Genomic DNA, 259119 nt, shown 5'->3' with positions numbered 1-259119 from the left:
TTGACAGATGAAGGACAAGTGAAAGCAGCCCTGCCGATTCTGTGCTGGATTTGGTTTGGGGTCTAAAAGAACATGAAAGCAATATAATCCATGCATGAGTGCCATGGCCGAGTTAACTGTAACTAACCACTCTGTGTAGTCAGGAGTGCTACTGTAGCAACAGAGAGCTGATAACCTGAGGACTTACCCACTCCTAGGGTTGGTTATTCAGGTTGTGCTGAGCTTTGTACTGTCAGGGACAGGCTGCTGTTGGTACCTGAGCTAGTCTCAACCTAGTTGGGGTACCAGGCTGCTGCAGAGGCAAGACACTTAGAGTGCCTGTGCTTCTCTATGTAGGTTTGCTACCTTCCCCTGCATCCTTCCCCGACCCCACTCCCATCTCCTTTAAGCTTCTTCAACCTCCCGCTCAGCCTGTTAACACAGCTCTCTGGTCCTTCTTCCCGGGTCTGCTGACAACCGGTACTTGCGAAGGTGTCACCATCACCCTGCCCTCGCTGTGGCCTAAGATATGGCAGCATGAGAAAGAATAAATGATCAGCTAGTTTTGTAACAACAAACCAGTGCTGAACATAGCCTTGGCGGGTATTTGGATGTAATTAGCTTTCTAAAATGAATTACAAGTGTCTTTGAAAGGGATGAGTTTTGCAATTAAGAATCTTGACATTCTGTCTTCAGCTTACTTGGGGATGCTGCATTACTATAACCCAGTCATTTTATTTGGATTTGTGTCAATGGCACTGAACTGTTATAAAATGGTTCGATTAAGTGAAAGAATGGAACTCTTTCACTTACAGTATTTCCATGGTCTGTTCTGCTATTATTCTGTTATTCTGCAAGGGGACAGGAACACAGGTTAAATATTCTTTTCTGTTTTGTAGAAATGAGAGACATTTAAATACAGGTATGCTTTAGAAGCAGCTAAAGGAAATAAGATGTGTAACAGACAAATCATCAACAGATCAACCCCCCATAGGAGTCTTTAGAAACCATACTGATAGATAACATCGGATGACAGTATTACAAACCTGATGAGTTCTGTTCCTTAGCATGGACTTAGTCTTGAAAAGACTGCTATACTTGTGCTCATAGCTTGCCTTATACATATGGAATTCCTTCTTAAAACTACCCATAGGAGAAAAAAAATTCTTTGTACGATCTGCGTCAAGCAACATTGTGAAGGAAAGCTTGTTCTGTCTTGAGATTCTGCCTTAAGATACATGTGGCCACTTGGTTTTAAACTTTTGGCCAAGAGTTCTGGAAAAAAGGCATTGCTCATGACAATTCTGTAAAACTTTTTTTTTTCCCTAAGCAAGAGGTGTATATAACTGGATAAACAAATTGCAGTGTGACTATATGTAGACTTTGTCTCAGGTATCTCTTTACAAAGCACTCATAGAGAAACAACATCATAAAAGGTTTCCTGTATCGGAACCTACAGGATTTTTATTTGAGTAAAAATACAGTCTTTCATTAGGCAAGAGATTTCTCTGGCTTTTCTGTTCTGGTGAAAATTTTGGACTGGGAAATATGAGGATGGCAATTTAAAAATTTCTTGCACCTCCTACATAAATCATGTGTATTTACTTTCTGTACAAATAATTTGTGTCTAGTAACACATTGAACTTGTATTGCACATTCCTCCAGCCCTCTCTGAATTTCTGTACTTTACAGTCATTAAAGATCTCGGCCTTCCTCTAACTGTAGCCAGTACTTCCGAGTTGTTTCGCAGATGGGGATACTAAGATACGGGGAGGCCGAATAATTTGTCCCAGGAAAAAGAGCAAGTCTTTAGCAACTGTAAGTCTAGCATTTGCGTCTCCTGACAATAACCACTGGAACACACGCCATTAGTGAATTTGCATTAGATTGTATTTTTAATCTAAAAGGCAAACATATTAGTTCCCAGAGTCTCAAACTTGTTTGAGCATAGTCAGGCTTAGATACAGTTTCACTTCTTTTACTCCAAGGGGAGCCGCATATTCACGATGAAAGATTATGTTCAGTATCTAGTTTTAATATACATGTTATTTGCAATCGTTGGGTACCAAATAATGACTTTTTATAACGCTGAGAAGAAAGAAAAATAATAACAATGTTTATTTTGAAACACTGAGAAATCTAAGTGACTTCTGAACCAGCAAACTGTGTTTATAACTGCTCCATAGCAGCTACTGTGCACAAAAGATGACAGGTGCCGAGGTTTTATTTCTATCAACTAGCATTTACCATATGTGCACATATGAAAATATGTGGAAGGAAAAGGTACGTTTGAAGGAGTAAGTTCAGTACAATAGCGTGCTGTGCGACTCCCCAGACAACTCCCAGCTGCAGATGTTGTGCAGTGGACTATCATAATATCTTCTGGGACGAAAGGGAACAGTACACAGAATATCATACTGGAGGTAGGTGAAACAGAAACTACTGAGTTGTTAATTTATCTGTCAGCTGCACTGGCATGAAAAGTGTCTTTCCTCCTCCTCCCTTTCTCACCCTTAACGTTGCCTGGTAATTATCAGGTCATTTTACCATCTGTGCCTGGAATGATATTTTGATTGTCCTCCTTCAAATTTGGATGCCTCAATAGCCTGAAACTGTATATAATTAGGTAGCATGTACTTCAGAGCTTTATGCAACTTGAATACTGAAAAATGCTGAAAAGGCTGGAAAACATGAATGGTGAAAAATACTGGTATTACAGGATTCTGGTATTACAGGATTCTGTCATTCCAGTTCTGAAATGTTAAAAAGCCAGGGAATAAAGTCTAGATCTGGTGAAATATGTCAGAAAAGAGAAGAGAGGAGGAAAACAAGAGGAACCCCAAAAGCATATTTAATGCAAACATCCTTGTGTCTTACAAGCAGGCAGCATCACAGCGAGACAACACCACCTGTCTGTCATCAACTTTTCAAATAAACTGCATGCACATGAGCTCGGCCATGAGAGGAAATTGTTTCAGTTGGGAGATCGAGAACTGCCAGTAGCCCTGCCCACGGCCCCCTGTCAGCCCCTGCCCCAGAGATGCCGCAGCAGGGACGGTCTCCAGCTGCCCACAGCCCTGCCCAGCCATGGGCCCCACCAAGCTGGGCCTACCCGTGGGCCCACGTCCCGGCCTGGCTCAGGCCTGTCCCTGTCCCCAGGGAGGTGCCCAGTGCCTGGGGTTGGGGCTGCTACTGGTGCCCCTGGCTGCCCTGTGGTGCCCTGCCTCCCTGGGGAGCCTCTAATGCTCCTGGCCCACAGGGAGCTACCAGCTTTTCCTGCTCCCTGACATTAACTTGATGTTTATCTATATCTCCTCCGTGTGGTAGCTGAAGCAGTGAACGTACGCATAGCCTTGCAGTTCAAATCAGAGGCGAATGGTTACAAAACCAGAAGAGGCACGGTGGCAGAAGCTTGTGGGTACCAGAAGTTGCAGAGTAGTCATAAATATGAAAATACAATGCCAAAAAAATAATCTGAACTCAAACCCCCATATTTCTGATTAACGCTCTACTTGGAATCTACAGCCATTGAGTTAATTTGACAAATATTCTACTGACTTAACAAGAACTGACTTTACAAAATTTTGGTTCAGGAAAGAATTTCATCATTTCATCATCTGGTGGAAGTTGTGGGATCCAGAAATTTGCACTGAAAGATTAGAATATGCCTAAAAAGTTACCTGTAGTAATCTGCTGTTGGGGACCCCTTCCTTTAGAAGTGAACTATTCTGTACTCTTTCCATTCAAAAATTTTAAAGGACAACCTGTAAAACTGTTTCTAACTCTTTAGTGAGAAAGGACCCAAAACAGATTGTAGAAAGAAAAACAAAACTGCTAAAGATGCTCATTAGTATTTTCCTCCAGGGCAGACCAAGACTTGTTTTCACCTGACATCTGTGTTGGTAATGCTGTTTCACACAGCGTTACAGTGCAGGAAGGACACATGATATAGCTAAAGAACATTTTAGATGTCATTTTAGCTTTTTCTCTTTGCTATTGATAGGGAGAGTTATCTGAGTGTGACATCTAAGCTAGACCTTACAGCATGTGATCTGAATGCAGCGTCTCTCTTTCTTCCTTAGATAAAGTACCTAGTGTTTGATAACTTGGGTAGCAGGTAGTCTTCATCACTCATTGGTCTCTTAAACATGGTGATTTCAGGCATGACAACAAGTGGCTGGGACACAGGAGTGCAAATTTTTTTTCACTTTATTTTTACTTGGATTGATTAAATTTCCCTGCATGAGCAAATGACACATACACACACACACCCCAAATGTAAAAATTTACTTGTCTCTTGATAGGCTGTTTTACTGTTGGAGGAACAAGAAAAAAACCTGAAAGCAATAAATTTTTTAAAAAAAGTTTTTCAGCTGCTGTATTACTGTCCACGAATGTAAACATATGAAGACACTAAGCAGTAACAGCCGAGCAGAGCAGAAGATACCTTTACCCCTTAAGAGCTGTTAAACTGTGTTTCACTTCTCTGAGTAGTCAGTGGATGGCAACAAGTTACTTCTGTAAGCGATGCCTTTCTCTGCTGTTTCTCAACACTGTTAAAAGCATTTCACATATCATCCTTCAATCTCTGTGTGACTGTAGAAGTGGGGTAATCCTTTATGATAACATTTATCCCAGGTATACGTGAAGCTTAAGTAAGTATAGTAGATAAGTTCTCCAGGTGAAAAAACTCAATTCAGATTCAATTATCAATTCAATTATTTAATTATCAATTCAACTATCTTGCTAAACTTTTTATTTTCCAGCCTAGCTGGTGTCCTGCTTTCCTGCCCACAACATGCACCTGACATACCGCACAAGCAATGAACATTTTTGAACCTGGGCTCCATAGAGTGAAAACTCTTCTTATTCTAAGACACCACATAAGAGCTGTAGGACCTTTTCCCTGGGAATGAATTACAGTTTGCTGCCCTCTATTATTGCAAAGCTTAGTTGTGAAGATCCATATGACCTGTCAGGGATAGTCTATCCAAGTAACATCTTTGTTAATATGGAAGTATTTTGGCAGAATCCCATTTTCCTTCCTGTGATGCAGTTATCACTGGGGATAAACAAATGACTGCAGCTGAGAATACTGTTGTTTCCAAGAAAATGGAAAATAAGTCTGTATGTACTTTGGTCAAATTTTGTCAAATTGGTTGATATATCTGATAGTCAGAATTAGACTATCCATGCACCATGGAAACTGTTTCCATAGTGAAAATCTCTCAGCTCAGAGACAGTACTCTCTGGATTAAATCCAAGGATTCAGACTGATAATCTAGAGCTTTCTCTAACAGCTGGGAAGGTCAATGCTTAAGAGGAAATTGCCACACAGCTATCTGAAGGTTGTACCATCCCACTGTTGGAATATATTCTTATCCTCCAGAGGAAGAGAAGTGCCATGATGTTTCCTTCCATTCCATGCATCTTTGGTGTTCAAAATGCCATCGGGTGGTTTAGAAGCAGTTGCACATTCCGTCATTATTCCCTGTTACCTGCCAGAAATACAGATAAGTGATGGCATCCCTTTGTAGATGATGTGCTTTAACCCCAGCTGGCAGCTAAGCACCACACAGCCTCTCACTCACTCCCCGCTGGTGGGATGAGGGAGAGAATCAGAAGAGTAAAAGTGAGAAAACTCGTGGGTTGAGATAAAGACAGTTTAATAGGTAAAGCAAAAGCCGCGCATGCAAGCAAATTAAAGCAAGGAATTCATTCACTACTTCCCATTGGCAGGCAGGCGTTCGGCCATCCCCAGCAAAGCAGGTCTCCATCACGCATAGTGGTTACTTGGGAAGACAAAACACCATAACTCTGAACATCCCCCCTTCCTTCTTCTTCCCCCAGCTTTACATGCTGAGCATGATGTCATATGGTGTGGGATACCCCTTTGGTCAGTTGGGGTCAGCTGTCCCAGCTGTGTCCCCTCCCAGCTTCTTGTGCACCCCCAGCCTACTCACTGGTGGGGTGAGAAGCAGAAAAGGCCTTGATGCTGTGTGAGCACTGCTCAGCAGTAATGAAAACGTCTCTGTATTATCAACACTGTTTCCAGCATAAATCCAAAACATATCCCCATACTAGCTACTATGAAGAAAATGAACTCTACCCCAGCCAAAACCAGCACAGTAGATCAGCTGTAATACAGTCTTCCTCTGGAATGCCTCAAAAAGACCAGATACTCTACTGTACAGAAAATACTTGTAACCCATGTAGCAAGGGTGGAGAGAGTAAAAAGCATGTAACGGTAAGGTCTTTCACATTAAATACAGTTACCTGTTTGAAAGCTGATTAAGAAAGAATTGTGGGGTCTTCAGTACTTGTGGATCAACATATTAACAAAGCCCAGGAAAGGCACTGAGTGAGATTTGTTAAAGGCTAAATGAAAAAGATGCGTTACTTCCTAAACACTACTCTAATATGCGGAAATAAAAACTGTATTGAATTGAATGTTCTTTGAGAAGAAGTTATTTTATGGCCTGAAGACACAATTCAACAGTTTCTATTTCCCAGAAAATAGGACAGCACTGGATAAAAGCCCATCCTGCTGCAGTAGTGAAATAGGTGCAGCAATTAAAAAAAACCCCAACAACCCAATATGCAACAAGAAAAAAGAAGAAATATATAGCAGTGGATACACATACTCTACGCTTCATAAATTCTGAATTATAAGTGGATCTAAAACCATCAGGAAGAAATTAATGACTGGAAAGCCTAAGAACAAAAGAGTTTAAATACATTGTGTACAGTGTAAATCCTAGCAGTGGCAAAGAGCCACTGCTTGATGGGTAAATTGTTAATAGTAATGCAGAAATAGCAGAAGTGTTCAATAGGAAAATCTGTTCTGTATTTGGAAAGAAGCAAGAAGCAACATTGTATCCTTATACCACAAGAGAATTGGGAAGTCATTTCAGCAGTAATCAAGGAGGAACATGAACAATATCTAACAAGGGATAAAAAAAATATTAATCAGCATGGCCAGAGAAGCTGTGTCTTGGCCCCTAATGATTTTAAATAAATACTGGATTTCTGAAAAGTTTCTGGAAAAGTCAAATACTGTTCCGTATTATATATTACAAATGCAAAGCGGCTGATCCAGGTAAGCATAAGCTTGTTGGTCTGGCACACAGTCCTAGGGAAGAGAGAGGAGTGGTTTATACAGGGTGCAGTTAGAAAAAAAGTCTGAGGGTTGGAGTGGAAGTAATGCTAGTCAGTATGGTTTATGAAAAAAGATACCTCAAAAGATTTAAGTCAAGTATGCTTGACATTTGTTCACAAAGTATAAGCTACCCCTCTGGGAGTTTGGTTGATTGCCATATAGGTGCAATATATTCAGACTTTTGAGAAGTACAATGCATTATTTCATATTGCCTGATGTTCTGATTAGCACAAATCAAGAATAGCTCTATGCAATATCAATAAAGTGCAAATTTACAGCCTAAGAACTAGCTGACAGATAAACACAGAAAGCAGTGGTTATTAGGAAACTGTAATTAATGGGAACCATCCAAGCAAGGCTCCATAGATATAAGTATTAAGTCTGATCTAGGACTTTCGTTTGTGATTTGGAAGTAAATGTAAAATCACTACTGGAAGGCATTTACTCACAAACCAAATTCAACCAGCACAATAAACAGAGGAGCAGTGAGTTACAGAGAATCATTTGGGTGACTTAAGTTAGGTATGATCTGCTTTTCCTATTTGTAAATGGATAATTTATAACATCTGAGACAAGTATCCTATATTTGATAGGATCCACAATAAATGTGGAAGGGACCATCAGCTGAGGTGGTTTAGTAGGAGATTGGGACTAGCCCAGTTTCCACTACAAGGGGATAGTTGACCTCCTAATCACCCCCTACGTATAAAATATCAATATAAAAGCAAAATTGCTAGATGACAAAAGAAACCAGAATCTATTTATGGGTTACTGTGCTCTTGGGAGACGGTGGCTAGAATTGGGCTAGGAGTCTGAGGGACTTAACTTTTTGACTGGACCTTGCTGCGAGCCTGCTGATGACGCTGCACAAATTACATCATCTTTTTCAGCTTAAGTTTCCCTGTCTAGAAAAGAGGTATAATGATACTCACCATTTTCAAAGAGCACTTAATGAAAACTGAAAAGTGCCAGCTAGTCTTACTGGCTCTACGTTATCTTAACTACAGCCTTGTGTGATAGATGTAGCTAGTAACTGCTCTAGAACATAGTTCTGATAAAGAAACAGACTGACAAAACACTTAATGAATGCAAAAGCGAGGATGTCTTTTGGAGTCTTGTATCCTTCCAAGCATTCAATGACATTCAAAGTTCAAAGAATCAGAATGACAACATATCACCACAACTCACTGTGCTGTTTTTGCAGAGTAGCCCCATATAGCTGTAGAGACATACTCTGTCTTTTTAGCTAGTGCAGATCACTTGTGGCATGAGATAGGTAATTGCAGCCAAAGCTTCAGGGTCTTCTTTTGGTAGTTGACCAGGAACTAGTTACTTTGACCACTGAAATGTCTCAGTAAAAATGCCACATTCCCTTCTTTACAATTTCTTTCGTACTAAACGTGTGGATATGCACTTTAGTAGAAGATACAAAAAGCCTTTGCTTGGTGTGGAATAGTCTGTCTCTCCCATTAGGTTTCATCCTGATCTTTCTTTCTAACAAACACAGACTCTGAGGTTTGAGGCTTCACAACTTTCTTACGTGTAGTTTTGTTTCTAAATACAATACCGGCTTCTAATCACATCTGGGAAAATATCACTGGGGTTTGAAATTTGCAGAATCAGTTCCACCATCTTTTTAACCCATGATGAACTCCATTTAATTACTGAGATTATATGTGTATATTTGAACAGTCATTCTCCAAGGAACATCTTAGCTTTAAAAACATAAAAGTCTGTTCTGCTTTATTTCAGAATCTTCACTGTATCTTTCAGTTTGATTTTATTACCCAATTTACAAAACGGCAGGCATTTGGTTTTTAAACTGATTTATTAAGAAGGCTACTCTGACCCACTGGAAATAATTTACTTCAATCTCCTGCCATCTAGTGTCAGAAATGACACATTTGCACCTCCTACAGCTGACACATGCTCTTGCAACTTTAAACTGTGCATGACAAAAACTATAAAATATCGTGGATTTATTTTTTTGTCAGTATTTAGCACCTTAGCATAATAAAAATAGGGGTGTGTATATATATATATATATGTATATATGTATATATGACAAAAGACCTTTTCTGTATTTATTGATTCCGATGTATGCACTAAAACCTTGCTTTCAGTCTTTGGGATCTGTTTGGCATTGAAACAAGGTGCAGGTTTGTACCTGAGCATAGCGTAGTTTAAGAAAACCCTCTATGATCAATCAAGTAAACATGCATATTTTCCTGTATATTTTTGGGGGTAATATGAAATATATTAACCAGTGGTCAGTAAAACATACTTTGCTAACTTCCTCACTGACTTTGTTGTGTCTTGAGGCAGTCTGTTGTTGCAGCAGCCTGTGTGAAAGTTTTGGAAGGCTTCCGCATCGGCTCCTGGTAGACCGGCTCCCCCACTAAAAGACTGGGCTGCCATAAACGAAGGGAGGCAGGTAGGACCTTCCTGAGGCACTTTGGTGTGGTCAACGCTCCTTTCAGAGTGAAGTGCATCCTGTTAGAATTTCCCGTCCCTCCGTCTATTCATTCAGGTTACTTGTCCATTAGTTTCCAGGTCTTCTAGTTCTCTATGACTACATCTTCCTCTTTTTCTTCTTCCTCACTCTTTGAAGTGGTTCCTTTGCAGATTCCTTTCAAGTTCCTCTCTCTTTTATCTTAGCTGCCTTTTCCAGTTGCCTCCTGAACTCTCACCCTCAGGTGATTACATTCCCTCAACACAGCAGTTTCTCCCTTTCTTTCCTCTCCCCTCCCATTTAATTCCCTCAGTTGATTTAAGCTAGTGGTAGTATGTCTATGCAACACTAAAATATCAATAGTATGATCATTGTAGTTGTATCTGTGATAACATGTTCATACCCCTCACTAATGAAACTGATAAATGACATTTAGTTTAGCAGCAAAAAATTAATGTCCTGAGTAAGTGTACACAGAGGACACTCAACTAGATTAATCCCCTTTCTCTTAAGACTATTGCATAGGATCATGGGAAAATTTAGGTTGGAAAGGATTTCAGGAGGTTTCTAACCCAACCTTCTGCTTAAAAGACACACATATATGAGATCAGACCAGGGCTTTATCCAGTCAGATTTTGAAAACCTCTAAGAAGAGAGACTGTGCTTCCTCTCTGGGCAACCTCTTTCACGGTCACTGTCCTCAAAGTGAAAAAGGTTTTCTCTGTATGTTGGCTGAGCTTCTCTTGCTTCAACGTGCCTGTTGTTTCTTGTGGTCCTACCATGCACTGCTGTATTAGCCTGGCTCTGTCTTTTCAACGATCTCCTCATAGTTACTGGCAGAATATTATTCGGTCTCCCTCCAAAAGCTGTCTCTTCTCTGGGCTGAAGGTCCAGGAGCGCTTCTCATAGGAGTGCTCCAGCCCCCAAGCATTTCGGTGGCCCTCCACTGATGTCTCTCCTGTTTTGGGGCCCCAAAACTAGACACAGTATTCTAGATGCCGTTTAACAAGTGCCAAGCAGAAGGGAATAATCACTGCCCTCAATCTACTGGCTACACTGCTATTAATGCAGCCCAGAATCCTCCTTTCTTGTGTACTTGCTAGGCTTTGGATTAACAGTCTTTTCAAATTTGCTGCCACTGTTTCACTCTTATTTGAGCTCAAAGGGTCCAAGGTCAAAACATGATATAACATTGGCCTGAAGAATATATTTTAATTTTGGTGCAAGATGGCCTGGCATAGTGGCGAGACAAAGTTTTGACAGACTCCCATAAACACAGTTTACTGCACTGATGAGCTCTTCTAACTCTGGCTATTTAGGAAATACCATATCATTTACTTTCTTTAAAAATTTATCTCCCTTTGAACTTTGCAGATTTATACATACAAACTGATATATATCTAGATTAAGACTACATTTTAACACTTATGCCAGTCAGTAACACACTTGTGATGAGTAGGCAGATGTCAACGTGCTTTTGTGTCAAGGAAGCGATGTGGGAAGGAAATTAGAGAATTAATAGAGCCACGGATCTTCCCAACATTTGTGGTGGAAGGATTATATAATAGGCAAAGATCACACACAAATTATTCCTTCCCCTTTAGCAAGGGGAAATTGGAAGAGGTTTGTGTCTTGACTAAGCCACAGAGTCTTTTCCAGGCTGCTGTTGGACAGTGTATTTCATGTTCATCTCCTTTCTCAAGACTGTCTAAAGACAGACTAGGAGCAGCACTGTAGGAAAAACAAGATCACCACTGACTGATATTTCTAGCCTGTGAGTCTTTTAGGCGCTCTTTATTCTCTACTTGCCACATACATAGCTGTTCTTTCAACTGAGCTGCAAAAGGATAAACACATGTGTTCAAATTAAACTTCAAAATAATCAGGTCCATTGAAAATGGAAGTAGGATGAGCTCTGCCTTGGTATATTCCCTCAGTCTAGCAGCAGGCAGACTGAACTCTGATACCTTCTGCATGTTCTGCCCAACTTGTTTACATAAACTAAAATTCACAGTGACCTATTAGTTATATAGATAGTGCCTGGCATTTAGAAACAGGATACGTCTCTTGGATAAATTCCATGGAAAAGGCATAGTGAGCTTTTGACAAGGCACCACTAAATCTTTTCGTTAATTTCCAAGCACCTGCAGATAAATCTATTTCCTTTAAATTAGAATGATGGCAAATAAGAGTACTTAGCAGCTAACTTAGCCTATGTATAATTAAGTCCCTGGTTAATTTTAAGCAGAAGACTGGTTCCAGTTCTATATATATATACACGCAATTTATTTGCTACATTCAGATTTTAGCATGTGAGAGATGAGTTGGTAAAAAAACAGTTTCTCTGGAATTGCAACAATCACCTCTGGCTCTGGCAACCATTTTTTCTTGAACAGTATTTAGTAGTCCTGTGACACTGGAAAGAAAATCCTCAAAACCAAAGGAAACAAAATGCCTATGCCTTTGGTTTACCTTTTTATGGGAAACATCATTTAATATAACTATATAGTCCCTAAACAGGATATTTGGGTTACTTGAGTAGGACTTTTACAGGAACTGTGGACCTTGAAATTCTAACTTAAGAAATATCAGTGATGTTGGAACAGGACGTACCAGTTGCTTAAAACAACTGTTTTGCCACAGTGAAACACCACAGTGTTTCTTAGCACCAGTTTAGTCTGTATAGTTGGTTGCATAGAATTTTTTTTCAGAAGAAATAGCACTACCATTGAAGGTAGGAATGAAAGAGATTTTTCAGAGGCCACTAATGTGTTGGCACCTTTGTAATCTTATCTTCTTTGATGGAAAGTGATGGAGCAGGTTTCAGCTTTGAACGTGATGAAAAATCAGTTTGCTAAGCTGTTTAATCAGTTCAAAGGATCTGACAAGAGAACAAGCTAACAAACAGCTAGATGTTATCACATGCTGAATGCTTGCCAGAAAGAAAAAAATTAAGAAATCAATGTATAAGAGATCTTAAGAATCAACTTGTTGCATAAATAGGATAAACAGGAACCCAAATGAGGAAAAGTTGCTAAAGGTGTGCCATTTGCTTTACATTCTGGTACGGCTGTGGAGAACACTGCATTGGCATTACAAATTTCCATTCCCCTGTAGCTAGCCAATTGTCTAGAAAGTTTAGCTGCAATGCATGGAATATTACCAGATAGGATTATTAATTTGATCTGAAAGAAGGCTTTGTCTGAGTGAACTCATGGTGATTAAAATAACAGAAAAATCCCCTTTAGGCTGCTTGCAGTGAATTATAACCCGAATTACATATGAAGGCCAAGATCTCCTCTTTATAAGGAATGAATTAAACTTGTTTCTCACTCTGTAATGTATAATGGGCTATCATTCCAGCTGCTCGACCACTACAATACATCTTAACTCTGATATATATCGGAAGAATTCTAAGCATCATGGAAATATTTTAAGACAATCCCCTAAATGTAACCATTTTATATTACTGTAAATCTCCTGCCATTATCATAAAATCACTCAGACCCCATCTAAAAATTTTTACATTCCATGGAGGACTAATATATCACACGTGCATACATATCTTTAACTGCTTACTTTGCAGTAAGAGTTATTTGGATTCTATATCACTTCAGGTTTCTTCATGGGAAGAATTTAAGGTGCATTTAAGATGTGTGTGCATGGTTTGGAGCATCAGGATGTGCTAGCCTGCCATCCAGGCGTGTATGGGTCAACTCCTGTGGGTAAGGTATGTAGGACCAGGATCTGGTCTACTATCTTTTAACCAATGTTTAACCACATTATTATATTTCCATCCAGTTTTGTCACTTATGTATCAGAAGCACTTGTGTTTCAAAATCAGTATATCCATTTTGTTTTCTATAAGCTATTTAATTTCTTTACCGCTAAGCACTTGCACTAGAAAAATACAGTTTTATAGTATTAAAATAAATATTGTAAGGCTTGGGAAATGTATCTCAGGTATTTACCATAACCACAACACTATGAATAATATATATGTCTGATTCTGAAATGGCCACTGAGAAGTTTAATTAGCATGTTTCACTTTAGTAGTGCAAACCATTTTATTAATAAGCTTTTTATAGATCATACAATTTCTTTATGTGCATCTCAAACTGATAATTTCTAAATTGTTGGTTTGTTTTTTTTTTTCCCCCTCAAAATATATGAGAATTTCCATGTTATAATCATGATGGTCTAAGAATATTAGTTCTATCAGTAGAATTTTGTTATACTATTTGAGTCAAAATATTGTAATGACTAAGCTATTGCAGCTTAATGTGAGGTTTATTGTGAATAAGTGACAGAGTGGGATAATGTAAACCAGTAAGCTGCTACAACGCAAAGGTAGCTGGGTGTGAGTCTCTGCAACAGGGGATCCCAACAGTGCCTGCAGTATAATTGTGGAATTAGTGAGTGCAGGCAGGCAGTGCTTTCCCTTCCTCCCTTCCCTTGTTCCCCACCCAAGACTTAAGTGTACCTAGTTATATACCTTATATGCCCATAACCAAACAGCAGATCTTTTAATTTTTTTTCAATATGGTAATCATGTCAAAATGGGTGTTATCTTGTTCTCTAACTCTTGTTGTTGCATTTCCCTGCTGTCAGACTGAAATGGCAGTTGTTGTCAGGTAGGCTTGGGGAAATAATAAAATCGCAGAGGAAGTTACAGGGACATCATACCCTAGGCTATGCCCAATAAAAAGTAGCATCTTTCCCTAGAAATTTCTCCTATAAGAAATTTGACAGTGTTACTCACTGAGAATTAACATTTTATGGATCTGCAGAATTATGGAATATTTTTGAGCTGTCAAAAATAATGTAAAAAACACAAAAAAATCCCGCAAAGCCCCAGTTCTTCTTACTATACAAAGTGCCTCTTAAAGGCTCTTTTACGTCCTGTTAACTTAAGTCACGTAAAACTAATAACCCGAGGCTTCCAAGTTGTTCTTGTGTTGAACTGTGCCCAAGAAAACTTCTCTTTCACTGCTGAACAACGAGGGAGCTTGGAGACAGTATTCTTCACAGCATAACTTTAGGCTTTAATCATAGAATCATAGAATTGTAGAATCATAGAATGGTTTGGGTTGGACGGAACCTTAAAGATCATCTAGTTCCAACCCCCCTGCCATGGGCAAGGACACCTTCCGCTAGATCAGATTGCCCAAAGCCTCATCCAACCTGGCCTTGAACACTTCCAAGAAGAGGGCATCCACAACTTCTCTGAGAAACCTGTTCCAGTGTCTCACCACCCTCACAGTAAAGAATTTCTTCCTAATACCTAATCAAAATCTACCCTTGTGGTGAGTTTAAAACCATTACCCCTTGTCCTATCACTACACTCCCTGATCAAGGGTCCCTCCCCATCTTTCCTGTAGGCCCCCTTTGAGTAGTGGAAGGCTCCAATAAGGTCTCCCCAGAGCCTTCTCTTCTCCAGGCTGAACAACCCCAGCTCTCTCAGCCTGTCCTCATAGAGGAGGTGCTCCAGCCCTCTGATCATCTTTGTGGCTCTCCTCTGGACTTGCTCCAACAGATCCATGTCCTTCTTATGATGGGGGACCCACAGCTGAACACAGTACTCCAGGTGGGGTCTCACAAGAACCAAGTAAAGGGGGAGAAGCACCTTCCTTGACCTGCTGGCCATGCTTCTTTTGATGCAGTGCAGGATGCGATTGGCTTTCTGGGCTGCTAGTGCACATTGCTGGCTCATTTTAGGCAATTCCTTTGGATTTCTTCCTGCTGTAACTTGACTAAACATTAAGAGAGAGGAAAAAACCCAACAGATTTCTGACAGAGCGTCAATGCTCTTGTTTCATAACCATCTGGGAACAAGGTGACTTGTCGCAAGGAAGACTTCTGGCAGCGTAGCTGAATCATTGACCTTGCAGACTTAGGCGCCTGGAGCATACAATATAAGCTGGGGTATGTACTAAACCGCAATGCTCCTTGTAAGAAAAACTTATTTATATGTTCTGGGCAAAGTTCTCCTTTTAATTCACACTGTGTGCTGAATCACTGATATCTCTGGTTGCATAGGATCTAAATCCCCACAGAATATGTGCAAATGTACATTTATTTACATGTTTTTTAATTCAAATTTCTCTATCTTACTAGGTTATTGTGGTTCTGCTTGAGCACCCTGCTCCAAATGTTAAAAGAACATAAATATTAGATATTACATTTTTTTTCTAACTCTCAACTGAAGCTGAACTACAAAGTTACAATTTTACATTGTTCCTTTGTTTCTTTTTCAATATTGTCAAGATTTATAGGTGAAATATCGACACTGGGAGAAAATATACAATATTAGCTGTCTTCTTGTATTCAGCAACCTCAACCATTCTGTGATTCTGTGACACAGCATTCCCCCTAGTCTTGGGATGCAGACCAGTGTGGCTGAGTTAGGTTTGGAGGAATAACATGGCCAGGTGAAGCTGGAGATGAAGGCTGCTTCACAGCAAAGCTGTAGCAGCAGTCAGAGACATATGAGGCTCTCTTCTGCCTAGAGATAGTGGAGGTATTGGCCTGGGGCTGGGGCCAGATCACAGTGGGGATACTGCCCCCAGATCCAGCTCTTGTCCTGGGCCCTGGGAGGTGAAAAGACAAAAGGGCCATGGGGCCAGCAGGGCAGACCCTGTGCTGGGGAGTGCACAGGACTTCCCTGTCTTGGCATCAGCAAGAGGGAGTAAGCCAGGACCTTGTCTTACTGCTTTTGTACTTTCTCCTCTCTTGGGAACCTCTGGCTGAAGCTAAAGCTGTGACTTTGACATGGTACTTTTGAGTAGGATTCATGCCAGATGCACAGAAAAAAGAACAGAAAAGTGTGGAAAATTTCAGTGTGCATGGTTACACAACAGCCTTTAAATAATCTAGCATCTGTTTTTACCACCATGGTCACTACTAAAAATCCCAATTCAAATCACTGGCATCTTCAGCTGCTGAACTATGACTTAGGTCATGTTTAAATTTCTCTTACTGTATTTTAATGTATAAAACTTAAACTTCAGGTTAATCAAACTCATCTAAATATACTATTCTTTGAAAATACAGCTTTCAAAAACTGGTGCCTTCTCAGAAAACCTATGGTTATTTTCCTGTCTTCTCTCTGAAGACCTTGTGGAAATCCCAGAAGTCTCTCAGTTAATTTAAAGGAAAGGAAGAAAGAGGTAAAGCAGTTGGTGAAAGAGAGGGAGCATAGCAGAAGTGTTACTGGGAGAAACCAAAGATGACTTGCAGAAAAGGCCCTTAGGGTCCTGGTGGACAGCAAGTTGATCATGAGCCAGCAAGGTGCTCTTGTGGCACAGAAGGCTAAAGATGTCCTGGGCTGCACTAGAGGAGTGTTGCCAGGAGGTGGAGGACGGTGATCCTGCTCCTCTCCTCAGCACTAGGGAGGACACACCTAGGTACTGTGTCCACTTCTGGGCTCCCCAGTAAAAGAGAGACATGGGCATACTGGAGAGAGTCCAGAGAAGGGCCACGAAGATGATGAAGGGACCGGAGCATCTCTCCTATGAGGAAAGGCTGAGAGAGGTGGGACTGTTCAGCCTGAAGAAGAGAAGGCTCAGGGGATCTCATCAATGTAGATAAACACCTGAAGGGAGGGTGCAAAGAGGGCAGAGCCAGGCTCTTTTCAGTGGTGCCCAGTGACAGGACCAGAGGCAATGGGCACAAACTGAAACAGAGAAGGTTCCCTCTGAACATCAGGAAACACTTTTTCACTGTGAGGGTGACCGAGCACTGGCACAGGTTGCCCAGGGTGGTTGTGGGTCTCCCTCCTTGGAGATACTCAAAAGCCATCTGGACACGATACTGGGCAAATGGCTGTAGGTAGCCCTGCTTGAGCAGGGGGGTTGGACCAGATGACCTCCAGAGGTCCCTTCCAACCTTGACCATTCTGTGATTCTGTGAACCTCTCAGCAGTTTTCTTAGATGGTTCACCTGACTTTCAAAAGCCATCAGTATGAGCCCTTTTCTTTACTGATTTAACAATGCTGCTGAAGAACTTTCCAGTTAGCATTTCAGAGCAGAGCAGAGCTGTCTATGACATGAAATAGAGGATCAGCAATGCAGAAAGTCTCAGTAAATCTGTAGACCTCATTTCTCTGATGCACTTGTTTGTTTCTCTTCATAGAAAATAGCTTAGTCACTGTTTTCCATATTTTGGTTGTCACTTTCCAAATTGCTTGGAGCTCTCATCTGTGCAAAGTGCTCTCAAGATTTTTGTCACAGCCTGCTTTTCTCAAAACTCCTGGGAACATCACATGCTATTCTAATAACCATTCCATCACTTTTGTGAAATATCCCTTTTGAATACACTTCACTTCTCAGATTATCATTTATAGGTGCTGATTTACTGGCACTTGTGCAGTTACTTTTACCCCGCCATATTTTCACCTCAGTGGGACTTAGTATTTCCTTGCAAGGCTGCAGATCTCATTGCTCTGAGGAGTATTGCCAGACAAATATGTAGGGCTTGCTTATGTTTACAACAGAGGAACAGTAGCTCTTTAAAAAGGGGAGCCCCACTAATTTTTATATGCCAGCAGCACATAATATGACTTACATTTTTTAATGAAATAAAGAATCTCATGCGTTAGAGTTACATGATTACTGTGACTAATATAACCTCCCCTGAAGATGTTCCTAGTTTTCCTTGTCACAAGTGAAGTAGTAGTACACTAGTACTAGTGACTATAGTGTTTGAAAAGCAGCTTCCAAGCAGGACAACTTTCTCAAAATCAGTGTGAGCAGTATTGATGAGTAGCATCTACTTGGAAAGAGGGGTTGAAGTTTTTTAGCTGTGTGATTGACATGAAAAGAGCTACTGCTTCCAACCATAGCACCTCACCCTTGATGTCATGTTAAACTTAACAGAAGTTGTCCTATGTCGGGTCCCACCCATGGGACACAGTCCTCCATTAACTTCTCCACTGTGGGTCCTTCCCATGGGCTGCAGTTCTTCATGAACTCCTCCAGTGTGGGTCCCCTGCTAGAAGACCTGCTCCAGCGTGAGCTCCTCTCCATGGGGCCACAGGTCCTGCTGGGAGTCTGCTCCCTCATGGGCTCTCCATGGGGTCACAGCCTCCTTTGGGGCACATCCACCTGCTCCAGCGTGGGGTCCTCCATGGGCTGCAGGTGGATATCTGCTCCACCATTGACCTCCATGGGCTGCAGGGGGACAGCCTGCCTCACCATGCTCTTCACCACGGGCTGCAGGGGGATCTCTGCTCCGGTGCCTGGAGCACCTCCTCCCCCTCCTTCTTCACTGACCTTGGTGTCTGCAGGGTTGTTTCTCTCACATATTCTCACTCCTCTCTCCAGCTGCTGTTGTGCAGCAGTTTTTTCCCCTTCTTAAATATGTTATCCCAGAGGCACTACCACCGTCACTGATGGGCTTGGCCTTGGCCAGTGGTGGGTCCATCCTGGAGTCGGCTGGCATTGGCTCTACAGGACATGGGGGAAGCTTTTAGCATCTTCCCACAGAAGCCACCCCTGTAGCCCACCCCTTTGCCACATAAACCCAATTGACTCTCACACATCTCAAATAGTATGGCAGATGCTGGTTTTCTTCTTGATAGCATGGGGCTCTGATGTTTGCCTACACGCTTGAGTTGGGTGCACCTTGCCAATCCTTGCTCTCCTTCAGAGGAATGGTTTCCTCACTGTGAAGAGGGAAGTGGTGTGCTCCAGTGATGGTGAAAAACAGACCCACCTGCCCTTAAAATAAAGAGAAAATTAATAAGAAGTTCAGTAAAGAAGTCAGTACTGGTAATAGTGGATACTTCAGCCTTGAAAATGGAACGAGTTCAGGCCAAGTCTCCAAGGCTGAGGCTAGAAAAGGAGCATTACCAACAGAGCCTGTGCCATCTCAGTCTGTTCCTACTTTTTGTTCCTTTGTTTCCTCTCGGATTCAGAAGGCTCTTTTCCAAATGCCATGTGCCCTGTGTGAAAACAGAGCCCCGAAATTTAGGCTAAGAATATTACTATTTAATATCTTACTTTGATGCCTGAAAGGCTGATGTTAATTTTTATTAAAATTTTCTGTCTGTTCCAGAGCTGGTTATGGATCTAGATTCCATACTGTGTGCATTTTTAATGGTAGTCCATGTACTGGGATGCTAGCTGATGCAGCTCTGTCAGCTAAAACTTGAATCCATTCCTTTGCTTGTCATGTAAGAAAATGAAGTTCTTCCTGGCAGTTCTTTCTCTGTGCCTGATGTTAGGGGGAAATAGACCTTTGCAGGATGGAGAGGGCTAGAAGCTTGTAGGACTTGAATGGGGGTATAAACAGAAGGAAGTGTTTTGAGGGATCTCACGCTGATGGGAATACTAAATCACGGGGATTCTTCAGAGCATTCTGAAAACTTTTAACCTGATCCAAGAATAAGCTTGGGACAGAGGTTTCCAGGTTGCGTGTTGCTGTGCTGGAGGCTTCATGTTGCTTCAGCAGAAGAGTGAAACTCTCAGTTCTGGAGAGGGGAGTAAGATTTTTTTGGGGGAATCTTGTCCTGTTCCTTCCAGTCTCTCTTGGCCCTACTCTTGCCTCTCCTCTCATGTTGGTCCTTTGTTTCAAGTTCAGTTTGGTTTCTCAACCAGCTGCACACACGACTCCTCAGGTTTCTCCTCGGGGGCACAGTCCCCTGATGGCGCAAGTTCTAGTCCAATGCCCTAGACTCTTGGGCTCAGCTCTCCTCCTAATTTTAGTATCCTTCTCCACCTTATCCTAGTTCTCTGCCAAGCCTACCCCTCCTCAAAAAAAGCCCATTTCTGTTCACTCTATCTGCCACTTTACCTCAATATGTTTTCTCCCTCAGGCTTATTACCCAGTCTCCAACCCACTTCCAGCTCTCTGCTTTGCTGCTCCTACCCTTAATCAGTTTGTTCAGCCAGTGCCTTTTATTTTTCCTGTACCCAGCCTCGTAATGACATTCATCTTTGTTGCCAGTGTCTGTTCTTCCCTGCCTTTCAGAATGTTTGAGTCTTGCTTCTCATCTGTTCTCAGCCTCACACACTCCCTGGCTGTGTTTTGGCTCTTTGCTCTATCTCAACTTTCTCTGTCTGTTGGTTCCAGTTGTCCCTTCTGCCACCTGGAGATGGTCTCCTTCTCAGTCATTGTCTCAACATGTTTGCTTCCTCCCTCCCAGACCCAAGGCTGTATCCATGAAAAGACTCAGTCAGTTCAACATTGTGTGGAAATAGTGCTCTTGTTGGCTGCCTGCCACCTCCTGAGTTATCTGTTGAGGCTCCTTATTCAATGCACAGGAAAGTCAAGTACCTCAAAATGGAGTCCATAAGAAATTGTGTGTTGAGTACAAAGCTTTCAGTGTTAGCCAGTCAGTAACAGGATACTACTGGAGAAAGGATGAAGATGAGATTGTCCATGTATCAAAACAGGGTTAAAAGGTTCCTATTTGTTCCGTGCTCTATTGAAGCAGCGAACATTTTGATGACTAAATGGTCTTTTCTATCTCTCTAATGCTGAGTGACAGCTGCCTGAATATCCTGAGATTTGTGTATGTACTGCTGTACTTAGCACCTGTGCTTGTTTAAATCCCGCTTTCAGACCCCTCCGGGTCTCAGAATTCAAGTTTCTTCTCTTGCCCACAGATAGGTCACCCCATAGTCTCATATTCCTTTTGCACCTTTGCCTCTGGGTTTCCCCCCATTCTCAAACAGCTCCTTCAAAGCCCTCGCTGAGAGCATGTCTGGATGCTGTTTCTGTTCTCTGTGTGTGTGTGTTCCTTGTCTGCAGAAAATGATTCCAGGATGGGTGCTCCTGAAAGCACACAGGCAATAGGCGTCTTGGCCTCTGTGCACGCACCTGAACTGAGACCAAACACAGCCCTCAGCAGCCGATCACCGCTGCCATTCCGAAAATGCTTTTGCTCAGATGGGGTTAAAGCATGCTTGGGTACAGACGGACTGGATGGGAAAATATACTGCTATGGTCTCAGCCTCTGCTCAGGAGCTTGATACTTTAGTTCTTTGTGAGCTTAAAACCTACACAAATTTGTGTGGATTTTTCAAAAGAATGAAAAAGCCACATTCTCGGTACAGTGGCTGGCACTCCCCCCTTCCCATCCTTGCCCACCTGAAATTCAAGTTCCTAAATCAAAGAACAAATTGCTAGAACTTTTACCAAAACAAGATTAGTTTTTTTTTTTTAACACAGGCAAACCCAGCCTCAGCCAATTCTGACTACCCAGATGAACTATTTTTATTGAAATCTGTTCCTTTCCTTCTCTTGCCCAGATTTCGAGCTGACATGATACTTGGCCTGCAAACAAAATCTAAGGGCAAACTACTGATACTTGGCAAAGCTATAAACAACTAAACCAAACATTTTAGGTGGAAAGTGGTAAACTTGATAATAGGTGCTGCTAGTGCCATCTACCATAGGAAGGAAGCAATGCACCATAGAAAGAAATTGAATAAGGCCGATCTTGTTTTCTGCTACTGCCATGGAAATCAGTGGAATCCACAAGTCTCTAAAGCTCTTTACGGACCTTTTCTTCTGCTGAATCCTGCTTTTGCTCTGATTTTACTACTGTGAGAGAGATCAAACAAAAGACCAGTATTCTTGAGTCTGAGTCCTCTTGTGCTAATAGAAGAGTGGAGAATAGGTGCAAAACAGATATCACATCAATGTAGGAGTATGAGTCTCAAAGGGAAACAGAAGAACGCTTTCCTTTCTAAAGCTGACCTACTCAATTTGATTGGTTGACCAGGGAGGGAAAACTTTCCTGTGCTCATTCTGTAGCAGTCCCAGTTGGCTCTAAAAGATGCCTGGATAAAAGAACCAAAAGCTCAAATAGACTTCTATTGAATTTGAAATTCCCTGAAGTGCATTCCTCTTCTATCCATTCTAAAATCTATAGCTATTTACTTCTAGCTGCTTCTGAAAGTTAACTTAAGTGTCTGATGCTGATAAAAGGTATAAAAGCATTCTTGTAAATTAGAAATACTAAAATCTGGCAGGTTGCTTCATAAAGAATTATATTGCATGGACATGCAAAATTGTCATCCTATCCATCTGTTCCCCAACGTGTATTTAAAAATGGGCAATGCCAAAAAAGCTAAATCCTGAATGAAGCAATTGAAAAGCACTGCATGTTCTGGTTCCTGGGAGCTGGAAGAAATAAGAGTCATTCATACTGAAGCACAGACTCAGCTGGATAGCAGAAGCGCTCTGGTGGATCCTTTTGCAGCACTGTAGGAAGGATATGCTGCTGGCATGGGACAATCTATACCCTTGGTCTGCCCCTAGATGTTGGCAATTAATTCAGACTGTGGGCTGAATCTTCAGTTCCACTACAGCATTGAACTCCGGGTTGTGTTATCCCTCATCACATCTGGAGATAGTCATGCAATGTAACTCTTCATCTCCAATACAGGCTTGATTTTATTTCACATCAAAGTTGTTGGCCAAGGTCCCTTGATTTGAGTGATAACAGAGTTGACTACATAGATTCAAATCCTAGACTATCAGGATTTGATTTTCCTGTCAAATGTCCATCTGCTCATTGCGAGAGCACTGTGGGATGCAGACTTTTTTGATAGGGAAGAAATAAAAAATAATTTACCCTGTTCTGAAGTCTTGATTTAAAATATGGTGGAAACAATGTATGTATTATGTTCCTTGATCAGTGGCAGGGTTTTTTTCGTCATACTACAGTAAGCCATGCTAATTAACAGCTTCTGATCTTTTTCTTTATGACTCTCAGAATTAGTTGCAAATCAATTAGTTGGGGAAGGAGGTGGAAGGGAATGTGGGTATTTTGGACTGGGCTGAATGCGGTTATTGACACAGACTTTTAGCCATGCACTTCATAGACCGAAGCACCCTTCCTGTGGCATCCCTTTGAGTACATCTGATTTTGCCTTTAAAAAAAAATTCAGCCAACTACTAAACCCCAAATTCAGAGATAAATTAGTTACCTAGCTTGAATGCTTAAAAAAAAAAAAAAAAAGCCAGGAATTTCTGAATTTCAGGAGCTGACTGAATTGTGGAGAAACTCATATTTTCACATGGGGTGAAAAACAGTGTTGATGTTCAAAGGATTTTTTTTTTTTTTAGAATATTTGCAGATCTGTCTTGCTCAATGTGTCAGCTGTATTGAAGTGACTCTTTTTTCTGCAGCTTGTATAAAATGTTCCTTCTGGTGGTCAAAATTTGGATGTTTTACCAGTCTTGGCCTAAAAAGATGTATATCATAAATTTACATGAGTTCTATATTATTTACATTACTTATAAGTGCCTATTAAAAACCTCTGTAGACTTTGGTTTCATTATAAAATACTTTATTTGAGTCTGAAGTAGCTTAAGGCCTTCATTAATTAAAGTGTTTTTCAATTATAATGGATACAAAGAGAAAGTTTTGTAGCTGAAATTATCAAGTTCCAATCTGTGAGATATTTTGATGTAAAAAACATAAATAGGTATTCCCTGATGACATGAAGAGCTATAATTTGAATTTAATGCATATACAATGCAAAGTATTGTTAATATATTTATCCCTGCTTAATTAGAAACCAGTTCTGTAAATGCTTATATATACACCTAATTGTGAATTCCTGTGGACCCAGTTCTGTGACTGAATTCAAGCATGTAGAGTCTTTACAGGGCTTGGGAAAACGATCTGGTGGGTGTATATGCTTACTCTGGTGGATTTGTTTTTGGGTCTTTTCTGACACAAATCCACGAGAGGGCAGTGCACAGCAAGAGTAACGGCAGATGCATTTTACTCCAGGTTTCTTCAAACAGCGCCCAAGCCATCAGAAAGAATGAGGTCAGTCCCCAGCATCGCTCACTTACAGTATTAAAAAAAATCTTGAGTTAAGTATGCAAAAATGATGATATTTAGTGTAATTTTAAGTGAACTTTCTCTTCTGACATTGGAATTTGTTATACTTGGTTCTTGTTTTTACAGCTACAAGTTTTGTGTATTTATTGAAAAGAGGAAGCAAACTGGATTTAGAAAATAATCATGATACTAAAGGTGCCGTGGACATAATGGAAAAAAACAAAGGTAGTGAGATAAAAACTGTGAAAATTAATGATACTGAATTTGTCACAAATTCAACAGCTGTTTCGAGGCTTGAAATAGCATGTAGAATTAGACAACTGAGAAACACCTGTAGTATGTATAGTTTTGTACTCAGGCAATGGCATTTTTGACACGGTGAGATTGTCTCATCCTATTAAAAAAAACATTAATTCAAAGATTGTTGCACTAACTGGAACAACTGAACTATTTAAATCTGATTAGAATTTCTCATTTAGACACAAAGGCTTGGTATGCTATGTTTCTGATTGCAGCATTTCATTAATTAGTGATTAAATCACTTGTGCTAGTGACAATAGTACATTGGCTTTGCAGTGTGGTGGTGATGAAAAGGATGCACCTGATGTACAGTGAAAATCCAGCATACCTTTGTGATTGCATTATTTTAATTCTGGGTATTAATGGAGTGAAGTCTGTCTTCCCTAATAGAAGTTGTCTTTCTGAATATTACTTAGTTAATGGGCTAATGAAACTAAACACAGATTTAAACCAAAAGGCAAGTGGTCCTTTAAGCATTTTGCAGGCATAACAGGTATTTTTTTGTGTCTCTCTCACTTTTGTTTCCCATGGTAGAAGATGTCATACCTCATTTGTCACGTGTTAGGCTTGAAATTTACCTTCTGTGAGACCAGGTATGGAAACGTTTCTATAGATACCTACCAGAGTTTCCTAACTTTAGCCTTTCTGACAACTCCTGTCCGTGCACTGACCATGACGTGGCCGCCTTGTGCAGCGGGCAGTTTAACCTGGGTGCTGGTCTCCTGTCTGCAAATGCCACAGGCAGGCATGACGACTGCATTAAGTGTCCAGTGTAGGGCAAGTTGCAACACGGCCTTGGTTGTTTGTCTGTGCGCTGCATAGAGGTAAGCAGTGTTTATTCTCGATGGCTTCTTCTGTTGCACCACAATTGGAATATTAGCACAGAAGACAGTGACTTGTACAGGCAGGACATCAAATTCATCCTCCCCAGGGGCCAGGTACAGAGAGTTCTGGGTGCAGGACTTCAGGCTTCCTTATTTTCAGACTTCGATTATTCTGTTTTAGAAGGTTTAATTTATCCTTGGATTTGAGCTCTGCTCAGCCCTGAGAGCAGCAGTGATAAAGATCCTGCATGTCGCAGCTTGCAGATGGAGAAACAACTCTGTTTCTTTCACTCCCTGTGGGGATGTGGTTTTGTGTCTCACTGAGCTTGCCTGCATCCCCTTCTACTCCAGGGCCCAGCCAAATGCACGTGTATGTCTGTGGGTGCTTGTGGATAAACACACACCAGAGCACACACAGACACATATACACACACACATTCGTACAATGTCATATTCCTTCTCTGTATTTTGTCTTGCATACAGAAGTGAAGAAGGATGGGTGTTCAGACAGAGGGGCTGTGAGCACGTGAAGTGTGCATGCGTGCAAACCCCTATTTGTGCATAGCTGGGATGAACACAGGTGAATACAAGTAGAATTGACTGGTGAAATAAGGAGCGTGTTCTGTTTGAGAAAGGAGTGAATGGGAAGGCTAAAAATGAGTAAAAAGCCCCAGGAAGTGTAAGCACGGAGTGCAACTGAACAAGTAGCTGGGCAAAAAAATTAGCTGTGTGTTTGTGCAATTAAATTGACTTAATGCTAATTTATGCATGAGGTATTTAATGGTGCACATTTACAGGAAAGGAGGAGGGTTGGTGGAAGCAGAATTTTTGTTAGCTGCGTGTGAGGTCCATGAGGATAACTGTGCTCTCTCTGCAGCAGGACAGCAGCTGTGACAGGGGGAGACTTCAGGATGGGTATGTTAAACTTCTGGGGAGAAACGTAAATCCCTTTCAGAATTGTATTGTTCCTCTGTAAAAAATACAGCATCAGCCACACAAATGTTCTAGGGGAAACAGACTGAAGGATGCGCATAGTGATCCTGACCAGAAGACCACTGTACATCGAGGAGTTAGTGATCCACAAAACAGTCAACCTGAGCAGGTCCAGGGCTGGTTTGTGCTGTGCTGCACATGCAGCTTTGCCTTCAGGCTGGTGCTGTGCTGCATAAACCCCTTGGCTTCGGAATAGACTCAGCCAGCTCATTGTAAAAGGAGAGCCGGCAGGCAGCTCCCGCCAGGTACCGGTGATTATGCTACCTGCATGGCCTTGCCTTTACCTAAAAGCACAGCAAGAAGTTCTTATGTGAACATCCTTTCTGTTTGGCAGCAGAAATTATGAATACAGTTGTTTTATTGCAATAAAATCCTACAATAGCTCAAATGACCAAAATTCTATGGATGGAGTCTGCATGATGTGCTACACATGGATCAGAAGCTCATTTGACACCACAGCACTTGAAGTTCCCAGCATCTAAAGGGATGTAAAATTACCTTTACTTTTCTCTCCTTAGAGTGTTATCTCTGATAAATAGCATTTTAAATGATACCTTATGGAGTCCGAATACCTTTCTTACTGAGATTGTAACAGACCAGCAACTCTTGGTGCAAAACAAGGTGTCAGGTGAGAGACTGGCTGCATATTATCTGTATTTTCTGAATGATAGCCTTACTGAAACTAGTGCCAAAACTTATTGAGAAGGCATGACTGGACTCTTTGACAACTCTTTGGTGCTCTTATTACAGAATGATGTTGCTCCATAATGCCATGTTCATTTTTTTTTCTTTTTTTCCCAGTTGGTGACAGAACTGAAAACATAAATGTTACAGCTCGAGACATCGTGAGCAGAGAAGGAAGTGTTTGGCTCCAGATTGCCTTTTTTAGTCATGAAAGGGCTGCATAAGACTTGAGGTCAGCATAAAATTGTGAATCGATCCTGCGAAGTACTTCTGCAATTTTTCCCTTGAAATGGTCTCCTTTAACAAAAACAAGATGCTGTGAAATCTTTGGCAGAATTAGTTGAAATTCTGAAAGAATGAATGACCATATAAAAAAAAAGAAAATAAGTTTTCCTTTGATTTTTTGACCAAAAAGGTAACAGTAGGCTTGTAGCTGAGAATTTGACTTTTATAACTTCTTTGAAGGCTTTTATATTAATACTTCTTGGTCATTTTATATTTTCCTGATGTTCCAAGAATACAGTTTTAATTCACTTTAATCTGTGCATGAATAATTGATCAGTAGCTTTTATATGGTGTCAGTCCAGTAGAACTACCCAAGCTTTTTACATGAAAGATGAGCACTTCTGCCAACAGAAGATGTTTAATCAAAAGAAATTGTAAATTATGTACGACACTCACTTCTTTTTCCTTTTGCTCAATAATTATGCAAGTGACATTAAATAAGCAATGTTTTTATCGTTAAAGGAGAAATAAATTAATATAAGAAGTCCTAATGAAAATCAGATAAAAACAGAAGTGAAAGCAGGATATTGTATTGTTTGATACATGTAGTTTAAGCTACAGACTGTTGATAGAAATCATTCTCCTAATCATTATTGGCAGCACAGTAGAACGGATGGAACATGTTCCAGAAGAAAAACTGTTTTTTCTGAGTCATTCCTGTTTGAAGTGAGTAAAGAAATCAGTATCTGGGGGTGAATGTGTTGAGGTGGCAGTGTTGTTTTTATCATGGTTTCTGTATGTGGAAGAGATACATTGAGCAAGACAAAAGAACAGAAAAATAACCAGAAGAGACCAAGGCAGATCTTATGTTTGTAGAGGTGCGAGCAAGGTCAGGAGAGGAGTGAGACCATAGCCTCATGATGCCATACGCTTAATAACTGTTGCATCCATGACTATCCATGACCAAGGCTATCATGAAGCAATGACTGAAGAGAAAAAGAATATATTTGGTTAGACTAGCTGATGTGGCTGGAAAAAGTAAATAATCTTTTTTATTTAGGCACACTGAGCTTTTTTCAGCTGTCTTGTTCTGCAGTGAAAGGAACAGCACCTCTATCTAAAAACGTAAAACCTTAATTACAGTAGTGAACTATTAAGTCCATTCACTTCTAGGTACAGAGTAATGTAAGTGAGGAATTTTACTTAGGGGCCCTTGTACTAAAAGGCACACAAAAGTGTTGGGTTTTGGTTTTTTGGTTTTTTCTTTTTTTTTTTTTCTCTCAAGGAGGAAGACCTTTCCTTTCAGATTTATGACAAATCATTCCTACAGCAGCTATGTGTGAGAGGGTGATTTTTATATCCTGGATGTCTTTCCAGATATACATATCTGTGTGTGCCTTTCTGGGTACCGGGAGCGTAGGTTTCTGTTGCTGGCTCTGGAAGTGAATAGTGTTTTAAAACCGCATGACAAATCAAACTCTGCCTGTTATTTTTGTGGTTTGTGATGTAAATTTGAACCGCTTTCACTTGAGGTAAGAGATGTTGGATTGAAAGAAGCACTGAAGTCATAAATCTATATAAGGACCTCAGGTGACACAGTATCATATGGTTACAGATGCATGTAATGGCTATAAAGTAGCTGAGTCTGCTAGTGCTGGTAGGTGCACAGTCTGGAGCTTTAAGTCTTATTGGATAAGCTCTGGTTATTTTGTTGGTGTAACGGGTGAATGATAGCTAAGGGATGAATGAATCCTTGCCTCATAATAAAGATGTGAATGTAAAAAAAGTTCTTAATGTGGTTAGTAAAGAAAGAGTTGGTTAGTTGAGTACTATCCTTTCCCAAAAGCACAAAACCCCCTGAGTTCTCCTTTTACTCTCAGTGGCTAGCAATTCAGCACACGGAAAAATAGCCTACTTCGTCAGATATGAATCTGCATTGTTTCATAATTTTTCCAGGACTTCATTTCAGAATACTAAGAAAAGTAGGTCAAAGGAAAAAAACTGATAAAACCTTAGGATCAAAGAGGCAGTAGAATGCCATCCTTTGCCAAGAAATGTTAATTTTATTATTCTTGTAAACAATCTTAAGAGTGAGGAGGACTAACTTAAAAGTATACAAAAATGAACTAATCTGCCATGTTCTTTCTCCTTCCTTGGTGCCTTTGAAATAATTAAAGGGTAAATGTTGAAAAGGATGATTAAAACATATTAAATATAGTGAACACCTACAATTACTAAAACTGAGTTTTGTTGTAGGTTGGTTGGCCTTCCCTGTTTTCATTGGTTTGTTTCCCTTCCTTGGAGTTTTCTCTTTCTTTTTCTTGATGAGTTACTTTACCAAAAGATGACTTTTAGAAAGCGTACATTTATAAGACCTACATTGCTGTTTTCTCTGATTTTAAATTTTAAGCAGGAAAACCCAAACCTAACCAATCAAATGCTTATAAGATATAGGGTAATCAAAACTACTGGACAATGATATAATTTTCTCCTTTATAAGTGATGGAGAGTCCAAGACTTGCCAAACCTCCACCCCAATATTTTTAGACTTTCCACAAGAGGAATATTATCTTAATTGTTTTCCTTGAGATGCTGTACTGGAAAACATATATTAAAATGTTTTTGAATGCTTTCAGAATTAGCAGTGTGTCTTTGCTTTGCATAAGAGCACAATTAGCTGGCTGAGCTATACAGTCAGAAAAATATCTTACTGTAAATTTTTTGTTTTGAACATATCTCTTATTCTGTTACTAATTATGTATCTGCTTTATACCTTTATTGACGTGAGTAGTACTTTTTAAAATCAGCAGTGCTACTGTTTGAGGTAGAGAGGAAACTGTATGGATGCGCAAGGTCAGAGCATCAGTCTCCAGGTGTTCTCTGAACCCAAGGCAACACAGGGCAATTTAAAACCATAGAAAAAGAAGTTCATTCCTCCAGCTCAAACTGAAAGTACACTTGAAAAGGCAATGTTGCATGATGTAATATCTGAACGGTCAAGAATGAGCAAGATGGCCTCTGCAAATTGAATTGTTGGGAAAAACTTAATATTTAACTAAATCTCTGGGGTTTTTGAAGCTTAAGAATGCCCTTGAACTATGTAAGTACAATTTGGGATTTTTCCATCAATGGATACACTGGACAATAAAAAATAAATAAAATGAGATATTGTGAAACTTGTTGTGGTGGATTGACCCTCAGTCGCTCGCTTTCTCCCCCCACCCCCCCCTCCCCCCCAGCGAGACGGGAGAGAAAATCAGAATGGCAAACGCGAGAAGAAGAATCATGTGTTGAGATAAAGACAGTTTAATAAGTGAAGGGGGGAAAAAAGAAGAAAAGAAAACAAGTGATGCAAAAGCAATCCCTCATCACACAGACCGATGGCCAGCCAGCCTCTGAGCAATGGCTGCTTTGGAAAAACTCCCCCTTGGTTTTACTGCTGAGCATGACATTATCTGGTATGGAATATCTCTCTGCTCAGTTGGGGTCAGCTGTCCCGGCTGTGTCCCCTCCCAGCCTCTTGCCCACCCCCAGCCTGCTTGCTGAGGGGCAGAGTGAGGAACAGAGAAGGCTTTGATGTTGTGCAAGCACTGCTCAGTGATAGCTAAAGCATCCGTTTGTTATCAACACTATTTTGGTCACCAGTCTAAAACACAGCACCATACGGGCTGCCATGATGAAAATTAACTCCATCCCAGCCAGACCCAGTACACCTGTGAAAACTGATAGAGCTGACAACACTGCTGATCACATGCATTTCCATGCTTAATAAGGACTCTATGGCCTAGCTATTTAAAAAGAAAATAAATGAGAGAAGAAGATGTGAGCTCATGTTTTTATTTTACATTTATGTTGAAAACTTGACTGTTACCTGTAATGAAGAGTGTGGACTTAGAGACTTAATTCAAGATCGCAGATAAAAATCCATACTCCTTAGTGAATATGGAAGACTATGGCAAATGATATTTGGGCAGTTGTAATTTCTTATCTGCGTACCTGTTCTTACTTGCTCCTCAGCTGTTGGTGCTATCAATCTGTGTTCATATACAACTCAGAGAGGTTGTTTTTTGTGAGAAAAGGTCAAAAAATGCTTATTTGTTTTTTAGGTATTTAAAATGTTTTAGTCATCAGTTTGGAAATATAACCAAAACAAATACATTTTTAAAATAGATGGTTCATTTCCCAGACTAGACAGCACTGAAAGATCTATAAATACACTGGATGTGTCTGTTCCTCTACTGAGAAATCAAATAATGTTAAAATAAATTTTGAAGAGCTGTGATGATTGATATCTAAAATGTTGTGGGTTAAGTTCCTACACAGTGTAAATCAGTCTGGAAACTATGAAAAATGTGATCAAACAGCATCTGACACACAGCTGATGACCAGAGAGAGGCACCATCACCACTTCACTTGTTTTTAGTACTTACGATGCTCTTAAATGTTATTCTGTTCTAATTACAGTGTCTACGACAATATTATAATATTGGCAGTGGATCGACTACATTTAAGACATATTTTCCAGTGGCATATCAATGAGCTCTTGTTCCTTCAGTTGTGTTCCACAAAATGACTCAACTTGTTCTGTGATTTACTCAAGTGTTCCTCATGAACATTCTTCATAGTTGTCATATATTTTTAGTTTTGTGAACTGTGCTGGTGATCATGACAACTGTTTCTGCTTCAGAGCTACTCTTTTCTCAGTCTCCGGTGCCACATTAGAATCTCTGAGCTTCCACTTTTTTCTAGATATTTTTTTGCACACAAGGGAGTCATATTTAAATCTTTCAATAAGCATAAAATAATTGCATTATCAGAAGTGCTGTTTGCCAGTTAGCTGATAAATGACCAGAATATTAAAAAAAATAGGCCATATAGTGATGGAATAGTACTCAGAGAGAATAATTCTTCTGCTATCCACCATATGAAAACTTCTTTACTGTGAGGGTGACTGAGCACTGGCACAGGTTGGCCAGAGAAGTTACAGAGTCTCCATCCTTGGAGATATTAAAAAGTTGTCTGGACTGGGCAACTGGCTCTAGGTGGCCCTGCTTGAGCAGGGGGGTTGGACCAGATGACCTCCAGAGGTCTCTTCCCACATCAGCCATTCTGTGATTCTATGAAAGAAAGTATATTCCCCTTCCACACACCCCCCAAATCCAAACCAAACAAAAAACTCCATCAAAATCCAAGTGAGTGTATTCAGCATAACTCTGTGATAATATAGACCACACTTTTATACCATTACAATATAGACCAATTTATATAGCTTTAAATTACATAACATTATTCAATGTTTGAGTTGAATTTTGCTTCTCCCCTAGAAATACCCTCAGGATATGTAAATGTAGGTTACATAGGTAAAATGCATGGACAAATCTCTGGAACCCTAAGGTGACTGCAAAGATTTATCATGATAATGCCTTAAAAAAACCCCAATTATTGATCTTAATAAATACAATTATGGTCTAACAAGGTATATATTGTCATTTCTTCTGTCCTGAAGACAGTGACTCTAAACACTTAGAGAACTGCTTGAAATTTAACTCCAGTTATGCTAACTAAACATTCAAGGATGCATTTATTACTTAGTGTATTTAGGAAAGTACTTACATGTATGGTGATGGGTGGATGAATGATATACATCTAACTTAAAGCACTCTTGTTGACTTCACTGTGCTTAGAAGAAGGGTTGTGTGACTGAGTCCCTACTGACTTCAGAGAATCATGTTTGAGTAGATTACACAAGTACTGATTTAGAAAGTGTATGTTTCTTTCTTTAATATGATTTGAGTTATTTTTCTCTTTTTTGATTAAGTATTTTAAATAAAAATTGAGATCTGGAGGATGAGCTGAGTAGTACAAAGGATAGCTGTAATGCAGAGCAAAAGGAAAAAATCTTCATTTGACAAGTAACACATTTGCCTTTGTTTATAAATACAAGGTACAATTACATTGTCAGAGTGGGAAATTGTTGCGATTTTTAGCAGATGTATGAGTAGCAGGGGAAGCAATGGTTATGAAAAAAAGGTATTTTCTAGAAGATGAAATATGGTTAACAGCAAAGTAGAGTCTTCAGGTAAAATTAGGCTGGGAGAAAGCTGATAAAGAAAAAGAAATTCTCACTTCCAAAGGAAAAAAGCTCTGGGAGATGGGCAGTCGTGTAATGGACATTTCAATTTAGGCAGTCTTTCCCATGTTGTTCATTACTTTAAGCTTCTAAACAGTTTCTGTGTTAATGGCTGTGATCTGGACTAGTGCTGTTAAGCACACACAGATTACTTAGGGCAGAATGAGAAGACAGAAGCGATTACTTTTCAAGAAAATGTGGACCCGCACATGAAAAACACATTGCAGTGGCAGCATCACTAATATTTTGATAGTACAGGAACAAAAATACAGAAGATGACTGAGGACGAGTCTGCTGTTGGGTCCTGTGGCTGCCAGGCAGGGCCATGGTGATGGGGCTAGGCTGGGGCCAGGCCAGGACATCGGCCTGCAGCTGGGAGTCAGGATCAGGCCTGGTGAGGATAAACAGAGTCAGACATGGCTGAGCAGTGCCATGGGGATGGGGATGGGCAGAGGCCAGGCTGGGATGTCAGTGCATGGGTGGGCCTGGCTCAGTGGGGCCCATGGCTGGGCAGGGCTGTGGGGAAGCTGGAGAACAGCCCTGCTGCTGCATGACAGGGGCAGGGGCTGATGGCCCCAGGGAGCTGACATGGGGCCCTGGGCTGTGGGCAGGGTGGAGGGATCCCCAGGGAGCTGACATGGGGTCCTGGGCTGTGGGCAGGGTGGAGGGATCCCCAGGGAGCTGACATGGGGTCCTGGGCTGTGGGCAGGGTGGAGGGAGCCCTAGGGAACTGAAATGGCCTCCTGGGCTGCAGAGAGGGTGGGGGGAGCTCCAGGGAGGCAGGGCAAGGCTGTTAAGGCTGGTAAGTGCCCTCACGGCCCTGACAAAGTATGTCTGTCTCAGAGTTCATACTTGACAGAAACTGTATCTGTTTTAATACTTAACCTGAAGTTGCTTTCTGTGAATTTTTTAAGATTTAAATGGCAAAATAGGGTCATCATTATGAGTTTGTATAAAGGCAATCACACAGAATCACAGGATGGTTGACGTGGGAAGGGACCTCTGGAGGTCCTTGGGTCCAATCCCCCTACCTGGACAGGACCACCCAGAGCCAGCTGCCCAGACATCTAATCCCTGGCACAGGATTCTATACCTCTTTTCTTACCTCCAAATAAGAAAGAAAATTGGACAAGGTTTTGTCTCTCCTCAGGTATCCTGAGCTCACTAAAGTAACTAACTGGGCTGTTTTCAAGCAGTGAGACAGCCCTTTGACTGCATTTCAGACACTTCCTTATTTCAGTCACTCTCTCCTATGTACTCTCTAATTGATATAGATCAGATTATTGATTTCTTGCTGTATACATAATGTTTTTTTTTTTCTGTGGAATAGATTATATCCCACATATATTTTTGTTCTTTACATCCTCAACACAGCTGTTCTTACTATGCATGTGCAATTTTAGGGGAAGACACCAGACATTGTACTTTATTCTAAAGGCCGATGATTGCTTTCACGGTAAAGTTGCTTCAGAAAAAGTTTTTTCTTTAGTTGCTTTAGATTGGGGATTTGTTCAGTTAGGTGACATACTGGTAAATCACACAGCAGCTGTGTTGTATTTAGTTTTTGAGATACTGTGACAAAATCTGAGCAGAAGCTGTAGGATTTGGGTTGCAGAAGTGCTGCATTTAACACGGTAAAATTCTAGGTGAAAACCAGAGCAAGTATATTTAGGTTTTGGTGGTTTGCTGATGTTGTCTTATTGATTCTGCTTTCTCTTGTGAGTGATTGAGAAAACAGGGAGGATCAGGACAGTGAAGCAGATATAATCGGGAGCCCCTGTACAGGAAGGGTCGGAAGGAGGATCCAGGGAACTACAGGCCTGTCAGCCTGATCTCGGTGCCGGGGAAGGTCATGGAAAAATCATCTTGAGGGCCACTATGCAGCAAGTGCGGGACAACCAGGGGATCAGGCCCAGCCAGCATGGGTTTATGAAAGGGAGGTCCTGCTTCACAAACCTGGTCTCATTCTATGACAAGGTGACCCATTTAGTGGATGAGGGGAAGGCTGTGGATGTTGTCTACTTGGACTTTAGTAAGGCCTTTGACACTGTCTCCCACATCATTCTCCTGGAGAAGCTGGCTGCTCACAGCTTGGATAGGTGCACTCTACACTGGGTTAAAAACTGGCTGGAAGGCCGAGCCCAGAGAGTGGTGGTGAATGGAGTCAAATCTAGTTGGCAGCCGGTCACGAGTGGTGTTCCCCAGGGCTCAGTACGGGAGCCGTTCCTGTTCAATATCTTCATTGATGATCTGGATGAGGGGATTGAGCGCACCCTCAGTAAGTTTGCAGATGACACCAAGTTGGGTGGAAGTGTTGATCTGCTGGAGGGTAGGAAGGCCCTGCAGAGGGACCTGGACAGGCTGGATCGTTGGGCTGGGGCCAACTGTATGAGGTTCAACAAGGCTGAGTGCTGAGTCCTGCACTTGGGTCACAACAACCCCATGCAATGTTACAGGCTTGGGGAGGAGTGGCTGGAGAGCTGCCTGGCAGAAAAGGACCTGGGGGTGTTGGTTGACAGCTGCCTGAACATGAGCCAGCAGTGTGCTCAGGTGGCCAAGAGGGCCAATGGCATCCTGGCCTGTATCAAGAATAGTGTGGCCAGCAGGACCAGGGAGGTGATCGTGCCCCTGTACTCAGCACTGGTGAGGCCTCACCTCGAGTACTATGTTCAGTTTGGGGCCCCTCACTACAAGAAGGACATTGAGGTGCTGGAGCATGTCCAGAGGAGGGCAATGAAGTTGGTGAAGGGTCTAGAGCACAAGTCTTATGAGGAGCAGCTGAGGGAGCTGGGGTTGTTTAGTTTGGAGAAGAGGAGGCTGAGGGGAGACCTTCTTGCTCTGTACAACTACCTGAAAGGAGGTTGTAGCGAGGTGGGGGTTGGTCTCTTCTCCCAAGTAACAAGCGATAGGATGAGAGGAAACAGCCTCAAGCTGCGCCAGGGGAAGTTTAGGTTGGATATTAGGAAAAACTTCTTCACCACAACGGTAGTCAGGCATTGGAAGAGGCTGCCCAGGGAAGTGGTTGAGTCCCCATCCCTGGAGGTATTTAAAGAACGGATAGATGTGGTGCTTGAGGACATGGTATAGTGATGGACTTGGCAGTGTTAGGTTAACGGTTGGACTCTATGATCTTAGGGGTCTTTTCCAACCTTAATTATTCTATGAATCTATGATTCTATGATTCTATGATTCTATGATTCTATGATTCTATGAATAGCCCTGCTCCAGCTCTGCAAACCTAAATGTAGGATGGGCCACACGAGCTGACATGGCAGCACAGCGGTGAAAGAAGACTGAGATAAGAAAGCAACTTTTACATACTTGAATAACAACCTGTGACTAAATTCCACACATAATGACTTAACATGCAGAAAACGTTTTCTGACTAGAGAGACTGGTGTACTTGGTTAGTGTTTGGTATCAGGGGCACTGCTGGTGGCATAGAGTTGTAGTGGGTTTGTTAGCTGCTGGGACGCTGGTGCTGTTTGGGTGCAGGTCAAGGGAAGTGTTTAGGGTCTGTAGGGAACAGCGGGGAGAGACTCCTACGACAATGAGGGTAGATGCTGCATGTGTGCATGTGGGGGGGAGAAGTGTCAAGGGGGGGCTTGAGGGGTTGTAGGGTACAGCTGTGCAGGAGTTCAAGGGCAATCATGGGCAAGACAGAGTCCAGTTGCAGAATTTATTGCCAATTAGCATAAACATTTAACTATTGATTTGGGTATTGAGGAAGAAGACAAACATCAAAAGACTTGGGGAAAACACCTTTCCTTCCCTTTTCTGAGGCTTAACTTCACTCCAGACACCTCTCCTTCCAACTTCTTTGTCTTCACTCCTCTTGTTCTCACTGCGGGTTACTCCCAGTCCCTTTTCTGAGGTGATGGGTGGCACAGGCCATTGTAGCAGTTTCCTTCTGCTACTCCTTACTTCTTTTCTTTTGCTGCTTCTTTCTTCTTACATTTTTCCTCTGCTCCATGCTGGTCTTATCCATGAGGATGCAGCAGCACATTTTTTGCTCCTGTTTATCTTGTCCACCAGAACCTCCAGGTCCTCCTCTGCAAGGCTGATTTCTATCTGGTCAGCTGCCAGTGCATGCTGATGTATGGAGTTATTCTTCCTCAGTGTAGGACTTCACATTCCCTTTTGTTGAACTTCATGGGTTCTTCTCTGCCTTTTTCTCCAGCGTGTTGAGGTCCCTCCAAATGACAGTATCTTGTGTATCAGCCATTCCTCCTGTTTTCATGTCATATGTGAATTTGCTGAGGATGCACTCTGTCCCATCATCCAGATCATTAATGAAGTGGTTGAACAGTATTAGACCCAGTATCAGCCCCTGGGTAGACCCCTAGTAACTTGCCTCCACCCGGACTTTGTGCCAGTGAGCAAAACCCTCTGAGCCTGGCAGTTCACAGAATCACAGAATGTCTGAGGTGGGAAGGGACGTCTGGAAGTCATCTGGTCCAACCTCCTTGCTCAAGCAGGGCCACCTAGAGCCGGTTGCCCAGGACCATGTCCAGGCCATTTTTTAGTATTTCCAAGGATGGAGACTCCGTAACTTCTCTGGGCAGCCTGTGCCAGTGCTTGGTCACCCTCACAGTGAAAAAGTGTTTCCTGATGTTCAGAGGGAACCTCCTGTGTTTCAGTTTGTGCCCATTGCCTCTGGTCCTGGCAGTGGGCACCACTGAAAAGAGCTTGGCTCCCTCTTCTTTACAGCCTCCCTTCAGGTATGTGTATACACTGACGAGATCTGTCTCTCCCCCTGACCTCAGCCTTCTCCCCTCCAGGCTACAGAGTCCCAGTCTAGGCTAAACAGTCCCAGATACATATAGTAATATAAAGTTCCTGTATTACCAAATGTGTCAAGGTTTATCAAAGAATGACACAATAAAAAGTGTATTTTCTACCAAAAGGAGTGCAAGCCTTGGGTTTTGAAGCTGTGCATTGGAAGTGGCTCAACTTCATCCTACAAGCAACATGACCATTCTGGGCTTATTACTCTGAATCTTATAAAGATTTTGCAATATAATGTTACTGCTCAGCTCCTCAAATCCAACTCTGCAATTGTTCTTGTGATTTGCTGGATGAACCTCAGTTCACCAGGCCTTGCTGGAAGTCCAAATCCTGCATCCAGCGTTATTAAGCATTCATGGAGTCAAGTACCAGAGCTGTATGCCACTGTCTCACAGGGAAGCCAACTGTACTAGCAAGTGGTATGCAAATCTGTGATAACTTGCTGGGACAGCAGATCTTACAGCTGTGCTACTGTTGTATATAAATTCCTTTGTAAAGAAAAAATAAAATCTTATGTATTGCAGTGATCTGAAAAATAATGGAAAAGATAAATATTGAAGCAACATTATTACTCTAACAGAACAAATTCTGTTGTCTGAGAAAGGAAAACCTATCAGATATTACAACTTACACTGATTTGCATGGGTGCTACTGTTCAGTCTCGTCTGGTGAAATGCCTGCTAATGTAAGAGAGCTGCCCTTCACCGATACTTCCAGTTTACAACAGCAGCAAATTTGTGTCCCTTTTCAGTGGGAGGTACTTTGTGGAAATACCACCAGGAATTTTTGACATGATGTGAGCAAGGAAGCGTGAGTTATGAAGGCCTATGAAAACATAACAGCTGCTAAAAAAAAAATGCTATTGATTTGAGGGTTACTGGTATTAAAGTGTATAAATGGAGCTAATAGCTGGTAGGAACCCAGAGGTGCATGTAGTGGAATGACTTAATGGTACTTATACGAAAAATTAGCGGTAAACTCCAGATTTAGTTCTTAGTTTACTGTTTCCTGGCCAGTGATCCATGTATCTTCATCAGTGTACTGAAACATTTTGTTAATTGTGACTTCATGTTGTTGACAGAATGTGTTTGTGTGCTGTTTAGCTGCACAAACATTTCTGCAGTTCCTTCCAGCATTCGTGGAGCACCTGTGCAGGAAACTTTCTAGATTCCAAACAATGTCATAGTGGCTGAGTGGGAATTGTTACTGTGGAAAAAAAAAAAATGCTACTTCCACGGGAAATTCCCAATGATCCAGTCCCATGGATGCCTTACTGCACTTATTGCTACACAGCCTTTATGGATGGCCATAAATGGTTGCTGTTCCAAACCTAACTTTTATTCAAATTACTGATTTTTCAGCACTCATAAATCAGTGTGCTGTCACTGGCAGGCACGTTTGTATGCTGTGTCTAGTAAGCTTTTGTCTCAGGGCGGCATTATACTGCTGCTGACCTTTAACACTTCTGTTAGCCATAGAATGATGCTAAACTTAGCTAATAACCAAGAGGAGATTAATATTGAGACACCACTTGGCTCTGTTTCAGGTTGCACTGCTTCTTGGCAGAATAAAAGTGTTTTAAAATCAGCATAGTCAGCAAGTCCTGCATTTCCTTCACAAGGAGAAGTTATTCAGTGATGGATGTCATATTGGGCTGAGTGCAAGAACAAGAGTGCAGCCAGCAGGTTGAGGGAAGTGATTCTTCCCCTGTGTCTGGCACTTCAGAGACTGCTGCTGGAGCACTATATCCAGTTTTGGGCTCCCCAGTACAGAGAGACATTGACATGGACCTGTTGGAGCAAGTCCAGAGGAGGGCCACAAAGATGATCAGTGGGCTGGAGCACCTCTCTGATGAGGACAGGCTGAGAGAGAGGGGCTGTTCAGCCTGGAGAAGAGAAGGCTCTGGGGAGACCTTATAGCAGCCTTCCAGTACCTGAAGGGGCCTACAAGAAAGCTGGAGAGGGACTTTTTACAGGGGCACATAGTGACAGGACAAGGGGTAATGGCTTTAAACCAAAAGAGGGTAGCTTTAGATTACATATAAGGAAGAAATTCTTCACCATGAGGGTGGTGAGGCACTGGAACGGGTTGCCCAGAGAAGCTGTGGATGCCCCCTCCCTGGAAGTGTTCAATGCCAGGTTGGATGGGGCTTTGAGCAACGTGATCCAGTGGAAGGTGTCTCCGCCCATGGCCGGGGGGGATTTGGAACCAGATAATCTTTAAGGTCCCTTCCAACCCAAACCATTCTATGGTTGTATGATTCTATGACATACTAGAATGAGTCCAGCAGAGAGCCAACAGGAAGCTTAGAGAGCTGGACAACACGATGTATGAGGAGGGGCTAAGAGAACCATCTGAGTTTGTTCAACCTTCAGAAAGGCAGGAGGTCGTGGTGCTGCTCTCCGTAACTCTCTAAATGGCAAGGTGTTGAGAGATGGAGCCAGAATCTTCTCAGAGATGTACAGTTAAAGGATGAGGGGCAACAGACACAAGTTAGAACTTGGAAAATGCTGACTCTACCAGGGGAAAAAACCCCACAGGAGCAGTGAAACACTGGAGCAGGTTGCCCAGAGTAGTTCTTGAACTGCTGTATTTTGGAGATATTAAAAACTCATCTGTGTTCCCTGCTGTAACTGTACATGCTTTGAGCAGGATGTTTGATCCAGAAGTGCTCCAGAGGTCCCTTCCACCTCTATGATTTTTTGGTTATATGTTACTGTAACAGTTCATGTACTTCCTCCCAGACGCCTGGTACAGGGACCAAGCAAAACGGATTTTAGAGCTACAGATAAAACCATGCAGATGAGAGGAGTCCTGTCTGATTTACTTGGCTGGAACCAAAACTGGTTATTATCTGGTCCCATGGTGCAGGGAAAAGAGACGTAGCCTCAAAGTCTAGATTTACGTAGCCAAAGTATTTCTTAAACACTTGTATTATTAGTTGTACATGTGAAAAAAAGAAACTTTCTCATAGTCTCAAAGGGCTGCAATTAACTTGCCCAAAAATTGGGGACGGTTGTTGTCTTACTCAGTTTCTGCCTGAAGTGCAAGGAGTGTTGCTTTGACAGTCCTTCCTCCATTATAAATAGCAATATTTGTGTGTTGGTACATGATTTTTTAATCCCAACCTTAACACTTAACAGCACAGGCCTTTTCCCTTAACGGAAGGGTAAGAGAATAAACATGTACCAGATCCCAGGCATGTTGCTTAATGCCTGAGTGGTAGTCACTTGGATCATACCACAAAGATCAGGTAGAAACCTACATAGAAGAGCCTTCTGAAAAATAAACACAATTGTCTCAGAAGTGTGTAGTCAGTGCAGAAACCTGTAGAAAAGTGGAAAAAATTATGATCAAAAGATACTAGTTTTGTGCATCAGTGGCTTCTGAAGGAACACCAGCCAAGGAGGAAAGCTGTGATTATTGATAGGCTGAGATCCTTCTACCCTCAATGTGACCTAGATTTATAGTGTCAGATATGAACAATCTGGAAAAAAAATCTGAAGAAACTTTGAAGTTTAGTCAGTATGACTTGACTGCAAGATCTAGATGTTTATGTTAAACTCAGGCAGAAGTAAGCATAATACTATATCTTTTCACTTTCTGCTGCATAAAATTAGTTTTGCATTTCTAGCTTAAATCTTCACTTTTGCAAGTAAATTTTCATTTTTAAAAGTGATATATCAAAATGGTTCTGTCATGGAAACAAAATCCTGGAAGATAGAGGAGCTGGATGAAGAAGTTTGTCTTTTTTAGAAAAAAGTTGTACATCCTTGTTCAATCAGTCTTGCCTGAAAGAAATTTGTACTGGTATAGTTGACATTTTATAGCTCACTGGGGGCAAATGATTTGAATATATTGATGAAGTCATATATGTTATTATGATACATAGAAGTGAAAGGGAAGGTTAAAAAGAAAGAAAGAAAGAAAGTGACTCAGAGCAAATTATCATGTTTTATTTAAAGTATTCTACAAACATTTAATATTAATGTGTAACACTTTTATGGTTGAAGAACTAAGTATATTTATGAAGAAATCTGTGTGGTGTTGTTTAGTTCATAGACTTTTTTTTGGTAGTGATTTTCTATTTTGTTTTTAATGTTTTCTGTCCTTCTCCTACCTTCCCAGAGAATAAAAGTATATTAAGAACACGCTGTAAAATAGCAACATTTCTGCCTCCAAATAACTACTGCAACTCCATGGTAATATGTTTGTTCTTTTTCACATACATAGTTAAAATAAATGGGTGATAGTTCAAGAAGAGTTAGACTGCTAGTCCATATTTCATTTGAGTCTTTACTGGTCAGTGAAATTACAGTGATTTACATCAGCTGATGATCTAACCTTGTGTCATGTTGTTTCGTGCTTAAAGCACATGGCTTGGACTGCGGAGCCTTGGCTTGTTCCCTGTTTGGACAAATGAACAGAGAACATCAGAACATACAAATCATAGCTTGTCTGTAAAATAACTTGCTATAAAATAGTAAGCTGCCACTGTGGTAAACATACCATTCAGATTTTTAAGAAATCCTACTTTTACAAATGGAAAGATTTCAGTTCTTCATACAAATATATTCTACCAAGTGAATACTGTCATACTGTGCTGTACTTGACTATGCCTTCTGGGCATGTCCAGTCTTACCCTGCTTTTCTGGTAATAATCTCTAATAGAAAAACATTTTTAAAGGATTCATTTTGGCAGAAGCTTCATCTTCTGACAGTAACAATCCTACCTAAGGAAGAACATACTTAAATTTCTGTGTAGCAGTTGCCATTCTTTCAGCTCCTTAATAAAGAAAATGCATCTACTATAATAAAATTCAAATTAATTTTTCGGTTTAGTTTAAAGTTTATCTTTTCTTGCTTGATAGGTCTTGCTGGAACCCCTAATTCGGAACGATTTCAAAATATTCGTGTCTCCACTGTTGTACTCTCTGAAGGGTTGGAAATACAAAATACCTGCTTTGGGTATCATCAACATTAAATCTCTGGAGTATAATGGCAGTTTGTTCTGTACTTTCATCTTTAACCAGTGAACTCAGTATCTCAGCTGTTTTTTATTATCTATGCAAGTTGTAGCGTGGCAAAAGAAAACTAGGAGAAAAAAGAAGCTTAGCTGCCACATACCTTGTAGCACATCATAACTTGAACAGTCTGTATTTATTCTTGCTTTGGCAGAGACAAAGAGATACAGTGCAATTATCGGTTACTTAAAGCAGAATGGAAATCTTGAGACCAGTCAAATGCTGTTTGTTTAGTGCTGGTATTACCAATGTGACTTGTGTTGTTCTGCTTACATGTATGTATAGCTTGCTTCTGGACGTCTGGTTTATGTTACCTGTCCTTGCTTGCTCCCAACCCTCTCTCTCAAATACTTACTTGCGAGCATAAAAAATAATTTCTGACAAAGTAGGAATTGCAGGTTGTTTTTTTTTTTTTTTTGTCTTGGCTTTCAATTGACTGACATTTGAGGCTCCTGTATCACTTCATCCAGCAATTAAAGCAAGATGATAGAAAAAATTTTAACCTAATTAGTAGCCTTGCTTAATTTAAGATTAATTTAACATTTTCAGCAAATATTGGCAGTACCTTACACTGCACATGCAATGACTAGAGAGACTACTGACCAATTTTACACATCGAAAAGAGGAAAAAAACTATTCTAAGTCATTGTACAAGAGTAAGAATATTAAAATACTTGAGAAAAAATCAGATTTTTGAACAGCAAAACCAAGATTTCGTTAAATAAAATATTTAATGTATTAGCATCTGAATAACAGCAGTGAGCCTTTGCACTTCGAGGGACAAAAGTTCCTTACTTAGAGATAATAGAATTACCTCTTGTATCAAAGGTATTTCAAGCTGAGTGAAAGAGTGCCTTCAAGTGAGTCTACATGTCACATACTCGCCAAGGTATAAAGGATGCCTGTGAAAGTCAGATACAGATGTGTCTGTCTTATAGCTTGTACCAGCTGATGAATTTAATGTTCTTTCCACCTGCTGAATACTACAGAATAGTTGGGCAAGTTTATACAATAGTTCAACCATAATTGCTGGGAACTTATTGATTAGTTACTGTCCTCTGGTTAACTATAAAGAAGGAAATATGCTATGGTCTTTGGAGAACTCACTGTACCTCAGCTAACATTTCTCCTGAAAGCTCATAATTAGCTTCTTATTATTTTTCTTTTTACCCTAAAGTAAACCAAATGGAAATTCATTACACTGTCCTTCGTATCAAGTTTTGTTTTACTGTCCATTATCCAAAAGTCAAAGAAGTGGTTGAGTTATTTTTCTGTCACTGTTTCCACATAAAGCCTTGTTCCTCAGTCTCTGTTTGGTTGCTCTGCAGAGCTCCCATGACACAGAGCAGATCAAAAAAGGTGCTTTAATCGATCAGTTATGGTTTCTTTCCCATGGAGAATCCACAGTGATATAAATCTGGCTAGCAACATGAAAGACCTTGTATACTCTGAACTTAATCTGTTTTATTTCTCAGTAAGACGTGGGAGTTTTTTTGAGATTACTTGGGTAAATTGTATTCAGTTTATTTCAGCTCGCATGGTTTATAATTTTTTTTTTCAGTTTCCTATCTAACTCCTTTAAAAAAGGTTGTTAAATGTCTAGTGTGAAGAAGCTGTAATCAGATGTCCTCTTGAAATTGAGGTGGAGTAATTGTCTGCAGCTGTCCGTCCTGTCCTTCTGCTTAGATACTACATAAGGTGAGGTTTTAGTTTAAATAGCTTTCATCAAAGTACACTAAGCTGGTGTAGAACCTAGTGGAGACCATTTCCATTTTATCATGCTGGCTCCATGTAAGGTCAGTTTCTTCCTGAACTAATTAGAGTTTCCTGAGGAGTTCTTCTAATACTAATTTAAATTCAAAAGGTATGTGAACTAACTGCGCTCCTGACTTGAAGTTCTGGAGACATGCTGGCTCGTGCTAGATATTCTTCTGAAGAAAAACCATCTGTAGTAATCACTTGCCATTATAAGACTTATGTGGCATCTAGCCGTAGGATTTCTTGAAGGAACAATTGATTCTTGTAGGGAAAGTCAAAATACACTCCTTCAAGTGAATTGCTAATCACCCCTTTTCTTCAGAGTTATAATCTAAATATATCCTTTTAGGTTTATTTTTTGATAAATCAGATTTAGATTACACAGTAGTTCTTTACATGCTAAGGAAAGCTGAATGTTAAGTTTGTGTTTGCTGCAGATGTTTGCTGTGTCCCTTTGGCTGGTGGGAATAAAATGGTTGAAAGCCTTGCAGATAGATATGCACCACTATTAGAGGGTTGTGGAAAAGCTATGTGGTGAAGTCCAGTGTATTAATACTTGGAAAGTAATACTGTAGCAGTTTGGGGTAAAAAAAAAGTCTCTTTTTTGGGGGGGACCAGCTGGTATTCAGAATACTTGAAGAAATCTTTTGATTATATGAGCTTATTCTAAGCTTTATGTTGATGATGATATTATATTGCCTCCACAAACATATGGTGCTTGGGGCCATTTAAATGTCTCTGTGGTTAAAGTACCTCTATCTTCCTTCAAAAATGCCATAAAGGAAGATTACAAACCTGACTATTTTTGTCCATTCCGTACAAATAATGACTTCTCTTTAAAACCTGTGGCTCAAAAGATGGTTTAGTGTAAACTCTGTGGTGAATGAAAAGACAGCAGTGTGTCAAAAGTGAAGTCCTCCATTTACTCATTCCTCAACAATTCATAACAGTTTACAGCTAGTGCCTTAGATATTAACCTTTTTAATGTTCAGTACAGAGGCACCTCTAAACAACTGTTTTTATTCAGGTGAGCTTTTTTAGTATTGCTTGTTAATCACATTTCTTGGATGGGTCTCTTAAGAATTCTTATACTGTGGGTTTTTTTTAATTCTGCTAGTGAAGATTGTTAGGGGGAAATGTTAGGGAGAAATTGCTGCGTTATAAAGATTATCTGGAGAAAGGGGACCCCCAGTAATGTCTTCTACAAGGGGAACAGAAATGGCTGGCTTGTCTCTCTTGGTGAGAGAAAAGTCTTCAACATTGGTGAGCAGCCTGCAAAGTAAACTATCCCATCTCTTGATAGAGCTTCAGAAACTTATTTCAGCATTCTCTTGAAAAAAAGACAATTTGAAATTCCCACCTGGACTGAAGAGTCCTTTACAGTGCTGTGATACAAAATAATAAGGCCTGCAGAATGTTTGATTTTATTCACATGTGACACTGGAACTGTCTTGTACTGATAGCCATCGTTCAGTGGCAATACAGAAACAAATCCATGTGGTTTTCCCATAGAGGACACAAGTGTCATGGCAGATCATTGAAGTTTAATTACTACCATCTGTCACGCACAAAGGTTTTAATATCTGGAAACTTCTTCCAGGTCATCAGATAGGACCACAGAGATGATGAAGGTAATAGAGGATCTTACATCTGAGGAGAAGCTGAGAGAGCTGGGACTGTTCATCCTGGAGAGGAGAAGGTTCATGGGCAATCTTATCCGTGTTTCTAAATGCTTGATGAGGAGGAATGAAGAAGAGGGAGCCAGACTCTTCTCAGGAAGAGAAGACAGGGCAAGAGGCAATGGGCACACATTAAAACCCATGAAATTCTGTTTGAACACAAGAGAAGACTACTTTTTTACTGTAGAACACTGGTCGAACAGAAATTTGCCACAGAGGCTGTGGAGTCTCCATCTCTGGAGACACTCAAAACCTGCTAGACAACTTGTCCTGTTGTCCTGGGCAGCCCACTGTAGATGACTGTGCTTGAGCAGGAGGGTTGGCCTAGATGATCTTGAGAGGTCCCATCCATCCTCAATGATTATGTGGTTTTGTGAATAGGTCAGAAGTTGTGCAGTGCCATATTTTTTCAACAGGACTATTTAAACAGAATTCAAACTTGGGCCTCAAGTACTCTTGGACCAAAACAGTTCTTGTTGCATTCCAAAGGTGCAGCATTATCCCATGGGAACAATCTGATTTTTGTAGTTTCCCCAAACCTATAGCTTTCCCCATGGAGAGCAAGAATTACTGTCTCACACATGCTAGCATAATCAATATACTGTTTTACATAACTTGTTTCTGTGTTTAAGACAGGTAATGCTACCTATTAGTCAGGTTCCCTGATACTTCCTAAATCTGCTCTTTAGTTGCTTACAACATCTTGTTTCATCTACCTCTCTTTCATTTTATTTTTTTTCCAATTTTGGTGTAATGAAAGCTACAATTGGAGCAATTCAGATTTTTCCTGAAGCTAGGGGGGAAAGAGTAATTTGGCCTTGTCTTTAGTACTTCAAGCAGGTTGTCAGGAAAATTGGCTAAGCTTGTATGCACGTATGTTTTCCATAGATTGTGTCTGGTACTTAGAACTACTTTCCCTATCATTGCACATCTGCTGTGCGCTTTGCTGGGTTCAGTGGCCTTAAGTGAGTCATAAAAATCTCTTCAGTGTTGTCAGTTATGCTTTTGCTGGCCCAAAGAGCTGGAAGCTGCCTGCCTCAATGACGGAGCAAGAATCAGTTGTGTGAGGACAGCTGGAGTGTAAACTGGGACAAGGATCACTTAGGCTTCAAGGTCTCCTGGCAATGAGATGACAAACCTTTGAAGGGAAGGGATTCTTACTGCTGTAGATGATGGGGAAGAAAAAGACAGTAAGCTGCTGCTCCTGCCTCTTTTAGCCTTCCCCTTGGTCTGTGAGCATGCATGTGGGTTGTGAAAACTAATGGCACATGGCCGAAGCCAAGAGCAAAGGGGAATGTCCGAAATCAGAAACTGTAGCCGTCTCTTATTTCTGTTCGCCTAAAAGAAAGGTACTCGCTAACAGGAAATTCAACTAGGTTGAGGCACCTGGCTATGACTGTCTGAGGAAGGGCACCCACATGCACTGAGGAGTGGGAAAGCAGTAGCTTGGTGAAGGCAGTAGCTTGGTGTTCTACTTTGGTGGTTTCAGATCCATTTGCTGTTTATCGCTTGGGAAAACTTGTACTATCATGGGGTTCAGTGGATCATTCTTTCTTTCTTTCTTTTTTTTTTTTTTTTTTTTTTTTTTCCCCTTCCACCATAGCATCCGCTTTCTTGGTGCTAGTGCAAGCAAGTGTGAAGCACTTAATCTCCTCCACAGGACCAGGGCAGATGCCACAGAGCTTTGGGACTTCGGTTCTCTGCCTCACTGGTGAAGCCCACCCGACAGGGTGAAAAAGTTTCTAGCGAATCATCAGACACGTTGTCCATTTTAGACAGGTTTCCTAAGGGAACAAGCTTCAATGATTGAACTGCGTTGGCTTTTCTGCCCCAGTCTGCTTTCAGTCCATCAGTCCATATGAAGCAGATTTGGCAGGGGAGTGAGGTCCTTAAAAACATGAAGTTCTGATTTTCATGAAAATCACTGCCTGTTGTTGGAATGGGCTAGTGTCCCATTGAGGAAAGGGCTACGCTGTTGTCAGTAGGCAAGGTTGCGGGCTAGCCTGCACATGCATAAATGGCCGAGCAGGATACCTGGAGCAGAACCAGCCCCAGCAACTGCTGCTTCTTGCCTAGGTTTTATGCGGAGGAGCTGTGTGTGTTTGGGAAGGGCGGGATGCAGGGAAGTAGGACACATTCAAAGAAACAGGCTTTTTGTTTCTGCTCTTTGAGAAACATCTTGTGGGAAACAGAGAATACAGCTCCCAGTAGATGTCTGAGGCAGACAGCTAGACGATGTCTAGTTATCAGAACACGAATGTCTTTGCTTATTCTCCCAGTAAGGACTGTTCTTGCTGCCTCCGCTTGTACTGTGGCTGTAGAAGAGTTTTACACCCTGGTTTCCATTTTATTCTTTCCTTTTAGGATGTTGCAGGTTGAGAAAGATACTTTGATATGGAATCTCGAAATTGAATTCCTGGATTTGCTTTCCAGTCACAGATCGAAGAGCTAGCCAGAGAGACCTTTAGCTTTCAGCAGTGGTCTCAAAATTCACATGGTAGCGTCCTGACACATTTCAGTTTTCAAGAAATCCATTCCTCTTGTAGAAAGTAGCTATATACTTTTTGCTAACTGTTTGAAAAGGTTGCTGAATTCTTTTTTACTCTTTTAATGTGTCACGCAAATCCGAACTTCCAGTGCAGACAGGAAAACTGTATAACCTGGGGATTTTATAGCACCTTGTTTCATTAAACAAAAAAAACCCTAAAAAACCCCCTGTCTTGGAGGAACTTTTCTGTCTCTATTGTAGAATATACTGTTTCTACCTGCTTAGCACATCCACATGCTTAGTTGTGTACGTTTGTGCAGAAGAATATCATAGCACGTATTTGTAATACATATCCGTTGCGATATATGTTGTACTATACGTCTCGTGGGAAGGTGTGGAAGGGAAAGTTGAAACAGCTCTTTTGCTGATGATTAAACCAAAACAAAACCAACCGCTGATTCCCTGGCCAGCCAGCTCGCTGGGACATTTTTATAATTCTTGTGCTCTGTTGTTGGAGATCTGCAATTAGCCTCAAACTGGAGCTCGCAGCTTGTGTGTGAAACAGGCAGCTGCTGGCACGCAACCTTCCCTGAAGTTGTTTCCTTTTTCCTGAGATTTAGCGAAGAGGGGGAAGGGGTTGGAGTCACATGGATACAAAGCTTTTGATTAATGTCCAAGTCTGTGCTGCTGCGGAGGCTTTGCGAACAGGGCGCGCTGGGAACCGCTCGTTTCCTCCAGGCTGCGTCCCCTTCCTGACGGGAAAGGAGCCGGCTCTGGGGTGGCTCCTGGCCTCCGGACCTCGGGCCGCTGCTGGAGCGGGGTGAGAAGGGGCTGAGGCTGCTGCGCGGCTGGGGACCGGCCGGAGCCCGGCCCCGCTATGTAACTTAGCGGGGTCTTTTGTTGTCCTTGTCCGCAGCGCAGTGCCGGGGCGCGCAGGCAGCGCTGCCTGCAGCCGGGAAAGGCGCCGGGCTGGGAGCGCCGCTCCTCCTCGCCGTACCATGACAGAGGAAAGCAAAGGCGAAGGCAAGGGGGAAAGCGGGAAGGACTTGGAGAAGCAGCTTCGCCTGCGCGTCTGCGTCCTCAACGAGCTGCTCAAGACGGAGCGGGACTATGTGGGCACGCTGGAGTTCCTGGTGTCGGTGAGCGGCGGGGCGCGGGGGGAAGCGGGGGGGGCCTGGCCTCGCCTCGTCGCGCCGAGCTCGCCCCGCGCCGGGTCCCGCCGGCGCGCGGGGAAGGCGGCGGCCAGCGCGGGGCGCGGGGCGGGCTGCCGCCGCCGCCGCTGCCGCTGCGGGACGGGGGGCGCGCAGCCGGGAGAGGGTTTCCCGCCCCGAGCTCTGCGGGGCGGCTGCTTCTGCTTTAAAGGGAGGGAGAGGAACAGGTTTTGAAATGGCTGGGGAGGGGTCGTGTGTTCCCCCCCTCAGCCGCTCTCCTCGGAGAGCCTGCGCTGGTGATCTCGCTTCAGCGGTTCTCCGGGCACGGAGGCTGAGGGGGGGATGTGTTGGGGTCCAGGTCTGCCTTGGGTGCGGGGGCTTGTGTTCACAGTTCCACGACTTGCGATAGCCCGTGAAACGCAGCGGTGCAGGGGGGTAGGGAGGAGGACGGGGGTTGCTGGTGTGCAGCAGCTGCTTGGCATTAAAGCCACGTGTGGCATTCACTCCTGCCTTGTGATACAGGGGTCAGCTGGGAAGGTAGCTGTTCTGGGGAGAGCTGTCTTGCAGCAGTTCTAGCTTCCTTCTGCATCTGGCTAGCACTGGTGATAGGATTATTTGTGCCAGGTAACACCCTAATCAGACAGGCAGGAGTTTTCACTCCCTCAAAAAGCCAAAGTGACAAATTATTACAGAACAGATGCGGGCAGTGTTTCATTTGCGCACGGTCTCAGTAGCATCTCTTCAGGACCCTGTTGAGATAAGTGTGTCCAAATCAGCTGCTTAAGTTTGCAAAAGATTTCACAGTAGCCCCCTCATACTCTTCTCTCCTCCCCTGTCCCATTGAAGAGGGGAAATCCTTCAAACTGCAAACTTCCTGCTTTGCTGCCTTGAGATCTGTGAACTTTCTGCTCATTATCATGAAAGGAAATTCTCAACTTGGCTGTGACAGGGAGAATAAAAGCACAGGCATTGGAGTGAAATAAGATCTACAGAGTAGCTTATTTTCTCCATATGTTTATCCTCAGCAGAACCATGAAAAATGGTAAATGGTCCAATGTGTTTTCTTTTTTTTTTTTTTTTTTTTTTAAATTTAACATATATTTGAGAAAGTGGCTGTGCGATTGAGTTTTACAGGTTTCCATTTAACAATCAGATTTTACCTGTTGTAAAAAATACCTATCCTAAAGGAATGTTCTTCAGTATTTTATCTTAAGCCCCAAATTTGGTTTAAGTCAGAGTCTTAGGTCGTTTCAGCAAATTTTAAGTTTGTTACATCTTTAAATTTGGACTCTACAGTTAAGACATAACAGCTATTGATGTTCAAGCAGTAAGTGCTCAGCTCCTTCTAAAGAGCAGACTCTGTATGTATTTCAAGTTGCATCCAAATACTGAATTCAGTAATAAGTCTTTTTGCAGTATGGATCAAGATGATCCAAATAAATCATGTGGAGAAAGGGAGGAGTCCTGGAGTTAAATACCTTGTTCTGCGTCAAGTTTTTTATATTCATTAATGGCTGTGAACAGGGTTCAAGTGACAGTTCAGAGATGTAAATCCTTCACAGGGAAATGGCATGCGTTTCAACCGTACCTCAGCCTTGGTTTGAGGAAACAGCTCCTGAGCTTTCCTTGGCCTACCTGCTAGGACTACTGTTGAGAGCAGCTGTGGTGCTGTGGTGTGGATTTTATGAGAGGGACAACTCTGGATTAGGGCCAGTATGGAGACCATCCCGTTTATTTTACATAAGCCATCAAAACCATCATTGTACTTGTTCCTGTGGTTACTTCCTGATCTGGAGGCTAGATCCTCTCATTTAGGTGTCCTAGGCTTATGGTTCCCTTTCTTTTTCTTAAAACCATTTTCCTAGGACCAGCTCTTCTGAGATACAAACACTATCCCAGCTTACTTTGTTTCACGCCGTGAGGTGGTCTTGGGGCACACAGCCTGGGTTCCTTTGGATGGAAGTGAACTGGAAGGTTTTCTGTAAGAGCACATCTGGCTGCTAATGAGTGTGCAGTTCCTTGGAGTAGACTAGAGCTAGTCTGAAGTGACATTCCCACCCCCCAACGGTGTGGGGTCCCAGCACCAACTGCTTCTCTGTCCAAATCCTATCCTATTTTGCAGGACTTCTTGTTAAAGTAGAGGCAGCGAAAGGGGTTGAAGTTCCAATAAAAGTTAAGAGTTAGGCTTCCAGGTCTCAACATCATCAGTAAAGCTCATTGTGGTAGAAACTGTGATTCCTTTATGATTGAAAAGCTGAAGCCAGTTATAGTCTTTCTGATGGTTTGCACGGAGTACCTGCAGTTTTCACTGAAGTTAATAGGAACAGAGTGTTCACTTAGATAAATGAAAAAACCCTGTGGTTTCAGGGTTGGAGTCTGTTTCTTCTGTGGGGTTACAGAATGCAATCTTTTATGATGTGTATGGTTCATATGGAAAAGTATGTTAGCACTTGTGTAGTAGTGGTGGGCAAGACAGCTAACTTTTCAGTCATTTGGACTGAAATCTTTATTTTGTGTACATGCCCTGTTGAGGCAGCGAAATTAAGGAACAGAAAAATTCAATCAATTTTCTTCAATTGATTGTTATTGCGTAGGAAAGGGACAGTATATAAGTGGGATTTGTGTGGAAGCACAACATCCATCATACCTCACGCAACTCATTTTCCTGAGTACTTCATGAGATCTTGTGAATTGATAACGTCTACGACCCCTTTGGCTGAGGCAAAATGTTGCAATGGGCAGTAGACGTGGAAATGAAGCGTAAGCCTGATTTATCCGAGTGGTGGGAGGAGGAGACTGTTGCTGATGCAGTCACATTGGGGAAATGGCCCTTTGCCTGGTACTGTTTGGGGCTGGCTGGAGAATGAAGAGCTTATAAGGAGGAAGTGACTTTGCTGGTGTCTGTCAACATGGGAAATGCTTTGCTGGTTTCCCTACACTGGAAAAACATGTCTGTTATATGTTAGATTTATGTAGGTTCTTCAGTTTATATTGGAATTAAAGAGTGTCTCACTGAGGACAAACTTCTGGTTGGTTATTTAACATATTTTTGTTCCCCTACTCCTCTGTGATTCTTTATCCTCCAGTTATCATCAGTGGAGTAAGAAGCAGCTTGGTTTGTGTATTCTGTCAAAAGTCTACAAGGCTATTAAGTGCAAAGCAGAAGATATAATATATTAATGCTTTTATTAGATAGATGTAGCAGAGTAGTCATTCCCATGTGAGTTTGTTCACCTCTTCTTTTTGGCTTTATACTGTGTAAATACAGTATATTGTTTTTAATCTGCACTCATCACAGATCAAATCTGAGTGGAAAGGTCTGGTTGTATTAATATTATTCTTTCGGATCTCCTGAATCTTCCAGTTATAAACTACAGTAGCTCAGTATGTTGAGACATCAGTAATACTGAGCAATAACAATTTTGGGCCCATCTGAGTGAGGTATGTAAACATACATGAGGTGGATAAACTTAAGTCCCCCAGTGGTTGCAGCAATGTTGGAGGGAGCAGGCATGCACAGGAAATTATGAAGAAAGGCTTACACTTTTCCTTCAAACATTTCATTATAACATTTGGAGTGTCACTGCAATACCAGAGATTTTGTTCTTGTTAGCATGTAGCATTTCTTAAAAGAAATTAATCTAGTGATGGAAGAATTTACCTGAGGCACTAAAACACTTTAGAAAACTATACCTACAGTTGGAGTTCATTAAGAGCTCCAATATGAGGTTTCAGTTACAAACTATTGATACTTTACTGGCTAAATTAGCAATTGGGATTTTTCTGCTGCTGGGTGATCTCTCTGTGATCATATCGTCTTCCTGTGACGAAATCTTTGTTTGCCAATGAAAGAGAAGCTGTACTTGCAAGGATAGAGGAGAATCTTTTTTCACCAAAATGCACTTTCTGGAGGGAAGAGAAAACAACAATTGGTGAATATTTACTGTGTCTAAAATAATTACGTGTCATCCAACTGTGTAACTGACTAATTAATATTACTTTTAGTGTTCATGGTAAAGATGCTTTTTTTAAAAAATGTTGTGACTTTATCAATATGTACTTTATCTATTTCATTCTTTACAGCAAACAAAAGTGTCTATATTTAATGTGCTCTGTGTTAATAAAATGAATATTTCCTATTTTGCTCTGTAAGCACAGTTGGCTAACTAGAGTAAAACTGAATCAACTTTTCCAAGATTTTCCTTAGTCCACGATTTTATGCTGGGGAATGTACTTCATTTTTTTAATGAATGTTTTAAAAAATAAGTTTCTTTAAATTTGCATAATGTTTTCATGTAAGGTTTCATTTACTGTATAAACCGGGGTACTTACCTGAACCCTCAATGTACTAGCAGTAAAGAGAGTAGTAAAACTGTGGTAGAAGTTGCCGAGACATTAAAAAGTATTTAATAATAAAGAGTTGCCAAAAAGTGGCTGGCTTAATTTGTCACCTTGTAACTTGGTATAAGGCTTAGTTTTTATGATTGTGCTTTACGCTGACTGCTTGGCCGGTAAAGGCAAACCAAGCCATGAAGAACTTCAGGATGCACATACACTGCAGGGAAATAGGCAACAGTAGGGGTGTGTGTGTGTGTATATATATATATATATATGTAAAATATATATATATATATAAATATGTATATAAATGTTTGGGGAAAAAAAATATTTTGGAATAGAAATTGGAAATGTAATAGATCTGCTGCACTTGGTACTTCAGGGGATAACCGTGGAAGTAGAGTATATTTTTTCTGACAGGGATTGTTTTTCTGGTGCAGTTTCGTGTTCTGACAAATTTGACATTGATGGGAATAGAAGCAGATGTTGGCACTTGTGTAAGCCTTCCAAAACCCCACGGCCTCATCTGGGGTGACTGGTTAGATCCTGAAGCAGCTGGGGGGGGAAAAAAAAAGCTAGTTTATTATGTAGACTATAGTATGGTTTACAGTATCTCTTCTGTGAATCTATATACATTCCTGCCAGTTAAGTCTCAAATGTCAGTTTAATGCCATTAAATACTACTGTACTATCTTCTCTCCTCTCTTCTGCTTGCCCTTAAGTGGGAAAAGGGTTCATTTTCTTTAAATGCGTGCCCTGTTAAGGGAAGCCGAGTCCTTGCTTTTCAACGGGCATAAAGAGATTTTGTTCATAAGGTTTATTGCCCAGCCTCCTTGGTGGCTGTGTGACACCTCAGGATCTGTATTTCCTTGCCACACTGAGCCTTTCCTTTCTCTTGGCTCAATAAGTATTTCTCTGATTGTTGAGCAGACTAATTAGTTGGACAAGTGATTAATAGTAATTGAGACTCCAGGTAAACTTTAGTCAAATTCAGTGTTACTAACCCTGACCAGCCATAGAAGATTTGTGTCCTGGATTGAAACTCCTCAAATGGTTACGCTAGATGATGAAATTAGGTGTTAGGCCTTTCACAAAAGAACTACTTTTAGATAATATTTTATGGCTGTAGTTTGATACAATAACAACACGTGTGTGTTGTTGTTGTGTATATGTGTATATATCATAGAATCATAGAATATCTCAAGTTGGAAGGGACCCGTAAGCATCATTGAGTCCAACTTTCTAAACATGTTATATGTATATCTCAATTACAGTAATGGTTAGTGACTTCATAATGGTTTGCATAATTGCATTTATATTTTATAAAAGGGATTTAAATGAATGGAAGGGAAGGGTTTTAGCTGCCTGCATTTTTTGATAAGGTTATGTGATTTCCTTTCTCTTCAGGAAAAGAAAAACAACATTCTATGGCGACTTCATCATAAAAAGTCAAAAGGAAGTGCAAACACAATTACCATAGAAAGTCAATATCTTTTCCATTCACTTCCAATTTCTGCTGTTCTTAACTTGCTTAAGCATTACAAAAAATCTGAATGTGGTATTCTATTCTTATTTGACTTTGCTTGGCTATATCAATAGCACCACCTGTGGTGTTTATCAGAGTGAGGGTAACTGCTTAAAAGCTGTTTATTTCTTTGTAACCCCTGCCCCCGAGGTTGAATGCTTGCTTTATGGAGTGGCTTAGCAAGAAAGATTATTCGCATCTCTACTAGCTGAGCACAGAGTTCATGCAAGGAATGACAATGGCAAAAAGCAGAGGTTGTTCAGAAGAATTTTCAAGCATGTATCTTATCTTGTTTGGAAGTGTAAGGTATTATACTGCACTATAGAGAGCTGTTTCATATTTTTCAATGGATTTCCTCTTATTGCTCTCAGATGTACTTGGCCTATATTTTGGAAAGCTGCTCTTTAAGAAAAAAAGGTGGTTTGTTTAGATGTTCAGTGAAAAGTCTAAAATACTGAAAGGAGAAATCTTTGTTTCATAGCATTTAAGAAACTTTTCTGTTCATAAGACTTACTGTAGACTAAGATGTATCATGCTGGAGACCGTGATATGCTTAGGGGTGTTGTACAACTTCTTGATTTATCTGTATTTATAAATATTGTTCTATTTGCAGTGTTCCAGTTACTCCTTTGCTCTGCCTTATAGCTCAGTCCTAACTCTCCTGCCACATATATTTCACAAGTTTGTAATGTGAGCTGCTAATTTAGAAGAGACTATTTGGAGGGGACTGTCAATCAATATGTCCAGACTTAAGTTATTCTGTGCAGCCTAACGCTGTTGAATAGTATGCTGTTTGCAGTGATTTCAAATATTTATGGAGACATATTTTTCAACCCTCTTCAGTAGTAATTTTTGTCACCATTTTAAAACACCAAGTGCTTTGAAACTATGTATTCCAAGGTTGGTTTGTATTTTTTTGGTAGGGTTAGCATGAAGAACAATTTTTTCAAAGCAGAGGAATTCAAAGTTAGTAACAGTATTACACTATAGGAGGAACTGAGAAGTTCTTCACATTGGAAACCAAAAGGAGCTGTATTTTGGCCAAAATAAACAAATCCAAACTGGCTATAGTTGACCTAAGATACTGGTGGGGGCAACTTGCCAGTCTGTAGAAGGCTATAACCATGTGTCTGTATGTTATGTCCCTGTTTGGAAAGGAATTGGGCTACCCATGAATCAAGTATAGACTTGAATAAGTTAATAATTTTTATTAATAATTAGAATAATTTAGGCTCTACCTTTTTATATAAGTATTGTGAATATTTTTGTATACTTATGTACTAATGCATATTCTTTTTCAGGAATTTTGTTTAACTATTTTTGCTTTAATTCTAAACTGCATGCATGTTGGTTCAATTTTCTGGTTCGTACTGAGCAGGATTGTCCCTGTCTTTGGTGAACAGATTGTGTGCATTGCTGAGGCACTCGAGAGAGCTTAGGGACAGGCTACTCAGGAGGAATACGAAGACAGGCAAGACTGGAGATAGCAAAGCCAAAGCTCAGCTGGCATTGAAATGAGGGATGTGAAGGGCAGCAGAAAGGACTTCCGTAAGTACATTGGTAGCAAAAGGAAGGCTAAGGAAAATGTGTGCCTGCAGCTCAGTGGGGCAGAGAGCCTCGTGAAAAGGGGCCATAGAAAAGGCTGAGGTACTCCATGCTTTTTCTCCTGGAGTTTTCACCGATAAGGGTTTCCCTTAGGCCTCTCGAAGCTTACTTGCAGATTTTGTGAGAATGTGTCATTGCCTAAAGCAGAAGGCGGCACAGTTAGAAACTACTTATGGCAATTGGATATACACAAGTCTGAGATCGGATGGGATGCATCTGAGGAAGCTGGCTGATGTCAATGTGGGGCCTATCTGTCATCTTTGAATGGCCATGGTGATTGTGGAAAGTTCCTAATGACTGGGAAAACACAAATGTCAAACCTAGCTTCAGGAAGATCAAGGAAGAGGATCTGGGGAAGCACGAGCTCATCAGCCTCACGTCAGTCCTTGGGGAGGTGGTGCAGTGAATAATCTTCAAAACCATTTCCACGCAGCTGATGGAAAATAAAGTGATTGGAAGCAGCCTCTGGGGATTTGCCAAGGGTGAATCATGCCTGATCAACCTGATTGCCTTCTATGAGGAGACGACTGGCTCAGGGAACTTGGTGGAGCTATGGATATTGTTTACCTTGATTTAACCAAAGTCTTTGGCATGGTCTGACATGGTATCCTTATAGTCAGATCTCATAAATTTGGACTGGATAAATAGACAAGAAGGTGGGTGGGGAAACTGGTGGGTCTGTTAGACTCAAGGGAGAGTTGTCAACAGCACAAACCACAAGTGGTGGCCAGTTATGAGCAGTGTCCCTCAAGAACCAATACTGTATTGTGTCTTCAGTAATGTCCTGAATGGTGGGACAGGGAGGTGTATTTTCAGCAGAGGGATCTCAAGAGGCTCGAGTACTGACAGGCGCTTCATGAAGTTCAGTGAAGGAAAACACAGAGTCGTGCACCTGAGGTGGAATAACGCTATGCACCAGTACAGGCTGGGGGCCAGGAAGCAGCTTTACAGAAAGGGCTCTGGCAGTGCTCGTGGACAAGAACTGGAACATGAGTCAGCATTGCACCCTTGCAGTGTGGAAAACAATCAGCATCCTGGGCTATTTTAGCCACAGTGACACTGTTGGTCAAGGGAAATGATTCTTTACCCTCTACTCTAGAGTTGTGAGACCTTTGTGGCCCCAGCTTTGGGCTCCCTAGTTCAAGAAATAAATTTATGTACTGGAGCAAGTCCAGTGGAGGGTCAACAAGGTGATGAGAGACCTGAAGCATGTTACTTGCAAAAAGTGGCTGAGAGAACAAGGTTTCTTCGACCTTAAGAAGTCTCAGTGAAATCTTTATTGTTGTCTGCATCTCACTGATGGGTGGATATGGAGGAGAGGAAGCCATACTCCTCTCAGAGGTGCACAGTGGAAGAAGGAGAGGCAATGGAAAATGGGAAGTTCCAACTCATTGTGAGAGGGAAAAGTATTGTTTATCGTGAGGATGGTCAAAAGCTGGAACAGGTTGCCTAGAGGCTGTGGAATATCTGTATTTTGTTCAAAGCTCAACTGGGCAGTACTGGGCAACCTGTTCTAGTTGACACTGCTCTTCTCAAGCAGTTGGGCTAGGTGACCTCTGTAGGTCTCTTCCAACTATACAACTCAACAATTTTGCAATTTATTGATATGATGAGGAAAAAGGCAGACTGTCTTGAAGTTTCAACTCTTCAGGAGAGCAAATTTTTCAGGGTTGCACCTCTACTTTTTCCTCTGTCCTCTGAAATTGCAATGCAGATGGCCAGGCTATACTGTTCAGCAAACAAATATTCAAAATCCAGGAGGAAACTCAGATACACAGATATTTTTTCCACTGTATTATATTTGCTCAGGAAACAGATAACCTGGCGCTTCTGTAATATTTTCTATTCAGAGATCTCTCAGTGCATTGCTGTCATTAGTAAATCAAATCTGAGTAGTTCTACAAATGGGAAACTTAGAGACAGATCTCGAGTTTTGGATCCCAGTGGAAGTTTGTGGCAGAGCCAGAAATATAATCTGATGTCTTGATTCCCAGTTCAGTACTCTGACAGCAAAGCAGTCCTTTCCCTTTATTTATGATTGATGCTAGAAGAATGGTTGTCTACTTAAAATGTCTGAGAAACTGCAAGGATAATTCTTCAAAGCCAGCTTCATTTTGTGCAAGCTTTATTGCTCGTGTGGTTCTCTCATAGACTGTTCACAGCTGAAGTTATCTTCTTGTAGGGACAGAACTGAGATATGAGGGGCTGACACTTAACTTTAGGTCCCATGAGACCTCCTGATTCTCCTTTTTGCTTTTGGCAGCCTGGCTGCCAAGTCATCTGGCATACCTCATGAGCTTTCAAGTTCAAGGCTGAAGAGCACGAGTTTAGTGTAGGGGAATGGGTAGGAGAAACAGTTATAACTGAAGAGCAGTGGAGAGAACAGTAATGAGGTGTAGGAGGGTGGCTTTCTTTATTTCAGTGTCATTTGTGTGATGCAGGCCCCCTGACAAATTGGTAATATCTTGCTGAATGCAGCAGAGTAAATAATCCACTCCTTGACCTTCCTAGGGAAGTTTTGTAGGCATTCTCACTTCGAAATGAAATTTGGCTGTAGCTGCTGATATTTATACCTGAAGTTTATATACGTTCTATGTACTCATATGTTTGCTTTCTAAATACAGTTTTGCCTAGTATAACAGCTAGAGCACGTGACCAGTATCAACTGATAAGTGAATTTATATTTAAAAAGTTTTTTTCTGTTTTGCCCTGTGAAATGCACTGTTAATTTCTCAGGCTGTTTAAATGGAGTCATTCCTAGAGAGACGGATGGATGTGTTCCTACATGTTGACTCAACAATCCCAGCCTCCTCATGCCAAAATCAAACATGATGTGACATAGGAGCTTCAGTGGAGTCAGAATGTTCTTGGACAAGTCTCGGAAAATGATTTGTTGCCCTACCAGGTATCCATGTTAGTTACGTGTTATAGGCGATCTCAACAAGAATGTGGTAATGTACTGGAGAGCTGAGTTGCTTGAGGTGTGTGCAGGGTGTCTTCTGTAATATTTAAAGATGAGGTGTTAAGAGCTCCATCAGGGATATAAATCAATTTGAATAGCATGGATTCGGCAAGAGCAGTCAGCTGGCAGGCTGAATAGAAAGGGAGAAATAGGCTGCAAACATGGAGAGTATCTAGGTCAGGAAGAGTTATCCATGAGATTTATGCAGTTAATCCTCATTGTAGCTGGTTAGGTATGAGCTGGGCCATGGGAGATTCTCTGTACTTGGGAATTCAGCCTCTTGGTAGGTAATAAAGATGTTTTTATTTGCATCACAGAAAAGCAATTGAGAAAACATAATTGGGTAGTGGCTGGTCAGAGCTTAAAGGCTGGCTAGGTCTGGCTGGCTGAGGGACAATGATTAGTGTCATGTACTCGGCAGTCTGAGAAACAAATCTGAAGGTGGTACTTGGAACATATGTGTGGCTGTGACCTCTGAGTCCCCAGCTGAAATGGCTGGGACATATTTCAGGAACTGTAAGTCAGAAAGGCTAAACTACAAGAGAGTTTTCTCACTTGGGCTGGAATTGTGCTTATACTTGTTATATTTGTTGTAAATGTCCATTTTTTTGAGAAGCCTAATTTCTTTGCCTTACTAACGTCATGAAGTTGTGCTTACAGAAAGCCTTCAGAGACCTGTGTCTTGGGGCTTGTTGAGGAAGAGTTTGCTGGCAAGCTCTGAAGGGTGAGTTTGGTAGCCGAGTGTCTGTATTGGAAAGACTACCTTGTAATAGGCACAAACTGGTGAAGTAGGTGAGACACTTGGAGACACATCCAGCGGCAAACCTTATATTTGTGTCCTCACTGCCCTCCACCCCCAAAAGCATGACAGTTTGAAACATCATGAATGTGTACCTAAAACAAAGCTGGCTTTATGTTATTATATTAATTCCAGATTGAGAATGAAGTTAAATACTGATTACTAGGTAACAGCATGAAAGTGGAGCAAGCCCTGAAATAATTCATTAGTTTGTATTTTCTTTAACAAAAGATACCGTAACGGTCATCAACTTCCCATTTTGTGTTATTGAAATAAGCTAGAAAGTACTAGATACAAAATGGAAGAATGGTAAGCAAGATTTCTCTACCCTGGCCTTTGATACACTTTCAGGATATTCTCAGGTTCTTCTGTAAACTTAATTGGCTATATTTTTACTTCTTAATCTCTACTATGACATTTTGAAAAAAATTGGACACTTAAAGCACAAAGCTATAAAGTTGAAACGATGTACTGTATAACAAAGTGATTGATCTCTGGGATGCTATGAATTTGTGTAACAAGACTGGAAAATCACTTCATTTTATTGCTTAGTATGTGCTAAGTTACCTTACCCAAGGAATTTAAGCATATGGTGTATCCAGATGCCTAGAAGAAATAGCATACGAGACGATGCTTTGAGACAACATCCTTGGATTCTGTAGTGTGCGTGTGGTAAAGGGACTTTGCTTTAAGAGTCACAGAGGCATTTGAGACTTAAACAGACGTGGAAGCAACTGAAGCTCTACAGTGTATAAGCAGTGCTTTCATTAAAAAGATACCAAAGCCTTACTAGGTAGAGGGAAGGGAAAGAGTGGCACATACCTGTAGAGTTCGTGTTTTGTCACTTGTAAAATGTTCATCACTGATTAGTTCCTATTTATCCCTTTATTGTCTGTGGGGAAGAGTTATTTTGCAGAAGCCATATAAAGCAGGAAGGCAGTAAATATGTCCTGATTCATAAATGCCTTTGTAAAAATGGCCACCCTAAATTTATAATGATAGCTGCTTTCTTCCTTCCAGTGCCTGCTGATTTTTGTTCCTGAAAGCTTATAAAATACCACTTAAAAATGAACTTGCAGTATAAGATAAAGACCCAAAATAAGAAGTATTGGAAGGAACCTGTGAATTGCTGTGATAGATTTAATAATAGGTCTATCACAGTAATTTTTTTTATAATGGTGGTTAGTAGCATTACTTAAGGAGGGTGTATCCTTCCCAGCTTCAGGCACCAGTGGTTTGGGGGCTGTCTGTACTGGAGATTGTGGTTGTAGGGCCTGGATGCAAACTAAGCAATCCCTGAGTTTACCTACTTTATTTTTATACAATTTGTATTTTTTTGACACCAGTAACTTCTGAATGTGTTTCCCACAAAATAATTCCTTTTGCTCATTTTAAATGTCTTGCCTGAAAAATTCACTAAGTACTTGCATCACTATTTTTCTTGTTAGAAGTCCAAGTCTAAGTATTCTTGTTATGAAAGCCCTTTCATGCTTCTGATCATCTTTTAAACTCGTTTGGGATGAATTCTTCTGGTGTCAGTATAATTGATCTTCACCCTGGTTTTGTTTAATCTTTTGCACAACAGTTTTCAGATGGTAAAAATTAAAACCCCCAAACGTGTGTAATAGATGTTTGAGGTACTCAATTATGACTTTTTTTGTACCGAAAGATATTAAAGAATTCTGCTTATCCTTCTTTTGCAAAGTGTAGTTAGCACCTTACTTAGGCCCTGCTTTCTGCCCTTCATTTACCTTTAGATATTGAAAGTGCTATTTTTAGAGGTTCGGGAAGATGAATCAATCATAGAATCATTAAGGTTGGAAAAGACCCATAAGATCATCGAGCCCAACCGTTAACCTATCACTGCCAAGTCCACCACTAAACCATGTCCTCAAGCACCACGTCTACCCTTCTTTTAAACACCTCCAGGGATGGGGACTCAACCACCTCCCTGGGCAGCCTCTTCCAATGCCTGACTACCCTTTCCGTGAAGAAGTTTTTCCAACCTAAACTTCCCCTGGTGCAGCTTGAGGCTGTTTCCTCTCGTCCTATCGCTTGTTACTTGGGAGAAGAGACCGACCCCCACCTCGCTACAACCTCCTTTCAGGTAGTTGTGGAGAGCAATAAGGTCTCCCCTCAGCCTCCTTTTCTCCAAGCTAAACAACCCCAGCTCCCTCAGCCGCTCCTCAGAAGACTTGTGCTCTAGACCCTTCACCAACTTCATTGCCCTTCAGTGATACTTGAAGTATGATTTGTAGCTGCTGTTTGCTGTCCGTCTCACCATTCTGTCTTGCAGTGTGAAACTGTATGGGGAAGAGGTGTGGAAAGAGGGCTCAGTGAAGGACAAAAGTAGTCAACAACAGTAATAAATATGAAGAATGAGAGGTGTAAGATTACAGGAGAAACTGCGCTCTGGAAATAGGAGGGGAAGAATACTGGAAATGAAGAAAAAAGGAGAGGGAATAGTTACTGGTTCTTCTAAAAGTGAAAAAGCACACAAACCCCCCCTTTGAAACATGTAAGTATGCGATGAGATTTCCTGAAATTGTAGTATTTCTGTAAACAGGACAGGCATCACTGGCTTTTGCAGTGTTAACTTCTGGGACCACAAGTGGCACCTAATTTAACTGTGTTGTGGGGTGGTTGAAGTGAGTGTAGCTAGCAATAAGGTAGAAATGCAGTTTCTTGGATATCTTCAAATGCAGTCAGCTTGAGGTGTGAAAATACCATTAGCTTTGCATTTAGTTATTGTTGGCTTATTTTCATTTATTTTATGATACAATATGGAGTTTCAATAATTATCAAGAGATAATTGAGAATTTTGTAATTAAAGAGAGCAAAACATGAGCTGTCTTTAGCTGATCTCAACCTTACCAGTAAAAGAGACCTCCAGGTTTTTCAAGATGTTTGACTGATTTAACATTTTGAAAGTGACAAGTTGCAGATTGCTTCATAATGTTGGAAATATTTATGGCAGTGTTGAGATCCTTCTGTGGGTTAGAATTACAGAGGAGACCTCTTAAATAGAAGGATCATATCTGCTGTTTTCTCTAAGTAGAAAGGTTTGTTTTCTAATAAGATGTTGGCTATAGTTTAGTTACACAAAACAACACATAACTACCATTAATAATAATAATGTTGGAATTAATGAATGTGTCGTGGTTTAACCGCAGCTGGCAGCTAAGCACCACACAGCCGCTCGCTCACTCCCCCCCAGTCGGATGGGGGAGAGAATCAGAAGAGTAAAAGTGAGAAAACTCGTGGGTTGAGATAAAGACAGGTTAATAGGTAAAGCAAAAGCCATTCATGCAAGCAAAGCAAAACAAGGAATTCATTCACTGCTCCCCATGGCAGGCAGGTGTTCAGCCATCTCCAGCAAAGCAGGGCTCCATCACGCCTAACAGTCACTTGGGAAGACAAACACCATCACTCTGAATGTCTCCCCCTTCCTCCTTCTTCCCCCAGCTTTCTATGATGAGCATGACATCATATGGTATGGAATATCCCTTTGGTCAGTCTGGGTCAGCTGTCCTGGGTGTGTAAGCACTGCTCAGCAATAACGAAAACATATCTCTATTCTCAACTCTGTTTCCAGCGCAAATCTAAAACATAGGCCTATACTAGCTACTATGAAGAAAATGAACTCTATCCCAGCCAAAGCCAGCACAAAATGGAAATGACAAAATTTATTGTATGTGATTACCACATTTAAATACATTGTAATATACCTGGAAGCATTTTTATGTGGGCAGGGGCAGGAGAGTGAAGACCTGATAGCAATAACTTTTATTTTCGTTTACTTTAAGGTTACTCCTCATTCATTTATCTTTTTGACACTGCGTGAGATCCTGTTTATTAAGAATAATGCCTGGAAGTTGGCAGTTATATTCTGTATGAGTGTGTTAATTTCTTCCCATATGCTATGAGGTTGTCCTCACAGGAAATAAAGGGACTTTTTCCCATGTTTAGTTATACTGAACTGTTACAGTAGTCAGACCGGACAGAAACAATGGGAAGGAAAGTTTCCTGTTTTCTGCAGATATGGAAGAGGTCTTTGGCCCCAAAGAAGGTAAAGCTTTCTTCAGTCCGAGTGTGAGTGCACAAAGAACTGGCTTTCATTAGTGTATGAAGTTGCTGTGATCTCTAATGAAAAGCAGTGGTTCACTCTCTTAAATGTTCTACATGTCTTGATTACATTTCAGTATTTGCATCTAGAAATAGTAAATTACAGCAGAGAAAGCTTAAAGTTCCCTCTTTATAAACACTCCAATATATTGTGGTGTGGTTAGAATGCTTTTGGATAGGTGATGAAATCAAATGATATTAAATAGTCCTCACATTTGTGTGCCTACTGCGGGCCTGACTCTGACATCCTCAAAAGGGAAGCAGGGGAGAGTATGAATACAGTAGACTTGAAAGCTTTTCAGAATAATAAGGATTTGAACTGCAAAAAAGAATTGTGCTTTGGTTTTGTGTTTTCTAGTCTACTGTACCAGGGCAAAATTGGGGAAAGCTGCTAAATCAGTGTCTCAGCAAATACAGTGATGAAATTTTCATGTGAGGCTGAGGACAAATAGCACTGATACTGCTATACTATAAGCTGTAGTTTTCCATAGGTAGGGAAGGACAAAGGATCTAACCCTCCCCAAAAACCCACTGCAAAAACCGTTTAAGTCAAGATTCAGCCTGATGAGTTCGTAAGAGATTGCTTGTCTTCAAATTTCATATACATATTCAAATTTCATATATATATTCATATATATATCACAGACCATATATTACATATTTACATGTATTACAGAACACTCCCATGAGTTGGTGGAGATGACCTTCAGCAATGGTTAAAGGTTATTCTAGTGGGAATACATGAAGATAAAAGTTTAACAGGAGCTGTAGTACTGGTACAATTAATTGATCATTTCATTCAATAGACTAAGTGAAGAAACTTTTGCAAAGTTAAAAACATTTTTTTAATAAAGTGAATTCTATTTTATAGTTATAGTAGTTTATCGTCTGCTATACTATCAATTTTAAAGTCATTAAGTTGACTAGTTACTACTCAATCTCGGTAAGTTCTTAACTTAGATTTCGTAATGCAGTTTTCAATGTGTACAATCCAGTAAAACATAGCTTTGCCAGATTAATTTGCAGTACACTTCTTCACTGAGAAATGTTTTTGATAATGGGATCCTTTCAGACACTTTCTTGGGTCTGAGTCAAAATTTTCAGGCAAATGGTAAAAAGGAATTGCCTTTTATCTTCTGGAGCTTCTCCTATTTCTCTGTCAAACCTATTTTGTATACAAATGCCACTTTACAACAGTTATCAATGGCAGCGTTACATAAAATACTCAGTTCTCTTGACATTTAAACTGATTTTATGTAGGTTACTGTATGGGATGTGTGAGCAATTGTTATTTTCTGCTGGCAACTGCTGTATCATGAAAAATGAAGTTAATTTGGGCATCTTGTGAGAAATGTGTACTGGAAATATACTGGATTAATTAGTTTTCCTCTTTATTACAGCAGCTTCCAGCACAGAAAGTAACAATGATTTTTTGCACTTGTAGCTTTTACTAATAAAAAAAAATTAATAGCTAGATTTGGACTAAATGGTATTGCAATATAAAAAAAAAAAAATTAAAATATGACCACCACGGCTACTCTTATGCATTTGCATATTACGCTTCTTTGTACTGAAAAATTCCCCATACTTACTTGCCAAATATAATTTGGCTTTTGACTGCAAGAACTGTTACATGTAAAACAGGATTTTGGCAAAATGTTATTTTGTGTCTAAACTGTTTGTTCTTTGTAGGCCGTTGTCTGTCTTAATGTGCCATGGCAATAAAGGCTGTAATGGCTATTCCATTCTGTTTCCTGTTGTTTTGCAGCCACCAAACAGCTCTGGGCTAATGCAGTGCATCAGACTCTGACTTTCCCATTTATTTCTAAACCTTTTAATTTTGCAGAGTAAACATTTCTCATATGATGGCTAGTGGTAACGGAAGAAGCATTCACTATAGTTATCCCACGGGATTCCACAAGGAATTTACTAGTATATCACAGCAATTCTGGTTATTGACCCTTTATTTCTCCCATTATTCAAATTTTAGTTACTTATTTTTTGTCTTGCAGGAGATGGTGTTCTTGATAGATAACTGGACGTAAGAGATAGGTGCCACATTCAGGGTCAGAAGGGCAGCTATAGCTTTACTGTGCACTGTGGATGGGAAGCAAATATTTGCATATTGAATATTCCTGTTGTGATAGCAAGTCTTGTACAGTGAAAGATTTGAGGTTTTTTTCTGGTTAATGAAAAATCTAAATGAACTGCAGACTTGCCACATGCAACCAAATTTTAAAGTCAGTTCACTTCTAAGGTTTTGAGAGAAAATGAAGCATAGCTCGTACAGAGAGGATCTTAGAATAATATTTCTGGCCTCTAAAAAGCCTCTACTAATACAACAAAACCCAAGATTTTAGGGGATTGCTGTCTTCCTGAATTTTCACGGTTAGGAAAAGTGGCTACCACAGGTGCTACCAAATCTCGACCTTCTATGTAAAGGTTTTTCATATCACTTTATAAATCGGTTTCTACTTCAGTAGACTGTCATATACAGATATATCTAGCCCACCATTCCTAGTATGTCTCTAATTCTAATTTACACACATCCCAAAATATTATGTGGATTGTAAAGCCATGATGAGTCATGACCAGGCCTCACATATGAGTATAGTTGTTTATCCCATTCTAATTGTTGTAGAAACATATCGCTAAAAGAAATTTTAAATCTTTCATTTTTTCCCTTTATTTTATGTCTGTTGTATATTATATGCATATTTTCTTCTCTGGAAGCTTGTCTTTTTTTTATTTGTGTTTTTGTGGTTGGTTTTTTTTGTGTATTTTTTAAAAAAAACAAACCTTGGTCTGTGGAGTTTAATAACATCTCACTGATATTTGAATAGATGAACAGATACAAATCCCACATTTTATATCTGTGGGAAACGTGTGTTATATTATCATTTTTGTCTTTTTGGTTAAATGTGTACAACAGAATTGTTCAAAAAGCACTATAGACCAATGGTAGCTCATCTATTTAGCTTGAGACCTAAAGAGAGTGCTTCAAAATATTTAAGGGCTATAGCCAGTCCTGGAAGAATATTGTCTGATAAATGACGCAAAGAGATTTCAAAATCTTTGTGAAATCCCTAACAACTGGTAGCGCCCTGTAGATTGGGTGCATCCACAGCAGGCATCAGCCTGTCACTGCTGGTTCTTACCCCTCTGACTTTCTGTAGCTGCATGTGCAGAGGCTGTGTCCGGGGTACAGAGAAGAAGTCAGCTGTCCATGTGAATCTACTGTTTCTAGGGGATGATTAATATCCTGGTAAAAATGGATAATTAACATCAATTATGATGTAGCCTGATGCTATGCCCAGGCTAAGACAAAGAGCTGAGGAACCAGACTGCTGGTTAAATTTCAGATTCTCTTCAAATCTCCCGTGTTTCTGGTGCAGAGTGAAAGCAGTTTGTCTGCCAGTGCTCGTGCTACTCCCAGCTGTTCACACGGGGACAGGACTTAGGCAAGGCACTGCATCTCAACCTCTGTCTGTACTTACACTTGATAATTTTCTCTTTTTTTAAACGCTCTTTTAATGACTGCTATTCAGGACTTTGCCACCTGGCCTTGGGGAATTAGATACTGCTGCTCTTGCCCCCCAGAGGCTCTGATTTTTTTAATTAAAAAGTCTATGTGCAGTTTTTCCCTTAATGAGAAAGAATGGTTTCAGTGATAAGTACTATGATAATGCAAGAATGAAAATACATTTAGATTCCTCCTAATTTTCTGTAAACAAACTTTTGCACAATAAACTTCTAAATTTGTATGCTCATACTTAGGAATGTGCTAATTGGAAATTACAGGAAAACAATCTTACCTTAGATTCTCTCCCCCATCCCATCTGGGGGGGAGTGAGCGAGCAGCTGCGTGGTGCTTCATTGCTGGCTGGGGTTAAACCACTACATGGGGGAAGAGAAATTACCTCAAGGAGTATGCAGAGCACCTTGGTTAGGAGGCTGTCTCTTTTTTTTTCACTGAGTTACTATATGAAGTTAAATACCCTTCCTAAATGCTGACCAATAGATTTTTCCTTTATATAATCCATTTTTCTTTATTGGTGTTACTTTAGCCAAGATTTCCACCAGATTTGTCTATAATTTTTCATCTTTAGATTTCCCTTGAAAACTGTTCTTATGCTGTTAAAGAATTCCTTTATTCATATTCCATTTTTTTACTTTCAGTCTTTTCTGTCTGTCCCTAGTGTGGATAAGAGATGACAGATTTTATCACCTCTCTTTGGTCACAGCAAGAATGAATTCATTAAGTGACCACGAATAAAATATTTAAGTTTCCAGAAGCGTACTTAGTGTCTGTGTTTCTAAAGGCTTTTACAGGAGCTACTGTACGTACTTCTAGCTCTGAAAAGCACTAAGAAGTTAACATTATCCTGGAACTCTAGTGTTGTCATGGAAGTGCTTTGTCTTAATTCAAACAAATATTTACTTTGAAAGTCTAAATTTACATTAGCCAAAAAGACTGTTAATGTGTATTGTAGATTGTGTGTTCTGATAATAGTGCTGGATAACACATAATGGATAAGCATTCTCAAAATGGCACAGTTATTCTGAGATTTGCCTGTTATTTACAGTACGTTCAGGCTTTCATTATTTGGAACAACTGGAACTCAGACCATGCTGTTCCTGTCAGTGGTGCCACTTCTTGCTGCGGGTGGGGATTCTGACGACTGGCATCTGGAGTCGTTGCTGAATGAACTACGGGGAGGACCAGAGGGAGACTGATGAATGAATGCTACAGCAACTGCCAATAACAAATTGCAGAAGAAGAGACTTGAGTGTCTGGAATTTTATTTTCTTAGCTCAAGCATTTTAATAATTATGGGTAACTTTAAGTTTGAATGTGTACCTATGGACGCTGGAAGCTTTCTATGGGTCTTCTGGATTTGGTTGGGGAAATGGCATGAAGGGTAAATTTAGCTGTCTCCTGCTGATGTGTCTGAAATAGTGAACCTCTAGCTCCTTCTGTCTAAGGTAGATTGGCCTGCCATAGTGCAAGAAAACATGATGTGAAAAGCTGATCCACCGTCCTGTTGAACAGGATCACTGGTATGAGAGAGTAGCCATCGATACTGCTGGGGCAAAGAGCAGCAGGCTTTGGGAACCTGGCTGAGATAACTGTTTTGGAAACAGATAAAAGGGAGGGCTGCTTAATTTGAAGGTACTGCAGGGAAAACATAGCAATGGGATAAGAGAAAACAGTGCTTCAGGTATTAACAATAATTTAAATATAAACTGGTCCCTTTGAGTGATATGTATGTGCTCTGTGTTAGCAAAAGGTAGCTAGATAGTGCTTTATTAATTTTAATTTAAAAAAAAACCAACACTCATTTGATCTGATGATGTAGTACTTAAAGTTTTTAAGGTGAAAAGAGGTATTTAAAGTTTTTATATTTTAATAATTTTATAGTATGGGGAAAATATGGTGATGCTGACTTTGTACAGCACACTGAGTGGTAACTTCATCCTGCATGCAGCGCTCAGCACAAATGAAGAGCTTATCTTTATTTTTTTATGGCCAAGTCAGTAAAGCACACTACATTTGCTCTTAATAAACAGATAAGATGCAAGAATAGAGTTCTCTGTGTGTTTGGTTAGTACACTGGCACCTTCACATGTCATAGAACTTTATTAAACTTGAGGGAGAGGGAGGCAAAGTGGAGGATGTGGTGGGGTTATTTTCCTAATGTCAGAGAATTGGCTTTTACTCTTGTGTGCAGATCCAGTCAGTTCAACCAAGTGAAAAGCTCGGAAGCGCTCAGTGGAGGCTAATTAGAAGCTTCTACCGTCGCTGCCCACAGAATCTGTTTGCACTCAGTGTTCTTGGCACCCTGCACACCGCTGCACTGATTGCACTCTTCATTTCCCATCTCTCTACAGCCCCTGAGCCTGTTCCAGTCCAGAGCCACTGGCCTGAGCGGGATTTTCCGAGCAGTTACATTTCTGATAGTCTGGACCCTTTCGGTATCAAACCTTATACCTGGATTGGGAAAGACTTTGTGCCTCTTCTCCCACCCAATAAATGGAGGATGAATGTGTCGATAAATGCAGGGTCAGGGAGAAGTGTAAAAGCAAAAATCAACAGAATTGTGAGGTGGAAGTGGATGACAGGAGTGGAAATGGCGAGCAAGGGCAGGAGGACAGGCAGGAAAAGCCAATAAATTTTAAGCAGAAATTAATACATACGAACACTTGAGTGCACTCTGCGTCAAAAACTTGGACTGAAATTCTGGGTTCCTAGGTCTTCCTGTTTGTTCCTTGACTATTTGGAAATAGCTGTGAAACACAAGAAAAGTGCTTCTTGCTCTGGTAAGCTTTGAGGATTAGTTAATCTTTTATTATTACTAGTTAGTCTATTGAAGCAGTAGAGATTTCTGCTCTGAATGTAAAGGCTAATAACTTATGCAGAAGTGATTATCAGTTTACGTGGCAGAATGTATGTTTCTCAGCTTAAAAAAAAAACAAACAACACAAAAACCAATTACTAGAGGGTAGTGTACTTCACTGCTCACATTAAGTGAGTTGGACAGAGAGGAGCAGGGCAAGATCAGTCTTTGTTGCAGTGCCAGTGGCTGGTGTCTGTTGAAGTTCTAACCCTGTTACTCCTCGTCTTGGTTGTTTTCACTGTCATCATACGAACAACTCTTCTTCCGTATAGCATCTACTTGGTGGTGTAGATAAAGACGTAATTTGTGCAACAGTGTTATGACATTGGGGACAACTAGGCCAGCTCCTGCTCTTTCAGTTAGCCAGAATATTAATCCTGGCTCCGCTTCCTGCCATGATCAGCTCTCTGCTTGACCAACCCCGTTTTTTTGCAACAGCCAGGGAATATCTGTTTTATTGAGGATCTGTCATGTGACACGGAAAGGGGGTGATCACCGTAGAATTCCATTGCTTTCACAGTGTAGCCTCTGATGTGAAGTGTTCCTCTGAAGACAGCTTTGAGTCCTGTCTCTCAACTTTTGACAGAGCACCTCACACTTCACCTGCAGTTTTGCTCTCTGATACGTCCCGTATTTTACTGTGGGACACAGAGATACCTTGTGTGTTGGATGGAGAGAGGTGATGAGGGAAGCTGGCTCTGGAGCCATACTGGTCCTGTGCTTGGGGAAGGTTCCTCGCATGTGATGGAGATCAGTAACCTTCCTTGCACTGGAAGCTAGAAGCTTCCTTGAAAGTTTGGAGGTTACTGTAGGTTACTTGAGATGCACTAGAGTGTACCTTTTTTTAGTAAAATGCTTTTTTTAAGTAGTTTAGCAAAGCAGAAGTGTTATTTAATGAAAAATGCAAAAAACCAAGGGTTTAGTAATATTTACTGTTTGAGTGGAAACAAATCTGCATAAATTCTTTGGGTAGATATGTAAACAGAACTTTGGGAAAACTTGGATATTATACCAAGAAGTTTCTGAAAACTTAAGTGATAAACTTGAATTGCGTGCTAAGAAGTTTAGTAAATTCATGTTTTAAATGAGAGAAAACCATTAACATAGTATTCTATGGAAAATGGTGGTATGTTATAGCTTTACTGTTTTAAGAAGCACATTATTGAAGCTGTTCTAAGTAGTATTTGAACACAGTTAAAGACTATAGAAGAGAGCTAAACAAATACACATCTGAAACAGACATTGTGTTTGTTCTTTGAAATTTCTAATAGCCTGTTCTCCAAGTCTGACTCAGCTCTTAAGTTAATTAAATGAATTACTTGACAGCAGCTGGGTCTTTATCCAGATGCAGCAATATTTTATATTTGAAATTTAGCTTGTTAGGAACTTCTTTGGTTGAGTAGGACATCTATCACCAATTTTGAAACAAATGTGAAATTCCATTAGCCTAAATAGATTTTGTATTATTTTGTATCTCCTGAAAGCTCACTGACTTGTAGTACTTTAATCAAAAACATATGGTAGTTCTTACGAGTGAATAGAAGAATAGGGACTTTGCTGTTAGAGTAATTGTATGGTAATAAAGTTTTTTTGGTTTGTTTCAGTTTTCTTCTTGATCAGTATGTCCCGATAGAAAAACAAAGTCGAACCTGTGCGGGCAGCGGGGTGCAGACTCTCTAGGGTCAGCAGTAACTTAGGAAAAGTATGCAGAGAGGTCAGAGATCAGTTTAGGGGCCTATTTATCAAGGGAGTGAGTCGGGAGGGCTGCCTCACCATTGGTTCACAAGTTGATTTAGAAACCAGGAGTGAAAGCCGCAGGATGGAAAGCGCAGCTGAGATCTCTCAAGCGAGCGCATTGATGGCACTGAATGCCTTTCTGGGTCATGGTCGTCTCACCAGCAAAGGGTTGGTTCCCTGGTCCCCCCAGCAAAGGGAAGGGCGAAGGCCCCAGCTGGGGAGGGGGAGGAGGAGGGCATGAAGCTCACGCCGTTTCATTCACAAGCACAAGGATGGCAGAGGGCCCAGACTCTTCACAGAAGTCCTGCACAGCAGCTTTCAGTCTAAATTCATGCCACTGATTAGATGCAAAAGTTTCTTTTCATTCATAGCAGCCAATTCGTTCCAGCGAGCAGAGAAACATAACATAAAGTATAGAAAACACAGCGAGCGGCTGCCAATTTCTAGGCAGATTAAAACCTTTTTTCTGTAGCTGAAGTATGCTTACCATGTAGATTTCCTTCATCCTGACTTGTTTTCAAAGTTAAACACAATAGCAGAGTGAGCTCTAGTAAGCATTTGGTATGCTTTGAAACTTTTCTGCCTAGCTAATTAATGTGATTTCGGTTTGGAGGATGGGCAATGATGCTGCTGCTGTTGTTGTTGTTTTTGTAAAGAAAAAAAACCTCTATTCAGAATTTAGAATAAAGCTGTAACGATTGCTGTGACGGTAATCAACTTTTGTCATTTTTAACCTTGAAGACTATCCATACCTGTTTTCACATGTAATGTTTTTGTGTGCGTCTCTAATTAGAACTGTATAATTTTTAATTTGTGGGTTGGTTGTTTTTTTCCTCCCCAAGTTATGTTAATGAATGAAAACTCTTAATTGGAAGACAAAACTGTTTCCAGTAAGGCCAAAGAATTCTGTGGGTAGCTGAAAAAATTGCAAAAAGCATTCCCATTTATTAGCTATTAATGCTCTAAAGATGAAAGTAGGCTGCATGACTTAGAAAATGAATTTGCTTAGCAGCTCTTGAAATACGTGGAGTAAATCATCTACTGTACTGTCATGGCTTTGCTGAGTTTGAGTAGGTCCGCAGAGCTAGAAACGTAAGCAGAATTTTTCCCTGTTGTTACCTAGATGTCCCAATAACAGGCACTCCTTTGAAACGCCGTCTTTTTCTAGTTTTGTGGCTTGTTCTCCATGATCAGTGTGATGTAAACTGATGTGATCAGTTTTTGGGTTAGTTTAAGTCTCAGTTGCTTTGTAAAATGAAATTAAAGCTACAACAGACTTATTTTTGTGTATGGAATGAGCCTGGACCTACCTACTGGCTGGTAGGTAAAGGGTCGTAAGACTTCTTCCAAATGACACAGTCGGAAACATTCAAGTAGTGATGCAGTTATGGGTTCAGTGCATGAGAAAAAAATAAATATTTCAAGGAATTAAAGATGATGATGAATCAGAATAAAAGATCTTAGTGATCTAAATTCATAGGATGAGCTAAGTACTGTCGTGCCCAATTGTTACTAGGTCTGACCAGAATAAAAGGGTGTTTGTTTATTATTGCCGTCTGAGGACATTCTTCTTCCCCTCTATTGCACTAAGCTGTCTACAGTTTCTTATGATGGTTAAAAATGGAAATAAGTCTTTGTAATTGAAATATTTGTGTAGCTGTTTTGTTTAGTCCTTAAACATACTGAGCTGTGCTAAAGCACAACTGAGGTGGTATTTAAATTATTTACACCCAATGGAAAAGTTATTCAGGAGAAAAGACCCTCAAAATTGTATAAAAACAAAACAGTGCTTATGACAGTGCCCTGGATGATGATGATTAGACTAATATTTCTGCCTTATTTTTTGAGTGGTAAGAAGTGTTCTCATTGTTAGTGGGACCCAATTAAAAATAATTATGCTCTGGCATTTTCCTTTCTGATACAATTTGGGCTGCAGTGATTCTCCATTCTCTCCCTTGAAGTTTAGCACATGAATTGGAGTGTTTAGGTTTTTTTGGATGTGATGTGTTAAAGATGTCTCCAACGTGTTAATATATTTGAAATGCAATGCGTTATACCTCACATTCCATGAGTCTTGAATTGAAGGTCAGAGATTTCAGCAACCGTATACATTGACTTATGAAGCTCTGTGTGTTAGTAAAATTACTTGAATTCTTTATCCCTCCAAAATCCAACAGGGAGTTGCAGAATTTCATCATTTTTTTGCATTTTCAAAAAATTAGGCTCCATAAACCCAGAATTGTTTGAGGTTTTTTCCCATTGCTTCATTACATTTGGAGAATTACTTCCTTTGTTTCATTTCTGTATAGTTCAATAGGTATAAATGTAAAGTAAAAGAAAACAGATTCTGAATGAACATTTTTTTTTTTCCTAGTAATGCTTCAAAAAGATATAACTCATTCTTCCATTGCTGCACAGATTACCTGGCTTCTTACCTATAGATTCGGGAACAACATTGTCTGCTTTCAATGTTTGTAAAAATTTTCAACCCCTGAGATATTTATTCAGTGGAGCACCCAAGAATTTGAGAAAGAGAATATATTGATTATTCTTGATGATGACACTGTATTTCTTATTTTGTAAAAGGAATACTGTAATTCCCTAAACTTAGTTTCATTGCTTCTGAATGAGGCCTAGGGTTTTTCGAAGATGGTCAAGAGAGTCTGAAGACTGTATCCCATTGAAGTTCAATGTGAATTAGAGATAAGATCCAATTAGTTGCCTGACATTTCTAACAGAAGGACTTTCAGGCTTATGTGTCTTATCTAAACAAAGTTGTTAGCAGATGACTCCGGTACAGAGGTCCCATGCTCTTACAGTCGATGTAATTAGGAGTGCAGTCTGTTTCTGATTTTTATGCTCTTTGCGAGCACCAAGTCACAGTGGTCTGAGATACAGGCTTCATTGTAACGTTATTTGCAGGCAAACCAAAACCCTCAACTGTTTCTCTTTCATCCTGCTCCACAGGACTGTAAATACCTATGAAAATGGAGGAAAGGCTAAGAACAGTATAATGCTTCAACATGCTGAAATTTTATTTTGCTTCTACAAGGATTTATAAAAAAAAAAATCACATGGGAAGTTATACTTCAAATATTATACTTAGGTTATATTAAAAAGTAATTAAATTGTAGAAATCTGTGGTGAGATGTGGTCATGACATGCAGATACCCTTATGTTTATCCTGTACTGTCCAGTACAAGGATAGTACGATCACAACTAAGTATTGCGTTCTCTGTGCTTTAAGTTGATTTTAAACAACAAAAACCTGACCCTTGCCATAATATTGTTATGAAAGTTTGGCAGTAGTAGGGGTGTGTTCATTGGGTTTATGTTTTTCTACGTCAGTGTTTTTTTGCATCAGATGACAGTCCAGTCAGGGAGGTAAAAACTGGGAAGAGTTTTTGAATCTTCAGATTCTGAGGATTTAAAGCAATGCACACAGGCAAATGTACTTCCATAATGAAATACTCTAATCAGTTGAGATAATTGAAAAAGAACTCAAAGAAAGGAATTTATATTTTTATTTCAAGGGTCAGTTCATGCTACGGTAAATGAAGGAAGTCCAAATTTATGCTTAAACTTAATAATCTTTGGAATTTGGTCCGTAGGCAGAATATTAACATTTGTAAGTATTTATTTCCTGTCCTAATCTTTCTGTAACTTCTCTTACAGTTTTTTTGACTAAAAGTGCTCTTAAATATATTGCTCAGTGGGTAAATTCCTCCACATAGTTCCTTAAATTGAATGATTTGCTTACTATTGTAGTCTGTTCCAGGCATGTGCGGTGCGTTTCGAACTCAGAAATTTCTAGCTTATATGTGCTTACTAATTAACAATTAACTGTAGATGCTGCAAATGATAGTGATTTTAGGACACAAGGTGTTTATGTAGTATATGTTGATAAAAATGCTCTTTAAACAAAACTGCTGTTATAAATTCCCTCAGTTCTGAGGTGCTAATCATTTATAATGTTTTATTTTTCTTCAGCTTGCAAGGCAGTATGAAAATGATAGTTTAATAAGAAAAGAAGTAATTAAAACTTCTCTTACTGTAATTATAAGCAAGCAACAGTAATATACCTTCAGCTCCTTCTTTTATTATACTGACCTCCCCACTTGCTACCAAAAGATGTGGCAGGCAGCGGTCACAGCCCCTTCACAAAGACGTCTTGGCAGCCCTGTCTTCCTGTGTCAGCCAGCGGGGTCTCCTGTAGAGGAGTATATGTGAGATAATACCATATAGCGAAAGATAATGTTATTATCAGAAGGAAGCTGGAACTGTTAATGCTTGAGAATATGTTAATAACGTATAAGAAGTCAAAGATGGGTGCTGGCTGTGCTGTTCTTGAAAAAACCCAAAGCAGCTAACAAGCTTCAGACTTTAAAGATCATCTCTGGTAAACTAACCACCATTTTAGCCAGTTCCTTAATCCCTGTTGAAGGAATCTGTTTATGTGCATCAGAAATCTTACTTTAGTGAAGCAGATTGATGGAATTCTGAAACACTGACCCTTTATAGGGCAGATGATGATACTAGTCATCATTTGACATTGCTCTTAGAAGTACAGCTTTGCACAGATTAAGACCACTGAAAGCAAGTCCTTACTTTTGAAGAAATCCCATTTCATTCATACCGATGTTTTGGAAGTAAAAGAAGAAAATGACATAATATGTGTGCTCAGGCGGCCAAGAAGGCCAATGGCATCCTGGCTTGTATCAGGAATAGTGTGGTCAGCAGGACCAGGGAGGTGATCGTGCCCCTGTACTCTGCACTGGTGAGGCCGCACCTCAAGTACTGTGTTCAGTTTTGGGCCCCTCACTACAAGAAGGACATTGAGGTGCTGGAGCGTGTCCAAAGAAGGGCAACGAAGTTGGTGAAGGGTCTGGAGCACAAGGCTTATGAGGAGCGGCTGAGTGAGCTGGGGTTGTTTATCCTGGAGAAAAGGAGGCTGAGAGGAGACCTTACTGCTCTGTACAACTACCTGAAAGGAGGTTGTAGCGAGGTGGGGGTTGGTCTCTTCTCCCAAGTAACAAGCGATAGGATGAGAGGAAACGGCCTCAAGCTGCACCAGGGGAAGTGTAGTTTGGATATTAGGAAAAACTTCTTCACGGAAAGGGTAGTCAGGCATTGGAAGAGGCTGCCCAGGGAAGTGGTTGAGTCTCCGTCCCTGGAGGTATTTAAAAGAAGGGTAGACGTGGTGCTTGAGGACATGGTTTAGTGGTGGACTTGGCAGTGCTAGGTTAACGGTTGGGCTCGATGATCTTATGGGTCTTTCCCAACCTTAATGATTCTATGATTTTTATATTAAGGGCAGGACTGACCTGATGCTCAGCTCCCTGGCTCTGATCGTGCAGTTGCTGTGAGTGGTTGGTGTTGAGTTCAAGTCTAAACTACCTGCACTTTTCTCTCAGGGCACTGAATTTCTGCGTTGTGTGGAGAAGGCAAATGGTGAATCTTCCTGCTGCAAAGGCAGCTGTTTCCCACACGTTCATACCTGGGGTGTCATCTGTAGGGTGGACAGATGTACTTCATTTTTCTTTAAATTTTTAACTCACTTAAAGGAAGGAAACCTCTTCTCATCTAAGCCTCATTTACTATTGCAATAGATTGTATTTTTCTGGAGACTTTGAGTGAATTGTTGGTAGCAGGAGGATAAGCTTCAGTGGTAGTCTCAGAAATGCTGCACACAGATACCATTTCCAAACAGGTGTATTTCACAACCTTACAGTCTTGAGATGAGGAACAGATGGAGAAAAATGACAGTAAATATAGTAAATATTTAGTAAATATAGGAGCAAATATAGTAAATATATTTTGTTACATCAGATACGTTATACATGGGAAAAAATTATTGCTGTGGTTATTTTCTTTTTAGATTTACAGAGCGTCTCTCTCTGCTATATCCATGAGTTATATGTAATCCACAGTGGTCTGGTAAATTCAGGAAGGGCCCACCATTCTGCCCACAGCTCCCACAGTTCGTGAAAGCAGTTAACTGGTAGTGTGGTTAAGGTTCATGACTCTGTGACTTTTTCTTTTTTAACTGTGGCTCTTTATTGTAACTTCTTAGTGATTATGTAATCTTCTTCTAGATTATGTATTAAAAAAAAGAGAGAGAAGACAATGATCTCTCCATGCTAATGACATAAGAATTGCTAAAGCTCAAAACCTTGCTTAAAAATCTCTTCATTCTAAAGCAAATAACTTAATACAAAAATTCACTTTAAAACTTCGCAGAAATATGCATTTGAAATCTGGGATATTCCATTTTTGTGTCTTTGTGCAGTTTAAAGGAAAAAGCAATCGGTAAGAAGTAGACTGGCAAGTTTTGCATTTCAGACTTGCTGCAAATTTTGTAATAAACGTGTACATAGAAAAAAGGTACAAACAACTTAATTCTGATGCAAGAATGAAGGGATTTCCAAAATGGGCTTCTTCCAATAATTAATGCATGCACACTTAAACACAAGTTTTAAAAGAAGGTTTCAAAGCTGTATACTTCTGAAAAACTTGTGCACCAGTGGAAGTTCAATATGTGCATCTGTTGTGAAACTGTATTTGCTAAAAAATATCCATCTAGGATAATAAGAGTGCTCTCAAGCTTTTAACCCTGTGTAAATTAATGTATCGTGGACATTACGATGGGTGTCTTCCATTTATGTCCTAAGTGATGTGACTAACATTTGTCATATGGTCTTTGTGTTTTCACTTTTTCTGTGGGGGGAAAGAAACCATGCAGTTTGAGTGTTTTGTTTCAGGAGGATTATGGTTTGCCTTTTTTTTTTTGTTTTGTTTTGTTTAAATACTCTCGTTGCTATGTTTTTGTTAAGGGAAGACAATCAAAGGAATGTGTTCTGCACTTGAAGCGGAAGGTGACCGAGACAGCGATGTGCCCTATTTCCTGTAGGAACATCAGGAAATGCTGCTTGTACAACCATTGACTATGGTCTGAGAGTCGTCTTTTTCTATTAATTAATTAGACCATTACTTGCAGAGAGCTGCATGGTGCCTAGGGAGCAGAAACATCTATCATAACCATTATGCTGTGGTTTGACAATCTGTTAGATTTTCAAGGCCCTGTCTGTGTGTTTTCTTGAAGCCATGTTAAAATTCTGTAGCGAAGGTGAATAGGTGTGATGTTCCCAGTTTGTTTTGCTGCAGAGCTGTGTCTGTGTTCTGCACTAGTTGGAGTTATTGGGCACTGAAGGCTTCCTGACGGCGTACATTTACAGTTACATAGATCTGTTATGGGAATACAGGCCTTAATAAGTATTCCAGCTGAACATAAGTGGATTTAATGAATTATGTGGCTTTACTCCCCTCAGTTTTGATTGTCCTTCATGGAAATTAAGCCTTTTAATTGCATCTTTTCGGAACTCACTTTTCTTTGCAAAGAATGCCAGTTGATTATATATAGAGAGAAGTTGTGCTTTGTTGCAAATGTATGGTAGCATCCATTTTTCACTTTTGGCTTCTACAGCTATAATGTGCAGAAGTTATTTAATGTTGCAAGCATGTTGTGGAAGCTCAGTGTATTGTTTGTGAAGTGCTTCCATACCCCTGGATGACTGTGCCTCAGTACAGAGAAATAATCATTGCTCTCCAAATATTGAGAAGCTGATGTTTATTGTACTTGTGGTGCCAATAATCTTAAAAAAAAAAAAGGGGGGGGGGGGAAAGCCTGCAGGAAACACTGAGTAAGGACAATGTGTGGAAATACGTATAGTACTGACTGAACACTTCCTGGGGTCCATTCAGAATAGAAACCACAGACCTATTTTCTGTCTTTGGACACCCTGGAAGAGCTCCCCGAGACAGCTGTGCCCTGTTCGCGGTGCCTGGACAGCAGTGCTGGGCTGGCTGGTGTAGCAGAACCCAGGAAAAGCATCTTGCAGCAAGCACAGCCTCAGGTTCAGTCCTTTCTTGACGTGTTTCTGATAGCAGTGCTTGTAAGTCTTATACAATTTAAGGATCCGTTTTTTTTTTTTTCACAGGAGTTGGTATTTTCCTTTTAAGATGTAACCTGGGTATTTTATAAGACTTAATCCAGAACTCGACATTTCTGCAAACTGCAAGCATAATTGACTAATGCACGAAGGGAGATAAGAGCACTAGTTCTCTGATGGTGCATCACCAGCATTGGGTGTGCTCTAGTGTGGCACAGTAAGGAGAGACTGTCTGTGACTTTGTCTCAGCGAGGAGTTAGCTACCAGACCCTTATCTTTGAGGTCTGTGACCTAATGCCTCTCCGAGAGGGGTGTTCCTCTAACATGAAAAAAAGGGTTGAGTTCCTGCTTGCATCAGCACATCCTTATTCTTCTGGCTGCTTTCTCCAGCTTTTTCATATGAAGGAGGTTGAGTGAAATAATCTTCTGGGCTTTGTTTTCACAGAGTTTAGAAGAAAGTGTTGGACCTTGAAAGTTCCTACAATCTGACTGTGTTGTGAAGGGGAAAAAAAGAGGCAGGAACATGCCAGTGGTGGCAAGTTAAATTAATACACTTCATCAAGGATTGCTCTTTTTCCAAAATACCACATTAAATTCTGTGGGAAAGCAGTTCTTTTTGCATCCTGAATATCTAATTAACCAGCAGTTTTATGAGCTTTTGAGCCTTGAATCTGGTATGTTCAGCATACAGTCCTATGGGTAAGCAAAAGAACACAGTAAAAGGTTGATGCTGGATTTTGCCTTGCATAGCCTTTGAGTGAAAGTTCATGTTGGAAGAATAAGTTTCAGTAAGAGTGTCTATCCTTTCAGAAAATGAATGACAGTATATCCAATTAACAAAATAGCTTGATCCTGAAGTTCTAACTCAGTATAAAACCAGCCAGATATTTGGAAGCATGTAAGAAGACTTTAAAACGTTATATAATTACTGTAGCCATTTAAATCAAATTCTAAAAAAGTTGCCATTCTGTCCATGCGTGAGGGAGTACTACAAGTGAAAATATCCTGAAAAAATCCCACGCTGACATTTGACTTTATTTTTTGCTTAGAATAGCCAAGTTGAATATCATACAGATAGCATACTTTAAATGGATAACGTGACATATTTATGGAAAATGTGTGGCTGAATTCAGTTATTTTCCCCTCAGGCTCATGCATGAGAGCTACAGGAGTAGGACTGGACCATACAGGTAGAATATGTCATTCATTAGGAAGGTGAAACAAGGGAACAAACCTGCTGTCTACATCAACAGTACCACAAAACCAAAAACCAATAACCCAGAACAGAATATCATCTCAATTATGCATCATTTTATTCATACCCTGACTGGTTTCACCTGTAGAGCCTCCTCAGGTGAGACTGTATTTGTAAATCTGTATAATGTGGCAATCTAGCCTCCGTGTATGGTGGCTTAGCCAGCGAAAAGTTACTCCACTTTGTAACAAATCTGGTATTTCAGACTAGGGAATGGAGGCTTTTATATTAAGATCCTAATGTGTATCAGCCTTTGCTCTGCCCCCTCTGTACTATGTATTTCTTTAGAAAGCTCATTCAAACTGATGGATGAGGAAATGTTTATACTTTATGTAGAGACAAAGGAATTCTAAAGAAAGTGCTTATTATTTCTTGGATTTAAATAACTTGACGAGGCAGGAAATCTGCTGTGAGCTTCTGAAGCCCGAGTAATTGTTACCCAGATAGCTGTCTTTCTGACATGTCCCAGGTCACTTTTAAATTGCTAAAAAAACCCGTTGTTATTTTGTACCTGGAATGTGTTGATTTTATTTACTGTGGTAGTGGATCCGATAACAGTCAATATATTTGGCATTGTATCGGCTTCTGTGAGCGTGAAGACTGCTAGCAAAGCACTTTGGAGTGATAGTCCTGTATGTATACTCTGAGGCACAGTGAAAAGCCACCTTTTAGCAAAATCTGATTCTAATTATTCATAAAGTGGTCAATAAACAAAATTTGTCAACTCAGGATAAACATTGCAAACTGACAAAATGTTAATCTTTTCAAAGTCATTTTTTCACTGAAATTGGTGACTAGGCATGTAGTAGTTTTCTGAGAGCAAGACTTGGTTCATGGAAGTAAGGCAAAAGCAGATGAGTGTAGATCCTCCTTCCTACCAAAGCTGTTGCACTGACTGCACTCGCTCCAGCCAGAGGCAAACAGTAAAGCTGGAGATGTTTTCCTGTGGTCGAAAATTAATCCATTGGCATTCATGGGGATTGCAAAGCATGTACATAGTCTAAACATAGTAGCTGCGAGGATTGTGTCTACTTGGCTTGTCTCTAGCGGCCAGGAATCTCAGAAACAAGACACATCAGACCTTTGTGCAGATTTTCACAGCACTGAAAATTGTGAGACCAAATAGCCTGAAGGAACTGCTGATAGTTTTCTTCTGGTGATCACGGGAGCTTTCACATGAACATTTGCACCCACTGGTGGGTACTGTGGGCCAAGCTCATTCAGACTCCGTTACTTTATCTGAATTGTACAAGTTCTACTACCTAATCTAAAAAAATAGCCTAAACAGCCCATAGCTCAACAACCTGGCTACTTACAAATTACCAGGAGCACCTCTCTCAAAAACAGCACTATGCACTGACTTCCCGCTGGATACACAGGAGGTTTTGGACTTTGAGAAGCCTCCATCTGCCTGTCCTACACTATACTGTGTGATCCAGTGGAAAACCAGTAGTCTGGTTGGTTGCTAAGACAGAGGCTTCGGGACACAAGACGTGAACTTTAAGAGTTTGATCTAGATCATGGAATTCATGGAGAAAACTGGAAAAAATCCTCTTTCCAGAAGTAAGAGCAGAACTTCGCCTCAGTTCCTCTGTTATCTGGGACATGAACAAAACAGGGCAAATACAATAAGCAAGAACATCCTTTTTTCTCCCTTGTGGTGAATGGAAACATGCATTCGGTTCCAATAAATGTGGAACACTTCAGGAAGAAGAGAGATTTGTTTTGTTTGGTTTTGTTGTGTTTTTTGATTTAGTCCTGCTTTCTTGAACATAATTAGTCACGTAGGAAGGTATTTGTGTAAAGCAATGCTAATCACTGTTACCTGTTTACATACCAGCCGTTTGACAGATAGGGTATGTACTTACTTTTGGTTAACTTCTCAGTCGATCTAGCTGCTAATCTGATCCTTTTCTTGCCTTAGCCCCTGAAAAAAGGCCCACGGCCGAGGCCTCTTACTGTCTTAAAATGCACAGTCCATTGCTAGATAACATCACATGATGAGGAAATCGACATTAGCCATTAAATTCTCCATGCGTTTGGCTTGCAAAGCGTGCTGATGAGCTGCTTGGGGGTAGCTCAGCCGGGAGCAGGTCTGTCTTCACCAGGCCTGTGTCTTCAATTCGGCCCACCTTTTCTGCACATGGAGATGACTTTTTTTTTTTTTTTTTAATTTGTCTGTCAGGCTTATTTATTTGATGTGATCTGGTTGCTCTAAGTCGGCATGCTGTGTTGCCTCTTTCCGAGCACTTACTCTGGACCAGAAGGACTCAGTAGTGTTGGGGCCTCCACCCTCCTTTGTTCCTTAGGTGAACTCTGATTTTTCGAAATAGGCAGGAAATTGTGCTCTTTTCCTTTGGTCCATTTCTTTGGATGACAATGAAAAAGAAGTATCCTTGCTGTCTAAAAGGATAGTTGAAAAACAATATCTGGATGTCACCCATCCCTTTGGAAAATGAGACAAGCCTTCTGGTGCTTCAGAAAGGATCCTGTGTCTGTGGGCTCCCTGTAGCTCTCCAGATCTGGAAATTTCCACCCTCATGTATGACAGCTCTGTGCACTAAAGCCTTGCCAGATTGTCCTTAACACTAAATGGAGGCATCTCTAGAAGGGTTTTCTGTTACAATGGATGTTGTATTTCTTTATTATATATGACCGGGATGCCTGTCCACTCAGGGTTTGGAAGGAAAGTGTGCAGTATTTGCCATGTTATCAGACTTCCTTGAAATTTTATTTCTTTTCAGTGTTCCTAGTCCTGGATGCTGAGTTTCTTTACGCAGAGAGTAATATGTGATGTGTGCTTATTGTGCTTCATAGATAATGGCAGAGATGACAAAGGAGAGAAGGAAATGTTCCCTAATACTAAATACTAATTTTTCTGTCATGGTAACGTTTGAACTCATGTTGTTCAGCTGCTGTATCTTATTAATAAGGCAGCTCAGTTTTCTGTGATGACTATTGTATTTCAAAAGTTGCTGCTTTTGAGTTGGTCATCAAGAGAGGGCTTACAGAATCACTGATAAGGATTTAAATTTTTCCTTAGCTCTTGTGTGGTAGAGTTAATCCCATTATCCTGGGCTTGGAACAGAATTTGCAGACGACCATTTAAATGATAGGAAAATATCAGTTATGTAGTGAGCAGTATCCCATGTTGGTCACCAAGGAGTTATCCTGGCTCTTGTGGCAGAAATGGTAGTGGCAATATTAGGGCTGAGTCTATGTTCTGTGTATTTGTAATTTTCTTCTGCACAATTGTTGATGGTAATTCTGGCAAAGTACTGTATTAATGGAAAGGAAATCCCATAAAAATAATGTTAAAAATAGGATTAAAATGTAATATAACATCCAAAAAATAGCGGCCTAATTGTAAATTTTTTTTTTTTTTATTTGTTGGACCTGCAGTGGTTTTCTCTTTAAATGACAATGGATCAGATTAACATTCTGTTACCTGAATATTTGCCCTGTGTTTGGTCAGTATATGTCCAGTATATTTAGGATGCTTTTCACATAGGTGCGTTTTTGTTACCCTTCTCTAGCCAAATGAGCCACAGGTCTGCTCTTTCCCTCAGATTTGAGGGAAGATGTGAAGCTGTTTCTGCCCTACAACACTCGTTACAGCATCTTTGGGATGAGAAAGTATACGGGCTGGGTAAGCCTTTGGAGTACAGGCAGTGAGACTCCAATGCTTGTCCTGTTTGGAGGATGTGAGTTGAAGGAACAGGAACATGGTATCAAAACACAACAAGCCAAATTATAGTCAGCAAACAGGATGATAAACTTCCTGCAAACTTGTAGTTTACTGCTCAAGTTGATGTAATGATGATAAGTTGGTTTGTGCATTTTTTTTAGCTCCTCGTTTTAACTAGAACAAATTCAACAGTACATACTACCGCATCGCCATTTAGTTGCTGGAATTTATTTTCTAACAAACATAACTGTTTGTTTTAGTTGTATATTTTATTCTTCTAGTTAGTTTCAGTCCCTTGCAAACTTGAGAAGTCAAGACTAGCACTTAGTTCCATAATTCAGTCAAACATATTTTAAGGATGTGGGCTGCTGCGGCTATGTAATTGGCCATGCTATTTTGGGATGGAAGGTGAAGGTCAAATCTCTTGGGAATGATGGTTTTGTTTGTCTACAGAGATAGCATCCATTCTGTAAATCATTGCACTGCAGTCTTCACAGTAGAAGAGGCTAGAAAAATATTTTGAAATGAAACTCTGTCTCTTCTAAAAAAAAAAAAAAAAAGCTTGTGGAAAGTTTCTAACTCTGTGGATTTAGCAGCTTTTCCTCTGTACTTATCCCAGTTTCTTTCACATGCCACTGGAAAAAATCAAAGTCTAGCAATTAGAAACTTTTTAACAGGCAGTTTGGGGAAAGTAAGATTAAGCCTGAAAGACCAAGCAATCTGCTTTTCCTTTTGCTTCCTTCTGACAGGATTTCAGCTTGTTAGTGTAGTGTCTGCTTCATTTGTGTGTGTGAAGTTTTAATTCGTCTTCTGGGCTTGTGCTTCCTAATTTAAAGTGAACCTGTCTTCCTGCAAGTTTTGCTTCTTTTGCCCTTGATTTTTGGTATAATTGTGAATACTGCATATCTGGAATGACATTAGTAGAGAACATCTTGCCCTGGCCTTGCTGCCTCACTTGCCGCTGGTCCTTCCTATGGGCAGGATCGAAGGGAATGAGGAAGATGAAGAAGTTTCTACCAGGATCATGCATAGACCTGAAGACTGTCAGACTTGATCTTGGTGTCAGCTATCCTCCTAAAGCGGCTCCCTAGCCATGATATTGCTCCTGAAGCTATTTCACTTGTCTTTTTAAGCTAGCTAACTCTACCAGTAAGTTCATGCAGTGCCATAGCTCAGTGGCTTGGTCAGCTCTGAGACAGCTATTCCCTGTTCCTTAAAAGGGAGAAATCAGGCTTTGTAGTGAAGGAGCAGCACGTTGTAGTCAAGAAATGAATCTGTGGTCACAGTGGCTTTTATTGCCCAGCAGATGGGCCTGTGTGTGGCTCACTGGCTGCAAGTTCAATGCCTCCAGTTTGCCCAGGTATGGCAAACTAGAGTGGTCTATTATGGACACGAGGAAAACTTGCAGAGGCGTCATTTCCTCAGCCAGAGGAAGGACTGCAGGATCCAAAACTATTGAAGATGCTGGAAAACAATACTTAATATTTATTTATGGTTGGTCCCACTAACACCATTGTTTCCTTGTGTTGTTCTTAGGAGTTTGATATCTGGGGGTTTGAATGGTTTAGACCATTATTTTTTTTCTTTGGAGAACGAGAACTGAAAGTACATCCCTCACAGCAAATTCATGAATGAAATAAAAAAAAGGAAAAAAAAAGAAAATAAAAGGAAAAAAATGTTCCATAGCCGTATGTAACCTTATGTGGAAAGGCTCTGTGAGACTTCAGTTTGCTTGTGTAATCAATGTGAGTGTCTTGGTAAGCAGCAGTATGTCCTGGTACGTGCAGTATTCAGTGCTGTCAAACTCCGGTTGAGCATTAGCAGATGGCAGTTGCCACCAACTAGCAATGTGCTCTGCTGGTACTTGTCTGCAGTTATGGTGCAGGTAGTTTGGTGAAGAGGGTGATTCGTGTGATGTTGTGACAGCTGAATATTTTCCATGTTGAACTGAAGTAACACTCTTACAAGCTGTCCCTGTGGACTGATTGGGAGTGGCAGTTTTTCTTGTACTATTTTTTACAGATTTAATATCTAAAAAAATCCCCAAATCCTCCCGGCTTTAAGTGGGGGATGGTTTAAAGCTTTTGATGATAACCTAAAAAAATGAGGCTTTTATTTCAGGAAAAGATAATAATAATCTCTTTCGTCTTAAGGTCCCAGTGTTCAAACAGAAAATTTCATTAAGAAGGCAACTAAAATTGAACTGTAATCAGGTTTTGTCTTCTGTTCCCTTATAAAAATGAATGGAAGGAACAAGAACAGCCATGCAATCTTTGTGTTCCTGAAGAACACATGCTTCGCAGACGGTTCAGTGAAATTGTGCAATTATGCTGGAAACTCATCAAAGCCAAAGACAGGCTATAGACCTACATAAGACCTAAAAAAAAAGTCTGTGCTTGAATAGGGAAAGGAGAAAAGAAGGGACCGGTGAGAGAAGGAAAGTCTGTGAGTGTGTGTGTGGGGTTATTTCTCCCCAGCATGCATGTAAAATGCAGGTCCTCATTTCTTGAAATTATGACTTTATTTGAGAGTAAGACAATCCAGCTAATGTGGGTAAATTAAAACGACATGGCTTTATTCCTGCAGCTCTATTCTGGATGTGAATATGCTCCATTTATTTTTCTAAAATCATGTCCTTGCTGATCATTGTATCCTTCAAGAAATGGAACCTCTTTGATGGATGTAAACTGAGATTAGCATGTAAATATCCTGTGATATAATTAATGTTCAGCAGATGTTTAGGTGGTAGCATGAAGAAAAAAAGTCAGAGCTAAAAATTTTTTATCATATACTCTTTCTGATAGTTATCAAGCCAATAAAGAAATAAAAGGTGAACTATTCTTTGCATTTGCACAGTCGAAGCATCTCATGAATCAAATATAAGCCAGAAAAAAATATTATTAATGATTGCATTTCCATGGAAATTGGCTCAAAACCATGTAGGCAGATGAAAATTCACGAGACCAATTCATAGCAGGCAATAGGGGCATGTAACAATCTTTTGTTTGTATGAAGCTGTGTGTAAAATAATGTAAATTTTGGTATGGTTATATTCTTGTTGGAATAGAGTTGAGACAACTAACATTGGCATCTAATCTTCAGAAGCCGGTAGTTTCCTCATTTACTGATTTTATTCTTTATATTTAAGTTCTGGTTCAAAGTAAAAAATTAGTTTTTCAAGCCAGGTTGCAAGACTTGCATAGCTATAATCATACTTTTTTCCATGGATGATACAAGAATCTTTTTTTTTCCCCAAAAATATTTGTTCAGAAATGGGAGTTTAAAGTCACAAACCATATAAGTATACATGTGCCACTGCAGTGTTTATTAAATACTTTAAAAAAAAATAAATGTGTTGTAATTAAAGTACTTTTAGTTTTTCAAAGTGAATTTTAGGCCCATTTCTTGTCATCAGAATATCTTCAATGTAGAATCAATCCTAGTTGTAATTTAATCCTTTAACACTGCAGTAAGACCCAGTTGAATGGGGGCCTGTTCTTGCATTGGATGTCACTGGTTCCTGTGGGATCCTGAATCAGAAGTGCTGGGGGTCTGGCCCTGCAAATCTGAAGAGCTGGGTCTGTGCCAGTACGCAGAAATTGTAAACCTCAGTTTACTGCTGCAGCCAGTTGGTGTTTCTCAGAGTAGGCTAGTTGTTTAGTTTGTTCAACCTATCTACTCTTGATCATTTCCCAAGAAAAAGAAGTTTAAAATTAAGCAAAATATTCTAAGAAGAGATGCAGGGTTTGTCAGCTTCTTATAATAAAGTTGTGTGTTTCTCTTTTGAAATGATTTTTTTTTTTTTTTCCCCAGACCTTCATGCCTTAAGTAATTACCATGGCTTTGGTCAGCCTTGCTGGAAAGAATTGCTTTGGTCAGCTTTGCTTACCAGATAAGAGTGAATTCAGTGTTGTGTGCTGCCCTGGGAAGAGCTCCTTGACTAGTTGACAGGAAGATCCCATTACTGTTGAGAAATCCTTTAATTTGCATTAATTTCCAACATCTGAAAAATACAGTATAAGGTGCAGGTGCTATATAAGCTATTGACGGTAGCAGTTAATGCAGCTTGGGTTTTGTAAACTGGCTGTTTCCTGGTTTGTGATGGTGGGGGCGTTCATATCACAGTGTTACATTTCATTTCAAATTTTAAAGTGTGAAAACTAGGAGTGATAGTAGCAGCTTTGAGTTTAAACAAATATAAAGATTTAAAGATGTTTTATACAAGTGCAAGAAGACTGATGATGACATTTTGTACAACATGATGGTAGAGCAAGAATAGGTATAATTCTCTCTGTAAATTGTTCTTTTACATATAAGTAAGCATGTGTGTTTGTATGTTTTCTTAAACACCCACCACTATCACTAATACTATCTTCAAAAGTAGTCTGTCACTGAATTTACTGCTGCGTAGAGAAACACGTTACAGCTGAAACTGCTTTCTGACCTATTTACAAAGAGGTCCTGCTCTCTGTGTTTGAATTCTCTGAAGAAGAAGATCCAGTTTTCCAATGAAATTTTGAGTACTTCCCAGTCTTACAAAAGCAGAGAGGGGAGGGGAATAAGAAATTTAAAACTGCAAATCCATGTATTTTTAGCCACGCCAGCATATAGGACTTCTGCTTGGTTTACCTACCTGAATTCAAATATGCCTTTGAACATTTGCATCAAAAATTAACAGCTCTACATGTCTGCATAGAAGGAGAATTGCTGTTAAGACAATGTGCTGTCAGAATGGTTCTCCTAATCCAAAGTGTGGGGTATATCATCTTGGATTTCAAGTTAAGGATCAAATTTATGGAGATGCTTCAGCCACTTTGTTCATGGGGGCTGTTGTTAAAGCCCACTTTAATGACTGTTCTGGCTGCTTTGGCTGTTCCGGTACATTGTTTCTTTGAAGTTGTAATTGAATTGATTTATAGTTAATATTGCACATCTAAGGCCAGTAGAAAGGTTACGGGTTAGTATTCTCTTGGAGTTTGAATAAACTCTGGTTTATTGTACATGAAATTGTAAGGTTTTTGTATCCTGTGATTTGCAGAACATGAAAGCATGTGAGTGCAGCCAAGATACTTGAACATACGAAAACTGCTCTAGTGAAATTATTTCAAATGAATCTGGAAATGTAAATGTTAGTATTCTTAAGTAGTGACATTGTTATATGTGTATATTGTCATTACTGGGCAGAGTTAGGCATGTTTGGGATATCTGTAGGAGTATGGATTGACTTTAATTTTTGTTGTATTTCTTGGGAGCTTGCTCATGATGCTTTTTTTGTATACCCTAGCTTTTGTTGGCAGTAGTAAAGCCTTGCTTTTGGTCTGGGATTATTTGCTATGTTTTCAAGGCCTTTCTATGACTTACAGTTCGTATTTATTTAATAATTCTACAGTACTGTCTGTGTTGCTAAACTAGTGGCTGAAATGAGTTCAGAAGCCAAGAGCATCTTAATTCTCTGTGAAATAAGTAATTTTAAGTAATATGGTTTTCTTAAAACCTTATTTTTCCTTGAAGATAAAAGTTGTTTCACAATGCATTTAAATAGCAACATCATCGTAGTATAGACCTGGATGTCTTTTGATTATGCAGATTCTCAGTTTGGTGTATTTTTAGGAGAAGCCAAAGTACATATCACTGTCTGGGAGTTTTTCCAAAATAAGACTATTGTCTTATTAAGACTCGGAAATGTGGCACACGATTGTTGCATGAAATGAGGCATTGTTGCATATCAGCCTGTTAACTTTGTACCATTTGATCATCCCAGGACCTATCTAAATGACAAGCGATAGGAATTATGGATATGTATCTCGGACATAAGAGAAGTTTCCTTATGTAGGGAACCGTTCTGATTTCTACTGATTAGAAAAGAACTTAAATGGAATGTTTCTGCTTTTTTCTGTGATGAGGAGGGCACTTTTTAGAAGTACTGTACTCACTACAGCTACCCTGTAGGCTTTCCGAAGAACTGAAATTGGGATAGAAAACTGCTGTTTCATACTCTTTGTGTTTTTCTTGGCATAAGTGTGCAAATACAAACGGCAGCCAGAATTGGCACTGAAGAGTATTTGAGAAGTACACTTTATTTATACAACTCTGGCAATAAAAATTGTAGAACTCTCAAACACTCTAATTCCTAATTAGCATCTAACCACATTAAACATTAAATAAGCTCACAATTAAGGACTGTGCAATCCAGTATTAGAAAAAAATGTATTCTGTTTTGAAAACTGAGCATGTAAAAAGGGTTCAGTGGGCTTCCATTATGATCACCTGTCATAGTTTCAAGTTTTGTCAGTTTATAGGTAAAACAGTTGATTTTTTTAATTAGCTGCCTTAATCATTAAGGACTTAGTGTTCCATTTTCATTGGTGCTGAGTCAGCTTTCCTCCCTCATTCAGATGCAGTCAGAATTATGCTCTAGATTTTAATTCTGAAAGGGAAGATGTGATATGTTATTTCAGGTTTCTCATAATTGGTGATAAAGATTATGGCTCTCAATTATGGTGGATATTTTTGAGTCAGAAAAGACTCAAACTTGTTTTTAAACATGTTAATGAACTTTGGAAAGATAAGGGAGATTAGCAGAAAATTACTTTCTTGTAATATTTTCAAGATTTCTAACTTGTATCTCAAATTGAATCAGAAAATCTAGAAGATTCTTTCAAAGGGGTAATTTGTTACAAATCTATTTCTCATGTTGACCATTTTATACTTTCTGAAGCTCAAGAGATGCTTTAAGCTACAGAGAAGTATAACTTGATGCGTAGAATTTTAAAGCTGTCTCCAAAATATTTTGGAAATGTTGAATTCTTTCAAACTGGTGTTCTCCTACTAAAAAAAAAATGTTTAGAAAAATCATAATTTTTGGAGTAAAAATTAAATGCAAATTTAAGAAAAAATTGTTTTTATTGACTAGAATAAGCAGGCATGTCTGCATAAAAGGAGCGAAACTATACTATGAAGTATAAAGCTTTCAAATGTATGAATTCTTTTCTAATTATGATTGCAATTTAATAGGAACATACTGTTACTTCCAGGTCTGTGATGGCTCTGAGGTTTCCTAGTTTTTTGTTTTGATTTGTTGATAGTGAACACAGCTGAATTCACTGAGATTTCCCAGTCAGAACCTAGTGTTCTGTAAATTCAGGAAACTGCTGGCTTTTATGGGAGGTAAACTCTATTTGTAGACGTCATTTCTTTTCCATTCCCACAAGAGTGATACAAGATCAGTTGTACGACTAGCAGTATATTATTCACTTTGTAAAATGCACCAACCATATGATGTATTACTAGAGGGAATTCCACTTACATGTGAACATTTTTCAATCCAGAGTATCTTTTCCTTCATCAGGAAATCTTCAAAATACAATAAAGATTAATCTTGTACTTCTTGCCAAACATGCTGGAAACATTTTATTCTTTATTGATATGGATGCTCCTTGTTTGGTTGGTTTATCTGTTGCAATCCCAGCAGTCTGTTCAGAAATTCACATGGGACAGGCAAATCCCTTTTTTTTTTCCCCCTACCCTTCCAAAAACTCTGTGTTGGCGATGCTGAGGCCGGAATCTAACCTGTTTGCATTTTGAATGGGATAAAGGCCTCGTTACCAGCAACCCATGTTGCATAAAATATTTGCCAAAAATACTAGAGAGACTCTGCCTTCTACTCAGCTTGCAGATGGGCCTTCATCCCTTATACCAGTGTATGGCCTTTCTCTAAAGCTCTAGTTAAACTGTATTTTAATCAAGAAAAAATTTAGATGGTCTCCTAGCAGCTTTCTGCATGTGACTTCAGATTGCGGCAGCATGCGTGAGCCAGACTGACATCCAGCCCCTGATTTCGCAATTCACTTAGGCATGATCTTAACTGCAGTTGTGAGAGTAGCTCCATCGTTACTCATCAATCAAATCTGTGTCGACCAGCAAGAGCATAGCTAGTCCTCAGAAAACCAGCTTCCCCAAATGAAGATATTAGATATGGGTGACAGGATTCTTGACATCTGGGAATAAAAGGGAACAGCTATCTTCTGATTTGGGCCAGGAAAAGGTTGTACTAAATCTTTTTGAGAATGGCTTCAGTACAAGGAAGAGGGTGGAGACATCTGACTTCCCGCCTGGCTGAGGGGAACTGGACTTTGACTATAAATCTCTTGCTTTTATCTGCTATGGAGCTGAAAGGAAGGAGGGGATCAAAAGTGAAAGCACAGTCATAACTCAGGTGATTTTAGAGGTTGGGGAGATCAGTTTAGGGGGCACTTCCTCGTCAAAGGAGGAAACTGAGTTAGGAGTCTCAGTGGGCATGAAAGGATGAACAAGATGTGCAGTAAAAAGTTGAAAAATATAGTCAGTGACTAGGGAAATGCAGAAAAGGAGATTGACATACAGGACAAGGCGAGAAAAGACTTTCTTGCTCTTCTCTTGGAAAATGTTTTCTGATATGATAGAGAAGAACTTTAGCAGAAAATAAAAAATCATACATGACAGACAAGGGGTTACAATTATCCCAAAATCTGGCAGTATATTAATCATGTATGAGCAGGTTATGAAGATCCATGTTTTGTCAATGCAATCACCTTCTTTTTTGTGTGTGTACTTCTAAGAGTTCATGTTTACTTTAAGGAAATAAGTCTTTCAGGGAGACTGATGCCCCTTTGGGTCAGATGAATGGAGAAGGGAATAGTTTGGTCAGTTGTGGAAAGGAAATTAGCACTAGAATGGAAAGTATTGCAGATGTGGTCCATCTATTCCCCCATCCTCATGGGCAGCAGGATCTGAAGCCAGCTTTGGAAGTGGCTCTAGGTACAGTAGGGAGAAAGATTATATCTGACCTTGGCCGATGCTCTCTCTGCTGCTTGTGATTCATCCAGTCCTGCAGGCAAGATGGGAGAAACAGGTGGTGCCTCAGCTGGTGAATTACTGGAGAGAGAAGAAGAGTCTTTTGTTCAGTAGCAGAAGCCAGCCTGAGCAGCTACTGCTTCTGGCACAGGTTAATGGCAAGAGGAGGGTATGCACACAGTGCTTACCACAGCTGCTATTGCTGCTGGAGTCTTCTCTATTGAATTTTTTTTTTTTTTTTGGTGGCAAAATCAAGCAAAGTGCTTCAACAAAACCAACACGGTGTTCTTCTGGGACGTGGAATATGGTGTGCATTAATTATAGTGTGCAAAAACTCAGACTGATGTGCAAAATACTACCTCGATGTTTGTGAGCTGAATTAGCCATGATAAGAAAATACATTTGGCTAGTCACCTATAATCTTGAGCAGTTTTCTTCCCAAGTATAGGTCTTGGCATTCTCTCTAGGATCATTTTGAATATTGTGAAAAGAGCAAAATATTTTCCACCATCCAGATGCCTATAGGTACACTAAAAACGTAAAGAGAACACATAAAACCCACAAGTATTTCAGCTTTGTGTTTCTAAATTTTTAAAGATAAGCCTGTTATTGTAGACACTTACAAAAATGGTAATATATGAACATTTTCCTTGTTGTGGGTTTCTTTTAGGATTTTGTCTTTTGACAGTGTGCAAAATAAAATTTTATTCAGTTTTAATGTACAAAGCATCTTGCTAGCTTTATTCAGCAGGCTTCAATATGATAGATTGGGTGCTTCAGTTGAACTGGTTTTCCTAAAGTGAAAGTATACAGGAAATGACCTTCTTAAAAATATATATGTTTTTGCAGTCTACCTTGTTTTTGTTTATGACAGTATAGATTTAAGGGTAGAAACAACGCTAAAAGAAGACTGAGGGGGAAAAAATAAGCAACTTTAATTCTTTTTTCAAATGAAAAAGAATATTTCTTTCTAGGCTCACAAAAGTAGGATGAGTGCTTTCAGAAAAATAGTTACTTATATTTTGTGATCCAGGTGCTCTGACATAATTTCAGGACTTAATTTCTTATCTGTCGAGAAGGCAAAAACTCTTTGTGCCCTGGGAATCTTCTGCAGGCAGACTTCTTTGTCTTCCCTGATTTCATTCCAGATGTCAGAGAAGTCATTTGTGCTGTTGGCAGCTTCTTGTGCTATCTGTAGCAGTGGTGTTTTTCTTTTTTTTTTTTCAACAACACACAGAGCAACTACAGAGGAAAAAAACCCCGCCAAACAACTCAACAACGCTACTCTTATTTTCATAAGACCAGAAGTAAAATCCCCATAACAGGAACTCAGTGTGCGTTCTCTGTGAAACACACTGCCTCACAAAATGGCAGCAGATCAACAGACAGGCAAACACATTAGTGTTTATTTGGCATAGTGAACAGATTCTTTTATAATTCTTTGAATTTGGATTTTTAGTCATTATGTTTGAATTTTCAGTCCTGGTGTTTCCTGTAGTGTGTTAAAGCAGTGTCAGGCAGAGGGTAAAAGACTTAGAACATGGACTAGTAGAGAAAGTATGTCAAAGTATTTTGAAAGTAATAAATACACAACCATGACAAAAGGATTTAGTTATCTTCATTGATATTATTAGTATGGAATCTTCTCCAAATATTCTGTGTAATTCTTTGCCCCATTTCTCTAAGGTAGAGGTGAATTACCCTGCTCGTTACCAGTGTGGCACAGAGACCCTGCGTCATAGCCAGAAATAGAGGTTTTATGTCCTCAGTGGAGTTAGGGAACCTTAGCCCTAAACTGTTATCTTATGTATTTTATGTGTAGCTGCTCCCCTATTCCAAAAGGCTCAGTTGGTACCCCACGTTTTGGTCTGCAAGTTTGTCAAACTTCTAAAAATTGTCAAACTTCTAAAGATGTGGCTCTCATGTTTAGAATTTTCTCAGCATCTTTGGGCATTTCATTTCCTTCTGCAAAGCAGCTATACGGTGATCATTTAGATGCCATTTTGTGCTAACGAAGTTTCCAGAAGGATGCTTGAGGAAGTTTAGGTTTGTAATTTGAATTTCAGACTTTGCGGGGGCAAGGGTTGTACATCTGAGTGACTCAAGGGTATTCCTAGAATGACAGTTTTCCATAGACAGTTCTAAAAATTGGCAAACAAAACTGGATGATTATTTTTTTTTTTAATGTAAATAACAAACATCCTCTCTTATCTTTGCTCTTCATCTGATCTTTTAAATTTAGACTGCTTTTTATGGTACCCAGCCAGCTTGCTCCTCTGGAATGTTTCATGGAGGTCTCTTAACTCTGAATTCAGGAAAGCGGCAAGAGGCTGGCTGGCAGGGAGTGCCAGGGGCAGCGCATCTCCATTTGCAGTGCTGCAAGGGTGAATCCCTGTACTATAGCAATGTAACTAGAATGCTAGTAGCACAAGATGAAAATGGAAGATTGCGTTTAAACCATATGGCTTTACTGTTCCTTGAGAAAACTAGGAATTGAATGTAAGTTAAGGGAAACTCTGGAATCCCCTTGAAAAGCTTTAGGAAAGTTGAGGATCACTGTCTAGGTGACAAAGGTCTGGGATCCTGACATGCACAGAGATATGTGTTATTCTCTGTGCTTGATGTTGTGCTAAGAAACATCTACACTAATGTAGATGAATCTCAAAGTAACCTCAGCAAGGCGTGCAGTATACTCCAGGAAACAAAGATGAGTCATGATTTACTGACATGTGTGCGTGATAGATGAAAATGCATTAAGTTTGAGCTGATTTTTCACTTTTTTTTTTTTTTTTTTTTGTAAGCATGGGAATCATGCATGCCAATTGATTGCTACAGTTGTTTGCTCTGTGCAGGAGCAGGGGCTATTTAGCTGTGTCCTTGCAATTTGTAATGCTTTGCTCCTTCATGTACTGTGGTGCTGAGTAATGAGTCTGGACTTTCAGCAGCAGACTTGAAGTTATGGTAGAACTTTTAGAAACCACTCAGTGCTATTTCAGAGGAGTTTCTGACTTTTTTTGTGTGTCCGGTTCTTTAGCGAATCATAGATTGGCTGAGATGTCCATTTTACTTTTCTTTCATTTTTTTACAGGTGTGTTTTTTCTACGATTAGTAATAGTTTATGTAGTTTATCTTCAAAAGCTTCTATAAACTTTTTTCTCTTAGCTCAGCAGCTATCAACTCCTGAGCAGTTTCTGGGCACCCTTATATATGTTCCTTTTAAGGTCTGTTATTTCTATGTTGGAGTCCTCCTTAAAGCTGTGTCTGCAAATGACCTGCTTTTTTTTTGTTTACTAATTTTTGAGGAACTGTTTTCGATTGTCCTCAGTTGATGTTCAAATAATTTTGGAGTCTTTTGAATAGTCCTCTCTCCCTCAGACCTACTGTGTGTTCATACCAGTTCAGAGATATCTATCTTTCCATAGTCACAGTGCTGGGTTAAGGTTATTTTACACTGTAACAAAAACAACTACTTCTCCATCCTCCTGCCTGATGACAGCTGTCTGTTCTCCCTAGCAAAGTCCCAGAACAGAGGTGTTGTGTGTATGGAGTCAGCATTGTCTCTGTGTTCCAGGAAGGGAGTTGGTAGGGGCGTTTGGCATCATGGAAACCTGGGTTTCATCATTGCTTTGCATTGCTCCCTCCACAGCGGGTGAATACCACCAAGGATGGGTCTTGGTGGCAGGTGGATGGAGGAAGACATCTCCATCCCTACCTGCACTCCCCTGAATTCTCTTACCCCACTCTACTAGAAAACATGAGTTTTTTCCAATTACTTTGAGATAATGTGTGGCTTTGTAGTGCTCTCATGTAAGTGCCCTGAAGGATTCAAATGGTCACATCCATAGATTTGTGGGACATAGTGTTATGATTTTCTCAGGAAGCAAATCTGCATTGATGGGAACAACAGGTGGCAAATCTGTAGGAAAAACTGGCATCATGACTACACTACCCCTGCAGTCTTGAGTGCAGCAACATAACCTATGGGCTTGCACCAAGTTGCTGGAAGGGGCTGAAGTCATCCTAGGCCTCCCTGCCTGAATTACTGACTTGTGTCTGGGTTCTGTGAGAGTTTGGATTTTCCTGGATTCGGTTTCTGATAACCTCTGCAGATGTGGGGTCTGGGACACTGCTGCTTGGACAAGTCTGTTTATTGCAGCTGATGTATATTCTTCTTGACCTCATGACTCTCAGCTAGTGTCTTGAATCACTCAAGAATAACTAATGCCCCAGCTCCCAGATCGTTTTCTGTTTCGCCTTCAGCCAACTGAATGTTCACCTTCCTTCACAGTTACAGGAAATGAAGATCTTCTGGGATAACATAAGTGTGGGTGAGCAGTATGTTTGGTCTATGGGGAAATAATGTGAACAGAGAGAGATTACAGACAGTAAAAATAGACATGAGTTTCAGAGGTAGTTCTCGTGAATTTTGTTTTTTCCTCTCAATTCTAAAGTATATTTAATACTGTTGGCTGGTTTAGTGAAAACTTTCAAAAGTGAATTTAGAGTCGTGCAGTTAAACAGGCTTTCTCACTCTATGTGGTATTGGTTGTGCACTGTACAGGCAATGCGCACAGTAAATTTGCCATAACCCCTGTGGACCGTCATAGCAAGGAAGGGTATAAAGGGCTGTCGTCCACCAACAGTTAACTGCTGTAAATGAATTAATGGAATTTTTTGCCATCAATAAAACGTTAGAAAGAAAGCATAAATAGTCAGGAAAAAGAGGGGTTTAAAGAAGTAGAAAATCTACATCACTGTAAGAGTGATATGAAACATGCAATGTGCTGGCAATATTCCAAACATAATTCTGTTTATTTCCTGGATAACTAGATTTGTCCCTTCAGTAATAAAAATATGTAATGCCAGTTACATAGTCCTCTTCAGCAGAGAAAGGATCACTGCCTAGGAATGAAAATGTTTAAGTCCCAGAAGAGAGGAAAAAAAAAAAAGGTTGCTGTGACTGCTATCCTTCCACACAGGGGTTATTTATTGCCTCTTTTATGGAATTTGCACCACGCCAGAATTTAGATGAGTTCGTGTACAGTGTACAATGTACAGTGTACAATGCACAGTGTACAATGCACAGTGACTTGGAGCTAAATGGTTATGAAAGACATGACATTTGTGCACTTGTGGTGCCAGTTTTTAATGACTAAAGAATATGCGTGTCTGTGTGAAGAATTGTCAGTGTAAGATTTTAGTCTACAGTGTGAAGATATTTTCAGAACATACCCAAGTCTTTGTAATGGAATGAATTAATAGAAATTAATTATATCCTTTGTACCTGAAATGTGATTTATTTCTTTTGGAATGCCTTATTGTGCATCTCTTCTTGTTGTTTCCGGTTCTTGAATGTGAAATATAAGAAAACTTATTCTTTTGGTATTTTATTAGTGGTATTACTGACTTCTTATTTGATCCCCAAGGATGAGGTCTTGGGGTGGGAAGAGCAAATATTTTCATTAAGGAAAACCAGGTGCAGCTGACTGTTATTTAAGCGAATTTACTTTACAATAGGTTTGATCATTAATACATCAGAAATCTTACTTGTGGTTACTATGGTAAAAGTTACATTTCGTAATAGTATCTCCTGACTAGTTTTAATTTAGAAATTAGTGGCTTATTTTGGCTTTGTCTTGTAGTCAATTTGTAAAGTGCTAGAGAGAGATTTTGAAAATTACTCAATTTGCTCTTGCTTGATTGTAACATGTGTGCGGGATGGAAGTGGTACTTCAGAGCATGTTCAGTTTCTCAGCTTCATTAATGTGTCACTGTTTAACTCTTTCTAACACTATGTAGATAGGGTTTTATATCATGTTAGGATAACAGGACTACTAAATACTTTATAAATAAAATACTTGGTTTAGATTCCAGATAATATTTTGATGTGACTCTGTATCCAAAGCATAAGAAATTTGGGAAACAAATTATAAGCATGAAATGCCAAAAGTTGTTCAAGTCTTCCTGAAATAACTTTTCCTTATTTGTCTTTTTTTCACACAGGCTTTCCTTCACCGAATGATCCAATGTGCTACAGCCAAAGTGGATAAAAATGTCACAGAAGAGACAGTTAAGGTTAGTCTCCTAATTGCCTATTTCTTCTGTTTTGTATCTGATGTTTTATTTATGTATGTTTTATTCTTTTGCAGATGTTGTTTTCAAATATTGAAGATATTCTTGCAGTTCACAAAAACTTCCTGTCCCTGGTGGAGGAGTGCTTACAGCCAGAACCTAATGCGCAGCATGAAATTGGAACCTGCTTTCTTCATTATGTACGCTATCTTTTATTACAGCCTTATTTAACTTTTTTCCTTTATTAATTGTCTTTATTAATTACTATCATTATGATGAGTGTACCTAGTCATGAGGACAAAATATGACTTGATTGCATAATGTAGAGTACTTTGAGGTCATCTCTTGGTTACTGTCATTTCCAAAAAAAAAGAGAGGGGAGGAGAATGCAAAAAGAACATATCAAATGGGCAAACTTTTGTTGTTTCATCATTGTTATTTTCACCAAATTAGTCCAGGCTGACAAACTGAGCACTGCAGCATGGGCGAGGCTGGTACCTATATGAGAGATGGAGGTACAAGGATCAGGGTTGCAGGACAGAGCAAAACTAATAATATACTTAATTTTTATTCCCCTTTGATGCTAGGCAAAAATGTGAATATTTAACAAAGAATTGCATATGCTGGGTAAAATATCTCCATGCTTCTGGACTGTGAAGATATTTTACTTCTCACAACTGCAGTACCTCCACAAGTATGTTTGTATGTCCTGTAGTAATTGTTTTCTAGGAGTATTATTTTTCCTGTTGGAGCAAAACAAGGATGTCAGTGCTACAGAGCTCTGAAAATCAGGACAAGTTAGTTTGCTTTCAGTTGTAGGCCTAACAAAAAGTTTAGGTTTCATTATTATCTCTGGTTTGAGTCCCATTTGTTTGCTAAAAGTCTTTGTTTATTCCTTGTGGGAGGAGAAAATTATTAATGGTTCGTGGAAACATTTTACAGGAGTTGAGTAACATCGGTTTTTGACTCTGCAGAAGCATGGATCATATTTGCAAACAAGTGTTTGCAGACAAAGTAGGTAATGATGTCAGCAAATAAGCCACTCTGTGCATTTTCTTCCTGTTTTTTTTATCCTGTGTTTTTGTGATAGTCCATCCTCTGAAATTTTTCAGCAAATCCTTATGAAGTTCAACAAAGACAAATGTAAGGTCTTGCACCTGGGAAAACATAATCCAGGAGTGCAGCACAGGCTGGGATCTACCTGGCTGGGGAGCAGATCTGTGGAAAGGGACCTGGAAGTCCTGGTGGACAACAAGCTCAGTATGAGCGAACAGTGTGCTGCTGTGGCAAAGAAAGCCCACAGAATGCTGGGTTGCATCAAAAAGGGCATCACCAGCAGAGATAAAGAAGTCATTATCCCACTCTACTCAGCGCTTGTCAGGCCACACCTGGAATACTGTGTTCAGTTTTGGACCCCGCTATACAAAAAAGATGTGGACAGGCTGGAGGGGTTCCAGAGAAGGGTCACAAAGATGATCAAAGGACTGGGAAGCCTGCTGTATGAGAAAAGGCTGAGAGCTGGGTTTGTTCAGCCTTGAGAAAAGAAGGCTTAGGGGAGACCTTATCACCATGTTCGAGTATTTAAAGGGTGGCTACAAAGAAGATGGAGACTCTTTTTACAAGGAGTCACATGGAAAAGAGGAGGGGTAATGGGTACAAGTTACTCCTGGGGAGATTCCGATTGGACACAAGAGGAATATTTTTCACAATGAGAACAATGGGCCATTGGAAAAATCTCCCCAGTGAAGTGGCAGATTCCCCAACATTGGACACTTTTAAGATTCAGCTGGACAGGATGCTGGGCCATCTTGTCTAGACCATACTTTTACCAAGAAAGGTTGGCCCAGATGAACCTTGAGGTCCCTTCCAACCTGGTATTCTATGACTGAAATTCCCAAGTGATGCTTCCAGACTGTTAATAATTCTAATTTGAGGCTGGACGTCAAATAATAAATGTAGGAGGAAGAGCTGACCTTCCAAAATGAAGACTATTTTAGCTATTCAGCTTTGAGAAGTGTTCATTCCATGTTTTATTAATTAAAAAAAAATTAAAATGGCAAGTGAATAACAATGTATTTCTTTGTTTCTGCAGAAGGAGAAATTCCGTATCTATGATGAATACTGCAGTAACCACGAGAAGGCACAGAAAGTTCTGCTTGACCTTAACAAAATAAGAACAGTGCGGACATTTCTTTTGGTAAATAAACTTTGAACTGGTATTCTAACTTAATGTTTTTTGACTGGGCAGTGAATTGTTAGCACTGTCACCTCCACCACGTAGCAATTACAAGCACACCTGCAAGCAGTTAGCAGGCAGTTTCAGCTGGGGGTGGTGTTTCCGGAGGAAGGGGTTGTGTACATCGTATTTTCACTGCTACCGTTGGATCCGTGCGTAATACAGCATTAGGCAGTGTGCCTTGAGCTTGCTGGCCAAGAGACAAGAGTGTAAACCCAGCCGTGCCTGCAGAAGGAAAAAAGAATAGGATAAGATATACGAGAAGAGGTAGGGAAAGAAATTAGAGAAAGGAAGCCGAAGGACTCGTCAGAACTTCTGAAGAGAAGGTCCGTGTTCTGGTACTGTAGCTACGGCTGTGCCAGACAGAAAAATGTTTTGTTATGGATCATGGAGTAGCCATCCTCATCTTAGATGCTGACTTAATCTGAGGTCAAAAGAAACAGCTACAGAATTAGTCTTTCACTTTACAAGACAAATAAGGAGGGGTTTTAAAATGTTAAGTATGACAGTCCTTGTTTTTCCCCAGCAAAACCAGTTTCCATCTAAATACTGAGTTTCCTAACAGTTGATGTTAGTTGCTAAAAGAAGGATTCAATATGCAATGATTTTTGTGTTTTCCTTCAGGGTGTCCTGTGATAACAAGGTCAGCTTTGAAATGTGGGGCCTACTATATTGGGGCTTAAATGCCTGAGAAGGTGCCCTCAGATAAGATATCAAATTTCAGAGTGACCAGATCAGATTATTGCATTTTAGGACCGGAGAGCAAATGACTCTATCAGCAAAGCATCACGGATATGGTTAAAAAAAAGATTATGCCAATGCTGGCAGTATTACAAGTTTTATTTAATTTTATTAATTATTTTTAGCATGCAGTAGGCTTTCACTACTGCTGTTGACAGAGTTCTTGGTGAAGTTGTCCTGTTGCAGCTCACTAAATTTTTGAAAGATACTGGGTCTGACTCCCTTCCTAGCTGCATTTACTTACAGCCAAGTTAATGAGCAGTATGGGAATTTCCTTATTGTAGGGGATACTGGGTGACATGAGGCTCCATCTGCCTTTTTGTTAAGAGTCTCTGAGGCAGCAGTGTTCCATTCATAGTTAAAAACTGCTTCAAAGTTGTCCTGTTTTTCCTCAACGGTTGACACAGTATCCCTCACCTTGCCCCAGACTTGAGGAGCTGCACACACATGGTTCTTGTATTGGGAGCAGCATGGCCGGACTCAAGAAGAAGCAGTGAATGCTGACTACAGAGACAAAAAGCAAAATATTCCAGTGAAAGATTGCAAAGAACTTTTTTTGTGAGAAAGAAAGCCAAGTGTGCAGTTGTGGCAGTTCATAATGTGCCAGTGTCATGTACTCCTGTGCGCATGCACAGGGCTTGCACATCTGCTTTGGGTTCCTCATAGATTCAGGGCATGTCTGTAGAACAAGTGGCAGCAGTCTAACCTAGAGAACAGGAGGTCTGACTGTTTGATTTGAAAGTACAATTGAAGCCTTCTAGCCAGACAGAACAGTTCAGGTCATAGAGATGTGATTATCTGTAAATAAGGGGGAGCTGAAGCCAAACTTTTGAGCCTTTTAAGTATAGAGACAGTCATTATATAAACCTATAGTCTGCATTGCCATTATCTTACTTGGTCTTTATCAGTAAAGCTTTTTCGTTTGCAGGTTAAGTGAGATCCTTTAGGATAAAGCATCCTTTAGGATAAGATAGAAGCTGGTTAACCATGAGTACAAAGCAGAGACTTAAGGGTGGGTGTAGAGATCCCCCTAGCAGCGCTGGTTTTGGGGCATGTGCGTTGTGAGTTATGTGCTGAGCGGAGTGGCCACCCAGTTGTGTAGCCTCTGTTCCATCAACAATGTGTCTGCATCCAGATTTGTGGCCTGCGTCAACATACCATCTGGTTGTGTTAAACTACTTTTGTTTAGTGTTCTCAGTTTAGACATCTTGCTCTTTGAAGCTGTAGATTATCTCATACCATTGCATCACAATTCCTTCTGATCTCTCCATAAAATAATTTCCATCATTACTTTAGGTCGTTATGTACTTACACTTTAATTCCAGCAATTTCAAATATTTGCTGTGATGTCCCTTGCATACTTTGTTATCTCAAATGGCCCTTATTCTTTTCTCTTTCTCTCTCAGCTGCTTTTTCATGGATGCTTCCACCCAATCTCTCATGTATTCTCTGCTTCCATAGTTGGATGTCTTGTCAAAACTCACATATTCTATAGCCCATAACTAAGGATATTTTATTCATTGCACATCGTGTTTAAATATAGAAGCATGTAAACAGAAGACTTGTGTGTGTGCGTATTGGGATGGCCATTTCAAAACTTTTCAAAGCATCCTTGATGCTACTTACTGTCGAGAACACACCTTTTGAAACCAACAGCACCTATAGTGGTCACCCTGAATTAATTTTATTTTTGTTCGTTGAAGTATGAAAGCGTATTTTTAGAATGTTATTTACTGTATTTTATTTTTAAACTTTAAAAAAAGGCCACTTTTAATCAGACCGGATGAAGAGGATACCTAGGGGAGATACCTGCGTAACACCATTGCAGCTTCTTTGTCATGTACGATAGTCAATGTACCTGCCTATGCATGTGTTCAAGCATGTTTTTTTGACACTCTTGCAAACCTCCCTCATCCCATATTTAACATATACATGTCTAATTTTTATATAGCTTAGCCAATATTGCTGTGTGCATATGCCCTTGTCTTTATTTCTGATAATTTTCTCAGGATTTTTTAATAATTTCTGAAACCGTTCACACTCTAGAACTGCATGCTCCTCGGAGGACGCAAGAACACAGAAGTACCATTGGAGGGATATCTAGTAACACCGATACAGAGAATATGCAAGTATCCCCTTCTTTTGAAGGTACTTACAAGATTTTTATCTAGGACTTTATACTTCTGTATAAAACTGGTTGCTAAGCATATTTCCAAACTGCAGGAACAATCTCTCTACACAGTGAATAATCTCTTTATTAGATACTGGACCCAGACTTGCTCTCATTAAAGCCAGTGGCGAGTCTTCTGACATCAGTATTAAAAGGACTGAGGAGTTTGGCTGGGTCAAGATGATTAGCTCCTTTCTGCATCTAGTCGTAAGGTTGCCTCTCTGTTGTTGAACGGAAGTGAGCCAATTAAGGGAGTTTAATGAGACTGATTTCAGCTGGGTTTGACCATATCCTTGCTTAAAATGCTTGGGATAGCAGAGTTTGTTAGTGACATGTAACTGTAAATGAAAAATATTTATGAAAATGATTTGTAAGAAAAACTGTACAGTAACAGTAAGATGCTGTAGGTGGTTCTATGCACATTTATATGTTTATTCTTATCTTACTGTTACAACTTAATGAAAAATGTTAAATGTGCTGATAAACCTTAGATGTTCAAACCTCTGAGTTACTGAATTTTTTCGCATGTTAGGAAATAAAATAATACAATCATCAGGAAAGTAAATATTTAAAATGAATTTATCCTTAACAAAGTAAGGTTTAATATTGTTTATTGTTTCAAACCATGAGGGAAAAGCCAGAGCAGCTTCTGCTCTAGAAGCTACCTGAAACCTGATTATTGGACAGTATTTTTCACAATGCATGTGTGAGTTTAGATCTGAAACATTGCCAATTATGAGGCGTATGCATTTCATTGCACTGACATAAAAACCGAAAAGTAGCATGGTAAAATAAAGGTTTTTAAAACAAATTAAAGAATATAATAATTGCAATGAAGTTTGAGTCATCCCACATACCTGTGGTTTTACAGTTCCCTTGGCCTATTTTAAAATTATTTTTGTCTTCTATTTTTTGAATGAAGGATCTACAGACAAAACAAGGGAAAATGACTAATGAATTACTTCAGGGATACATTGAAATTAATATATTTATCTTAAATTTAAATATAGGGTGTGGTGGCAGCAGGGTTGGGGCTCCAGGAGGAATGTATCCACGCCTCAGGGTGTGCACTGAAAGCTGTCCATAGTTGGTCCAGCCGTAAATGGGTAGTTGGTAGTTTGAGATGGGAAATCTCAAATGAATAGTGGCAACTCCACTTTTGTTTTTTAGTATGGCTGCCATTACCAGTAACCATCTGAAATCAGTGAGTCACCCAAGGTATTGTTCAGTGCTCTGGTGTATTGCACTAGATTAAACAATACTGCGGAGCTAAAGGAACATGTTTTTTTCCCTGAGTTGCAGGAAAGGCAGGTGTTAATTTTGACATCAGTAAATAACATTTTTAAGCAGAATTGTTATCCTTGCTATTGAACAGTTCCATCCTGTGGAATATAAACAAACAAACCAGAACAAAACCCCAAAACAAAGCTCAACATGAAGAAACGTTGCGGGGGGAGAAAGTAGCTGAAATGCAAACTTTTTCCTAAGTAGTGATTATTTTTATTAATAATTTTTATTCTTTTTTTATTTAGTAATTTATTTCTCTAAGTTTTAATGTCCTACCTAGGACACAATGCTGGAGGGTTTATTACTTTTCCACCTAGTAAAAGAGAAGTCTGGCTACTTTTTGATTTTGTATCCTAGTCAATTTAAGCCTCCTGTAATGTACATTTAGAGATCAAAGACAGGTTTCTTTTTTTCTTTTCTTTTTTTTTTTTTTAATGTTTAAATAGGAGCTACTGAAGCGGACTCCAAGGAAGCACAGTGACTATGCGGCACTAATGGAAGCCCTCCAGGCCATGAAAGCTGTCTGTTCCAACATCAATGAGGCCAAGAGACAAATGGAAAAATTAGAGTTTTTGGAAGAATGGCAGTCTCATGTTGAAGGATGGGAGGTACTGTCATAAGATTTGTTGCTTTCTATATTGAGGCGGGACTAAGTTTTCAACAAGCATGTATTGCACTGTTCTTGTGATCCTGAGGTACTGTCAGCTCCTCAATTCTGTGAAATCACAGCTTTTATCTGGAATCTGCTCTGTAAATTAAGTGTTGTCCATGACTGAGCACAGCTGTATAAAACAGCAGACTTTCAGGAAAGAGGGCAAATGTTTTGTGTTTGACTTAGAATATTGATCATTTATGTCAACATGTATGTGTGCAAACATACACGTCTATAAATCCTAATTTAACTGCTGCTCTGATTTTACTGCTATCAATGCCTGCATAATAGCATTTTGTCTGGTTGAAAAAAAATTTTGATTATTTATTATTGATGTGTTCAATAGAATCTGTGTAAGACCTGGGTTTTTTTCTTATGGTTTGCAAGTGGAAGAGCTTTAATGCTTTATTTTTGTAAAGAAACTATAGGTCTGTTCCCAAGTTAGAGTTTTCAGTAGTAACCAGAAGAGCCACCCTTTTCCCTAGATAACAACAAGATCAAGTAGTTGTAGCATCAGAGTCTTCCTTTTGTATTATTTTGAGCACTATAATTATTTTATACAGAAAGATAGATGTAGATAGAGGTGTATCTTTAAATTGCCTTGGGTATTTTGTATCGAAATGTCTGAGCTGCCTGCACTGAGGTGGGAGGGAAACACAAGTCAAGTCCCAGTAAAAGAAATATAAAGCAAGTAACATAAACATTTTTTTTTAAAAAATAGTTTTGAATATAATACACAGGGGTTTTTAAGACATGAATTTCAACATGAAAATAGTTCTTTGCTTTTTTGAGTGCTTTACTCAGATGTGCTACTTCTCTTCCTGAGAGAGCTGCATAAGAACTAGAGGAAGAGATTTTATCCCTTTAAGCTTTGCGGAAGGCTTGCTGGCTGGAAAAGGTAGCAAGAAAAATGTATTTTTTGCATGTTAGTCTGATAGACTGAGACCTGATCTTGCAGCTATGTAGTGGGAAATGGCCTTTGTACACTGCAAAGAAAAGAAAAGGTTAGGAACACTGGTGGGACGCTGAAGCAGAGAAAGCTTTGAGATAGACCTGTCTGAACTTTAACTGACAGAGTTCCCCAAGAAGTCTGACAACTGAAAATTAGAATATTGACTAGAAGAGTCAACTTTTAAGTAGATATTCATGGTAGTAGATAAAACAGCAGAAACAAAAAATAGTTTCTACACAGCTCTGTTCGCTCCTGCTGTTACCACACCTGCTGTTCCTTGAACTTGCTCTGCCTAAGGATGTGCTCTGCTTCTGCAGCACTGGATTCAGTCTCCCCCTGCCTTCCAAAAGGGTTCAGCAGAACAAGCCACTGTCTGAAAGGAGCATAAAAATTACACTGAACAAAGAACCCTCTAAATACTGCCCGTGATACTGCAAAATTGTTTCCTGTCTGCTCCACGTGAAATCTCCTGATCTGTGGACTTACGCAAACCTTTGGTTTGTTGTTAATTGAGTAATGTGGAAAGATTTGATTCATTCTAAATGTGGATTAAGCAACTAATTTTACTTTAATCACAATTCTTCGTGTTTCTTCAGTGTATTGTGGGATTTGAAATGTATCACTTAAGATATTTTTCCTTTTCCTGTGTAGCAGCGTTTTCAAGAGCTACTCTTCCATTTCTGTAATTGGGGTAGGTATAATTTAGAGCAGAGAAATCCTCTTATGCCAGAGTTCAGGGCACTGTAGTCTTTTGGTACAGGATTGTCACTATAACACATTCCACAAAATGGAATTTCACTGTGCCTCAAGAGAAGGAATTTTAGCAAGTAAAAAAGCTATTTGATTGCTGGTCTGTAGACAAACCTTTCTGCATTTAGTTGTAATCCTCAATCTCAAATTAAAAAAAAATGCTATTAAAGACAAATGACAGAGAATGTGTAGTCATGCCATGATATTGTTTGTAGGATTTTGAAAAAGAAAGGACTACTTAGATAAAGTCGAGCTCTAAATGTTGTAATTGAGAGGAGGTCTAGTTGACCTAACACTTAACAAAAGAAGCCATGTTGTTTAGACTTGGTGAAAATAAGTTTCTTTTTGTAATTTTCTTGAACTTGCTGTCATCAGCAGTAACTTGGAAAGATTAGTGTATGTGAATATTAAAATACATTAGACATGCTTGTGCAATAACTTCATGATAGAAGCAATAGCAAGTTAAGTGCTTACATTGCTGAATGTTTTATGGCAAGAAAATTTGTTAAATAATCCTTATTGCCTATCACTGACTTTAATCCTTCTATTATTTTCAACTTTTCAATTAAGTTTTGTACTGCACTGTAATGATTAAAATTCTTCTACTTGCTTTCAGTGCCTGAGTCTTATAGATACTTGTCAAATCCATCTTAATGAACACACTCAAGTATAAAGTTACAGTATTATTAACTCAATGCATTTTTAGTCATATAAGTTGGTTAAGAACTGACTGTTCTCAAACCTCTAACCCTCAAAAGGGAATCCACTTTCCTGCATTGTTTCTTCTGAATCCTTAGTAAGACATACAGTAGTAAATATGTTTGCTGTTGGAAATATATTAATGAGCAAAGATAACAATATGGAAAGGTAACAATATGAACAGAAACATGCGAAACAGACTTATTCTCTCTGTGCTCAGAATGTATTTTGTGAACCGTAACATGGTAAGTTCCTTCCAACCTTGGATTTTTTTTTTTTTGGTTGGTCCCCCCCGCCCCGCCCCCCAGCCAGATTTAATTTTAGGATTTCACTTGTGCTTGAACTCTGAAATAGTGCCATTGTCTTAAAATAGTATGTTTTCAGTAGAGTTATGTGGTGTTTATTGTAGTTTAGCTGATTGGGTTTCATGTTATCATATGGCAACCACAGGGTGCCTGATCTGGCAAAATTGCCCTGATCTTAATATGCCCATCCTTTTCAAACATAATATACGGTTAGTCCTTGAAATGGTAAGAACGCCAGAGCATGTATAAGAGGTAACAATATTTTGAATGATTCCCAACAACAACTACAAAAAATCTCTGAATGCAATGTATGAGAGTGGATTTAATTAAATAAACATCTGGTTTTCTGCATTGCCTAAAAATAAAGAGGCAAACTTGTTGGAGATTTCCTTCCAGAAGGAAATGCTTAGCACATTGCTTGGCCCCAACTAGAAGGAAAGGGAAAAAAATAAAGACTATTTTTAGAATCTGATCAAAGCATGACTTGAATTCCTATACATAAGTGTCATAAAATAAAGCTTGTGTTTATTATGATAAAAATACAGATTCATGGAAAAATGGAACATCTGTTTCAAGAAAGAAAATTTTGAGTATAATGACTTTCTCACTTAATTTCCTAAGTGGTTAAATTTATTGGCCTGAATTCAGAACTTGTGTAGGTGGCTGTCTCAGCTGGAGAATGGCTCAGCAGCTGAAGGAGTCTGTCAGTAAAATTTGCGTGGATGTTACAGTGAGAGAAGAAAAAATAAAATTGTTGCATTTGTTGTAAGCTGGAATCCAAACAACCCAGTCTGAGTCACAGGTCAACTTAGTGACAATAGCGTGGGGTATTCTGTTCCTTTCCATTCCGCCGTATCATCAAGTAGTATTTTAACAGAGATTTCTGTTTTGAACTCCAGCATTTTTAGGCCTTTCCCCTGTTTTATTTCTGTTTCCTATTCCCATGTGCAAGTACTGAAGAGTAAGTTAATATCTGCTATTTCTGACCTTTATCACTGCTAGCGTGATGGCCACTGAATCAGTATGGTCAGACCTCTGTGTTTGACTGAAATTTGCCCAGAATATGTGGATAAGTAGCTTTTGTAACAAAACCAACAAATGCTGCTTTTGATCTCAGGGTAATGAAGGACATTTTTTAATGTCAAAGACAGATATTTAATGACTTAAGGATGAGGGGGATATTGTTTTACGTTTCTTTCATGTAGTCTCTCTCCTTCCAGTGCATTTTAAATGTATGTATTTTGTGATACAGTCATGGTAGCTCACATTTCAGAAGTCTTGCCTGAGCTATGGCCTTAGCAGACTGATAGGTGACTGACTGACAGCCCGAGGTTGTTAGGAACCAGTTTATTCTAAATAGCCTGCAAGCTCTGAGATTTTACGGGCTTTTAATTTCCACACTAGCTATCCTGGAAAACCACACAGTCCTCAGCCCCAGTGCAACCCCCAGGAGGAGACTGCTCTACAATTAGATGTTTGGAGTCTTCAGTGGCTCAGTAGGAAAGATGGAGGGAAAACTAGACTAGATTCACAGGATAAGCCTGCTTTGGAAAGCAAAAACTTGCTTTGCGTTTTTTTCCAGTTGAATCCTTTATACGTTTTGTTGGAAGATGATTATCATTAGAACAGGTTTGTTCCTACAGTACATGGCATTTTCATGTATAAAATTGACATATTACAAAAATGCTGGTTTCACTGAAAATACCCCATTAGCTCTAATCTAGGTGCTTTAAATGTATAGGAACATGAATTGTAGCATAGTAGTAGTGATTTTACATTTAGGTTGAGCAACTATATGATCTTCCTTTGCAAGCACCGAGCATAAATGGACATATTCATGAAAATTTTAAAATAGCAAATTACTTTTCAGATTCAAATTGCTCATATTTGAGGTTTCCCTGGTAGTTTCAATTCAAGCATTTAATGAAAACATGTTTGTGTTAGAAGGTTTTGGTACTATTTGTTCCGAAAGTATTGCTTGTAGGTAGCATAGTTCAGTTTCAGCTGTGCAGTAGATAGCGTCTCGCTTCTGGGACAAGGGTGACCTCTCATCCGTTGCTGCAGCCTTGAACCTTCCCCCATGAGAGAGACAGCTCGGATAACTGAATTATCCTACTGGGCTGGGTATCAACTGTAGCTTGGTGTTCCTGCTGTAAACCCATGTGGAGGTTCAAGGTGCAGCTACAGCCTTTATGGAAACATTCTTATAGCCGTCAGTCCTCCTTTGAATTGCATGGTGGATATGGCAGTGCTTGTGTGCTCTCTGCTTTCTCTTTCTTTGGGCATGTTTTTTATCCCTAAGGGATGCAGTGGAGAGGAGCGCTCACCCCAGGTGTAGAGACAGCAGTGCTTTCACATAATACGCCCTTCCTCTTTTGTCCCTTTCAGCTCCATGCCCACCCAAATTCTATGAACAGGCTGACCCTAACAGTGTTACATAGTCAAGGAGGTGGCGGGGGATTTTTCTGCACTGGCAGTGTTTTGTAGGATAGCCAGATGTAACTTCTGATCTGTTATCTTATTCCCTTGGACTTCAGCAAATAAAACAGCAATAACAAAATTCACTGACCTGCGGCCACGCCAGCATGGGTTGTGATCTTGTCAAAAGGTATCCGATAAGTGAAGTTAACACTGTTCAGTATTTGGACGGGAGGTCTCCAAGGGAAAAAAATATCTCTAGAATGTTTTTTTTTTCCATCATCTAGCAGTTCATAGTAGAAAAGAAGGAAAATGAAGAGGAAAACAATAGCAAAGGGTAGTAATGTGATACAGATAATATTCGCTGTCATATTGCCATGTTGAACTTGAATCATGAATGAGGCAAATCCTGATAATTCAGGTAGCCTGAATTATATACATTTAAAATATGTATAAAATATGGTATTTTATGACATGGTGCTGGCACAGTAGCAGATCTTGCTAGGACTGTTGGGAAAAGGTTGTATTTTTATACAGTGAAAATGGAATTTTTCAATAAAAAGAGACAAAATGTTTTCATAAAACCCTTTCTGTGAAAAAATACACCCTTTTGTAGCAAGCTGAAACTCCTGAAACAGTTTTGAAGCCTTAAGCTGAAATTTTTTTGGCCTCCCTACAAAAAATCACCATTTTCCAGCAAAGCTGAAGTTTTCTGTAAAAACAAACCAAAAACCTTTAAAAAATATCCAGCCTTTTAAAATGCAAATTATTAGCAAGTACCGTTCCAGCAAATTTTAAAAGCAGCATAAAGTATTGGTTACTCTTTTTAATACACAAAAGCAATGAAATAGAATGGAAAGAAATGGCCTGCTTTTCTGTAGTTTTGGTCAGCAAACATGAAGTGCAGCCCTAATTTATGCTGAATTTATATTACTGAGTATGCTTTTAAGGTGTTTCAGTGTTTGGTTTAAAATAAAACTGTAAAATTAGTATGCCAGCTTCTGGTGCTTCTTTTGTCTTAGGAAGGGAAGTATGGTATAGGGGCTATAGATGACATTCATTTTAGGCTCATTTGATCCTAAATGGAAACAAGAGTGGTTAGTTAATACTGATACTGAAGCTGCTTTATTTAGAGAGCTGAATTGCGTTCCAGCATGATGGTTGTGCAATCTCTCTTATCATCTCTGTAAACAGACTGTGTTCTCCTTAGAACAGCGTCTGAGCTATTGCTCAATATTCAGTGCTGTGACGTACAAAGGATGAACAGTAAGATGAAGAGCTGAGAGCAGAACCCATGATTGCTTCTTGGCTCTTAATTGAATGCATTTTTCTTTGGGCTACTGTGGTTAGATCAAGAAGAGGAAGTAGCTGCCGCTATTGCGAGCATAAGTCATTCAGAACATGTGTAGATGAAAGGAGAGTCCTGGCTTTCGCAGGTTTTCCAGGCTGATTGTTGAGTGCCTCAAGTTAGGAAACTCCTTGAGCCATGGGTGTATGCTCAGTGCAGCCAGCATGCATAATTATCAATAGGATCGCATGGCTGGATGCATATAGACAGGAGCTCTGTCCTACAGGAGCATGGATTTTCAGAATAGCAAAATACACCTCTGAATTCAAGGCAGGCTTCCTTGAGAGGTGAATTTCTCTTTATAAGGCATAGAAATGCCATGACTTTTTCATAGATATTTTGGGGAAAATGTTATTCTTTGTTAAAGTTGCTTCTTTTTCATTAACCTTTATGGAACTACCTGCTGCCTTTTCACATGAAAGAATGATCTGCCTTGAAGCAAAAATGAGGCATGGGAAGTTTCATCCCAAACATTTTAAGCTTAGCAAAATTCTGATGTCTTCAGAGTATGTTAAGAGGAAGTATACTAGAAAGTGTTGTCGTATGTGCCACTATTAGCTTTGCCTGAATTTTAAATCTTGCTGGTTTTTGATTTTGATTTTGTGTTTAGCTTAACTTAGTGTGGAAGAGCTTAACTTAGTGTGGAAGTATATACCCTTAATGATGTTCAAGTTCCAGGGTGCTTCAGCTTCCAAGTTCATCTTGGCATAGATTATGTCTTATAAAGCCCCGTTTTCTGACATTTCTGACTAAATAGTAAAGTTACTGAGGATAAGAGTTATTGTATAAAGTTGGCCTGATTTTTCAGGAGAGGTGTCATACACAAATGTAATATAATTTTGAAACTTTAGTGATTAAACTTTATCCATTCAAAAAAGCCACAAACTCTCCACCCCAGTTAATGGCAGTACTAAATGAGTGCAAAGCTGATGTTAAGTATCATTAAGTAAACATTAGAAATTATTATTTAATGTAATAAATTACCATGAGTTTTATTCTTGGTGTTTTCAGAGAATCATTATGGTTGTGAGTTTGTATAAGAAAGTTTTCCTTAGCTGGTGCAGAATCCTTCAATTCTCACAGAATGAAAAATAATCTCTTTCCAATTGATTTTAGGGGTCCAACATCACAGACACGTGCACAGAAATGCTGCGAAGTGGACTACTACTGAAAATTTCAGCAGGAAATATCCAAGAGAGGATATTTTTTCTTTTTGATAACCTTTTGGTCTACTGCAAAAAAAAGCACAGGTAAATTATTAATTTATACTTTGAAAAATAATCTATATTCTTCTCACAGTAGAGCTAAACCTCTGTATGCTGTTTCATAAGAATATTTGAACAACACCAAAGTGTTTACTGCAGTTAATTGCAATATAAAAGTCAGCATTCTTAGAGGAATTGTATTTCTCACACTCCAGGGACACGTGTATTTAATTCAAACATTGGAAAAATTTTGTAGGAATGCAGAATCCAAATGATGAAGTGCAGGGAGAAGGAATCTGTTTTGTCGGTCTTCCACAACAGGTTATATGTGATGGCCTCACTCTCTTCTAGGAAAGGTAAACAGACTGATTTTTTAGTTCAAACAAATCAGTATTGTAGTTTACGCTATAAAATTAGTCTCCACAGATTCAAGAGTTTCAAGCCTTGTACTTCTAATCAGGAAAACAGCCAGAAAGCTGCTGAGTGCTGTATTGCAAGCAGCAATTCCTTAGTTCAGCAACAAGCTTCTGCAGTTAATGTTCGACCAGTGCTCTTATGTTTCTGAGAAATAAGGGTTCTCCTATGTACAGGCATCCCTTTTGAAAATGCTTGAGTTTGTCTTTTTGATCCAGAAACTGTTTTTGAGTAGCCATTGAATTGTCATGGATGAGTGGTTAGGCTGCTTAAAAAATCACCATCAAAGATATTTGCAAATAGTGATTTTAATAGAAATCTATAAAAGTGTGTTTTAACAGAGTTCAATGGCAAGGTTCACTCTATTACTTATTAAATGAATGGAATATATGTATATACATATATATAAGAAGAGAGAGGAAGAGGAAATACGAGGAAAAGGGGAGCCCTCCCATTGAGTCATGAGGTTCAGAATGGACCCCCTTGCTTTCTAACCTCCTTCTCAGAGAGGAGCCTAGGTGCAGCTGGATCCAGTCCTAGTCTCAGACTTGGTCAATGGTTTATGTCTAAGGATTACATATGTTTAGCAGCAGTTTAAGGTTTGTTTGCAGCAAGGAGAGAATGACAAAAATTTAGCAATAACTAATCATTAATTAATCTAGCATCTACAAAGTGATTAAATGAGGTTTACTGTAATAATTTGAATCGATTCACACATACACATGCTAGACCTAAATACTCATTATGTGCACAGTTAAAGGTACCTATTGAAATATGCGCAGTTAAAGGCCCCAATAAAAATTCCCCGCCGGGTTTAGTGAAATACTCACTTTAAATGACTGTCTCAGTGGGCGAAAGTCGAACCTCAAGGAGCACTGGAGATCAGCTCATGCAAACTTAAGAGTTCGCAGCTTCAAGAGTTGCATCCCACTCAGAGGGAGATTCTGGTGCAGCCTGCTGCGGTCCAGGAGAGCTCAAAGGGTCTCACTTGGTACCGTTGTTTATAGGGTCATGAGATTGACTTTAGGCATCAGTAAATTTCCATTCTACTTTCACAGCCCATGTTGAAAATTACTAAAGTTCTCAAAAATTCTGGTGATGCTGGTACAGATCCTCTTGAGTTACAGGCTAGATAAGATAGGCCCCAAGGCTGCCAGGTGGTGACTAGAACAGATGAAAAATATGTTCCAAGGTTGTCAGGGCTGCCTCCCTGGGACATGCAGGACTGCTCCCACCTCAGCCATGTAAGAGTTTTTGATATGGTCAAGGGACGCTTAACCGCCAAACTCGTTACACAAAGGCGAAGTTTTGACGGGAGTTACTGAGATTGTAAAGCAGCTTTGCTTCCCATGCTCTGCCAGGTGCACAAGAAGAAAAAGGGGGGCACGGAATGCATCACCACATGAATGCATATTACTGGGTAGATCCTTGATAGCTCCCTAGATACGTGATAGACCTTGAGCGTGCTCTCTAATAGCACTGCGAATACCATTATCTTTGCCTCTGCCTGTGCACACTTGTAGATGGTGTCAGAGGACACTCCACCATCGACCTCAGTGTCCAGTCAAGGAAACTGTCTGCAGCTGCTGAAACTGTTGCTTCCTAAATCCAGGTTCTACTGTCATCATCACAGCCATGTCCATCAGATCAGTGCGAGTGCTGTAAGATTTTCAAGGGTAGCTCCAGATTTGATAGCCAACTTTCATCCTGTTTTTCCAACTATCTTTTACCAGTGCCCTGGATTGTCTGTAGCATCCAAGTGAAGGATGTCTTTCTCTGCACCTGTAAATATCCATTTGTTTTGATCAGTGCTCTGGCTTGGCAGTGCTCATGTGTCTGCATGAATCTACAACCAATTTTTAATGGATGCTTTAAAATTTTATTAGCAACTCTTGTTGTCTGCTATTGTATGTAGTTTATATATGGTATTTTTCACATGAGTTTTTGCATAGGACTCATCATTCCGAAGTATTATTTTCAGTAATTTTAAAATTATTTTTCCAAATAAGTTTATACTCATATTCATTATGTCATACATAAGAGCAGGTGGCCAGGGGATGGATATCCGTTTTCTCTCCTCCTGTGCTAATTATAGACTTTTGGTTAGATTCACTGTAGCACCTGTAGAACTTCTTGCTGAACCGATATGTGGGGAAGATCTGACTCATCAGTATGTGGTATGGAAGGTAGAAAGTGGTAGTAGTGGAAAAGTAGCCATGGACCCTGTTGATCAAGAATGTCTTATAAGAATCTCTCTGAATTGTAAAGCTGCTGGGCTTGTTCTGCAAGGATCTTTTTCAGACTGGAAATGCTGGTTTTTCCAGTGGGTTACTACTGACGAAGATGCTGGTTAACCCTGAGGGAGGTTTAAAAATCTTCTTCCCCAGTGAATATTGTTTCCTCTTATAGATTACTCTGTTAACAGGGAAGCATTTACATGTGAGAAGTAATTTATACTTCACTAGCTATAGTGAATCAGTCTTTTTTTTTACGTTTCAACTCTTGCTTAGGTTGCAGAACTTTTGGAACAGTTGAGTATGAACCATTTAAGAACCTCATGATTATATCTAATGTTGAATATTGAATTTATTTCAAGGATATCATTCTGCAACTGCTCAGTTTCATTTTTATGTAGACTGGTTCAATATAAACTCACGGTCTTTTCAAAGTTTCTAATTTTTACCATATTTTGTTGTCTGGCAATTACAATTAAATTACTGATTACATAGTGTCTTTTCACTTGTCCACCACTACATTACATATTTTTGTCGCCATATTCTAGCTAAAATGCACTATTGAATGAAAATCTCATAACACATGAAAGGTTATTGATTTCTTTAGTTTTGAGCAATTATGTCCTACCTGTCATTGACTGGTACCATGGTGACACCTCTGCAGACATGAGAATAACTCAATTTAGAACATAGTTCCAGGGTTTATGGTGGAAAATGAATTGATTATATGCCAGCAAGGTACTTTGGGTGTTGATTGGCAAGTAGGTAAAGAAAGTGTTGCACACAGGAGGTTTGTATTTTGGAAATTTTACAAAAATTGTCCTATTTTTATGGTATGAGATATTTTATGTAATTTTTAAGCATCTGTTTGCTGCATAATTGTATAAACGTGGATTGCTAAATTTGGGTTCATAAGTACAAAGGTCACTAGAGTTAATGGATTTACCTCACTTTGGAGAGAAAAAATATGTGATACTGAACCTTTATGCTTGCTGCTGTTTTGGTGGTTTGTTTTTTTTTTTTTTTTTTTAAATATATTATTCAGTTTTTGAATAAGAAAATTACTGTATAGTAGAGTTACTCATTAGACAGTAATGATTGAGAGGCAGGTTATTTTCTGAAGATTAGTACCTCTCTGGAGTGAGTGAAGGTCAGAATTCAGAGGATCATTAATTCTCAAGAACTGACCTTTATTTGATATACAGTATTAATTATCATTATAGGCCAAAATGGACAGAAAATCATCCCTGGCTTATCTGAGAAAAGCTGCCTAGAACTGGGATTCTCAAAAAGCCTTGACTTGACTGGGAACAGAGTTATAGCAATACAGAGTGCTTTGGAATATGTCACTGTGAAACTTCCTCAGAATTTCAGCAATTCTTAATTATAATTCTTTGTTAACCCTTATGTGAGGAAGAAAAAATGTCTTTGTAGTTCTTCCATGCATATATCTCAATTATGAGGCTAATGTGTGTAGGTCAAGATTTATATCCAAAGGTATTCTTGGTAGACCAAAAGGTCTATTTTTTTCAGTCATGCTACCCTTGTGTTGAATTTCTTGACTAGCATAAGGAGGCTTAAACCAGTTAGCAGGAAAGATCTTCCCAATGCAGTATTTTGCCTCTGATGGGAGGCGGTGGCATGTAAGTACCAAAGTGTTGGAACAGGGCATTTACAGAATGAGACTTTCCTGATAAACCCTCATATCAGCCAGCAATTTGCAGCTTACTCTTACCAGAGGTGTCTTTGCTTTAGCATCAGCAGCGTCCCGTTCAGCAATGGTTTCCACAGTTCAGCTGCACATGTATAAATGGGTTGTGATTCTTACAGTAGTCTTCTAATGCTACATGTACAGGTAGCATTGCAGAAACGTAGCGAAAGGTGGTGGATGACATGCTCCTCTGTTCTTTCTTTTATCAGGCGGTTGAAGAACAGCAAAGCTTCTACAGATGGCCATCGTTACCTTTTTCGGGGCAGAATAAACACAGAAGTGATGGAAGTAGAGAATGTAGATGATGGAACAGGTGAGTATATTTGTGTTGCTCATTTACAGAGCAGTCTTTCGAGATGCTGGCATCCAGTGCAGCTTCATGATTTCTTTGAGAATGGAGAGCACTCCTTGTACTTAGAAAGGAAGAGTAAGATGCCACTTTAAAAGGACTATCTGCTCATATCAAAACTCTGCTTCTGTGACACGTCATTGCTTTCATACGTTATTAGCTGGGCAGCCACAGATGACTGTTTTATGCTAACGTGAACAGAGTAATAAAGTACGGTGACATTTATTGCTCAACTGAAATTGTATATTTAACTTCACTTTACAGCATTCCAGCACTCCTAAATAGGTTATCCCTAGGTATGTGATACATTTGTAAAAGCAGATGGAAGAGTTACCTCTGTTGGAATGGAACCTCAAACACTATAAATGCTGAAATTGTAACATAAGCATTTAAGAAAAAGGGAAGGTTTTGTTTTTTTTTTAAATATCCTTAGGGATATAATCCATATGATTGCTTGAAATTTTCCTTATACACATTAGAAAAGTGAAAACCCAAAGTATTTCTACAAATGTCATTTTTTTTCTTTTAGAAACTTGAGTTTAACCTTTAAGCTTAACAGTTATTATTTCCTTAAAATTAATAATGAAAACCTGAAACATTTTTGGCTTTTTGATGTAAAACTAAAAAAAAAAAATTATGGGAAACTTGCAGTGGCATTGCAAATATGTAGGTCTGAAGGAAATTTCTGAGAGTTATGTATTACTTCTCCTGATTTTAAAATAGCATTATGTTTGCCCTACATCTACTATGGATTCCAAGCATTTCTTAATGTAACGTCTTTCTAAAATTGAGCATTAATGACAATGATTGATTGTACAGCTTAAGTAAGTTTCATAGAAATCGTTTGTAGAAGTTAAATACTTCTTAAAAATTAAGTTTGTTTCCACACCCCCTCCCCCCCCCCCCCCCCCCCAAACTTGAGTTCCTTGTTTTCAAAATTGTTCACTCACTTCTTGTTCTACTGGGTAAACTTGGAGAACAGTTTACGAACAAAGCAGTTTATTGTAAAGCTGTTGTGTCTCTCCTCCGTCTCTTTTTGTTAAGTCTTTCAGCCTTTTGTCATGGGTCATGTTTTCTAAGTTTTTATTACTTTTTGTGTCTTTTGGAGTTTCAGGTTTTTTGTCGGTTTGTTTGCATCTTTTGTATTATGAAGTGTCCAGAGCTGAAACTTTGCTGGTGCCAAGTAGAACAAAATAATTACTGTAGTGCTACATGTGGGATGTCTATTACTTGATCTCAGGATTGTTTGGCTTTTCTGGGAGCATTATTTTTCAATTTTTTAGTTTGTGTTCCTGAATACCGCACCAGATCCTTTTGTGCAGTATAGGTGCCTATCCCATTATATACTGTGTTAAAGTCTGAGAGTAGGTCCTAATAGTTACTTTCTTTTCTGTACTGAATTTTATCTTACCATTTCCAGAATTTATTAAGCATTCAGAATTCCTGTCTTGTTCCCCAAAGCTCTTGCAATGCTTCTTGCCTTGATTCCATGAACAAACAATGTTATTACTGAACCATTTAAGCTCTTGATAAAACTATTGGAAAATGCTGAACATAAGATAAAGCACTGTGGCGTCAAGCTTGATTCATTCTCTTTGTTTACTAGACTTTTTTGTAAGAACTCCTTGACATCTGTTTTCGGCTATGTCCTTCACCAGGCCCACCGATTTAGTTACTGGTTTAGAGATGTCTATGGGTACACTATAGTGAATTTAATCAAGCCTCATTGACTTGTATATAAGTTATCCAATATTCTGTATCCTGCTATTTCCCTTTTCTGGCCTGTATTCCTGTCCAATTGTAGCTTTATTTGTATGAAATCTCAGTTAACACTTTATGCAAAAAAGGCAGTTTCGTGTTTCAGTCTCTTATGTCATGTATTATTTGACTAACTTTCATTTATTTTCCTTCATCTTCCTTATATACGCTTTCAAAATAAAAGATAGTTTTCCTGTTTCCATTATGTCACGAAGACGACATCTCTTTACTTACAACACTTGGCATTACTGTGGCCACGGAGGCTTATACCCACCATCTTCCTCCTGATGAATATTCCAAGAATTCTGTAACTTTTTTCTTTCGCTGGTTCCGATCCCACATGTTGCCATGCTTTTAGTGTTGGCTTTAGCAAATATTTCTTCCTTCCTCCTTCCACGACTCTCCTATATTTCTCAAACCTGTCCTACCTTTCTTCCTTTGCTTGTTCTAGCTATCCAGTCCTTGATCTCTTTCACACTGTCCATTTTCCTTCCTGCCCATTTGTTTTCTTCCTCAATGAATCTTCAAGTATAATTTGGCTAAGCAGAAATCGTCTTCCTCTCTACTCCAGACACCAGTAGTCTAATTTCCTCCAGCCACAGGAAATTTTGCTACTGTCCCCATTTCCTATAGCTTTGCACACAGCACTGGAGGCTATCGTGCTTCCTTCCCACTTGCTCTCCTGAGCCATATCAAATCTTGTCACTTTTATGTATGCAACATTTCTAAAATCCATCCTCCTTTCCACACTTCTGAGACATCAGTTAATGTTTTTATTTCCATATCCACACATTTCCCACCTTCTCCATTTCAGTTTGTCCAATATCCTAAAATAATTTTTTCTTGTAATTACTGCTATTTCTGCTCCTTTCTATGGTTCTCTTTGAAATATGGAAAAGTCTGTGTTATTTCCCTGGCGTGTCGCACTGTTCTGCCCTTTTCTTGCCACCCTCTTCCCCCTGCCTTTAAAAAAAAAACAAACAACCAAAAAAACAAAAAACAAAACCAACCAAACAACTGTTTTCTTTCCTTGTAGACAGAAGTGTATTACCTCTCCTCACACTGATACTTTTTCTATCACTCAGATCATGATGCCCTTCTTTAACGTTACTCTGTCTTGATTTCTGTACTGTTCTCATTTGTTGCACCAAGATGTCTTGTTTCTCATCCCCTGTAGCCATCTGTGTTTGAACTGTAACCCAGTACTACTCTCCTGCGTTTTTCGTGCCTCATCTCATTTCCAGGTGTAGTAATCTGGTCGTCTGAGCCTCATTCACATTAGATTTGTGAATGCTTGTTTTGGTATTGTATTATTTTATTGTCCTTAATCATCTGTTACCAATCGCTTTCTAGAATTCTTAATTCAGAGTGCAAGCTCTGAGTGCAGAGTGCTTATATTTTCATATCGATGCATGATGCTTTCTCATGTGCTCTTCATGGGTCTCTTTATAGACATTAAAGACTTGAGTCTAGATGATACTTCCACATTTCTTTACTGTAGATTTTGGGATCCTCTATTCACTTTGTATAAGGAACCATAGGGCTTCATGGAACAGGGTAACTGAGAGTTTTTGCTCTCAGCGTTGATAGATGTAGGAATGTAGTCTTTGTTGTTTGTAAGTAGAAGCATAGAAATAGGAAAACAGATTCCCAGTGTGGTTTATTGTCATGCTAATGACATGCCTACAGAAATTAACAAAGCTTTTTCTGAAAAGCAATTTTTCTTTGATGAAATTAGGCCTTGGCTGAGCAGTACAGTTGGCGTAAGCTTTCTTTTTTGTTTCAGCATCATGAAGCACTCTGCCTTTTTCTGATTACACTGATTAAAGTGGAATGCATATTACTTACCAGGGCAGACTGTTTGTGTTCTTTAAACAACATGGCTACACAACCACTTGCAAGTATTAGAAAGGTGGATATATTGTGATGGTATTGGTTTTTATGTGTTCAGTTTTTAAAATTCAGTTTTGAGAGAAAAGTATATTTCTAAAGGCATTCACCAGCCATTAAATGTATGTTATTTAGTTTATGAATACAAGCACTTGAGACTTAGGAAATACCAGATTTATGGTTGCTTATACTATCTTAGTTCTGTCCCCTGTTGTCTTGAAATGAGGCATGAAATAGAAAAAACACTACATGCTAATAGTAACCAGAGACCACATCAAAAAGGATACAGAGGAGGAAGGGAATTGATATTATGTGGTAATTATTTCTTTGGTATTGGTGCTCCTAAGAACCTACGGTCTGAGAAACTTAGAAGTACTTCAATACAGAGATTTCTGTTTGGTTTTTTTAAGGGAGGAAACAAATTCTATTGTATATGGCTGTAACAAATTGCTTGTTATGCCTCTCTCAAAGGTTTGAATCTTGAACTTTGAACAATATATTACAGTTCAAATTACAAGCTTTAATGTATTACCAAGTATCATTAGATGATGATGTCATCTTTCATCACCTTTTCTTGGGAAGTTGGAGGCTTAATGATTTGTTAAGCATGCTTGTTCAGATTTTGCATGGAGCAACTTGAAGTCTCATGCTCTTCTTCCTTCTGTAACCATTATGACAGGTTTGCAAATCATTTGTTTAGACTGACTGGGAGCTGTAATTGCCTTGATGTGAAGAGTGTGCATATATCCTGTGCAGCTGGCCAGTCAGAGCATGCGTACCTCCTGGCTGGTCGGCCAGCATGTCTGCAGCTCTTGGCCAGATTTTGTCCAATAGCCAGTCCAAAAAAGATATGAGTTTATGTTGGATGATAGCGGAATGCTGAAATGCTCTTCAGGAGGCTGCAGACGTGGGTGTATTGGGGAGAACAAGTTGCTCACAGCAGCCTTGGAGGATTGTAGTCATGGGGAACACGGGGAGCAAATGAGAAAGCAGGGGTGTTGCAGTTAAAGGTAGAGGTTGGAGTCAAGTTGGGCATTACAGGAGTGGGTTACTATTGTAAAACTGGGCGATAGCTAGCCATTGTCCTCCACCTGAACTCATTGCCATCTGTATACATTACGCAGTCTTAGTACCTAGCTACGAGATCGGGCTTTTCACAGAATTCAGTGAGTTTGTAGTGGCATGAGATAAATGTGGTCAAACTGGCAGCGCTCTTGGCCCTGCAGTTACAGACCTTCAGATGCCAAGGAAGCTGCAGGTTTAAAATGTCATCTCTACACTGAGATATTCAGATGGCTGGATGAGCCATTTTTTCTGCGTTAAACTACTAAGTTGACACCAAATTTCTGTCCAAAGTGAAACAGGAGGATCTAAATCCATTTGTGAGTCTGAGCCATCATTTTTTAATTTTTTTTGCCACAGTTTTAACTGCTACGGTTCACTGTATTAGAGATCATAGTATTTCCCTACATAACATGGGTGTTGTGATGATAGATATACAGTAACAAAGACCACAGGAAAAATAGCACCCTGTGGTTTCATATGTATTAACCTCTAACTTAATAAATAAACAAAAAGGTGCAGCTAGTGCCATATTGCAAGGTTTATAAGTATATGCTTAAATAATATAAAGGGACCTTAACCTTCCTTCCTCCAGTAGTGCTCCTGCCTCTGATCTCCAAAGGGCTGTACTCTGTCAGCTGAGAGCTTCTGTCTGAGGCTTCTTTCTTTTCCCTGGCTTTTGACTCTGATTTTCTGACAGTGCCTGAATGATATAATGGCTAGTTTTCAAGAAACAGTGTTTTTAAAGGGACAAAGGATATTATGCATAGGTTATGTGAATAAAAATAGGATAAGTAGGTAAGTGGTATAAACATGATGTTGCAAAAATAACTTCTTTTTTTTCCCTGTCATAGACTTGCTTGCACTTTCTTATACACTTTGAGTACTAGGAAGTTTTGTTGGTTTAGAAATTAGCCATCAGTCTCATGATTTGCTAGTAGTTCCTGACATTTCCCAGCCCAGTATACAAAGCTTGGCTGCTTTCCATCTAATTAAAATGCTGAGTTATTGAAAGGATACTAGCATGTCTGTTGAGATTTATGATGAATCTTAGCAGGCATTTCAGCAAGGTTTTCAGTTTCAGAAAATCCCGTCTCATTATACAAAACAGGGCTGAATTATGAAAAAGTATTTACAAAGTAAAAAGCTCTGTGGTTATTATAGTAGTTCAGGGCTGGCCCCGGGACTTTCTTGCCTCTTAATGAAGAAGTTCATGGTGAGAGAATGTTGACCTTTGATTTTTTAATGTTTTGTACAATAGTTGTGAGTTCTAGTTTTAATCTTTATTTTATGCAAAAAATTGTATTTGTTATCATGGGACACTTATGCCTCACAAGTTTTCCCCCAGGAAACGCATGAAATCCTAGTGAAGGATATTCAAAGGTGTTAGTTTTGGAGAGGAAGTCTGTTTAGCTAGTTTCTGGATAAGATTTATGGACTAGCATGTTAAAATCAAATATAATGTAAGTAAAGGAAGAATAATAGGTAGTAAATTGCTTTTTATAGCATAGCAGTTTACATGTTAAGAGTCAGAAGTTCTAAATATCTAAGAACATCAGCAATCGCTACCTCTTTCCCACAATGTGCACGCTGAACACAGGGTTGTTAGAAACATATTTCAAAAATTATGAATTTGGTTAATGCATTTTTTGAAATCATAGTAAATCTTGTATTATATTTCAGTTTGCCTAAACAACTAAGTGTATATATATTTCTTTATTCGGGTAACCAGTAAAGATCTATATGATTTGCTTACTCGTCAAATGGAAGTTGTATTTTCCCCCTGTATATTTAGTCCTTTTCTAAATTTAATAGTAAATCATTCAGTCAGCACAACAGCTCTGAGTAATTTAATAATCTAATAAGGGGCAAAACCACAGTGCTGCTTTTAAAGGAATTATTTATTACAGTTTAACACAAACAAAAGTACTCCAACTACCGTGATCTGTTCTTTAGTAGGACTCTGCCTGTTTAGTGTTGAGTTTATACCTTCTTCCATATGCTAGGCAATTCTCTGTTACATTTTAAAAAGGGAATTATTTACTGAAAGTTAAAAGTGCAGCTTATTAAGTTATAACATAGTTCACAAGTGGCACAGATAACTTCAAATTTGTTTCAGTTCTTCTGTATTTCCTGAGCTCTATGTATAATGATAAGAGTTCTTAATAATTGTAACAACTATTGCTTTTTTAAGAGTTGGTGCTTTTTAAGCCATTTTATCTATTCCCAGCTGACTATCACAGCAGTGGCCACACTGTGATTAATGGCTGGAAGATCCACAACACAGCAAAGAACAAATGGTTTGTATGCATGGCAAAAACCCCTGAAGAGAAGCAAGAATGGCTGGAAGCTATTTTGAAAGAGCGAGAGAGAAGAAAAGGTAGGTTAATAAACTTCTTTGTGTTGCTTTGCCAGAAAGCGATACTGTATTTTTATGTTGAGATATCAAGCAAAACCAGCTGCTAGGCAAAGTTGTGTCAGGTTCAGCTGAACGTTTATGAATAAGAGCTTGGAAAAAATAAATCAAACTTGTACTGGGGAGGGCATAATGGCTTGAATCATGTATGCTGGTAGTGAATGCTGTTTTGGAAATGGGGAGATGATTTCATCTCTGATTTTACAGCTTATCCTCAACCATTATGAATTGTCATAATTTCATTGAGGCTTGTGAACTATTATGGTTTGTGGTATATAAGGGTCTATCCTAAATGCCTTTTGGGACTTGCATGCATTGATTCCCTTTTGTGACTGGACATTTGAATCACTGAAATGAACAGGTCTTGTATGTTGGATCTTCATGCAGATGATCCCAACATGAAATGGTACAGAATATACCTACAACCCCATCTTTGAGGTATTCTCCCCTACCCAAGAAAGTAAGAAATCACTGTTGGCAAACAACTGTCTTTTCTGAATAACTGAATTAAGGTGGAAGAATACTCAGATGAAATATAATCCTGATCTCAAATGTGACCACAAATAACCTCATGTATTCAAGGTGACCCCAGCGAAAAGTAGAACTGGGGAAAGATGACGCAGCATCATCTTCTGGAGCTAATTTCATTTGCAAGCTGAAATAACGTAATCAGTAACAATGTTTGGAGCCTTGGTACTGAAAGGAAATATGACCTTGTATTTAGATCTGGGATTCTTTTCCTGGTCTGCGTAGATTTTCTGTCACCTGTTGCAGTAGCCATTGTTTTGTTCCTCTGTTGTAAATGGAGGCTAACAATACTTACTTTGGTCTTTTAAAGTTCAATACTGGATCTTTATAGAACATCTGCCATAGGACCAGAGTTTCAACTACGGTGTCTGAGCACTGGCTAATTAATAGTGCTATCAGAAATTAATAGTAGAAAAGCTAAAAAGATGCCTTAGAGGTCTAAAAACTCAACATTTTTAAAATAGCAAATGAAAAAGCAACGTGGTAGAGATGGTGTCAAACACAACAACCAGGTTTGTCTGCTTCTGTACAGGGCCTTGTCTGGAACTGGCTAAAAAGTTTTTTAACACATCCCACTTCACCGTTAAGTTTCCTGGCTCCCTTAGACTTTTGATACCTTTAGGTACGAAGAGAAGGAGTAAGTAGGAGTATTTTATGTTGATGTATTCTTACTATTTCACAAGATACTATTGAGCAGCTGGTAGTAGAGGGGAGTTTGAGCTAAATCTTGCCGAGCGTGAGGTCTGAGGGAGCCATCCCAGAGTCAAGCCATGTCTTAGGTTTTTAGCATCCTATGATTCGGGGAAATTTTCAGCTCCTGGTGTTCTCAGTGCGTTTGCCACCAAGGAGACAACCATGAAAGAAAGAGAAGAGGGTTTGGTACACTTAGACACAGTTTGCAACACAGAATCTTGAAAAATATTTCTTGAATAACTCTGTTACTCTGTCAACTTACAAATGTATCCATCTCCTCCAGCACAGTGATGTTTTTTCAAAATATCTGTATAAACACCTCTTGCAAAGCAGGATGCATCAACTTAATTGCAGTCAAGTTGCCAAATGACTTGGGAACCAAACAGCTATCTTTTTAGAATTCAAATACTGTAGCTAAATGTTGCTGTAACACTTTCCCGTTCACTGTGAACATAAAGATGCTTTAATTGTATGTTTACTTAATAAGACATGGAGCCTGTTCATGTGTGTATATATATCGGCAATTATGCTGAAGTCTATGTGACTGCATATCTGAGAACAGGGTTTTATCTCCATTGCAAGTCTGAGATGAACTAAGTCAAATGAACACACTTTCCAGATCTCTTGGGCTAGGAGTGAGGCTCATATAAGCGACTCCCTCCTGGTAGTGCTGTGTGTGCCCTTGCATTTCTTCGTAGTGGTGCTGTAGACCCCACATCTCACACAGAATGGCAGATTGCATTCATCTCCAGACTAGGTAAATACAGCATGTGGAGCAGGAGTCGGGCATGGAAATACAGCTGGAGGGTGCCAGGCAGCTGGAGCTTGCTGGGCTGTTCATGTTGGGAGACTCAGAGATTCAGTGTACTTAGGGGAAACTCAACCTATACTTTTATTTGCAATCCATATAGCAGAAGCTGAGCAAAAGGGAGAGCATGCCTTGAATTAAGTAGTTTAGCAGAGATTTCAATGGTTGTAATTGAATTATCGACTAGGACCACTTCATAGGTTGTGTTTTCTTGCTAGGAGAAATCAGCTGAATTGGAAACTTTTTGCTAGGAAGTCTTTCTGTCAGTTTTGGGGCTTTGCTGTACCCACGTGAGGCACTCAGCAAGTTAAAAATTTATTTAAAAGGTGATCATCTTTAAGGCCGATGGTGCTGTGATGACCTGATTCAAACAGTCAACACAAATAAAAGCATCAACATCCTATAAGCTCCAAAAGTAATATATCAGTTAAGTTTTCTTTTCCCAGGAATACATCAGGTTTTACCTGTTTCTGTGGCATCACTACTTTCTGGTTCATGGATATTGAGAAACACTCCTGTATCTGTGTCCAGTATGATTGTTAGCTTTTTCTCATGACAGGTACATTTTTTCTGGCTATATTTTCAGAATTAAAGTGGCAGGCTTAGATTGAATATGTACAGTAATAGTTCTAAAAATGTGAAAATCTGACCAGAAACTGAGAACGTGTACACAAGACATTCCAGAAATCTGTGGTTTTGTCCAGAATTATTAATTGTTTATTGAGAAAGCACATGGGATATGAAGGTCTGTGGTATTCCTTGGAAGGACAAGCTTCTGTGAGTGGCCAGTAGGATGTATAATTCAACAAAAACTGGTTTTGATCATCTGTTACTTAGAAAACATAATGATTTTCCCAAGAAGAGAAACAGGAAAAAAACAAACCAGTAAGAAATATTGATAGCTTTCTGTTGTTGAAAAAATTCTGAAGCAAATAAAAATCAAGTTGTGTATGTGCTTTTGTTGAAAAGGGGTGGATTAATCTTATGTTAAACTAACAAATGTATAACAGATAACTAGTTACTATTAATGGAAATTTTGAAGAAGCCTCCTTTAAGTGAAAGCATTTTTATTATCACATGGTAAGAGCAAAACCAAGGCCCTTTTCTTTTAAACTTGTGAAGACATGACTACTTCCTCGCAAATGTTCATATACTGAAGTCTGAAAATCACAGTGTTAGTATTTATTAATACAATATCAATCGTGATGTCGATATAGTAACAGTTTAACTTCACTAAGATAATGATATAATTTGATTATGCGTTATGAAAAGCAGATGTTCATGGTTTAATCTTGATTGTGAGAAAAATAATGGGCAACAGTTCCTTTACTTTTTTTGTATGCAAAATATTGGTATTGCTTCTCCATTTTGGGGAAGATACTGAAATATAATGGCAATATCACTTCATAAAATTTTAATGCATTTTTGGCAGGTTTAAAATTGGGCATGGAACAGGACACTTGGGTTATGATCTCTGAGCAAGGAGAAAGACTGTACAAAATGATGTGCAAACAAGGGAATCTCATCAAAGACAGGAAGAGGAAATTAACCACTTTCCCCAAATGCTTTCTTGGAAGGTATTATATGCATTTTATAGTATGAATTTTAACCAGCTAAAAACACATTTTAAATCCTCTTTGGGATTCTGTGGAAACCATGCTTTATTTGTAATGTCTATTAGGCCTATTTGCCTCCCGGAATTTAGCCAAAATGTAAATTGGTCTGCCTGAAATTTATGGATGTCTACTAGTATTCCAAAGTAGCTTTATTAAAGGGACAAGGCTGCAAAGGCATGTTGAAAATATGAAAATGCATCAAATAAAATAGTTTCTTTAAAGAAATAATTCCCACCTTGTTTAATGCATTTTGTCACTGAAATGCCTAGTTTAGAGTATCAAATTTGCTTTATTCCACTTAAAAAATCTCTGTCTCTGAAACTGTTTCTGTCCTCCTCTTGCCTGAATGTCAGGAACAAAGTTACTAAAAGTTTACATGTTTAAAAATCTATCCCTATTATCAGGAGGATCTTTTTAATGCCATATTATACCTATGGCTTAAGAAGACTGAATGCCAGTGGAAGAGAAAGCAATAGGTACCCTAAAAATGTGTATATGACAAAAACTTTAGTTTGGGGGCCAGAGGGGTTATCACTTATTTCATTTGACTGTAAGACAGTTAAGTATGGAAAGTATTTTTTCAAAGTACAGTGACTGTTTTACACAAGCACATTGTAGCGAACATATCACTGGGTTCAAAAGTGGAAATGAAACTTTGGAGATTTTCATGTGCTGTCAGAAGTCACATAGCTGATGAGAATTCAAACCAGGATTAAGATTAATGATTCAGTTGTGGTTGAATCGTGTTCCCTCGGTGAAGTTGTTGGAAGCGGGTAAAGAATACACTCGTGGTGAAAAGCCATGTGTGAAACATTTAAACCTACCATCAAATGGCTGCTCTTCTGTGCTGTCTTCTGCGGACCCTTTTGAAGTACACTTTTGCTGGTCCCTGGGTCACCAGCTAAAACCCCTGAATGTTAGTGTTGCACTACCTCACTACACTGTTCTTTTGATTTGTTACACACATGCAAATATCTTACGTGGTATAAATTTGATGTCTCTGAACTGAATCAGATTTATTGTGAAATAAGCCAGGCATTTCATGCACATACACTATATACTTTGTGTATATGCTGAGGATGTCCATGTGCCTGACACATCTTAGAAGTAACAGGCCTGCTGTTGTATCATACTGCATTTATGTTCTGCCTTCATGGCATATCTGCCTTGGGCAGGTGCAGTAGGTATGCCTGGGATTGCTTTGTATTTGACAGTCTGGTCACGTGGCTATTCTACTTTAGGAAATCCCAGAAAACATGGAAATAGGATAGAATAGAGTAGAATATTTTCAGTTGGAATGGACCTACAATGATCATCTAGTCCACCTGCTTGACCAATTCAGGGCTGACCAAGTTAAAGCATGTTACTGAGGGCATTGTCCTAATGCCTCTTAAACACTGACAGATATAGGGCATCGACTGCCTCTCTAGGAAGCCTGTTCCAGTGTTTGACCACCCTCTTGGTAAAGAAATGCTTCCTAATGTCCACTCTAAACCTCCCCTGGCACAGCTTTGAACCATTCCTACACGTCCCATCACTGGATACCAGGGAGAAGAGATCTGCACCTCCCTCTCCACTTACCCTCCTCAGGAAGCTGTAGAGAGCCATGAGGTCACCCCAGCCTCCTTTTCTCTGAACTAGACAAACCCAAAGTCCTTAGCCGCTCCGCACAGGACATGCCTTCCAGCCCTTTCACCAGCTTTGTTGCCCTCCTCTGGACGCATTCAAGGACCTTCACATCCTTCTTAAATTGTGGGGCCCAGAACTGCACACAGTACTCAAGGTGAGGCCGCACCAATGCTGAACACAGCGGTATAATCACCTCTTCTGACCGGCTGGTTATGCTGTGTTTGATGCACCCCAGGATGCAGTTTGCCCTCGTGGCTGCCAGGGCTCCCTGCGGGCTCATATTGAGCTGCTGTCGACCAGCACCCTCGCATCCCGTTCTGCAGGGCTGCTCTCCAGCCACTCCTCTCCCAATTTATACTTGTGCCTGGCATTACTGCATCCCAGGTGCAGAATCTGGCATTTTGACTTGTTAAATTTCATGCCATTAATGATTGCCCAATGCTCCAGTCTATCTAGATCCCTCTGCAAGGCCTCTTGTCCCTCAAGAGAGTCATCAGCACCTCCCAGTTGGGTATCACCAGCAAACTTTGTAGTGGTGTGCACCATGTGCAAAGGTAACACCGTATATATTTATGTCAAAATAATAAAAAAGTAAATTAATTTTTTTTTAAAAGTGGTATGGCATTCTGATGATCATTAGGCTTAAGAATCACTTACTAGGCTAGTAAGAAACACTAGTAACTGAGAGGGAAATGTAGTAGATGTAGTGGTATGACATTTAAAGTTTGTTTTTTGTATCTGTTTTTAATTCAGTGAATTTGTGTCCTGGTTGTTGGAAATTGGAGAGATACACAAATCTGAAGAAGGTGTTCATCTTGGCCAAGCTTTATTAGAGAATGGCATTATCCATCATGGTAAATATAATTTTAACTTGTTTTCAAGATAATTGTTGTAATTAGAGTGGACTTAATTTTGTTTGACAAAAAGATGGTCTTGTTAACGCAAGACAGGTTGTTGAATCTGCATTATATCCTTGCAGGGACCTCATGGGGCCATTGTCCATGCCTTGCAGATTTACTGTGAGAGAGGCTCCATTGATTTAATCAGATTACATCTATACTGTCGGATCACAACATTGCAAACAGGGACCTAGAGAAACATTGCTGTTCTCTTGTAAACAAAAATAAATTCTGGGGGAACAAAGAACGGTAGACTGCTTTTAAGGATTTAAACCTTTTATTAAGGCCAGGCTTTTTAGGGATACATGTTCAGCTAAGAATTGTAGAAGAGAGTGAGTCACACCTGGCTGTTGATAAATGTGCCTGCTCATCTGTTAGGCATTACAAATGGAGCTGGTGGAATCCAACCTAGAACGCAACAGTTTAATCTTTTGAATTTTAATGCCTTGTTTTCACTACATTGTATAGTTACTAAAATTGATATATTTATGCTGAAACTTTCAGTCAACTGTCTGTGTTATCTCATTCTGTAGAGAAGTATCACTGAAATGGTTCAGTTTTTGAGCCAATAAGACGGTTTGATTTGTGGAGGCAATTTGCATTGGCAACATTTTTCTCTTACCAGAGCAGGTCCTCATCTCTGTCCCTTTTACAAGGTATAGTCCAACAGGACCATATAAGTGGACTGGAGAAACTTCTGGTTTTGAAGGCATGTTTGGCTTACAATAGGTACGGTCACGTTAAAAAAACCAAAATAGTGAAACAGTTGTGAAGTTAGCTACTGTTCCAGCATAGATCCAGGGTGTAAATTTAGATTGAATCATTGATAATGTACGTTTTAATACTTCTATACTTCAGCCACCAATGAATTTACTGGAAAGAAAGCGGGAGTAACAGTGCCGCTTAGCTGTGTGCATTTTAAACATAGGCAGAGTAGGAGGAAAAACATTAAGGTTATTCATCAGTAGTCATGTAGTCTTTAATTCTTTAATGTCAGTCTACATGATTTTCCTCCACCGTCATTCAAATGTCAGATGCTATTATGTTTACTACACACACAGAATTGTTTTCAATGGAATGATTCTGTTGCCAAAGATTCTTCTCCTGATCTTGTAATTTATATCCCAAATACACTCATAGACTTTCTCAATACAGAGTTAAATGAATATTGTGTAATTTCATGAGATAAAAGGGTAATTATATTAGGGCATAGAAATGTGAGCCAGACATGCTACTTTGAATAGTGGATCCAGCTGTGGTTCAGTGAAAATAGAATTCTTAAAATAAAGTTGAATGAACCATCTGTTTTCACAGAGGGAGCAAGGGAGAAAGAAAGTTTGGCTGTTACTCGCGTTGCAAATGTTATAGAGGGCTTTGTTAGACTTTGCATATTCACTATGCTCGCCATTGTTTTCCCGCTGCTGGGCTTCGTTCTAGCAATGCCAGACCCATGTTGTGATGGGCATTGTTTTACTTCCTGGTGTGTGAACTCTTGCAAGTAGAAAAGTTATGGTTTTCCTTGTTGTTTTTTTTTTTTGTTTTTTTTTTCTTTACCCCCCAGTTCTGCAAAAGAAAAAAATCTGTTCATATATTTTTATTCTAAATCCTCCTGGTGGCATTCTCTAATACCTGAAATGACTTATAATTGTATCAGCCAATGGGCTGAGATACTTTGTCCAGTCACTTACTGCTGCTGATTAGAGATGGAGGCTTCTGCTCAAGGCAGTAAGGAGCTTTGTAGTTACAAAAATAATCTGAATATCAAATAGTTTTAGAATGAATAGGTATTATGTGGCTGTGCAGTTTCTGGGATTGGTATACTGATCTGAGTCAAAATTACCCTGGCAAAAAAAGTAAAGACTAGTTTAAACCTGGATCAGTTCCCTTTTCTTAGTGTGTGCCACATAAATATCTATCCCAACACAAAGTATAGGTACATTGTTGGGAGTGGCATACAAAACAACTTGGGGTTCCTTATTTTAGTGATAATGATGTGTTTTATAAGCTTCAAGTGTTTGAAACTATGGTCCTGCAAATATACAGCTGATATTAGTTAAAAGGAAAGCTATACATTAAGCTAAACGTTTTCATAATTTTTTGTTAAGATTTCCATGTTAGTACAGTAGGTGATAGATCATCCATCCTTCCTCTTGAGTAGAACAAGCCAAATCACATCTATATCATAGAAAACAAAACCCCCCAAAAATGAAGAGTGAGTCACAGCTTCTCTCATAGCATTCACTGGATATATGTGGTATTTTACACAATACAGCAGAGTTCCTTGTCTGGTTTCCTTGCTTTCTAGAACTCAGCATGTGCCGGTTCTGTAGACCTGCTCCCCTAGTTTCTGGTGCACTGTGTGTAAGTAGGGGCTGCAAAGACAGAGCGGTGCTTGTGTTCCTCGGAGGGCAGAGCCTGCTCTGTTCGTCATAGGCCTGCAAGAAAGGAAAGGTGCTTTGTAGTCCTGGTTCCCTCCCTGTGCATCTCTGTAACAGTGAGGAACAATTTGGCCTTAAGCAATACTGTCCTGTAGGTGTTTTTTCTATTTTCTGTAGCTGATGGTTTTAAAAACTCTTAATGTATGTTGATCTAGTGTAATATATTTTTTTTTCTCCAACAGTAGGAAATTATTTTTAATTACAGAACTAGAAGGTATCTTTTTTTCCTGGGTTAAATGGTCACAATTGATGAAAAATTAATTTAGATAGTTATACTAGGCATTGTATGTGAAAATTTTGTAGTCCGTATTTGATGTATTGAGAGGCAATGATACGTAAAAGAGCTTAGGGGTTATTTTGGATAATCACCTTAGTGTGAACCATCAGTTCAAGGCAGTTGGAATAGTGTCCTGGGCTTTACTATTAGTAGATATATCAATACAGGTAGAGAAGTTATTTTGCTCTTGCACATGACACTGGTGAAAACACTTAATATATGAAGTCCAGTTTTTATGTCCATGTATCAGATGATGTGTGGAGATACTGAAGAGCTTGAAGGAGCATGAAAAATGATGCAGACAGAAGGCGCCTTACTATACAAAGTTTATGGTGCCTAACTACATTTTTGAAGAGAATAAGGAATGATGGTTTAATCACTTGGTATTTGAAGGCATGCACAGAATTACCTAACACTGTCAGGGCTGTTACTCTGATTAATGAAGAGACAGTAGTCTCCTTTATCAATTGATGACATGCAAATTTAGTTTCAAAATTAAAGCTTACATCTGCAAGCAAAACAGTAATTAATACCAGACAGTTATCCTAGGATGGTGCTAGTGCCTACTGCTGTCCTCAGCCATCAAATTAATCAGCTGTTTTTCAGAAAGACTTGCTGTAGTACCATTTCCAGGAGAATTTTTGTATCATAGAAGACATGACTGTTTTGACAAAACACTTGAAGTTGTGAGGTTTGTTACTGGAATCACGTGAAGATCCTTTTTCATGAGTCTTTGGGGAAATGGATTATCAACACCTTCATAATGATTGCAAGTCTTTTCCGCTTAAGACCTTCAGCTGGCTCCGTATAGAGGAAGACATTCCCTCTCCCTTTCCTCCCCAGTGCAAGACCGGTCAGATATGTTGTAGAATGTTTGTATCTTTATTGACTCATGTGACATTGGCCTCAGCAAGAATTAGAACAGAGAATAATGTGAAACAGTAAGATGAATAGTTGCAAAAGAAGCTTTATTTGGCTACTTGATTGATAAGCTTTGAAAAGCTCTGAAGACTAGAGCAGATTTGAGTGCCTAATTTTTCAGGCTGTTTGTCTTTCTTATTCTTTGCCCTGTGACTTAAAATTGTTTGGTTTCTTGTGAACTACTTAAATGTTGTAAGAAATGTTTTCACCAGTGACATAAAGGAGCTTAGGGCAGATGATCTAATTGGGCTTCCTGCCCTCCCTGTCTGAAATCTACGTATTGCTGTGTAATGGGCTGTTATTAGACGAAATTGCATTAGCCCTCTTCTCTCTGTTGATTTCTTCAGAAAGTCACCTAACAATAAATGATTTTTTTTTAAATTTAGTTACAGATAAGCACCAATTCAAACCTGAACACATGCTGTACAGATTCCGATATGATGATGGAACATACTACCCAAGAAATGAGATGCAGGATGTGATCTCTAAGGTACAGAATAGAATAGTTGCTATTAATAGGAAGAACACATCAGAAATGGAGATTCTGCTGGAAAAACAATGTAAAATGTTATGCTAGGATAAATAACATCCCCTCATGCTTGCCTATCTCTATATTTATGTGAATCAAATTTAGTTTTCCATTTGTAAGGGAAGATTTTGGCTTGTTGTTACACGTTTTAAGTACAAAACTAAAGTTTGGGGTTTTTTTAGTTATTTTTGTTATTTAATGTTTTCATATGCAGGATGCATTGCCTGTGTTTCTGGGTGATTCTGAAGCTGGTGTTTGTCTATTGTATTTTTCAGTCCATTTTAATAGTTATGAAGCTATACGTAGAAAATTGTTTTTAATTTTCTCTTAAATCTGAGTTTCTTTTATTAGTGCCTTAGCAAGGTAATAAATCTGCAGTCATGTAGATGTTTAAACACAGATAGGTAGTGCTATCCATCGACACTACTGAGCATAACAAAATGATTGAACAAAGTTGCCTTTAAACTCATAATATTCAAACTTGTCATGATTCTGAGGCAGCAGAAAATGTCAACATTTGGGTATTACATTACAGTGTCATTCACTTTTCTGCTGGCATTTGTTAATGTAAGGTATATCTAGAAAAATCTTCAATACTGAACTACCAGGCACAGCAAAGTAGGATGGAATCTAATTTGACACAACTTTTAGTTGTTATACATGGTGGTTCTTGCATGTTATAAACATAATTGTTTTTTGATAGTTTGACAAGGAATACTAATGTGATTTCTTTTTTTAAGCAATATTTTCTGATGGTAGTTTCTTAAACTCCTCCAAATGTTACATTTTTTGTTTTTAATTGAAAACATTTCCAATCTTTGAATCTTCTTGCATTTTTTTGAAGTTTATTAGTTAGTTATAATTTCAATTTGTAAGTAAAGTATCGATGCATATAATCAAATGCAGTGTTTTTTACTTTAATTATTCACTTTGTGTGTAGAATAGCAACGAGTGACTGGGAGAACCTTAATGCATGGAAATATGGCTTTATCTTTCAGGTTTTGTGTACTTTTCTTTCAGAGTACTATACCTTCAGAATTTTTTAATACTACCTTAAAGCTAATCCTTTTTGCATGTGTCTTAGTGAATCTTAGATTAGATTGGAAATGTTTTAGTTCTCATAATTTATTCATCAATATTGTTATCTGGAAATACTAAGTTTTGGCACATGAAAATATACAGAAATTTGAATAGACTTTTTTACTATCTAAATGAAGTGCATTTAGAACACATAGGCTTCCTTACTGCATCCATTCCTCTTATGTTCTCTGTGGTGTGAACGTGTGGTTAACTAACCTCATCTTTGCCTTTAACAGGGTGTACGACTGTACTGTCGCCTTCACAGTCTGTTTACCCCAGTAATTAGGTGAGTCCAATTGGGAAATCCTTAGAGAGTCATTCGGAAGAAGTAGATAATCTGAAGATACTGTGTTTGAATGTAGGAGCCTAACCCATCCTTTCAATATTGGTCTCTTGGGAGTAATCAAACAAGATTGAAGGGCTATCAAGACAAAAAAGTATAACTGAATCATTGAATGACTGCAAACTCTGTTCAATATGACCTTTTTTTATAGACTTTTAGAGCCTTCTAGGTCCTGGTGGATATGCTTAGATGCTTACTGTATATATTAATACACTCCTTTACTAACACTCCATTACCTCATTTGGAGAGTCCCAGCTGTAACAAGACAACTGCTTTTATGCTCTAGTGACATTATCGCCCAAGTAAGATATGGTCAGCCCCCTTCTTTCTGTCTACACTGAAAGGTTTGACTTGCTTTTTTATTCCAGAGGCAACTTCTGAACAATTACAAAATGCTGAATTCCTGCTTGTACTAACTTGTTTATAAAGTTTTTTTCTGTTAGGCTCTTTCTGAGTTTTTGTTTGATTTTTCTAAATTGTTTTGTTTCATTTTGTTTTGAACAGGGATAAAGATTATCACTTGAGAACCTACAAATCTGTGGTCATGGCTAACAAACTCATAGACTGGTTGATTGCACAGGCAAGTATACACATTTGGATTTATGTGCATCTCGCATTTAAATTCTAATTTGAAAGGTGGTGATGTATTAAGCAGAATAACATGCAAACACTTTGTGTAAGGCTTATTAGAACAGCGTGTGTAAATGAAATCCTCTTAAACTAGCAAAGTAACAAATCAGCTGTCAGCAGCCATGCTGTTCATCCCTTTTGTGCTTATCTTCCTTATTTGCAATTGAACTTTAGACGTTTTAATGAGACTTAGCTTTGTGATTCAGCATGTAACATTGTTCATGGCTTAAAATGAAATGGATAGGCTCTGAAAACTCTAAATTACTAGCTAGATGGATAAAAGTCAGTACCAATTTGCTGTCATCAGTTCTGTTTTATTTTAAGCAAACTAGGAACAAGAACAGGGTATCCTGATCACTCAGTCAACATGCACCAGTTTTATAAAAGTTAAAAACTTTGATACTTTTAGATTCTATTATGTTCAGTTTTTATGGAGAATGCAGTGTTACTAAAATGTTTAAATACTTATGTGGAACTATAAAGAGGTATAGCATATACACATGTATATACTGTTTTATATGTATGCTATAAATGTGTATATATAAAGGTGGCAGTGGTAAATATAATCTACAACCATTGCTGGCCCTGTGAGGTTATGCCATTGTGCATAGACTCCATTTTGCTGCTATATTAGAATATATTAAAAAAAAAATCTTCTATGGTTTAACAGGGGGATTGCCGGACGAGGGAAGAAGCTATGATATTTGGTGTAGCTCTTTGTGATAATGGGTTTATGCACCATGGTAAGTAAATATATTCTGTACAAGCTATGTTTACCTTTTGTTTAATGCTGTCTACATAGTAGGAAGGAAATGCAGGGGTGGTAAAGATATTCCAGAAAGGATAGGAAGTTGTTTCGTTGTATCACTGAAGAGACCTATGCTACAATCTTAAAGAAAAAAAATAGCTATTGTATACTCTGAAAATTATTTTCAGTCAGTTTTATAGCATGCATCGACGGCTTCATCCTCTGAAGGATTTAGGGGAGGAAGTTTTATTAGCCACTTTGAAGAAATTTCTTAAACAGGTAATACATGTTTGCACAGATGAGATGATAAAAATTGAGGAAATATGTAGGAAAGAAAGGAGGCATTTTTGGAAGAAGGAATAAAGTATGGAGAAGCGTGACTTTAAAAAAGTGAAGTGGTGACAGTAGGAGAAAGTGGACTGTAGAAAAATGAGAAAATCATAAGGGCAGCAGAGAACAAAGAAGAAGGGAGAGGAGAGCAGCGATACGTGCAGTACCAAAAATGAGGTGAACAAGGTCACAGTTAATACCATCAGAGGGAAGATTTCGGTGAAAGGATTGAAGCAACAGGTCATTTACTGAAATGAAAAGGGGAAGAAATGATTTTCTCATCAGCTTGTTTAGAGGAGGGAGAATTAACTTCCTCTCTGGCACTGCTTGTTCTTTTTCCTTTTATTTTTAAACGTGCAAACTGCATCCGTCTGCTCTTCTAGTTTCTTCCACATCCCCACCAAACCCATCTCTAATACTGAACCTGGCATGCTTCACTACCTGGAGAGTGCCAGAGCTTGGTGGTGAGCATCTCCAGCAGCTGTCCAGCAGAACAAAATCACGTTTTTAAATCCATTTTAGAAAAAAACTGTGCTTGGCATTTTCACTAAAACCATGTCAGCCTGTCATGCGTCTTCCTTAGCTTGGAGAAATTCAGATGTTGTAGTTGAAAATGAGCTTAGTGATACCTGTCTGTAATGGATCCAAATAAAAATTTTTGTTTTATGTTAGAAATTAAGATTTCCCTAGATTCACACACAAAAATAGTTTGCTAGCATTTAATCTGTGTACATGTGTTCAGTGTTATGACTCATGCAAGGCATGATATTCAAAAGTTTGAAAGCAAAAAGGGATTAATATGTGTGGTTTTGTATCATACAGTGCTAGAGAAAAGCGAATTTAAAGATGAACCACTGCTGTTCCGTTTTTATGCGGATGAAGAAATGGAAGGGTCAAATATGAAGCACAGACTCATGAAACATGATCTGAAAGTAGTGGAAAATGTCATAGCTAAGTCATTATTGGTGAGTGAAACCAAATGATTGTGTGTTTTGAGGACTAAAAAAATGGGTCGTAGTGACAATATAGTATCACTGTGTATTGTTATTTAATGGCAATATACTTTAGCTCTTGTTAATGTCTTTCTGAACAATATTTTGAACAATTTTATTTTTCAGATTAAATCTAATGAAGGCACCTATGGTTTTGGTTTAGAAGATAAAAATAAGGTACCAATTATTAAAGTGGTGGAGAAAGGATCAAATGCTGAGGTATCAAGTATTATAAATTATCTTCCCTATTTTATTGACTTGATCACAGGTGTATGTTTTGTACATCAGTTGGGAAAATTTATAGTAGTAAAAGGTAACAATGACAACTTTCCAAGAGCACCATGGCTATGGATTTTTTTTTGGGGGGGAGGCAGGGCGGTTGTTTAAAATAGAGCTCTGACCGTTATCAACACTCACTCTCTGCTCAGGTAAATTGTTGTATTGAGTGGTGATGTAAGAGGTATCATTTTATTTTTATACATTTTATAAAATTCCAGTGATGACATTAATCACAATTGGAATAAACATTTTTGGTACAATATAAAATGAGTATAAAACTAGTATGCTAGTCTGTGAGTTGCACTTGATGTATTTCATAATAAAGGATGTATCAAGCTTTGGATAAAGCCCAGGATTTGAGAATAAATTACAGCCTCTATGTTTGTTAGTATTGCTTTAGATGCTCTTTGGTTAAATTCATATTGTTCTACTGAACTGCATGGGAGTCTCTATACATGGAAAGATAAAGAACAAGTCTCCTCCACAAGAGAAAAATTTTAGACATGGATTTCAAGCCTTTCTAAATTTCATGGTGGGATAGGAATTTAAAATAAAAATAGATATAGCAAATCAATAATATAATACAGCCACAGAGCTATGTCCAGGGTGATTTAGCTCTGTTAGCTTTGCATGATTCCGTATTGTCTTTTCCAGCAGTCAGGTTCTGCCCTGATCTCAGATGGTGCTCAGGCTAATCTGTGCCCTGAGCTGCTCTGTATACTCCGGCCATCTGAGCTAGTTACGGTTTCTTTCTTGTTTAGAGTTTAAAAACTGGATGCAGTTTGGCTTGCCATGCCTTTGGCTCAAGGGCCATGAAACTTCTAAGGATGTTGTTTTGTTTTGGAACTTAATATTCAGTTACTAAAATATTCATCAGGTCTTTCCTTACAAAAAGAAGCTTTGGTTCCTTTAGAGAATGACAGATGGACAAATTAGGTAACATCATAAAAAAAGTAAACTGGCTCAATGAAAGCAGTTGTGTTAATTACTACAAATATTAACTGATATTGTAATACTGTCATGAAATCTTGATTAAGATTAGGGTCTTGTATTTACATCTCTTCAGAATGAGAGTTTACTGTACCCTTCACATCAATTTAAACAGTTCTAGAACCATTTTGTGGTGTAAGTCTTTTGTGTGTGGTATGTGAAGGAGGCATAAAGAATGTAAAGAAAATGTGCGTGTCATTATTCCTATTGAGGTTGCATGTAAGCAGAAGAAAACACAATGTTAGTGGTTATAAAAGGCAAACATATACACAACTGTTACTGTTTTCTAGATGGCAGGCTTGGAAGCTGGGAAGAAAATCTTTGCCATTAACGGTGACCTGGTTTTTCTGCGACCCTTCAGCGAAGTGGATTGCTTCCTGAAAGCATGTTTAAACAGCAGAAAGCCCCTGCGGGTTCTTGTGAGCACTAAACCACGGGAGTAAGTTGTCATTCCTTTGGGGGAATTTTTACAAACTGCAATTGAAGTGAATTTTAAAAAGACCAGTGGAACTTCAGACAGCACTACTGTAAAGTTATTTTAAATGCTGTATCTAATCTGGCTTTATAAAGTCAAGCAATTTGATCTGCTTTGATTTTGTTTTATTACTTTTGTCAGTCAGCAAAAGCAAAACACAAGTGCTTTAGATCATCAGCTCTGCCACTTTAAATACATGAAGGAATCGCAAGTGTAAATGAGGTTTCCTTGACTATATGGACAGTTCTGATCACTTATCTTTCACTTTGTTTATTAAACAAGTTCCTCTGTCTGGGGATTAGTTGCTGGTTTGGCAGAAGCCAGACTCTGTGATCTAATGGGCCCCTTCAGCATGTGTGCTGGTTGTGTAAACAGCAGGAGCAAGTAAACAGCTCCCAATCTTTATATAAAGCGATGCATTTCTGTACACAGTTTTGACCATTCCTACCTGAATGCAATTTTTGTTACATAAAAGAAATACAAAGTGAGGCCTAATGGCTGGGTTCAGTAAGTATGTAAATGAGCATAGGTCTATTAATAAAGGTAATGGAGTTGTTACTGGTTTGTACATACCAAAGAAAGAGGAGAGCATTTTTAATCAAATTTTGCAGGGTAAGGAGGAACCATCCTCTGTTCCCAGATAGCACATGCAGAGTGCCTTGGAAATGTCTCTGGTTCAGTGGTAGAATGGAGACTTATTTCTCCTGTTAATAAGCAAAGCTGTCTTGACAAATACAATGGCACCCAGAAAGGGAAAAAGAGCAAAGAAAGAAATATGGCATAAAGATGATCATCTGGAATGATACTCCAAAAGAACCCCCAAACGAGCAAACAAAAACAACAACAAAATCCCCCAAACCAGTAGATCATAGTCTTGCAGCAAGCATAAAAGGCATATCTTGGCCTTTCTTTAATGTAGATCGTGGTTCAACTTGCCAGTGAAAATGTGGGTGAATTTCAAGGTTGACAGAGATGATCTAGAGAATGAAGAGTTCCGAGGAGTTGAAGAATTTGTTTCTCAGTGCTGCCTGCTTTTTGTCAAGAGCTGCTGCTAGCACAACTGTGTTGGCAGAAGAGACTGTTCTCGCCTAAATTCTTAGCCTAAACTGCCAGTGATGGTGTTTCATAGCTCATTAGCATGTTCACAAAGCATTTTCAGAATGAAAGCATATAGATTGCATCAAACTTAGTTAATATAGAAGTATGCTAAATGACACTATACTTATGAAAATATTTCAAATGAAGTTTGTTAATCTCAAGAATATTCTAATATTTTTAAAAAATGTATAGACTTCAGTGGGTTTTGGATCTCACCTCTGCTGATAATTGTCTCCAAATGCTAAACATTATGTATACCAGAAAAAAGTGAAGGTACAGGAAATGATACAATGATATTATTCAAAACTACTTGTAAATCAAGTTCATTACAGTCCAAATGTATTTTAAAATCACTTTTCAGGATCAGTTTGAATTTGTCTGCTTTTGCAATGGCAAGTGGAGCTCGGGGCAAAGATCCCTTAAATAATAATGGAGCTGGCTCTGGAAGTAAAGGCTGCAAAGTTAAATCAGTGCACCCTTATGCATGACCTAACTAGCTCTGATAAGGGCTAATGCAGCTGTGTTGCTTTTTCTGGAACTTGAGTTGATGTCATGTGGATATGCTTACTTTGGGTGAGCTCAGGGCTTCATTTTAAGGAGTAGATGTGAATTTTGATTCTGAGAACTGTGTTTTTGTTGGTTATGTTTGTCAGTATGTTTATTATTGTTGCACTTAGACCAAGTGGGAGTGTAGCACAATGTACTTAAAAGTTACATGAACACTAGTAGGCGATTCTTGCTTTACAGAACTTAGGACTTTGCATAGCTGCTCAGAAAAACTGCAACAAAATACTTTTTCAGTAAAACTCACCAAGTAGACACTTAGTTGTTAACAAAATGCAATACGGATCCAGTCTCTGCAGTCTTCTGCAGCTCATCTGACGAGGCCTGCCATGATCTGTGATCCCCAGGCTCTATTCTCTTGGCTGAGAGACTGCCTGCCTTCCCAGGGCTTTCAGTGTTGCTGTGCTGTGGCAGCTTACTCACATCGCAGTCCCTTTGGGAGGAATTTTAAAGCTACGCTGGTGCTTTGGTTGTAACCGGCATATTGAATTTCCTTGCGAAATAGTATTGCCTTCCTCTGATTGGTTTCAGTATCTCAGCTTGCTCTTATTTCTGATGTCAGTGGTGCAAAGTGTCGGGAATATGAATGGTGCTGAATCTGAAACTGTGAACTGAATGAAAGTGTGGAGTCTCACACACTTTTAACTTACTTATTGCTGTCCACTTTTATCTTGAATAACAAAATGCTGCCTTTTGCTACATTCATATTGAATCTTTGCTTCTATCAGGACAGTGAAGATTCCTGACTCTGCAGATGGACTCGGATTCCAAATCCGGGGCTTTGGCCCATCAGTTGTCCATGCTGTTGGGAGAGGTAAGCCGTAAAAGCTGTCAACATTAGTGGTAAATATACATTTAATATCAATATGGTGTGGCTGAGATAAATCAAAATTAGGTCCAGTGATTCAGCTTAGATTTCCCTCCCCCCCCCCCCCCCAAGTAACAAAGAATATTAAATAAAATGAAATAAGATTTTTTGTGTGTGTGTGTTTTTATACTTTGTAAGCTTTGGATAGATTCTCTGGCGCTTTTTTTATGCATTTATACGAATGTAGGAAAGTTAAGTTAAGGCTGTGCATTCTTTATAGACTAAGGAATAGCTGATGGATGCAAAATCACCTTCTCCAGTGAATGGGTGCTGGGAACAACTCACTTAATGAGCGTTAATTTGTCAGGTGGCCATGTGATTCTGCAACGTTCTGAAAACATTTTACAGAAAATGCACTTTTCACAAATCTTTTCAAGGGTGCTAGTGACCTAGTCTGTCTTAGTAATTACAGATATTTCCTCTAAATACTGTTTTGTCCGTTTTGTGATGTGATTGTCAAATACTTGCTATCCCTAACTCAATATGTTCTTTACTGGTGCACTGGCGATAAAAGCAGCTGAAGCATTCTTTGTTGCTGTTGCATGTTGTTAATGGTAGAGCTGTACAGTAACACTGTATTTTCAGCTATTGTGGGGCAGTTGTGTCCTTTTTTCCCCCCTCCTCCGTTTGTAATTGAGGAATTTAAAGTGAACTGATCTGCAAAGCAGCCAGATTTGAACAGAGCTCAGTGAATTTTTTTCTAGGCTGTGGTGCCAGAAATTAGATTTTTCAGGAGAAAGTCTAATAAACTACAGACTGAGCTGATGTGATAATTATTTCTGCACCTGGATCTCAATTCAACTGCCTATCCCTATTCATTAAGCACATACTTTATTCCAATTAGCCTCAACAGTATATAAGTGCTTGCTTGTGTGGTTTGCTAAACCTGAAAGATTTTAAGCATATGCTTAAATACTTTGCTGAATTGGGACCTTGGGTTTTTTGAAGAGAGTTTGTTTTTTTTTTTAGAGAGAGAGATTTAATAAGGCCTATTTAAATGTTTCTTTTTACATCTTTTGAGGGTGGGGGGATTGCAATAGCTGGTAATGGTATCATTTTCAAAGACTTTCTTTGATATTCGATTTAAAATGCAGCTATCATCTAACCTGATAGCACCTAAAATGAGGGAAATCCAGGTATATTCTTTAAGTTATTTCCTTGTCAAATATGCTCAGCTGACAGGTCATGACATAGCTTTTCTATTTGTCAGCCCTGCAGATTCAGTCTAGACTGTTCTTTCATAGCAGCTAGCTTCTGCAGCTGAGCCTTATAGTCTCTAGGCAATAGATTTTGACTTCCCTGGCATCTTTGTGGCAGTATCAAGAGAGACATAAGGAGGTGAATGATCAGGTAGCTGGAACTAAGGTCATACTCCAGCAGGCTGTCTTTCAGGAGTGGGCTTGAGTCACACTGAAAAGACCTGGAGACAGCTGCTATTTTTGTAGCACCTATTCAATGGATAGAAGATTTTCCTAAGATGGTTGTTCCATTGTGAAAATAAATTGCCGAACCATATATTTTGTGTTGCTCAAAGAAAATCGTTTGTTTTGTTTTTGTTCTGGACCCCCCCATTAAATTTGACAGCTCCTACTTAATTATCTTTGGGTATTTTGATTAAAGCTGTAAGGTACTGTGTTCTAATTGAGTTGGTAAAAAGATTAAAATAAGAACAAAATCCTTGGAAATGTCTTTGGGTTTGGATATTTCACTTAATGTTCAACAAGAAACTCTAGTATGCTCTGATACTTCTTTATGAATTGTCAGAAAGCTTCTGTTTTGTATGTAAAATAGAGATACCTGAAGTAGTCAATAAGCTCATAAGCTTGGGGCATATAAAAGAATTCAGAATAAAAGCGGTCTAAGTTATAATTAGTGAGTTTCAAGCTAGAGCCGTTTTATCATGTTAAAATCCTTCTCTTTAAGACAAATTTTCCACATTTTCATATTACTAATCAACATTTGTTTTATAAAATAGCCTTTAGAAAATAGTTTCGTCTCTTTTTATGGAATCATCTGCTGGGAAACTCCGTTTTCTTGGAGTCCAGCTGACTGCAGAAGCACCCTGTTGTCAGGGGAAGTATGTAAGAATCGGTGAGAGCAGATTCTGATTTAAAAATGAGGCTTTTGGACTATAAGCTTTAAAGGAGATGTTTAGGAAAAGAAGTCTGTTAACTATGCTGGGTTTTTTATAGGAACAGTGGCAGCTGCAGCAGGTCTCCATCCTGGCCAATGCATAATCAAAGTGAATGGAATTAATGTCAGCAAAGAGACTCATGCAAGCGTTATTGCTCATGTCACGGCGTGCAGGAAGTACAGGCGGCCAATGCAGGTACGTCTTCCTTGGTACCCTTGCAGATTTTCTTCTAACTTTTTTTTTTTTTTTCTCAAAATGAACAGTGTGGTGTGTATCTCTGTCCACATATTTGTTGTGTTGAGTGTGATGAGGGGAAAGGAGTGGTGAATAAAAGTGAAGGGAAGCCAGCTGAATTATAAAAGCTGAAGATTGCTCAATATATTGCTGATGTTCCAGGTCTATTTAATTTCTACATTGAAATAAATGTAAGCTTATAGGTAATTTTTTTTCATATGGTATTTTTAAAAGATTATTTCAAGTGTTTCTGCAGTTCTATGCAGAAAGCATTACGAGGTATATTCTCATCATGATGGAGAGGGATTTACACAGCTCACTGCCTGCTCAGCAGCATGAGAAGGCAATGCAAAAAGCTGATCTTCTTCCAGAATTTTGTAACACTTCAGCACATAGAGAGTAGAGTGCACATATTCCATCTATAAAAGTCTCTGTGTTCCCATTGCATTCCAATCTTGGGAATAAGCATACATTCAAGGACTCAAAATTTCACCTTTTTAATATAAGCATGCAATTTTTATCTTTTTCACATTAGTATAGGAGAAAATGTAAGGATTCCAAGACACAAATTTAAGGAAGAAAACCAAAACCAGCTGGATTCTGTAATGTAATTTTTCCAAGTCTCTGCAAATTTTTCATAAACTGTGAACCAATATCATTAATTAACTTCACAAACTCTTCCAGTGCATGTTAACTGAGAAGAAAAATCCAATTAAAATCAAGAGTGAAATCCTTCTCCCACACCTACTGCATAGATATGAGATAAGAATTATAAGTAAGAGTGAGTTAGAACTGTGTCATGCAAATTTATGAAAATGTTTGTCTGGGTGTTTGTGTTCAAACTCCAGTACAGAACTGAAGTTGTTACATGGCGTATCAAGATCACGCTCACCTATGCTTCAAAGGAAGATGTGCTCTAGTAAAGAGAGGGTGTTTTGTGCACTAGTAGCAAAACTGGTTAGAATAAAAGATAAATTAAATTCTTTGTAGCAGGTGTGTGCTCTCTGTGTGTAAGTGTGGAGTTCCTACAGAGATCAGTGACATCCAGCGAGGATTGATTAATGTAGGCTGGCATGAATGCCTTGACATGCAAAGTCACTCTGTTTTTTTTTATCCACTTGTGTAATATGTTGGAGTACATAACTGTTTTTCATATACAGAGTATTTATTTCAATCTAAAAAAGTAGCTAATCATAATTCAGCAAATCACAAATAACTAAAATCCCTCAGACTGACAAGAAAAACTTCATTTAGGATGTAGTGCTATTAAATGCTATGGGAGAACTGTCTAGACTGAAATAAATGGTAGTATTCCCACTGGTGTCAAGACAGCTAAAATTTCATTTCCTATTCAGAAATTTGGGGTTTTAATTATTTGGAAGATAACTATGGATTTTTCCTATTTTCTAAGTACAGTGCATTAGCCTATCATTTAATTAACACGACCATTGCAGTCTCTCCTGTGGTTGGCAATTGCATAATTGAAAGGGGATCTTTTTCTGTTTCCTGAATATTCATTCCACTTCTCAGGGTGAGGAGTCTCCCTGCTTGCCTGGAGAGTGAAGTTTCATTTCAGATTATTGCAGTGTGAATAACCCTGTAACTTCTGTTGGACAATGTTTATATTCTTTCTGTCTTGTCTGGATAAAGAAGATTGAAAGTAGATTTTACTTCTTGGAATTACGTACAATTTCTTTGCAGTGATACTAATCATGGTGTGACAGATTTATGCTTAGTTTGTGCCTCTGTAATGCTTTTGGAGAACATTGCTCCAAATCATATTGCATTATATCTTGTGTTAACTTTTGAAATAGGGACTTCCAGTTTAAGTAGTTAGTCCTTCTATTAGGCCATATTAAGTTCAAATAATGAAGGAACCCTTTGACATAATGTAAATCTCCTGTTAGAGATTGGCATGGCAGTCTTAATGCTGCCAAGCAAACCCGTAAGACTCCATAAATGAGCAGTAAGCATTCCGGTGTAGCTGCGAAGAAGCATGGGTTTCAGAAGTGTTTCTGTCGATCAGCTTGTGCACAGGTGTCTTCCAACAATCAACAGAGAGCTCTGAAAGTTAAGCTTCCTTATTAAAATATTTCAGTGCCATTGCGTGAAAAGTAAGGCATGGATGAATCTAGGAAACCTAGAGAGAAATAGTACCTTAATCATACAAAAATTTAGTTATCTATGATTAATGGGATGAAGATAGCAGCTGAATATTGTATATTAGCAAAGCATAATTGGATGTACTTGGCATTTTGCTTGAAAATTGTAACATTCAGCTTAAACTTTTGCTATCCTTACTTAAATTTGAATTCTTCCACAAACTTCTTTTTAAAGTCTATGAATTCAGATTAGTCATAATCGTGCCATTTATTCTGCTGTAGCTGTTGGAGAGGGAGTGATTAACTGACTGTCAGGCTTCTTTTGAAGTGCAAGGGGAAGAGTAGTCTGGAGATGCCATACTTGATAGGCCCTTCCACAAGGATGTGATGGGCGTGTGGCTGAGTAAGTGAGAGGGGAGAACAAGATGTGAGGTGTACACGTGGCTTCTTCGTAGGTTGTATGACCAAGACCCTGTTCCTGTGCTCACGTATCACTCAGTCACATAAGATGCTGGACTTTTGGGGCCTGTGAGTTTGTCCTTTTTGGGCGTTTTCCTAATCTGGGGGAAAAATAAAGAACAGCCGGTAAAATAACTGTAGTAAAGGCAAATATCAGTAATAAAGGCTGGAGTGTACATTCTTCTTGCCAGTGACACACGGGTGATAGATTAACTGGACATACTATATCTTTGGTTGGTATTCCATAATATTTGCCAGCAGATTTGTGGACACACAGCAGATTTAGCAAGGCAAAAATGGGTTCTCTTTTATTTTTTCACGATTTCTTGTCTCAAATATTTTTCAATCTGCAGTTTGACTTGAAATGTCTTAAATTATTTTTGGCAGAGGCATGAAACTGATGGATGTCATGCTGTCACAGATTTCGTACTGTCTCATGACAGTATACTCTGAAATAAATAAATTGACAAAATGCTTCAGATGGTTTTAGACAAAGCCAAAATTCTCTGTAATTTTCAAAATATTATTTTTAACTTGGAGCTCAGAAGGCAATAAAGCTGATAATAATCAGGGAATTAAAGCAACTATTTCATGTTTGAGAGCAATGAAATAAGTTGCTATCAATTGTACTTGCAAAGCTTTTCCTAGCTGTCTTTTTTTTGTTGCTTTTTAGCAAGATTCTATACAGTGGGTTTACAACAGCGTTGAAAGTGCACAGGAAGATCTTCAGAAAACAAACACCAAGCCCTCTGGAGATGATGGAGGAGATGCCTTTGACTGCAAAGTGGAAGGTATGTGATGCTTGTTTTGATTTTGTTGTTGCTCGGAATGTTTGTGTAGTAGCAAGGAAAATATAGGCAGTGGTTTTGTTTTCAGAGAGGAAATTGCAAGCAGACCATAAGATGTGTTTCACGTAAGGGTTTGCTTTTTTATGTATTCTAAAGATGTGAATTTGACATGCTGTTCTCTGAAAATTATTATACTTCCCATTTCAAGAAAAAGCTTCTGTGAACACTTTAGGGAAAATCTGTTCAATTTTCATTCATAGGATACATAATTCTAGGAATTACCTGGTTTATTTTCACCACTAGTAATCATTTAAGGCTAAATTAGATGCGTTAGTCACTACTGCATGAGAAATAACAAATCAGCTATCCTTCAGATTATTTTCAGGCAATTAACATTTAGATAAAGCTGCATTCATATGCATGATGGTAATTAAAGAGACAGTTAACATATGAACTGTATTTATGTTCTCTGGGTAAATGCTGATATTGTGGTTTCATTTCTGAATGTTGACACTTTTCATGGTCATTTTCTTCTAGTTTATTTAGAAGTTCTTCATCTTCCCTTTTTTTGTTGCTTTTTCATGTCTCTGGAATATAAATGAAATTGAATTAGTTCCCTTCAATAGCTGTTTGTAAAGAGCGACTACCGTGACACACAGGTGGTGGAGGAGCCAACAAGGAGAGGCATGCTGCTGGACCTTGTACTAACAAAGAAGGACTGATTGGGGATGTGAAGGCTGGGGGCAACCGTGGCTGCAGTGACCAGGAGGTGGTTGAGTTCAGGATCCTGCCTGGAGGAAGCAGGGCAATAAGTAGGATTACAGTCCTGGGTTCCAAGAGTGCTAACGTTGGCCTCCTCAACTGATTTGTGTTATTTTCTTTATTCTAGAGGTAATTGACAAGTTTAACACTATGGCCATAATTGATGGGAAGAAAGATCATGTGAGTCTGACTGTTGACAATGTTCATCTGGAGTATGGAGTGGTTTATGAGTATGACAGCACAGCTGGAATAAAGTGCCACGTGTTAGAAAAAATGATTGAACCAAAGGGATTTTTCAGCTTGACTGCAAAGGTATGAAGCAATTTTTGTATGTATTAATTCTTACTATGCTTAATACCAATGGAGCAACACCTGTCTTTTGCTTATTCTTAGAATTATATGTATTTCATTTAATATCTTATAATTGGTAACCTTTATCCCTCTGACATTTTGGATGGTGATTGTGTACTCAGGAAGCAAACTAAGTTATGGAGTGGTTATAAATTGTGCCTCTAAACTGAAAAAATGTTAAAGAACTTCAAAGTCTTCCATTCCTCCTGCCCCTCTCCCTTTTTTCTTAATTATCAAATAAAACTTGAAAGAAAGTCAGTCTCACTGAAATGTCAAAACTTGGTGAAGGTAGGCTGCAGTTTCCGAAAGTCATTTAATCTCATCAGAATTGCATGTGCAACTTTAAAAATCTGTTTCGGTAAAAGAAGTAGCACAACATCTGTCTTTTCTGTGTCTGAAAGTAAAATAAAGCTGTGCATATACAGAAGCACACATTGGCAAAATCACAGAGGAAGAAAAAACACAAGTGCAACTTCAGAGTTTACTTTGGAGTTTTTATTTTGTGAATATTTCCAAATGGTAAAATCTGTGATTGCTATGAATGGGATGTGAAGTTTTTTATATATATCTGGTATTGTCTGGTTCAGATTGACAAATAATGTAGTAATATAGCTCTTTTACTAAGTTTGTTTTTATCTTTTCATACACACATGCTAACAAAGTACACTTAATGAAAGTATGAAAGCCCAAACTTTTGGGGAGTATATTGATGTCTGCATATTTCTTTTTCTGTTGATCTTTCCATCAGAATTGTAAACTAAAGTACTGATCTTTTACTGAAATGACTGAGGCATGGGCACGTGTTTCTTTTCCCTGACTTCACTTTGGAGCAGGTCACGTTGACAGACAGGAGAGTAACTTCTTGCACCAACATCATGAGATTTGCTAGAGCTGGTCTAGTCAATGCTTCAAGTCATTGGCCTGAAAGATACTAATTCTTGCTGGAATTACAATTTCATATAAAATGTTTAAGGTATTCTTTCCTAACTGCTTAAGAAATATTTTTCCATTGTTGTATATGGAGTAGTTAAGTAAAGAAGTACTTCCAGCACACTGATTCTTAAATAATGCAGCGTCATCACCCTTAGTGTTTAGGCTGGCAAATTAAATATTTAGAAATGATTAAAAAACAATAAGGAGATGTAATTGACTATGTTAGAAAAATATAAAGTTTAGATTAAGTGATAGTGGTCTAAAGGACTACAAAAGGTCCACCGGTAGAAAAATCAAGTCCCTTAACTCAAAGGCAATGATAAAAATTGTAGTGGCACTTCATCAGATGTAACTGTCTGCAAATGGTTTTAAATACTCTAAACATAAACTTATTTGTGTGTTCAGTGAGGTCTTATGCTTCTCTCCATATTCATCGTTCTCTCTTTGCTGTGTATTTATTGTTGCTTTGCATTTTTAAACGTCTATTCTGCATCATACGTAGTAGGGGAGTGAAGTAATCCTGGACTGCTTTCCTATATTGTGCAAATCTTTGTGTTAATTATTATGATGAGAAAGTATCCAAAGTTGTGCTGCAAAAGTTACTGGGTTTGAATGCACTTATTTTAATGTACAGCTGCAAAAAGAACCACTTGAATTATTTAAATTTGTATTATTTATTAGACCTGACATAAAGGAAGCTCCAAAGTGTGGCCAAAGTGACTGGGGTGTTTTAATACAGTAATTAAACACTGTAGCAGAAGAGTTAAAGGCTTTCCTTAATTCATCCTACTGGGGACCTGAGAAAAAAATTCACTCAGGATCCAATCATTTATAATCTGTGACTAAACTTCAAATTTTGCACTCCAAAATTTCTATACATTGTCATTTTTTTCTAAACCACTTGGTCAAGCTTATAAATTGTGTATTATATTTGTGATAGTGGATAGCATAATAATGAACTGTAGCAGAAGTGAATTACAGACATAAGTCCCATGATGGATTAATGCTGTATGTGTTGTTTGTCCAGACTTCCTCAAGTATCTCTAAAATGTGAGCCTTTTCTTATTGAGGTGCCTTAATCTGGATTTTGGGTGCCTTTGTTAGGAGGTTATTTTGGGTATATTTTTCAAACACATCTTCAGAGTTGGACCCAACCATCAATAGGCATCTCCCAAGTTCCATAACACAGTGGATTTCAATGCCTGAAATGTAACTAACTCCAAAAAAAGGGCTATATACTGCCTTCATCTCTTCAACATGCCTTTCTTTCAGTTTTCTATCACCATCATTTGCTGGTGCTATTTCTATCATAGCAAGGCTTCAGTCTTTGCTGGGCAGCATAGCTTATTCTGTTCCCTATTTTCTGTTTATATATGCAGAATATACAAGAGGGTAGTACTCAGTTTTCTTGTATGCTTTTTCAGTGTGCTAGTATCGCTTATGCTGCCAGACCAAAGTTTTGCTACAAGTAGTGAACTAATTCATCAGCTTTGCATAATATGTGCTGTTCAAGTAAATGCAGCAGATAATGTATTTCAGAGGAGAGCCGTAGTGGTTACATTAGTAGGAAATTAGTAGTAAATCCATTATCAATGTCATGAGAAGCCAAATAAAAGTACTTATTATGGGTATAACTTATGCAGGGGTAGATTTAAAGAAACCTCTTTACTTCACCAGTTTCATTAATTGTTGTTATGCAGCATTGTCTGTAATGTTAAAAGGCAACCGATTATTGGGCTTTTCAGCTTTAATTATAAGGGATGATAAGTAAAGAGTTAAGTAAGGGGTTATCTTAGTCATCTTATTTCATAACGTACTGCTCTTGTTTTTATTGTCTTAGATTCTTGAAGCACTGGCAAAAAACGATGAACATTTTGTGCAGAATTGCAACAGCCTCAATTCCTTAAACGAAGTGATCCCCACTGAGCTTCAAAGTAAATTCAGTGTTATTTGCAGTGAGAAAATTGAGCATATCTACCGAAGAATCTCTAGTTATAAAAAGGTACAACTGTCATGTCCTAAGCTTGGTGATATTTGTCTTTTAAGGGAAAAACAGGGGAATGTGGTACAGTTTGAATAACTCTTCAAAATGTCTATTGCAATGACAAAAATACGGCTGAAAGTTTAGCTATTTTGAGGCATGAATGCCTAAAATGAGTAATTGCATAAATTGTTTTCAAACCGTGCTCTTTATTATCCCCTTTTTAGACACTGGAGATCATATCCTCTCTTGTGTTCTGTGTTCAGTTGTAGATACAATCCACTGCATATTTCCCACAAAAGGCTCAGCATTCTTGTAAATGCTTTAAACCAATACTCTGTTGAGTTTGCAGATGTTAACCAAAAATGAAGCAATAACAGCAGAACTGTTCTTTTCCTTCTAATGCGTCTTAATTTTAAATACCAAATTGTTACCCTTTTATTCATCTTTTATGCCCTTCAAATTGGTATGATTTTTCTAGCATGACTATTAATAGTAATAACTCTGTAAATTGTAAGATTAACTTGGTTTAATAAAACATTATAGCACGGAAAAAAGGAGAAGGTGCTGACTTTCACACACTTGAGATCTAAATTAATGAGATGTGAATGAATAAATAACCCACAGTATGACCTCTAGTTGCTGTCAGTGTATTTCTCTATAGTTGTTTAGCTAAGCAGGGCATAAATGAATCGACCATTTGCCAATTTGTTAATGCAAGCTTATTTTCTCATCCTGGCTTCTGGTTCCTCTCCCATACAACCTAATTCTTGAGACTTTGGAACTATTTTGAAGTAGGCCCAAAATGGGTACGTAGAACTGTCTTATCGCAGCTGGGGATCTGAGTCATGACATTTACGAGCTGGTCTGTTCTGAGAGTTAATATGCAAAAAATTGAAAATAAAAAAAAAAAGAAAAGGAAAAAGAGGTTAAATGTAGAAGCTTCACGCAGTTCTAAAAGTTGCATGGAAAAGAATAGATAATGTTTTCTTGTTTTTCAAAAGAAAAGGAGGGAAGACTGTAAGGAAACCCTGTAGCTTCAGTAGGATGAAGGCCAAAAAGCAGCTTTCCAAAGACTTTTCAGGGTGCTCTCCAACAAGAAATGGAATAAACTGAGGAGCTGAGTCACAGAAGATGACATCAAAAGGATTCTGATACTGCATTACAAAACATCCAGTCTCCGTTGCTTGCCTGAATTATAAACCTCCGTGTTTTCAAATTGATTAAAAATCAAAATATTTTTTTAAAAAAGAAAATTCATTCGTTTTAACATTAATAATAGTGTATTTAGAGTTCGAGTAACAGGTAGGTGGTTTATACCTTTCCTGTAGCCAAAAAATTTGAGCATGATGTACAGTCTCTTTACAGGAGGCCAAGACAATAAATGAAATTTTATTGTGTTATGCTGGATATGAAATGAAGAGCCTTGGGGAAGTTTTCATAGTGCTTATACTGTCTAGAAGCAGATACTGCTGATACAAACTGCACTTTCAAGCTCATCTGCTCAAAAATCAGTAGTTTCACAGTTACAGCTTTTGATGACAATTAGTAACGCAATGAATTTCAGGAATAGATGTGTCGTTTTCTTGGCAAGGTAAAGGTAACCATAGTTACAGGAGACTTTCGGAGTGCCTGAGCCCGGTTGGCTCCTGGTTTCACTGTGAAAGTTCGAATTCTATAAATAGAAACCCCGTAGATTTCTGCAGTTCCTACTATTATTATTATCAGAACATTTTGCTCATAATAGACCTCGAGTCCAGTGCCATGAGTCCCAGATGTTTCTCAACACATATATGAAAAGAATTTTGGGCCTGACTTATGACCTGATTAAATCATAGCCAGGCATTTGGTCTCTGTGGAGCAGGATGTGTGGGAGATTGAGATGTGAAATATGTACTGCTTGCAGGAACATTTTCATCATTGAATGTCCTTAGTGCCCTTCTTAACTATTTGTACATTCTTCAGCCTTCGAACAATTCCATAATTGGATTTCTTGTAACCTTCCAGATCTTATTCTGATATAAAGATTTAAATGTAATTAATCAGTCAAGTGTTCACCAGGCTGAAGTAATATGACGCCAAAATAAACAGAAATTTAAATCCCAGCACAAAAACCTGTTATTACTTAGAAGGGACATACCTCTATTCAACTGAAGTGTTAGTCGAAACTTGACTGATTGATTTTGTACTGACATTTATTAGGGAAGGAACTTTGCAAGTTAACTTTGAAAATATTCTTATGTGTGAGCTATGCTTCATAGCTGAGGTAGGTCTGTGCAGTATTTTGACTGGAGAGATACTGATTAAAATACCGGGGACTTGGAACTGATTACATCTTTTCCAGAAAACATTCTCCCCTAACAACAAACTGCACTGGAAAGGACACATTTTGACAAAAATTCTACTTGTGACTGACAAGTCTCTTTTCCAATGGGAGAGCTTGATCTCATGACTTTTATGATTCTGAAGTAGGTGTATTTTCTAAGTGTCCAAATTTAGTACAGTTCAGTCTTAGCCATTTTGGGTTCACATCATCTCATCTTAAAAAACAAGTAACTCTAAGCCTGTTCAAAAGTATGCACAAAATTTCAAGTGTTATAGTGAAGGAGATGTGACTAAGCACTGTATTAGAATTAGACCATAAAACAGAGCGGAAAAAAAAAATTTCATCATTGCTGAGCTGATATATGGGAGAGAGAAGAGGTGGTAGATTAGTGAAGTCTGTAGAATACGGTGTTTGCAATTTTTATGCTCTAATGTTTATCAGCTTCACAGAATCACTCAAAATCACAGAATGGTTGAGGTTGGAAGGGACCTCCGGAGGTCTTGTCCAGCCCCCCCTGCTCAAGCAGGGCCACCTAGAGATGGCTGCCCAGGACCATGCCCAGACGGCTTTTGAGTATCTCCAAGGAGGGAGATCCGACAACCTCTCTGGGCAACCTGTGCAAATGCTTACTCACCCTCACAGTAAAAAAGTGTTTCCTGATGTTCAGAGGGAACCTCCTGTGTTTTGGTTTGTGCCCATTGCCTCTGGTGCTGTCACTGGGCGCCACCGAAAAGAGCCTGGCTCTGTTCTCTTTGCACCCGCACTTCAGGTGTTGGAATATATTGATAGATCCCCCTCCGTGTTGAACAGTCCCAGCTCTCTCAGCCTTTCCTCATAGGTGAGATGCTTCAGTCCCTTAACCATCTTAGTGGCCCTTAGCTGGACTCTCTCCAGTATGTCCATGTCTCTCTGTTTCTGGGGAGCCCAGAACTGGACAGAGTACTCCAGATGTGGCCTCACCAGTGCTGAGCAGAGGGGCAGAATCACTTCCCTCCACTTTCTGGCAACGCCTCTCCTAATGCAGCCCAGGAAACCACTAGGGAGGACTTCGGCCTTCCTGAATATGAAATTCATAATTCATAGCTTCCAATTCTGTCTTTATTAGAGCTTCAGGCACAAATTTCAGAAATTTTTGCAAGACATTGACTTGAAAACTACTATGTCAGCAGGTGTTTATAAATGTCATGTGCAGTACAGCACTGGATCATAGAGCATTTCCAGACTTTCTCCCCAGGAATACACTTAATATTTTATTATATTGCAAGGAAAATAAATTCTGTCTCCTCGTTACAAGGCTATTTACATTTGTGAATATCATTTACTTAGAAAAACAACCCCTCAAAAATATAAAATGAAGAATATTTTTTCTTTCCCCTGTAGAGAAAGATGGAAATTATGAAGTCAAGGCATCTGAAGTCAAGGATGCCTGAAATACTTTAAACTTTTGTTTTCTAGTCAGGTACACAGGTTTTGTCAGCCAAGTGCTGACACATCAAAAGCCGTTAATCAAAATTTTGTTTTCTTTCTCACTTCTAGTTTTCAAGAGTATTAAAAAACAGAGCTTGGCCTACCTTCAAACAAGCTAAGTCAAAGATTTCACCACTTCACAGCAGTGATTTCTGTCCAACCAATTGCCATATCAATGTGATGGAAGTGTCTTACCCTAAAACCTCAACTTCCCTTGGTAGTGCCTTTGGTGTACAGTTAGACAGCAGAAAGCATTCTTCCCATGAAAAGGAAAACAAAAACACTGATCAAGGTAAGTCAGTTGAACTTGAAAGAACTACTTCCAGTCCTTCTGATATAGAGTCTTAAAAGGTAACTGGTTTGGGTTTATGTCCCAAATATTAAAATTAAGGACAAGCCTTTATGAAATCCCCCTATTTTTGATACTTAGGTTTATTTTAAAGCATAATAAAGACTAGTCATAATTTCACAATGACTTTTTCCTTAAATAGCGTGACTGATATGCAAAATAAAATGCAAAATTAAATAATTTCCTGAAGTTTTAAGCAGGAAAATATTTCAATGTCTGTTAGGTATTTTACTAACTTCAAAATGTATGCTGAAAAAAGATAATGATGTAACCTCTTTGGATTATTCCCAGGTAAACTGAACCCCATGATTTATGTCCAACATACCATTACTACTATGGCTGCCCCTTCAGGACAGTCTCTTGGCCAGCAAGAGGGCCACGGTCTGAGGTACCTCTTAAAAGAAGAAGATTTAGAAACACAAGATGTCTACCAAAAATTGCTGTCCAAATTACAAGCTGCACTGAAAGAGGTGGAAACATGTGTCTGTCAAATAGACGAGTAAGTAAATATTACCATCTGTACTTGCCTTTAATTTTTCCATTGAAGATACCGATAAATCTGGGTATCCTTTTTGTGTAGTATAGGATCAGTGTTGACTTCAGATAGAATTGAAATAAGGCAAAGAATTTAAGTGTAGGTAATATATATTTTGTTCTTTTTCTGAGCATCCCTGATTTTTTCCACTTTGGTTTGTAGCTTTTCTCTAGAATGTGGAAATGCTAATTATTTTGAGGTGAGAGAAATATGAGGCCCACATGTCATCTAAAATTTCACTAGGAATGGAAACAAAGGGAAGAGGTATAAAAATAGCTTTTATTGAACTCTTCAGGTATTGCTGAATAGTCCTGAAGATGAATTTGTAGGTAAAGCATTTTTCACCCATGGGAAGATTATTAATTTGTTAGACATTTTTCAAAAACAAATTGGCTTTAATGAAGAACTATGGATGTAGGGAGAGCCACTCTTGAGTGATTAGGACACTTGGCTTGAATGTGGGAGACCCAGTCTCATCACAGTTTGTCCTAATTCAGGACAAGTATTTAAAACTTGCTTTTCCATTTGTGAGGTAAGTGGGTTGACTGCTAGGCTATTTGCTGTCTTGGGATGAGGATGAAGAAGGATGATAGGTCTTCTAGTTTTGAAAGATCCCATATGTAATGCAAATGTCAGAAATTATTCATTTTGAAAATATAAATGACATAATTTTCTGAGTTTAAAAGCCAGTCTTTCATGATCTCCAGTTTGGAAAAGTGGTGTAGCATTGCTTTTCCTGTTATTTTGAAGACTGTACAATGATTTGTCCTTTCATAGTTATTTCAGAGTGGGAATTTTTTTGTACTGTTCTGATAGTAATGTAATGTAATAGTTACACAGCAATAAGTAATTTTAATGTATTACATACTGCAATAGGAATGAAAGTAAGAGTGGCCTCAAATTTTTTAAAGAAAACATTGTTTTCAGTGCCTTTACATAGTTCTGCTAATTATCATGCTGAAGATGAAGTCAGTTAATTAAATTTAAGATAATTTCAGTGCTCGGGTGCACTTAAAAATGACTGTAAAGCCTGTGTTGTCACTCTTCCTCAAGGAAGTCAGAAAATTATATATGGAAGCTCAATCAATATTTCAGGAAGTTCCAGTTACCAGTCTGCCACGCCTTTCCTTTCCACTCCCTTGAGCCTGTGATGCAAAAGCACAGGAACTTCTGAGCCTTTCTTTCATACACATGTATGTATATATAAATACACACACACATATATATATTGCGTGTACAGGTATATATATACACACATCTATTCAAGTCACACAGTTGTGACAGTAAACACAAGGGTTCACTTCTTTTTGTTTTGTAAATTTCCTGTAAGCTGGCCTTGCAGCAGTTCTTCTATAAGGTGCACAGATTTATTTAGCAAATTTTATCTTTTGCTGTTTGTAAAACTGGGACTTTTCATGCTTTATTCCTCATGGACTTTGAGTGGACTGCCAGTGTGTAATTACTGTGGAGGAAAGTGGTTCTATAGAGGAAACAGGATAGCCAAGGGACCTACTTAAATATGCTGAACAGGGAAGAGGGAAGCCAGGACTATCTGGGTGTGAGCAGTTCAGCAGTACATTGTGTATTATACTAGAACATAGTTACAGCTACTAATTAACTCTTGAGAGAAAAGTTAGGACTACTAAGAAACAAAAGATAGAGTAGTAAGGTAGGATAATCAAACAGCTGTGCTTTAATTAGAAATATTCATACTTAAGCAGCTAGGAGGAAATGCTTGAACATACCAATCCTTGAACTTTATAAAGGCTGTAGAACTTCTGTTTTCTGTTACGACATAGAAATGATAAAATTGATGTCTTTATTTACTGAATTGCTTGTTGTTATAAGCAATCCTCATTATTACAATTTTCTCAGGACAGAAAATATGAACATGATATCACAATTCCAAATTTATATGATATTGAATGATAGAAAAATTTGGCTACTAAATGACTCTTTGGTACCCTTTATAACAGTACTCTTGAAAACCTGTTGCTTTTTCATGTTACTAGATGTCTGCTCTGTGTTGAGGTTGGTCATGGTCTCTCTCTCAACTCCCAAAATCTTGGGGCAGTGTTATCTGCCCAACCTCTCCTATCTGTTAGCGAATGAAAGTGAACTGAAAAACAAGTGTTTCACCTGAAGAGCAGGTCTGTGAGAGCTTGTGGATTATTGGAAGGGAATGTCTAAGAGAAGGTTGTGTACTCCTAGCATTATCTTCATAATAACTTTTGTCATGGCTCATGGATGAGATTGGGTTGCATAAGAAATACAGTGCTGATGGAGCGAGAGACACACACAAAAAAAGACATATATCCCCTTTCCACAGCCTCTCAAAGTTCCACTGACTCCTTGTTCAAATAGTTTAATAGTATCCCAGTACTTCTTTAGTACCATTGCCAGATACCCACCACTGATGCTAGTTGTTATACAGAAATAAGTCCTTCTTCGAGTTGTTTTCTGTATGGTGACTCTGCTGTGTTCTTGGTTTGCATGCACTTAGTGTGCTTCCATGATCCCAGCTTTTTTTTGGAAAGATGCTGTCCTGGTTTCGGCTGGAATAGAGTTAATTTTCTTCCTAGTAGCTGGTATAGTGCTGTGGTTTGGATTTAGTATGAGAATAATGTTGATAACACACTGATGTTTTAGTTGTTGCTAAGCAGTGCTTACGCTAGTCAAGGACTTTTTCAGCTTCCCATGCTCTGCCAGGTGCACAAGAAGCTGGGAGGGAGCACAGCCAGGACAGCTGACCCAGACTGGCCAAAGGGCTATGCCATACCGTATGACATCATGCTCAGGATATAAACTGGGGGGAGTTGGCCGGAGGGCAGTGATCGCTGCTCGGGGACGGGCTGGGCATCGGTTGGCGGGTGGTGAGAGGTTGCATCACTTGTTTTTCCTGGGTTTTGTTCCTCTCTCTCTCTCTCTCTTGTTGTTTTCCTTTTCATTACAAGTTATTCTCATTAATATTATTATTGTATTTCAATTATTAAACTGTTCTTATCTCAACCCATGAGTTTTCTTACTTTTGCTCTTCAGATTCTCTCCCCCATCCCACTGGTGGGAGGAAGGTGAGTGAGTGGCTGTGTGGTGCTTGGTTGCCAACTGGGATTAAACCACGACAGATTTCTGCTGGGAGTATACAAGATGCTTGGACATTTTCTGAGTCTCCGTGGAGTAAGGAAAAGGCAAAGCAGCTCACAGGTTGCATAGGCTTTTGTTACTGCCTGTGGCTATCCATTTTTAATGCTTTGACTGACCATAGCAGGTTTTGGTTGGCATACTTTTAGGATTGTGTTGATTTGGGTTGCGTATAGGATTAATTCCACATGTGAGGATTTTTTGGTCGAGATTTAAATTTCTCTGTTTCATGGAAATTTTCTTCATAGTTACAGACACTTTCTAGCTGTTAGTTACTACTCATTCACATATTTCTCCTATGAGAGATAGACATCTAAGATAATTTTGTTTGGGGTAGACCCATCGCCAAAGAAAATATAATGTGCATGTACTGTGTTTAAGAAGAAGAAAAAAAAATATTAAAAAAAAAAAAGTCTCTTTAAGCGTGATTATTGGGGTTTTTTTGTGTCCAGGTTCGGGTTTGTGTGTTTTAGACTCCCTGAATTGGGTTTCTAAGAGCACTTCAGTGACCTCAGGAACTACCAGCTCCAGAACTCTTGTCCAGAGTTCCAGCTTTGATTCATGGTAGTTCAGCAGAAAAATTTTCCTTAGAAAAAGAGCCTGCCTGCTGAGAGAAAGTGAAAAACTCCCTTAGGAAAAGCTCCAGCTACCTTCATCAGTCTTTTACTGAGATCTTGGCAGCAGTGACTAAACAGTCACATAAAAGAAGAGGATATAATAGTCTGTCTGTGTCTTGACAAATAATTACTCGGGGGAAGATATTTTCAGGAGCTGAAATTGCAGTTCATTATGCTTGTTTCTTACTCTTGATTATTTTCTTGCAACAACAAAACCCACAAGAAGTTACCAGAATGGATCCGCCCAAAGCCCATTTTTATTTTCCTAGAAATGGATGATAACGGGAACACAAGAAAAAACAAAAGTGTAGATTAATCCTTGTCCTTATCTCATCTCATCTTCCAGCAGGCAGTGCTACGAAGTCTTGTTGGAATGAAACTTTTATTTTAAGAGCACTGTTAGAATTATCTGCCATGAACTTGTCTAATCCCTTTTTGAACCCCTTTTCTGTTTTTGTATTCAGAAAATAAGTTTTAAAAGTACAAAGAACGGATTTTCTAAGATCCACATTTTCATAACACAGTTTAGGACATGTTCAAGAACATGCATGCTCTAGCAGGTAGATCGAAACTAAACACTGCTGTAAAATATGGGCCCCATCTTTCTTCCCTCATGGAATCCTGCTAACCGGTGACTTAAGTGACAGGGAAGAACTGAGTTGTGATTTCACGCTGATATGAATTGTTGAGGCATCATGTAGCCCAAAAGATATCTGTCTGGTGGATGGGTGGGTTTAAAGTCCAGTAAAATTATACCTTTTGTATAGTTTTTCTGTATTTCAGTTACAGTTCAGATCAGTACCTTTTCCTATATGTAGGATAAATACCTATCTGTCTATCTCTTGTTAGCTCTTAGCCAGAGAAAGTTATGCAGAAATGATGAAAGGAATTGCTAAAAAGCTTTACTTATCATCCTTGTTTCCCTAAAGTTAATGTCAAACCCTATGTTAACATCTATGAGGTCATGATTTCAATAAGACCGAGCTTGATATACCATTTAAGATATGTATTCATTGCTATACAGTCAACGGACAGCATTATAGGGATAATATACCCTAATGCGTTTCCAGAGTGTATGGTTTCTTAATTTCCTTGTTAAAACTCTGTCCATTCCTGAGACTCCGGGAATTATTTGTGTATACTCAAAAATGTTATACTTGAACATCATGTTGCACACGTTGTCTGTGTTTTGTACGCAGAAAGTCATTGCTCCAAGTCGAGAAACTTCAACTTTCAAGAACAGCTTAGGATCAGGTTGTTTTCTGGTAGAATATCTTTGTCAAAAGAGTAGAGAAATTGATAGGTCAGTACTGATGTAGCTGTAGCTGAGCAAGCTTAACTTTGTTAGGATTCAGAATTAATTACCTCAACTGGCATAGCCCCACAAAATTCAGATGGAGCTCTAAACCACTTAAAGTCAGAATTCCCCCCTTGCATAATGTAACAATGCTAATATATGTGGCGAGAAATAAGAGTAAAGGAAGGAATTCTGAATGCTACCTTTTAATAACAATTAGGGCAGCATTTTTGTTCACAAAAGTTATGCATCTCCCATAGTTTCCCTTCAGAAGTAAAAATTGTGTGACAAAAAGATCTAACATATGTTTGAATCCTGCCATGTATTTGGTAGAACGTTTGCCAGTTGGCCATTCTGACAGCTCCTACCATAAAACCCTGCTACTGTGTCTAAGTACTTTACAGGAAAAAAAGCTTAATTCAGTGTCTTCTGATTTCAGGTAGTTAGAAGGTAGTTTTTCAAGAAAAACGCTGCCCTTCAAATCCAAATATTAGTTTGAAAACGTCATTCTAATGGAGTGTTTGAGTAATAGGAATTAAAGGACAGTTACCCATTATAGCTGTTCTCATCTTGAAAGTAAATTAGAACATCTCAATATGAGTTAATCACCCAAGAATATGAATCTTTTGCTTCCAGTATTTGTGCATGTTCTAAATTTAGCAGTCTGCACTGTTCTCTCTTCTTGACTGGATGTCACTTTTGTGCTCACCACAGAAGCTTGTAGATTAATCATCAGTTTTACTAGTGATAGTGGCTTAGACACTTTGAATGTCAGGAAATAACCAGACATGTTAATAAAGATTCTTAAAATGCCTTAGTAAAATAGCTTGTGATGCAGGCTGGCGTATCTGGTACAGTAGTAATTGGGAAAATACATGCTTTTCACAGAGATATAGTTTCTTTGGTTTGTTTTCTTGATTTGTGCTGAGGAGTACAAGGTTCGTGTTTAAAAATAGCTATGTTAAAATAAAATTTGACCCCAAGTGTTCAAGAATGTGATGTAGTTCTTCCCCAGCCGGAATCATTGCCTTCATACAAGATTAAGTAATGCTAATGGGTTTCACTGTTACACTTTTTAACAGCAGAATGCATCACTTTCTTCCCTGGTTTCAAATAGATATGGACTGAATTAAGATGTTCCCTTCACATATTATAGGATAATAGTTGGAGGACGTTGATGAGAAATGTTATCCTGTTGTTAGCTCCCTTTTGAAAAACATGAATTTATCTTTTTTTGTCTCACAGCCTTCTTTCTTCAATAACATATTCTCCCAAATCAGAACGTAAAACGCCTGAGCCTTTAATACCAGCAGACAGTGATAATGAAAAAGGGGAAAAGAATGGGAAGAAAGTCTGTTTCAGCGTGACAGGTGATGAACAAGAAGATTCTGGTCATGATACTATCAGCAACAGGGATTCTTACAGGTAACTTTACTAATAGTACTTTTATTTGTCAACTGAATCAAACCTGTGCGTTTGTAGACTGTCAAGTGGCTATGAAGACTATCAGAATATAATGATTCTGAAATTTCTAACAGAGGAACAACTAGCATCAAGATGTGTTACAAGATGTGTAAAATAAACTCTTTTATGAGTACAGATTAGTTATTAGATCTCTGTATCCCTAACCTTTATAGGATATCACAGCCAGAGCTGTAAAGCTTTACCTTAGATTACCTGTCTTACAAAAACCAGAAATAATTTCTGTTATTATGTTCCCCAACAACAAACCAAATATCTACCATGGAAAGCAAGATGGCAGAGCCACCACTCTTGCTGATCTAAAGAAAAAATAAAACAAACTGTTTCTCAACAGATATTCCTCACCTTCTTCCACTCTAAATATTGTAGCATTATCTCATCTCTAGAATTCATAATGCATCACATTTACTGTGAATGAAAATACAAAAAATTTTGAAAAGGAAAGAATAATTATAGCAAGCATAGGTCTTATAAAGACTATCTTCTGTTGCTTAGAGAGAATTTGTTAACTACACAATATAAAATCTAAATTAAAATTTTAGCTGCAAGTAAAATAAGAGTTTATTATTTGTTCATTATTGTGGTTCATTATTATGCTCAGTAAGTAGAATCTCAGTAGGGTCATCGTTTTTCTACAGAACCCTGTGTTGCTGAGATCTCTTTCATAAGCTAATATTTGATTACTGCAGCATGGTAGATAGGAACTCTTTGTCAGAGTAGAAACAGAAATGTATGTATAAAGTTGAACAGAAATAAATGTAGAGATAATTTTCACAGATTAAATCCACCTTGTTCTAACCATGGTGAACACACGAGCATAGTGCTGTTCCAGCTGAAGTGTATTTAGGGGTTTCTGCATGTCCATGATGTGTCAAACTGAATGTGCCGGAGCTGCTGCAGTGGTCTGCACTTGCTCCAGTTGGGAAGTTCCCCAGCTGGCACAAGCTTTGTATGTGGAGAAAAAAGGTGTGACTTAGGACATGAGTGTCTCTTTGTTTAAAATATTTTCTTTATTCTGATTCCAGTCATTTATAGGCCATTCTGGCTGTTTAGAAATGATAAAATCGAGGGTTCCATATGCAGAATAATCATAAAATCTGTGAGTTCAGAACAATTGTTGGAGTGAGATCGGAATTTTTTGTTTCTTTGCTTAAATACTTAAATTAGGCAATACTTAAAATCTCCAGCTCCCATAATGCCACTGTGGTTATTATTAGAACTACCCCTAGATTCTATGGGCTAATTTCAGCCCTTAGAATACTCTCATTTTGTGTTGTAGGGTCTTATTCTAAACCTTATGATACAACACAATAAAAATGCAGAATGATATAGCTAAAACATCTAATCTGTTTCTCATTTTCCTGTGTTTTATTTTCTCATGCTTTGCACAATCCAGTTTTAAATAACCTTCATCTTCCCTTTGGAGATTGAATAGAGTTAGTTAGAAAACATTTCTTAATATCCAGCCAGAAATTCTTAATACTCCTTGGGACCGTTCACTCTCTGTTAGGAACATGTTGTTACTGATGTCTTTTCATCTGCCTAATGGATATAATTGTAATTATATCATATTCCTTCATTTAAAAGTTTTCCCCATTCTCTTACCTGCTTGACTACAGGTCCAAAACACACACCTTAGCCAGGAAATGTAAGTCAGTACGCCAAAACTAGTAAAAGATCATTTCTGTATTTACAAAAATAAAGAAAACAAGTAGGGAGCACATGGGTACATGTATAACTGCAGTATTATCTATAAAATACAGATATGTCTATCTTGGTGAATGGGTACACCCAATTCATAAAACCAAAACCAGATCATTATGTATAAATACCCTTTAGGTACAGTTGTACATTATCTTATATTCACTTGGGTTTTTAAGACTCCCTGTGCTGGATAATTACTTAAGTATTTCCTGCATTAAAAGTAAACGATCTTCATGTGGCTAAATAACTCTGAAGACTTTGAATTCAAATTTATCTTCATAGGATTTTTAGCACAAAAGGCTATGTTTTACTCTGTTTATGCTGCAGAAGTAGGTATGTTCTCCATCTATTTGCTGCACAGAACAATTTATTTCGGAGAGAAATGAGCAGAAAAAACTTACACATTGTAATCCCCAAATCTCCTTATTAGACCAATGTGGGTGACATTTTGTGTGCATAGAAGTTTTCACTGAAGTCACAGATGAAGATGTCTATACATCTCTAACAAAATGGACAGCTGGAAGAGGTGGGATCATAAACTATATTTTGGCTGTCAGGGAAAAATTGTTTGTAATTTGAGTTTTGGTGCTACTCAAATGGATCAAAGCTCTTCTAAACCCATTGTGGACTATAATTTGCAAGTCATAAACCGGAATATTTCGTCATTTGTATTAGCTATGGACTAGGAGTACAATTACTAGGAGTAATTGAAACGTGGAGTTACTGAAACATTTGAGGCCACAGTTTCAAAAACTCACTTGTGTAAGAAAAGTTGGTTGTTTTGCATTGAAAGTGTATATTATCATTCTGCAAGTACTTGTTCACATGCAAGGTGAAGGGAGACAATTGAATCATCTGTTTTGGGAATCTGGTCCTCTGAATCCTACCAGGATTGCAAATTAAATGATAGCCTAAGTATAGGGATCTTTATTGTTGATAAAGAATTGTACAGACCATCTTATCATTAAATTTAAAAAGGGAAAAGGGAAAGAATTTCCATAACTTTGATACAGAGCCTGTGTTAAAGGACATGACTTTATTTCTTTTTTTTTGTGTGTGTGTGTTTTTTTTCAAGCGATTGCAACAGCAATAGGAACTCCATTGCCTCATTCACCAGCATTTGTAGCAGTCAGTGCAGTTCGTATTTTCACAGTGATGAAATGGATTCAGGTATGTTTAGAAAAGTCAGCTATGAATCTGTCATCTGTTCCTTTTATTCAGTTTATTCTTTTCATTTGCCTGGCAGTTTTGTTTGTTTTGTTTTAAAAATTGCATCCTTGATAATAGAAGTGTATCATTTTGCTTCTGCCTAGCTGGTGCTGCACTTAAGAGTCCTTCTGTGAAAGACAGCCAACATTCCAGCATCTCTGTGAATAGACTGAATTAGTTAGAGCTCTTAGAGTCACTGCTTTTAACCACTTTCATGCCTTGACCTTGACAGTGCGTTATGTTGCACAAAGTAAGGAGCATTTTAGGTGAGTGTGGAATGCTCTCCCAGCCTGTGTCAGCAACCGGATGGCAGGATACGGCTGTGTATGTTTGTAGGAAGGAATGTCAGACCACATAGAAGGACATTCTTGTTTATGCCATGACAAATTGAATTTAAATAAATGCAGCTGCTAATAGGAATGAGATGGGATTTAACTGCATGGAGTACAAGGTCATATATTCAGGGACTAATAATAAAAAGTATTTGCTCTAAGCTGGGAGTTTATCATTTGGGAATGATTTAGGAAAAGAAAGAACTGGGCATATTAGTTGAATATGAGCCACCAGTGAGAGTTGGCCCTAGAGAAGGCAAGTTTTTTTTTTTATCGCTGGTTGTACCAGGAGAAGTATTTTCAATTGGGATAGGAAAGTATTAATGACATTATGCAAGGTATCTGAGATACCTTGTGAGTAACGCAATTCTAGGCAGCTACTTTCCAGAAATGATGTATACTTACAGAGCTGAGCAAATACAGGAGAAAGGATGAAGGACATAAAGAACTGTTAATAAAAGAGGAGACCCAGGGTCTGTATCTTCAACTTAAATGAGCTGGTAAGCACTTGTGCAGCATCAAGCTGAAGTATCAACTGAGGTGCCTAAAATAATATGTTTCTGCTAGCCAAGTGCAGATACAGTGTTCAATTTGATAAATACTGCTGCTCAGTGAAACTCCCACTCTCCTGATGACTTAATTTTCTTCTGGTTCCAAAGGTAACCTGGTTAACTCCAGAGCAGGGCTCTTTGCCACTGTGCTCCATCTGTTGCAATTAAAATCCCATGAAGGGTTATAACTACTGGCTGTAAGGACATCTAAAGGAGCTAAAAAAAATCAAGGGAGAAAAGCGCTATTTAAGTGTTTCACTGACATAAGAAAAATGAGTCTAGATTGACCATGAATAAATTTGGATTATAAATTATCAAGTGGCTACTTCTCCTTGCCGTTGCAGTGACAGATAAGGAAAACCAGTTTTAAGTTCAATTTTTCACAGCTTTCGAAAGAGTTCAGGTTGCATCACTTGTTGTCCAAGAGAGCAAATGACTGAGGGCAGTGACCTAGAAGAGTCCTTCTCCTTTGTACTCTCTTAGGAAATGATGTGGTATGTACTACTAAAAGCTTCATATCAAATACAGGACTTGGATGCTGTATTTTTGTTGAATTACTAGAATCTCAGAACCATTTAATTCGTAAGAACAGTAGGATTGTGAATTGTCTGTAGAGTCTGTTTAGCGTGTTCTCCAGCATAGAAGAGTCATGTATTCTGGTCACAGAATGGTTGCGATTTGAAAGGACCTCTTGAGATCATCCAGTCCAATCCCCTGCTTCAGCAGGGTCATCTAGAGCAAGTTGTCCAAGACCATGTCCAGTTGGGTTTTGAATATGGTGCGTTCTCTAAGAGCTATTTCTGTATTATTGAGTGACTACTAAATGCAAAACATGTAGGGAGAACAGTGACTATAATCCTGAAAGCCTAAGCATCAGTCTGTGTGCAAAGCAGATTATCTGTGCTACAAAGATTTTGGAAAATATGCTGAAACTTCTAAACAGTTTTTCGTTTTGAAATATTTTTCAGGTGATGAGCTTCCCATAAGTGTTCGAATCTCCCATGATAAACAGGACAAGCTCCATAGCTGTTTGGAGCATCTTTTTGGTCAAGTATGAGATTATTTTTCTTGGCTTTGATACTAATGTCCATGTCTGAGCTAAGATGTCTTTAGCAAATACTTCTTTTTCTTTTTACTTTTGCTTTCCAGTGTTTACTGGGATGGTATGTATTTACTCATTCTCCTTCAGTTTTCTGTAAATAGTTCAAAACTGCGAATTAAACAGGTCCTTAGATTTAGTCTAACATTCCCTAGCTTGTTACTTTAACCAGAGCCATTGGGTAAGAAAGAATCCAAAGCTGCTTTTCTGTAGTCCATATTTCTTAAAGAAAGAATTTCTAATTGTTGCTGTAAAAAACGTCTTTCTCACAGAACCTTGATCCCAACAGGTCGATTCAATTGTCAATCTTCTGAAAGGACCAGCTGTGATGAGGGCCTTTGAGCAGACAAAATACTTTACACCAGGTCGAGGCCTCCAAGGTAATATTTAATTCTGTCTACGAGAATCAAAAGGCAGCTTGAAGGGTACATGGGTATGGCTATCTGCTCCTTGAGCTGGGTGTTAAAGAACTGATTTTGCTTAATCTTGGCATATTCTGCAATAGTTGATTGTTGAAATTCTTAAGTAGATCTTATTCTTAGTTAAAAACTGGCTTCTTCTATTGCACAACGTATGAAAGAATTTCAGGTTTGTTGGAAAGTCAGCTTTAGATTTTGGACTCTGAACTGACTATAGAATTGCTGAGGTTTTTGAAGCAAGAAACAGGTTTTGTATATTGCAGGTGTTTTTATTACATTTTTGTCTCAACTACTGAAGCCATTTCTGACCTATTTTATTACTATTGCCAGATTTTTATTATTTTTTGTAGATATATTATTTATGAAGTTGATTTATAAATAATTTGCAAATGTAAATTTATAGTCACAGTAATACTTATGCCAAATATATGCTTATATAAGTATTATTGATTGTTTAAAAAAAAAATCCTGTATGTAATTTCAGATACTCTGCTAACATTCCCATAGTTGCTTGAGTCTAAATGTATAAATAGGTATCTGGTGGTAGCCATAAGATTCTGATGAAAAATACAAAGGACTTCTTTTAGTGAACCGAGTTTTTTTTAAAGAAAAAAAAAAAAAAGAAAAAAGAAAAAAGCTCAAGGGGAGACTGAATGTTGTATTAATATGTATAACAGGTTTGATTATGATTCTATTGATCCTGCATATGTCTTTTAGCAAAGAAAACTAATTTTAGATGGCCAGAGGGTGGATCTTTGGCTTTTATAAATCACGAAAATCCCACTGAAGTCAACAGAGCATAATTACTGTACCCCAATTACCTGGTTTTACAAAGCCTGAAGTACTTCCCCCTCACTGAATTTGCATGGAAGACTGCATAACCTCCTCTTTTTATTTTACTTTTTTGTTGTTGTTTTTGTTTCCTATTTTGGCACCAAGGTAATGGGGATGAACCTAGAGCATTTCTGCTCTCTTGTGTTTCTCAGTGTTTCAGATTGAGTACCTGGCAGGCTTACACAACAAAATGTTACCCTTTCAGTGGTATAATAAATGTTCAGTTGGACACAAGATATGGACACGTCAAATGTTTTATTCTTGATCTGCACCATCGTCATGAACCGTACAAGGAGCACTTCAGTGATTTGAAAGATAGACTAGGTTAAGCGATAAGTAATTTTTGTTTTAAGTTTAACTTTCTGATTGAATTAATTTTGCCTTTAGAAGTTCCAGGGTCCTGCTTACTCCACTGAGACAGGCACCTTCTATCTTATGTACCTGGCTCAGAAAGAATCATGTTCGGGAATGCTGCTCACTCTCTCCTTTGTCTAAGTAGGGAGCTTAGATGACTGTTAGACCTGTCACCCTAGCTTTAACTAGAGTTAAATAAGTTGACAGCTCCTTGAGCTGTGAAAACATTTAGGAAGAAATAATGTCTTACTGTGGCTTTCTCAAGAGGTTTAAGCAGAAGAATACTATTTTTATCCTTGCTTAGAGTTTCAGCAGGAAATGGAACCGAAGCTTAACTGTCCAAAGAGGCTACGACTCCACATCAAGCAAGACCCTTGGAACCTCCCCAGCAGCGTCCGCAGTCTTGCCCAGAATATCAGAAAATTTGTTGAAGGTTAGTAAGAACAACATGACCATAAATAAACACTTCATTAACCATAGAGAGCCTGGAGAAGGGAAGGGGAAAGATACAACTGTGTCACGTTGCTGCTAGGCAAGGTTTGCTGAACACAGTGTAGTGTAGGGAAGTAGTCCTGAATTTCAGGACTTTTTTGTGTTCTTAGTAAGAAGGTTAGTGGAGTATATCTCAGCTGTCTCGTGTGCACCCTGTTGGCTTCAGATACTGAAGAGAAAATTGCCTCTTCTGACAAGTGAAAAAAAATGAACCATATGTTGCATGTGCTAAGTTATTTCAGTTGCTGCTGAAGTCCAGTGGGCTTGACTCATTTGTCACAGAACTTCATGGGACTGATACACCAAAATGGGGCTTTCCTTGCAATTAAACTCCCTTTTTTCTACCATCTTAAATGGAAAGATGAAGACTCTGCAGGACAACTTTTGTCCTATATCTTGCTCTTATCTGTCATTGATCTGGAATCATTATCCCTCTAAAACCATTCTCCCTCTTCTGCCATGAAGCCAAACCTCTTCTACTGGTTTTCACTTACTCCATCACAACTGGTCCTACCACTCCTCCTCTTCCACCTCCCTCCCACCAGTATCTAAAAGTTACCTAGTACTCTGCTCCTTTTCACCACCAAGTGACAATGTGAGCTGGGGTTTTCTGCCCTTTCCCCTGGCTTCATAAGGAAGTAACTGGGATTTCCTCTCCATAAAATCTTGCCTGTAGCTTCTGCTTTATTTCCTATGCTGTTTGATAGAGAAACAGAAATAATGAGCAAAATGATTTTTATAAAACTACTTGCCCTAGGAGTCCACATGGGAACAAAACTTGTGTCAGGTCTAGCTTTAAATGATTTGTGTGTATGTTTAGCTTCTTTTGTTTTGTTGGCCTGTTTCCATGGTGTCCCATAAGGAAACTGCTAAATTTCAGGTCACTGGAAAAGAACTTTGTGATAAGTTTTATTAAGATAAACCTTCAAAAATCAACCAGCCAAACCAAACGAACTCCTCCTTCTCTGACTTTTGGTATTTCTTATTTCAGATACAATCATATTTTCAGACCCTGGGTTAGAAAATTATAAAAACAACCACAAAAATATCTCCTGTTTTTTGAGTCAATCACAGTGGGATTGACTCTCTAATACTAAGAATAATTTTAGTTTAATGGTGGCTGTTACTGAGTGAAAAATGAATAAATATTTTTCGATCCTTTTTTCTACAGGTCTATCTTCAGCCTAAACCAAATTATATTCAAGTATTAATCATGGTTTCTTTCACAGTTCAGGAGGAGTGGAAATGTGTCTTTAACAGTCCTTCATTGCCCCCCTTCTGAAGTCAAGCCTAACAGACCATTTTCACATAACTTGTTTGCCCATAAATAGAACTAATAGACTTAACCCATTTCAACATTAGTCATATACCCTCAATATTGAGCTCAGGTTATTCAGATAAATTTGGTTTTAAATCTACCACAAAATTTTGTGGGAGAGTTCAGCAAGGTCCAAATGACTTGCTGCCTCTCTATAATACAAAACTTCTCTTTTTACAGTACTACTATAATGTAATGGTGATATTTATCAGAAGGAATCTTGATGTTTACGGAACAATAAAACTGTTGGCATTTTCTACTGTTTTAGAAATTAGGATTAAAAAAAGTTTTCTCTGTTAATAAATTTAGTAACTAACTTTATTGCAACTGTCATGCTTGTGACTGGTGCACGGTTCAGAGAGCTAAATAGTAACAAGCATTATTCTTGTGCTGTTCAGGGACAGCACACACTCTGTCTTACCTTCTTTCATCACTGTGTCTCAGAAGTTGTCTGCCAATTTTAAATATTTGTGGCTCTCCCTTTCCATCCATGGCATCTGAGCTTGTGTCAGAGATTTCCAACAACTGGCTTCTGTACCATCTTCTTAACCAAATACATGGGTTTACATGTAAAATTATCATCTTAGGTTGTTTATTCACAATCAGTCTTTACATCTTCCTAATATTTTGTGTTTTTTCTTTTTTCTTTAATTTGATTCCTATTCCACCACCACCCCCCAAACTGGTATCACTAACACTTGTTCCTGAGAAGTACTCTGGAGAGTCATGATCCACATCTTTGTCATAATTTTGATTTGCCTGTGGGACCAAGGAATTGGTGTGATGTAATGGATACCTGAAAGCCTAGGGTCTTGTGGCTTCCCTGGCACAAATAGCATGGAGAAAAAGGAGAATGGAAGTGAATAATTGATTCTCAAGCCTTAGTTTCCAAGGCATGTCTGGACAGGTATATGTAATTCAGTGTTGAAAAGTTTCAGGGCAGAAATGTGTCCCTCAGGCCATTTTGGGAGACTGCTGTGATTTAGACAGGCTTTGGCCTGTATAAATTAAACTTGAGACACAACCAGCAGCTGGATCTAACTGAAATCAGATGAGCATGAAGCAGGGTTAAAAATGCTTTGGCAGCTAAATTTTCCCTTCATATCATATCTTTGTCTTGTGTTCTCCTTTCTAATCTTGCCATTGTGCATTGTGTTCACAAATGGTCAGGATACCTAGAAGAACCACTAGTACTGCCCTGAGCTTTTTCTGGCTGAAAACCTAACACATGGTACAGAGATTTACCTCCCCTTTTTCCCCTCTTATTTGCCTCATTCAGAAAAAAACAAAAGATGTCCCCTAATTTGACTGCTTAATTGGGCTTTGAGAACAAGTTGAACAAAGTCTTGGGATTTTAGAAGAATCTTCATGTTTGGTTATAAGTAGAGGGCAGTATTTTAATAATTGAGGAAAGCAGATGTATTTGCCTCTTCTAGCAGGTTCTAGAAGAAGTAGTCAAAGGAGACCACAGGCACAACTTTGTTCACCGTGGGGAAAAAATTGTTGTAATTAAAACCTCCAGTTGTTATAAACATACTTAACCATTATTGGCGAATACTAAAGTAAGGTTGAATACTTTCAGCAAATGCATCTCCTTATTGAAAACTGACTCATTTTTATTTTCATAAAAAATCACAGGCTATTATAATTTCTTACTCGTTGTTCAGTTGCATTGTAGAATGTGTTGTATTAGATTAGACTGAGTAGTGCTTTAAAGCAGAAGGAGACATGGGAGCCCCACAAAAATGAGACATTTTAAGTCCTAGATCTTAGGATTCTTTTTATTTACTTTGCGTAATAAATATGAAGAAATAGGAAAACTCAGAATGCCTTGAGGATGATTGTTCTGGTCTGTCAGTTTTCTTTTTATTAGTATTGGAATTGGGAGAACAATATTGAAGGTTTGCACAGATTAAAAAAAAAAAAAAGAAAAAGAAAAAAACAAGCAAACCTTCCTTCACAGTAAATTTAAAACATATGTGGAGATTGCTTTGTCTCATGTGATTTGTCCTACCATATCATTAGAGGAAGAAAAGTTTTCTATGGTTACAGTAAAAGGCAGCCCTAGAAGGCTAATCAAGTAGATAGAATTGGAGAGTTCTCTGAAGTAGTACAGAGATTCTAGGAGGATTTATCTGGAGCTAAGTAACTAAAGAAAAGATGAAAGTGATTTCTTGGAGTGACTGGGCCTACTAAATTGTTAAACCAATAAAGGTAAGTTGTTGGCACAGGGAGATCTTTGAAAATGGAGTGCTTGATTTTGGTGCAGGAGAGAGCAGTAGTCAGGGCAGGAATTCAACAGTCACTGAATAGAGAAGCAATAATGTACGTACAGGATTCTGGATGTACGTGAGATATGTAACATGAGAAACGGACAGCACAAGAGGAAAAGCCGAGGGATGACTCGAGTAGGAACCAGGAAAATCAACAAGATGGATGGAAAGAAAAGGATCCTTCAGAAGGAAGGTAAAACCAAAACTGGCCAATGTAACAACAGAAAGGTGTAAAGAGAACAAAGAGGAGGAGAAATTTCTGTAGTTGCTTTTTCCCACAGAAAACACAGGTAAGATTTTTGGTCAAAAGAAGAGATGTTTTAGAGCAAGTCAGATTTCTAGTCAGCTAGTCACGTAAGTAAGTGCAGTTGTTTTGCTAGCACAATAATTTTAAGTTTAAACAGGAAATACTATGCAATTGAGAAAGTTCACATCTATTTTAATTTAAATTAGGAGTGAGGAGTGAAGGAGCCTTTCAGTTATTAAAGGTATAAAAAAATGTATTTCGACTTAAATCATAAAACATGCAGTGCAAATCTCAGTCATTTCAAAAATATTTTCAGATGTGAGAAACAAAATAAAACTAAAATCTAGCGTTTATTGGCAAAGATCAGAATAGCAGAATAGCATGATAAAAAAAAAGGTAGTACAAAAGAATTTTTAAGAATAAAAGAAGTTGAAGGCATCTTGCATTACAAATCATATAATCTAAGGAGAAATTGCTAGGGAGTTCTTCCTTTCCGTACACTGTGTAGCAAGAAGGGGTGAAAACTTCCATAGCATTTGGAATTTGTTGAAAAGCAAATGCTTGACATCCAAGGTTCACTTCTAACCCCAGGTAAGTCTCTACTTATACAAATAACCTAGAAGTACTCTCTGGCCTGTGGGTATATTTTGAAACGGAGAAGATTTATAGCGATGATAAAGGAGAGTTGCAGTGTCCTGTAATTTTCCCATAAGCAGGAAATCATTATTTATAGGTACCTCAAATGCTTTTGAATTCAGAGATCCAACAAATCTCATACAAAATATGCTGCAAGTAATAGCCTCAATGTATCTAAATTCTTCAGATAAAAGCTATATTTCCCTATATTGTATTTTCAATTACTAAGCTATGTTCGGACTCCAAGATGCAAAGTTATTAATCTCTGTAAGTTTTTTTGGTTTGTTTTTTTTTTTCAAAAGACAGAAGGCTAAGGCAAAGACCTATCACCAGGCAATTTTCAAGAATAACCAGTAATTTTGAGTGTTTTGATGCTTGTATTTGAGATACCGTGGCATGCATTTCAGAAGCGTACGGACTGCCAGTTCTTTTCGCAATGTGTGTACAGCACAGATGAAGATCAGGCTTGAAAGGTTTTCTTCTTTTTTAAGCATAGTCACCTTTGGGGAAGATTCTGGCTTTTCACAGATAATGTTCAAGTACACACAGAATCCAGGCTGTGGGGTTGATAGAGTCAACTCCAGTGTCAGTTCCGTCATCTGAGTTGTATTCAAATTTCAAACAATTCAAATTTCAAACCTATTAAGTTAGTTTTAGTAGGGGGCAACATATTCCCAAATTGTCCTATTGTCCATATACCCCATAGCAGCTCTGCTGGTCCGCTGAGCAGGGCTTGGAATAGGACTGCACAGAAAATTGGGTGTGTGAAAGAAAGTTTGGAAAGATGCGAAAGCATGTGAAGTAGCGGTGTGTTCCTGCAGGCAGTTACTATAGGCCAGCTGGTGTGCTGGAAGTTTGACACTCTTCTAAGGTTATGGCAGCTTTTTAATCTGCTTGTTCCTTGCAGTGGTGGTTAACACATTTAAATTTGTGCTCTGGTACGTGGTAGAGGGGAAGAACCACTTCCTTCAGCATGCAAACTTTCAGAAGCACCCCCCTGCCCCCCCCCCCCCAAAAAAAAAACCAAAACAAAAAACCAAAACCAAACACACAATGTAAAGAGATATAAAACCAAATTTTTGTCAATGTAAATTAAGACTTTTTTTTTTTTTAATCAGTGCTTTTTTACTTTGTAGATTGTTAAGTGAAAAGAAATGTTTGAAGGAAAATAAAATCCTGAAGGCTGAGAATAAAGTGAAAATGCCGTTGTGTTTTTCCTGGATGCTTTGGTATACATTAAAATGAGGATTATTTGAGATATTTAAGTATGGGACATGAGAGAGGGAAAAGAAAAAAGAAAGAATTGGGGTAGTGTGGGAATCGGTGAAAACTGGTTTTATTTTTGAAAGTTTTAAGTCTAGAATTCTTCCTATGTGGACTTGCACTGGCCAGCTGGTACACATGTACCTCTTCATGTGTCTTTCTCAGTATTGGTGCTTTGATTATCAATTTTATCAAGTCATATGTAAAATTAAGTGAAGTTGAGACTCATTACTGTTTTGTAGGTATAAATCAGGATTGCTTACACAAGACGTTAGCGTTAAGCTGGTATATAATGAGAAACTGGGAATGCATTATTATGTTGGTGAAAACACTTTTAACCATGACCTCAATATATTTTCTTTTTTCTTTAAGAGGTGAAGGCACGAATACTCTTGGCACTTCTTGAGTATACAGGTAATTTTGCTTGTTTTGGGAGTGGGGGAAGTGAATGCGGATGGTTTGAGATTTTTTTTGCTTTTGGACAGAATAGTGTGTTAGAGACAGGGGAAAAATCTCAGACACGATAACCTGATAATCAACAACTTTACCCCTGTGTTTACAGTGAGTATTCCTGAAGAACACAGCAATTCCAAAGATGTTTCTAACAAACATTGTGCATTTTTTTTTTTTAATGCAAAATACCTTCTCTGGTCATTTACTTTGGATCTTGGCAGATGAAATAACTACTAAATAACTGAACTTGTGCACAGTACTTCTGCTGTCTTTCTTCTTTTGTGCTTTTTCCTATTTCCTACCTTTTATCTTTTCTCCTTATTCCCATCTATTTCCAGACTTACATTACTATTCTAACCCATACCTTTCCTTTTATTTTTTTTTTAGAGAACACCTTTTTTTAAGTCGCTCCTTTTTGAAAGGGGTCTGATTATTCTGTGTATTATTCTACCATCACCCCATACACCGTACAGCTTCAAATACACAAAATAGGCATGTGTGTCTGCAAAATAAATGTCAATAAATCAGTATTTAGAAAATAATACTTGCAGCAGAAGATTCTCTATAGTTTGTAGGTGCATAAGTGTTCAAGTAAGCAGTCATATTTGACTGTAAAAGCCGATTATATTAACCATCTTGCAGCACTATATGAATGCATTATTATTTCATGATTTTGTTATGACACATAACAGCAGTTTTATAAAGGGGAATATAACATTTCTTTGTTGTCAGATTTCTTCCAAATATTATAAAAGTTTTTAGTAATTCCTCAGGTGTTTCAAAATAAGTGACCTGAGATAATACAGATAATACCCCAGACTTGTTTTTTTTTTAAAGCAGTTTTCCCTGTTTGCATGGTTTCATAAGTTCTTAAATTCTGTAGTTTATTTTGTATAAAAATCTTTTTGTGAAAAGAGCCCAGAATGCTCTTGTATGCAGTATCTGATGTTCAAGTAGTATTAAATGAGGTTTGGAAATGAGGTGTTGGAGACACAAGAGGGCTGCTTCAGAAGCAGGCAGTACAGAGGAAGGCACTGAAAGTCAGCTGCTGTTATACAGAGATGAAACTGAGCAAAGCGAGGAGAGAGAATGTGTGTTGGGCTCAAATCCCTGAGTGCTGCTGTGACATTGGGAAGTTTTTGACCGTGGAGAAGCCAGTGGGATTTTTGAAGCTGGAGATGGGTGGAGTTTTTAAAGATGAAAATTCTGTCTATACTGGATTCTGCACAACTTGAGAGAGTGGAGAGAGAGAGAGAAGTTAATTTTAATAATCAAAACAAAAAGCGATGAGTCACAGTGCAGAATCAGTAGTGATTAGACCATTTATGGAAAACTTTCCTGAGGTCCTGAGAGGCTGGCAAATGGAATAGAGTGGTCACTATTATCAATAGTCAAGGAAAAGATTGAATAAGATCTCAGAAGGAAAACAGACAGAATGGAGTTACTTTGAGCAATACTTGGAGTCAAAGAAAAGCACATTTTTAAAGTCACTATTAATTTTGTGGGTACAGAATTATCTCTGCTGACTTACCCAGTCGTCTAAAGTCTTGCCAGCTCCATAGAGAAGGTGGAAAAGGAGCTAAGCCTCTTAGAGGCAGAGGAATCTAAAAGTGAGGACAAAGATTTTAGGCTTTGGAAAGACCTCGATATCACCTAATCTTCTCTTGCTCTGGGAAAGATTAAGTCTACCTGTACCATTTGTGATTGATGTTTGCCTAACAGCTCATAGTGATAAAAATATTTGAAGATCTTCAGAAAAGAGGAGAAGGAGGAAGCAATGAATATTTATTACCACAATTTTGTGCTTTATTGAGAACATGTTTCCCTTTCTAACTCTTTTGACCTTTAGCTAATCTAATGCCTGTGCCCTCCAGAATAAATTGGTAGGTTAGCTCGTCCTTAATTTAAATCAGCTGCTAATGGTTCCATAGACTTCTACCGAGGGACCTGTCATGGACTCTCCTGACACCATAAATCTCTGCTGCTTCTTGGATATGTGATGCTGCTTTGTGCTTATTTTATAGATTTCATATTCGTATATAGATTGTATTTGGATAGATTGTGTTCTGGTAGCAACACTCGTATATGCCCTGTCTGCACTTCACAGCAGGTAGTCTTCATCTGCCCTACCCAGCTGGTAGCTGTGGAGTTGAGCAGATGATGCAGTCGTATTAAGAGCTTCTGACTATGCTTGCTTTCCTGTGGAAAGTAAATGTTTTTGTGCCCAGCTGGTTCTCCCATTGCAGCAAAGAGATCCGACTCACATCCGTCACCTTGTAACACCAGAAGTACACAGAATTGATGGCATTAAAATCTACAACATACGTTGTTTGTGAAGAACTACTTTAAAGTCCAGATTTTAAATACATTTCTGCATAATTTTAGAATTATAAAATAATCTTTTAATGTGGAAAATGGCAGTTTTGGTCATGGAGTGTCTATTTACTGGGAATAACATTAGGCTGTAAACTTGTAATTTACTTTACGTTAAAATGACTTGTTTTTTAGACAAAGAAAAAAATTCCAGCTCAGTTCCTTTGCTGTTAATTAATCTCCTGCTCCATTTTTGCTTTCCCTCTTTTGGCTTTTACCCATCACAGATAGCGAGATACAACTGAGGCGAGACATGGTCTTCTGTCAGAGCCTAGTGGCCACAGTCTGTGCTTTTTCAGAGCAACTAATGGTGGCCTTAAATCAGATGTTTGACAACAACAAAGAATATGAAATGGAGACGCTGGAGGCCAGCAGAAGGTGGTTGGAACAGATAGCTAGTGCGGGTCTTCTCCTTCATTTCCAGTCCCTGCTCTCGCCTAACATGGTAAGACTTCTCATAGTGGCATGCTTGGTCACAGCCCGTATTTGTTCCCTGGACCAGGGGCACAGTTAAACAGTCTTAGTCATAAATGTGATTTTCTGTGTCCTTTGTGCTTAGCTTGTTACTTAATTAGCTGCTATTTGGACAATTTGCAATTTAGATAATTACAGATATTGGAAGTGTTTGCTTGTGATATGGGAAACATGTTTTCCACAAAGACAGCACTATGCTTGTTTTGAGTTAGCAGATAGTGAGTTTACCCTTGACTTCCCACCGCTATCGTAGCTGTTCCCTAGGAGTGAATGTAGTATTAGGTGATAACCAGAACTTCAGTTTGCAATAAGCAGCAATGCAAGGTAAATAAAATACCTGGTTTGGATGATTTTATCCCCCAAAAAACAATAGGTCTGTAGTAGCTGAAGGACTAGAAATGCTAGTCTGTTTTGCTCCTGTCAGGGTAAGTGGAAATCTGCTGTTTCTTCACAAGGCTTGGCAAAGAGCCATGGCTTAAGAAACAATTAAAAAAGGGACATGGTTTTGTAGTCCTCTAATCCCCAGTTATCCAAAGTGCTTCTTCAGCTATTTAAGCTGCTTCTCACGCTGGACTGGTTCCTGCTAACCTGAAGAACTGTGAAGCAGTCTGTGCGGTCTGCTCCATGGCAGCCTTCTCAACCTCTGGAGCTGCTCACTGAAAATAACTGATTGTCATGTTATCACAAAATAACTGTTGTCTTTACAGTACTGAATACTTCTGTTTTTTCTTTCAAGATTGTAGAGATTTCTTTTGTAGTGAGAATGCATGCTACTTAGCTATTTTCACGTAATCAGATACCAGCAGTATGCATTATTGAATTGAAAATAAAATTAAATTTAGTCTCTTCTGTCTAACTGTTCTTAACCAAGGGAAAAGGATTTAAAGACAACTTTTTCAATACCTTCTCAGCACTGTTTTGCTTACAAATGATCTGTGTTATTTTAAACAAGGGTATTTGAAGGAAATTACACTCATTATGGGCAGAGTTCAGTAAAGAATGAGCAGTTGTGCAAAGATTTCCCATGTCACTGAATGGTTTTCAGACTGTTCTGCTGATAAAACTGCTTTGTCCATAGAGACTTCATAAACTGAACCAGGACACAAAATATTTCTAGCAGCTTTGCTTTTTCATAAATACAAAGGGGAATGCTATTTCACTATATAGATCAGGGAAAACCAAGTTTTGTTGTTTTTTCTTTTTACTTTCTGTAATTCAGTCACCTATAGTTTATTCTTATTTTATAGGCAAGTAGTTTATTATTCTTTGCCTTCTTACTGTTTCAGTTTTTAGAGGAGGAAAAATGCATGCCTCAGATTTCCATTTGGCTCTTGCTAACTTGAGGTGCTAGTGGAGGGTTATATAAAGAATAGAATTACTTTAAGTGGTTATTGATTTCTGCTAGAATTGCTCTGCATATTTAACTCAAGATAACCATACTGGGAGATGACTGTATTCCTTTTTAAAGGTTCGGTAAAGTGTCCTGAGAAGTTAGTAATTTGCTTCCTGAAGCTTTTTTGGTAAATTAGTCTGGATCTCTTTAGCTATCTCTTTAGCGCAGGAGTACACAGAGTGAACCATAGGTGCAAATCAGATTATTCACATCTCTGCATACTTGACTTGCATCTAGAATGTTGTAGTTGAAGGTGCAAATCGCCCTGAGCTGTACTCGTTCTGAGCTACTGGTTCAATTATTGGTGCCTAGAGTGGACACGATGAACTCCCATCTGTTATTTATACATGAAATGCTAAAGTTATGGCTTTTTTTTAAAAGAAATTTGCTAAAAGAATAATTTGTTTTTCACATTTCCCCTCTGTTAATTTACAAGCTGGACCTGGTGTCAAGACAAGCTGTTGAAGTCTGGTATCTTGCATAAAGAATAATTACCGGATTGTTTGATTAAAAGCCATGAGAAATAATGGTAGCTATAAATTACCTATTAATTTACTATGTGAAACGCTAACATTCATTTTAATAATCTTGGACTAGAAATAAAAGGAAAAGTGCCAATTGAAACAAAGATACTTACATTATCTATGAGTTAATTAGGTTATACATTGCCTCAATTAAATGTTGTGCAACATTCTGTAGTTACTTTTATGTCTTGCTCTCATATTATTTCTGGTAGGGGAAACATCTGGCTGAAATGACCATTTCACTTTTTCTTTTGCCCTTTTTAGGCTGACGAGCAAGCCATGCTAGAAGATACATTGGTTGCACTGTTTGACTTGGAAAAAGTTACTTTTTACTTCAGACAATCCGAGCCAGAACCACTAGTTGCGAGTGAGTAATTATAATTAATATCTGGGCTTTACTGTTCAGAAACGTTTTCTGTATTCGTAACTTTTTTCTCTCCTAGAACATTACCTCCCACAGGGAATATTATATAACTGGGGATTATAGAGAATTAGTAGATCTGTAGCTCTCCTAATATTCCTAGATTTCCTGCAATACAGCTAACATCAGTGACAATGCAGAATCATTATCTGGCAATGTCAGCAACCTTGGGGGCAAAACTGTTTGCTTAACCGAATTTTCCATTGGGAGTATGTGACTGCATCAGGAAAGTCCCTGGAAGATCTAGTTGTTACTGAAGAGAAAATAAGCTTGAAGGTCTTAATAGAGAAATGCAACTGAGATGAGATGTGGAAGCATAAAATCCATTTCATTTTATCATCTGAAAGACAAAGTAGATCTTGGAAGAGCGCCTTGAAAGGAGACGGCAAAGACTATTAGGACAGCTTTAAATTGTGCAAGAAACTTTCTCCAAGACCTGCTGGTGCAGACGATCAGGGTCCTGAACCCTTCCTCCCAATACTTGCCCAGCTCACAGGAAGGGACTGTCTTCACAGTCCGCTGTTTATACCCTTCACTAATTTTCAGCCACTCCTTTATTAATATGTTTTCAGCCAGTAGAGATTTTCCTGCAGTGAACTTTGTTTAGTGAGCAAAAAGCCCTCATTTTTTCCTAAGTCTCATAACTCCCCTGGGAGGGGAGGAAAGCATGTCTGCTTCACATCAAGCTTTTCTAGCTAGAACAATTCCCTTGCCGGATCAAGACCACACATGAGAGAACTTCTGCAGTAACAAACCCAGAAGACACGAAACTCCTCCACAAAGCTGCCCATGCTCCGAAGAATTCAGTAGCTCAGGGCTGGTAGTCAGGTAGAAATTAGCCTATATAAGACCATATTTATTTCTGTATAATTCAAGTAAGGACCCTGTTCAGAGTGTTTGTTTTAAAAAGAAGCGCTGTCAAGCCAGGTAACAACATGGAACTGGATTTACAGGAGGGCCTCCTGATGGGGAGTTAAGCCCATGCCTGTCATGAGCTGTTCATATTGCTGTATCTTCCGTCTGAGGTGTCTGTGCTAAAACAGAGATAAATGGAAAGTCCGTGTGTTCTAGGATTGTCGTAAATTCTGTATTTCCTTTTGGTTTAAGTGTTGCCACCACAGTCATCCTCGCTGTAGTTACAGAAGGCAAGGAACTGGCAAATTTATTTTTTCCATTTATGAGTCTGCATAATCAATAAAAGAAAAAAAAGTCTTTTTCTTATTACCAAAAATAGTGAAAAATGTTCCTTTGGAATCTTTTCCATTTAGGTGCAAAATAATTTATGTAAACAGTGTAAAAACTACATAATAATATTATTAATGCAAATCACTAGATTTTATTGTTACTGCTTTCAACTTGGAGACTTTTGTACGGAAATGATACTTAAACAGGAAATACGTACAAAGCTTCAATTGAATTCAAGTGACTTCCTCTGAAACATTTAGCTAAATGGAAAATTTTTGTCAGCTTTTGCTAATGGTCATTACCTGTTGATCATCTGGCAGAATACACAAAACGTATGTTAGGGAATCACTGTAACTGCAAAATGATGGTACTAGTTGCCCTGAACTCTACCCCATTTCATGTATTATGACATTTAGCTTGTCAAAGTGTAATGAAATGTGCTTTTATAGTTTTATATATTCTACCGTAATACATTTGTTTTCTCAGTTGAGTCCTGATTTTTAATAATGATTTAATGAATATGCTGGTAGCTACTGTATATTTACCTGTGTTCTATCCCACAAAAATCTGAGGAGAATCTGACTCTATATATCACACTGACCTTATACATCGTGCACCTGAGGAAGGCATGTGAAATATGGCTAAAGGTATCCTTCCAGTGATTTTAAACTATATGCTGTATATAGATGTTTCTTCAGTTTTACAGGGAATACAAGTAGGATGCTGCCAACTGCATTATTTCCTTAGTATTTTTGCTGTCATTGACAGGCTGGCAAAGATGACAGTTACTGCTTTTCTGTTTATCTGCTTCCTCATAATGGATAGGCCAAAAGTGGCCACAGCAACACTGAGTATAATGTAAAATACTGCATGTATTAGGTTTGTGTCTGCAGTGATTTTTGTCTAACCGTGTGATTTTTGGGTGCAACAGTTCCTGGAAAAGGATGTGTCATTGCTTTTAATGAAATAGTAACACTGACTGTATTCTTAGATGTACCAATCACATACCAAGCAGAAGGAAGCCGGCAAACCCTGAAGGTTTACTTCTACCTTGATAGTTACCATTTTGAACAGCTTCCTCAAAGGCTGAAGAATGGAGGGGGATTTAAAATCCACCCAGTACTTTTTTCACAAGGTAACTTGAGTTTGAATTACACACCCCCCCCCAATCTTTTCACAAAATATTTAACTCTCTTTGAAAACCTACTTATTCACTCTGATTTAAATCCTTTGTAACTGTAAGGGCACAATGCTTATATTTAAATATGTTGTTTAATGTGGTCATTTATTGAGAACTTTGAATTAAAATGTGAATTTAAGAAATGCTGTGATTTGTGATTAAAAAAAAAAAAAAAAGAGAGGCATGGGTATACATTTCTAAGTTTATACCTGTTAGATTATTCCAACACCAAAGAATGAATCCTCTTTCATCAATATTGTTTTGTTCTTTGTAGACATTAGTGGACAATAGTCAGACCATGAAACTTGCTTTTAGAAGTGTTTTGCATTCCAGATGCTATTGTAATCTCTTCCTGTTACTTCAGATTTAAGGACTACATTGTTATCTCCTGAGAATTCTGTGTCTTTAAAATGTTATGAAGACTTAAATAACATTTTCAGGCTTTTGTAGTTACGACACTGCAAACGTTACCGAAGTGATGAATGGTGGCGCTGATGCTCAGACTGTTCATAAATTGCAGGCAGCCTGCATTAGCTGCAGTGTCATTACAGTCATCAGGAGCGTGGAGTTTGATTCACTGAAATGGTGAATGTGAGGTGCTGATTGCCTTGAGCCGCCTTTGATTTCAGAGGGAGATGAAAGTACTCCATACCTTGCAAAAGGCTTCCAGGGTCTATGTGGAACAGGCAGAAGTCAGGCATACAAATGAAGGTTTTGAGGAAGGTTTGGTCTCTGATACATAAGGAGAACGTAAAAGGAAATAGCAAACAGTAAGATACGTGAAGAAATAGCTGAACTTACTGTAAACTTAAACCACACAATTTTTTAAGAATAAGATCCCTGAAGTCTGACTTTTAAACAAACTAATAAAGACAGACTTCAGTGGATTTCTTTTGAACAGATTGATTTCAGTCATAGGGGAAAATGAGAACACTGAGCAGGAGACACATTTCAGTAGAGCAGACAAAAAGGCCCATGAAAGAGAACAGAAAATACCTTGGTTCAAATGAAATCCTGGAAATACTATTTTTTTTTTAAGTTCAGAAGGGGATTCAGTGTGCTACAGAATTTATTTTGCAGAATTTTTTCCCTTTCTGTTTCCAGAAGCCCAAAACATTTGAGTCTTAGGATAAGCATCTTTGTAGTCAGCTAAAGGAAAAGGGCAAAGTTTCATTCATGTTACATCTGCTTAATAATTTTCGGTAACATAGAAGATTTCTTTTTTCTTTATCATACCAAATTTCTTTAATTTTCAAGGATCCCCCTTCAAAATAATCCATTAGAATCCAAGAATAAGAAGTCCTGGATAAGAAGTTAAATCCTAGAGTTTAAATCATTATTTTGTTTTTTTCTCCTCATTAATGAGTGAATTGGGATTCTGTTTTTTACTCCTTTTCTGTGAGATTTGGCTGAGCTGCCATCAAACTAACTCAGTAGATCCTTGTCTTTAACTGAAATTTATGAGCTACAAATGTAGAAATCTTCTCTAAGTTCCTCTGTGAAGTGAGTTCTTGCTTCCCAAGCTTAACGGAGCTAAGCTGTTTCCTGCCTAAAATACAATTGTTTATGATGCTTTCAAATGGAACATTTAGAAAACCATGGTTTTCGAATACTTCATCAAAGGCACACGTCAGTGCACATCAGTATATTTATCTCTCCATTGCTTTACTCTGTGTTGCATAGCTCCATGCCTAAAATTACAAGTCTATGTGTTTGCAGGATTGGGACTGTAGACATTTTTAAAAGTTTTAAAATGTTTACCCAGGCTGTATTATGTATCCCTCCACTTGTAAAAACAGTATTGTGCAACCATATACTTCAGTGTATACATTCAAAGGGATTCTGATTTGCAAGATTGGGGTCTGAGAAAGTTGAGATATTGCTCTTGGCATTCAGATTTCTCTATGTCCTACGTTATAAATGAGATCTCAGCAATAAATTAGCTTAATTAAAAGACACTTTATTTAATATTAAAATTCAATTTATTTAAAATTGCTACTTAGTCTCTTAATTATGTAAGGTTTTTTAATTCTTTAGGTTTTCATAGAATCCTAGAATAATTCAGATTGGACAGGACCTCAAGAGGTCTCTAGTCCAACCTCCTGCTCATAGCAGCGTCAGCTGTGACATCAGACCAGGTTGCTCGGGTGTTTATCAAGTAGGATCTTGAAAACACCCAAGGAAAGAAACTGCACAACCTCTTGGGTAACCTATTACTCTACTTAATTGCCCTAATGGTGAAAAAGTGTTTTCTTTCTATCGAGTTGAAGCATCTCTTTTTTCAATTTATGTCCATTGCCTCTTGTCCTGCCAGCATGCATCATTGTGAAGAGCCTGGCTCTGTCTTCTTGTTGACCTCCTTGTAGCTAATGGCACCTGGCTGGTAGGTCCCTCCCAAAGCCATCACTTGTACAGGCTGAACAAGCTCAGGTCCTTCAGCCTCTCCTGACAGAGTGTGCACTCCACCCCATGACCATCTTGGTGGCCCTCTACTCAACTCTTTCCAGTTGATCAACAGCTTTTGTGTACTTTGGGGCCCAAAATTAGACACAGTATTCAAGATGCTATCTAATGAGTGTTGAGTAAAGTGAGGATAAGCACTTCTTTCAGTCTACTGGCCATGCTTGTGTTAATACAGTTTAGGATACTCTTGGCCTTCTTGGTTGCCAGAGAGCACTGCAGGCTTATGTTGAGCTTGCTGTCTAACATGACCCTGAGGTCCTTCTCAGCAGAGCTGCTCTTTAGGCTCTACCTTCCTAGGTGCAGGACTTGACATTTGTCCTTGTTCAGTTTCACAAGGCTCCTGCTGGCCCATTCCTCCAGCCTGTCTAGGTCCCTCTCTAGGTGGCCCTGCACTTGAGTATATCCACTGCTTCCCCCAATTTGGTATTAGCTGCAAACTTGACTTGCCTCCTCCAGGTCAGTGATAAAGATGTTGAACAATATAGATCCCTGTGGTATTTTGCTTGTAACGGGCCCCTAGGTAGACCATGTCCCATTAGCTACTACCCTTTGAGCCTACCCATCCTTCCAGGTTTTTTTCCCATTCAGTTGTCTGTTCATTCAGACCATAATATCCTAACTTGGATTCAAGAATACCATAGAAGACATGTTTGTAGGGAAACCTTCCTTACAAAAGAGCTTTCTAATATATTAGGTAGAAAAATGTTAAACCCTTCAAAAAGCGGAGAGCCAAAGCACATGCTGTGGGATTCCCTGCCAGCACCCGTGAGCATGGCTCCTGCAGTGCCTGTAGAGGCAGAACTGTGTGCTTCAGCCAGTCCCGACAGATGACTGAGTTTCCCGGTTGGGTAATCTAATTGGATAAAACCAACTTTATGCCAGTAAAATAAGCAGTACGGATTAACAACTCTGTTTACACTAACATGCTATTATAAATGGAGTTCAGTGGATATTTTTGTGGGGGCTCTCTGGTGTGACTTAGCACGAAGGAAGTTAAGAAGCAAGTCTGACTGTTGAAATTTAATATTTTTCACACAAAAGTAGAATTACAAACTCTGAAAGCACAGAAGGGGAGTGCAATTTGCATGTTCTTTCACAATGAATGAATTATTTATTAACTGGTCATATTAAGCAGTACAAGCAGAATTAATATTCTGTGTGCAGCTGAAGCTGTAAGACGGCAGCATGTTTCCATCAGAACTCTGCTTATTGCTTGCATTTTCTAATAGCGTGATGAATTCTTAAAATGTGTGTGGATTATTAAAGTGGCAATATTCCTAATTGTAAAGACTTTAATGCTTCTCCCCAAAAACCTGTTTCACCAAGAGCCTGTGTTTTCTGTTATAATAAGGTCTTAACGTGAAGATCTTGATTTTTCCAGTCCAAATTTTCTTGAGAACCTTTCAAACACTTGATTTGACTTGGCTAAAGAAAAGGTTAAACTTCCCTGAGTATCTAGATTAAAGGGGCTGGGCGAATGGTTGTTTGTTTTTTTTTTTTCCTTCCTTTCTTTTTTTGAAAACTATTGCTAGGAAGAGCATCCCAAAATGGAATAGTAGTTTGTTCATTTTTGCCACCTTTTAATTTCTGTGCAATGATTGTATGAGAAGGACATATGATCCTTCCTTTAATGGGAGTCTTTGTTTAATTCCTGAGTTCTTGTAGCAATGTTCAGTCTTGCTTTGGTGAAGTGAATACAACAAAGGTGGACATAGTCAAGTATTTGACTTTAGAAACTTACCTGATCCCTGAAAAGGAACTTATATGGCATTTTCAGAGATCCAGAGAAGTTTGCTTTACTTGATCCAGAAGCAGGCATTCACAGTGGGAATAACTAGAGGTTCGGGTGCTCCACATCTCCCAAAATCAGGCTTCGTGAGTTGTTAGGCATCCCTCCGTGAAAGTAGCTGCTACATTAATCCTTTCTTTCCTCTACCCCAGCTCATTCTACTGTTTTCTTCCAGGATATATCAGAACTAAAAACCACATTTACATTCACAGGGCAGGAGTAGTTTAATTAGAGCAACGGAACTCAAACTAGCGCTCTCCTTTATATTTTCCACAGGGCAAGAAATATAATTTTTCCTGTAAATGAAATCTTGAAGAGAGATCTGTATGAATTTGATGACATACAGAAACAGCTCAGCAATCCATAGTGGGGTCACAGTCTCAAGGTTAAAAAGTAATTCACTAGTGTGTGAACAAAGCTACAAAGAAGGTGAATGCTAAATATTTAATACTGATTTTTCTCTTCTCCATTCTCCTTTCTCTTTTCACAGCACTGGAGAGCATGGAAGGATATTATTACAGAGACAGTGTCTCAGTAGAAGAATTTCAAGCTCAGATTAATGCAGCCTCACTAGAAAAAGTCAAGCAGTATAACCAGAAGCTACGGTGGGTAATAAACCAACATTCCTGAGATTAGTTTACCAAGTTCTGCTTTTCAACTCAGCTTCTATGACACATCTTTAAACTGAAGCGTGTTGTATGGTGGTTGGTTTTTGGTGCATGATTGAATAAGATCCAAGATTCATGGTTCTGACTTTTTTGATTTCTGCACTGTTAAGTTACTTTTAAAAAAAATGTTTTCCCATGAAAGCTATAGCTGTAATTGCCTCCAGGTTGTTGTACCAATGCATATAGAAAAGGAAATGGTTACTTGATCACAAATGGAGTATCAGAATTGCTAAACATTATGATCTGATTTTGCAGACTGTATTTACCTAATGTCTACAGAATAGGACTTAAAAAATAGTGGTTTTTTCCTCAAAGCTGAGCACCTATCTCCCCACCCCCCACCATACTAATGGGAATATAAACATATTTGGATACGTGTATCAGGTTCGGGTATGGGTTACAGAGTGCATATTTGCCAGTATATGTAAAGATTGTGCAGCTGTGTCTTTCAAAAAATATTTCATTAAGAAGTTGCACATAAATACAGAATTTCTGATACACAAAATAATCTATTAGTTATGAAGTAAAGTTATGAAGATGTCTACATAGACCACTCTTGCGTCTCACTGTATCTGTGAAAAAAAAAAACTGTTTGAGTACACTTATTTGCATGCGTTGAAGAAAAAGGGTGCAAAGGACTGCAGTAAAATCACATCTATTCACTTTTAAAATTCTTGAATCGGATGGAAACATTATCATTTCACTATAACTGTTAGGCAGCTTCTAAAAGCAGCAGAGAACAGGAGTTAAAAAAAGAGGTTAAGGACAGTGAAGAAGGAGAAAGAGGATAAATGAGGGTCTCTTTTTCCAATTCCTTCACCTGTTGGTCCACTGCTGTCTTTGGAAGGTTTTCTTCATGGATCTTGCAAAAGTATTTCTCTAATGTGTTATCAAAGCAGCGGACTTTCTAGATTCTGTTTTAAACTAAGCAGTACAATAGCAAAAGTGATTTTAAAGCCAGTTGTATTCAGTGAGTACTGTGTATCTAATTTTTTTTGTGACATCTGTGTCAGTGCACTTGTATATTAATGACAAATATAGTATTTATTTAGTATGTTTTCCACCTTCTTGTATTAGTACTTCCTATTTGGAAAGAAAAGTTCCTCCTGAGTATTTATTTGACAAGGCTTATGCTATAAATCAGTTTTACAGAAAGCTTTGGTCATGCCAGTATTTGGCCTAGATGAAGTCCGCTAGTGTTGGAAAGAGATTTCTATCAGTTGGACAAGGCAGGACTTTTTGTGCTGCTGTTTGTTTTTTGTTTTGTTTTGTTTTTTTTTATGAATAGGCCCAATTTGGCCCCCACAAAAATCCTTAAAAGAAATTCTTCCTGACTTTATGCTCTGGCATTCTCTGACCTTGCTTATCTCGTGTGTTAGGACCTCCCATTCATGCTGTGGCTCTAATGAGGTACATTCCTCTTACAGTGTTGTGACTCACAGCTCTGATCAGTTACTAACCTCCAAGGCCTAGTTTTGCAAGAAGTTACTATGCAAAAGTTAGCATTCAACAAAAATTACCATGGGTAGCTTGTTCCAGCAACAAGAATAGGAAAATTTTGGATTTTTTTTTCCAGCCATCTAATGTCTGGTGAGAACATTCAGTAATTGACTTTTTTTGTTTGCTTTCTGGTGAACTCTACCCATTTCTTAAATGAGGCACAAACAGCTTCAGGAATTCACTGACATAATGTGAAGAGGAAAAACAGAAAAGCAGCTGCTTCATTCTTGTTCTGCCATTTGCTAGCCTGTGTAGGTGTTTGGCCAGGAGAATCTAATAAAGTAACTACAGCAGTAAAAGATATTAACATTTGAATAATTGCCCTACAGAAGAACAAAAAAGTGAAACTGAATATTCCCTGGAAACATACTCATTTGCAATAATACTATCTTAAACTCTTCACGCGGAAGAAATCCTCTTTGCAGAACCACCTAATCAGTAATAAAATAAGTCATTCAAGACACAATCCATAAACCATTCTTTTTTCATAGAAAAGAAATGCATTGCTTGCTTCTGAAATGACCATCTGATGACCATCCTATAATCTCTCCATTGCTACAGCAGTAGAAAGCAAATGGGAGCAACAGCAAAGGAAAAAGTAGTGAGAGAAGAGGATGGAGACTAGTGGGAATGAAACCACTGGTTGCCAGTGACACCGCAGCCAAGCCATCCGTTGATGAGAACTCTTGATACAAGTTCAGCTTCTCTTATTCCTGATGCATTTAGATAATAATGTTCTAATAATGTGGAACAGATGAGACCACTTTGTTGTGTATGGTCCCACTTACAAGCAGAGATGTTGTCCTGACTTGGGATGTACCCAAGCAAGACAGTAAAATTAAAAATGAGTAGTACCTTTGCTCAGCTACCTCTTAATTTCTTGTGATAAAGTATTGAAAGCTTGAGTACATAGAATGTTTTTGAGGAATGTGGTGTCTTTTGGGTGACAAATCTGATACTGATGTTTGCCTTAAAATAATTAATTTACAAATTATTTATTTGAATGAATCAAAAGATATATTAGTAAATTTGTAGTTGATTTCAGGAAGGATAACTTTTATCCATCATATAAAGTCAAGAAGCTGAATCCTTGCTTTTATTGCCAAATTCATTCGTAACTATGGAACTGTGACCAGCTTTTCCACAATATCAGAAGTGATACAATAAATCCAGGTGCAAAATTGTCCTCCTTGACACTGATTTGAGCATCATAAGAGCTTCTGTCTTTCATGGTTCTTGCTTTGGGGCTTTTGCAAATACTACCTCAACTATGAAATAGTAATGATAAGATTATCATTTTTATGAGAATGCATGAAAGACAGGTGAAAATCTGTTATAGAATTTCATGCTTATGTGGAATGGAGAGAATGTCCCTCCATCTTCTGTAATAGACTTAACCCTAGCTATTTGAATCTAATTAATAATATAAGGGAACTTTTATTCTAAGGCCAGCTAAAGTTAAGTTTTTCTACAATTCCTGAGGCAACATCCCGTACCCCAGCAATATGTAGTAAGTCCTTTATGGGAATGAAGACGTTATTTTAAAAAAACCCAACCAATACCTAGTTTATGAAATTTCTGAAACTGCTGGGAAATCTTCAGCATCTGACCCACAGTTATTCTTAATCGTGCTGGATTTCTTTTTCACAGTCAGACAGATTGCAGTGATTTTTATAGTTCACCAATTCTGATTCTCTGACACTGATAAGGAGAAGGAAGTTATGCTCAGATTCTGTTTGCACATTGAGCTGGTGCTAGTAGCTGCCAGCAAGGTAAACTTAACCTCATCAAATTGTTTGCTAATGAGAAACATGCAGTACAACCAAGTGAAAGTAATTAGGTCAGCAAAGATTTTAAAGACCTTTATTACTATGTGTTTGATAGCTCAGCAGTTGTCTTCTAATTTAGAAGAGGACCAGAAAGAATGTGTGTATCTGACCTGTACAGAGGCTGATGTTAAGTGAGCCCATTCTGTATTCTCCTGCCTCCTCCCACGTTTCCCCATCTTCTTCCTTTGGCACTCCTTGCCATTCGAATAGGCTTTTTCCATCCTGAATCAGTCCTTTTGCTTTTCCAGATACTAGAGGCTGTTTTGCTTCAACAGTGCAGGGCATAATGGTGTTTGAATCCATAACTACTACAAATGCTTATAGGAATAACAAAAACTCACAAATGCGCTATATTTACTTGGACTGCTTGGTTGGTTGAAGTATTCTCTTGTAAATCTTGAGTCATGTAATTGTAAAAGCATGAGGGTAAACTTTAATTGTAATTTTTGAAGCATTACTGCTTTAAGAATTATTTAGTTAAAATACATTCTGTCCTTTGAATATGATTTTTATATTTGGCAAAGGTCTCTTTCCTGCAGAGTGAGATTCAGTATGGTAGTTATTATTACGTTGCATAGAAATAAATCTTTTGGTCATTACTGGAACCAAAAGATTGGTTGTAATGCAGGCCTGTTGGAAGCTGGGACAGACCCTGACAGACAGGTTAGCTGAATGGCCATAACTCAGCCAATCTTTGGACTGAATAGTGACCTTAAAATAAAACATTTAGTTGGATATGAGAACAGTTTTTATCCTCAGAGAAATCAGGTTTTGGATTAGCTTCCTGCAAAAAGTAAGCAATTTCTTTTAAAATGGACCTTGGTAAGTACAGGAATGACAACTTCTGTAATGTTTGTCCAAGTGATCAGAGGTTTGGATTTGATGGCCCAGGATGGGACTTTCAGTCTACAGCAGTAAGGAAGCTTGCTCTTCCAGCCTTCCTTTCTCTGTGAGTATTTGACATTTTATCAGATTAGTCTTTTTTTTTTTTTTTTTTTTTTTTGTCTGTGAATTCTCTTTCTGTGAAAAAAATTGGGTCCCTCCTATGACATTCTATTAAAATGCAATTTTCTACAGGTGCTTCTGGTTAGCTTCTTAATCAGAAAAGTCCAGGCACATCTGTTCTGTAAGAGTTTTTTCCTGGACGTGTCTGTGCACGCGGAGGATGTATCTCAAAGGCAGAGAGGATGTTCAGGGCACAGGTCGTTCAGTGCGGTGCAGGGCTGTGGCTGTACCAAGGATGCATCCGGCTTCTGGGTCTCTGCAGTATGCTTCGCTGCACGTTGTTGACTGCAAGAGCAAACTATGGTGGAATATAGGTGCCTAAAACTGCACATCAATATACCTGTTTGGATTCCAAAACTGTCTGTGCAGGTAATTTTTAGCTGATGAGAAATTAGTGAAATCACTGGCTTTTAGATTCATAAGCATTTTTAATGCCTCTTCAGCACCTATGCTTGCATTTAGACATCTAAACACCTTTAAAATTTGGTCGCTGATGTTATGGTGGCTTGGACTGGGAATATTCAGAGGAAAATAAGCAAAATAATAGATGAAGGTGAGGTTAGGAGAGTTCTACTTTCCTGTAACTTTTCTTTTATCCCCAGCATGGCAATTTCTTCTGACACCCCTGACTATATGATGACCCAGTTCTTCGCTCCAAAGATAGGATCATGCTGTGGGAAAGACAGCTGAGGGTTGCTGTCCATCCTCGCCACTGGTGTGGGTGCTAATTACCACTGTGTAGTAATTAACTTGCCTGTGCATCAATAGACAAAGAAGGCCTGGAAAAAATGTTCCTTCCTTCCTGCCTACCATTCTGTGTGATTTGGAACTATTCTTTGAAGTCAGCTGTGTCCAGGGTTATTGGCAGCTACTTTTGTAGCCTGTTGTACAGCTGTAATAGAAGAAAAATTGAAGCAAGCAGTAAAGGGAAAAGGCCATTTTTTGTGGGCTTTTTCCCTATGTTGCTGCTTTCTTGGGTATCGTTTTAGGAGGTAAATGCAAGTCTGTTATGCTAAGGAAGCAATTATAATCAGTGAATCTAATGACAAATGATTTAGCTAACTACCCTCATTACATTGAACATCTGATTATGCTGAATGTAATATTTGTCATTTTAAAGTGTTTCATTTACAGTGTAACTTCAAACACTTTCTCTATCTGAAACCTCCTGTATTTATTTTATGCCATAAGTAACCCTCCACAGAATGATGGCAAATTTAATTTAATTCTTTATTCAGGGATGTTATAATCCACGAGGTTTTCATGTTGTTGGGTTTTCTTGTTTCTTTTTATTTTTAAAAAGACAAGAAAAGAAAACTATTTCTGCCCCTAGAATTTCTGCAAGCATGGAAAAAAAATCTGTCTGAGGAATATAACATCTTTTTTATTTATACACACACGTATACACGCACAGCAGCCTCTCAAGCCGCAGGCTTCTTGGCAGGCTGATGTTTTCTGTATCCTGTATAATTCAGTCAAGGCAGAAAATAGATGTGATGGCACTCATGGCTTCAGGCTGAACTAAAATTCTCTAATAGTTGCTTTGGTATAAATGAGATACAATGACATAAAGGGCGTATCCACTTAGAGATAGTTAATTACTATGAAAAAAAGAGCTTGTCTGTCTCTGGAACAAACTGATGGGTCCTCAAGACAATACCTGCGTTACCAAAAAGACCAGATCATATATCAATCCCTGTAATAAATGTGTTAAAATCTACCTTAAAACTGGCAGATTCCTTCCCCCACTGTTTCCAGTGGAAAGCTTTTCCAAACCAAATTGCTCATGTGGATAAGAAGCTTATGCTGTTTGTCCTTGTGCCACTGTTGTCCTGTGATTTTAGTCTTACTGTCCTTTCCCTCATGTCTGTCCACTTCAGTGAGCGACATTTTAATGAGCAACATTAACAGTTTTTGTCATTGCCATCAAATTCAGAAAAGAGTAACCTGAGGAGAGTTACAGGTTTCAGAGAGTGATTCTGTGAAAATATTTTCTTTTCGGTGCAGTGGGATGTCTATAAAGCAGGTGAAAAACTGTTTTCCTATTTTCAATACTAAGTATTTGATACATTGCTTTGTGTTTAAAAAAGCAAGAGTAAAACTGGACTGCAATGCTCCATACGCAAATTTATCATGTAGTGTATCTGATTGTAAAAACTGGAAATCTAATGCCTTTTAGATTTTTAAGATGTGGTTCCAAATGAACTAGATACTTGTGGCTGAACTCTCTCTAAATGCAAAATCTTTATGAAGGAGAGATTGAAAATTAAGCACTCACTCTGAAGGACATAACAAGGAAATAATAGCTAAATTTGTCTCCTGATGAACTTAATGAGAAGCATTTTAGGTAGAACAGAAATGAAGATTCATTGCATCTAAGTGAAGCAAGACCAGAGAGAGAATAGAGAGATCCTGGACAAAGTAAATTAAATTTGTCTAGCTGGTCGAAAAGATACTGCCAGCTGGCTTGAATTTAGGTTTGTTTTTTTTTTTTCTCTTCAAGTGCTGTGCTCTTTCTGTGAGTGTAAATTCATTGTTTCTTTAGACTTTTGACAAAGTATGATCAGTATTTATTATAGGTAGTGTTCTGAAGTTGAAAATTATGTGACTTGATAGATTATATATACTGAGTCTTTGCTCACTGAGGTGGACATCTGGTTCATTCTGCTTTCTTTATCCTCTGCAAACGCAGAGAACATATATCTGCAGTGATCAGAGGTGGAGCCTTTTCTTTTACTCCTGGTCACTGATAGGAATCCAGCCCAAGACTGCAGCTTGTACAGCTCGTAGCTGTAGTAGAAACCCTGACCACCCAATGACTATTTGGCATGTTGTCTTTTTTAACAATGTCTGGAATATCAGGAGCCAAAAAGGAGACACTTACTGTCTGAAAGGCAAATGTGGAAGCAATTAGTTAGTACTAATGGATTCAGCATGGATTTGACTGTTTGGATAATGATGGGAGAAGCAGGAAGGCAGCTGTAACTGGTCTGTGGCCTAAGAACTTCCCTTTCACATCACAAATAGGATGGTTTCAAGTGATCTTGGAAGTAGGTAGACATGCTGGAGACTAGATTCCTGGAAAAATAGGGGTTAAAATGTAGCATGTGAAAAGTGGGCAGTGTTATGTAGAGGAAATGGTATTTTTTTTCCATTTTTTGTCATCCATGACTTTGTCTTCACATTTCTACGCTCACATTTCTATGATCACCTGCTTTTGTGCTTATAAAGGTTTGAGAATAGGGCTGTGATGTGCCTGCTAGGATAGTAGGGCTCTTCCTTTGCAAGCATCCACTTGTAGGTATTTCTGTGCATAACTAAATCTGATTATTCTCCTCTTTTCTCTGTGTATTTTGCTTGTCTCACCTTACAGTCACATCCTCCTCCCCATAGACTGCATTGGTTCGCACAGTTCTGTTTGCTTACACTTACAGTAGAGACTGACAAAAGCTGGTTTGTCACTTTGTGCACGGAGTAAGCCAGGAATCATAGAATCATGGAACCATTTAGATTGGAAAAGACCCATAAGATCATCGAGTCCAACTGCTAACCTAACACTGCCAAGTCCACCACTAAACCATGTCCCTAAGCGCCACATCCACACGTCTTTTAAATACCTCCAGGGATGGGGACTCAACCACTTCCCTGGGCAGCCTGTTCCAGTGCCTGACTACTCTTTCGGTGAAGAAATTTTTTTCTAATACTCAATCTAAACCTGCTTTGGTGCAACTTGAGGCCATTTCCTCTTGTCCTGTTGCTTGCTACTTGGGAACAGAGACCGACCCCCACCTCACTACAGCCTCCTTTCAGGGAGTTGTAGAGAGCAATAAGGTCTCCTCTCAGCCTCCTCTTCTCCAGACTAAACCACCCCAGCTCCCTCAGCCACTCCTCATAAGACTTGTGCTCTAGACCCTTCACCAGGTTTGTTGTCCTTCTTGTAGTGAGGGGCTCAAAACTGAACACGCTATTCAAGGTGCAGCCTCACCAGTGCCGAGTACAAAGGAAGGGCTTACTGGGTTGCTCACACATGAAGTATGAATTACCCATGGTCAGTTCAGAGCCACATGGTGTTAAAATTTTCTGTTCTGCACTTCAGTTTGCACGATAATTGTGAAAATTCAGAATATTACTATGTATGCTCTTTGAGAGTTTAAGATCGTGATACTCTTGTGAAGGTTTTCTCTTGTTATAATTAAACCTTTCTCAAACTACTAATGACACTGTACGTAGGATTGTATCACTAACATAGATGTTAGGACACATCGTTTAAAATCACTAGGGCTTAGTATGGGCTGAGAGGGAAATTATATTTGGTAATTTATCATTTATTGAGACATTTAGTGGAAAGAACGTGTAAAACACTTTTAGATTTGTTTGCTGTGACAGTGAATGGTTTTCTGCAACGGATACTTAGTACTACAGAAAGAATTGAATTTATATATATATTATATGTATAAAAAATGTATTTCCAAATGTGTGTGTATACATATATATATATAAAATATGCGCGCTATACATATGCTCACCTATATAGTTAACAACCAGATGGCAGAACACAGAACTGTTATTAAAGAAATACAGAAATATGTGTGCATATATATGCAAATACACAGAGATATTATTTATCTATGTCATAAATACATGCTTTGTAGTTTGAGCTGAAGAAAAGAATTAGGGACACTAATTCTAACACTTCCTGACTCTGCACCTCTGTACTGATGTATCCTTTGCCATGTTGTTGACCATGCTTATCTACATGATCTTGAATATCTTGTGACCAAGGGATTGAAAATCAAGTAGAATTAAAATATATTTCCATCCTTCTGTTGAAGACAGTATGAATTTATTTGTAATGTATGCCACAGTGATGAAAATGTAAAAGACTAAATTCTTCTCTGCTATAACATCAAAGCAAAACCTTTCTAGAGTAGAACGCCCAACTTGCCTTTATTTAATGCCATACCCCAATTACCTGCCCTCCCCCCCACTCCAATCACTTCTTTACTATCCTTGTATTTCGAAGGTGATCAACATCTAGGATAACACTATGGGCTTCCTGGAACAACAAACTGAGAGGAAGACTAGAAACTTGGCATTGCTTGAATTATTTGCTTGTACAAAGATACTCAGGAATGCATGTCTCTACAGGTTTGGAGCCTCCTTAGGGTTCAATTTTCAATATTTCAAATTTTCAGGATTTTACGTGTCCGGGTCAATTTTGGAGGGTACCCTGTAAAGTGCTTCACTAAGAAAACATCAATACTTCTGCATATCCTTTGTAGTCAAGTTCTGGGAAAACATCTTGGGAAAGCATTCATCTTGTGATAGATTTTTCTTTTTGAACCTTAAGATGTCTTTGTTACCTCATTCCAGTGTAAGTTTTCACGGAGATACTTGTTCCATTATTTGACATCGTTATATAGGGGGCATCTTACAAAGGTGGAACACAGCAATAATCCCCTGTAGTTTTAATGCCTATTGGATTTTCTGCCTTTTTTTAAAGAAAGGCTTTTCTGCTACAGCTTGGAGAAATTGTAAGGCTTTTAGAAGCAAAACCAGCATCCCATTTGCAGACAAAGAACTATGATTTCATTCTTGTTCATTTCAAATGGATTAGAAAATATTGTCCAAATTGGGCACCATGCCAAGATTGCCATTAACTTTTCCCATAAAATATGATTAAGGACCTTAACAAGCATTTAGTAATTAAGTGAAGTGCTTTGGAAATTTATATGCTGTCCACAGTCTGTCATGTTCTGTAAAATACTGAAGACAGTTTTTATGAAAAGCAATAAAAATAAAGCACTTGAGAAACATCTGGGAGTGTTATCTGATTGGGGGGGAATAGTTTCATTTGTAACAGGATATTTTGATATTTAGAATTAATGTTGTGTATAGTTGATTTTTGTTTGTTATTTAGGTTAATGAATAATTGACTGAATTAATGGAGTAATTCCTATAATTGTATATCCCATTCTAGTGTCCATGTTGTTTCATTTTGTACCCTGAGTCGATCATTTTCCGCGTACTCCATTAATGTGTGTACTGTTCTATATTTGGTTTCTGGTTTCATTTAATGAAGCTGAATTTGCTGAAATAACAGCCCAAAGAGAATGGGAGTGCTGAACAGACTCTGAGTGAAGCAGATTTTCCTGTGGCATGGCAGGAAAAAAGAGTATAGGCTTTCAGTCTGATAATGTTCAGTGGATGGCAAGGTGATGCTTTGGTTTTTAGCTTTGCTAACAAAGAAAAAGGTTGGTCTGTTGCTGCTGAGGTAGCTTTTATGTGCTGTGGCTGCTCAGAGTGATTTATGAGTAATTTTCTCTGCAAACCTCTTTTCCTTCCAATAGTCTCCAGCTTCCTTTGACACAGAGTACATTCTGGATCGTGCAACAGGCTTAATGGAATAACAGAACTAGATTAGCTTTGCTGTGCTTTCTGAGGAGATTAATTCAAACAAATTTGGGAGAAGATGCTTTTCAAAACTGCAAAGCTGTGGGAAGCAAAATCTACTAGAATTAAAGGTGGCTGGATTTTTTTATCAGCTCAGTTATTCCAGCTTATTGAAGAATAAAAGGCTATTCAAATCTGCAGTCTGCACCCCTGCCCTGCCAGTATGTAACTATGTGAATAACTTCACTCATGGATAACACCATAAAAAGCGGGGAGAGGGATTTTTATCCATGTATGTTATTTGAATCAATGTTTTCATGACTGGAGGATCCTATCATTTGAGAGCTGGGATGCAAGGATGCATTCTTTTCAGTGTTTATTTTCATATTTTATTGCAGTTGAAATTTGGTTACCACACTCCATAGTTCCAGGCTGAGTCATGGCTCAGCTGCGACCTTTAGTCAGGTCTTCTCCTTGTGCACAGACATTGGAGCTGGATCGTAGTAATACCTTGAGGTTGCCACTGGAGAATCTAGTTTTGTCCTATATGTTCCATAGTTCAGTGGTGTTTTTCTTATTTTGTTTTATTTTAAACTTGGCCAGAATTGCTCCAGTGGTAGCTGTTGCTTTGTTCTCACTGGATGCTTCGTCCAGCCCGGGAAGCCTACTAGGTGTTTTTATTTCCAGCTGCCTCAGCAGGTTTTAGGAGCTTTTCAACCAGCAGAATTAGTTTTGTGATCACAGAATCACAGGATGGTTTGGGTTGGAAGGGACGTTTAAAGATCATCTAATCCAGCCACCCTGCCATGGGCAGGGACAATGTGGTGTTTGGTTTTTTTTTTCCTTAAGTGATACTGCAGAGGGAGAGAAACTGATCTTATCACAGATATATGCAAGGTATTTCCTCTGCCTATGAGATGTTTAATGATAGCTTATCTGTGGCAAGCAATTAACTTGCTTATAAGGTAGAAAGAAAAAAAAAAAAAATTCCTCTAGGGTTCCTGAGCTGAAGGAGACGGGAGAAGAGCTCTGTGCGGCCCGAGTGCTCTTTGCTAGAGCTCTTCCTTTCTGGTGTTGAATAAGAGTTTTCCTGTTTTAGGAGAGAAGGATAGCATGGAAGTCCTCTGGACAAAATATCAGCCTTCTCTGTGCCAGACAGAAGTTAGTAAACCTTTATCTTTTAAAACAGCGCATGTTGCGTTTGTCTATTTTATATAAACTTTTTATGGTACTATTCATTGAGAAGTGAAAGGTTATAGAAGGAACTGGGAGAACGTGGGTTGGTGAGCTTTAGTACACAATAGAGAAACCTGATACAGTAAGTATGCTTTCTCTATCACATTTGTATTCTGCAGGTAAATGACAGTTGTCTTTGGCTTTTCCTTTCATGCACTAATTCATTTTCAAAGAAGTGGGCAGAAATTGCAGAGAGGCAGTTTGGTTTTATTTACCCATGCATGCATGAGTGCACACATTGCAAATGTCATTTTGCTTGTATGATGTATATTTGCCCCTTGTAGGGTTTTGGGTTTTTTGTTTCTGTTTATATTGTGAGCTTATGTATGTCTTCCTCTGTCAGTACTGTGTATCATGTTTGGGATTCTGTTCTGATATTATGGCAGTTATATACAGCTAATATCAAAAAAAGCTTGTAGCCCATGAGGCTCAGGCACTGTATACATGCCAAGTTTCCCAAAGTCACTATTAAAATCTAGACAGTTGCCACAAACCTTTGGTGAAAATCATTTTCAGATCCAGTTTTTCTACTGACTAGAGATTAAAATTTTGCACTGTATTTTCATTGGGCAGAGGGACAGTTTGTCTCCAGAACAAGAAAAATGTTCCTTATTACTTTAAAAGAAGTAGCGTTGGTGCCTATTTAGCTGTGTATTATTCCTTGATCCTCTCTTATCATGAAATTTAAAAAAAATTTCCAACCTTAGGACACTGTCTAATAGTCGCCTACATACATTTTGTTGAGGAGTTTAAACAATTAACAGGTTTTGCCTTATTCTGTTTGTTCTCTCAGGGCATTCTACCTGGACAAGTCGAACTTGCCTCCAAATTCAACATCTAAAGCAGCTTATATAGATAAGGTAAATAAAAACGCTAAGTGCCTAATTAAACTTTGCATGTTACACACTGTGTTATTGTAATCCTTTCCTGAGGCTTTCTTAATTCCATTAAAAAATTGAATTATTTAAAGCTGGGGGGTGGGGGGCAGGGAAAGGAGGAGCTCTCTTGCAGCATTTTGTCCCACCTGTGGTTTTGGGGTGTGTGGTGCCATGTGGTTCTGTATCAAAAGGTGTGGCTGGAGGGCATCAGTGTATCCGAGAAGGAGAACCATGGCTTTACTTTTTCACTGTGCTTTCAGAGCAGTGCAATTGCTCCAGGAGCATGGGCGGGGAGAGCAGGTGCAGGCAGAAATTCTGTGTTCTGAAAATTGGAAGGGCTATTCCAAATTAAATACTCCTTCAGCATCCTGCTCAGAAGGCTTTCTTCTGAACCTTCTCATTCAGGCTTTCTTCAAATGCCTTCATCTGTCTTTAAACCTCTGTGACTGAGAGATCCCAGGGGCTATGAAAATTCATTTAAAGCTCTCTCCTATTGTTGGACAGTTAATGCCCATATTGCAGCCCAGTAAGGGAAAAAGGTTCCTAGGGTCTTGCCTACACTGACTTCAAAAGTGATTGAGCTACTGTGGCTTGAGAAATACAGTGATCATCAGCTGAGCCCTATGACAGACTAAAATTTTATGTCGATATCATCCAGCATGGGTGTTAAGAGACTGATAGTTCCTGTTTCTTGGATCTCTGCTGGACCGCATGGGAGGGGAGGAGGACATGTGCCTGTGCCTCTCCTTCCCTCGTGAGTCAGCAGCTTAACTCTCTAAGCAGTCATCAGTGCAGCAGGAGACATTTAGCTAGATGTGGAGTGCTTGTTACCCCTAAACCTGTTCCCTATCTATTTCAGTGAAAAGTTCAAGGGCAAGATAAAAGCATTTCATAATCTAGATCTGACCAAGGGGTACTAGGTTAAGCTAATGCATTTATTTTGCAATTGGAGCAAGCTAAGAGCGAGTGCGTGATCTCAGTTTGTGGCTGTGACTTTTGCTCTGTTCTCCATAGCTCTGCAAGAGTAAATGGCACCAGTTAAAATTAATTTAAATGGAGGCAAGTTAAAGCAATAGGACCTAAACCAAATGAAATCTATTTGTGCCCAGGTTTAAATATGCCGATGGTTATAATTGATTTACTTGACCTCTATGCTTTCCAGTGAAAAATAGGAGCATCCTTCATATAAGAGCAAGTGAGGCTGCCATTTCCCTAATTAGTTAAAGCTGTTTTTAGGGAATGAATCTGTCTTTCAAAAGATTCATTCTTTGAGTAACAGGGGGGTTTGTTGGAATCTTTAAGTGTTTCTGGAATACAGAGAATGCGGAATTTGGAATCATGAGGTCTGCAAAACTGTCTTGTGAATGTCTCCTTTACACAAAGCACCATGATAATGGCGGTTTTCATTGCTAGACCTCTCTTGAAGGTTCCTCTTCTGAGAGCAGCCTTCCACTTGAAGCTGCCTTCTTTACTAGGCGGATCATTTATTTTCCGTACAGTCATCCTGAGGTTATTTTAAGTCCTGCTATGAAGTTAACTGTTCTTGTTTTGTAGTATGTTTTTGTCACTTCTGTTCATTTTTATTTTTCCATGTCAGGATTAGGAACTAGACATTTGTATAAATAAATGACAGTGTTGTCTTAATTATAAGCTGATTTTCTCAGCGAGTCAATTAACCAGTCTTGGCATCCTTCCTGTATGTGCATACAGTTGTAGGTTGCTTCTATGTGGCTTTCCTTCTTTGGCAATACCATTAATGGAAATGGCACTGATGGGTCTATTCAGTTTATTGAAGAGAAAAACACTTCTGTAGGCAGAACTGGGAATGAAACAGTCAGTGATGGTAAGAATTTAAAAGTTTGAAAAAGTTGTCATAGGTCATGTAACAGAAGAGTGTGTGCTCTGTATTTATGTTATGGAATTTGGGAATTTGGCTTTGGCTTTCTCAGCCAGCCCTGCTGTTCCAACTGCATCTGTGATGAACTACTCTAAAAGATCATTTCATGTATGCTCAGTAGCAAATATTAAAATCTCTTCCTCTCTTGCAGCTGATGAGGCCTCTCAATTGCTTGGATGAACTTTACCGACTGATAGGGTCCTTTATCCGATCCAAGCGCACCGCTGCATGCGCGTACACTGCGTGCAGTGCTTCTGGAGTGGGATTGCTTTCAGTGTCTTCCGAACTTTGTAGCAGGCTTGGAGCTTGTCACGTCATTATGTGCAACAGTGGAGTTCACCGGTATGACAATTTCTTTTCCTCCCTTTGTTTCAGTCGGTCATTCAGTCATTGCAGGTTGGAGACCGCTGCTTTTTATTTATAGAGAGTCTTACACTAAATATCTAATATCTTAGACTAAATATCTAACATACTTGCAAGATTTGTGGTGAAATTCTAGAATTGTATTTGCAGTGATTGACAGAAATGAGCAGTATAGTTTTGTTTTGTGCAGTTGTAATGGATTGTTCCTCATTCAAGTCAGTAAAAGGCAGAAATCTTAATTGCTAAAGCAGAAAAAGGAAGGTTTCCTAGGTAAACAACACATACTGCATTAAACTCTTAATACAGGCAAGAAATGCTGAAATTTGTATTTACTTTGTATGCTGGGGGAATTGTAGTAGAGCTTGTTTCAAGGGAAAAAATGAAACAGAAGAGAGATGCATTTTTGCAGGTGTACCTTATGATAACTAGAAGTTCAGTCTGTACAGTAGTTTGTGTGATTAATACAATATCAAAAAATGAACTGAGCTATAATCAACTGATCTTTGTCATCAATGCTAAGATATTTGAATAGACATATATATATATATGACAATAGCATCATTATAGAGCTCTCTAGTACTTAATGATATTCATCAAAGACAGCAATATGTTTATGTTCCAGCTGGGCAGATTACAATTTTTTTTTTTTAACATTATACCAAAAAAGCAAAGACTACAATTGGAGAGGGGGGAAAAAAACCCAGCAAGCAAAAAACCAAACATAACCAAGAATCTGATGCTAAATATCTGCTCTTTTTATAAGAATTCCAAACTGTAGATTACAGGTAGCAATATGTTAAAAATATGTTCCTTTGTTTCTGATCTATGCACATCCTTATTTTAACAGACTTGGTTACCAGTATATTGTGTTAGAATAAGCATTAGTGTCTCCTCATTTTAAGTAATGTCCTTTCTTTCAAAGAGCTTTGAGGAGGAAAAAAAAAAAAGTAACATAGCTGCAATGCAGATTATCAGGCATGAAAAACAGGAAAAGCTCCATATATAGCCAACACAATTAAGTTGTATAGAAACAGCGCTTGCCATTTCTTTCAACAGAGTTTGCAACAGACTGTTTGTCTTACTCTCTTATCACTGATACAAGTGTATATAGCATGCTGTACACTGTACTTGATTTTAGGCAATAACGTAAAAAGGCTATATTATTTAACATTAGTCGCTATATCAGAGGAACATGGAAATACTATATAGCATGGACTGACATGAAGTAGTCATTTCAGAAGACCATGAAGCTATACAGCTTTTCTCTGGCTTTTTGTCTTTGTTTCAGTTTCATGTCTTGTGTGATCAGAAAAGACTTTGGGCTTAATTCTGCCCAAATTTTTTTATAAAGCTAAAAAAGACTACCTCTGGGTTTCATTATGATGTCATGGATGAAGTTCTGAATTTGCCAGTATATTTGTGGCAAAAATTCTTATAGTTGAAGAATAAAGTCAGAGCAATGTTAATAGCCCCAATAAACTATTACCCTACAGTGTGTGGGTCACAAATTTTTCAGAATAATTTGGTGACTGAATAAGAGATAGCATGCTTGATTCCGAATGTCAGCTGTTCTTAGATAAAAATAAATCATTCATCAAATTCCTGCTCAAAACTAGGGCTAATTCAAAGGTATAAACTATTAAATGTCTACTTAAACATTATTGGATTTCAAGACTATATTATGAGCAACAGGAATGGGGTTTAAATGTGTTATGTGTGGGTTTCCATCTAGATGGTAAAGGATTCAAGATCACCAATTTACAGAAAGTAGAGGTGCAAAACACTTTTTCTCTAAAGCACGACTAGTTCTGCTTCACAGCGAGTCCATTTGAGCTTTTGTACAAGATACTGTTACTTCACTTGTGCGTTAATACTGCCTTTGTGGCTACCATCTGTTCAGAGAAAGAAACATCAACTCTTGGTATTATCAGAGACATTTTAATATAGGCCCTCCAGGAAAAAGGAATGCATCACTTGAGATTTTATAGGAACTCAAAGACTTTTTGCCCTGAATTTCAAAAAGTTCAGAAGGAAACCCATTTAGAGACCTAGAGGGGGTTCTTGTACTATTATTTTTTTGAAGTGGTAAAAGTTGAGGAAGCTTTTTTTAACAATAGTTTCCTGAAGTTATTGTTGTGCATACAAACTGGATGGATGAAGAAGTTTTTCCTTAGAGTTTGAAGTCATATAAAGTCACTTTATGTGCTGTTTTCTCTTTCTGGCCTCCCTAGGACACATCTCTACAGTCCAGCACTAAGTAGGCTCTGCTTTTTGGCATTCTGAAATTGCCTTTGCCCAGATAGAAAGCTTGTTTTGTCTCCAACTAGTAGGCTGGCTGGGTGAATTTTGGTCCCGACATTTCTACTGCTAAATTCTGCTATGTTTTTATGAACCTGCTCCCCTTGCTGCTCTGCAGAGTGAAGCTGTCTTGCAGCACCATGAAATCCTGTGAGGAGGACAGAAGAGGGAAGAGTAAGATGCTGGATGTGATCGAGTCCCGCAGACATAGATGACTTGTCTTGTTGCCTACGTTTTTGAAGGCTTAATTCTTCTGTTTGTTGGAATATTAGTTAATCAGGGCAGATAATCTTGCAAAATAATGCTAAGTTGTAAGTTAGTTCTTTAGAGTCTAAGCTACTGATTTTCAGCAAGAGAGGATATTTATCTCTGGTTGTATTCAGCAGTGTATCTGGCCTTCTCTGTTCTTAGAAACTAAATGCTGTGAAGCGCTTGATTGCGATCAGTTGCAGAAATCCACATTTTGTAGGTCCAGACCAAGGACTCACAACTGTTTTTTAATGCTATGCTATGGATATTAAATGAGTTGAAAACTGGTATTATCTACAGATGCTACTAGGTGAGCAGATGTGGGAAAGATGTGAATTGCCCTTGCAGGTTAAACATTGAAAGTATATTCTTCACTTATCAGTCTTGCCAGCTTAAAAATGAAGAATAATCAACTCAGAGCAAGGTTCCTGTATGCTGTCTTTTAAAAACCCCTCATTTTAGCCTAATTTCTAATGGGAGAGAATGAGAGTCTGTGGAAGAGCGCAGGGTGCTCTGCTGGTCAGCATCTTTCTTTTGGTCATGGGGAGTGGGAACTGAACAAACCATTAATCTGTCAGAATTTAGATATGTTTAATAGACTTGAAACAAAATATACATGGACCTTCCCTCACTCGATTTATCTGTCTCTTACTGAACTGACTGGAGAGCCCTTTCTGTGTTTTCTCAGCTTAGGTGTCATGGATTGACAGGGGGCGGGGGGGGGACGGGGGGGGGGACACGGACGGTTCTGCCACCTCTCCTTCTTACCAGAAGCAAATTCCAGATAGCTTGGGAGGGAGGTGCTGGGTGGCAGTCCAGTGCAGAAGAGGCCAAGAACTGTGAAACAGCAGCTTTGTGTGCTTTGACAGTGATTGCTGATCTCTGGATCGGCAGTGTCTTGGTTTCTGACTTCTTTGTGATCCATATTAAATTGCTTTTTACACTGCACTAGGCTAAAACAGCTTGACAGAGTTTGTATTTTCATCCCTATATCCAAGATAATGCTGGGGATTTTGAATTGCTGGTGATTGCTTTGCTTTGATTTTTATTATGACAATATGTTTACCAATTTACATTAGAGCCTGAAATCCTGTATCTATTTCAGACAGCAGTTCTTTTCAAATATAATTCGATCACAAGAAAAACAGAGATGGGGGAAAAATAAGTCCCTTTAACCTTCGCTGTCCTAAGTGACATGTGAATACTACAAATGCTCCTTGGATTATCATAAGCGCACATGGCTTGTTGATCAACACCAGGAACAGAGCTCTAAATTAGTCCAAGAAATCAATAGTTTGCATTCTATTTTCCCTTTTTTATCATCCATAATTATATTTCTGCCTGCCAATCAGCTGTCACCCTGTAAACAATGCTCTGCTTTCTTTACTTGTATTCATTCTGTTTGAAGTTGTAATCACTCTGTACAAATGTAGGTGATGAAAGGCACTTTTAAATTTTATTGAATCATGATGCTAGCTCCTGCTTGAGGGAGAAGAGCGAGACTGCACTGCACAGACATGCCCGAGCCTCTTTCCATGCCAAAATGAAATTAGGTGCAGCAGCTGCAGAAGTCTGTTCAGGGACCATAGGCCTTACAGGCTCAAAGGAATAATTTAAAGCATCCAAATGAAACAAAGCCCAAGTTTATTTAAAATTTTGCATTTCCTGGAGGATCGAGAGAAAAGAAGTCTTTTATAATCTTGAGGAACCCCAGAAAAATCACTCTTATTTTCTTTTCTGAATTTTAATTTCCCCTCCAGAAAGTCTCTCCTTAGTGTTACCATCCTTCGAGCAGTGGGGTTCTGGCCGGCAGGCACTCGGCTGAATGATGAGGCAGGTTTTGCCAAGGGTTGATTATGCTGTCTCCTGTAGCTGGCACAGCTCCTGCAATCCAGCTAAACCTGCTCCATCTTCCACCCAGCAAAGCAGAGTAACACCATAAGCTGTCCATCACGGCCAGCTGCCTTTCTGTGAATCAAATGAAACAAGGTGAAAAATAAGTACTCTGAATTTATATTTTAGAGATTCTATCGTAAGAATTCCTCCTTTTAGATTATTTTAGACATTTTTCTGTAGGAATTTAGTTCTGAGCTCAGTGACGGTGTGCTACAAAAAGCCCAAAAAGTCTCCTTGAAGTTTTGCAGCTGTACTTAGGCTGACTATTAGCTCCCCAGTAGAGAAAGCTTTCTGGGATCGATGGGACTACTTTCAGGAGGCAGGTCAGCACAGGCTGAAAAACTAATCCTTGCTCCTCTCCAGCCTTCTGGTCTAAACTGTGCTTTTAGTCCTGCTACCTTCCCATTTAGTCAAGATTCCCTTCTTTTTTTAAAAGGCAGTTTTGTTACGTCTGTCTATAACTAGTGTATTTTTGTGATACTTTACCTACTGAGGCATAAACAAACTTTTCTTTATGTAAAATAATTTAGGATAGTAGAGTGTTTCATTCTGTGTTGGTTACTATTTGAAAACAGTTATGTAATTGTTAAATATGCAAGAATTTGTCTTAAGGTGATGTAAACAGGGCATTTAGCACAAATAGGTTGCTTCTACAGTAATGATCATTTTATTTTGATCTATATTTGACTTTCATAGGCAATCTGGTACATTTTTGCTTTGTTATCTAATACGTATGTGAAGGACTATAGTCTTAGTGTTCTCTTGCATGTTTTAAATTCTGAGACACTATTTCATTTGCAATGCAATCTGAAAATGCAGAGAAGTGCATAAAATGCACTGAGACAGATAAGATGGATCTGAGTTATTACTAGTCTGGCTTTCAAGGTGTTCGGTTTTTTTCTGTTTGGATTCCTTTTAACATTATGGACATTTAGTAGCAGGGTTGACACACAATTCCATCACCTTGCTCTGTAGAATCATCCTCTCACGCTTCAGTTCCTGCAGTATTGCCCTATCTGCAGTCCACGTCTTTGGGAGAACCTGATTCTTCCTTACAAAAACTGCTACATTACAACAAAAATAGAATAGATCCTCTCGAACAACCTAAAATTAAAAACTTATCCAAATCTTCTTTAATTTTTGAGGTGGAAGAGAGTTAACCGAATAACCTGAACTACTGCAAGACAGTAAATTGTAATTGTAAATTTGCAATTTTCCAGCAGATTTATTTGCCTGCTTACATGGGAAGAAGCTTTTAATGTGACAGACTTTCTGCAGAGAACAAGACATAATGGCTGAAGCTGGGTTTTCAGTTGACTTTAGATTTTTTTGTTTGTTTTTGCAAGTATGACCGAGAATGAGCAAACAAAAGGCATGTGATACTTCAGATCTTTTGGAAATGCTGTTCTTTCATCAAACAAAGAATATTTAATGGTGGAAGTGTCTCCTTGCAACATTTCCAGCTGATTAAAGGTGGCAAGATCTTATAGGAATAATGTTTGTGAAAAGATGCTCTGGGCAATTTTTTAACTATGACAGAAGATGTACAGTTCAAAGAAGTGTTTTTTTTTACTTTTTTCATTATTCTTTTAAAAGCTCTCTGTTTTAAAAAAGATAGAATAGTCACATTTTATTTCTGGAAATAGATTGGATGATAGTAATCTTCCAAATAAACTACAGAAAAAAAGTCATCATTACCTACTGCATGTTTCATGCTTCAGGACTAAAAATGACTAATATTGAATCTAATAAACCTGATAAAAACTATATTTGTAAACTACAAAAGAAGTCATTAACCAAGGTTAGGTCTGAAATACGGCTAAGGTATACTTACCTCCCAAGACTGATTCTCTAGCTTGATAAGTTCATGCCATCTACTTCAACAAGTCAGAAATCTGTTGGTAGCTTGTGTTTGAAAATACCTGGTAGAGCTGGGTTTGATTATCCTGTTGTGGGACGATGGATGTATGCCTGATATAGGAGTTGGGATATATTTATTTTGAGGTTCGCACAACTATGTAATCACAGTGGTGCCTCTTGTGAAGGAAACCTGTGCATGCTGATGCTTAATGGATAAAAGGCAGAAGTCCCCTTAACCATGGACTATCCGTTTCTGTGTGATGTTGTAATATCTCCCACAGATAGTCACTTTTTGGAGGGTTGTTTATGATTACTGAACCATCATAATGGAATAAGTATATTTCACATGCAGAGTGATGGCTTGCTATATGTTGGCAAAAATAACAGAAGTTTTGGACTAACTAACCTTCAGTGGATGGGTTCAATCCAAGGCTGATTTTAAAGTAGTGGTCTTTCCACACTGGGAACATCTCAGCTTCGCAAAGGTTCATAAAGGGACTGAACGTAAGTCCTGAACTCCAGTAGAGTTTTATTGTAATTGTAAAATACAATATTGTAGTTTAATGTATGAACTTCTTGCTCATTTTCTCTGCAATACCTATTGGCTGGCCCAACTTCCCTCTCTCTGTGAGATGAAATTCTGTTCAGCAAAGTTTCAGTATATGGGCACAGAGAATGCAAACTTCAATTTTACTTGCGCAGAGATATTCCCACAATGAGAACAGCTTAGAAATTGTGGGAGAGTCTCGAGTTAGGCCTGTCTATACTTTTTATGCTTATTTCTTACATTCCTGAACAACATTTTCCCTCCTTTTTAGGTTTATCATGGCCTATTTTCTTCTTTGGGTTACTCATCAGAATCAATACATATTACCCAGCCATCACTAGTAATTATAGAGAAATACCCTCAAAAATGTTTACCCCAAAGTGACTTACTTTAGTACTAAGTTTTTAATTGCTGCACACACTGACATAAATAATAGCTGCTCTATAAGCATTAATTTAAATGACAGCAGAAACAAATGAGTACTTAATAGTGTAATTGGTTTAAAAGGTGGTCAAATGTAGGTATGATTAGCTTATGCTGTATGGAAAGAAAAGGAATTAAAATAATAACAGTGGCAATAAATTACATGTTGAGTAGAAGCTTTAGATTTTAATTAGACTAAGCATACAGGCATACTTTCATATTTTTTTCCTATTCATATAGCCAGGACATAATTCATTTTGACATCTCTGACTGTGGTAACTACTAAACCAATTTGTTTCACCTCATCTTTTCTATTCAGGGCATTTTTCTGAGGGATGTTGTGATGCGTCTTTGGATGTAGGATGGCTGGAATCCTAATTGAAACCTGAGAATGAATTGAATGATTTAGGTTCTTTTTACTCTCATAACATAGATATACAGTTCGCTGAGTGGCAGCTCTGTAGGTAATGTACGTGAACTCAAATTATTTTTCCTTTCAGGTGACATTAAACAAGCTGTCACAAAATAATCCATTTCTTAGAAAATTTGAATGTTTTCCTCTTTTACAACTCCATTTTTCAGTGTAGATGTTTGTCTATCCAGCCGATTTGCTGCCCTTTAATAAAAATCACTTCCAGTCAGAAACAAATGGACTGTTGGTGATAGAAAACGATTTAACCTCTTTTGTTCAGGATGGTCTGATCGATCCAGAAGATGTTTGAAAGTTTGTATTGAATCTTTACATCAATACTGTCATGACTGATGGGAGACTGGGGATAGCAGGCAGGGGCTGGGAGCAGCTGCAGCCCCTTCTGTTTCTTGGAAACCAAATGGGTGAAATGAGGAATTCTCAGCCCAGTTGTGCTGGGAAAGCCAAATGTCTGTGCTGCCTTGCTGCTGTAATCTGTCAAGGCAGGGAATTTGTGATTCTAACTGACATAAATTCTGAGATGATGAATTTGGGTCTTTTGTTTTTCTGGCATAGAAGAAGGGATGAGAGGAAAAGAGAGGGAGTGAGAACAGATTTTGATTTGTTTACACTGTAAAATATATGGATTTGGGAATTATGCTTCCCACAACAGAATGTTATGAGAGCATTGAAGGAGTTTTTCCCCTAATATTTTCCTTGTTTGGTTTGTCTGGGCTGATTGCATCCAAATGACCAGATACTTCCAGTGGTCAGAACTGCTTCCAAATTGCTTTGTAAACTTCAATACCATCTGCTTGTCAGCTCTCAAAATGGGGGAGAAGGGTGGATTATTACGTATTGCACGTATTTGCTGACAATCCTTGATATTGAACCTTGCTCAGACCACCAGAACAGCCTTACCATGTGAGGAATTCCCAGCTTTCATATTGTTTCATAAAATTGTACAAGTTGAATTGGTTTAAATTTGCATTTGGTTGATCTCTCTGTGCTTGGCAGTCCTGTTGCTGGGGTACTTGCAGTTACGACTTTTCCATGTTACCATCTGATGCTTTGTGTGTGCATTTGTTTCTTTCACAGCTGATTTCCAGGGTAGTCTGATTTGTGATAACGAATATGTAGTAATTAAAAAACTATATTTGAAGAGCTGGAAGAAAGCACCAGCATGTAAATACAGGTTTACTAGAGCGTCAGTTCAGCATAGCACTGTGGAAGGTTTAGATGATCGGTTTTATTAAGGGATGCCATCTCATTGATTCAGTATTCAAAATGAAGTTATTTGAGTGTTGTTGTTTTTTACATTTAGAAAGTAGTAACCTTACTTCATAATTACATGACAAAAGCCATAAACAATCATTTATATTTAATTCTGCCATTCGTCAGACCTTTTACATGCCTCAAGAGAAACACAAAAAAATAGAATAGAATAGACTATTTCAGTTGGAAGGGACCTACAATGATCACCTAGTCCACCTGCCTGACCACTTCAGGACTGACCAAACGTTAAAGCATATTGTTAAGAATATCATCCAAATGCCTCTTAAACACTGACAGGCTTGGGGCATCAGCCACCTCTCTCTAGGAAGCCTGTTCCAGTGTTTGACCACCCTCTCAGTAAATGAATGCTTCCTAATGTCAAGTTTAAAAAAAATTTAGCGATATTAAATTGCATCTCTAATGATGTTATATTGAAATGAAATTATGCCACTGATCCTGTTTTAACGTTCTTAACATGCTTTAACGAGTAAGAATGTTTTTTAAAAGAAACAGTAGATGTATCTAGCCATCATTACTGCGGGACTTAACCACAAATGTAAAATGTTTTAATAAAGAGATGTGATAATAGTTAACTTCATCACTGCTGTCATCTTGAATGTCTTCACTACTGATTTCCTAGGACATGTTAAAAATATATTATCTTTAGAATTACTTTTTTTTTTTTGCCTTGAGGTGTGATCTTCAATTTTAGTCTGTTTATATGTTTCAGGACTGTACTACTTCCAGAGTAGCCTATTAAAGAAATGTTCATTATGGTATTTTCCTCTTTGTCTCTGCGTTTCCCACTCTGGTTATGTCTTTATCTACACGTTTGGCAACCTTATTTCTGAATCATGGTTGGCATTGTCAAATGTAGATGGCTCATAATGTTCATGATCACCAGCCATTTCATCAGGTTTTGGATAGGGAGCAGTTTGGCAGTCTTTTCCAATCACAAGATGAGTGTTTGCACCTAATTCTTCAAGCCGACCTTCATTTCGGAGGTCCTTTTGTTATTTTTGATTCACGCATGCAGAATATGATTTTTCTGTTCTTTCAGTCTTTTGGGGTCCAGGAAGATGGGATTTATGGGAAGGTTGGCTCAGTAACTGGCTGGTTGAAAGCTGCACTTTGAGCCCATTAACGTCTATTACACCTACAGAGAGACTTTTTGCCCTTTTTCTCTGGCTTAGATTACACCTGTCAAATAAAATTTCAGATACTTGTGCTTTTTCTCATTGTCCGTGGGACAAAGGTTCCTTTGCAGTCTGTTCTTGAAGGTTAGATGTTTAGATTGTGGTGCTGGCAAATCTTATGAGCATGTACTTTATTTGTGCAATATTTCACTATTCAAAGACAAGATGAAAACACAGTGTTTAGAATTCCTAGTCTAATATTCAACTATAATGCACCTTAATCAAACACATAACACAAAACATCAATAGATTTTTGCTTCAGGTTAACTCTGAGGTCAGTGTATACAAGAAACTGGGGAATAAAGATTATTTCATTACCAAGGAAAATCACTTAGCTATAAATTTTTTACGAAAGGCCATTAATAAAGCTACAGATCAAATTTAGTATCTTCTATGCTCATTGCTGTGAAACTTTTTACAGTCCATAAATTTACTTAAGCGGTATTTAAAACGTGTCAGGTTGGGTTTTTTTTTTTTTTTTTTCAGTAAGAAAATAAGCGCAGACACATTTTTCCTCCTACAGATCTTCTGCTCAGCAAGATGAGTGATTGAAACATATTGTCTGTTCTGTGTGCATAATATAAGCTATGCAGAATCTCTTGGTCAGGATTTTGCCAAAAGGCGACTCAAAAGTATGTTTTAACCATGTGTCTTAGTTTTACTATTTGAACTTGAAATATGCAGCTTTTGTCAGGTTCTGCTGAGGTAGGATCATCTTCTGTACCTCATCTTTCTGGTTGAAGAGGTTTGATTATTACGGTACTTTGGTCGTGACCAAAATCATCAAGCAGCTTGTTGGTGCAGAATGCAGCCACTCTCACCTCTTGGATGATAGCAGCCCTCAGACATGCTGGGCTTTTTGAAAAGTACCTGTTTCTACTCAGTTTTGTTGCCTTTATCTGTGAGTCTTCTACAGCTTTGGTCTTGATTGTATGAGAAACAATCTATCCATCCCAGTCCTTACCATGACAACTGAAATCGGATGGCATATCCAAAATGACTTTCCCTACAACTTCTTGTCTGGTGTGATGACAGGTTGTCCTACAGAAAGGTCTTTAGCGCTGAAACTTTCCGGGTTGCTCTGACAAAGCAATTATGGCCTTTTCATTAGGATGGATACCATGATCAGTTTTTGCCCTCAAGTATTTACTTGAAAAAAGATTGGCAAAGTAAGAGAGGATGGTTTATTTGAAGGAATGCCCTATTTATTTAATTTATTTTTTGAAAGGGGGAAAGGTCTCTTTATTTGGACTGAACTGCACTAATGTGCCATGAGAGTAACCAAGCTAAATTAATGCCAAGAGCTCAGGATCCTGGTACCAAACCTAGGGTCTGCATTAACAGTGGAGGGTGAGAGATAACATGTGCAGAAACCACCGGGAAAGGGATTTATACAATCACAAAAAATTCTCCTCCTCGGGTTGTCACTCTCTCATGCACTTGCTGAGCCATAGTTGGGTTGTGTTTTCTGTTCTGTTTTGTTTTGTTTTGTTTTAAACAAGAGCAAAAAAGGCAAATGCATTTGGTTGTAAGTCAGCAGGAACACTTGAAACACTAAAAATCTTTCTGTTGAAGAAACATTTTAGTGTCCAGGCTAATGCCTGCATGGGGGAGGGGCGGGGAGGGATAGGGGGCATATCTATTGTGTAATCTTTTTACTTATAACTTTTTTTAAAAGGATAATTGATCTAAAAGCAATTGTTTTAAGGAAGTCACTGCTAGATAGCTGACTTCTGTCTTCCATTGCAGCTGCACTCTGAGCGTTACCCTGGAGCAGGCGATCATTCTGGCTCGCAGCCATGGGCTACCTCCTCGCTACATCATGCAAGCTACAGACGTCATGCGCAAACAGGTAAGATGCTCTCTATGGGTAAGGTCTTGAGGTTTCCTAACAAGACGTGTTATCATCAAACAGGAAGGACCTGACCAAGCATTTTTAACCTCCATCTTAATGTTGTGTAATGTCTGCTTGAGTTTTCTTAGTTTGGGTATTTTGTTGGTTTTTTTAATTCTCTTCCTTTATTGTTGACTGAAAGGTGGGGTTTTTTTCTTTTTAATAATGGAATGGGCTGTTTTTAACAGGATGCTTGCTTTCTCTGTATGTGTAAATGGATCATAATTTTTACAGGGTTATGATTTTACTTAATGATTTCTGTATAGTAAGTGCTGTGGCATTGCCTTACATCAGAACAGTCTGTTGAGTAAGACAATCTTTGTTTTAATATCTATTATCCATAAAAATAACTAAAGATTATTAACTATTGTTAATAAAAAGTGATTCATGTACTGAATGAAGGGGAAGTGTAGGAAGGAAGGGGAGAAATAAATACTGTGGTTCTTAAATTTCCAGGCAAGATTCCCGAGGACAATGTGCTTATTTTGAAATAGTGTTTTTCACTCTCTGGTCATAATAGAATATTAGGATTTAGAGGCTGTTGTGGATAAATAACCACCTCAAGATGAACTCTTAGTCCTAAAGTATGACAAAAAATGCTGGATTAAAAGGCAATATCAACTGAAAATGGGGGATATACTCTACTGTATTGGCACAATTTTTCCTAGAATATCTTGTTATCAGATAAATGCTTTCAAAAGGATGTGTGGAATCTTGGAAGGAGTTCAAAAGAGGAACACAAATGATCCAGAGGTTGTTAGACAAGGCTTATGAAGTGAAGATTAAAGAGCTCAACCTATTCAGTTGATCAAAGAGAGGCTGAGTGGGGGCTTAATCACTCTGTGTGCATATGGAACATATATCCCAGCCTGTGAGAGCTTTCAACCTTATGACAAAATCATAAACAAGATACAGGATGCACTCAGTCTTGAAGTGAAAAAAAGATAGTTAAATATTGGAACAATTAATCACAGATAAGACAAGATTCATAATTTCTGGGGTTTAATTTGCATCTAATTTTATTATTTTCATTAATTCTGCAGCATATTCTATGCAGCAATTGCAGTTTAGTTGAGAAAATGATTAAACAGCTGTACTTTACTTCTAACTTGCTGTAGATAAAAATACACACAAGCTAGATCAAACCTTTAGTCCATTAAAGCAATTGAGTAGATATTCTCAAACCATAGATTCTGATCAATTATATGTAAATGCTGCTTTCTAACATGGATACATCAGAGTAATTAGTCTCATTCCTTTTCATATTGGACTTTCACTTTATTCGGTGCATAAATTAAGTTTCTGTGGTGAATAAAGGTTCTTGAATCAGATCATGTAGGTCTGCTCAGGAATTACAGCTTTAAGTTGACTCGAAAAGAAAGCTACTGCTGTATAAGAATAAACTTGCATGTATAGGTTGATATGTCTGCTCCCGAACTTCTGGACAAAAGGCAGATCTGGGTATTTTGCAATCAAAAAAACCTGGAAGTAGAGTTTTGCATATGTCTGCTTGCAGGATGTATTCTGTCAAAGGGCACATTTTCAATGTACAGTTCTAGACTGTTTTCAAAAATTCCGATTCATTTGTGGATCTTCTACAGTTTATTAAATGAAAATGAAAGAGAATATGAAAGTAACTTGCATGGTTTTGAGCAGCTGTAACTGTACTTGCTCAAATAGAGATGTAGAAAGAAGCCCACAGTGGGGCTACATTCTCTGAAGTAAAACAGCAGGTGATCAATAGCTGTTAAAGATACCAATATCTCCATACCTCCCACAGACACTCCAAAAAAGTCTGCTAGTATATCAAGCCAGACTTTTTTCACACGTTCTTCCTCTTACAGGAAACCACTATGGCATTTAATCGAGTAATAATCTTTTGTTCTAATTTTAAATCAGTCTTGGAGTTCTGTAGTAGAAATACAACCCTCCATTATATTCTAAATGTTTTGGAGTAATCTTGACAGTGCAGTATGGTATTTTCTAGAAACCTGTTCTGGATTTAGTGTTTAAATTATCCATAGGATTTAACTGTCAGGAGCATACTGCAGGCCATAAAACTGGGAGGGGGAGAAAAACCCCAACTTCTTGGGTTTTGATGCAGAACATTTAGAACATTTAAGGGCAGTACATGTGTCTTTTTCCTGACTTAATATAAAAAAAAAAACACCAAAAAAACCCAAATAAAAACTTTGTTAGCCCATTTATACCATGAATCTTTTGTGGAATAGAGAGATTAGCCACAGGGAGGTGCAAATTAAAGGACATTTATTCCGTTTGTTATTCCGGAGAAGCCAGCAACGTTAGCTCCTAGCAGCATCAGCTTTCCACACAGGGGAATTGTCTCTACTCAAAGCTGGTATCTCTTCGAGCTTGGGGCACCAGTACTGAATAACTGGAGACACCTCCCTGAATGGATGACCTCAGGAAGTGTTTTTTTTTCTTTTAAATTGAATGAAGTCATGATCATGTTTAACAAGACTCATAATAGCCCCGACTGTATTGTTGGAACAATTTTCAAAGTAATTGCCCTGTCAGTTATAATTAGGTATTTGCAAGCACCTGTTCTGTGAGAATTAAAGAAAAGAGACCAACTTGTGAGAGTTGGTATGAACTTGGGTCTGTGGGATGGTTTTAATTAAGTGGTTTCTGGTTTTCATCTGCTAATCCAGTCTAGACTGATTTTTAAAATAAAAATTTTGACAAAACGTCCCAAGTATCTTTATTTACTCATGTATGTTTATTCACGTAAAAATCTGTACCCGCAAAATACTATGTAAAGCATCTGGACAGAAGTGTGTCTTCAGGATGCAGCAAAGTGTGGAGAGGACAGAGGCCTAGGAAAGGAGCTGCAGGAGGGCACAGGGCTCTGAGGAGGAAAGGTAACTAAATAGCTGATAAACAGAAAAGGCGAGGAGAGAATTTGTGTTGTCTTTTAAGTGAGTAATCATTTTTCCATGCCTTTTCATGAGTGTAATAACAGCACTGCATTTTGAATAATTCTCGTAAGAATTGTACTGATTTAGAGCTCGTTGAGCAGGGCATAAAGAGAATCTGTTTTCTTTATGTGACCGGTTCTTGCTATCCTTAAATTAGTGTGTAGTTTGAAAATAAATCTATCATTTTTTCTCATGGCAATGAGACTACTAGTTCTATATGAGAGTCCAGATTGATGGTGGTGTCTCCTCAGAGCTGCTGGCATCTTTCACCAGTGCTCTGGCAATACTGGTACACAGAGGGAAGGATTCTGGAGCCATGTAGCACAACTATCCCTTATGCCTACGTCTGATGAACAGTGTCAATACTTACATCGCTGTAGCTTTAAGAATAATATTGGAGAAGTATAAATTAACAGTATATTGAAATAGAAATGGTATAATGGTGCTCAGTGGAGACAAAGATGTCATGTAGCAAGTTGCTATTAATTCTTGGGAGCTTTTCCTCAAAAGAAATAAGAATCTGGTGGTTGTAAGTAAGGTCTAATTTGTTCCCCTGCTAAACAATAAATTACATGGTTGTATAAAGCTAGACTCCTTTTTAAATCAATGCATTTGATTTATTATGTAAGCAAGATACTAAAATTAATTTGTCTAGTGAGTGATGCAAGTAAAAATAGGCTGGTTGTGTTCTCAGAGGTAGTCACAGCACTGACGTTCAGGATCTACATGTGATTCATTTAGCTAGTTTTCCCATGTATATGTCTATTCTAGCTCTCAGTTATGTTAATCATATACCAATCGCAGCAGTCTGTCATGGTGGGGTTTCTTTATTATGACAAAATTTTAGAAAATGGCACTGAGGAAAGGACGCTGAAGGTGATGAAGGTCTGGACTCAACATGTCTAACTTTGTAACCAACCCCGGATCAGCTATCCTTATGTAATTCATGACAGCCAGTTGTCGCATCTGTTCTTAAACCTCCAGTAGTGGAGACTCCTGCACAGTGCTTCCTAAGTGGTCTGTTCCACAGTTTTCTTAACCTTTTCATTAGGATGTTTTACTTAGTGTCTCATTTGAGTCTTTTTTTTTTTTTCTGTCTTTTTTTTTTTTCCCCTTCAATTTAAGTCTTCTGTTTTCTGTCCAGTATACTGTAGACTTAGAGACCAGATTTTACTCCCTTTTTAACAGTAGACTTTTAGTATTTTGAATGTTTCCAGAGATGGGGCATCTGCAACCTCTCTGTGCAACCCGTTCCAGTGTTTCACCACCCTCATTGTAAAAAATTTCTTCCTTGTATCTAGTCTGAATCTACCTTCTTTTAGTTTAAAACCATTACCCCTTGTCCTATTACTACAGGCTCTACTAAAAAGTCTGTCTCCAATTTGATTATCATTTCCCTGATAATGCATCACTTTTGTAGATAGAAGAACATGAATTCGTCTGATCTTTCTTATTTCAGTTGTGTTTTCTTACCTAATCATTCTCCCTATTCTCCTCTGAACTCTTTTCAAGTTTTTATTAAAGATTAGAAGTAACTATGAAGAATTACAAAAGGATCTTCCAGGACTTCATGATTGAGCAACAAAATGGCAGATAAAAATCAGTGTAGATAACTTAAGCGATGCACACGGGGGAAAAAACAAACCCTAAGTTCACATTCAAAATAATTGATTGCGAGCTTGCCATTACATCTTATGTTCAAGACCTCAGGATTTATTAGGAAACATCAATTCTCAGTAGCTATCAATAAAGCAAATCAGAAGTTATAATGGTTTAGGCAAGGATAGATGCCAAAGTAGAAATTATGTTGTCATGATCCTTCATTTTGAACTATCTGATGTTCTGATTCCTTCCATAAACACATAGCATAGGAAAAGGTTCAGAGAAGGTCAGAAAAAATAGTCAACAGTTGGGAATGGTTTATAGGCAGGACAGACAGACAGACAAAATAATCTAGGCTTGTTCAGCTTCATGAGTGAAGGAGGATATGACAGATGTCTAAAGAACGTGTGGCATGGATAGGGACTGACCGTTGTCCTCACCAGTGCAGAACTAAAAGCATCAAATGAAACTGGGAGATTCAAACCAAATGAAAATAGTGGTTCTTGACACAAGCTAAGATTGTACCCAAGATGTGGACCTCCTTCGACAAGGAGGTTAGTGACGTGAACTTATTCATGGGTTGAAGACGAGATGGGAAAGAAGAGAAGAGAATCACTGAAATTGATTAAAAACATACTCACTGCTGAACAGAGGAAGTATTGAGTGACTAATGATTGAATTCTCGAGGAGTTCCTGGGGAAAGACATATGTTTGTCGTGGTCTGTAGTCATGTGTCTTTTGCAACTGTTGGGGACAAGCTTACTGAGCTAGAGGTAAAGCTAGTAAAATCACTTTCATATTCTGCCTTCAGTTTTGTAGGTACTCCAGTTATTTTTCTCTATCTTTACTACTATTTTTTTTTCCTGAAAGAAATGTAAGGACACGGTATTTTTTATGGCACTTGTTGATTTACATAAACTCTGAGAACTTAGCCTGTGTGTAACCAGCCAGCTGTTTTCATCTTTTGTTTAAGCCCATAACAGTGAACTAATACCTTCTCGATTACCTGGGTACCAGACTGCAGTCAAATGCAAGGTCTAGTCTTACTCTACATATTGAATCAGTGATTATAGCTCATTTTTACATCATGTGCAGCTGCCATTGCAGCTCTGTTTGGAATGTAAACTATCTTTGATGTTTCACACCAATCTAAGATCTCACTGTAAGAATTCCGAGATTACATATTTTTGTTCTCTGTTATTTTGCCCTGAATTTAGGTAGTACAGAAGGAGAAATAAAGGGGGAGTCACTGTATGTATTATAGACAGAACAAGTAGTTTCCATCTCCTTTAAAATGTTAGAAAACATAAAGAGACTGTAAAGCTAACAGATATGTTTCTTTATGATGACTACTTTACATTAATAAAACTGCACTTCAAAAGCTAGATCTCATGATTTAAAAACAGATTTTACTAAGTTCTTTCATATGTCTAAGCTAGTTTGCAGAAGAGTCTGCATTTTTCACTATCATGGTATATGAACATTGTGAATGTTTTATCGGCTTCCACCTTGCTGGATGAGTCAGTGAGACAAAAGTACTTTCATTATTGTTTTTCAAAGGATCAGTTGAGTTACAGAGAGACCAGCTTTTCTAGTTGAGCCTGCTTTAAGGAGGGGTCTTGGACTAAACAATCTCGGGAGGTCCCTTCCAACCTGATTGTTTTTGTGATTCTGTGATTAGAAAGGAAGATCAGGACCTTCGTTTTTCTAATCCTAATGTAGTGCCTCAATTTAGGCCATTTTTCTAGTTTTAACTAGAAAGCTATTCATAGGAAATAATCTGTAATATTTGCTCGTTCAGAAGTTCATAGGAAATAAGTGACATTTCAGAAAAGAACTTTGTTATTCGTGCCTTCTACAAAGAATGGTGACAAAAATTAAACAAATTGAAAAATGTGTTTGGATTGTTTTAAACCTTAAATGTTAATTTTTTATGAAGTCTTTTATGTTAGTATGATATATATGTATGCACTTATTTAATGACAAATGGAAAGATCTTGTCTCTATTCTGCATATTTCTCTAAGTTGAGAATTAATGTACTGCTTTAACTTGTTTTCCACCTTAGAAGAGGAGAGTTGTTTTGGTACATGGATCATATGTGTTAATTATAATCAATAGTTATGTTCGTCTAGAAATCTCAGAAAACTTGCTAACTTGTGTTGAAATAAATGAAGCAAAATTGGTTTTCTTTCACAGGGTGCAAGAGTACAAAACACAGCCAAGAATTTAGGAGTGAGGGATCGAACGCCACAGTCTGTCCCAAGGTAACTGATTGTGTCCTAGACCATGATTTTCTCTAGTCTGTGCCAAATTCTGTGCCTAACTGCTCAAAAGCTAACAATAAACATTGACTGTATTGTGCACTAAATGGTAAGATTTGGCTTTTGATGTACATAGAATCAATTACGTTCTCAGCCATACGATTTTAATTAAAGTAATTAGTTGCAGAAGTTCAGGCTACGTAGCACTTCAAAACGTGCCCATTTTTGAGAAATGAAACCTAGTTCATGTTAATTATGAAAGCACTGGAGTAAGTTCTTCATCACTTGTGATGTTTAGTCATTTTGGGGAAATATTCATAACTAAATCCATAACCCCATTTTAATGAAATACTGTACTGCAATATCTCAGCAAAATCATGTTCTAGTTGCTTTTAGAGATGATGTAGTTGTTCTTTGTCTCTTTCTGAAACATCGATTAGAATGAAAAATGTGACTGTTCTATATTTATCCAGCTTTTTAATGCTGTGATGGATTGCAGGTACCTGAAATGTTCTTAACAAGCACAATACTTATAACCAAACAACAACGTTCTTAATTTTATCTTAAAGTGGTTTTATTAATCCAGCTCTAATTTAAACTTTTAAAAACCAATTTAAAACGTAATGTTTCTTGTTGACTAATGAGAACACATTGAATGAGCTAAACAGATATGTGGAATACATAACAGACCCACTGTGGTGTTTAAATTTCAGTGAAGAAACAATGAATTAGTAATCCCTGATAGAGGTAACCATGTGAATGAACACACACAGTATCCATAGCCTCACAGAAAGACTGTCTTCTGGGTTCTGATCAGTAATACTCAGGAACTTGTTCTGATGCAGGAACTTTTTCTCATGCAAGTTGCTCCCCTTTTCTCAGGTGTCCCAGTTTCTCCCAGTAGGGAATCAGGCTACGGCTCATAATTTGTGTGTAACAAATCACTGCACATTGTTCCTTGCCTGTGCTGGATCTGATTCTAGAAAAGGAGTGTACCTTAAGTGTACAAGGTATGAGTAAATCTGAGTAGCAGCTGCTGTTCAGTTGCTGAGTAGCAGCATTTGTTGGAGCATATATGCGTCTTGCATATATGCATAAAGGAGATTAAATAAGATCCAAGAAAAGTACTGGTTCTAGAGTAAACCCATCAGCAATAAAGTAATTGCCCTTACCAGCAGATGAGGGCATCCCGTCTCGCAGTCATTATTAGCTTAGAGGCAATCCAGGACCAAAACTGCCTGGTGGCCTTGCACTGTAGGAACCTAAGGCAGTAAAAGTAACATTTTATTGCAGTAAAAGCTGCATGAAGCCTTTTTATATTTTGAACCGTATGGTTTTGGCCTTAAATGGACTCTTCCTTCATGAAGGGACTCTTCCTCCAGCCAAAGAGTTGTTGCAAACAAAACTTTTCCCACCTCTAAATGACAGAGCATGTATCTAGATTCAGAGCTTTTGTGATAAAGGAAAGATCTATGTTCTTAAAAAGAAAAACTCAGCCATGAGCCATTTTTTGGCTTTGCATCAGTTGCAAAAAGGTCGCCTCTTTCCAGTTGACACTCCCACAACATAGCAATAAAAAGCTGAAAGAAAATTATGAGATGCCTCCTAGAACATAGAGTGGACAGATGCATCCAGCACACTTGCCAGTCAGCAGCAACAGCAATGTCACAGGAATATCTCATCAACCTCAGTGTTCGGGGCATTTGGTGTACCATAAGAGAGACAAGTCACGTAAGTCAGAACAGTCATCAGGAAGCAGGGGTGATGCTTTTGATGTATAGGTAAACGATACTGTGAGTTCTCAATTCTTTGCCTTGGAAAGAATTTTACCATTCCATTTGGGTCCATTTAGCATCACTTGACAGTGTTCTTGGTTCTCTGCAGTTGTCACTGTTTTCTGTCTTTTCTCAGCTGATCTGTTTGTACCATCTCAAAGGGTTGTTCCATATATATTGACCCAGAACAGCCTGTTTCTGCTCTATACTGTCTTCAGCAGCTATAGCTCCTTAGGGATTTATGCAGGCTTGTTGTTAGTTTGCTTCAGAATTCCCCTATATCACTTGCTCTGAAGACGTGTAATCTTAATGATTACCATTTTAACCTTAATGATTACTATTTTAACCTTAATCTTAATGATTACCATTTAAGAATACGCAGACCTTGGTACTTGGAGCTGAGCTTTTCTGCACCTTGTTCCATAGAAATTAGATTTTGCTTAAACATCCATCAAGAACTAACCCCACTGCAATTACTTAGATGAGATTCTGACAGTAATTTTATCTGTCTTTTGCCAGCTTTGAATATTACTGCTTCATTACACTAGCAGAATCAAATAACTCAAATAACCCCTGTTTATTTTCCTCTGCATACTTGTCTGTATAAAGATGAGGCCATCTTATTCTCTCATTGGTGTATAAATATGAGATGTATGTCTATTGGCTTATATATGGCTCCTAACAAATACATTGGTGCCTGCACAATGTGACCTTAAATGATCGTGTTTCTGAGTCTGCCAGATGACAACGTGGAAGAGCCCAACGATCTTCAGAACACATTATGGTGGAGGTTTGAAAGCAGGTTTGCAATTGCTGTTTGGCTCAAAGAACTGATGCTCCCTGTTCTTACCATCCAGAAACAATACTGCTTGATAATCACTTCCAGTGAGATCCAGAGAAGAGTTATTTAGCCCATGGTTGTTGTGTGTTGTCAGTGTTCCATGGGTTTTAACTCCTAAGGGAACTGAAATAAGAGAACAGCAGCTATCCTGCCCTGCTCTTGCGTAGCCACAGGATGCTTTTTCTGACAGAACGTGCCTAGATGTTGAAGAGGCTTTCGGTAGTCATAGGGGCAGGCATCCAGACCGTGCCTCGCATAATTTCAGTAGCAGAGTACCATGCCAAGAAGGTACCAGCCCATTGATCTTGAATTGTTTGGGGAGCCCGGCCACATGTACAGATCTTTTTCTGTGTTGATTTGTAGTATGATTTTGAAATTTATGATAAGTTAAAATGGAGTCATATAAATTAATGTGATGTTTAGCAGGCAAATTTGCAAAATATACTTGGAAAACTCAGATACCCCAAGCATCTTAAATATCCCTAGCCCCCAAGCCACTGGACGATTCACCACCCTGCCTGTAGCCAGACCTACCAAACCTGCTATTTCTGTTGCTTTGGTATTTCAATATCAGAGATTCTTCATGTTAAGTATTAATGCACATGCTGTGTCATTGTCTCTTCAATTTTGGCTTCTGATGCTTTTTCTCCTTGCCATGCCATACTCGGTCTCTTCTCTTTGCTATTCCTTCAATGACACACTTTCCCTGAGGAAAATATGTAATCTCCAAATGAGATCATGTCTATTGCTGGTTCTAATTGCTGTGGTTGCAGGGGAGATACCGTATACCGGACATACAGAACAGAGAGCCTGAGGTCAGAATGATTGCCATTTATTTTCAGTATTCCTAACATTAGGGTAAATTTTCAAACACTTGCTAATAACCAAGTCCGTGCAAAAGGGTTTAATAGAAATTCAAAAGCCTTTATAAATGAAGGAGTGGCTATTTCAGTCTGTACTGAGGTAGTCATTTGAACGAAACCTTACTGGCCTTGACTTCATACATGTAGAAACGGAGGGGAGAGAGTTTAAAATCTTCATGCTGGCGTGTCACATGTCTGACATCTGTCTTAGGTTCTTCAAACAGCGTCAGTTTTGTAAGGAACTGTGTTAGAGTGAGGTCCAGCTGTTGCAAAACACAACGAAAATAGAGGCAATTGCATTCACCAAGCAGCTTTCCCAATTTAGAAATTCAGAGGAACAACTGGTAATTGGATTAGTGGAGACTTAGCTTTCTCCAGAACGGGGTCATCAGTGCAGAAATATGAAAACTTGACTAAACTGGAATGTCTTTATAAGATTGCTGATAGATGTGTGTTTTAATGATACCACTTTCAATGTAAACGTTCATGCTCATGAATAAGGTTATACTGGTTTTATGTCAATGTTATTAAGCTGAATTCAGTACCTCTTGTTTTGCAGTGCAGGAAGACTTAGATTTAGTTCGTGTTCCTTCAATTTACCCATTTCAGTAATGACCAAGCTCCCAGAATAACAATTGCTTCGTTTTTTGTCGTTGTCAGATTATACAAGCTATGCCAGCCACCACCACCTGTTGGAGAAGAATGAGGAGAACTGCTCCAGAAAATAATCCAATAATGGCCTTTAGGATACGGGGACTACATGACAAAATCTAACTGCCCTATAGCAGTATGTGCCTGGGGCTTTGATAAATAAAAAACCCCTTTACTCAGGATAAAGAAAGAAATACCCTAAATATTCTCTATTGGCATTGAAAAATGACTTCCAAAAAGCATTTCTGGAATCCGTGCACTCTGGCCTTACACTAGTAGAACAGGAATCTTCCTCGGGAATTTTACACTGGAATCGAATCAGGTTCATTTGATGTGTCTTGTTCAGCCACACAATAGGCATAGCCAGCTGCTTGAAAGAAAAAAAAAAAAGTCTTGTTCAGAGAGAATGACTTCACTTGTACACTATACAGAATGTGTTCTTGTGGAAGGAATAGAAGCCTAGATAAACTAGGCTTGATAATGAGCATGCACTTCATATGGGGCCCTTTGCACTGATAATCCCTTCTTTCCTGTCGCCAGCGTAATTTCTCAGAACGATGACATTACTGTTTCAAGGATATAATGTAAGTGAGTTTTAAAGATGGAAAACTCATCTCAGAATTGTGTTTAATGGCTGCAGGCAGACTGCTGCTATGAATGTGTGCTTGTAATCAGTAAACTCAGCCATGTCTTAAGCAGTCCGTTGTCATACTCCTTTAGAAGGAATGCCTGTACGGCATATGAGGTGAAGTGTTGCCCTTTTTCAGTTGCCGTTATCATGAAGGAGAAGGGTAAGGCTGATCTTCATCCACAGTTAGACTGAATTTCAGGCTCTGTCTAATGGATGTTTTACATTATTGCGCCTCTGCATTTCAGAGTTTTCCAGAGTTGTGTATACTCTTGTATAGTACTATACTAGCAAATCTGCGTAAGGCGAGGACGAGGCGGTATTGTTATGTTTAACTGGAAATGTCTGTGGTTTAAGTTGAAGCATAGTTTGGGGGTTTGATGGTTTATGCTACCATTTCCTGGATTTTGTCAGAATTGTTTTGTATAGCGTTGCCGTTCTTTGGAGCGGTAATTGTTATAGATTTCTTCTGAAATTGTACTGAGTATTTAGAGGGCCCAGGGAAAACGTATCTCTATTTGGCTGTTCTTTTGGCCAAAGAATTTTCAAAGAAAATGCCCCCAAATGAGGTTTTATATGTGAACACATTAAAACAAAAACTATATTCTGAAATAGTTCTACTTGTAACAGTAGCTACACATTCTATTAGAGCAGGACATGTGCTGTCTGAATAAAATTTATTTTGTGTACAACAGCGGCCTATAGTCATGCTGTAGCAACCAAACCTCACAACGTAATTGTTGCCTGTTATCTAATTATTTATGAAATCTTCAACAAATATATTAATCCGCCATGAAATAAGTGAGAATTCAAAATGAGCTGTACTCTTGCAGAGAGTGTTTTTTTATATAGGGTATCGAGGGGACTTGTTACTTTTCTCCAAAGGAGGAATTAGAGCTCCTACCTTTTTCAGTATTCTTAATGTTTTTACACAGACTTTAACTTTGCTAAGAAAATAAATATTTTTGTATATCCACAGGTATATATGTCTGCGCATATATGTGAGTTTCAATATGTATATATTTATGTAGTCATATCAATTACTGGTCCAGGCTTAAATATAGAATGTTTGCCTTAAACTGTGACAAAGACACGCAATAATGAAAACTTCAGTAACAATTTCTCCTTTGTGCTTTGAACTTCACGCTCTTTCATATTTCCTGGAAGCTGTGGGACTATACTCTTTTTTATTAAAAAAAAAAAAAACAAACCAAACAACAACCCCAAACCCAGAAAACAAAGTTTTACTCTTTAGAAATGTACTCTTTTTGTCTAGGATGACCTAATGCTTGTACATAAGAAAGAGTCATGATTTCTATAGTTTCGATTCTAGTCAGGATCTTATACTTTTGGATGTGTTTTATTCAGAGAGGCAATATTGGCTAGGGTAATTCCCGCTCCAGGCAAAAGCACCAAGAATGTTTCAGTTTTTGCTTGTTCGGACATCAGGAGTACGGAGGAGCCGTAACCTCCTCGTGCCAAGGATGGCGCCGGTGTTGGCCCCGGCTACGAGCTCCCATCTTCCTGTGAGATTTGCCCACAGTTTTGTTTTTTTTTTTACTACGAGGCAAGTCAGCTGCATGGAGCTGCTAATCCTGTATAATATAAAATAACCTAGAGGACAAAATCTGTTGCATGCACACGCATTATTGTAACCAGTCATAGCTTTTTTTTTATTGCATTGAAAATGATAGGAGTGCAAATAAGCCAAAATAGTCTCCTGTATAATATGTTAATTGTCTGATTCGTTTTGTTGTTGAAAGCGTGGGGTAATAGACATTTTTAAGCACCGAGGGACAAATAGTTATGAGCCAGTCACTGGACCAAATTCTTTAGCTATTGTTTCATGAGTGTGCATCAGGAATCTTGACCTCTTGTTTTTGTATCTAATTTTTGGTTCTTTATTCTCCCCCCCCCAGGCAGTTTTCAGAAACTTATTCAGCACTATGAGCATCCTTGGTGACCCATACTGCAAAATAAAGTATCTATTTAGCCTGGTATCAAAGGCGCTGAGAAACGTAAGCCCTGGTTTTCTGGGATTACAGGTAGCACATACAGAGAGGATTTCCAGAGGAAACTGGGCATAAATGTCCCACTGACTGTCTGTGGAAAGCGGGTGCCTAATTTCTCAGAATTTCCTTCAAAAGCCAGTGTTCGCTTGAAACATGGTGCAGCTTTTCAAACTGCTTTTCTTGTCCCTCTGTTTTCAGAGTGCCCTGCACGTTCTAACACATCTGGCTTCTAATAACATTAGACGGACCTTTTAGAAGCCTGTTCTTAAATTATAAATTTACACATGTTCATTATTAAAGGTATTTATCTTGTTTGGTATATGTAGAGGATGCATTTGTTCCTTATGCCAGGTGCATTTGCAGAGTAAAAAAAAAAAAATCCATTCTCATCACAGTATGTTTATCCTCTCATAAATTTTTCGACTTACAGATGACAAGAAGAGATGACCAAGAGTGATGGTTTTCAGGAACTGTAACACCTATAGCTTGTTAAATCTTTGCTTCTACAAGCAACAGATTATGCAGCCTATTTTTACGACAATGTGTTGTACTGGTTTAGGGAAAGCATTCTGTATGTAATTTTTACTTTTTCATCCAAGACAAGTGTAATTCTTCTGGGAATAAATTCAAGGATCTAGGGACATACATTACCAAATACTGACTACCGTGATTCAGTGGTAGCCTATGGGGGATGTAGAGGAGATTTAACAGCTGGGAAGGGAGGATTAAGGGCCAAGGAGCAGCTAAGTTGCCATAGGGTTCATGCTTGGAGAAAACTTAGGTTTTGATTTTAAGGTAGAGCTGATGATGTTTGGCCTGTCTTTGTAACCATCACCTATGAATAATAGGATGCTAAAACAGTCTTTAAGCTATAAAATGAGCGTTGATTCAGTCTAGTTCCCCAAATTAAGTATTTCCTAACACTTACTTTCCTTGTAGATTGTAAATGAATACAAAAATGTATATATTCCAGTATCTCAATGTCAAACATTTTTGTGTTTAGGGATCCATTTTAAAGTAAGTATTCCTGCTGTCAGCTGAAGCAACCAACCAATTTTACATCCACTGAGAGAGCAGCAATCTTTAGTGGCTTTTTAGACAGTTTTCACTGGATTTTAGCAAGTGCATCAGGTTTTTGGGTTGTTTTTTATTTGTTTGTTTTAATGCAGTCAATAGTGGCCAGAACTGCTCTGCTACTGTTTTAGAGCCAAAACAATTAAACTTAAGTTGACGAGGATTTATAGTAATCATACTTCATTTCATTTGTTAGAGTCCCCTAATGGAAAAAAATGAACCAGTTTTATTGATCTGTTTTTACCCAGAGAAATTCACCAGCAAACAACAGTGATTTTTTTGTTTTATTAATTCATTGTCAGATGTAGTAGATATATATATATATATTTAAGACAATTGCCTGAATGTGAGTATACACAACATGGTTAAGCATGATGCTCAAAAAAGAAAAGTATCTTTCATTTATTTTCATTTAAATTGTGAAATCAGTAACTGTAGTATATATAGATATTGTTCTGTACTCTTCACTTTACAGCTACTTCATGGATATGTCTGCGAGCATTTTACGCATATTTTGCACCATTTTTGTTTAACCTTATGAAAAGAGGAGAGTTTCTCAAGCTAATGTATTGCCTTCTGTATTTTATCTCTGTACTTGTTGATAAATGCAGGTAGTGCTTTTCTAATTGTACACCAGCAGTACACTGCCATTGGTAAATTAGATGCACAGTACATACCTGTCTCAGGATACCTGGATTTTTCATCATTAGGTTTAGAAGTATGAAAAGATACTGAACTCATATTTTTGTATGCTGACAATTGTGTAGGTTTCTTTTATATACTGTATATATCAATCAAGTTTTCCTAAAGAAAATGTATTATTAGGAATGTTTCCCTTTTCCTGCTAGAAGATGTGGGTTTATGTTTTCTTGTTACGTATGTATAAATGCATATACAGCACGCACAGTCATGCAGATGTTAACACCGGCAAGAAATTTCAGATTGTCCAGAGGCCAATCAAGTAATCATTTCTTACATTCTTCTCCAGAAATAACATCTCCATGCTAGAAATCCTGTATGGCTAGAGTGGAACTACTTTAGAAATAACTTCTGCTTCAATTTGAAAGTCCAACAGAGGGTCCAAAGTAGCTGGGACACTTCTGCAAGTACTTAGATTTGGACTTCCATGGGAATATCCACATCATCTTTTGTGGGGGTTTGTGTCCTACCTGTACCATGCACCAGATTTAAAAGACTAAGCAGCCTTACTAACTTTTTAACACCCTGTATATAGTGTACGTATTTGGTTATACTTGTGTTACACTTCAGAAACGAACTTAATTTCTGCATTGAGTATTGCACACGTTTTTCAAATGAAGAATATATTGTTTGTAACGTCTCATTAAGCACAAGAGAGCATTACTGCTTTGAAATATTATGTATAAGTACAGCCATAGACAGAATCTCTCCCTGAGCTTTTGTTTGAAGACAGTCAAACTAGCAGCTCTGTGGGTAGTCGAGTTTGTTAGAAGTAACCTTTGGAATGTAATGTTAAATATCCTTGAAACATGGATTTAAATTACTTTTTCCTTTTTTGTAAAGTGCCTGTGTAGCATACCTTGAATCAGTTGCTATATTGATTATGGGTTAAACTAATACTGTGTACTTTTAGATGTATGGTTTATTTTTTTAGTCTACATATTAAAGACTGGAATGGTAACAATGTATTACAAAATGTCAGACAGCAATAAAACCATTCATAATATGGCCACTGCAAATCTCTTTATTTGTAAGCAAGAAATAAGTTGGGGGAGAGGAGGCTGGGGGGTCTTTAACCCTTTCAGTATGGCTGCCCTAGGAATTCTGCTGCAACAGAACAGAAATTAAACTTCTAGAAATAAATGTTTATAGTAAGAATCTCTCCTGAGAACCCAGGCCCAATCTAGGTGCATTGCTGACAATTAAAGTATGTCTTTATAACCCGTGGAAAACTGAAGCCTCCGTGAGCAGTAGTCCCTGGCTTTGGGCAGCTGTATTTTGTGAAGGCTGGAAGAGACACAGGCATGAAAATCCCTCTCTGGCCCCCTGCTGCCCTCACTGCCCCATGAAGGTCTAAAACGTCCACCGTTTCTGGCATTCCCTTGTCTGAAGTGCGAAGCGGCCATCACCCGTTCACTGCCGTGCACAAGGATAATGTGACGAGCGTAACGTGCAGTGTTGCACTCCCTGTGCTAAAAACCACCTGTAGATGACTGGTCCTTTAGAGGGACTGGGAGCTAGCTCCTAGCTACTGTTGGGATGCCAGGGGTGTGAGGGGCGCTGAATGTTTCTCTCATAGGACTGAAAGCTGATGAAATATTAGACCTCGCTGAGCAGTTGTCTCTCTGTGAAGGAAGTTCTGATTTCTACCTGGTTGGTGTGATTGAGACCAAGAGGAACAGTGGAGGCAGGACCAAAAGCAGCTACAATGGTTTTGTAAAATCCCTTTTGTTTTCCATCTTCTGCTAGCAGGGAGGAGGGTGAGGATGAAAGTATTTCTGGATAACTAGACTTCAGAAGATAGATTACTTTCTTTTTTTCCCTTCTGTCCTAAGTATTCCTCTGTCCATAATTTTGTGAAGGAAGGCAGCATGGAATTTCGGAGAAGTATCGAGAAGCAGAAGTGACCAGATGATTTCAAATATGGCCTGCTTTTCCACCATCATAGGTGAGGTTTCTTTTCTCAGTGCTCCTCATTTCTGTGGTCTTGACTTGCCACCATGAATAAATCAGAAATAAATCCCAAAGAATTATTTTGTTGATCAGTGTACATAATGGGAATAAACAGTGCTTTGAGACAACTTCTGAGACAGATATCAGTTACACCGTGGTAGCAATTGGGTGTCCAGTAATTTCTCATCTTTCATGAGAAAGTATTGCTGTCACCATGATTTGAAAGCCAAAATGTCTGCAAAGGGACTTGCTACATTTACATGTCAGAGGTCGTATGAGGCACAGTGTGAGTCCATGGTTCAAAAAAGATAATGTATCTTTGCCTCACATCAAAGTATGTGTCAGCTCATCTTTTAAAGTTAAGACACTTCCTTTTAAATGTTACTCATAAACTTACTTTTACTATGTATTTGATTGCCTTTTTTTTTTTTTTATGTCATGCAGAAACAGGATAAATGAGGCTCATACTTTGCTTATACTAATGAAGTGGAATCGCTAACAATTACTTCATTCTTGCTTGTAGGAATCTTAATTCTCTGAAACTGCTTTCCCAGATAGTACTGGATTTCCCCCACCCACCCCCCCCCCCCCCTATTTCTGTGTACGTTTTCCTGTGTGGAGCTGCCAGAGTCCTGAGGGCACTAAAAGGCCCTCATTGCCCCAGCCATCCTCACCCCTGCACCATGGATCTGGGGCAGCATTTCAGCTCAGGCCTGGGCAGCTCCTATCTCCAGCCTCGTCTCCTGGGTGGACCTTGAAACCTGTGTTATGGGTAGCTTTGTCCCTAGTCCCATCTTCTTCTGTTTCTGACTGGACTTTCTGGATGGACCCTGCACCTGATTCACTATTTTGCCTTGTCTGATCATCCCTGGACCGTCAGCAGAGCCTGTCGGTGTCCTGGTCCTGCTGGAGGGAGGCCACTGGGCTGTGTTCACCCCCAGGTCCCGGCTTGTTCTTCAGGGAGTGGACCTGCTCTTGCTGCTCCCTGAGAGGAACATCCAGTGCTGGTACAGGTTCTGCCACGTCTAACATACTATTGGCTTGTGTTGCATTAAAGTAGATTAATGGAGTAGAGTGCTGTTGGGGGGAAAAATGCCCATTTCCAGTCACAAGATGGATGGGAGGCCTCTTCCATTGATTTTAATCTTGGGACTAAGGGTAGCATCCAAAAATGCTCTATAGCCCTAATTTGGCTGAAAGATTTGAAAATGCATCTCCAGAACATGATGGGGCGGGGGGGGAGGGGGAAAGGTGTTGGTTACTGAGAGGAGAGCAAGATAAGACAAGTGCTGAGCAGCGTCAACACAGCAATGAAATGTCCTGAAGATTTGACTTCAGTTTTTCTGAGTGTTTAGCACAGTTGATGTTTATGATTATTATATAATAATAATTATTATATATATAAAAATATATATTATATTATATATATATATAACAATTATGATTGTTATTAAACAACTGCATCCTTTATAGAAGACTTAAGTGTAAATTCTTACTATTTTGACTTCCATCTAGAGCTTTTTTTTAAAGCTCTAGGTTTTAGGTAGTCATGTTTTCTCATTAGTTAGATTTCTTTATCAGGGCAGGAGAGATTTTAACATCTGGAATAAATAACCAGTGTCTTTCCTTGTGAAGCATAACAGCCTCTAAAAGTAGGAGGAAATTGTACTGGATATATTCTGGGAGCATAATCAAATAAAAGGAACACCAATACATTTTGATTTTGCTTTCATTTAAATGAATAACCAAATTTTCATTGACTAGTGAATGAATCCATAATACTGGGACTATTACGCCAGAACCAGACTAGCTTGAATGCTTGTCAATGTGTTTAGTTCACCTAATTAATGAAACTATTCCTGTCTTAAGACAAAACCTTGACTGGAAATGAGAAGCAGACCACATGTAATCAATGGGGTTTTGTCATCAACCAGCCGTACAGTGGGTCTAATCAAACCAATACAGGGCATGATTGCAAGCAAACGAACATCAGTACTGCGTTAACTAAAGTCAGCGCATCATCACAAAAGTTAATGACAAAGTATCAGCCAGATGAAGACAGACGTAATGTCTGATCCTGAGCAGTGCTACTAACTCATATTGTAATACATTTCAAAATACGTTGAGCGACAGCTGAATTCAAATTCAAGACAAAGTGAAGCTTGATTGAATGTTTAGCAATATATTAGATGCTGTTCCAAAATAGGAAAATACATAAAGCTTTTATATGTTAAGAAGTCGGGTAGGTGTTTGGAATTTTGACAGCACACCCTGGAAAACTGGTAGCTTGGGAAACACAGGGAAATAATTATAATTATGTGCCAATTTTAAAGGACATTTGTGGGCCTGATACAGACAGAACAGACAGTAGGCTTTCATTTCTGGACTAGTTCCCATGAATTGGAGAGAAAGCATTAATATTTGAAACTGTAGTGTGGGACTAAACTACATTATCTGGATACTCATCACACAACAGTTATGAGGAGAAAGAGAATCTCTTTTAGTCTTAATCCTTATCTTTAAAGAAACACAAATTCCCTACCTAATAATAGCTCCTATTTTTATTTCTAACGTGAGAAATAATCAGTGTCTCTCTACTGTCCTCAGTAACAAAGCAATGTGTTAAATGGGATTTTAAGACTTTTTCCTCTTTTGTTTTTCTCTGTCATTTAATAAACTCATTTATTCATGCCAGGTGAGATGCCTTTCAGAGGAACAGTAGAAGTTAAGATTCCAGTCCCATTGATGTTATGGGCCTGTTGTGCCTTCAACACCTCTCTTGAAGGCCACAGTCTGGAGCTTCCTGCAGGAGCACTTGTCCCGGTGGTGAGCAGTCAGGCAGAGAGGACTCTGAAGATAGAGGAGTGACCGAAGTGCTTTCTGTTGAGAATGTGGTAACAATGCACCCAGTTTCCATTGGAATTTAGCTATGATCTAAAAGAGCTTATTATAACAAAAAATACAGTTCAGTATAGTGAAAGTAAACTACGAGCCTTACGGATGGTCTTTCATATATATGCAATCATTGAAAAACAGGAAATGGATATTCTGTACCAGTTAGAATAAAAGTGGGACAACTGCTTTCATCATGTTTTAGAGCGGTAATAATGCTTGAATGAGAAGAGCAGAAAAAACAGTGGAAATCCCTACTTTGTCCCTAGGTATCCTTAATATTTAAATTTGCTTTAGGCCACATTAGATCAAAAGAATGAGGATGTATCCCTCATTATAATCAGGATTTCAGTAAAATTCAAAGCAGTCAAAATTTTCTCTGAAGAAGCAGAAAATTTGATATAAACTGAGGAAGTCATTCTGCTGTTCTTCCACTCTCCAAGTCCTATTTCCCTGTTTCCAAACACTAATGATCCCTGTGAACCTTCCTTAGAGCAGGCTCAGTGGGGAGGCGAAAGAATAAACCAGCATGGAAAACGGACTCTGCTTGTGTTCAAAGGAAAGCAAATCACAGGTGCCGAAGGCTTTTCAAATGTGCTGAGCCACAGCCATTTTCTCTTTCATTCAGCATCGGTCTGATATATGTCACTAAGCCAGGCTGTTGGTGCAGTGCAGAAACACAAGCTCTGCCAGATTATTTCAAAGTTGTGATACATGGAAGTAGATCTGCTTTGAATAAGGTGGGTGAAATGGAAGAAATGTGATTCCCCTTCTTGTGGAATTTGCTGTTTGGATCACATACAGGACTGTTCAAATATGCTGCTATGGGAAATAAGACTTTTTGTCAACCAGCTTTGGACTTGGATTCTGACGTGCAACCTGGCTTCTATTCATTTAGTCACCGGTGTCAACAAATGCAAAGGGTCCAGGTGTATCAATCACTTCTGAGAACAGAACTAATGCTCCTATTCCATTAGCCAGCTGTGATAATTTTACAGTGAACACCTAAGTTCTTCTGACTTATGGCAAGAAAAGTCTTAAGTCCCTTTTATAAGACATTTGTATTTGGATACCTAATCATGAAGACAACCACTTGTAAAGATTTCTAAAGCCTAGTCCAAAGTATTTCCATGGCAGTTAGGCATCAAAACGCTTTTTAAAATCTCACTGGGCTATCTGCACCATTTGTAAAGAGGTAGCTTTAAGAGTCTCATCCAGATGCGTATAAAATGTAAGATGAAGGAGGTAATGTTCATGGTGTCATAAACTTCCTTCAGAATAGACGTGAAATACCAATTCTTATAAACTTGATCTTTCATTTATTTTTTCTAGTCGTAAGAGCAGTGCACATTTTTTCATATTCACATGAAGTTCCAGTATTTAATATTGTCAAAGCAACAGCCTTTCACTTGTAGCTCAATTCACTATGTTTTTGTCTCATTTGGCTTGAGTCATTGCTGTAGAGACCTTTCCCCGTAACTGCCAGTCCCAGTGTATGGCAAGTTATATTTAAGTTCTTACTGGCAAAATGATCAGTTATTCAGAGATTCTGGCTTATATTCAGAGCTTTCTCTTCTCTAACCTCCTTTCCAAATGTCCTTGAATATATAAATGTTTCAGCTAACCAGCTAACGACAGGCTCTCTGGCTGGCTCCCACCCACTGCGAACCTTATTACTCACGTTGCGTTTGTACCACCACAGCTTCCCAGATATCTCAACTATCCAAAGATTTTTAAAAATTGTGCATAATCTGGAAGATCAGAACTCGAGTAAGTCAGTGTTTCTGTTGAAACAGCAGGGATAGAACTAATCCCCAACAAGTATTCCCTAAGGATAATGAAAGGCACCATAATAATCTTGAAGGATTGTTGTACAGTCATCATATTCATGCTGTTGTTCAGCCCTCTAGATACCACATCATTCTTAGATCCATGTGGAAATGTTATATATAGTCTCCCTGTCCTATTGCAAGATTGTAACTAAATTAGGAAAGGAGGATAGTTCATGACCATGGCAAGGAATTAAGAAGTCTCAGATCAGTTTCCAATCACTAACATGCGCTTAAGTATTTACTTAAGGTAAATACTTAATGCATGGAATCTTTTCTGCTTCAACATCTGTAAAACATGACTACTACTATTTCTTCAATGTTTAAGGTCTTTCTGTTTCTGTTCTCTCTTTCTCTATATAAAAGCATGCAAACACTGCTTACAAGCATCTGTATCCAACTTTTTGATGCTCTTAATGCCAACCAAACTTTAAAGTCATGATATTTGCATGAGTAAAACTCCACAGTCAACTGCCTGCCTGCCTACCTGCTTGCCTGCTTTAGAGCATCTCCAAAACTATGCAAGTCTCTATCGTTGTCTAGTAAATGATTTAACCTCTTTGGAAACACAAAGTAGATATGCTCCCACATATTTCGCTAGCAGGAGTTTTCTTAGAACACAAATATCAGATCAGAGTTCACACACAACCTGGTGAGTGAGGTGGTATAGCCAGGTCATCCTCCAGCAGGCAGAGAGTCCAGCACACCTGTGGTTATTGATTTGACTAGCAGTAAAGCACTATATACAGTTAAATGAAAGTGGGAGAGGAAGATCTGTGTCCTCTGGACTTTCTGGAGAACTGATAACTTTTCAGAAGCAGCAACTGAGAGAGGGGTTCATTCAGTTCTTCTGGCAGAGGCTTCCAGAAACAGCTGAATCCTAATTATTTCACCACATAACTACAGATTATTCCTATAATAAGGGCTTACGTGGGCCAGACATGCCAAGTTAGGCCCTTGTCAATACTCTTTAGGCTAACTATTAGGATGCTATTTATCCTGAAGCTATCAAAAGAGAAGCTATGCAATTTGCTGAGTGTATAATTCTGCTGGTGATAATCAGCTCTGCTTTGCCCTTAATGTTCTAACAAATGGGTTGTTTGCAACAAAATGTGTTCAGCAATATTTCTGTATTCTGTCTACATAGTGAGAAAGACAAGTAAAGTTTTACTTCAGTGTATTACTTATTTAGCATGTTCTCATTCTAAATACAGAATTTTTTTTCTCACGTGCCTCCAAATTACCTAACTCAATGAGGAAGAAGAGAGCAGCTGAGGAGGAAGGGAGATTAGCAAGCTGATGAGTAAGCTCTTTAGATAGAGGCTGTACTCAAAACCCAGTAACATTAATGGAAAAACCTCTTTTGGCCTCAGGTGGCTTTGAAGGAGTCTTCATTTGAATGAGAAGATGAGAGGAAGGTGCTCTCACTCCTACAGATGAAACTAAAAGAGTGATCAGAATGGCAGTATAAAACATTTCAAAGTTGAGTTCTCACATTACGTGGGGGTTGGAAGCTGGGCAAGTACACAGAACATTGTATAGTCAGGAAAAAATACAGACTCTAATCTATGATGTACCTTACTGTTACATGGAGGAAAAACAACTATGGAAGAATTAGAGCAACAGAATTAGAGCAACAGATTCATCTTTCATATATCCATAGATGTGAATAGGTTTTGGATTGCATGCAAGGTGATTTTTTTTCTTCATAAAATTTGCTGAGGTAATGACATAACTTATTATGACTTGGGCTGAGTAAGTTGTATAAAATGTAGTTTTCTAATTCTGCAAAGAAGGATGTGGAGGCTTTAGCCATTGATATTGCTCAGAAACGATATTAAACATACACAGTTGATTGCCATAGTGTTGTTAACGCTGAAGGGGTTTCTGGGAACAGGATCACACCTACGATCATAAAAGAAGAAAATGTCTTTCAGATTTTCTGCCATTTTTTTGTTGGTGACAAGTATTTTGAAGAGCCCTTGAGGATGCTTAATGTGCAGAAGGATCTTCCAGGCTCAGGTGGCCAAGCTGACAGTGGTTTAAATTTAAATTTGACTGAGCCTTAAAGTGCATGATTGCTTTAATTTGTTTGGAAAAAATGTCCTTAGGATGTGTACCTGGAAAAAAAAGTCTTTCTACTTTTTAGTTATTTAGGGTTCTTTAGATGTATACAATGTGTGTGTGTATAAAAGTTGTGAAACAGGAAAAAAAAGTTTCATATTGCATCCCAAGGAAAGATTATTCAGGATAGGAATCAGTAAAAAGACTATATTGCCAATATGCATTTGCTTTTATGTCACTGCAGAAAACTTACTGGGAAACTAATGCATTAGTTACCTCTTAATTTCCAAAACAATCTAAAAAAAAATCCAGAGTCTGTAAATGTGATGTTCTTAGGACTGTTTAACTTCATTCTTCCTGAAATTTCCTTGACACGGCTGTTTGGTATCCAAAGAGAGAAGAATTTAAAAATTAATTTTCAACAGTTCTTCAGAACTTGCAATGAGAAGAGTGAGGTAGAAGGACATGTGCCTGAGGAAACAATATATTTGTAAAACATAAACAAAAACACCCCAAGGCCTCTCCCCCAACACTTAGGTAGAAAATTCTGTATGGTTGGATCACAGTAAGCAAAAGCAAATGAAGCACCACAGAAATGTGAAGAACAGGGAGCTCCTGTGTACTGCATGTACTAATTCCAGGAAGGGAGGGCGGGAGGTGTCTCCTTTGCTGATACGTTTTCTTTTCTTTTTTCCCTAGAAATAGAATAGAAATTATGCATAGCTTTATCTGCTGTGGGGAAAAAAAAAACAAAAAAACAAAAAAAACCCTATTTTTTTTTTCCTGTTATAAAGAAGATATTAAGAATCTCCTTAGGAGAGAAGGACTACTTTAAAATTTGAATTACTGAGTACCTGGGACTGAAATCACTAAAATTGTATGTAGGACTGGTATTGATCATTTGGGGTGAATTCCTGTATTTTTAATGAAGCATTTAAAAAATAAGAAAAAAATTGAAGATGCTTTTTCATTGTTGCACAGTATTTTCAAAATTCTCAGACATGTCTGCTCCTACAGATTCTACTCTCTGAAGGATGTTCCAGGGCTCAAAGCTCAAGCTTAAATTAAAGCAAACACAGGGATGAAAATCTGCTTCTTACCATTTTTCATTTCAGTGATTGCAAAAGGAAGTCATTCCAATGGAAGCAGCTGAGCTGTCACGTCTGCTTGTCCCTAGAGGAGTTTGGAGGGAACCACGTTCAAGTAAGTGGCACTAGCTTAAATTTCATAGAATCATAGAATCGTTTAGGTTGGAAAAGACCCTTAAGATCATCGAGTCCAACCGTTAACCTATCACTACCAAGTCCACCACTAAACCATGTCCTCGAGCACCACGTCTATCTGTCTTTTAAATACCTCCAGGGACGGAGACTCAACCACTTCCCTGGGCAGCCTGTTCCAATGCCTGACTACCCTTTCAGTGAAGAAGTTTTTCCCAATATCCAACCTAAACCTCCCCTGGCACAGCTTGAGGCAGTTTCCTCTCGTCCTATCGCTTGTTACTTGGGAGAAGAGACCGACCCCCACCTCGCTACACCCTCCTGTCAGGTAGCTGTAGAAAGCAATAAGGTCTCCCCTCAGCCTCCTCTTCTCATTTCTTGCTACCTATCTATCTCAGAAACAACTCAGGGCTGGCATTTTATAAGCTGTGAAAAGGTTAAAAAATCATTGTTACTTGTCAGTTGAGAAGACCTGCTAAGCAATTACATAAATCTGTAAGATGGAAACTGCCTCAATTGTTCCAGTTTTTCAGACTCCATTTGGGAGTGTCTTCTAGAGCTGAACATTGGTTAATGAAAACTAGAGCTTTGCTCTTTGCAGTAGAGACAGCTATGTACATCTGAATTAGATTGGTGTTATTGCCTTTGGAAAGGAAAAAGAAAAGAGTACATTTGGAGCCTCAATAGACTAGAAATTTGCTGGTCCAGTGCTTCCAGAGGCATAAACACCATCCTTATACGGATCTGCCTCTTGTGCTGTTTGCAGTATAAATGTTAGCAAAGATATTTCTACTTGGCTGTATTGAAACCATGGAGAAAGGGGTAGTTAGTTTAAGGCTAGGTGTGTTTGACTGACTCACTAATGTCTCAAGTAACTCCAACTTTATTCCACATTTTTGAAATACCAGTGATTGATAGTACTTATCCAGAATGTCAAGATGTTTCTTTTGGATGGAAGTTATGATACAGAACTGAATCTGGATTTCAGCAGGTCCATGGCCTCTTACTGGATGAAGAAGTACTATGCATGGTTTTGCATGTCTAAATCGAGCACTGGATCAAATGCTGCTTAACCCTTGTGTGAAGAATATTTAGGCCCCTGAATGCTTACGTTATTTTTGAAAACAGGACGTATCAGCTGAGTTGGTAAGTCTCTGCAGGGCTGTGTTTTAACGAGTCCAGAGTATTTTACTATAAGCCTTCATGTTTAGGCCTGTAGCAAAAAAGCTCCTGAGGAAAGGCTTTATGTAGCATGATGGCTACGAATATGAAACCAAACTACAACTATTTCTACAAGATTTTTCTGGTAAAATAAGGCACTGTCAACATCACATCTTGCATCTGTGTTCTGCTATGTACAAACATTTTGAACGCTCTTACTATAAAGACTTTTTTGCCAGACAGGAGGTAGAATTTTCTTTGATACTCTAATATTTTGTTAGATTTGTGACATTGAAAGGATAGAGAAGATTTCTATTTTGTAATTAAGCAAAATCTGCTGTCATTTGGAAGTTTTCTTATCCAAAAAATATACATAGTAATAGAAAAAAAATAATGCTTATGCAGTTTTATTATGGGTGATACTCTTTTCTGGAGCAACTCCATGGACTCCAGAGGTCTTACATGACAGCTGCACATGCTTATTATGACCAGATTTTCAGTAGTACTGAAAACCAGAATTTCCACCAATTTCACCAAGATCCCCATGTGTTCACTGAAGCAGAAAGTTCCATCTTGGTGAAACACTGAACATGAAAAAATAAAGCTTACTGGCTCATTGAGAGACTTCAAAATTCAATTGGTACAGGAAGAAATTTTTTAGAAGTAACGCAATTAAACCATTTAAAAAATAAAGAAGTTCAATAGAAGAATAAATCCAAATGATGGAGCCTGCTATCAAGCAATCATAGAAACTCATCCTCTCCTCCAAAATAAGATTTTTCTAGAACAAGCCTCAATAAGCTGTTATTGCATTTATTTCTATAAAGGACAGCTCTATAGAGAACAGTGTATGGTGTAAAAAATCAGCCCTAACTTTTTTTTTAATATATTGCCAAACTTAGTTCCAAGCCTTCTACAAACCTTTCATGAAGAAAACTGCTGCCTTATATGTTTGAGGTCAACAATGGGACAGAATCAAACTAGGATGAAAGTTGCCTCTGTCAAGCTTAAAAGCAATGAAAACACTTCTGTAAAGTGCTTTGCTTTGTTTTGGATTTTGTTTTTTTTGTTTTTAATACCTCCGCATTTTCAAACTGTGTCTGACTTCATATGATAGTTAAGTGATAGGAGCCTTCAGAGAAGGCTTTGAAAACCTATACTTTAAGTTCCATACCTTAAGGCTTTGATGCAAGTTGTATCTTCCAAGCAATGAGCCCACCCCAGCCATGCTCATAACAGCTGCAAAACCAGAATACTGGTTTCTTAAGCAGCTGGTACATGCAGCAGTATAGAATACTGTGCATTCCCAGAAATAAGAGAGAATGTGCCTTCTTCATATCTTTACTTTTCCAGGAACAAGTGGAGAAAGGGAGAAGACTTCAGCTCCAGACACACCAATTATCAGGCCTAGGATTGTGAAATTCAGGTTGTCCAAGCAGTGGGTACTGGAGATCATCCTGGAGCAAATCCAGAGTCAGAATCACTGAAGGTATGGGCCTGTTGCAGCACAGCGACTGGCCACAGAGGCAGTGACTACCAGAGGAGCTTTGTAAGGAACACGAGGGCAAGAGGTGAGGTACATTAGGACAAGTCTAACAATGCTTCTGGGAGCTTATTAGGTTTCCTCTCATACCTGACCATCACGCTATCACAGTGGCCTTCCTTTTGGAGGAGCCACCACCCTCACTTAGGGTTGACACTGGGGCCAACACTGTCTGACACAATCATTGATGACCAATGGGATGGCGTGTACATTCACAGCACAGCTGTGGATGGCACCAAAATGTGGGGCGTGGTAGATGCACTGGAGGATGGGGTGCCATTGTGAGAGGCCTTGATGAGCTGGAGGAATGGTCCCATGGCAACCTCATAGAGTTCAATGATGGCAAATGCAAAGGTCTTTATGTGGAGCAGCAGTGCAGGCTGGGGTAACTGATTGTCTAGGTGACAGCTCTGGAGCCAAGGGCCTGGGGACTTTAGTGATGAAGCTGGTCATGAGTCAGCAGTTGCAATGAAAGTTAATCACATACTGGGCTCTCTTAGAGCGTAAACAGCAGATCAAGTGAGTAATCCCACCTACTTGGCACTCAGGAGACCATGGCTGGAGTACTCTGTCCAATTTCAAACCCTCCCACCATCCCAGTACAAGAGATGTCTACTAACTGTAGATAGTGCAGCAGAGGGAAGACAGGGCTGGAGCACATGGCAGGCAAGGTGAGGTTGAAGGATCTGAGCTTGCTTAGCCAGGAGAGAAGGGGGTTGCAGAAACAAAGCCCAATTCTTCTGAGGAGTGCAGAGCTGAAGCAGAAGATGTGATGGTCACAAGATAAAATATGGGAAATGCAGCATGACCAGTGTTAAGGGAAAGAACATTTGTCGCCTTAAGCACTGGCACAGTTTTCCCCAGACAGGCTGTGAAATCGATCCTCATCCTTGGAGATTTTCAACACTCAGCTGAAAAACGCCCTAAGCAATCTGATCTAACTTTGAAGTTAGCATGGCTTTCACACCCCCTCTGACCTAAATTACTCTGGTTGCTGAATCAATTGCCACTAGATGAAGGCCTCAGCCACCAGCATGCTTCTGCCAGACATGCTGACCCCAGACTGGTTGCCAGCTGAGAAGCAGAAGCTAAGGCCTGTAGACTCCACAGGCTTCCTGAAGGTGCTAGACGTGGTGAGCCACATTCTCAAATATGTCTGCCTCTGAAAATTCTGGACAGGCTTCCTGGTCATGCCAGGAGTGTCCAAGCATGTGTCTTCAACAAGTGGCATTGATCTTCTGGACTCAAACTTCCTCTTTGTGACGGAGAGCCTGGCTAGAATGACGTCAAACAGTCCAGTGGTCAGAGACCTGAGCTGCTGATGGAAATGTCTCCTCTATGCACTGCCAGTTTTCAAACACCAGTTCTTGCAGATAGTTGACTAGCTACATAGCAATAGCTCATCTTATGCAATGCTGGAGGCTAGGGAAAGCCAGATAGGCTTCAGATGGCATAGACTATTGAGCAGGAGGAGCAAGAGGGGAAACAGCAGGCAGCAGTTACTGCTGAACTGCAGTTGGTAGCTGTGGATACTTCTGGCTGTGTCTACTGCATAATGTTTCACCAGGTGTCACACAAGAGGCCTCTGTGCAGGTGTGAAGAGATGCAAGGTAAGTGGTATGCCAAGCTGCACTGCAGCTACTTGGTGCTCAAGAAAGCACTAATCTTCAACTTGACCTTACCATATGTAGTTGGCCTCTTCGCCTTTTTATGGATCTCAGAGATAATGGAGACACATATTTACGGTTCTTTATATGCCAAGAACATGATTACATACCACTTACCCAATTATTACTATTGACTTCAAATCTGTGGTGGGATGTGATAGCAATTTCATTAGACTGTCAAATGAAAAGTAAAGAAAGACAAAGATAGAATGCGTCCTCACTTCTGGATAAAACTATTCGACGGCAAAATACAGTAGAAAGGTGAATGCCATTTTGAAACTAATAACACATTTTCAGTCCTTCTCAAATAGCCCTGGACACCTGCATGGGAGTTAAGCGATTTCATTTTCTGTAGTAAAGTGACTTAGAAAAACCATAACAAAGAGCAAAAGTAGGAGGAACAAGAAGTCCCAGCCTGCTAACTACAGTCAAGTGCCATCAAATAGTTCCCTACAGTAGTTACTTGAACCATGAATATAACATGACTTTTTGACTAAGAAGTCAGAACTTCTTTACTATAATAAAAAGTTTCAATCCAAGAACATATCAAGAAAAGGATTGTAACTCATCTAAGTTACAGGGGCTGGATGTGAGACAGAGAACAGAATCCTAAAATAGAGCTTTAAAACAAGATAAGATATGCATATAAATATTAAAAGAAGAGATATTTGAATACTTAGTTTTCTTTGCCACCAATACAAACAGTGAATGAGATTCCTCAGGGGAATGCAGAGATGAAAATCTGGCTAAAATATAGCCTCCCCATGAGGACTGGACGACTCTGTTTCCTCCGTTTTTGGAATGGTCTTGGTTACCTATTGAAAAATTAATAACAGAATACAGCGATAGTGATGATAAAGAATACATGCTTTCATCCCTACAGTGTAGCAACTGGTGACAGCACAATGATTCAATGAGATTTAGAGAGCCAAGAATCATTAGAGAGAGAGAAAGCAAAGAATAAACGTGCTTTCTGAGAACAAAACAGCATTGTTTTCTTAGCTGTCTGAATATTCTATAGAAAACTGTACTTTAAAAAAAAATGTTGGTTTACTCCAAGTACACTTTTTCTGTTAAACCTTTTTTAACAGCTTTTCTTTTTTATTGACCAGAAAACAATTTTTTTAAAACTAAAACCGAGTTTCACGTATATTGAATGCTGCTGCAAAGAGAATGGGGATTTTTTTTCCTTCCATGTCTTTTGTGTGTGAGATCTTAAACAGCAGAGGAAAAACAAGTGAAAATTAGCAAATGCTTTCTATTATAACATGAAGAGCTGGAATAGGAAACGTGTGCACTCTCTCACACTGCAGGTCTTAAGGAATATATTTGACAAACATACGTCACATGTGATACAGATGTAGCTGATTTTGCCTTTGGACAAGAGAATGGCATAAAGGACTTACCGAAAACCTTTCTAGCCCTAATTTTCAATGTTTTTATGACATTCTAGTATGAACCTGAGCTTGCCCTGACCCACAGGCTGATAATGAAACACAGTCAATGTTCATTTTGTATCATTTGTGGTTTTGCACATCTGCTGGCATCAATAGAAAAAAACTCTTTCTTTACTTTGTATGTTCAAAGTCATATTTTGGAACTGATAGTATCTGGTCATTTAGAACAAACATAAAACTACTTCAAAAGCAACCATTACCATAAAATTTCTATTTCAGACTTGAGTAAAGTTATTTTGTTTTATCTTGTGTTAATGTAAAGTTATGCAAAATAGAAGTTAAGCATGAAGATACCCACTTTCAGCTGCTATAAACAAGAATGACATTATTGAAATAAATTAAACCATTTCTGCCTGCTCCAAAAAGTTATCTCATCATAAGCATTTTGCTACACAACTGCGTGTGCATTACAGAAGTAAAAATTATTGCCTGACGCTGCTTTTGGGAAGATTCTTGCTATCTTACCTACCATGATTTTGAATAAATTGGGTAGTATGTAAGACCTAAATCCAACAAAACGTAGATTAGAACAAAAGTATGGGAGGTCTACCTGTGCAAAAACTGGAATTGGGACCAAAAAGACCTGGAAAGGGTATTCTGCACTCTATAGCAAACATTAGTAATAGTTGGCTTAGCCTGTGGAATATGGAGACTTTTCAAATGAACTGTGCTTTGGTGTTATTTTTTCAAGGCACTTATAACCAGACATGTAATCCTGTACTACTTTATTTCTTCTTCTTCATTGCTTGGGTATTATATATACATGCATATATATACATACATATGTACATATATACACACATACATCTGTGTGTGTGGATGTATGTATGTACATGTGTGTGTATGTATGTATGTATGCACATATTTAAATCCGTTCTGTTCTTTTGCATTTGCCCTGGCTTTTTTTCTTTTGCATTTGTCCTGTCTGCCTCTGTGGACTAGTCTCATGTTTCCTGAGACACAGACCACTCAGCTCCTGTTGACTCTGTGCTCATGAAGCTGTTAAGATCTGTAAAGTTAAGCATATGTATAATTACTTTCAGGAACAAGGTCTCAGCTGTCTCTAGATGCCTAAATTTGAACGTCTGGATATTACTTATATTTGATCTTATAGTTTCTATGACTTCTATTACAAGAAGGCTAACCTAATTGCCTATGTGCTCCTACTGGCCCTAGCTCCCTTATTAGATGTTGGGAATACTTAGACAGTACATTTTCCAATCTTTGTGGCTTTTCATTGAATTGCGGTAAGTAATTTCTAGCTGTGTGCCTTACTGTTTTGACTTGCCCCTCTTTGTCTAGGAGTTTCTAAACATGCTGAATTCTGGAGTGAATCTTTTTCTAAGCAAATTTGTTCTATTAGTCATCACAAGTTTTAATTACCAAGTTTTCCCTCTCATTTGCATACATGTTTAGGATTTTACTATGCTCTATGATGTGGGTTTTTTTTCTAAGTATTACTTGCTCTCTGGATGCAGCCTGTTTGGCTTTGATATATAACAAACATACCAACCCAAAAATCTAATTGCCACTAAAAGCATTAGTTCTGTTGAAATGTGTCATATATGTACATTTATATTTCTTTTAATAATATAATATTTTCCTTGCATAGAGAGAACTTACCTCAAAAGATTTTAAAGGTTTTTAAATTAACCTATATGCGCATTAAAAGAAATGCATAAATGCCCAATGAAGTTAAAGAATACAAGTAGTTACAATTTTTGTCCATATTACTTGTTGAAACAATTTCACAAATGAGACACTGAAACTATTTAGCAGATATTGTGCTAGTAGTTTTGACCCCACTTGATTGAAAAATCTTTTTTTTTTTTTTAATTTATCTTAGGATTCACCCTCACAGTTTTGGTAATTTATGAATAATCTTCTGCTAAATTTCATATGCTAGTCCTTGTTTTGCTGATAAGTTTATACTGTATTCTTTGCCGTACTCCTCAAATTCCTACCATAATAGCAATCACATTTTTTTTAACCATTCCTCAACAATGTTTACCTAATCTGTAGAGCTGCGTGTCTTATAGATGGACTGCAATTCCATTATAAATGTACTGGTTCCTTGTTGCTATGTTCATTCAATATATCAACCACAATTTTGCAGTACTCCTGCAGTTGGGTAGCAGATTTTACATTTGTGGACCTGCTTCCTAAAGAAATGATAATCTTTTCTTTAGAAAACAAACAAAAGCCCAACTCTCGCCCACAAAAAAACCCTCTGCTTTTTAAGACCGGTTTTGAACAATTGGTAAAAAAAATTGCAAGGTGACACAAAGGCGGGAAAACAGCAAATGTAAAAGGTCCAGAGATAAATTTAGAAAACTTTCTGAAGTGGACTGGAGAATTCGGGTCATTATAGGAACAGATAGGGGAATTGAGGATTTGGGGGAAAGGTGGGACTCCTACTTCTTCCTCCCCCCTTGTTTTTTAATTTCAGGAATTGATTTTCACATGCAGAGAGCAGACGTGAGGTGTTCTTGTTCAGCACTTGAGTCTGCAATAGAGGGTGAATTGAAGTCCTCTGGAGAGTTCTGTGTACCTGATAGCCACTATTCATTTACATGATTAAAATGGAGATCCCAATAAATCTTTGGAACAAATTCTGCTACCTTTATTCATCTCAGATAGCATCTTTGCCCACAAGTATTCTTGATATATGTGTAAGTGGAAAGTTTTATTATATATGTTAATGGTAATGATATTACTTGGATAAAACCCTTCTGAAGAAGGGAGGCTAATTTGGTCAGGAGCTGGAATCCACTCTTTACCTCACAAATAATTTCTGCAGCAATCCAGTGTCTTCCAGCTCATTTGGCATTAAATCACACCAGAGGAATTGTCAAGTTGCAAATCACTAATTCAATCTACTAAAGTTCCTTTATGTATTTTGGAAGAGCACCCAAACCTGGTGCAGCCTGACCTAAATTAGTTTGTGTGAGCTGATGAGATCACAGAACAATGAGAAATTTCTGCCATCACTTAAAAAAAAAAAAAGGAGAGAACACAATGACCATATTATACAAAGGAGAGCCATAAGGACTTGCTAATTACGTAAAATAATTAAATAGTAACATACGCACAATAGCATCTAAATAGTTAAAGGTTGCAAAATAAAGTACTCATTTGGAATAGAAAACTACGACAAATTGTTGGTATAGCTGTTTACTGTGACACTGAAAGTTCATGCTGATTGCCAGCTGGAGGAGAGAGAAGAGGGAGATGTACAGCAGAGGGTATTTTTTTATCCAGTGATAATTACACCTGTGAAAGCCAAACACTTTCCTACCTACTGGCTAGTTTCTGCCACACTCTGTGGCATGAGCATATAAATGTTCTCATGCATAGACAAGAAGGGTTATCATTAAAGGTATTGCCTGCAAACTCTTGGATTTTTAGGCTTTCCCTAATTGAAACACTAAGGGTTTTTTGCATATTTCTATTGCAAGTAATAATGTATGTCTCCACTGCAGAATTGGGTAAGGCTAATCCAAGCAAACTGAACATCCGTATCTTTGCCAAGCCTACATAGTTGTATCCACATTCATTCTATATTAACTTTATATCTTATAAGAAAAGCTAAAACTTTGGGGTGTGTGGAAGGATCATAAACCTCTTTGTAATGTATTAAGCTGTACCATTCTACATTTTTTGTATAAGGAGAAATGTGGATACCAGAGATCTTTACTACCCCTTTCCTCCCCCAGCGCATTATAGCTTATTGGAAGATTTCTAGTAAGCCCACTTGATAGAAATTCTGAACTGGAAAAGGGAACGCCTTTTTCAACTGCTGGTAGAAAGTAACACATTCATATGGAAAAGATCTTCTTTCGCCTGATAAAGACTTGATGCCTGGCTGTCTTGGGGCCTAGTCTAATACAGAACAGGAAAATTGTTCTTTCTAGAATCCTGACATAAGAAATTTGCAATTTCTTACAACTGAAAAACTCCCCCATGTTATTCAGGAGTAGAATAAAGTTCAAGTAAACATAAGAAGAGTGCTGATAAAAAAATACAGCGCCACAGAAACGTCTTTGTAAGAAGTAACAATTGTTTTTTCACCTGGATTGCAGTTTTGAAAGGTTTTGCAAATGTTTTAAATGTGGTTCTGCTGTGGCTGTCACCTTGCCAAAGTGTTGGGTAGTATTTTAAGAATCTTTTGGGTAGTATATTAATATCAGACTGCAAATTATAATTACAGACCAGTTGCTTTAGGAAAACTTAACTGAACAGAATGTATATGAAACCTATTTGATTCCTAGTCTGCCACTAGAGTATTTTGTACCTATATGGCCCAATTTCTCATTCTTATTTTATCCAAAGCAACATTACTTTTGTCATTGGGATAGATCAACCACTGCAATTCACATCTTCCCAAACCCCAGCTCCAGTCCACTTCTTAAAAGCACACTACCTCTTCTTGCAGCATGCATTTTCCACACATTTTATATCTGATATTATTGTAATCACTCATTTCCTAATGTTCCTTCAGCTCATATCTTTTTTGCTCTGCTTGGCATGCTCCTTGGACTATATCCAAAATGGTCTCTGAACTTCTTGTTCAGTAGGCCATATGAGAAAACACATCTGATCTTATCCTACAGCTCATTACCATCATTGTATTCCACATAAATTTTCTTAGTCATGCTAGAATTTTTATTTCACTTACTTTACAAATCTAATGGAAACTCCGTAGGACTTATGAACTAATCCTTTTACAGGTCACTTTAATGTCCAAGCAAATCTACAAGCATTGCTTTTTCTTGCTCTCAGGGATCAGTATTAGTTTTCTGTTAATATATGGTGGCAAATCTTATTCTAGTTGAGCACTAACAAACAACCTTACTTTTGCATCTCCAAGCTCCAGATCAGTTGGAAGATCATCACTTGCCTATGGTAACTTTATTCTCCAGTCCAGGCTGGACACTGAAGGCTGTGTGTGTCCTCATACACTTTACTTGCACTCTGTGTGGGCGTATGGGTGGGCTGATCTGAAGCCTGTAAAAAGAAAGGGTGTGTTTTGCGGCCCGAGCAGTTCCTTCATCCCATGTTCTTGTGTCGCTTCATTTTGAAATGATACTGGTTCCTTCCTTGCACCCCCTCTGAACTTTGCTGGCCGTACGGCTTTCTCTAGTGCTCTGCGGGGCTCTTAACTCCATTGCCACACTCTGTTTATCTGCCACTTTATCCTTTGCCTCAGAGTCTAAGGGCAGAATTTCATAATAAAGAACATAATGTCTTAGTTGAGTAATTTTGAAGTATATAAGCTTCTCTTTCAACAGCCTTGTAATGATATTATATTCTTATAAAATAAACTACAATTACAGTCAATTTCCTGATTTAGCTACTAGCCAGACCAATTGCATTATATTTGTCTTTAAACATATTGTATACATTTGCATTTCTGATATGTTGCTTTTCAAGCTTCTTGAATGTGAACTGAAACTGAATTACACTCGGTTCTGTACTTGTAAGGAAAATGTCTTCTTGTAGTATTTCCATTTCCTTCCTTTGTCCATGCAGTGCTTTCTGTGAACATTTAAAACTACTTTAAAAACACTTTAAGATACATTTACAATGTTTTAAAAATAATTGTCAGGTGGCACTTTCTCTCCTGCTCTCCTTAGATAATATCCTTATGGGAGACAGGAGTGATTTCAACCTCTTTCAGAAACCAGAACCAGGTAAGTTTGTAATATTATGTATTTTTTTAATTTATTGAATGAAAATTTGAAGAGGATGCCCATATGCTAGCCAGCTTTTGACTGGAACATACTGGTTTAAGGCACTGGTTATAGTGGAACAGGAATTCATATCTGAAACATCAGTTTATTCAGATTATGAGAAACACTAACAAACTAAAAGGTTAATATTTCTTACTGCTAACCTACTTTTGAACTAAGAAGAAAATTTTGTTTCTGTGAGAGTTAATTTTGTCATGAAAAGACTTATAACTTGGTAACTCGTACCAGTGTATATCCTACTTGAATTTCTGTTAAAATGCAATGCAGTAGAAAACAGCTCATCAATTTGGACCAGTCAGTCATAACTCTATAAAGGAAATGTATTTGTACATAGCTTCACTGCTGTCATGCATAATGACTCAAATGGGTATGCATTTTTAAACTAAAAAGAAGTAAAAATTTTGTTGGGATGCTAGCAAATAAATGACTTGGATAAATATTCCAAATATTAATATTCCAATAAATGACACAGAATATAAACTTTTCATCATTGCAGACTATGGATCAGGTAAGAGAGGACACCAACAGTGCATGTGGGCAGTGACTGAGATGACTGAAAAATTCTTGTCAAGAATGGTGGGTGGAAGGGGGATTGAAGAATTTTGAAAATCAGTGCAACTTCAATCTCAGTGCAGAGGTGAATGCAACTTGATGATGGAGGATAACATCTGCAATGAAATAATTCTTTCTACAGAGCTGGTGTTCGATAACTACAATTATTTTTCTGTCCTAAGGAGCTTCAGTAGAAGACTGAAATGGTGATTTCTTGAAGCAAGGCTTTACCATCGGTGGAGACAGAAGACTAAATCCTGAGGTACAATTTCTTAGTGTCATTGAAACAAAGTTGTACTGAAGCTGGTTACCTTCTTTATAATTTAACTGAAACATCATATTTTCAGCCTTAAACAGAAGTATCTTTAGTACAAATGTTTCAGCACAGGCAGATGAGAAGGGCAAAACAAAGCCTAAAGTAACAAAAACTGAGATTCCCATCCTTGGAACTCATGTTTGCATCTCAGATGAGAACAATTAGGGTAGATCCTGGGATGAAGAATTTTTGCAGTGGCAGGAATGCTTCATCTATGCCAAAGAAAGGGGTAGAAGGGAAAATGGAGTGTGTAAGAGGCCTTTACAGACTAGGTAGATAGAGAAAACTCAGTGCAAAGTAGGAAAAGAGAGAGATGCTGATTTTATGGTAGGGAAATGCATTGTCAGTGAACATCTGGATTGTTCTGTGTGATGTGCTTAGGTACCAGAGATCAAATCCCAGTCATCTTTGTTTTTTTTTTCCCCCGCACTATTGAATTTGCAGAGCATCCTTACTATTAAACAATAAGGAAATAGATAATGTGCTTATCTACTTTGATAGACGATGTACTCATCTATTTTGAATACCTCTTCAGAACAATCATAAAT

At 38.6% G+C, this 259119-nt stretch overlaps 1 protein-coding gene across 1 annotated transcript; it reads left to right on the top strand.

Moving 5' to 3' along the window:
• The first annotated feature begins 49949 nt into the window (after positions 1-49949).
• Positions 49950-237176, top strand: PREX2 (phosphatidylinositol-3,4,5-trisphosphate dependent Rac exchange factor 2). The gene is made up of 41 exons (XM_087751836.1): positions 49950-50110; positions 50207-50429; positions 101658-101729; positions 101804-101926; positions 103819-103923; positions 106750-106851; positions 108607-108768; positions 116401-116534; positions 121058-121161; positions 128138-128287; positions 131785-131929; positions 134351-134451; positions 138519-138622; positions 139978-140027; positions 140589-140664; positions 141385-141457; positions 142615-142757; positions 142911-143003; positions 144344-144492; positions 146919-147004; positions 149251-149387; positions 152661-152778; positions 153665-153849; positions 156662-156823; positions 160665-160887; positions 161236-161443; positions 167780-167959; positions 170796-170890; positions 172781-172863; positions 173201-173291; positions 174823-174951; positions 181120-181161; positions 183801-184018; positions 186229-186331; positions 188562-188705; positions 193493-193607; positions 206427-206493; positions 208560-208750; positions 220674-220776; positions 227557-227624; positions 231761-237176. Exons 2-41 carry the CDS (start codon positions 50289-50291, stop codon positions 231804-231806), a joined length of 4821 nt encoding a protein of 1606 aa, XP_087607962.1. The 5' UTR covers positions 49950-50110; positions 50207-50288; the 3' UTR covers positions 231807-237176.
• The last annotated feature ends 21943 nt before the right edge of the window (positions 237177-259119 follow it).

Source organism: Nipponia nippon, unplaced genomic scaffold (assembly GCF_047370975.1).
Source record: "Nipponia nippon isolate SJK-2023a ecotype South Korea unplaced genomic scaffold, ASM4737097v1 scaffold_1, whole genome shotgun sequence".
Taxonomy (NCBI): Eukaryota; Metazoa; Chordata; class Aves; order Pelecaniformes; family Threskiornithidae; genus Nipponia; species Nipponia nippon.
The sequence above is the reverse complement of the archived record's forward strand: the minus strand, read 5'-3'. Positions and strand labels throughout refer to the sequence as shown.

Excerpts from the sequence above, each read along its gene's own strand:
- PREX2 (XM_087751836.1), top strand. The coding sequence starts at position 50,289 with ATGACAGAGGAAAGCAAAGGCGAAGGCAAGGGGGAAAGCGGGAAGGAC. Across the intron at positions 106,852-108,606 it reads AGTATCCCCTTCTTTTGAAG|GAGCTACTGAAGCGGACTCC; the intron begins GTACTTACAAGA and ends ATGTTTAAATAG. Across the intron at positions 131,930-134,350 it reads CCCAAATGCTTTCTTGGAAG|TGAATTTGTGTCCTGGTTGT; the intron begins GTATTATATGCA and ends TTTTTAATTCAG.